This window comes from Cricetulus griseus, chromosome 2 (assembly GCF_003668045.3).
Source record: "Cricetulus griseus strain 17A/GY chromosome 2, alternate assembly CriGri-PICRH-1.0, whole genome shotgun sequence".
Lineage (NCBI taxonomy): Eukaryota > Metazoa > Chordata > Mammalia > Rodentia > Cricetidae > Cricetulus > Cricetulus griseus.
In genome coordinates, this window is record NC_048595.1 from 12,103,786 (window position 1) to 12,384,181 (window position 280,396).

The 280,396-nt window shown below is 50.5% G+C and overlaps 8 protein-coding genes across 18 annotated transcripts; 3 read left to right on the forward strand and 5 right to left on the reverse strand.

Annotated features, from left to right (window-relative positions):
* The first annotated feature begins 7,222 nt into the window (after positions 1-7,222).
* On the forward strand, positions 7,223-32,418 carry Szrd1 (SUZ RNA binding domain containing 1). The gene is made up of 4 exons (XM_027399906.2): positions 7,223-7,342; positions 25,166-25,215; positions 26,804-27,055; positions 30,309-32,418. Exons 1-4 carry the CDS (start codon positions 7,292-7,294, stop codon positions 30,409-30,411), a joined length of 456 nt encoding a protein of 151 aa, XP_027255707.1. The 5' UTR covers positions 7,223-7,291; the 3' UTR covers positions 30,412-32,418.
* A 94-nt stretch (positions 32,419-32,512) lies between these two features.
* Positions 32,513-66,507, reverse strand: Spata21 (spermatogenesis associated 21). The gene is made up of 16 exons (XM_027399903.2): positions 66,297-66,507; positions 63,896-64,050; positions 63,169-63,302; positions 61,596-61,761; positions 59,352-59,500; positions 56,824-57,001; positions 54,732-55,003; positions 53,430-53,478; positions 45,593-46,044; positions 44,999-45,087; positions 43,667-43,804; positions 41,051-41,122; positions 40,824-40,941; positions 35,073-35,248; positions 34,307-34,490; positions 32,513-33,650 (listed from the first exon to the last, which is right to left on the reverse strand). Exons 4-16 carry the CDS (start codon positions 61,719-61,721, stop codon positions 33,593-33,595), a joined length of 2,061 nt encoding a protein of 686 aa, XP_027255704.1. The 5' UTR covers positions 61,722-61,761; positions 63,169-63,302; positions 63,896-64,050; positions 66,297-66,507; the 3' UTR covers positions 32,513-33,592.
* Positions 66,508-66,520: 13 nt separating this feature from the next.
* Positions 66,521-78,724, forward strand: Necap2 (NECAP endocytosis associated 2). The gene is made up of 8 exons (XM_027399904.2): positions 66,521-66,678; positions 70,249-70,349; positions 71,921-72,025; positions 72,105-72,186; positions 73,157-73,265; positions 75,701-75,878; positions 77,923-78,007; positions 78,534-78,724. The coding sequence occupies exons 1-8, from the start codon at positions 66,587-66,589 to the stop codon at positions 78,583-78,585; spliced, it is 804 nt and encodes a 267-aa protein (XP_027255705.1). The 5' UTR covers positions 66,521-66,586; the 3' UTR covers positions 78,586-78,724.
* Positions 78,725-82,663: 3,939 nt separating this feature from the next.
* On the forward strand, positions 82,664-137,918 carry Crocc (ciliary rootlet coiled-coil, rootletin). 7 transcript variants are annotated; one of them, XM_027399898.2, is made up of 36 exons: positions 82,665-83,607; positions 93,881-94,035; positions 101,203-101,388; positions 101,477-101,560; positions 101,632-101,693; positions 101,775-101,940; positions 102,304-102,410; positions 110,249-110,485; positions 110,935-111,031; positions 111,501-111,584; positions 111,918-112,151; positions 112,609-112,808; positions 114,640-114,822; positions 116,691-116,835; positions 117,725-117,871; positions 118,615-118,845; positions 119,508-119,701; positions 119,964-120,091; positions 121,068-121,237; positions 122,316-122,495; positions 123,449-123,583; positions 123,924-124,067; positions 124,212-124,450; positions 124,881-125,040; positions 127,318-127,485; positions 128,009-128,378; positions 131,769-131,938; positions 132,043-132,163; positions 132,446-132,609; positions 133,802-134,017; positions 134,375-134,599; positions 134,981-135,130; positions 135,411-135,608; positions 135,737-135,868; positions 136,415-136,591; positions 137,331-137,918. In XM_027399898.2, the coding sequence occupies exons 2-36, from the start codon at positions 93,901-93,903 to the stop codon at positions 137,415-137,417; spliced, it is 5,826 nt and encodes a 1,941-aa protein (XP_027255699.1). In that variant the 5' UTR covers positions 82,665-83,607; positions 93,881-93,900; the 3' UTR covers positions 137,418-137,918. The 7 variants fall into 7 exon arrangements, with proteins under 7 accessions (XP_035295330.1, XP_035295331.1, XP_027255699.1 ...); XM_035439438.1 differs by lacking the exon at positions 82,665-83,607 and adding an exon at positions 91,771-91,926; XM_035439439.1 differs by lacking the exon at positions 134,981-135,130 and having other exon boundaries at positions 82,664-83,607.
* A 796-nt stretch (positions 137,919-138,714) lies between these two features.
* Mfap2 (microfibril associated protein 2) lies at positions 138,715-140,545 on the reverse strand. The gene is made up of 6 exons (XM_035439444.1): positions 140,439-140,545; positions 140,098-140,189; positions 139,918-139,971; positions 139,302-139,389; positions 139,064-139,137; positions 138,715-138,874 (listed from the first exon to the last, which is right to left on the reverse strand). The coding sequence occupies exons 1-6, from the start codon at positions 140,543-140,545 to the stop codon at positions 138,771-138,773; spliced, it is 519 nt and encodes a 172-aa protein (XP_035295335.1). The 3' UTR covers positions 138,715-138,770.
* A 5,139-nt stretch (positions 140,546-145,684) lies between these two features.
* On the reverse strand, positions 145,685-166,645 carry Atp13a2 (ATPase cation transporting 13A2). 5 transcript variants are annotated; one of them, XM_035439447.1, is made up of 29 exons: positions 166,456-166,645; positions 161,264-161,358; positions 160,971-161,153; positions 159,810-159,868; positions 159,604-159,718; positions 159,274-159,353; positions 158,225-158,302; positions 158,007-158,076; positions 157,254-157,388; positions 157,101-157,167; positions 156,894-157,022; positions 153,317-153,472; positions 152,133-152,243; positions 152,006-152,052; positions 151,738-151,926; positions 150,849-151,055; positions 150,321-150,416; positions 150,081-150,240; positions 149,857-149,977; positions 149,627-149,751; positions 148,900-149,060; positions 148,665-148,781; positions 148,503-148,582; positions 147,735-147,887; positions 147,555-147,651; positions 146,799-147,022; positions 146,573-146,724; positions 146,240-146,335; positions 145,685-146,108 (listed from the first exon to the last, which is right to left on the reverse strand). In XM_035439447.1, exons 1-29 carry the CDS (start codon positions 166,463-166,465, stop codon positions 146,059-146,061), a joined length of 3,363 nt encoding a protein of 1,120 aa, XP_035295338.1. In that variant the 5' UTR covers positions 166,466-166,645; the 3' UTR covers positions 145,685-146,058. The 5 variants fall into 5 exon arrangements, with proteins under 5 accessions (XP_035295338.1, XP_027255692.1, XP_035295336.1 ...); XM_027399891.2 differs by having other exon boundaries at positions 146,240-146,409; XM_035439445.1 differs by lacking the exon at positions 156,894-157,022 and having other exon boundaries at positions 146,240-146,409.
* A 6,041-nt stretch (positions 166,646-172,686) lies between these two features.
* Positions 172,687-190,619, reverse strand: Sdhb (succinate dehydrogenase complex iron sulfur subunit B). Its single transcript, XM_027399889.2, has 8 exons — positions 190,463-190,619; positions 183,949-184,082; positions 180,814-180,899; positions 179,220-179,356; positions 178,439-178,555; positions 175,879-175,980; positions 174,643-174,765; positions 172,687-172,866 (listed from the first exon to the last, which is right to left on the reverse strand). Exons 1-8 carry the CDS (start codon positions 190,544-190,546, stop codon positions 172,789-172,791), a joined length of 861 nt encoding a protein of 286 aa, XP_027255690.1. The 5' UTR covers positions 190,547-190,619; the 3' UTR covers positions 172,687-172,788.
* A 12,639-nt stretch (positions 190,620-203,258) lies between these two features.
* Padi2 (peptidyl arginine deiminase 2) lies at positions 203,259-245,571 on the reverse strand. The gene is made up of 16 exons (XM_027399888.2): positions 245,477-245,571; positions 235,695-235,878; positions 234,267-234,339; positions 227,324-227,385; positions 225,484-225,601; positions 224,270-224,395; positions 219,228-219,406; positions 218,600-218,703; positions 217,763-217,874; positions 216,461-216,568; positions 213,534-213,685; positions 212,465-212,609; positions 210,401-210,494; positions 207,161-207,246; positions 204,534-204,662; positions 203,259-204,151 (listed from the first exon to the last, which is right to left on the reverse strand). Exons 1-16 carry the CDS (start codon positions 245,566-245,568, stop codon positions 203,918-203,920), a joined length of 1,998 nt encoding a protein of 665 aa, XP_027255689.1. The 5' UTR covers positions 245,569-245,571; the 3' UTR covers positions 203,259-203,917.
* Positions 245,572-280,396: the final 34,825 nt, after the last annotated feature.

The following is a 280,396-nucleotide window of genomic DNA, read 5'->3' on the forward strand; positions in this document are numbered from 1 at the left end:
AGTTGTGACCCCACAACCATCGCCATGTAGATGCTGGGAATTGAACCTGGGCCCTTCTGCCTGCTGAACATGAAGGTCTAGGTTCCATCTTGAGCAACTGCTTTTTTAAAAAAAGAAAAGTCAGAGCTGGCTCAGTGGTTAAGAGCATAAGGTTCAATTCCCACACGGCAGCTCACAACTGTCTGTGACTCAAGTTCCAGAGGTTCCATATCCCTCTTTTAAAGAAAAAAATAAATGAGGGCTAAACAGATGGCTAGGTGGTTAAGAGCACTGGTTGCTCTTCCAGAGGACCTGGGTTCAATTCCCAGCACCCACATGGCAGCTCAAAACTGTAACTCAGCCGGGCGTTGGTGGCACACGTCTTTAATCCCAGCACTCGGGAGGCAGAGGCAGGTGGATCTCTATGAGTTCGAGGCCAGCCTGGTCTCCAGAGTGAGTGCCAGGATAGGCTCCAAAGCTACACAGAAAAACCTTGTCTTGAAAAACAAAACAAAACAAAACAAAAAGAAAACCTGTAACTCCAGGTCCAGGGGTTCCAATACCCTCACATAGACATACATGCAGGCAAAAAACCAATTTACATAAAATAAAATACATTTAAAAATAAAATTTTAAAAATTAAAAAAAATTCACAGAACTTTTTTTTTAGAAAAAGATTTATTGCTGAGCGGTGTTGGCCCATTCCTTTAGTCTCAGCACTCGAGAGGCAGAGACAGGCAGATCTCTGTGAGTTCAATACCGGCCTGGTCTACAAGAGCTAGTTCCAGGACAGCCTCCAAAGCCACAGAGAAACCCTATCTCGAAAAATGAAAAAAAAAAAAAGATTTATTGGGGGATGGCTCAGCAGTTAAGAGTGCCTGCCGTCCTTGCAGAAGACCTGGGCTCAGTTCCCATCACATATAGGGAGGCTTACAGCTGCCTGTAACTCCAGCTGCAGCTCTTCTGGCCTCTGAGGGCACCTGCACACACACACACACACACACACACACACACACACACACACACACACACACACCACACACCACACACCACACACCACACACACACTAAAATATTGTGTGTCCCTGAGTGTGTTTCCACACCACGTGTTTGGGGTGTCAAATACCCTGGAGCTGAAGTTGCAGGCAGTGGTGAGTCACTTAAACGTGGGCACTGGGAACAGAAAACTGCTGATCCATCTCTCCCACCCCACAGTCATACAACTTTAGATACTCTATTTTAGTTACTTTTTTCACTGCCGTGACAAAATGCTTGATGAGCAACTTAAGGAAGCAAGGCTTTATCTTGGCTCACAGTTTGAAGGGATATAGTCCAACATGGCAGGAAAGCCACAGCATGGGGTCAGGAAACAGAGGGAAATAAAATGGTAGTGTTTCTTCTTTTTTCTCCTTTTTATTCAGCCCATGGGTTGGTAAACTTCTCACATTCAGGATGTATCTTCTCTCATCAGTTAAACCTCTGAAGACACACACACACACACACACACACACACACACACACACGCACGCACGCACGCACGCGCGCGCGCACACACACACACACCTCTCTTTTCTCTTTTAGATGACTTCACATCCAGTCAAATGATCATCATGCCTCCTCTACCACAAAATACAGTATTGATTCCTTCTTAAAATGAAGGTCCAATGCTGGGTGGTGGTGGCGCACACCTTTAATCCCAGCACTCGGGAGGCAGAGGCAGGCGGATCTCTGTGAGTTTGAAGCCAGCCTGGTCTACAGAGTGAGTTCCAGGCCGTGCTCCAAAGCTACACAGAGAAACCCTGTCTCAGAGAGAGAGGGGGCGTGTGGTTTCCAGAAGTTGGAGATATGGTTCAGCAGTTAAAAGCACTGGCAGCTCTTCTAGAGGACACTGGCTCAATTCCCAGTACCCACATAGTGGCTCATAACTGCCTAACTCCAGTTCCAAGGGATCCATGCACCACCACTGCCCGGCTCAATCTTTTTTTTTAAATTTTTATTTAAAATGTATGTTTCTGCCAAGTATGGAGGTGAACACCTTTAATCCCAGCACTTGGAAGTCAGAGGTAGGCGGATCTCTGTAAATTTGAGGCCAATCTGGTCTCAGAATGAATTTCAGAAGAGCCATGACTACACACAAATTTAATCTCACATACACTCTCAGAAATAAAGGTTAAAATGTTGATATACATATATCTGCATGTATATATGTGTGCATATATCCCAGAGTCAGGAATGCTGGCTCATGCCTATAATCCCAGTACTTGGGAGGTTGAGGCAGGAGGATCACTTTGAAGTTCAAAGCCAGCCTGGATTACATAGTGTTAGGCTAGCCTGTTTTACAACATAAGACTTCTTGTCTCAAACCCTCCAAAGGCTTGGGCATGATGTCAACACTTTAATCCCATACTTGGGAGGTAGAGGTCGACAAAGAGAGCTTCAGGCAAATGTCCTTATGTCTCACTGCATTCCCTGTGCTTGCATTCCCACCACACCGCAGGTTTGAGGGTGATTTCCTAACATACAAGCCAAGCATAAACTGTGGCTAAGGGCATTTCACAAGAAACAGAAGCCCATGCCTTAGAGTCTCTGCCAATACATAAATCTTGCCATGATCTCAACTTTTGGGGCTTCCCCTTGGAAATTGAAACTGCCCCCGCAGTCTCAACTGTGGAGTTTCCTGTCCCGTTCCCTCATTTTACAGAGAAGCAAACAGACCAAGCGAGGAAAGGACTTGCCCTAGCTCTCAAGGGGCTGCTATGACTACTTAGGGCTGACCTCTTGATTGCCCACTTAGTGGAACAAAATTTATTATCTTTGCAGCATCCTCAAATGATTCCCAAGATTTAGATCTTTCTGGTTGTCTTGAAAGTCATAGCTAAAGACTGTCCTGTTTTTAATCTGCCACAGAGGAATTGTAAGAAACTGTCTCCCTCTGCTGTCAGCATTCTGTAACTACAAGGCCCAAAAAGTTACCTCAAGGTCTTTTTAGTTGATGTTTGAGAATTTCATTCTCTTTGCTGTTTCCAAGACACAGGAGAATTCACTTCGAAAAATGAATTCAGAGGCTCAAGAGATGGCTCACCTGGTAATGCACTTGCTGTGTAAGTGTGAAGACTGGAGTTTGGATCCCCAGCACCATATAAATGACAGTGGGGACATGCCTGTAATCCCTGACAGGGCATAGGTGAATCCTCTAGCTCGGGTTTCAAGTGAGATACCCTGACTCACCCTGACTCAATATATAATGTGGAGAGTGATCAAGAAAGACACCTGGCATGCAATCTCTGACCTTCACACACATGTGAAAAGGCACACACACACACACACACACACACACACACACACACACACACAGGCACACTTATAAACATATTCACAGAAGACAGTATCACAAATAAATACAGCCAGAGATGGGCAAGATGATTTCCTTTATTCTGTTTTTTTTTCAAGGCAGGGTTTCTCTGTGGCTTTGGAGGCCATCCTGGAACTAGCTCTTGTAGTCCAGGCTTGTTCTCAAACTCATAGAGATCCACCTGCCTTTGCCTCCGAGTGCTGGGACTAAAGGCGTGTGCCACCAACTCCCGGCTGATTTCCTTTATTCTTGAAGATGGTAAGATAGCCAAGTTCTTTGAGTTTCAGAGTTTGAACTTTTTGTCGGGCAGCTGTTTGTCAATTACTACATGAATTGGAATCAGGGATGGGCTTGGTGGTGCACAATTTTATTTCAGCACTAAGAAGGCAGAGACAGATGGATCTTAGTTCCAGGACAGCCAGAGCTACATAGTGAGACCCTGTTGATGGGACCAGGCAGTTGGGGTGGGAGACACAGATGGCTTGGAACTGGAATTAGAAACATCTGGGAAGTCTTCAGTATACAGGTAGAGCCTGAGAGCAGACAGTTCTACGTAACAGCATGGAGTGTGGACAGACCACAATGCAGGAAGTTGTGAGATCAGGGAATCGGTAAACAGGTCACTTGACTAGGAGATAAAAACTAGTAACATTTACCAACTTGGTTGCAATTGTAATCACTAAACATACAAACTGTAAAATGTCACAACAGGAAGCTGTTACTCTATTTTTTTTTATTTTATTTATTTATTTACTATGTATGCAGTCTTCTGCCTGCATGCCAGCAGAGGGCACCAGATCTCATTCATGGTGGTTGTGAGCCACCACTCAGGACCTCTGGAAGAACAGTCAGTGCTCTTAACCGCTGAGCCATCTCTCCAGCCCCCAGCTGTTACTCTACTAAGATTAGTGGCACTCTAACAATATGAGGGGAAAAAACACATTCCAAGTGAGCTAACCTGATTATTATTATTATTATTATTATTATTATTATTATTATTATTATTTTATTATTTTCCGAGACAGGGTTTCTTTGTGGCTTTGGAGGCCATCCTGGAACTTCTTGTAGACCAGGCTGGTCTCAAACTCACCTGTCTCTTCCTCCCAAGTGCTGGGATTAAAAGTGTGCGCCACCACCGCCCGGCCCAAGCTAACTTGGGCTGAATGCTTCCTTGTGGAACAGCATGTTTTTAATAGAGCAAATCACAAGGAGCATGTTCCTGAAATGAAAACACATGGTGTTTTCTCCTCACCTTCTGTGTTTGGGGAAAGAATTAGAGAGATGAGAATTGTACATCTTCCTCAGACTGGCAAGGCACCCCTCCTGCCCCTATCCATAACTCTTGGAATTTTTTTTTCTTTTTTTTTTTTTTTTTTTTTTTTTTTTTTGGTTTTTCGAGACAGGGTTTCTCTGTGTAGCTTTGGAGCCTATCCTGGCACTCACTCTGGAGACCAGGCTGGCCTTGAACTCACAGAGATCTGCCTGCCTCTGCCTCCCGAGTGCTGGGATTAAAAGGCATGCGCCACCAACGCCCGGCTAACCCTTGGAATTTTTACAGTGAGTCAGATATTGGTTGGGACTCTTCAATATAATTAAGGTGTGGTATTAAACCTAGGGTTCCTTCACAGCACTAGGGAGGCAGAAGCAGGCGGATCTTTGTAAGTTAGAGGCCACCCTGGTCTACAGATTGAGTACTAGCTACATAGAAAACCCTGTCTCAAAAACAAAAAACAAAAACAAAAAAACAAGCCAAACAAATAAACAAACTAGGCTTCAAGCATGTTAGATAAGTGCTCTATCACTGAGCTATGTCCTCAGTACTTAGCACAGTGACTTGATATAGCTTTGAAGTAGCTATGATTAATTCTATTTTTCTATGCTTATGGAAACTGAGGCACAGAAACTTAATGTAAGTTTCATAAGACCACAGGACTTGTTCAAACTCCAGGTATTGATAGGAGCCCACTTTTAAAAATGTTTTCTATTTAATGTGCATTAATATTTTGCCTGCATGTATGTAAATCTGTGTGAGGGTACCAGATGCCCTGGATCTGGAGTTACAGACAGTTGTGAGTTGCCGTGTTGGTGCTGGGTATTGGACCTGGGTCCTTGGAAGAGCAGCCAACTCTTAACCACTGAGATCTGCCTGCCTCTGCCTCCCATGTGCTGGGACTAAAGGTGTGCGCCACCAACGCCCGGCTTGGTTTTGTTTCTTAAATAATTTATTTTTATTTTATGTTCACTGGTGTTTTGCCTGCTTGCATGTCTGTGTGAGGGTGTCAGATCTTGGAATTACAGACACAGTTATGAGCTGCCATGTGGGTGCTGGGAAATGAACCTGGGTCCTCTGGAAGAACAGTCAGTGTTCTTAACTGCTGAGCCATCTCTCCAGCCCTAGAATGCTGTTTTATGAGTAAAAACATATTGCAAAAATTTCACCCTATCAAATAGAGACTGTAATAATTTGGTGAGAGATCAGACCTTTAGCGGAGACAGACAGACCTATGGACAGAACTTCTGTGGAAAGTTTATTGGGTGAAGAGAAGGGAATAAGGGAAGGGAAGAGATAAGAGAGAGAAAGAGACAGCAAGACAGACAGCTGCCTCCTCAGAGAAAAGGCAGAAAAGAGAGAAGAGAAAAAGTGGGTGGGGTTTGCCTCTTTGATTTTTGTTTTGGTTTTTCGAGACAGGGTTTCTCTATAGCTTTGGAGGCTGTCCTGGAACTAGCTCTTGTAGAGCAGGCTGATCTCGAACTCACAGAAATCTGCCTGCCTCTGCCTCCTGAGTACTGGGACTAAAAGTGTGCGCCACCACCACCCTGCCAGGGTTTACCTCTTAAAGAGACCTCTGCACCTGCATTCAGAGCCAGGGCTGCTTGCCATGTGCAGACACACAGACAGGATCCCAAGGGGCGCGGCCAGGTCTGCCGTGATTATTCAGACACAATACAATGCTTTATTTATGTATTTGTTTAATTTGGATTTCCTTTTTCTTTTTTCTTTCTTTCTTTTTTTTTTTTTTTTTCGAGACAGGGTTTCGTTTCTCTGTGTAGCTTTGGAGCGTATCCTGGCACTCACTCTGGAGACCAGGCTGGCCTCAAACTCACAGAGATCCACCTGACTCTGCCTCCCGAGTGCTGGGATTAAAAGGCGTGCGCCACCAACGCCCGGCCTATTTTGGATTTTCAAGACAAGGTTTCTCTGTGTAGTCCTGGCTGTCCTGAGACCAGGCTGGCCTCAAACTCGGAGAGTTCTGTTGTCTATGTCTCCTAAGTGCTAGGATTAATTAAAGACATGTACCACCACCGCCCGGCTAACACCATGTTTTGTGTATAAGTGTTTTCAGAAGGTTGTAGAACAAAACACACAACCACGTTTTATACCCTGTAACTTAGAAAAACGTAGGCTCAAATAAGAAGAAAAAGAAAACCTTTTTTTTGTTGTTTTTTTGTTTTGTTTTTAGAGACAGGATTCCTCTGTGGCTTTGGAGCCTGTCCTGGCACTCTCTCTGGAGACCAGGCTGGCCTCGAACTCACAGAGATCGGCCTGCCTCTGCCTCCCGAGTGCTGGGATTAAAGGCGTGCGCCACCAACGCCCGGCGAAAAAGAAAAACTTAGGCTCACTTTTTTCCTTTGAGATTCAAATTTTGGAGGAAAAAAAAGCTTTTTCAATGATTGCCTCATCTTAGAGAAGATGGTTCCAAAGGACACAGTTCTCGAACTCTTCCCGTAAACGAGGGAAAAGCCGTGACCTCAACAAAGATGGGCGTCCTCGCCCTTCGCTGCCCTCTTCCATGATGGCGGACCAGGTTCGCTCATGGCTTGGCGGGGAGCCCCTTCCGGGCTGGGAGAGGGGGCGTGGTCCATTGAGGAAAGCCCTGCGTGCCTCCGCCCGCGACCGAGGCGCGCTTCAAGGCGCAGGCGCGGGGAGGGGTTGGGGGAGGAGGGAAAGCGGCGAGTAAGATGGAAGATGAGGAGGTCGCTGAGAGCTGGGAGGAGGCGGCAGACAGCGGGGTAAGGAGGAGCTGCCGCCCCGTGGCAGGGCCGGGCGGACCTGGCGTGAGGGAAGCCTCCGGGGAGCGGGTCTGGGGATAGTTTTCCCCTAGGAAGGGTCCCACACACCGGGCCGGAGGTAGAAGAGAGGCTCCCGGTCCCGGAGCGCCGTGAAGGCCTCTTAAAGGGGCCGCGTTCCATTTCTCCCTCCGCCTTTGCCGGGTGTCTGTCTGCCCCGCGGTGTGCGCGTCGTTCAGGCCGCCCCACCCTCTACCCCGGGCCACTCTCTCTAGTCCTCGCGCCCCAGGGACCATTTTAAAGTTCCTGTGCTCTGTCTGATGAAGGAGGGGCTCGGGCGGCGTGCCTGGCTCGGGAGGAAGAGCCGGAGGAGGCCCCCAGATAGCGGGGAGCAAGCAACCATGTGTCCTCTGGGACCCACTGGGCGCTGAGCCGAAATCCCCCGCCGCTGTGCGCCTTCCGCCTCGGTGGGCGAGCCTGGTTTTTTCTTCTTTATTTTCCTTTTTCTTTCTTCCAGTTTTACTCCTTGAGCCTGAGGCAGTTGGGTTTCCTGGGGATCTCAGCAGAGCTCCCCTAAACTCAGCAAGCATCCGCTCTTTCCCGAGACCCACCCAATGATCTGCGCATTGGGGGAGGATCTCGGAGTATGTTGGTCCCGGGGGAGGGAAGGGAAGAAGGGTGTGATTTGTAAGATAGCCCCCAAGCCTGCGAGGAGAAGGGGGGATTACCGATCGGAATGATTTGGGAGTATTTGATTGCCTCCAAAAGTTACAGGAACAACAACAAAATGATCTCAAGTAGAGACTCTTCTGCTAGGTTCTTGATTAATATAGTAATTTTAGAAAGTTGGGTTCGACGGCAATCCTCCATGTGTCTTTGGTGACCATGTGTCCGTGCCTGTGCGGTGTTGGGTTCAAAAGCTGATGTGTGAGGAGTCACTTAGGCCAGGGGAGAAGAGAAGCCGGGTCTGTCCGCCCCTGGCGCTTCGGATCAGTGCAGCAGTGGGTGTATCTTCACAGGAATGTTGAAACTTGGCTTCGACGTTTTTTTCCGCTGGTTCAGCATTTCTCGAAAGATTGGAGATGTTTTCCCATTTAACATAATCGAGCATTTGAAGGTGTGCTTGGTTAAGAGCTTAGTTAGTAGTTTTTAAGATACCTTCCAGCTTAAATCAAGGTGTTTGTTTCGTTTTCTTGTTTTGTTTTGAGGCAAGGTCTCTGTGTAGCGCTGGCTGTCCTGGAACTCACTATGTAGACCAGGTTATCCTTGAACTCACAGAGATCTGCCTGCTTCTGTCTCCCGAGTGCTGGGGTTAAAGGTGTGTGCCACCGCACCCAGCAAGTTAAAGATTTGTATAGAGAGCAACAGGTGTCATTTGGGTATTTATTCATTCCACAAATATTTTCGAGTGTGTGCTATGTGTTAGGAAGTGTGCACAATAGTGACTTCTGCCAGAAAATGCACTATTTCCGGTAGAAGCATTTATTGTCTATCACTAGGAGTGTGTGAATCACCCGGACAGCCTCAGGTTATCCCTGCATTAAAAAAAAAAAAAAAGGAAAAGAAAAACCTTATTTATTTCCAAGCACACTAATTTATTTATTTGTTTGTTTATTTGAGACAGGGTTTCAGAACCCTGGTTTTTACAGGTTTTATGTAGCCTTGGCTATCCTGAAACTTGCTCAGTAGACTATACTAGCCTGGAATTCAGAGATCCACCTGCTTTGGCCTCCCAAGTGCTGGGATTAAATGCAGGTGGCAAGGTTATATGTATCTTTATTTAATTCAGTTTTGAAACATGCTGCTTATAAGTTGCTCTGCTTTTATAGACAGGATATTGAGGTTTGGGGATTTGACTCCAAGACTGATTTCAAAATGGATTTCCTTTGCTACCATTTTGCCACCTTCTTACCTTGAAAAGACTTGATTTGGGCATTACCTATCTCATTTGCTTGTCGTCCCTCCCCTCCCCCGTGTTGATTGTATTCCCCAGGCTACATATATACCAAGCATAGACTCTGAGTTGTTTCCTGACCTCTGGGCTGCTGCTGCTTTTTTGTTGTTGTTGTTTGTTTTTGTTTTTCCTTTTTTGAGACAGGGTCTCATTATGTAGTTTCGGCTGTCCTGGAAGTTGCTATGCAGACCAGGCTGGTCTGGAACTCACAGATTTTCCTGCCTCTGCCTCTGGAGTGCTGGGATTAAAAGCTCATGCCACCTCCCCCCCATCCCCCACCCCCGTCTTCTTTTTAAGATTTATTTTTATTTAAGAAAGTGAGAGTGTACTGTACTCTCGAATGTGTAGGTGCATGAGGATGGCAGATGTCATGGGATTCCCTGGCCATTGTGAGCCACTTGATGGGAGTGCTAGCAATGGAGCTCCATTCTTCTGCAAGAGCCGTAGGCACTTAACTCCTGAAGCATCTCTCCAGCCCAACCACTGGCTTTCATTTCTAATGTTTGCTTTGCTTTTGAGACACAGTATCTTAAAGTTTCAGAGGGCTAGTCTATGGCTATCAAGGCAGGGGCCATGATGGCAGGCAGGCATAGTGCTGAAGCTAATAGCTTAACATCCAGATCCTTAGGCAGCAGGCAGAGAACAAGACACTGGCTGGAAGGCCACACCTCCTAATCCTTCCCAACACTTCCACAGCCTGGGAACCAAGCATTCAAACACAGGAGTCTGTGGGGCCTCTCTCATTCAGCCCACCACATAAGGGTTCACTGTGTAGCTCTGGCTGGCCATCCTTAAACTCTTAGAGATCCACCTGCTTCTGCCGCCCAAGTGCCTGGCCTTGGGTACTTATTTGAAGATTTGTTTGTTTGCCAATGTCAGCCTTTCTTGCTGTAGTCAGGCTGGCTCCAAATGCAAAGGAGTGAGTGCTCCTGACTCAGCCTTCCGAGTGTGGGCTGGGCCACCACACCTGACCTCTAAATCTGTCATGGATTTGATTCCTTAAATGCTCAGCACCTTTGAAGGAGAAGGGTGGGGAGGAGTGAAGCTTGTCACACCACTGTGTCCAATTGCTTTTCAAATGCCAGCAGTTGCTGGTGTAACAATTAGCTATAGGTTGCCTGGTCTCCCTACTGGTAATGAGTTTTGAATGTGCCCAACATCCAAAAGAGAAAAAGCTCAAAACAATTAGACCAAAATTTGGATGGAAGCAGAGAGAAGATTAGGAAATGGGAGTTGGCTGGTTGTAAAATTGAGTGTGCAGACTCCATGGACCCAGAGACACCATTATCCATGGGATTGCTGCCCTCCAACATGGCAAAGTTGTATCATGCTAGAATTTCTTTCCCGTGTCAAGATCTGAAGTCATTTTTTCCTTTCTTGAATGTCTTCGTAATACCCAGTATAGAGTGTGGTTGTTCCGAATTGAAGATATTTTGTAAGCTGGCTGCTGCTCATCTGTGGATGCTTTCCTCCTTTGGATGTTTCAGAGAGGTTACAGCTACAATCTAAAAATTAGATTGTGGGTGTAACTTATCTTTCACCAAAGAAAACTTTTTTTTTTTTTTTTGAAACAGCTTTGGAGCCTGTCCTGGAACTTGCTCTGCAGACCAGGCTGTTTTCGAACTCAAAGAGATCCACCTGAGTCTGCATCCTAGGTTTTGGGATTAAAAGTGTGCATCACCACTGCCCGGCCAAGAAATGCTTCTTTTAAAGCGTGCTTGGTGGGAGAGGTGAAATACAGAACTGAGTCACTGTTGATTCAGACCTTATTGGTAGGGAGTGCCCTGAGGATTATTCCTAGGGCCTTTCCCACGCTAAGCACAGGCATACCTTGACCCATACTTCAAATTTTGAATTGTGCCATCTATCTTCAGCAAATCTCAAATGGCAGTGAGAGTGGTTTGTAATTGGAAGACATCTTCCTGCCCCAGAAACTAGATCCGAGATTGTTTGAGACAGGGTTTCTCTGTGTAGCCCTGGCTGTCCTCAGACTCTGTAGATTAGGGTGACCTTGAACTCCCAGGTCCACCTGTCTGCTAGGATTAAAGGCTTGCATCATCATGTCCAGCCTCATTTCTGATGATTTGAGACTAGTTTATATACACTAATTGTTTAGACAAAAGAAATTCATAAAACACGCCCTAGCTAATTTTGCTGATGATGAGCCACCTCTCCTATAAAAAGGTGGGTGATAGGTGAAGTTAGATTGGTGGTTATAAAGCATTGCCCACCTCTCATTTCCCTAGATCCCTGGAGTTTCCTTTGATTTTTTTTTTTTCATTCTCAGATTAAGCAGCTAATAGGAAGAAACTATTTTTTTTCACATTTATTTATTGTGGGGGAAGATGGGGGGGAACTCGTATGTGGAAGTCAGAAAACAACTTGCAAGAGTTGGTTCACCTTCTACCGTGTGGGTTCCTGGGGTTGAACTTGGGGCATCAAGCACCTTTACTCCCCTGTACACTTTTTTTAAAAGTGGGATCTCATGGAGCTTTTAGACAAGGTCCTCCTGCCTCTGGGATTGTAGACCTGTGCCTCCACATCAAGCTCTCCCAGACCCCTGGCTGTACCAGGATTGAACACCAGGGCCTCACATGTGTCAGCAAGGGCTCTACTGCTGCGTTCATGTCCATGTCCCAAAAAATGTCTTGTGCAAGTTAAAGGATAACTAGGTAACTGGTCTTCCGGATTGAGAATTCAGATGTATGTTTACTTTACACCAGAGTAAGCCAGTCATCTGGATGTTGCCCCATCGGTGACGCTTGGTGGTGTGAAAGCCTATAAACATATTCAGTGTGTGTCAGGCACTGGGCCTCGTCCAGTGAAAGAGAGAAACAGCAGTGCTTTGTAGAAGTGCAAATGAGGTGCTGTGACTGGTACCAGAGAAGGTCATGTGTAGGAGCTATGCTTCCATGGGCTTTGAAAGACCAAGAGCTGAGAGAGTATGGTGCATACCTGTAATCCCAAGTCTCAGGAAGCTGGCCTCCTGAGTTTGAGGCCAGCCTGAGTAACACAGGGAGACTGTCTCAGGAAAAAGGAGGAACAATAAAAGATTTGAAGAAGGGTTGAGCTGAACGGAGCCGTCTGGTCACTGGGCAGGTGGTAGTGTCGACAGTGTATGCATGGATGAGGCAGTGTAGGGAGCTGGGACACTGCAAGTATTTCCTTCTGGCTGGAGGCATAAGGTTGGCAGGGCTCAGTGGAAAAAGATGGAGCCAGAGAGTTTTGCAGGGGTGCTTTGAACTTGCTGCTGGGAGCTGGAAGCCGGAAGCTGGAAGCTGCAATTTTGTCCATAACGCAGTGGAAAGTTTTAAATAGCTGCTTTCCTACCCACTCCCCTTTCCTGTAGCAGAGGCAAGATGCCATTGGATTTTTGTTTAAGAGATTGAATCTTTACCTTTTCTTTGGAGTAGTGGCCATATTCTTCAAGATGTGGTTGTTGTCACTTTTGAATGTGTGCAGTTGACTGTGTTGTGGACACAAAACAACATATGAGTTAGGTTGGGGCTCTGTAGTGCCCATTTCCTTCTGTCCATCTTTATGGTAACAAGGGCACTCAGGTCTACCAAGCCTGAAGGCTTTTAAGCAACTGTTCGTCTTCAGGAAGTCTGAGTCCCAGAACCTACAGTGTTCTCAGAAGGGGTTTTGTGCAGAGCTTATGGCCAATCTAGACATGGTGGCTGTGAGGCAGCTGTCCCTGAGCTTGGGAAAGAGATCTGCTTTTGCAACCTCAGAGAAGCTCTGGACAATGAGCCTTTCAGAAGTGGCTCCCGGCCCTGTTCACTGGGTTTGCAGGAGGGGCCTGTTCTCAGCCTGCTTTGGATACACGAGCAGCTCGAGGGAGCTGCCGTGGTTGCAGTGAACTGTGGGCCTTGCCTTTTCTTCTGCAGGAGAGAATCGTGTCTCTCTAAAGCTGTGGTGAAATCCTGCAAAAGAAAGTTGCTGTCGTGGAGATGTAGTGACCCAGACGTGTTCTTAACAGTCCCCTCATCTAGAGGACATTGGCCACCCTTAAAGAGCATCAGCCCCTGGCTGGCCTCCACCAAGCACAGTGTTTTCTGTTTGTTTTCCATACAGGGTTTTCTCTGTAGCCCTAGCTGTCCTGGAACTAGCTCTTGTAGACCAGGTTAGTCTCAGACTCACAGAGATCCGCCTGCCTCTGCCTCCCAGGTGCTAGGATTAAAGGCGAGTGCCACCACCGCCTGTCTACACAGTGTTTTCTTAATGCTTCCCTCACTGACATAACAATAACATAGATAGATAATTTCTCCTATGAAGATACTGACGTGTTGGTTTCCTAAGAGGAGGTTGCATTTAAATACTTTACCTGCCTGTGGCCAAAGTACAGAATTGTTTTTTGTTTTGTTTGTTTTTCAGTACAGGGTTTCTCTATATAGCCCTGGCTGTCCTGGAATTTGCTCTATATACCAGGTTGACCTCACACTCATAGAGATCTGCCTGCCTTCACCTCCTGAGTGCTGGGATAAAATGTGTGCATCACTACTGCCTGGCCAAAGTCCATAATTTTTTTAAAAATTAATTTATTATCTATTTTTGTGGTACTGGAGCCTGTGTATTGTAGGCATAAGTGCCGCTGAGCTTACAGCTGCAGCCCTCTGCTGTTGTTTGTAGGTAGTGCTATGGTGGCTGAGGCTATGGCTGGCATGTCATTAGAAGCACTGTTAGTAACTCCAGAGATTTCAGTACATGAATAGTTTTAACTCTGTTGGCCTCTGACACTCAACTTCCTAACATCTTGTTTTTGCAGAATGTTGTTCCAAACATTAAGATTAAAAAAGCAAACATGCAGGAATTAGGAACAAATCCCATCAGTGGTCTGTATGTATATTATCTTGTCCCTGGTGTTGAGACATCTGCTCTGTACACAGGAAGTAAGTCACTCTGTTCCTAAAAGAATAGGAAATGTGGACAGTAGAGACCTTGATGCTTGGATGAGTTGTATAGGAGTCTGGAGTGGTCAGGGTTGGCATTCTTTTTGTTTGTTTTTTTAAGACAGGGTTTCTCTGTGTAGCTCTGGCTGTCCTGGAACTCACTCTATAGACCAGGCTGGCCCCAAACTCATATATTTGCCTGCCTCTGCCTCCTGAGTGCTGGGCATGCGCCATCACTGCCTGGCTTTTGTGGGGGGGGCGGAGGGGGGGTCAGCCTGCTTTCTTATAGAACCCAGGACTACCAACCCAGAGATGGCACCATCTACAATGGTTGGGCCCTCACTCATCAGCCACTAATTAAGAAAATGCCTTATTGCTGGGTATTATGGAGGCATTTTCTCAACTGAGGCTCCCTTTCTCTGATGACTCTAGTTGTGACATAAAATCAGCCAGTACACAAAGCTTTAGTGATCCTCCCTCCAGATGTCAGTTCTTTTTCTGTTGCTGTCTGCACTGCTTTCTGGTGAACAGACGCTACCACCCAGACCCTACAGACCCTTGCAGGAAGGGCTTGTGAGACAGTGAGGTGACCTCTCACTACACCTTTAGAGTGGAAGTTGATCTACCCGTTCCCCTGCTCAAAGAAAGGAAATCATGAGGTTAATTTCAGCCCCTATTGGTCTTGTTCCAGTTGTTTACATTTGCTTGGCACCAGGTAATTAACTAATAAAATGCTTTAGCACGCTTTGTTGTTGGTTCCTTTGAAGTTCTTCAGGGCTCTCACCTGGGCTTGACCTGTTTCTGTAACAGGGGTGAGCTAAGACATTACTGCCTCAGGAGTTGAGTTGGGCACTAAAGAAGCTGTTTTAACACCCAAAACAGTGACTGCCAGTGAGGTGCTGGCTGGTGGAAATCTTACATGAAACATTCCTTTCTTTATTCTATCTCACTGTGTAGCCCAGGTGGACCTTGAACTTGTGACGCCCTGCCCCAGCCTCCCTTCATCTGGTTTGAAGTAACTGTTTTAGCTCTTGGCCGGGTGAAAAAGAGAATGCAAATATTTTCTGCTCAGGTTTTTGGGCTTGAGTGCCTTCACTTGGGTCCTGGTTGCTCTCCTCTCCTGGAGTCCCCTCTTTGTGTGTCTTATGGCCCATTGCGTTCTCTTGTGCCTTCTATGTGCCACTGATGGATTCAAACTAGGCTTTGATAAGAGCACCCTTGGGTGTTCAAGTAAAATTGGAGGTGGCAATGTCATAGTAACTTGATTAGTTCTTCAAAGCCAGCCCACTTGGGAGTTTCTTTGGGAGAAGTGGCAAGGTGTCTTCCTTAGGAAGGATAGGTTGTCTCACTTTATTTCTTCCCTGTGTGGCCACAGAAATCACTTTCCCTGGGGGCTTCACGCCAGGTCTAGCTTCCTGCCTTTCTCTCAGCTTCATTCTCATTTGTAAAACTGAATTGATAGATTTGTCCTGGGGGCTAGAGAGTGAAGGCTGAGGTGAGTGAGACCTTTGCTTCACACTCTGGCCCCAGCAGCACAGCCTGAGGGCTCACAGGTCTTAAGACTGCCTGAGGGGTCTCTTCCGTTTCTGAGGACTAATGTACTGTTCTTCTGTACGAGTAATATTACTCAGTGCTATGGGAAAACCAGACTGGTAAAACAATTAAAAACCTCACTAAGTGGAGTGCTATAGACTTTGCCCTGTTTTATTTGCCCTGCATGGATTTCCTCCCACACTAAGACTGAAGTGTCCAAAGCCAAACATTCCATTGTGTCAGGGCTGCAATTTGCAGTTTCTGAGGCCCTCTTGGCTGGGGTCCTTTTAAATTGCTGGGTCTGGTTTCTGCTGAAGAGCTATTTCCTTTTCTAGCCTGCCTGGCTGACCATAAAGCCACCCTGCCCTTCTTTGGAAACATGGGCTTGTTCGAACCCAGCCTGCCTGGGTGCTAGAAGCTAGTTGGTTCTATCCCCAATTGTGTGTCCTTGGTCAAGTCATCACTTGAGGATTCACCAGACTGGTTAAACCCCTTGGTTGTGGCAGGGATTAGAGATGGTGACCAGAGAAGGTGCCACGTAGAGAATGCTGGTCCTGTTGTCCCACCACGGAATACACCACACACACAAACACACACAGAGTAGAGGGTATGGAACAGAGTCTCACTCATGCCTAGCCTGTGTTCTGCCTCTGAGCTGCACCCCCAGCCAACTGTAGCTCCATTTTGAATGTGTGTAATCACCTCCTTGGACACTGCCAAACCCAGCTGAGATCCTTGCTCCAATCTATACTGGAATTGTGGTTGTGACATAACCTCTCAGATTTGGTTCTTTTCCATCTGTAAAATTGGGACAGATCTCAAATTGCACCATTAGGACTGTTAACAGATTGGTATGTCAAGCATTGTTTTAGGCTCTTGGGCCAAGTGTGGTGCATGAAACTTGTGCTCTCAAAGCTCTGGTGGGTAAGATGGCCTATGTTTTATATGTGCACTTAACAGAAGAAGGCAAGGGATTTAGGGGCATAGAAAGTATTAATGACTGGGCAGAATGCATTTTATAAACCTGGGTTTGAGAGGCCGAAGGTAACAGAATTGGTGTGATGGCTCTACACCTGTAACTTCAGTTTTGGGAAGCCAAGGCAGGCATACTACAAATTCCAAGACAGCCAAGGCTATGTAGAAAGACCCTGTCTCAAAATATCAAAACCAAAAAAATACCAGAACAAGAGTAAAAGATGAGACTTCAGTGCAGGAGTAGCTGTGTAAACCTACTAAGGCATTCCAGGAAGGAACAATGAGTGCTTGTGCCTTGCAATTGTTTTTGCCTGCTGAACAGTTGAGGCCAGTGTGGTGGCTAAATGGGGAGGGAAAGTGGCCCATGAGGTTGGAGACACTGGGAGCCAGATTTAGTAGAAACATTAGATGCTGTTACCTTACAGTAAGAAACCGTGGTCAGAGCTGGGCGGTGGTGGCGCACACCTTTAATCCCAGCACTCAGGAGGCAGAGGCAGGGGGATCTCTGTGAGTTGGAGATCAGCCTGGTCTACAAGAGCTAGTTCCAGGACAGCCTCCAAAGCCACAGAGAAACCCTGTCTCGGAAAACCAAAAAAAGAGAGAGAGAGAGAGAGAGAGAGAGAGAGAGAGAGAGAGAGAGAGAGAGAGAGAGACGACATAGTGGCATAGGTCTTTAATTCCAGCACTTGTCAGGCAGAGGCAGGTGGATCTCTGAGTTTGAGGCCAGCCTGCTCTACATAGTGAGTTCCAGGACAGCCAGAGCTACATAGTGAGACCAATCTCTAAACAATGAATGAATGAATCAATCAATCAATCAATCAATCAATCAATCCAGCTTCATGATGAATGTAGAAGAGGTGTCTGAACTGTGGTTCCTCTAGCCTCCAAACGCCAGGAGAGTGGCAAGGAGCTCCAGGGGCAGAGACGGGATCTGGGGAGTGGTTATGGGCCAAGAAACAACTTAAGGAAGAAGCTGTGGGCAGTTGCTGCTGCTGGAAGGCTGAAGGATTGAAGAGGATTCAGGATCTATGAGTCAGGCAGCTATGGGCCCCTTGGCAACTTGGATAGGCTTGGCTCAGTGGAAGTGAAGCCTGATTGAAGCCAGGTGGTGAGTGTGGTTCAGGCAGGGTCTGCAAACAGCACTGGGTACTAGGTAAGTGCTACTTGCTTCCAGGCTGATAATGTCCCCTCCCCAGTGGGGCTGGTTGTGGGCTTGTGCTCCTTGTATTGGGACCCTGTTTTATTCTGATGTCAGGCTGTAAGACTGTGTTCAGAGGAAGGTGCCGCGTGAGCCATGAGTGCTTTCTTCCTCCTCCTCCTTCCTTCGTGTTTTGAGACAGAGTCCATTGTATGCCTCTAGCTGTGCCCTGAAACTTGCTAAGTAGCCCAGGCTGTCCTTGAACTCACAGGAATCCACCTGCCTCTGCCTCCTGAGTGCTGGGATTACAGGTGTGTGTTGTCCTGGCATGTTCCTCCCTCCCTCCCTCCTTTCCTATTTTGAGGCCGGCTCATCATATAGTCCTGACTGGCCTAGAACTTTCTATGTAGGCCAGGCTTGCCTAGAACTTAGAGATCTATCTACCACACCCAACCTAATGTTTTAAATTTTACTCCGTACATCAGAAGTGGTATCATCCCATCATGTACTCTCTGTTAAAGATTTTTAAATATGAAGCTAGAGAGATGGCTCAGTGGTTAAGAGCACTTGTTGCGGTTGCATAGGACCTGGGTTCAATTCCCAGCATCTATTGATGGCTCACAACAGCCTGTAACTCCAGTTCCAGAGGATCTGGTGCTCTCTTCTGACCTCCACAGGCAGCAGGCACACAGATGGTACATACATACAGGCAGGTACTCACACACATAAAATACAATAAATAAGCTTAATTTTTTCATGATTAAAAGATTATAACTGCACTGTTTTACACTCTGAACTGAGTGGGAACTCTGGTACTTGTGCACTTGGTACTTACAGCTTGAGTGGTGTGCAGGTGGGGCTAGTGCAGAGAGTGGGCGTGTCCAGGGTTTGCTAACACTGGGCCAGTGCAGACACCCTGAGGGTGAATGCATGATGGGAGGGGGATTTTGATGAACCTTTCCCTGACAGGTGAGACCAACTTGTCCAGAAGCCTTCAGAGGCACTGCCTCGTCTTTTCCTTCTACTCATCTTACATCCTTTCTCCCTTGTTTCTTGGGCCCTTTTCTCTTTGCTTTTATCTGCTTGCCATTCCCTGAGTTACAGGCCAGGATTGCTCTCCATGTGCTCTGGTCTGGCCATAACACTGTTCACACAACACAGGTTCTGTGGTTTGCTCATGTCTCTTACTGTCTGGATTCCCCCAGCAGCACAGCTGGTCTGCTCACCCCAGGTCCCGGGGCAGAGGACACCTGCTTTGCAGTAGGTCTTCCTTAAATGAAGCTCTCCAGCTCTCCGCCGTCTTTAGTGAAGCATGGACATGAAAACTGACAAAGCCTAGGCTTCCTCAGAGAGAGTCAGAGCTGGATCCTGTGCCCTGTGGTGACCCACTTAATTAAAGTGGAATGTTTTCCCTCACTGTGGGAGTAACAAAGGAGGGAGGGATGTTTTGTGGGAAGTGGAATGGAAAATAGGCTTGCCCAAATCGGTACTGAAAGGGCCTCAGCCTCTTAGAGAGCTTCTCTCTCAACCCCCTCAAGTGTGCTTCTGACTTTTTGTTGTGTGCTTTAACTTAGCCCATACATAGTTGAATTTTTAAAGATATATTTATTTTATGTATATGAGTGCTTTTTCTGCATGCATGATTTTTATACCACAAGAGGGTATCAGATTCCACTAGAAATGGTTGTGAGCTGCCATGTGGGTGCTGGAAATTGAACTCAAGACCTGGAAGAGCAGCCAGTGCTCTTAACTGCTGAGCCATCTCTCCAGCCCTGCTTTTATAATTTTTAACGGCATCAAAAGTACATATACCGGTATTTATAATCTGGACTATCTTGGACATTAGTTTAGTTTTTGAATCTGGGGTATCAGAATTTTGGAATCTTCCCCAAGGATGGGGTTGCCAGGAGTAGAATGAGCAGGGACAGCCAGCCCAGCCAATCTGAGCCGACATAAAACTGCAGGACTGCAACACAGGCACAGAAATGGGCTGTGCAGGTGTTTGCAGAACTCTGTGGGATGCACATCTGGACAAGAGACGGCCCTTTAAAGACAACCAGAACCTTCTACCTGATTGTTCTGTTATGGAGCAGACTTGGCTGTTACAGATTGGTTCTCCTTAGGAAGTTGTCAGTCTTTGTTGGAACAGTCTCACCAGTAGCCCATGTTGGCTTCAGTTTCAAAGTAATCCTCCTGCCTCAGGAGCTCAAAAGCTGGAAATACAGCCATGAGCCACCATACTTGTCTTACCTTATGAATTCCTTCGCTTTGTCCCTAAGTGAAATTGAGGACCTCAGGAAGAGCCAGAATCCTGCCCAGGTTTGTGTGAACCTTAAGGCACCTTGGCCAGGACACAACTCTGCTGGCTAACCTGAACCAGGGACATGACTACCAATGTCTTTTGTGGGTCTGGAACTAGCTACATAGATCAGACAGAGGTCTGCCTACCTCTTCTTCAGTGCTAGGATTATAGGTGTGCGAGGTAACACCAGTCAGCCCTGTGGTTTCTTCTTTGCACCTTCCCCCACACATATCCTTGCCCTGGCTCTGGCCAGTTTGGAGAGTTGACTTCTTGTTCGCCAAGCTCAAGATCAGTGTGAGAGAAAAGCCAGAAAAAGACTGGTAGAAATTACCTGCGGAAGGTTATTGACTGTATTACCAATAAAGAGGGGGCATTTCTAATCTAGAGCCAAAGCTTCATTGAAAGCAGCTTGCTGGATTCTAAGGGTTAGGTTGGTTGCAGCAGTCACAAAGAGGTGTTAGCTGCTATGGTGGTGTGGGAAGAGCTCACCATCTCCCTTGACCGGATACTGTGGCGGGGTTGGGGAGCTGGCAACAGCAGCCAAGCCCCAGAAAGGACAAGCCACTGCCTCCTGTCCTTGTATTGTCCCTGGGGAACATTTGGGCTTGTTCTTCTATGAGTGTGGCTGTGTGGCTCTGTCCCTCAGGGCTTCACTACCCCTGGGGGAACTACCCCGATGAAGCATTTTCTGGGCTTTCCCATCTGAGAAAGGGTAGCTGCAGTAGTACTGTCTGTCTGCTGCTCTTCACACTGAGGCCCCAAATAGCCTGATTGCCCTCCTTTGTCCTCTCTCCTTCCTCTCCCCTTCTCACCATACTGAGTTCTGTCATCCACCTTTTAATGTGGTGGGGGTTTTTTTTGGGGGGGGGGAATTTGTGTGTATGTAGTTGTTCTTAGACTTTTTTTTTAAGATTTATTTTATGTATATAAGTATTTTGTCGTCGGGTGGTGGTGGCGCACGCCTTTAATCCCAGCACTCGGGAGGCAGAGGCAGGGGGATCTCTGTGAGTTAGAGACCAGCCTGGTCTACAAGAGCTAGTTCCAGAACAGGCTCAAAAAAAAAAAAAAAAAAAAAAAAAGTATTTTGTCTGCGTGTGTGTCTGCATACCAGGAGAGAGCATTGGATCCCATGGGACTACAGTTATGGATAGTTATGATGGTCATGTGGTTGCCGGGAATCGAATCTATGACTTCTGGAAGAGCAGCCAGTGCTCTTAACCACTGAGCACTCTCCAGTCCCATTTTTTTTTTTAAGATTTATTTATTTATTATTTATACCATGTTCCTTCTGCATGCATTTTGCCTGCAAGCCAGAAGAGGGCTACCATGTGGTTTCTGGAAATTGAACTCAGTATCTCTGGAAGAACTGTTAATGCTCATAACCTCGGAGCTGTCTCTCCAGCTCTAGCCCCATTTTAAAAAAAGATTTAATATTATTTGTGTTCATATATGTGTGTAGAAGTATGTACACATGCATGCAAGTGCCTACCAAGGCCAAAAGAGAGCTTCTGATCCTGGGTTAGAGTTACAGGCAGTTGTGAACCTACTGGTGTGCACACTGGAACTCCAGGCCTCTGCAAAAGCACCAAGCACTCAGCCACCAAGCAAGCAGTCTCTCCAGCCTGCTTTGGATTGTTTGAGATGAAGTATTGCCATGTAGCCCAGACTGGCTTGGAACTTGGGGCCGTTCTTTCTCATCCTCCCAAGTGCTGGAATTACAGTTATGTGCCACCATGCACATATGTGCACATGCACTGCAACATCTTTGTATGTGTGCAGTGTATATGTGGTGACTCACCTGTGCATGCAGATTTGGAGGTCAGAGGCCGACTTTATCAATCACCACAATTCCACCTCATGGGGGCGGGCAGGGGAAGCAAGGTCATTTACTAAATCTGGAGCTCATCATTTCAGCTAGCATATCGGACCAGCAAACATCAAGCCCCTGGGACCTGATCATCTCCAGGGACTGGGGTATAGGCTTGTATCGCTGTGCACAGCTTTTACTTGGGTGCTAGGGATTGGAACTCAGGTCCTCAGTTTACCCATTGAGCCTTCTCTCCAGCTAGTGCTATTAATAATAGCCCCTCTTCTGGCTTCTGCATGCAGCACATATAGATACATGCAGGCAAAACATGTAAAAAACTTTTTTTTTAAAGTAATAAAGTAGGCTATTTGAGGCCCTTCCTTGCTCTTTCCCCTCCTCCAGAATGATCTTTTCCCATCATACTTCTGGCTTCCACCACAGCTCTGCCAGGGGCTCTACAACACACACTGAGGGCAAGGGCATCAGCAGCCAGTGAGACACTGCTTCGCTCACCTGGGGTTGCACACTCCTTTACCTCCCAAGGGACCAGCCTGTCTAGACAGTGTGCCCTTCATCCCAGGGCTCCTCTTTCTACCTTTGCTGTTCTTCAGGCCAAGAGGCCTGGGTTTCATCATTTCACCTGTGTGTCTTTTGAGACTGGACTGCTCTGTGTAGGCGGGATTCCTTCTATATTCGTTCTACCTTATGAAGTCTTTTGCCTTATCTGTAAGTGAAGTTGGGACCCCTAGGAAGAGCCAGAGCTCCATCCTGCCTCAGCCTTCACTCATTGGTATCACAGGCATGGATGGTGTCATTGGCCACGCTAGTGTCCACATGGTATAGCCCAGTGCAGCATGCCACTTACCAGAGCACAGTGTCATCTTCTAGAAGAGGCATGGTACACCCAGACAACCCAGCTGCCCCACGTCTACTCAGAACAGTGTCAGGGCTTTAGTGTTTATTGATAACACCATCAAGGCTCTGGGCATCTTTTTTTTTTTTTTACATTTTTTAAGGTTATTTATTTATTTATTTATTTATTTATTTATTTATTATGTATGCAGTCTTCTGCCTGCATGCCAGCAGGAGGCACCAGCTCCCATTCAAGGTGATTGTGAGCCACCATGTGGTTGCTGGGAATTGAACTCAGGACCTCTGGAAGAACAGTCAGTGCTCTTAACCGCTGAGCCATCTCTCCAGCCCCTGTTTGTTTTTTGTTTGTTTGTTTTTTGTTTTGTTTTTTGGTTTTTTTCGAGACAGGGTTTCTCTGTGTAGCTTTGGAGCCTATCCTGGAACTCACTCTGTAGACCAGGCTGGCCTCAAACTCACAGAGATCCGCCTGCCTCTGCCTCCCGAGTGCTGGAATTAAAGGCGTGCACCAGGCTTTAGATGATGCTGATGGAGCTGGCCAGCTTGAACTGTCTTCTCCCTTGTAGAGCACAGCCATTCTTGGGACATATGCACACTGGGTGCTGAGAAAAACACAGCACCACCACCCCAAGGAATTTTCACTGTGGCTGTGGTTTGGAATGTGGCCTTTGAACTCCTTAACTGGCTACATTCACTCCCCCAGGGGATTCTGGGAGGCCCCTGCCCCACATTGGCTTTCCAGACTCCTGATGTTGTAATCAGACTGCTGACTCCTTTACTCTTCCCAGGAGCTACCCTCTGTGGTCACAGGTCCCTTTCCATGCAACTCTCACCCACCCAGGACCCTTCCACCCTTCCTGACAACCCAGGCTCTGGCAGAGGTCTCAGTGGTTGTGAGTTAGAGCTGGTTGACAGGGCTGGGGTGGCCCTGGTGGCTGGTGTGGATGGTCACCTTGCCTTCCCTAGTGCTGGGATTGTAGATGTGTGCCAAGACACCAGATCTCTTGTGTCTTAGAAACAGGGTCTCGGCCGGGCGTTGGTGGCACATGTCTTTAATCTCAGCACTTGGGAGGCAGAGACAGGCGGACCTCTGTGATTTCGAGGCCAGCCTGGTCTACAGAGTGCCAGGATAGGCTCCAAAGCTACACAGAGAAACCCTGTCTTGAAAAACAAAAAACAAAAAACAAACAAAAAAGAGTCTCCAGCCTGGGCACCATTGACTTTGGGAGCTGTTCCTCAATTTAGGCTGCCCTAAATTGCAGGACTCTTAGCAGTCTCCACCCAGTAGCAGCCTCTACCTCACTCCCACCATAGTCTTGACCTTACCAGGTGCCCCTCAGGCAGAATCACCTGTGGCTGAGCACCCTCTCCAGAGAAACACTGCTGAGTACATAGTCCCTTTCCTTCCAGGAGCTGGTCCTCAGAGAGTGGGACACACACAGAGCCTAGAGGTTTGAGCCTTAGCTATGTGCCTGCCCCACTTCACATGCAACTATCTGGAATCCCTGGTACTAGACAAGAGAACTCCCCCAGGCTGAGGTCCTCATGTGTGGGATGATGGTCTCACCTGTTCATCTTCAGTCTCGTTTTACCTTTTTCTACAATGCTGGCTTTGTGATAATCAGGTTTTGTGAGAAATCTTCCCTCTGGTTCACCCTAAGATTCCCTGGGTCTACTTTGCAGACAGCAGGCTTCTCTCTTACCCCCCTTTCCCTAAGTGCTGACCACAGAAAGCTTGTGTCAGTACAAACTAGATTATGAGCCCATTGACAAGTGTGTCTGGGAAGGGCTGTAAAAGGGAGAGCAACCCCAGGAGCAGGTGCTCAGTGCACGTCTGGAGTCAGAGAAGACTGCAAGGGAGAGAAGGTGTCTGGGTTATGCAGGCTAAATGGGGTGTACAGGGCCTGAGGGTGCTGCAGACAAGTGGGGCAGCTCATTGGGTTCTGGGGACCGACAGTTCAGTCCTGTTGTAGGAACAGTGGAATAGAGATAGGGAGAGGCAGAGCCCAGATGTGGCCCTTCGAGCAGTTGCGTGGGGGACATGACTTGGTTAGATGTGTGTTGAGAAAGTTGGAGTGGTTGGAGTGACTTTGAAGGCCAGAACAGGAGATGGGCTAGACGCTATGCCAAGAACCCAGCCTAATGGTGAGGTCCAGAACTATTGTTGTGGTCATGGGACTAAGGGGAGATGGACCTGCAGAGGGGACCAGGTCCCCAAACCTCAGGTCTAGTTGGAGGACACAGCCATGTCCCTGGCTATAGAGAGGACACTGCCCTTAGCTTGGAAAAATAGAGGCTTAAGGTTTTATTTGAGAGAGATTTTTTTCCACTTTTATATACATTTTTTTCCTCTAGGAAATAGACAGACGGTTGGAAAAAAAACTGAAGATCACACAAAAGGAGAGGTAAGGCTGATGTCTGGCGTGAGGGCTCATGCTCCCTGCTGCTGGAGAGCTGGGCAGGCAGTGTTCTCCAGCTGGCTGGTAGCCTTAGAAGTCAGGCTCCTGGGCAGCGAGCTCTCCCCTCCTACTAGATGAGGACACTGGATTTTGAGGCTTTGGGATGAGGCTAGGTGTTCCACCTGCCCCCAGCCTCTGTGGGCCCTGTGTGAGGTCATGTCATTGAAAGAGGGAAGGTGACAGGTTGCAGGATTTGGGTATAGGTGTGATGGTGCCACAGTCGCTCTGTGGTGTGGAGTGAGTTGTTTCTCCCTTTGGACATTGGTGTCTTTTGTAGTGAAGAGTTTGGACAGATGACTTCTCTGTGACCTTGGTGACTTGAGTTTTGGATATCTTGGAAGGAAAGATTGTAGGAAATTCTTGCAAGACCTTTAAGAATTGCTTTCTCACATCCATGCAGCATGGGAAGTGGGTTTCAGAGTGGGCTTAAGTATTCCAGGGACAAACAATAGAGTAGAACTGGCTACATTCACTCCCCCAGGGGATTCTGGGAGGCCCCTGCCCCACACTGGCTTTCCAGACTCCTGATGTTGTAATCAGACTGCTGACTCCTTTACTCTTCCCAGGAGCTACTCTCTGTGGTCACAGGTCCCTTTCCATGCAACTCTCACCCACCCAGGACCCTTCCACCCTTCCTGACAACCCAGGCTCTGGCAGAGGTCTCAGTGGTTGTGAGTTAGAGCTGGTTGACAGGGCTGGGGTGGCCCTGGTGGCTGGTGTGGATGGTCACCCTGACTTGCTCCCGTTCTCGTCTGTGGCTTCTGTTTCCTCCCGCCTGGTGTTGTTGGCCTCTTTGTTTGGGGAATGTCACCTCTGCTGTGGCCCCCTGGCATGGATGTGCACGTGCACTTACCTTGGAGAATGCTTCTCTTTTGAGCACTGTCAAGCACTGTTTCTAGGATCGGCCTTCGCCCTAGCCCCGCCGCCGCCCAACAGAGCAGAGAGCCCTGGTAAGGGAGATTTCTCTGTTCAAAGGCTTGTGTGGAGGTGACTTGCTTGTCTGGTGCAGCCTGTCTGAGAGGCACAGATCATTGGCCAGAAGGCAGAGCTTGGTAAATCCTGTCTTGCTTGTTGCCAGATAGGGTGGCATGGCAATGCCTGTGTATTATCTTATTTTGAGCACATGCTGTGGGAGACCTGCACAGAGGGGCTCCCAGCTCACCAGCCTTTCATGCTCTGGTCTGTGTAGGGAAGTTGGGATTTTCATCAGTAGTTTAATTTTGGGTGTGGAATGTTTTGGCCTCAAGGGTCAAATGGTGCTTGCTGGACCTGTGGTGCACATGGAGAGGAAGTCCCAGGACACAAGGTGGTGAGCTGGCCCTGCAGTTAGAGTTATGGAGCAGTTCCTGTGCCCTGCAGAGCTGGTGGCAAGGCTGCTGTCCTGCTTGAGTGGGAGTGCAGTTGTCTGCTCATGGGCCAGGTGAATACTTAGTAGGAGGGAGAGGACAGTGAGGAGGAGGAGGAGGATGGGGACTTGGATGGGCCTTCTGGTCATTGTGGGATTTGTGAAGCTATGTTTGCTCTTTGTCAGCAGGAAATCCAAATCTCCTCCCAAAGTGCCCATTGTGATTCAAGACGATAGCCTTCCCACGGGGCCCCCTCCACAGATCCGCATCCTCAAGAGGCCCACCAGCAACGGTGTGGTCAGCAGCCCCAACTCTACCAGCAGGCCAGCTCTTCCTGTCAAGTCCCTAGCCCAGCGGGAGGCAGAGTACGCAGAGGCCCGGAGACGGATCCTGGGCAGTGCCAGCCCCGAGGAGGAGCAGGAGAAACCCATCCTTGACAGGTGAGTGTGGCTGCCAGCAGTGGCAGGGCAGTGGGAGGGACAAGTAGAATGTGCCCCACACCAGTCTTCTCGGTACCTTTATGTGGGTTCTGGGAATCGAACTGGGGTCCTCAGCTTGAGAGGCAAGCGCTGTACTAGCGAAGCTCTTTCCAGCCTAGGGGTGCTGTTGGGTGTTAAGTGTGGTTAGCTGATGGGCCGCCTCCACAGTGTATCGGCACCAGGAGGCAGGCTGCACAGAGCGGAGAGGATGGACTTTGACTCAGGCTCTGTCAGCCATTGGGTGTGTGTTTACCAGTGAGCAAATGGCCATAAGGTACTGAGCTCTGCCCAGGACCCCAGAAAAAAAAAAAAAAAAAAAGCCCAGTACCTGGGTCTCCAGCAGCCCCAAGTGAGTTTTTGCTGAAATTTTGATATTTTCATTTTTTTTTTAATTTTAGATTTGAATTATGTGTGTTACTCTCTGATAACATAGTATTTGTTAAAACTGCTTTTGGAGCCGGGTAGTGGTGGTGCACGTCTTTAATCCCAGTAACAGGGAGGCAGAGGCAGATGGATCTCTGTGAGTTCAAGGCCAGCCTGGTCTATAGAATGAGTTCCAGGATAGCTAAAGCTATACAGAGAAACCCTGTCTTAAAATAAATAAATGCCCAAAATTAAACAAAACAAAACCTGCTTAGGAGGTTGGAGACATGGCTCAGTCCGGAGAGCGCTCCAGCACATGCATGTGTGACCTGAGTTTGGATTCCAGTGCCCACGTCAAAGCTGGGCACAGGCTTCTGAGGTGGCTTAGCTGGGGGTAAGGGCGCTTGCTGCCAAGTCTAACTGCCTGAGTTCAGTCCCTGGAACTGTCAGGGTGGAGAGAGAACCAGCCCCTGCAAGTCGACCTCTGACCTCCGTTCTCAGGCTTTGGGCTGCTCATGTATACTCATGTACATACACACAGTAAGTGTAAGTGTGGTGATATTTTGTTTGTTCTAACAAATACAGCTTGCCTGAAGATCAGAGTGCAAAGCTAGCCACACTAGTTAGCCACAGAGGCCAGGCAGTGGTGGTGCACACCTTTAATCCCGGCACTCATGAGACAGAGGCAGATGGATCTCTGTTAGTTCAGGGCCACCCTGGGCTACATGAAATTGAACCAGTCTAAAAAAGAAAGAGAGCCCGTACAAAGGTGATCCCAGCACTTGTAGTCACATGCCTTTAATACCAGCACTAGGAGGTGAAGACAGGAAGGGATAGGGCTGGGCGAAGAGGACTATAAGGCAGGAGGAGACAGCAGCTCACTGCAGTCTGAGGAGCAGTGCAGTCTAAGTAAGTCTGAGGATGCAATTTGAGACAGGTTGGCCCCTTTGGTCTGAACATTGGTAGGAGTAAGAATTCTCTAGTGGCTGGCTGTTTTGCTTCTCTTAAGTATTAACTCCAATATCTGACTCTGGGTTTTTATTATTAAGACCAGTTAGAGCTCATGCTAGATTTAACATTTTTGTAAAAAGAAAATATGGTTGAAGATTGAGGAACAACCAGATGTTAGCATGCACACATAAACATACAAAAGCCTATTTTTTTTTTTAAAGATTTTATTTATTTATTATGTGTACAACATTCTGCCTCCATGTATATCTGCACACCAGAAGAGGGCACCAGGTCTCATAACGGATGGTTGTGAGCCACCATGTGGTTGCTGGGAATTGAACTCTGGACCTCTGGAAGAGTAGTCAGTGCTCTTAACTTCTGAGCCATCTCTCCAGCCCCCTCAAAAGCCTATTTTTGAGGCAGGGTCTCGTGTAGCTCAAAGGCTAGCATCCAAGTCACTACTACAGATGGGATAACCTTGAATGATGATCCTTCTGTCTCTACCTCCTGACTGCTGGGTGGGATTCCAGGCGTGTACCACCTCACCTGGTTTACATAGAAATGGAATTAAATCTAGGACTTCATACATGCTATGACACATGTCTAGCCCATAACTTTTGTCTTTTGACAGTTTCACCCTGTAGCTTAGGCTAGCTGGCAGTTCTCCTGCCTCTGCCTCTCCAGTGGTAGGATTTCAGCCTGCCATACCACACAGACTGTTGTTCCTTCTTTTCTCCCCAGTGTTGGGGACTGCACTGTTGGCCTCAAGACTGTTAGACAGGCAGCCTGCCTCGGAACTTGGCTCCAGTCCTCCGCCCTGAAGCCATCTTTGACTTGCTATTCTGGGCTTGGACAGTTGAGTTCCTTTTCTGTCCCTTCTTGGTGCTGTTTTGGTTTGCCTTTTGGCTTTTTGAGACCAGGTTCTCACATGCTAGCGTAGAATTCAGTGTAGCCCAGCTAGCCTTGCACTTAGGGTGGTCCTCCTGCCTCCCTGGCACTGTCACAGGCATGTGCCACCATGTCCAGTGCTGCGTTGTTTTGAAGGAACATCCATTCTGTTTTCTCCTCTTAGTCTGCACCTGTCTGGAGTGGGAAAAGTCCATTTCCTTCTGTCTTCTCTAGTACTAGGAGTCAGCAGCTAGCCTCGTGGTTTGGAGGGAAGCAGGAGGCAGACAGGTGGGTGCCAGCTCGCTCCTAAGCGCGTAGCTAGGGGCCCAACACTGGTGGTTCTGTGCAAGAGGTGCTGCCCATGGCTACTCCTCCCTCCATGGGATGGGGTACACACACTCCCTCTGTTTACAAATAAGTAATGCAAATGAGAGGGTGTTGGGGCGGGGGGAGGGGGCAATGCTGTAATTGCTAGAGGTTAACATAGACTGTGGACCACTACCTCCTTCCCACAGGGAGCTGCCACAGTGGAAAATGTCCCTAATCTGCTTGCCAAAGAAGTAGGCTCAGCTCAGTACCTCCAGTTGGCTGGTAAAACCCCAACCTCAGCCATGGGTTGATTTTAAGGTTCAGGGACTTCAGGCTGAGATGTGGCTCAGTTGGTATTAGTGCTGCAGCACAAGCATGAGGACCCGACTCCCCAGCACCCACATAAATAAAAGCCAAGCAAAGCTACAAGTGACTGTAACCCCACCCAGTGTGGGACAGAGGGGTGTGGAGGAGTTAGATGGATCCCTGAAGCTCATTGGCCAGCCAGCGTAGTCAGGTGGTGAATTCCAGATTCAGTAAAACCCTGTCTTGGAAAATAAAGTGGAGAGCAGTAGAGGCCACCTGACGTCTCTGGCAGTACACACACACCTATGCACACGTCCCCACACTCAAACAGGTACAAAAGAATGATTTGGGCATCTTTTATATCCTAAAGGCCTTCCTCTTTCTTATCTTCCTTTAGGCCAACCAGGATCTCCCAACCCGAAGACAGCAGGCAGCCCAGTAATGTGATCAGACAGCCTTTGGGTCCTGATGGGTCACAAGGCTTCAAACAACGCAGATAAATGCAGGCAAGAAAGGATGCCGCTGCCGCCGCCGCCGCCATCGCCTCCTGGATTGTCTGCCATGGGTTGCACTGCCGTGGCAGACATCTGGACTTGAGCAGAGGGAACGACCTGACTTACTTGCACTGTGATCCCCCTTGCTCCGCCCACTGTGACCTTGAACCCCATGCACTGTGACCTCTGCCTCCCCACCTTCCCACTGTGATTGGCATGTTGACAAGGGCTGTCCCAAGTCAATAGAAAGGGAAAGGGTGGGGATTAGGGGAGGATTGGGGGAACCTACCAAGGACTCAGAGTAGAGGGTCAGACAGTGCTACTTGGGGTAAAGCCAGTGCCAGCAATAAGTTTATCATGCTCATTAATTTGGGATTTCAAAACACAAATGAGAACTGCCCTCACCCACCCCAAGTGCATGTCGCCATCACTTAAAAGTAAGTTCCATTGAAAATATCCTTTCCTTTTTTTTCTTCCTATTTTTGTTTGTTTATACAAATATCTGATTTGCAAGAAAAAGTGCATGGAAGGGGTTTTAGCAGTTTAATGAATTTTTAATTGAGAAAGGGTAGTTTGGTAGTCACTTAAAGATGTTTCTAGGAAATTTGCTAGAAACATTAACCAATAGGATTTTGGTGAGCTTAGCTTCTGTATTCCTACTGCTGCCCAGAAAAGGCAGGGCTCTGGAGCCCCCAGTAGTAGATGAGCACTGTGCCTATATTGCCTTCCTCCAGCTAAGTCCCAGCTAAGTTGCCTAGAGACAGCTCAGAGAGCCAGGGGGAGGGTGCCAACCCCACCTCTAGTATTGTGGGAAATGGGGAAAGTGACAGATTTCCCCTTTCCATACCCCTCAGGGTGGCTCCCTACCAGACAGGTTTGCTGCTTCTAGAGGTGGGTAGGGCAGGGAGTGTCGGGGAGGAGACTATACTCGGGGCTCAGAGCAGGCAGAGGTGGCACTTGTCCAGTGTTTGCTGTCAGCACAAGCCCAGAGGAGTCTGGCTCAGGACTCCAGGCCTCTGCTGGTGTGGTCAGAGGTAGACAGACTAGAACATTTAAGGACCTGTGGCGTGCCACATCTGTTGATAGCCCTGGCTCAGAAACTATACCTGGTACGTTTCCTGGGTGAAATGAGTACCATAGGAGTAGAAAAGTTGGAGAAGAGTTGGGAAAAGAAAAACTTCGCATTGCTGAGGCAGCTGGTTGATAGGTTTCTCAGAGGCCTCTGCTGCCCTTTCCCTTCTTATCAGAACGAGGCTGGTATGCAGGCCATTTCTGTCCCTGAGCCTGGAGATTTGCTTTGGCTCTTGGTGGGGAGAGAGAGGCTTGAGGGGGTAGCTGTGTCCCACCAGGTGCTCTCAGGCTTCCTAGTCTTTCCCATGCACTTCGCCTTATCCCTCAGCCAGCCTGATGGCCTCCCCTCTCCTGGCCAGCACACATGTTTGGGAGTGGGTGCTGTGGTGTGAGATTAGGGCAGCTATGGTGGCCAAGGTGGTGAGCTGAGTTTTATAGAATCCCACCACATTTGGTTCCCTGGCTTATGCCCTGTAGCAATGGCCCACAACATCCATAACACAGCCCTAGACCTTCCTGAAACCAGGGGCCTTCTATGAGGGAGCTGGAACAGAGCCTCAGCAAGAGGGTTGGCCACCCCCAGGAGGGGGCAGGAAGGGAGTTGGCTGCTAGCTCCTTGTCTAGGGCCTACCCACAGGGGCTGGTGGTTTCTGGTTGGAGGACAGACTGTGCTTTCTGTGGAGAAGGGTGCAGAAACCCTGCTTGCCCCACCCCCTCTAGTGGGAGCTAAGGACAGCTGGTGTCTGCTTTTTGAGAGCTTGCAGGAGTGGCTCTCCCATCTCACTCTGGCCAAAGAAGGCCCTGCCCACAGTGTACTTTCGCCTGCCCACCAGCAGTCTTGCATTTGGCCTCCTAGACGGAGAGGTGGCTGGCACAACAAGAAAGAAAGAAAGAAAGAAAGAAAGAAAGAAAGAAAGAAAGAAAGAAAGAAAGAAAGAAAGACTGATGTTGGGGAGGTGGGGGGGCATGGGAAACGGTTTGGATTGTGTGTGTGTGTTTGTGAGTTCTTGTTTGTGTGTGTGTGTGTGTGTGTGTGGTTTTTTTTTTCCCTTTTTTTTTTCCTTTTTGTAGTTGTTTATAACTCCATAAGTGCTTTTTTTCTTTTCTTTCTTTCTTCCTGTCTTAAGTTGCAGGCTTTGGCTTGGAAATCCCCAGGGGGATGAGGGGCAGGAACCTGAGGCTGCTGCCCCTTTGTCTGTCTTCATGGTACTGTCCCTTCCCCCAGCTCTTCCTGGAACCCATGAGCCAGGCCTCAGCCCTTCCAGCTAACCGCTTCCCATGAGCCACTACTCTGATGTCAGCCTATAACCAAAGGAGCTGGGGTCCAGGTCTGGTGACCAGCCCTTCTCAGTCCCCTCAATCAGGGTGCTCCCCACCTGCAGGCAGGAGGCAACACCCTATCTGCTGCCATCAGCCCCTTCCAGAGCCCACCTGTCCCACCCAGCCCTGTCCTGCCCTGCCATACCCTGCTCTGCCCCATCTGGGGGTGCTCTGCTCAGGGATGGGCTGGCAGGGCTGCATCCAGTCTCCCTGGTGAGCAGAGACTCAAGAAAACCTCTGGGGTCCTGCTCTGGTCATATGACCCTAGGGGGGACCCTTGGGCATCTGCACAGAAGGGACTGGGAGGGAGGGCCGCACCCTGCAGTCTCGCTCTGCTGGTGTAGCAGGCAGCTCCCCACCCTAACCCCCACCGTGGGCTCCTGAGTCGGCAGATTAAGCATTTTATAAATTGTATTTTAAATACATGTTTTAAACTTGTCAGACATTTGTCCTCGTTTCTGGCTTCCTATCTCATACTGTGGTTGCTTGTCCAGCCCTGGGGGTTTCTGCCCTTGCAGAGGTCAGCTGCTCTCAGAGGCCGAGGCTTTCTGGAGTACTCGGCTTAAGTCCGCTACTGTAGGGCTCCCAAGTCTTGAGTAGGGAGACAGGGGTAGCTGCAGTAGGAAGTCACATAGAGTGGTGAAAATGGGGCCTTCACTGACATCAGATACAAAAGCTGAGGTTCTTGGTGTTTATTGGCTTACCAGGCCATGAAAGCAAACTCCCAAAGCCAGACTCTGCCCCACGGCCCAGCTGTCTATAGGTCTTGAACTTCTGGAGCCAGAATTCCAGACAATCAGTGGGTTCGGGCTGGCACGGAGCTAAGCCACTTTCTGCTGTCAGAGCTGTGTTCCCTGGGGAGGAGAGGCGGGCAGAAAGATAGCATATTTGGCCCTCTTCCCATAGTCCTGCCAGGTTCACAAACCATCCCATGTAGTCAGGGGAGAGGCAGCTTTTAGAAGTGGAGCCAGGCCGGGCATTAGTGGCACACGCCTTTAATCCCAGCACTTGGGAGACAGAGACTGGCAGAACTCTGTGAGTTTGAAGCCAGCCTGGTCTACATAGGGAGCTCCAGGGCAGGCTCCAAAGCAATACAGAAACTCTGTCTCAAAAAACAAAAGAAGTGGAGCCAGAAGTTAGGGTTGGGGGGGGCTGATCCCAAGTCCTGGGGACTCTGAAGGGAACATTCCCTTCCCAGTTTCTAATCGTCCCATAATTCAGTAAAAAGCCAAGGGGTTCCCATGCTTGAGGAACCAGGAGCAACACCATCCTAAGAAGGATGACAGGCTCAGGACTGCTGTGAAATGCTCAGGCATCTGTGAAACTGCCTCTCTGGTACAAAGGCTTACAGCAAAGGTTACTTTCTTCCCTGCCCTGTCTGTCCATCCATCCTCCCTGGAGTAAGTAGTTTCCCAACATAGTCTCTTTGAAAGATGGATTCCCCAGTTGTTAGGCCAGGGGCCACGTCACAACAATAGATGGGCCCGAGGTGCTGGCCCTCAGTACCCACCTGCTTCCTTGCTGTCCTGACTGGAAAAAGAGGCTATGGAGGTCAGGGCCCAGGCTTGTAGAGACACACTGATCCAGCACAGGATGGTTATGGCTACCCTGCTTTCGACGGACCACCTTCTTCTCCAGCCTCGGGCAGAGTGGGATGCAGGGCACCTGGGCATAAGGACTCTGTAGGTTGGCAGCTGGGATAGGAGGGAACGAGAGAGTGAGAGCAGGGCCAGCCTAGTGAAACCCTACGTTTGCTATATAATCAGCAGAGTGGGTTTAGGCAAACCCTTAATGTCTAAGCCTCTACGATGGAGAAGTTATTGGTACCCACTGCACGGTAGATGACATGAAGTGTATGACATGGAAGGTTGAGCACACAGTAAAGGCTGGCCATAGCGTAAAGAGAAGCTTGCCCAGGAGAATGGTCAAGCACAAATCTGGGGGTGAACCTAAGTGCAAACTGCCCTTGACAGCATACTATCTGGGGAAGTCACTGAAATTCCCTTGGTTCTCATTCCTGTCAAGTGGGATGATTGTAGGGCACACCTACAAAGGGCCTTGCAGTGGAACTGACTCTGGTGGGCTCTCACATGGTAGTTCTTGAGCCAGCCTTGTCTCAACGATAAGGCGGGCAGGTAGAGTCCAAAGTTGGGTGATGGGGACCAGCCCTATTTGGTAATGGTTCCCATCCAGCTAAGCCCTCGGCTACATCCAGGGGAATCTGGCCACATGCTCAGGGATCTGCTTGCCAGCCCAGGCTCCTCACTGGTCCTCACCATAGTTCTGCTGCTTCAGCCGGCTCAGGATCCTGAGGACCCTTCGTTCTGGGACCTCTATGGTCTCTACTTGGTGAGAATTGTAAGAAAGCTTCTTCCTCGATCGCAGCCCGCCCGCCGTTGACTCCGTGTCTCGGGTCTTGGAGGTGCCTTCCTTTAGCTTCTTCTGGTAGTAGCTGAGAAGGCAACACCCTGCAGCTCAGCCTGGCTGTGGTTAATTCACCCCTTCCTCCTGACACCCCCCCCTTCTGGCAGTACTGAAGCCTTGGCGGGGCTTGGGGGGGGTGTCAGGAGACATAATCCCCTTATGAAACAAGGAAATGGCTCTGTCTGCCTTGTTGCTGCAAGTCACTTCATGTCGGAGCTTCAGATCTCCCCCACACTGCTAGATGGGGGCCGAATGTACGTATGCTGGAGGATTGGACGAGATGAGACCCATCTTGGCACCAGCCATATAGAGATTGGTGAGTATTGTACACCGGTTTCTATTTTATTTTCACTTAGATACAGCTCTGCTTATAAACCAGCAGAGCAGGGATGGGTGTGGCTTAGCTGCTGGAGTGTTAGCCTAGCATTTAGGAAGCCTTGGTAAACAGCTGCAGTGAGCTTGGTGGCATGTGCTTGTAATCCTAGCACTCTGGAGGTAGATGTGGGAGGCTCAGAAGCTCACAGTCATTCTTGGCCATATGGTGAGTTCTAGGCCATCCTGGGATACTTGAAGTCCTTGTCTTGAAACAACAAACCCAGCCGTGCAGCTGGCCCCTCACCACCTCAGCTGCAGCTTAAGGCCATGTCACAGAGTCTGCTGTCTTTGTATATACTAGCCAGGCTCCCACCCCATGCTTGCTTGCTTTTTATTTCTGTTGGGAGACAGGTCTTGCTGTATAGCCTTGGCTGTCCTAGTACTGGCCCAGGTTGGCCTCAAACTCATGGTGATCCTTTGACCTCTTGCCTCCTATGTTCTGACATTACATGCATGACCTTCTTAACTCATAGCTTGCCTTTTACCTTATTATAAATACACATAGCAGCAAATAGAGTGTTAACTGTTTCCGCTGGCCTGGAGTAGTGAATGGCTGCCACATACAAGGATCCTGTGTTTGTGTTAGCCTGGCCTCTTACTCCAGCACTCACTTCTGTAGGGACCACTCAGGCTGCTAGGTGCAAAGGAGTTAAACACCCGAGGGCCACCACTGGTTCCCTTTCTGCCCAAGCCACCACTCACAGGTCTTCAGATCGGGGGTGTGCAACTCAGTGATATGTCCTTGTGTTGCCTCTCCCTCTGCCACCCACCCCTTTCCCTCCTCCTCCCCCTGAGTCAACTACCTGGACACAGAATGGCAGTCAGATCATATTTGACTGCAAAGATACTGTGTTGGCAGTGATGGGCTCTCTGAGGGAAAGGGAAGGGGTGGGGATAGTGACAAGGGGGCTGTTCGCTTATGGTGACAAGAGATACCAGATGAGGTGAGGAGCACACACTTCAAGCATTCATGGCCAAGGGATGGTACAAGAAAAGGCCACCTGGTGGGAAGGAGGCAAGAGGAGCTGGAGCCTGAGCACTCTGCTGGCTGCTATGATGGCTGGGTATGCTCCTCAGTGCTGGCAGGCCCTCAGGACTGGATGCTGGCCCTGCTATATCCCTCATGGAAGGTGGGTTGACTTGAGACGATAGAAAGCTGACTCCACAGCTGCCCACAGAGGTTGAATCTATCTCTTCTGTGAAACCAAGGCTATCCCCAAAACAACACAGGGAACGAAGACAGAGCAGAGGGTCACTGTGGCGCTGGGACTGAGAAACTGTAGCCAGCTCAAGTCACAGCTGGCTCCTCTCTCCACTTCCTTGTGTCTCACCTCGGAAACTGGGTGCCTGGGCAGCTTTGACTCCCTACTTGCAGCTTCTAGTCCACTGGTGTGAATTGTAGCCCACTGGAGGCCCGTTCCTTAACTGACATGCCTCTGTAGTTTCTGTACTAGCTAGACTACCCAGTGAGCAAAGAATAAATGCACTGGCTCTGGTAGCCATTACAGGCTCAGAAACCCCACCTCCTGTATGTTGTTTCTCAAGAAGCTTTGGTCTGACACAAACCAAAGGAGGAGGACTATCCATGGAAAACAAGAGCGCTAACGTAGGAGGGACATGGAGTTACCAGAACAGGCCTGGAGAGCTGGCTCAGTGGTTAAGAGCACTTCTTGCTCTTCCATATTATCCAAGTTCAGTCCCCAGCACTCAACGTCATGTGGCTTTAAACTGCTTGTAACTCCAGCTACAGAGCCCCTGACACCTTGTGCTAGCTAGCCTCTTGGGAGTACCTGCACACACACAGATACAGGGACCTGCCCCTGAAGAGGCCCTGCCTGATGCACATTACAGCTGACTTGTGTTTTTCTAGTTCTTGTACAGTCTCATGTAGCCCAGGCTGGCTTTTAACTCAGTGTAGCCAAGGATGACCTTTCACTCCTGATCCTCCTGCTTCTACTTCTTTTTAGAACTCTTTTTTTTTTTTAAGATTTTAATTTATTTATTATGTGTACAACATTCTGCTTCCATGTATATCTGCACACCAGAAGAGGGCACCAGATCTCATAAGGGATGGTTGTGAGCTACCATGTGGTTTCTGGGAATTGAACTCAGGACCTTTGGAAGAGCAGTTGGTGCTCTTAACCTCTGAGCCATCTCTCCAGCCCCTGCTTCTACTTTTTAAGTGCAGGGATTAGGGGGTGCATGCCACCACATCCAGTTCTAAAATCAACGCTTTTGAAGGCTCTCAGAACCAAAGGGTGAGAAGTTCAAGAAAGTCACATGTTGGGCTGGTCTGTAGTTCAGTAGGAAGGGCTTGCAAAGTAACAGGAAGTAATGTGTGAACAAAGTGGGGATACATCTTTTGATTTTTTTGAGACAGGATTTCCCTGTACAGCCCTGGCTGTCCTGGAACTCACTCTGTAGACCAGGCTGAACTCAAATTCAGAAATCTGCCTGCTTCTGCCTTCTGAGTGCTGGGATTAAAAGTGTGCACCACCACCACCCAGCTGGGAATAGATCTTTGTGTTGTCATTTGTATGGAGGCCAAAGAAATTTTCAAATTGTAACTCATTGAGCTTTATGGCTTTAACTCATTTGAATCTAGAGTAAGAAAAGCGTATTTGTGTTGTGGTTATTTAATTACACTGTATGAAGATGTATGTATATTTTTACCTCACCTGCCTAAGGCACCTTCTGATTTGTTTAATAAGAGCTGAATGGCCAAAAACTAGGCAGGAGAGTCTAGGCAGGACTTTCAGGCAGAAATAGGCACTCTGGAAGAATCTGAGGTTGGGGGAGGGGATTTGCCAGCCAGACTCGGATGAAGTCAAACATTCAGTATAGAGGAGAGGTACAGAGCCACATGACTGGACATAGATTAACATAAATGAGTTAATTTAATTTAAGTTTTAAGAGATAGTTGGGAACAAACTCGAGCTAAGGCAAACTTTCATAATTTAAAAAGTTTCTGTGCCATTATTCAGGAATGGGCAGTCCAAAGGAAGTTCAACTTTATATGTGTGGTTGTGTGGTCAGTCAGCTGGCAGAGTACTTGGCTAGCATACATGAATCCTGGGTTTGTCCCCTGCACCAAACTAACCAAGTGTGGTTGTGCACACCAGTCATCTTAGCACTCAGGAGATAGAGACAGGAGCATCAGAACTTGAAGGTCATCCTTAGCTATAGCAAATTGGAGTCTAGCCTGAGCTACATGTGCCCTCAGTGAAATTTGAATTTTTATTTATTTATTTACTTATTTATTTATTTTGGGGCAGAGTCAGTCTCACTATGCAGCCTCTGCTGGCCTGGAATTCACTGTGTAGACCAGCTTGATCTCAAACTCACAGAGCTCCCCTGCCTCTGCTTCCTGAGTACTGAGTACTGGGATTAAAAGCGTGGACTGTTGCACTTGGCCAACTTAAAATGATTGGCCTTTAGGAACTGGGCACAGTGAATTGTGCCCACAATTCTAATGCTTGTGGGTGAAGCTGGGAGAGCTCCGCTCCCAGCCCAGCTGGGTAACACAGATCCTATCACAAAAAATAAAAAAAGTAAAAAAAAATTAACTCACATCTTACCCTGGGGCCCAGTGTCTTACAGCTTGGAGGTGTTTTAGCCTGGAGGTGTTTTGTAACGGTCTCTCTCAAGTAAAAGTACTTGTTCAAGCAAATGAGCTGGGAGCTAAGCAGCCACCTGCCATCATAGAAAGAACCACAAATTCCTGGCCTGTTGGTATAGCTCGGTGACAGAGTAAAAGGGAAGGAGGGACCGCAGGGCAAAGGAAGGGGTAATCCAAGAATTTGGGGATCTGAGACAGGAGGATTGCCATCCTGGGCTCCTGGGCCACCTGAGACCTTGTCTCAAGGGGGTGGGAGGAAACAGGAGGAAGAACAATGGTAATTTATCATCTGGTATTTGGTGGATGTTTTCTCAAAAGTGAGTGACGTTAGCTGACCACTCTAGGTTAAACCTATGACAGCCCTGAGCCCGTGCTGTAATCCCAGCTGAAGCCACAGCACAAGTAAGGGAACAGTGAAGGAAGAGGAAGCCCAAAGTGTGGGAGAGTCTGCCCACTGTGCATCTGCTGAGGAATGATGTCCAGAATGTATTGAGAACTCAAAAGCCGAAGGGTGGTGACGCACACCTTTAATGCCAGTACACCAGAGGCAGAGGCAGGTGGATGGATCTCTGTGGGTTCCAGACCAGCCTGGTCTATACAGTAAGTTCCAGGACAGCCAGGGCTACAGAGAGCAACTCAGACTCGAAAAACCAAACAAAAAACGAAAAAGAGCCCAGAGTCAAGAAAACAAACCAATCAAAAACTGGGCTAAGGACGTAAACAGTCCTCAAAAGAAATAGAAATGGCATTGGGTGGTGGTGGCACACAACTGTAATCCCAGCACTCGGGAGGCAGAGGCAGGCAGACCTCTGTGACTTTGAGGCCAGCTTGGCCTACAGAGTGAATTCCAGACCAGCAGGGGCTGCATAGCGAGACTGCCTCAAAAATAAATAAATAAATAAATAAATAAATAAATGTAAAAATTCAAATTTCACTGAGAGCACACGTAGATCATGCTGTCGAGGATGTGGGGAAAGGGGAATCCTCACCCAATGTTGGTGGGACTGAAGACTGGTGTAGCCACTCTGGAAATCAGTGTGAATTCTCAGAAGGCTAAAAACAAATCTACCACGCAAGTATTGAAATGTAGTCATTCAGGACAGGAAGTAGAGGGCGAGGTTTGGAGATGGTCTGGGCCTTCCAACTCCACCACTTTTAGCCTGAGGATGATCATGTTTACCTAGCCTGTAGTCAGATGGGCTACCTACTGCCTGCCCATGACCCCTCGTACAAGATTCCCTCTCTAAGTGCTTTGGGAAGGATCACAGTAGTCTGCTGAAACTGCTGAACCAGGAGGACTGAGTGTGGGGACTGCCATTACCTCTCTTCCCACTGGGAGAGCCTGGCTGAGCCTGAAGCCAGCACCCTGAGATGGGAGAGGTGGAGAAATAAAACTTGACTGTTATCATCCAGCTTCCTGGATTCAGCCATTTCTGAGGCCCTAGCTGATTATTTGAACGATGCATTCCCATTCTGCTTAAGGCAGTTTAATTGGGGTTTTCTTGCAGTTGCAGTTGAGATTCTTAACCCTCAACTGTCTTCAGCTGCTGAAGCAATAGCTGCCGTTTCTGCCTACGTCCCCCGCCCTCAGCAAGCCAGCCCCTCTTACTTTGTGATCTCTTCTAGGGCCACCTCCGGCAGGGCCAGCATTTCCACCAGCAGAGAGAGGATCTCAAAGAACAGTGTGTAGGGGTTCGGGGGCGACATATCCATCAGGACATTCTGTTCTGGGGACACAGAATAGTGGCTTCCATTACTCTTAGGTGGTCTCTGCTGTACCCCGAGTCTCCAGGTCCTGCTTCCAGTTCTGACTCCACTGGGCTGACCTCCACTCACCCACAGAGCAGAAGAAGCGCTTGGTGTCTGTCATCACTGCCAAGAAGTCTTTGAAATCCACATGACCATCTCCTGCAGTGTCAGAAATAATGGTGAGCGGGGGCCTTCTGCAGCAGGCCCAGGTACTGCCAGCCAGGTGTGGCCCTGGTGTCCCCGAGTACCCCCACCCCACCCACCCCTGGTGGGTGGAAGATTGGAATGGTAGTGCTGAATCAGCAGAAAATGTGGACAGGAAAAGCCAAAAATTACAATCTTCTAGTTAGAAAGCTACTGAACCAGGACGGCGCTCGTAGCCCAGTTGGTAGAGCGTTGGTCTAGCAAGCACAAAGTGCAGGACTTCACTTCCCCAGTGCCACATAAACCTGAGGTAGAGGGTTGAAGGTTACTTGAGGGTCATCCTTGGCTAGGTAGCCAGCTCCATGCCAGCTCCATGCCAGCCTGAGCTACACAAGACCCTGTCGAGGAATATAAAACTACTGGACCTTGTATTTTTTTAATTTATTTATTTTTATTCTATGTGCATTGGTGTTTTGCCATGTGTGTCAGGTTCCCTGGAACTGGAATTATAGACAGTTGTGAAATGCCATGTGGATGCTGGGAATTGAACCTGGGTCCTCTGGAAGAATAGTCAATGCTCTTAACCACTGAGCCATACCTCCAGCCACTGGACCTTGCGTTCTTGAGACAGCAGTGTGAGTTCAAAACCCAAGTCCACCAATTCCCATTCATGTGACCTGGGTCAAGTTTCTGAACCCCAGGAAGGTTTAGTTTTCTCGCCCTGGAGTGGAGACAGTCAATAGGGCTGCATGCCCACTAAAGGCCAGCAGCTGTCTGCACTGAGTACTGGTCTCTGCATGAGACTGTGTACCTACAGGATTCTAGCTAGACTCAAGGGCCCTGCAGCATCCACCAGACGACCATCAGTAGCCTCATCTCATGCCAAGCTCCCTGAAGGCAACACTCTCCCCTTTCAGTCTTTGTTCATGCCCTCCCTAGTCATGGGTGTCACCCTCTTGTCATGTTTCCTCATTGTTACATTTAATATTTCCTGTGAGGGGCAGCAATACGCTTGCCACATCACAGGTGTGGAGGAGAGAATACATCTTTTGGGAGTCAGTTCTCTCCTTCCACCATGTCAGTGCCAGGGATCAAACTCAGGTCATGTTTAGTGGCAAGCTAAGCCACGTCACCTCCCCTTTCTCAGAGATTCAAACCGGGTCAGATCCCTCAGCAGGCTGACTCCTAAAGCTCCTGTCACACATGTGACACCTGGAACTTAAGACTCTGAGAGACAAGGACTGTACATTTTGTCCCACATTGTGTCCCGGGGCTCAGGCTGGTGGCAACTCCGTTGATGTTCTCTGAGCTGCTTGACAATGGACGAAGGCATAAAGACAGGGGCGGGATGCTTAGGACTTAACCCTGGCCATTGATGGAGTTCAAGGCTCTTGTCCCTGTGCACATTGGGCAGAGCTAGGTCGGCTAGGTTTGAACCCCAGAACTTTTGTCTGCTTCTTCGACACACCCCCTATTTCAAGGTGTCTGTGTGTGTGAGGTGTCTGCGATGGCAGAGAGAGCAGTCATGAGCAGTGGTCAGAACTCAGTTCTCCATGGCCCTACTCTTCCCTGTGTCAGGCCACAACCTGCGATATTCAGGCACCTCGTGGCCACTTCTCAGCGACTTCTTCTTCCTTCTCTCTTTGCCTGACTCCTGCTTAATCTGGCACCACTTGGCTTGAGTGCCACCTCCTCCAGGAGGCCTTCCTTCCTGATCCTCATCTTCCAAGCTGCTGTAACTGTTGTTTCCATTTGCTTTGCTTAACTTCTGTGTCAGCCCTTGCCCTTGAAAACAGCAGGGCTCGTGTATCTTACATATCTCTATTCGCGGTGCCCTGCACAGGAACACCCACAGAAAGCCTTCCATACTTGTTGCACGGGTAACGCTAACAGCTGCTGTCTCCTGGCCTGCAGGGCACTGTCCCACCTTTTGCCTGGCTTACTCCATTTTATCTTACAGAACTTGATGAGGAGGTTGCTACCAATAGCTCCATTTTATAGACAGAGAAACTGAGGTCTAGTAAACTGTAGTGACTTGACCAAAGCCATAAGGCTAGTAAAAGAAATGTAAGAGTCTTGGTGGACGGTTGTGGCATACACAGTTAATCCCAGCATTCGGGAAGCAGAGGCAGGTGGATCTCTGAGTTCAAGGCCAGCCTGGTCTGCAGAGCAAGTTCCAGGACAGCCAAGGCTACACAGAGAAATCCTGTCTTGAGAAACCAGATAGATAGAGATATATAGAAGAAATGCAAGGGTCATGGAGGAACACTTGATGTGCACAGCCTCCTGAGGTCACCTACACCTTTGGTCAGGAGGTAGGTCCTAGTCACCTCTGGATCCCCAAAAGGTGGCACTGCACAATGGTTCAGGGAACATTAACTTCCAGACCCAAGGCCAGCTTGCTACAGTCTTTGTGAGACCCAGGGTGGGAGAAAAATGCAGACAAAATGGGTTCAGGTGTTAAGGACATTGGACTCTTTCCCTGAGCTTTATATCAAGCAGCGATCCCACATGTCGATGCTGCCCCTGTCTGGGGCTCAGGGAAACCCCTTTGCTCACCGTTGACGTCGGCACTCATCAGGGCTTCTTCTACCTGGCTGGGAGTAAGGTTGAAGCCGATTAGGAGCATGATGTTCTTGAGGCTCCGAGCATCCACCTCGCCAGGGCCATTAAAGATCTCAAAGTAGCTGCGGAAGGCTGTGGAGGGAGACGGGTTACCAGGTGGGGCGTTCCTGCACTTCTTTTTTAAAGATTTATTTATTTATTTATTTATTTATTGTGTATGCAACATTATGCCTACATGTTTGCCTGCAGGCCAGAAGAGGGCACCAGATGTCATTATAGATGGTTATGAGCTGTCATGTGGGTGCTGGGAATTGAACTCAGGACCTCTGGAAGAGCAGCCAGTGCTTGTAACCTCTGAGCCATCTCGCCAGCCCTCTTTTTTCCTTTCTAACTTTTGTGCATGTTATAGTATGTGTGGTATGCTTGGTGTATGTGTGTACATGTGACGAGGAAGATACAGGTTTCCAGCTCTATTACTCTGTTTTATATTCCCTTGGGTCAGTGAAAACATTCTGGGAAATCAGAGGAAATGAGCCCCTATGTTTGAGAAGGTTCCAGACCTTAGGAAGGAGTACAAAGCAGGAAGGAACACTGTTGTTTTTAAACTAAATCTCAATCTTACGATTTTACCAATAAAGACTCAGGAGTCAGATGCTGGGGTGAAAACTTGCTAGCTGGCATCTAAGAAAGAGAGCTTTTCTTTGGTCATCCCAAATCAAAAAGAATGCCAAATCCAAAGTCCCTCCTCACTTCCTCCTGTGTGTTTCTCTAGCTGTTTTCCAGACTCCTCCTTACTCTCTATGGCTACTTCCTGTTAATTAGTTGCTGGCTCTGCCTCTTGACCCAAGGTTGATTTTATGTAATTAATACAATCTCAGGTTTCACAGTGTGATCAAATATCCCACAATAGTACACATTGATTCTTTCTCAGCCCAGCATGAGAAAGTAGGGGCAGGAGGCATCCCCAAGGACCACAGATACTGCAAGGCACAGCACCTCACCCAGGGTAGGAAGGAGTTCAGCACTGTTCAACATTTTTAGTGGGGTAGGGTGTGATGGGAAGTAGGGACTTGTTCAGGGCTGGTGGCCTTGTTAAATGGAGAGGGATTATTTAGGGTGGGTAGGGTTCCTGGGGGACCCTGTCTCCCTCCAAGCTGGACTGGTGGGAGTGCCCTGGATTGGGGGAGGTGGCCCACCTCCTATTCTGTGTCCTGGGCCAAGTGCGATTTGACACCCCCGCCCCCGTGCGTGCGTGCGTGCGAGCACTGGAACACCACTTGCTGTGGTGGACAGTGGATCGGCAGGGCAGCGATGTGAAGTGCTCACCTTCCTCTTGCTTCAAGGTGAGGTGCTCCTCAGACCGCTCCTCCCAGTTCTGATACAGTTTGAAGAGGCCATGCTCTTCTGACTCCTGCCTGCAGGACAGTGGGCCCAGGACAGTTTGCAAGTACCTTCTGTCTGCCTCTGCCAAGACTACCCAAGGGGTGAGGAAGCCAGGGCAGCAGGGGTTAAGGAAACTTCCCTGAGGGACTCTGGTGGTGAGAAGCCACAAGTGATGGTAGAGACAGACCCAAGGGAGTGAGGCAGAGCCACTGGTGGGTCATCTGGTAGGGGGAGGGGGGACTGGGTGGTGGTGGTGGACCTGGGGGTGCAGTACAGGGGTAGAGTGTTTGTTTATCTAGTATGTGTGAACCCTGGTTTCTACCCCCAGCATTAGGAAGAAGAGAAAGGAGGAATAAAGAGAGGAAAAGGGACCTGGAACTTGGGGAACCCCTGCTGGGAACCACACAGAGGGGGATTCGTGAGGGAATGAGCAGGGACAAGGACCAGAGTGTCAAAGGGAGGTGCGAGGGTCCACAGTGGAGACAAACTAAGTGTGGGGCCCTGTTGAGACGGTGGGCGAGTGGAGGTGGCTCCTACCGTGTCTTGGCATAGTTCAGGCTTCTCTCGCTGCTCTGGGGCAAGAACTCTGGCCATCTCCAGTTCAGGTCCTGGGTGGGAGCTGACAGGACTGAGCTAGGGGACCCCACAGAGGCTGGGGCTTGCCCAGGGGCCGGTGGTCTGACCCACACTGGGACAGTAGATGGAGCTGAGGTGGACATCTCAAGCAGGGTCAGAGGCAAGGTTGGGACTGAGCTGCTGATGGGGCCTGGGGTAGAGACAGAAGTCAGCGTCCTGGGGGACCTCCGGGTTGTCAGGGTCCGGGTTTTCAAAGTCCTCCGATGGGTGGCTTCCTCCTGTTCCTCCACCTCCAGTAGACACTTCATGAAGCCCCGACGGGAGTTCCCAGGGCCCTGGGTGCCTATGGCTGCCAAAGCCTGCCGCTGCTTCTGCCCTTGGCCCAGCTCCTTCTTCTCTATGTCTCTTTCCTCCTGAGGGTAGAGGCAGGCTTGTGGGATACCTGCAGCCAGCCAACCAGACTGGCCCACAGAGCTTCTAGCCTTCTCAGAGCCTCTGAGGATGCTCAAACTGTCCTTTCCTCTCCAAAGCCATACAAGTGGTACTCCAAATCTCCTGTACCACCCTGGGACCCATGTGAGGTTCTGGGCCCACAAGTGACTCACCACCTCCCACCTGCAAGCTATGCTCCTGAGTGCACCAGTTTCCTTCATTGCAGCCCACACAGCTGGCAGTGACCTTGCTTCACTCCTGGTGCCTGTTTCACACTGGTGTCCTCAGCACATGATGGGCAGTTCAAATACTGTTCCCCATTCATTCCACAGAGTCAGCCATGCCTACATCTTGTCCCTCCCATCCCTGGGTCAGCCCAGCCTTTCTCCATCACTTAGTCCCGTCAGCATCCCAGCCTTTCTCCATCACTTACTCCCGTCAGCATCCCAGCCTTTCTCCACCACTTAGTCCCGTCAGCATCCCAGCCTTTCTCCACCACTTACTCCCGTCAGCATCCCAGCCTTTCTCCACCACTTACTCCCGTCAGCATCCCAGCCTTTCTCCACCACTTACTCCCGTCAGCATCCCAGCCTTTCTCCATCACTTACTCCCGTCAGCATCCCAGCCTTTCTCCACCACTTACTCCCGTCAGCATCCTTTTCTTGGTGCTAAGGATCGAGCCTGAGGCTTCACTGATAAGAGCACTTGCACCTCTGAGGCCCGTCCCTACCCCACCCTCCCCTTTGTAAAAGCAAAGCAGAGCTGGGAGTGGTGTCACACACCTGTAATCCCCAACTGCATACATGTGGTGCACAGGCATACATTCAGGCAAACACTGTCCCTCCAACCCCCCCTTCCCAAAGCACCACAAAGACAACAAAATAGCATAATTATGATAAAGTACCCGTGGCTGATAGGATACTTGATTGGGTGGTCAGGAAAAAACTTTGCTGAGAGAGTGACATTCAAGTTGAGGCCTAAATGACTTTATGGAATTAGTCATGGCAGCATCTATGGGGAGATAGGCATACAGGGCAGCGGAGGGGAAAAAGAGCAAGGCGCACCTACAGGCTAGAAATCTCACCAGAGTAGCTACACACAGACCCTTGTGTGTTTGGGTGGTGATGTGGGGATTTGTTCTTTCAGGAAGCAGCTTGGACTGGGTGATAGGGCTTGGGAAGGGATGGATTCAGACGTGACTGCATGGCTGGGAGGGGGGACTGCTGACGCACTGAGTGTGAAGGAGACAGAATAGGAGCCATTATGAGCTGAGTCATATAAGCCTCTGGGTGAAGGGCTGGGGGAGGGGGCTGTGCTGAGGTGAAGACTGGGTCAAGAGTGGGTGGCAAGTGCGGTGTTGTGGGATATTTAAGATGTGTTACATTTGTTTATGCTGTGGAGTATTTGTGTAATGATGCAAAGATGTGTTGCATTCTTTTATGTTGCAATTGGTTAACTCTTTAAAGCTGTATTGACATTGCCTGTCTAAAACACCTGATTGATCTAATGAAGAGCAGAGCTAGGCAGGAGAGGGATGGGTGGGGCTGCCAGGTCGAGAGAATAAACAGGAAGAGAAAAGGAGAAGGGGAGGATTCTGGGGGCCAGCCACACAGCCACACAGCCAGTCAAAGAATAAGAAGGAAAGAAAGATATACATATATATAGACTGAAGAAATGTAAAAATCCCAGAGGCAAAATGTAGTTAAAGAGAAATGGGATTTTAGTTAGAAAAGCTGGCTAGAAACCAACTAAACTAATGTTGGGCATTAATAAATAAGAATAACTCTCTGTGTATTTATTTGGGAGCTGGGTGGTGGCCCCCCCTAGAACAACAACAACAAAAAACTACCATGGGAGTATAAGACTGTGCTCTGATCTGTAGTCTGAGGAGTGAATTCACTTGCTGTAGGATAATCCTTCTGTACTTTGTGAATATGTGTTACTTTCCAAGGAAGCGAAAGTTGCTAGAGCACAGGTAAAGCCACGAGCCATGTGGCAAAATATAGATGAATAGAAATGGGTTAAGTTTAAGTTGTAAGAGCTAGTTAGTAATAAGCCTGAGCAATAGGCCAAACATTTTGTAATTAATATAAGCTTTTGTATGATTTTTTGGGATCGGGCAGGCAGGACAAAAGAAAAGCTCCACCTCTGTTTACACTCACTCCATCTGGCTGTTGGGTATATGAGCTGGAAGTCTTAAGATTAAGTCTGGCGTGGAGATGGGATTTGGGAGTCAGCAGAGAGACTGGATACACGGTGGAAGCTATCTCCTTCCACCGTGTGAGTCCTGGGTTGAACTCAGGTCATGCTAAGTTATGGTCTTTTCTTTTAATTAGACATATTTGTTTAATTCATTGATTTTGAGATATAGTGTCACTGTGTAACCATGATTGGTCTCAAATTCTCTATGTAGATAGGTTGTCCTTGAATTCTGTATCTGCCTGTCTCTGTCTCTTGAGTACTGGGACTAAAGGCATGCACCACCACACCAGGCTACAAGTAAAATTGTTTGTCTGTGTATGTGTTCATACGAAGCAGGTCAGGTACTGTGGTGTCCAAGTGAAAGTCAGGGGACAAGTAATTCCTTCTCTCCTTCCAACCTGTGGGTCCCTTCCAAGTAAGGTTGTCAGGCTTGTCACCAAGGGATTTGACTTGTGGAGCCATTCCCTCACACACACACTTTAATAAACTAAGAAATCAGCATTTTTAGCTTGAACTGCCCTTGACTCCCTGTATAGACAAGAATGATCTTGAATTTCTGCTCTTCCTTCATCTAGCTCCCCAGTGCTGGGATTCCAGGCATGAGTCACCATGCCTGCTTTGTGACGTATGGGGATCCAGTCTAGGAACTATCAACTGAGCCTCATTCTCCTAACTTCATGGCTTGTTCTTCCTCCCTCCCTCCCTCCCTCCCTCCCTCCCTCCCTCCCCTCCCTCCCTCCCCCCTTCCTCCCTCCCTCCTTCCCCCTTCCTTCCTTCTTTCCTTTCCTTTCCTTTCCTTTCCTTTTCCTTTCCTTTCCTTTCCTTTCCTCTCTTTCTCTTTTTTATTCTGGTTTTTTGAGACAGGGTTTCTATGTCATCCTGACTGTCAAGGAACTCTGTAGACCAGGGTAGTCTTGATCTGCCTCCTGGGTACTGGGATTAAAGGTATGCACCACCACTGGCTCATGGATGTTTCTTTTTTCTTTCTGTCTCTCTTTTTTGCAGTATTTTTTATTTTAATTCTTTAATTACTACTCATATTCAATATCCATTCCCCCCATTTTCTTTCTTGTTTTTCTTTTTTTGACCAAGTCTTTCTATGTAGACCAGGCTAGCCTCCAATCATAGCACTCCTGTTCTCTGCTTCCTGAGAGCTAAGATTACAAATGTGTACCTGCCACTGTCCCCTGCTCTGTCATCCCGTCTTTCAAAGCAGGTTCTTTAAAGTCAGAGCTTCTCCATTTGGTTTAGTCAGTGCAGACTGTTGAGACAGGCTGGTTAAGAAAGACTAGAGTGTGAACACAGAAAGCAAGGACTGGAGAGATGGCTCAGTAGTTACGGGCACTGACTGCTCTTGCAGAGGCCCCAGGTTCTATTCCCAGCACCCTCATGGAAGCTCCTCTGAGAAAACTAGACACACACATGGTTCACAAAGATACATACAGACAAAACACCCATACACAGAAACTGAGTAAGTCTAAAAAAACAAGAAGCAACACAAAATGTAAAAGGCTTATAATGTATAATAGGAGTAGTGTGTGGAGTTTTGCTCTTGAAGCTTCCCTTAGGAAGTACATCAGAGTCTCCATAGGCACATGGGTACTGGGTAGATACTGCTTCAGAGTCGTGTGTGGGCCGTAAGGCTGGAGAAACGGGGAGACTGGTGTTGTGGAGGGAAAGGATCCGCTAAATAAACAGGTCATCAGGGATGGCTGTTGATGGGCAGGAAGAAGCGGGGTTGTTTTTCTTTTCTGTTCTTCTCTGTGTAGCACTGGCTGTCCTGGCACTCACTCTGTAGACCAGGCTACCCTCAAACTCAGAGATCCGCCTGTCTCTGCCTCCCAAGTGCTGGGATTAAAAGCCTGACTGACGCTGGATCTTTTCTTTTCTTTTGTTTTCCAATAATTTATTTATGTTTGTGTGCATATATACATATACATATACATATACATATACATATACATATTTGGATCCTGGAGTTACAGAAAGTTCTGAGCTGCCATGTGAGTGCTGGTAATTGAACTGAGGTCCTCTGGAATAACAGTCAGTACTCCTAACCACTGAGCCATCTTTCCAGCCCCAAGGCTGGATTTTGTCATCCTATTTTCTTCAGTGGCACTTATTGGAGGCTGCAAGGACATGGTGGAATGGAGGTAGAGGGCAGCATTTCTAGGCATCAGATAATAAATTACACACCTGATTGATGAGGGAGGTCCTATCACAGTCAATCTCTTTTTAAAGGACAAAAAGGGGAATAGGATATAGAAATGAGTACTTTACATTAGTATGGATTTTCATTTATTGATACAAATTTAAGGTTAATTTTGTTATTTTCCCTCTTGTTTAGGTATTGTGTTTATACAGATATTTTTAAGTGTAATGCATAATTAAATACAGATTAAAGTCACCTATAATAGTCAGAACTTATCAATAGGTTAGTTAGGTTTTCTAGATATACAAAGATGTACTTGAGATGGATAGATACTCTTCAGACCTTTCAAAGACCTACAGAATATATGGCATTTAAATGGTTTAGGGTTTTTCATGGCAGTGAGATACAACTGCTCCTGGCACACCAATTACGTCTTAGAGGAAGATGAGCATTGAAGAAACTCGTTATGGAGTTTGCTTTCAACATGGCAAGATTAGCCATTTGGGCAAGAAACCACTCTTGCCTGGACTGTTTGTTGCTGATAAACTGGACATGCAGGACCCACAAGAAAGTGACTGCTGAACTTATAAAACAAGATGAACAGTCCTGAAGGGTTCCTGCTTCACTGAGAAGACTGCCAGACACACTGTGGCCTATGGGCTGAAAATGGATGCCCCAATGTTACAGAGGAACTTTGAGTGACTATCCAGGTAGCAAGATGTCTCTGTCAAATCTAGAGTTTATATATTATCCTTCTGTGGTCTTTGATGGAACTGAAGACAGATAGTTATGGTTATAGTTTTCTTTAGTTATCATAAAAGATAGGTTGCCCTTCTTTTTATTTAGACAGAAAAGAGGAGATGATGGGGGAGGTCTTTCTGTGTATGTGTTTGTCTTATTGGTTGATAAATAAAGTACTGTTGGCCAATAGGAAAGCAAGATAGGTAGGACTAGGAGTCAAGGAGGATTCTGGGAAATGTAGTAGAGATCCAGGCAGGAAGTGATATAGCAGGCAGACTCAGATTATAAGCAGGGACAAGAAAGAAATCGTCCTCTTGCTATTCCTCCTCCTCCTGCTGTCTTCTCTACGGAGCCGCCATGTGATCCCAGAAAGAGGATGCCAGTAGAAGGCATCCCTGATAAGTCTAATAAAATACATAGATTTATGGCTGGGCGTTGGTGGCGCACGCCTTTAATCCCAGCACTTGGGAGGCAGAGGCAGGCAGATCTCTTGAGTTAGAGGCCAGCCTGGTCTCCAGAGCAAGTGCCAGGATAGACTCCAAAGCTGCACAGAGAAACTCTGTCTCAAAAAACCAAAAAAAAAATAGATTTATGATAATTAATACTGAGCTAGCATATAAGAAATCCTAGTCAATTGGCCAGCAGCATTGTAAGCTAATACTAGACTCTGATGTTAATCTGGAGTAAAGACATCATTACACATGATCACTTCAAAGAGAAGCCAGGGAGAAGCCTAAGCATTGCAGTGTACCTGGCTGGAATGTTCAGGGCTGGGGTGTGGCTGGGGATATGGCATGAGGACAGTCAGGTGTGGTAAGGGATGGAGGATGATGGCAGGCTGGGAATTCTAAGCTTGTACCATCAATTCAGAGACCATAAAGTGGCTGTGTGGGGCTGGCTGGAAGCCAGCAGATATTCAGAGAAGCTGTGGACTGGAACTGGGGGCAAAGGGCAGAAGGAATCCAGGCTGACATGGAGCACTCCTGGGATGGACTGGAGAGCGCCCAAGTATCATCCATGTTTGACTGCACACACTAGTCCAAGCACACATACCAGGCCTGGCAGCACACACACATGCTCCCAGCGTCTGGAAAGCAACAGCTAAGGGGTTGCACTTGCCACACCCCTGACCTGGTTTTGATCCCTAGGGTCCACATGGTGGGAGGAGAGAATCTCCACTCCTGTGGCATGTGGCATGTGGTGCATCTGTGCACACACAATAATACATGTCATTTTAAGAAAATTAAAAAGAGCCGGGAGGTGGTGGCGCACGCCTCTAATCCCAGCACTCGGGAGGCAGAGGCAGGCAGATCTCTGAGTTTGAGACCAGCCTGGTCTACAAGAGCTAGTTCCAGGACAGGTTCCAAAGATACACAGAGAAACACTGTCTCAAAAAACCATTATAAAAAGAAAAAAATTAACAAGAAGGAAATACAAATCAAACACATAGGCAGCACACACACAGGCATCTGAAAGTGGTAAACGAAACTCAAAGGCTTCACCTCTAGGAATGAAGGGACCAGACCCTCCCTCAGCCCCGGCTTTAGCAGCCGGCTACAGAAAAGACAGTTTCCTGACACAAGGAAACTCCAGATCCTCTGGCCTCCCAGAGCCTAGGGCCAAAACTGAACCCAAAGAAACTCCAGACACTCCCCCTCCCCCCCAGTCTCCGAGGTACTTGTTTCCTGGGAACTGTTTGGCCACAAAAGAAATTCCATGGGAGACCAAAACCTCCCCTTGTAGTCTCCAGGATACAGTTCTGAAAACTATTGGTATCTATGCACAACAAGCCACCTGCAAGTAAGTAACAAGACAAAGCCATAGAAACCACAGAATGTTCCCTCTCAGCACTGACCAATGAAAATAATTGATACACAGGTATTTCATGCCAAAATATGACTTTGAGAAATTTGATCGTTCCCCAAATGTCAACCAATCAGAAACCAATCCGTACCTACTGATGTAATCCTGTAAATTTTGTCTTTAAAACCTAACAGAAGACAAGGAACTTCATCCCCTCTGGAGGCTGCTGTGTCAGCTTTCGAGACAGGGTCCCTCCCGAGGTAGGACAGACAATTTAATAAACCTCGTGCATTTGCATTGGTGGCCTGTCTCCCTGGTCTCTCTGGGGATCCTTATGACTCAGCCACAACATTTAAAATCATACTTTCCCAGTTTGCCTGGAAATGTTTCTGTTCCCACCATTCTCCCTCCAGCTCTCCCACAATCCCTTTTCTCCAGTCTCCCCATCCCCACTCTGACTCTACTTACTGGTGAAGAAAGAGGCCTTGCTGCTGCCTTGGTCTCCGCAGCTTCACCTCTAAACAGAGAGGAAACCCCCCTCGGGGGGGGGGGCAGGGTTTCAAGTCAGGGCTTGCAACTTACACTGACCCGGAACCCCCAGCACACTCAGCCTGCTGCCCTAGCCTCACCCTCTTTCACCTCATGGTCCCTCATTGCTTTACTTGCAGGCAGACAGACAGACCCACACAGGTCAAAGTTGGGCAAAACTGAGGCCTAGCAGCCGGTGACTTAACCAAGGTGTTTCGGTGGGACAGAAACATGAACAATACCACACTGTTTTATATTTGTGTGTGTGTGTGTGTGTGTGTGTGTGTGTGTGTGTGTGTGTGTGTGTGTGTGTTTGGTTTTTCGAGACAGGGTTTCTCTGTGGCTTTGGAGCCTGTCCTGGAACTAGCTCTTGTAGACCAGGCTGATCTGGTCTCGAACTCACAGAGATCCCCCTGCCTCTGCCTCCCGAGTGCTGGGATTATAGGCGTGCGCCACCAATGCCCGGCGTTTTGTTTTGTTTTGTTTTGTGTTTTGTTTTTAAACTTTATTTGTTGGGCCGGGCATGGTGGTGCACACCTTTAATCCCAGCATGTGGGAGGCAGAGGCTGGCAGATCTCTATGAGTTCAAGACTATCCTGGTCTACAGGGAGAGTTCCAAGACAGCCAGGGCTACGCAAAGAAACCCTGCCTTGAAAAAAAAATTACATCTATTTATTCATGTTGTGTTAGCACGCATGTGGAGTCAGAGGACAGTGTGGAATCAGTGAGTCTGTGGGGTGTCAATCTCAGGTCACTTTTCCCTGCTGAGCCATCTCACTGCCCCATAACTTGTCATTGTGTGTGTGTGTGTGTACATCCACAGCACAAGTATGGGGGCCAGAGGACAACTTGTACAAATCGCTTCCCTCCTTCCATTCAGTCAGTCCCTGGGGGATTGAACTTAAGTCTTCAGGTTAGCGGCAAGCACCTTTACCCACTGAACCATCTCCTCAGCCTCCATGTTGTGTTGAGACATGGCTTCTCATTGGCCTGGAACTGGCTAGGATAGCTGGCCATCATGGTCCCAGGATCCATCAGCCTGTTGCCATCTCTCTAGTGCTGGGATTACAAGCGTGTGCCTCTGTGCCCAGCTTTTTACCTGGGGAATTAATCTCAGGTCCTTGTGCTTGAGAGTGAGCCCTTTACCAACGGAGCCAGCTCCCTGGCCCCATCTCCAGTATTGCTTAGCCGCAGAGCCACCCGCAGCGAGCAGGGCAGAAGTGACCCTGGAGGATGACTTACCCCTCTTTGTGTGTTCGAGGTCCTGGTGCAGTTGGCAAGGTGGGAGGGGCCTTCTTTTCCTCTACAGTTGCCTTGGGTTTGGGAGCCACTGCCACGTGGAGGCTGTCCTTGTGTGTCCGTGAGCTGGGCGTTGGCATGGGCTCCTGCAGCTTGACCTGTAGTAGGTGTGCTTCAGGGGGGTGGTCACCCTTAGGTGGCTGACTCTTGCTGTCCGAGGTGCATGGTTTTTCCACACGATGATCTGTGTTTCCCTGAGTGGGGAGAGCCAGAGTCTGGGAAATGAAGAAGATGGCCTTAGAAGAGCTGCTTCTGACTTCCGGAGGGGAGTTTCAAAGGACAGGCTTCCACATACTTCTATTAAATGTATATTATTTTTTTATAAAAGTTTTTTGGGGGTGAGGAGGGTTTTAAGACAGAGTTTCTCTGTGTAGCCCTGGCTGTCCTGGAACTCACTCTGTAGACCAGGCTGGCCTCAAACTCAGAGATCCACCTGCTTCTGCCCATTAAAGGTGTGCGCCACCACCGCCTGGCCTAAAGAGGTACTTTTATTTACGTGTATATGTATGTGCACTTGGAGGTCAGAAAAAGACATTGGATCCTATACAGGTGGTTGTGAGTCACCATGTGGGGTGCTGGGAACTGAACTCCAGTCCTCTGGAAGAGCAGCCAGTGCTCTTAACTTCTGAGCCATCTCTCCAGCCCCTGATTTTATACATACGTATAGGTGTCTATGTATTTTGTATTATAACACACACACACACACACACACACATATATATATGCATAATATGTATTTTGTTGTTTTTTGTTTTGTTCTTCCTTTGAGAAAGGGTCTCTCTATGTAGCCCTAACTGTCCTGATACTCGCTCTGGAGACCAGGCTGGCCTCAAACTCAGAGATCCACCTGCCTCTGCCTCCCAAGTGCAGGGATTAAAGGCGTGCACTATCATCACCTGGTGAGACCCTGACTTTAAAAAAACAAACAAAAGGGATTGGGGATTTAGCTCAGTAGTAGAGTGCTTGCCTTGCAAGCACAAGGCCCTGGGTTCAGTTCTCAGCTCTGAAAATAGAAGAAGAAGAAAAAAAAAGAAAGAAAAAAGATGATGCTGATTTGGGGCTAGGCTTCACTCTGAAGAAAAACCAAGAATACACCCCTTTAATCCCAGCACTCAGGAGGTTGAGGCAAGGCAGGTAGGTATCTGTGAGTCTAAGACCAATCTGGTCTACAGAGCGAGTTCCAGGACAGCTACACAGAGAAACCCTGTCTTAGAAAAAAGAAAAGAGGGCTGGGCGTTGGTGGCACACGCTTTTAATCCCAGCACTCGGGAGGCAGTGGCAGGGGGATCTCTGTGAATTCGGGGCCAGCCTGGTCTCCAGAGCGAGTGCCAGGATAGGCTCCAAAGCTACACAGAGAAACCCTGTCTCGAAAAACCAAAAAGAAAAAAGAAAAAACAGAAAAAAAAAGAAAAAAGAAAAGAAAAACTAAGAATGTTGTATTGGACTGGGTGGTGGTGGCACACACATTTAATCCCAGCACTAAGGAGGCAGAGGTGGGTGGGTCTCTGTGAGTTCGAGGCCAGCCTGGTCTACAGAGTGAGTTCCAGGACAAGCTCCAAAGCTACACAGAGAAACGCTGTCTCGAAAAACCAAAAAAAAGTTGGGCTATGTTACATTATTTTTTGTAAATGAATGTAGAGATGAGAAAAATAAGGAAATAAAGAGTCTGTTCCAATGAAACTCTTTGGAAAGGCCAGCATGCCTTGCAAAGGCTCAGTTACCATAGGGTGGGAGGTATCACAGCGACCCTCCTAAACTCAGCACCTCCCAGCATCATCTGTCACACAACCCTTGCTTGCCCCTGGCCCTGTCCCCAAGACACCCAGAGGGCCTCTCTGTAAACAAGACCTGAAGAACACTTTGATTCCACCTCCTAGAATCACCCATGACACAGGGAGACTAAGTGTCTGCCAGCTCCAGTACACAGCCTCCAGCAAACACGGGCACAGGCACATCTGTTTTGGGGACACAGGAGACCCCTTTTCCCTCACCCCACATGGTGCCCAGGCCCCTTTTCCTGATCTCCCAGGGTTACCTGGTAGCTCTCAGTGGGATGAATGTTTTTGGCCTCGGCGCTCTGCCATCTCTCCTGTTGATCCTTGGTTGGCCAGGGCTGCTCTTCAGAGGTCACACACTCCCCACCAGGCTGGGCTTGTGCCTGGCCAGCTTGCAGATCCCTTGGCCCTTCCTTTGTTGCCAAAGATGACTGATTCCTTACAGAAAAAACAGACAACAAACACTTCACCTTCAGCCTGGGTGCTGCTCTCCCAGAACACCTGTCCAGGACTAGGCATATTAGGGGTGCATACTTATTGCCTAGGAGAATAAATGAAGGACTGATACATACACCAAGTCTCAGGCACCTTGATGGGAAGGTTGAGGTGGTTAGAGTCTAACCCTTCTAGTGTTGACTTTTTTTTTTTTTTTCAGAACTAGAAGGGGTGCTGGTGGTGCACACCTGTAACCTCAGGACTAAGGAGGCAGAGACGGGATGTCAGGAGTTGAAGATCAGTCTTAGCCTCAGAGTAAGTTCAAAGCCAGCCTGGGCTGCATGGGATCCTGTGTTGGCTCTCTCACTACTAGAAGGGGGAGAGAGGAAAGAGGAAGAAGGGAGGGGAAGAGGGGGGTGAGAAAGAGGGCTAGAGGAGAAGGGGTCTTCGTGTTGGGCTGGGATATAGTTTATTGGTATAATAGTTGCCTGGCATGTACAAGGCCCTGGGTTCAGTTGCCAGTAAAATACACACACACACACACACACACACACACACACACACACACACACACCACACACACACACACACACACACACACACACACACACACTAGAACAATCAGGAAGAAGTGGGATTCAGGAAGGGTGAGAGACTGGGGCCAGGGTCGTAAAGTTAAAGCTGTCATGTCTGTGCAGCTCTAGTCTGTAATCTGAGTTTCTCTTCCTAACCAACCACTTCACTCTCTCTGTTCCTTCCTTAGACAGGGTTCTGCTCTGTCGCCTAGGCTGGCCTCAAGCTACTAGCCCTCCTTCTTGAGCGGTTCTGTGCTGGGGTCACAGGTGCATGCCACCGCCTGCCTGGGGCTTCATTAAATGGCTGTCTTGACAAGACTTCATATTCTCCATATTCATAGTTCATAATCCACAAGCTAAAAAGCCTTCATAAACACACTTTCCTGTTTAGTGAACATTAGTGTATGTTCATTTTAACGGGTTTCATTATGACATCTATACATGGATATAAAATATTTTCATGATATTCCCTCCCCCCTCATTATCTTCTCTTGCCCCTTCCACCCTCTCGTCCTGGCTCATCTCCTTTCATTTCCTATCTGTTGTTGTTGTTGTTGCTGTTGTTGTTGTTTATAAAGGAATGAGTTTCATGAAACTTCCAGCAGGAGCTCAAGTGACACATGGGTGCCTCAGCGTCAGCTGAAGGAATATTCTCCCTCCCCAGCAACCATGGACTGCCCAACATCCTCAGGAGGGGTGAGCCTCTTGAGTGCTTCCTTTCACTTTTGAGTGCGTATATAAAGCTCCGCGTCATGGATGAGTGTGGTGGCGCACACCTTTAGTCCTGGCGCTTGAGAGGCAGAGGAGGCAGGTGGATCTCTGTGAGTTCGAAGCCAGCCTGTTCTACAGAGTGAGTTCCAGGACAGCCAGGGCTACAAGGAGAAACCCTGTGTCAGAGAGAGAGAGAGAGAGAGAGAGAGAGAGAGAGAGAGAGAGAGAGAGAGAGAGAGAGAGAGAGAGAGAGAGAGAGAGAGAGAGATGAGTGTTTGGGCTGCATGTATGTATATACAACATGTGTGTGCAGAGCCCATGGAGGCCAGAAGAGGGCACTGATCTCGTGGAGATGGAGCTATATGAGGTTGTGAGCCACCATGTGGTTGCTGGGAACTGAACCCTGGTCCTCTGGAAGAGCAGCCAGTGCTCTTAACCACTGAGCCATCTCTCCAGTCTAAATTAAATTAATCTTTAACACAATTTTGTAGGACCATGAAGATGGCTCAGCAGCTGAAGTGCGTCCCTACTGACTCTTGACATCCTCCACCTGAGTTCTAACCCCAGGACTTACCTGGTGGAAGAAAAGAGTCAATTCCTCCTGTTAGAGGATCACTGATCTCCACAGCAGCACCACACAGATAAATGAATGTAACTTTTTTTTTTTTTTTTTTTGGTTTTTCGAGACAGGGTTTCTCTGTGGCTTTGAAGGCTGTCCTGGAACTAGCTCTTGTAGCCCAGGCTGGTCTCGAACTCACAGAGATCTGCCTGCCTCTGCCTCCCAAGTGCTGGGACTAAAGGCATGCGCCACCAACGCCCAGCTCTGAATGTAACTTTTTACATTAGTTTGATTGGTGCTCTGAACTGGGTCAAGATTACAGATCAGTGAGGGAACATTTGTCAAGCTAGCATCTTCAAGGTCCTGGGTTTGATCCTCAGCAGGGTTGGGTAGAGGTAGGAAGAAGGGGAGAAGCATGGATGCTGCAGTCGCTAGATCTGCCTTATCCTGGAAGCTCTCAGTTCTCTGATTCAGGCTCCTCTTTTCTGGGAAATCCCCCACTACTCACTCTGCTCTTGAGAAGGGCCTCTGCTCCCGGGTTTCAGGCTCCCCTGACCCCTCGTGGGATGATCTTCTGTGTCTGAGCTCTCTCTCTGATCCACTGGGAACTACAGGATGCTTTCTGCTGTCATTTTCCTTGGCATCCGCAAGCCCAGCCTGAAATAGAGATGTACCTGGGCTGGCTCAAGGGCTGACCTTGAGCCAGGTGCTGGGGCCTTTCTCCTGTTCCTCCTTGCCCATCCTCTTGTGTTTGCCTATGTCAGGGAGGTGCTAGAGAGAGGGGAAGAGAAAGACCAGGCAGGGCCTGGAGGTAGGTGGTGGACCTGGCCCCGCTGCTTAGCATTAGGAACTCTGGCATAAAACTGGAGACCAACTAGAATCTAAACCAAAGGATTATGTTGAGGACTGTTTGAAAGAATGCCAGTGGGCAAGAAGTGATGCCTTCCACACAGTACCATCATCCCATTGCCCAGATGCTTTACGTTTTAGTTTTTATTTTTTTGCTTTGTTGTGTTTTTTGACAGGGTTTCTCTGTGTAGCCTTGGCTGGCTGTCCTGGAACTTGCTCTGTAGACCAGGCTGGCCATGAATTCTGCTGGGATTAGAGACATGTGCTATCACTGCCCAGCATTTTTTTTTTTTTTTTTTTTTTAGTTTTTTGAGATAATTGTTGTGGTATATAGCCTAGGCTGATTTTGAATCTGAAATCTTTCTGCATCAGCCTGAATCCTGAGGCAACAGGTATGTTCCACCATGGTCCACCCCTGGAGTTCTGATTTTTAATCTCCATCTTGGCCATCGGTTTCCAGTAGGGTGGACCTTAAGCCAACATATCGCCTAGTCTCAGAGGTCAGCAAATACCATGTAGCTCATTAACTAATGGATGAAGTTAAAAAAAAATTTGCCAGGCATTGGTGGCACATACCTTTATTCCCAGCACTCGGGAAGCAGAGGCAGGTGGATCTCTGTGAGTTTGAGGCTAGCCTGTGTTGGGAGATGTTGGGCCCCAGCCCCCACAGGGTCTCCGTGAGTTGATAACCACAGATGCATCCTGTTTTCTAGTCCTGGATTACAGCCCTGGCTGTACCCCACTGGCATAAAAAAACACAAGCTCTTACACCTGGGGTTTTTCCACTGTGCTGTAAGTCTGAATATAAGGCTGCTCCCTCCCTGCAAAAAACACAAGTGACTGGACAGGTTGGTTTTTAATTAAAATCTCCAGGCTTTCTCCCGATTCTCAGACTTACTCGTGGGGTGGATGCCACAAATGGAGGTTCCATTAGACTTAGTCGTGGTGCAGGCACCACAAGCCTGGTCTACAGAGAGAGAGTTCCAGAACAACCTTCAAAGCTACAGAGAAACCCTGTCTCAAAATTCTAAAACAAACTTTGTTTTATATGCATTGGTGTGTATACAGCCTGCATGTATGTCTGTGTGAGGGTGTCAAATACCTTGGAACTGGAGTTACAGACAATTGTGAGCTGTAGGTGCTGGGAATTGAACCTGGGTCCTCTGGAAGAGCAGTCAGTGCTCTTAACCACTGAGCCATCTCACCAGCCCCATGGATGATTTTTTTTAAACAGAAGATTCTGGTGGGAGCCAACTCTAGTGGGCACCTACCACCAGACAGGGCCTCAACACACGTAATCCAGGTAAATCCTTACCATGACACACACACAAAAGTATGAAAGGGGTACAGACATGCCCTGTGGGATTGGGACCAATGTCTGCTTGTTGAGAAAATGAGTGGGAGGTGGTAAAGAAGGCCTTGAATGTTTGTCCAGCTTTCCTTTAAAAGACTACTTGTCTGTGAGTTCGAGGCCAGCCTGGTCTTCAAAGAGAGGTCCAGGACAGTCTCTAAACCTTCAGAGAAACCCTGTCTCAAAAAACAAAACAAAACAACAAAAAAAGACTACTTGTCTGTAGGCGGTGGGTCCTTCTGGGTTAGAGCATGCTTGGGTGGCAGGTGACAGGTATCCACAGAGGTGGACTTGTGGTCAGCCGTGGTTGTCAACTCGACTAGATTAAGAAATGCCTGGGGGTTGGATGGGGTGCTTCATGTCTTTGATCCCAACAGTCAGGAAGCAGAGGCAGGTGGATTTCTGTGTTCAAGGCCAGCCTGGTCCACAGAGAGATAGCCAGGGCTACACGGAGAAACTGTGTCTTGAAAAATACAGCAAAAAAAGGGTGACAGGAGAGAAGAGACCAGTGCTAGGGATGGCAATCATAACTGGAAGTGAAGGCCCACCTACCTGAGTGACTGACACAGTGGGCTCCAAATCAGTCTTCTTTTTGGTGGAACTCAGGCCAGTACTTGATTGGACTGCTGGAGCCTCCTCCTTGTTCTCTGGGTGTGTCTGGGTATTTCTGTTTTCCATTGTTCTGGAGACAGCAAGATTCCCAAGACAGTGGCATCAGCTGCTGTTGCCAAGCAGAGATCCAGTCAAGCTCCTACCAGGCCTGAGACCCCATTGCTGCATCTGTGCCACACCTGAAGCCTGGGATGATCAGGCTGTCAAGGAGCCTGAACTTAACCAGGAGCCAGGCCTATGTAGCAAGAGCTCACCAGACTCTTTAATTTTCACAATGAGCCAAGGACAAGGCCCAGGAAACTCAGGAAACATGTCTAAAGGTCTAGAGTAGGCTCGGACCTATGCCTGGTGCAAACCATCAGATCTTTGCCTTTTCCCCACAGGGCAATCCTGCTCCATCCTCAAGCCTGCTAGGTATCTAGAGGAAATGGAATGCTGTCCTCATCAAAACAAAATATACAGTGTCTTGCAAGACATCGCAGAGCCTTTAAAACACTTGTGAACATTTAAAAGAGAGCCCATGAGGGGCTGGGGTGTAGTTAATTTTTAGTGTGCTTGCCTAGCCTACACAAGCACCTCCCAAAACCAGGTGTAGTGGTCCAGGCCTGAGTTCAGGAAATGGAGGCAGGGGGAATCAAGAGGTCAAGGTCATCCTTGGCTGCTTCATGATTTTGAGGCTAGCCTGGGCTACAATGAGATGAGAGGAGAGGAGAAACAGAGACAGAGACAGACAGAGAGAGCATGCACCCATAATGTTATTGCTGTTTCAATGAAAACCCCATTTTGTGGTGGGTGGGTTCAAGACAGGGTTTCTCTGTAGCTTTGGAGGCTGTCCTGGAACTCTCTCTGTAGACCAGTTTGATTGTGAACTCACAGAGACCTGCCTGCCTCTGCCTCCCAAGTGCTGGGATCAAAGGTATTTGCCACCACCACCTGACAGATCTATTCATTTATATATACGTGTGTGTGTGTGTGTGTGTGTGTGTGTGTGTGTGTGTGTGTGTGTATACCTGTTTGAGTTTGTGTTCACCATGTGCATACAGGCGTGTGTGTGTATGTGTGTGTGTGTGTGTGTGTGTGTGTGTGTGTGTGTGTGTGTGTGTATACCTGTGTGAGTTTGTGTTCACCATGTGCATACAGGCTCCCAGAGAGGGCAAAGGGGGTCAGATCTTCCTAGAACTGGAATTACAGGTGGTTGTGGCATCATGTGGATGCTGAGAAGTGTATCTAGCTTCTCTGCCAGAAGACACAGTTCTCTAACCACTGAGCCATCTCTCTGAACCCCCCCCCCCCATACTCCCCCTTTAACAAACAAAACAGGGGTTTTGGTAACTGAACTCAAATTCTCATGCTTACAAAGCAAGCAGTTTACTGATTGAGCCTTCTCCCCAGCCCAAGCTCCTTTAGGGCAACATCAGCATTGTTTCTATGGCAACATCTTGGCTGCTTCTCACATTCACTAGTTCTCAGGTCAATGCCCCCATCTCCAAACCCTCCAGGGAGAGCCTGTGACCTGGAGGATCTCGGAGACTTTCCCCTTCTAAGCCACAGCAGGCCAGCTACTTTCCATGGAATGAGTTCCTCGCTGCTGGAAGTTGTTAAGTTGGAGTCTCTTCACTGCCCTGTGCGGTATAGACTCAGCCCTTTCTGTTGTAGAGAAAATAAGACAGTAGTTCAGACAGTAGCTCAGAGTCGCCCAATGTCTTGCCCAATACCACAAGACTCATCTCCAAGGAACTGGATTAAAACCCAGATCTGTTCAACTCCCCAGATGGCACTCCTCACAGGGTTGTCCAGCCTCTTGAAAGCATGGGCCCCTTATTTATCATTTAAGGGCAATCACATGTACCACTTATGTGCCAGGCCTTGGGGACACCCTGGTGCCCCCCCCCCCCCCAGGGAGACAGATAATTTCTGCTGACCCAGAACCCAGATTTCTCCTCTTGTGCCGCCAAACCCCTTCTGTTATCTTGCCTACCTTCCCACAGTGAGCCAGACCCTGGACTCCAGCTCCTATGTGACCCAGGTGGGATATGCCAGCTCCTATGCAACCCAGGCTCTCAAATGGCACAAGATGTTGTGGCTGTGGCTAAGCTTCCCTTTCTTCCCCTGCGTTTTGTCACTCCCCCCCACCTCTTTCCCATCAAGGCTCCCCTAAGCATCCCCTCCTCCCTGGAGCCGTCCTGCTCCAGAGGGGGCTGACCCTTCTGGGAACAATCTCCTCAGGTCCCGAGACACACCTGTCTTTGTTCACTGTCTCCATCTCAACCCCGGAATCCTCAGGTCTCAGTGTTCTACAAAGCACAGTTTTAAGGGAACAGAAGCCTCCCAGGAAGACCAGGCCCATCTGGAGCTAGTTGACAGATGAGACGAGGAGAAGACTCCAGTGGCAGACCTGGGGTGGGGTACCAAAGACAGGCTTCACCCTCCCTTCATAGTACCTGACCCCATTTTTTTTAGAAACTTTCTGTGAGCTGTACTTCACATACTCCACAGTATGATTACTGAAGTCCACCCACTGGGCTGGCAAGATGGCTCAGTGTGTTGTCAGACATACACACTAAATAAAATATAACACACACACACACACACACCACACACACACACACACACACACACACACACACACACACACACTTAAAGAAAGCCCACTTGTCATTTAGTGGCTATTAGCACAGTCACTGGGTTGGGTTCCCAGTTTTACATCATGACATTTATCTCAGCCCATAAAGGAATCCCGAATGCCTTGGCCATCATCATCAGCCTTCCTGCTAGACTCCAGCCCTTGGCAATGATCTTTTTGGTGAACTTGCTGTTCTAGGATTTCTCCAGAAACGTGCTCAAACAACTTAGTGTTCTCATGGTTTATCTATGTGATGGCAAGCATCCACAGCTTCCTTTTTTTTTTTTTTTTTTTTTTTTTTTTTTTTTTTTTCAAGACAGGGTTTCTCTGTGTAGCTTTGGAGTCTGTCCTGGCACTCGCTCTGGAGACCAGGCTGGCCTCGAACTCACAGAGATCCACTTGCCTCTGCCTCCCGAGTGCTGGAATTAAAGGCGTGCGCCACCAACGCCCGGCTATGAAGCTTCCTTTTAAAAAAGATTTATTTTTAAGGTGTGTGTGTGTGTTTGTATGTGTCTTTCTTTGGGGGCTGGTTGGTAGCACAAAAAAAAAAAAAGAAAGAAAAAAAAAAAGAAAAAAAAAAGCCTGGTACAAAAAAAAGGGGGGGGGGAGCCCCACAGGGATTAAATGTGTGTGCCACCACCGCTGGTTTTTGGTGACTGTCTCAGTAAGTGTTCTATTGCTGTGAAGAGACACCATGGCCACAGCAACTCTTACAAAAAGAAATCATTTAGTTGGGGCTGGCTTACGGTTTCAGAAATTTAGTGCATTTTCATCATGGTGGGAGGCATGGTGGCATGCAGGCAGACACGGTGCTGGAGAAGTAGTTGAAAGTTATACAGTTGGATCTGCAGGTTTCGGGAAGAGAGAGCCACTTACTCTGGCTTTGGCTTTTGAAACCCCAAAGCCCACCCCCAATAATTCACTTTCACAAATAAGGCCACACCTCCTAGATCCTCTCAAGTGGCACCACTCTCTAATGGCCAAGCTTTCCAATATCTGAGCCTATCAGGGCCATGGTCACTCAAATCACCACAGTGATGAAAAAATAGCTATAAACTAAGGTATTTCTCAAACCATTGGTGGAGACATCAGGCAGGTGGGTCACAATAAAGCAGGGAAGTGTCAGTTATTGGCCTCAGATGCTATTTGATGACATTCTCAGCCTTTTCATTGGTGTACATACCAAAAGGATTTATCTAATAGTCACATTCAGAGGTAGGTACTAAATGACTACTTAGAGGGTCAAGATAGCCCCAAACCAATGTGGTTCTCAATTTGTAATAATCCAGTTTTTCTTTTCTTTTCTTTCTTTCTTTTTTTTTTTGAGACGGGGGTTTCTCTGTGTAGCTTTGGAACCAGTCCTGGAACTCGCTCTGTAGATCAGCCTAGCCTCAAAGTCACAGAGATCGACCTGCCTCTCAGATAATCCAGTTTTTCCACAACCAATTAACCTCATATAATGTTTCACACAGGCGTGGCTTTACCCCAAGTACGGTGATTTGAATGTCTCCCCTTAGGCTGATATATTTGTATACTTGAACTTGTCCCCACTTGAATTGTTTGGAAGGATAGGAGGTGTATCCTTGTTTGAGGTGGGTAATGGGAAAAGGGCTTTGAGCGCCCCACCTCCTGTGGTCCACGCCGCCCGCCAGGATCATGATATAAAGCTCTCAGCGCCTTCTCCAGCACCATGCTTGTCCAGTGCAACCGTGCTCCCCACCATGATCATAACGGACCAAGCCTCTGGAACTGTAAGTGAGCTCCAATGACATGCTTTCTTTAGTTTCCTTGGTCACAGCAATACAACAGTGAGTGATTAAAACACCCAGGAATTTTTAGTTCACAACTTTGATTTCAATTCCTGTTGAGCTAAGCCGCTGGGGTCTTGAGCACATAGTAGCTTATAAAAAGTACAGAGGGTGGTGGAGCGGGATTTCTCCCGAAGCCTCTGAGAACCTTGTGGGGTTAGCAGGGAGGAGGACATTCCGCTGAGAGCATGCACTTGCCCCTGCGCGTACCGGGGCTGGAGCCTCGAGGGGCAGGCTGCTGAGAAGGCACAGTTTAGCCTGCCCACCGGCCCGGCCCAGATTCCGGATTAGGAGCTCGTCTGCACCTCTGGCTTTTCAGGGCTCGCAGCATCGGGCATCTCTCCTCATGTTCTGATCCGAGACGTCCGGCAGAGGGCACTCGACGAGGAGCAACGGGAGGCCGGGAGCCGCGGCTCCAGACGGGGCTGGGGCTAGAGTCGCGTCACTTCCGGTCCCGAGGGGGCGGGGAAGAAGCCGGAAGTTGAGCTCTGGCGGTGGAGATGGAGGAGAGCGAGTACGAGTCGGTTCTCTGTGTCAAGCCGGAGGTCCATGTCTACCGCATCCCGCCGCGGGCCAACAACCGTGGCTACAGGTGACCGTTCCTGGCTTACCCTTTCCCCCGCCGCCCCGGCATGCACTGCGGGGGCCAGGGATGGGCTGTCGCCTTTAGGGAAGGAAGGGACAGAGCCCAGTGGCTGCTTCCTGTCCGGCCAGACCCGGGATGGTCGTGAGCTGTCAGCGGGATGCGGGCATGCGGCATGCGTCACAGCCGGCTCCTGGGGACCCGGGTGGGCTGCGGGGTCTACGGGTCGTGTGACAGCGCTAACCGACAGCCTTGAAGGGATCCCTGGAAACCCTGCCACTCGACGAAGTCCCCACCGGGAGGGAACCCGACTCCATCTGAGGGGCCCCGCCCTATCTCCGGCTTTCTTGGCCCCAGTTTCACCCCACCGATCACAGCAAGCTGCAGCTGGGAGGGCCCCACTGCCCTTGGCTTGAGTAAGCGTCACCTGAGGCAAACAGACACAAATGGCTGTAAACACACGGGCTGGCTCTGAAGGGAACCCAGGACTCGACTCCAGGGGACCCCAAGTTAGACAGCCATTGTTATAGACTTCCCATACTGTTTGCATTCCCTATCCTAACAAGATGGGGAATACTTCTTTAAAAAGGTATTGTTGATATAAACGATGTGCCCGGTGCCCTGTGATGGGTGGGGTATTGCTACTTAGGAAGGGTGGCAGTCCCCCCATTCTCCCCCACTCCACTCAGACAGGCTTTCTCTGCATAGCCCTGTCTTTCCTGGAAGTCTCTGTAAACGAGGCTGGCCTCAAACTCAGAGATCGCCTACCTCTGCCTCCCAAGTGCTGGGATTAAAGGCGTACACCACCACCGCCCAGTAAGGGTGGCTCTTGAAGGCAATGTGTGTCCAAGTTATTTGAAAATAGGAGGTAGTCTGTACCACAAGTGTGTTGAAGTATCTGCTTATCTGTCCTTTGCACTTGGTGTAACACAGGCACATAGCAAATTTTCCAAATGGGTATCTTATTGAACATTTACTGTGTCAGTTAGATGATTTTTTTAAATAGTATGAAAATAACAAGAACTTGGGCCAGGAAGCAACAACTGTCCGTGCTTTCTTTGTGTGTGTGTTGGCATGACATGTGCACCGGTGTGCATGCCTGTGCACACGGGTGCAGAAGGCACAGGAGGACCAGCAAGCATCTTGCTTTCGCACTGTCTCTGTTAGTCCCTTGAGTTGGTCTCTCACTGAACCTAGACTTTGCTGTTTCATTTAGACCAGCTGTTCAGCAACCTTCAGTGACCCTCCTTTCTCTGTCCTGGCCCCACACGGAGGAGGCTTTACAGGTACCTGCAGCCACACCTAGCTTTTAGACTCTGGAGATCCAAATTCAGGTCTTCAACTTAGCCTAGAACATGCTCATCTCCCCAGCCTTCTCCCTTCCCTTTCTGTCATTAAACTGGAGACCAGCCACCAAAGCAGAGATGGCGGTCTACCCAGATCTTTGAGTCTTCATTCAGTAGGTGAGGGTTGGCTCCTCTTGGTGCTGTCCTCCAGAGGGCAGGGTCGCCAAGTATCCAGCCAGGCTGGTTTGATATAGAAGAAACTGCTTGCCTTGCACTTAGCCTTTAGGACTCTCCTTAGCCTGGATCTAAAGGCCACTGTGCCAGTAAGAGGAACAGAAACTGGTAGCTGTGAATCTGCATTTGTGTGGCCCTACAACAGCTGCCATCGGGAGTTCTAGAGAACTGACATTTGCTTAGAAACTTGGCAGAAAAGCCTTCTGGAAATACCCATGGTGCCTGCTGTTGAGGGGTTTTTCTGTGCTGCTGTAACTAAATGTGCTATTTTCTTTTTTTCTTTTTTTTTCTGTACAGCCCTAGCTGTCCTGGAACTCACCCTGTAGACCAGGCTGGCCTCAAATTTAGCTATCTGCCTGCCTCCCCTCCCTATGAGATTAAAAGCATGCACTACCACTTCCTGGATACACTATTGTGGTGTTTGTGTGTGTGTGTGTGTGTGTGTGTGTGTGTGTGTGGTTTTTTAAAACAGGGTTTCTCTGTGTCACAGTCCTGGCTATCCTGGTATCTGCTTTGTAACCAGGCTGCCCTCAAATCTGCCTCTGCCTTCTGAGTTCTAGTGCTGGGATTAAAGGAGTGCACCACCATGCCTGGCCACACTATTGCTTTTTTAAAAGGAGCCAGAGAGGGCATTGATAGGGGTCCTTGTTTCCCTGTGTCTCTTCCTGATTGGAATACATTTGAGAATGTTTCCTAACCACCCTGTTTTCCCCCTGTACACTCATGCACTTTTAAGGGTCTCTCTCTCTCTCTCTCTCTCTCTCTCTCTCTCTCTCTTCTCTCTCTCTCTCTCTCTCTCTCTCTCTCTCCCAAAGATTTCACTCCTCTGTACTTCTTCCAACATGTTCTCAGGGGCCCAGCTGGTCAGTTTGGCCATCTTGGTATCACTGTGTCTTACCAGAAACAATAGACTCTTAGCTACTTCCTCTGCAGACAGGAAGCTGGGAAGGAAATCCCACTTGGAGAAGGTCTGTGGTCTTTAGAGTGGTTAGAGTGGGAGCCAGCAAGCTACAGCTGCCTGTGGTTTTGAATGCCCACAAGCTAAGAATATTTTTTACAACTTTACATGATTGGAGATTTTGAAGACTGTTTCATAATGTAAAAATTATGAGTCCCAGATTTCAGTGTCTGTAGTTACTGAGATGCAGCCATATTCAGAAGATATTTGCTAAAAATAGTTGTTTGTATAGCTATTATAGTTTTATGTTTTTCAATTTGCTTTTTGGATGTGTACGAGTGTTTTGTCTGCATGTATGTCTGGGTACCACATGTGTGCCGGGCACCTGAGGAAGCCAGAAGGAATCCCCTAGGACTAAAGTTACAGACCCTTGTGAGTTGCCATGTGGGTGCTGGGAATTGAACTTGGGTCCTCAAGTAGAATAGCTAGTGCTCTTAACAACTGAGTCATTTTTCAAGCCTCTGTAGTAAGTTTTCAGTTTGTTTTTTTTTTAAGTTTATTTACTTATTGTGTGTATGTGTGTGGGTACATGCCTGTCACAGCATGTATGTGGAGGTCAGAAGACAACATGGAGGAGTTGGTTCTCTTCATCTACTGTGTGGGTCCCATGATGGCACACACCTTTCATTCCAGTACTCAGGAAACAGAGGCTGGTGGATCTCTGAGTTTAAGGCCAGCCTGGTCCACAAAGGGAGTTCCAGGCTAGCCAGGGCTACACATTGAGAGCCCCATGTTTTAATTACATTTATGCATGTGCTGCTGTACAAGTGGCAGCCTGAGGACAATGTGTGCAAGCAGGTTGTCAGGCTTGGTGGTGCTTGTCTTCACCCGCTGAGCCGTCTCAGCAGCCCCTGCATGTGACACAGCATCAGCCTGTACACACATCGTTTGGCTGTTTCTCACTAGGTCATCAGAATAGTCCAGTTGCCTAGCAGAAGTTGTGTGACCTTTGAAGACATTAGTTACTATCCTTGCTGTTACAGAAGATGTTTGCCAGCTGTGTTCTTGAACAAGCAGCCCTTCCCACTCTTCCCCAGCACTGAAGGAATGAAGCAGGAAGCTCAGTGCTTGCTTTTTTTTTTTTTTTTTTTGTCCTCATAGGGCATCAGAATGGCAGCTGGACCAGCCATGGTGGAGTGGCCGGCTACGGATCACTGCGAAAGGGCAGGTGGCCTACATCAAGCTGGAGGACAGGACCTCAGGTAAAGGCACAGGACATGGGTTGGGTTAAGGTACCCGGGCTTCCACCTGTGGAAGAGAGGCTGCCTTGGCCAAGGTGGCTCAGGGCCATGGCAGAACCATTGCTGCAAGGTAAAGGCCTTTAAGTGCATCTAAATACCAAAGTGGGTGGACTAAAGTCGGCAAGAAGCTACAGGCTCCAGAGCCACCAGTTTTCATCTAGGTCATCGTTGGTGACCCAGCTGCTTCTAAAGCACTGGACCTAGCCGACATTTGTGGTCATACCTGTAATCCCAGAACATAGGAAGATCCTTTCTCAAGCAACAAAACAAGGGTGCGTTTGATCAGACACTGAGGGCACTGATAATGTACCTTTGAGCTTGGAGCCCAACATAAAGGCTCCTGGATTGGTGGTCATCGCTGCAGCTTCAGGAACCCAGAGTCCACAGAGGGACACTACACAAGGGTGCCTTTTCTTTCTTTTTGACAGAGTCTCATGTAGCCCAGGTTGGTATGGAACTCACTGTGTAGTCAAGGATGACCTTGAACTTGTGATTCTAATGCCTCTATCTGAAGTGTGGAGAGTATAGGCATGCTCCACCATGCCTATGTTATGCCTTGCTGGCAAACAAACCTATGCATGCTAATCCAGCACTTACACTGAGCTACTTATCTAGGCAAGAGTGCAGTTAAAGATGGGCCCTCCTTTTGCCTATTTCTGAGACTGAACTGAGTTAGTGTTAGATTCTTCTGTGGGATCCTAACTTCCCTGCTTTCTGCAAGGCTCACTGGCCCCTCTTACAGTCCTTCCTTGGGGTTGGGCCTTTCTGAGGTATGACACACCTGCTCTGGGCCCATCACCTTCAGGCTTGAGTGGCCATACAAATAGAATAGGCTGCTGGACTAGGTGGTGGCAGCCCCACCTTGGAGTTACTGTGTGGGGATGGAGGCCCAGCCTAGGTAGAACTTTTAATCTTTAAGAAAAGTCAAGGCCATGCCAGGCAGTGGTGGCGCACACCTTTAATCCCAGCACTGGGATTAAATCCAGAGGTGGATCTCTGTGAGTTTGAGACCAGCCTGGTCTACAAAGAGCTAGTTCCAGAACAGCCTCCAAAGCCACAGAGAAACCCTGTCTCTAAAAAAAAGAGAAAAGTCAAGTCAAGGCCAGGCATAGTGCACATGCCTTTAAGCACATCCGGAGGCAAAGGCAGGTGAATCTCTGTGAATTTGAGGCCAGCCTGGTCTATGTAAGTGAGTTCTGCAACAGCCAGAGGTACATAGCGAGACCCTATCTCAAACTGCACCCCCAAAGCTGCAGAAATGGGGGCTATTTTAAAGCAGTCTGATTTTAAAATGTTTGTCACTTAAGTAAAAACTGTTGAACTGTGAGCGAATGTGGCCAGTAAACCATTTGTAACTTTTTCATTTCATGCTGGCGTTGTCCTTTCAGCGAGAATAGATGTGATTGAGTCCTGGAGTAGTGCCTATCTGCCCATACCTCCTGGTGGGGCTCACCACACGAAAGCCCTAGTAGTGCATACAACACCAGGCTGGAGGGCACCCCGGACTCACCTCCCTTACCCTGTACTTACAGGGGAGCTCTTCGCCCAGGCCCCAGTGGACCAGTTTCCTGGCACAGCTGTGGAGAGCGTGACTGACTCCAGCAGGTACTTCGTGGTCCGCATTGAAGATGGAAATGGTATGCATGGGTCTGGAGGGCTCTTCTGAGCAGAATCCTTGCCCCCAAAACAAGAGATTGATGGCTGTCACCCTTCTAGGGCGACGTGCTTTTATTGGGATTGGCTTTGGGGACCGAGGGGACGCCTTTGACTTCAACGTGGCATTGCAAGACCATTTTAAGTGAGTACCTCTTGGGACACGTATTCTTGTCTCTTCCTTCTTTCCAAGACAGAACCGTTCTTTCTGGTTATGAAGTTAAACGTCTGCTTTGTCTGTTAGCAGCCCGTCAGTCTTCTAGGTTGCCTTCTCTGCTCTGCTGGTCCCCAAAGCTGTGTGCCACCTATGTCAGCTGGCCTATGCTTTTCAGTGTCCTAACTCTTCTTCAGCAGCCCCTGAGCTGCCAGAGTCCTCGTCAGGCTCCTGTGGCTCTAAGGCTTTGCTACTTTATAATGTCACAAGTAGAACTAACATTTCCAGGGCACCCTCAGGACTCTGCTTCTGACTGATGGTAGCTGGGTAGTGCCTGCCATTTGTGTGGACCTCCCTGTCCCAGGTGGCTGCTAGTAGCATTGTAGGAGGGCAGGCGGCATTCTGCTGCTCTTTGCTTTTAGGCATCTGTCCTGTCTTAGAATATAGGAGTGTCCAGGTGGAGCCAGAGGCACAGGCCATGCCCAGGGCTAGAGGGAAAGGGTAGGTTCTCTCCCCTCCTGGGTACCATGTTTGAACGAGCTTATCCAGTTCTCAGAGCAGTGTTAAGACCTTAGAGTCTAACCCAGTGGCCCTCAACCTTCCTGGTGCTGCAGCTGCAACTCTTTAATACAGTTCCTCATCTTGTGGTGACCCTAACCATCAAATTATTTTTGTTGCTACTTCGTAACTAAATTTGCTACTTTTATGAGTGTAATGCAAATATCTGCTATGTGATCCCTGTGAAAGGATCATTCAACCCCCAGTTGAGAACCACTGGTCTAAAGCATGGTGCTGATAAGGGAGCTGATGTCTGTACAGCTGCTAAGGGTTTCAGAGCTGGCATCTGGACTGCTGGTTGGGAAGGTGGCCTCAGCACAGGCCTCCTGGACTGGAGGCCTTGTGTGTGAAGGCAGGGTAGCTGCTGTTCCTGCCTCACCTCTCTTTTCCTGGCCCTCTCCAGGTGGGTGAAACAACAGAGTGAGTTTGCAAAACAAGCCCAGAACCCAGACGAAGGCCCCAAATTGGACCTGGGCTTCAAGGAGGGCCAGACCATCAAGATCAACATCGCAGTGAGTCCTACCCTCACTTGACTGTGTGGGCCATGGTTTTGTGACTCTTGAAGCCACCCAGCCCAAAGTCTCCCAATCCCCCGAATCCTTCATAGTTTACTTCCATCCATGTAGCCATAGTTGACCCATCAGTTTGGCCTCGTTCACCCCAGGGTACCAGGCCTCTGCTTCCATGGCTTTCCAAGTTGAGCTGGCCATGTACAGATGCGATTGCAAAATGGCAGGAGAGCAGCCCTGCTACTAGGGCTTCTGGAGGAAAAACACATGGCCCATAATGCAGGAATCCATGGAAGCCTTCTTGGAAAGAGTGGCCTGTGGGCGGGCATGAGGGATCAGAGGGTAGCCACTCAGTACCAGTGTTTCTGTCCTGGCTGATGGAGTGATCAGGAGGTTCAGTGTGCTTATCTCACGCTGTATCTTGGCCTCATGCCTGAGTGAGGAAGGTTTGGGAGCACACTGTGCTGGAAGGAATCGTGGATGGATGCTGAGAGCCAAGGCAGCTTCTGCTGGTGGTACTGTCCTGGCTCCTTGAGTCTTCTTCCTGTGTGGCTTTGCATCCAGCATCCCCTGCCAGCACTTGTCATGGTGAACTGGGTGCCCAGACATGGTCTCTCCCTGGCTGCTGGAGTAGAGGGGTCGGTGGAATTGGAGGGCATTGGGGGAACCAGGGCCAAATGGGTCTGTTTGGAGGAAGCGTGTGACTCTGAATTGCTTGTCCTCTTTACTCACCGTTTCTTTCTCTTTCCTGCTTCATGCTGGTGATGCTTTGGAACCTTGACGTTGGCCAGCTGGCCCTTGAGAGAAAATGCAAGGCCAATCCAGTGGACTAGTGGCACTGTGATTCTTTCTCTTGCTTGGAAGACACTAACATTTAATGAGCGCCAGCTGTGGGCCAGGTAGTGTTTTCAGGCATTTCTCATATGGCTTCAGGATGTCCCTTTGTAAAAGATGAGAGATTGAGGCACAGAGCTGGGGGGGGGGGACTTGGCCAGGGTAGGAGAATTAGAAATAGTTGGCCCAGCTGGATGCACGTGGAGGATGCTGAGTCTTCCACCCCTGCCACACTGTGCTCACGCAGAGCTGCTGTCCTCATCCACGTGGCTCGTGCCGGTTTCCGGCTCACACTTGGTGCTCAATGCTTTATTATGTTGTGTCGAAGTGTCACGTGCAGAAAAGTGCTCAAGTTATAAAACCGAACAAAGGGCTGGGAAGATAGATGTTGCAAGCCGGACAACCTAAATTCAAGACCCACATAAAAAGCAAAAAGAAATGCTGGGTGTGGGAAGCACATGCTTGTAGCCCAGTGCTAGGGAGACAGACTGGAAGGTCCCTGGTGCTCACTGGGCAGCCATCCTCACCTAAGTGGTGAGGTCCAGGGCAGCGAGAGATGTAGACTCGAGGTGGCTGGTGTTTCCACCGAAGATGGCACTCAGGGTCAACCTCTGGCCTGCATACTCACATGCATCCTCAAGCACATGTGTGAACACACACACACACACACCCTACCTTCAAAGCATGGGACTTCCCTAGGTCAGGAAACACACACACACACACACACACACACACACACACACACACACACACACACACACCCTACCTTCAAAGCATGGGACTTCCCTAGGTCAGGAACCACACACACACACACACACACACACACACACACACACACCCACCTTCAAAGCATGGGACTTCCCTAGGTCAGGAAGTAAAAGACTGTGTTGGGAGCCCTTGTCCTACCCACTTCTGGTAGCTTCCTGCCCTGACTTCAGATACCCTGGATTGGGTCTGTGCTTCGCTTTTGTGAGTTGTGTGGGAGAATTAATCCTTTCGTATATGATCCCCCTCATTCAGTGTCATGTTGTAAGAGTTTCCCATATTGCTGCCTGGGTGGTTTGTCCTCTGTGATGGCACATGCCATTGTGTGTGTGCTCCTAGCTCATCTGTCTCACTGAGGATAGACACTGGGGGGATGCCATCTGGTGAGCTCCAGCTGGTGCTGCTGTGAATGTTCAAGCTCATGTCTTTGTGGAGCACATGTGTCTAAGGATGAGACCTCAGAATCCTGTGATGCGCTTAGTGGATGCCTTTGGCTTCTTCAGCAGAGTCCTCTGACCGGCTTCCCTTACCCCACTGTGCATGAATGTTGTGGCCGCTCCGTCCCTGTCAGTACTCTGCAGTTTTCATGGGGCAGAATGGTGTGTGGCTGTAATTGTTGTGTACTTTCCTTATGAAAAGTGAAATCAGGTGCTGGGTTTTAACATCGACGGCATTGGTGCTAGATGGAAAATTGGGATGGCCTGGCTATAGCTCCTGCTGCTGCTGAATGGGACTATCGTTTGCTGTACAGATGCTGAGGACTGGAGGTCTCCATGGGTTTTTCCAGTACATGATGACTGTGGCATGATGGCTGATTTGCATTCTTCTCTTCTCTTTAGAACATGAGAAAGAAGGAAGCAGCACCTGGGACGCCAAGAACCAGGCCTGCCAGCACAGGAGGGCTGAACCTGCTGCCCCCTCCTCCAGGGAGCAAGACCTCCACTCTTATCCCTCCCCCTGGGGAGCAGTTGTCTTTTGGGGGCTCTGCAGCCCAGCCAGCAGTTATTTCTGTTTCAGGTGAGTGCTGGGGTGACCCCTGCATCTGTAGCTGGCAGCTGTGATCTTGTTGCTTCCCTTTCTCACACTCCCTGTGTGTGTGTAGATGGTGGCTCTAGAGTGTGTCTTGCATACACTTGACGTTCTTCTATTTCCTGGCCTTTCTCCTTCCCCTTCAGGACATCTGTCCTGTCCTGGTAGGCAGTGACTGTGAAGTTCTCAGTGTTCAGGTGTCTGGGCCTCAGTGTGTTATCAAGTAGTCTGTGCCCAGATGTCATGGGAAAGGTGAACCACAGGTGCACAGGCCAAATGTATCGGGCCCAGGTCACTAGGGCCAGCAACATCCCCCTTGGGGGACTTTCCGGAGGAGCTTAGACTATGAAGGAAAGCCACTCGTCAGAGGTGTTGGCATTCTAAGTAGAAAGAAGAGTGAGACCAAGGCTCAGGTTTTGAGAAGCACTGTTCTGAGGTCGATGCAGCCATTAGTGTGCCATGTGAGCAGGAGACACCACTGGGGAGATCTGGTGTGGGCTCCTTGGTGCACCAGCAAGAGCTGGGAAGCTGAGAGGCTGCTCCCAGTGGGCAGTGCTGGGGAGCTCTTTCCCTATACTTCCCCAACAAGCTGGGATAGTCACCAGCCCTTTTCCACAGCATTGTCAGCAGGTTTGGAGTGATGCACCTAGGCAGGAGACCTTCCTGTGCTCCTGGTTCTTAAAGAGTCTCTGATATTGGCTCCTCTCTCTAGAGGTCAGGCCCAACCTCAGCCATGCGAGCTTGGCCAGGAGACTGCCAGAGTTGAAACCAGTCTCTGCCCGGCATCAGGAAATGCTTCTTCTGGCATTATGTTCAGAGTGTGCTCACAGGACACCGGCTGTGGCATTGCCAGGGCAGGAGCAGCAGTCTGGATGCTTAGGACATTCTTGTGTGTGTCTCAGCCTTCCCTGGTTCCTGGGCCCTGTCTGAGTGCATGTGCAGGATTAGGCCCAGGAGATAGCATAGGACAAGTGTTCCTTGACTTGGGATGGATGGAGTAACATTCTGATAAACAGGTGGAACATGCATTAACACCTTCATAAACCATAAAAAAGCAGAAAAACCAAATCCAGCATCATTAAGTCAGGACCTTTTGTACAGCATGGAGTCCTTGCTGTCTGTGGCTTCCATCCTAGTGCTCACAGTGTGCAGTAAGACGGTGTTAGACAGTCGGCCGGCTGCCATCTGCTGCTGCTGTTTACTGGAGCCACTGGGGCAGAATATAGACTAGCTTGTTGTTTTTGAGCTCCTGCTTCTCTGTGCCTGTTTCCCTACCTGTAGGATGAGGTAGTGATGATGCTTTATGGTGAAGTCACCTGAGCTTAAACCAGGGGCCAGTCTGGGCTCATTGGCATTTTAGTCACACCGTGTGTTGGGCCTGAGCTGAGCATGCCCAGACTGTGAGCTCATTCTGCCCTGTGAAATTGTCCTATCAGCCAAATGAGAGAGAAGAAAACTGAAACTCAAATGACCTGCATAGTCACATAGCTAATCCCGGCCTGACCTCCTGTAGGGGCTGTAGTAAGGTTCAAATGAGATAATGCATGCTTAGCACTCAGTGAACTGTGAAGTGCCCCATTGGGGACCTTGGTTTTATCTGATTTTTCAGCCCAGGGCAGATGAGAAATGGCAGCCTAGGAAAGGAGTAAGCCTGCCCCAGCAGAGAGAGGTGCAAGGCCGGCTTCTGTGTGGCTTCCACTGGAAGGCTCTCCCTGGCAGTGTGTGACCTATGGCTCTTCCCACTCCAGAAGCCAGGGCAGGACACGGGTGTGACTTGTGTACTCTGGCACCCTTCCCTCCACCTTGTATGTGGCTCCTGCTTTCTCTCTAGGGGCCACCAAGGACCCATGAAAAAAATGGTGGAAACATGGCTCTCTCTGGACTTGTTTGTTCCCAAAACATGTCTTCCTGTGTCTCGGCTGGCTGAGGTTATGAGACTGGCAACCTGTTTTCAAAATTTAGTAACTGAGACCACCAGAAATGTATCTCTGACTTTCCTGTCTCTTTTCTCCCTCACTGGGGACATCACTAGGAGGTGCCACAGAACCCTGGCCACAGTCTAAGCCTGCTGCCACCACCACTGCTGATATCTGGGGCGACTTCACCAAATCCACAGGGTGAGGAAGGTAGCTTTCTGGGCTGGGTGGGGCCAGAGCTGTTCTCCTGAGTCCCCTGGAATTGCTGGTTTAATCTGCTGGGAGACTAGCTCTGGTTGGGCATTTTCATGGCAGACATGGGACAGAGCCCCTGCCTTGGATGGCTTACCACCCTCTTTATAAAAGCTTTATACCTGTGGCCTGAGACCTCTTGCAAACTCGTTTGGTTCTCACCAAGTGCTGCCCTGGTCAGGAATCAAGACCCATATTTTAAACCTTGACCATCTTCACAGGACCTTTGAGGCAAGGCATCTCCTGAGCTTTATGGCCTACCTTTGGGGTCAGTGTGGAAAGATGCCAGATTCCTGTCATCGGGGTATATGGGAGGTTCTGGAGCCGTCAGCACAGGCCTGTCTTCTGTAAAAGAACAGACAGCTAAAATCCACACATAGACCAGATTGGATCCTTGAGTCCCATCTGCTGTATGCCCAGTGTGTCTGCTCTCCAACAGCTGGGTACTGCAACCCTCCCTGTCTTCTCTTCACAGGTCATCGTCCTCCAACCAGTCTCAGCCAGGCACCGGCTGGGTCCAGTTTTGATGCACAACTTTTTCTTCATGACTTCTGGGAAGGAGCTGCCTCATCCAGGCCCACAGAAGGAGGCAAAAGGCTCCTTGGCTAGCCCCTGGAGCGTCATTGTCCTCTCCTTGCCTGGCTCTCCTGACAGCCTGAGCACAAGAAGCGGTAAATTGGCACCACATGACATGCCACTGTTGTGGGGGTTCAGGTCCTGCACAGCCAGAAGACAGGAGCAAACACTCCAGGGCCCCCCAGCCCGCCCCTCCTCCTCATGGGAGGGACCCAGACCTGCCTTCTTTCACGAAGTGATCCTTATTAAACACAACCCCTAAAGCACAGAATGGGTTGAGTTTGTGGCCTGGGTTCAGCTCTGCCCGTCGGGTTGGCAGGAGTCCCAGATTTCACTGTCAGGCTGGGGACTCTGCACACTGTCCACAGTAGCCCTTGTCGGGTGCCTTCCAGAGGAGTCCTTTCTGGTTGCTAGCAAGTTTTTGAGCTGCATCTTGAGTGGGCTGTCAGGGACACTGGAAGGATAAGCAGCTTTTTGAAAATGTTAATACATGCTCTGCTAATATGCTGACCAGCACTAACGTGCCCTTGCGAGGGACCCACCCTGGTGAGGGGCTCTCACACACCCTTCTCCCTGCCCTGAGCCCCAGAGGCAGCAGTGAGAGTCAGCCTCCATACCTGGTTTCCATGTCTTCAGTCTCCCCCTCAGGTAGGGAGGTTCTGGAAGCCTGCTGGGCTCTGTTGTGGGGAAGTTGAAGTATCATAGATTGGGCCAGCCTGCCTGTCTTCTGCTTCTGCGCTGGACTCAGGTTCAGAGTCCTTCCCTGGTGGCTTCTGGAGGGACCAGCTATCTGTATATACCCTCTTTTTTCCCTTCAAAGACTGTGACAGAAGGAGCTTTGTTAGTTGGAAGTCCTGGCCACCAGGAGTAGTTATCTATAAGAAACCATTGTCTCTTCAGTGCCTCTCTGACGTTTCTTTATAGACTTAATCTTACCTTCAGTTGAAAGGTTTCTTTTCTGAAGGGTCAAGACCATGAACTGAAAGTCGTTTTGACCTTGTGGGACCAGAGTTTTCAAGATGGAAAAAAAAATAAATGTTTTTACTTGTGTAGCATATGTCAGATGGATGTGTTTTTGGCAGCATGGCTGCTCAGCTCTCGGGTGCCAGGGCATCATGTCAAGGGTGGCACACACCTTAGCATGTCTAGAGGAGTCTTTCCCATCCTCGTGGCAGTTGGAGTCACTAGTGCAGACTGATTGTGTCATAGACCTTCAGTGGGCAAAGCTCTGGAGAACCTTCTCTCCATAGACCACACCACACAAGCCCAAGTGTGAAAGGGTGCATGTACGCAGAGACCAGGCAGAAAAATGTTAAAAAAAAAAAAGAGCTGCTTAAGCCTGAAGGATCTGGACAGAAGGCTTCGGGATCCTGCCCACTAAACACAGGAAGATTGTGTCAAAGGGGCCTGGCTTCAGCATTACATTGCTACCCAACTAAGTGAATGTCCTCTGTGTACATGGCGGCTGAAAATCGGAAAGTGCAGGACCTGTAGCGTTCCCGTAATTAGAAGTCAGCCAGATGTGATGGTACCTACCAGTATCAGCCAGATGTGATGGTACCTACCAGTATCAGCCAGATGTGATGGTACCTACCAGTATCAGCCAGATGTGATGGTACCTACCAGTATCAGCCAGATGTGATGGTACCTACCAGTATCAGCCAGATGTGATGGTACCTACCAGTATCAGCCAGATGTGATGGTACCTACCAGTATCAGCCAGATGTGATGGTACCTACCAGTATCAGCCAGATGTGATGGTACCTACCAGTAGTTCCGGTACTCAGGAAATGGATGTGGGAAGATGGCGAATGACAGGTCAGCCCTGGCTACATACTGAGAGTTGGCATGAGACTATTATAGGAGCTGGAGAGATGGCTCAGCACTTGAGTGTATACTGCTCTTGCAAAGGACCCAAGTTTGCTTTCTAACTCCCAGGGCAGCAGCTCACAGCTACGTTTAGCTCCAGCTCCAGAGAGAGCCAGTGACTGGTTTTTCTGCCCACTTGCACTCATGCACACAGACATGCACGAACACACTTTCCCTTCTATGTGCTTTTATGTTTATGGGTATTTGCATGAATCTATACGCCTGTATAGAGAAGATGTCAGCTCTCCCAAGACTAGAGTCACAGACAGTTGTGAACCATCAAGTGGGTGATGGAAACTGAATGAGGATCCTCTGAAAGAGCTGTCAGTGCTCTTAACTACTGAGCCATCTCTCCAGCCCCACTGATTTTTAAAAAAGTATTCTGGGCTTTGGATCTAGGATGTCCCTTTGTTGGTAGTGTGGCCACTGCACTTTTTTCATGTGTCAGGTGTTTTCCTCAATTGCGCTCCACTTTATTTAATATTTTGGCTTTGTTTTGCATGAGAACATTCTGCCTTCATGTATGCCTGAGCACCACCACGTGTGTGTCTGATATCACCTGAGGCCAGCAGAGGCTTCTTACTCAAGGCCTCATTTGATGAGCCTGCCAACACTTTACAGCCTTACAGAGGATCAAGAAAGCTGGCCCTGTACTGACCTGTGGAAGTGGTACACTGTTTGCAACTGGAATGGGGCTATCGCTTGACAGGAGTTGAGGTCTGGGGTTCTAACTGCTGCACTACAAAGAGGCAAGCATAAGAGATGTGTGGGGTTCAGCTGGAAGAGGGCCTACCTAGCGTTCTACCGTGCATAAAACTCTGGGTTTGATTCTCAGCACTTAAAACTACCATGATGGTACAGTCCGTAATCCATGCATCTGGGAGGTAGAGACAGGAATTCAATGGTAGGTACCATCAGAAATTCAAGGCATTTTCAGCTACGTAAGTAGTTGGAAATTAGCTTAGGCTACATGGGGCACTGTTAATAAGCAGCAACAGCAGTAGGTGCGATGCACACTTGTAATCCCAGAACTTGGGAGGCAGAGACAGGAGGACTACTCAAGTTTGAGGCCATCCAGAGTTACATAGGGATTCCAGACCAGCCTGGAATAGACCTTGTCTCAAAACAGCAGAAAGCCAGCCTTGCTGCTTCCATCTTTCTGAGAGGTCTAGATAGGCCTCAAGGGCCAGAATCCTTGCTGCGTGCCACTTCTGGTGGCTCCAGGTGTCCCTTGGTTTGTACAGTACAATGCTTGTCTCTGCTGCTTTTTGCTTGGCATTCAGTCCATGTCTCTGTGTCCCCTCTCCTTGTTGGTATACCCATCATTGGATTTAGTGACCCTTATGATTCTGGGATGTCATCTTAGAAATCCATAACTAATTACAGCTCCGGGGTTTCTAAACTGTTTTTCTGAACAAGTTCAAACATAAAGTACTGGGGGTTAGGACTTGAACATAAATTTTGAGGGGGGCTGTTCAGTACTCTAATAACTAGTGTCCTTAGAAGTTACATAAACATGCAATTAGCGCTCATTCACTTAGAGGCGGATATTATAAATGCTTGGCCGATAGCTCAGGCTTGCTACTAACTACCTCTTACAACTTAACCCATTTCTGTTAACCTATGTGCTGCCCCGAGGTTCATGGCTTTTACCTCTATCCCATTTTATGTGTCTGACTTGTTATCTGGCTGGCTGGCAATTCTCTGACCCCGCCTTTCTTCCTCCCTCTCAAATTGGCTTTCCTGCCTAGCTTTATCCTGTTCAGCTATTGGCCAGTCAGCCTATTTATTAAATCAATCATAGTGACAAATCTTCAGTGTACAAAGGATTATTCCATAGCACTGGACTACATAATTCCAGGCTAGCCTGGACTGCAATGTGAGACCATGTCTCAAAAAAAAAAAAAAAAAAAAAAAAAAATCTAAGAGTGAGTTCCAGGACAGGCCCAAAGCATAGAGAAACCCCATCTCGAAAAATCAAAAAGATATCTTTTAATTTCAATTTTGAAGCCAGTTGTCTTTTTTTTGTTTTTATTTATTTATTTATTTATTTAGAGACAGGGACTCTCAGTGTAGCTCTAACTGTCCTGGAACTTACTCTGTAGACCAGGCTGGCCTCAAATTCAGAGATCCACCTGTTTCTGCTTCCTGAGTGCTGGGATTAAAGGTGTGTGCCACCACCACCCAGCTAGTTAAGGTTTTATTGTTGTGGAGAGAAACCGTGGCCATGGCAACGCTTATAAAGGAAAACATTTAATTGGGGCTGGCTTACAGTTTCAGAGGTTTAGTCCATTTACATCATGGCAGGAAGCATGGTGACATATAGGCAGGCATGGTTCTTGAGAAGAAGCTGAGAGTTCTACATCTTCATCCTCAGGCAGCAGGAAACTGTGTGTCACAGGAAGGCAGTCTCTCCCATGGGTCACATCATTAAATCCTCGGCACTGCTTCTGTGGCCCTGGGGGCCAGCAGAAATGCCACCCCTCCAACTCACAGCCTGGCAATCTTTGGCCAGAACGCGGAGGTTTCGCGCTTATGCAGCCCGGACAGACACTTCCACCCGAGTGCACGGCGGTCCAGAGCAACAGAGGTGATCTCCAGGCAGAAGCTGGAGCAGAAGGACCTTATCCCGACAGTGCAGGCCTTTAGCGGAGAGCCTTTCTTCGCTGAGCCACGCCTCGTGGCCGCGTCCTGCGGCTGAGCGCCTTCTTCCACCCCGCCGGCGCTTTGCGGCGCCTCGGACACGCCCCTTGGCCACGCCACGCCCCTTCGGAGGGGCGCCTTGCCCCACCGTAGGGCGCATGCTCTGTCTTAGTCTCGCCCACCCCCCCCATCCCCCGCTCAGCCTGGACCGCCTTTCTCCACCAGGAGGCGCTCGCTCCGCCTCGGACCCGCTCTCGCCCGTTGGAGTCACCCCCTAGGCCATTTCCTAAGATCCCGCCTTTTCCTCCCCACTCTGCGCCGCGGAGGCCTTTCTCTTTGGTCAGGCTCTCCCGCCGTGATAGCCCCGCCCCCTACGTCGCCACGCCTTCTCTACGCCCCCAAAGCGCTGGCCCCGCCCTTCAGCGGTGTCCGCTCGGCCTCGGCGGCGGCGGCGCGCGAAGGTAGGATCTCGCGCCGCGCGTGCGCGGGGCGGAGACGGGGCGGGCGCGCCGGGCTAAGGAGGCGGGCTGGAGTTGTGTGGGTGTCCTGGGGTCTCCGAGCACCCCGGGCGACCCCCGCCGGACTGGGCTGGGCCAGGTCTGTGCGGGAAGGGAACCGGAGTCTTCCCGCCTGGGCCCCGCGGCCTGCGGCTCAGCAGCCTCTCACGGGTGCTGCTCTCGCTCCACTGGGCTCAGCCGTCGAGGGCTGCGGCCACCTAAAGCCGCACACGTCGCTGCTCGCGGCCCCCCGAGTGCAAAGCCCGGCCCCACATTCCTCAGTGGGAGCTCTTTCTCCTCTTCCCTTCAGCCGATCTCGGGGGAAAGGGTCTCCATAGTGCACACGAGCAAACCGGCGCGGTCACTGCGGTCTAGCATGGCGAGCCCGCAGAAGCTAGTGCGTCGAGATTTGGGCTCCCACCCAGGGGCTCCCAGGATGGGTCCAGCCAGTGGCTCTCTGGAGCTGGCATTTGGAGAGACCTCTCAGGCTTTTTGCAAACTCAAGACTGAAGGAATGTCTGTTCCCCCAACCCCACATCTGCCCAGCCTCCTGGGGACCGGACTTGTCTGGAGAGTGAGGATAGGGTGGAGCCTTGGAAGTAACCGCCATTTACTTCAGATTTCCTGTTTTCCTGTTGAGCTCACAAATAACTCCAAGAGTAGCAGAGGCTACGGTTCCCAAACACATGTTCTCTTCATTTGCAGCCCCCCGCCCCCCCTTTCAGGGGCAAGTCCTGCGGATTGATGGGTTGTTGGAGGGTAGGACTCCAGGACCCCTGGTGCTGACATGGGTTTATTGTTGTCTTGTGATTCCTGGCTGTGTGGCATGGCTGAGATTTATGCAACCCTCAGCCAAAGTTAAGAGGACTGTTCGCACGCACGCACAAATATTTAGTTTACTGTTCAGGTTAAGTATCCCAAAAGTCCTTCATTTAAAATAATTTTTCAAGTCTGCTAGTGGTGTCACACGCCTTTAATCCCAACACTTGGGAGGCAGAGGCAGGTGGATCTCTGAGTTGAACACCAGCGTGGTCTACAGTGCAAGTTCCAGGACAGCCAGGGCTACACAGGGAAACTCTGTCTCAAAAATCCAAAAAACAAAACAAACAAACTAAAACCCAGGTTTTTTTGTTTTGTTTTGTTTTTTGATATTTACATATAAATAAGATTTGAGGGGACAGGACCCAAATCAAAACAAAATGCACTAGTACTTCCAATTTCAATTATCCACATAGCTTGCAGTAAGTAGCTTTATACATCTTTGGTGTACAGTGGTTAGTCACAGGAAGTTAGGCATGGGCCACTTGTGGCACTGACTGAGAAGTTTTAGATTTTCACATTAGAGATGCTCAGCCTGTTAGTGTTCATTCATTCACTCATTCATTCAACGTCTGTTTGTAGAGCTTTGGGCCCTATGTAAGCAGTGAATCACTACCAGTGAGGATCACTTTAGCTGGGGGGTCCAAGCTCTCTCAGAAAGTGATGCTCTTGAGCCAAGCAAGATCTCATTTCCTGGCAGCACACACTTCATCTAGTATAAAGGAGGAGGAGGAGGCTCTCAGGCAGAGAGGATGGCCTGAGGTAGGAGCATGGCTGGTGCGTGTGAAGAATCAAGGTCAGTGTGACTGAGTAGTAGGGAAAGAGATGGAATTGAGGTGGGCCAGGGCCAGTCTCAGTAGGCCTTTAAGGCTAGCACAAGAATGCAAACTTTGTTTTAGTAGTAACAATAGCCCCTGGGGAGCTTTGAGCAGAGAAGAACAGGACGTCACTGTTAGACCCCCGAAAACTCAAGTATCCGGGGTCTCAGGCCAGGTTCGCGGTCACCCCAATCACCAGGCGGATTCGAGAGCTTGCTGCAAACTGCACGAGGCTTTATTGTAATTTAACGAACTAACCCCATGTTAGCTCGGGTCTTTCACCCACCCGCCATGGCAGACGGCTAGAAAAAGACGGCTCCTAAGGTCTCCCCAAAGATCTTATAGGGCAGCGTAAGGGGAGTGTCTAGGGGTACGCACAGGCTCAGGATTGGTGTGCTTCCAGGCTTGGAGGGCTTGCCCTGTGTTGATTGGTCAACTGGTTGTTATGGCTCATAGGCCCTCCCAGGGTGGTTGCTATGCTCTCTACGTCATTGCTGTGCGCTTGTCCGTAAAGCACACCCAGAGCCATAAAGCATAGCGCCACCAGCTAACTTCTGATTGGTTCCTTGTCACGAGACAGGCATCTGACTTTCTGGTTTTTAGGACAAGGTCATAAAGGCACATGTTTAACCATTATGGCTGCCAAAAGGGAAGCCGGTTCCTTCAGTCACCATATTCAGTGGAGTGGAGTTGGGAGACCAGAGAGGAGGCAGACGACCCTGGGAGCCACCATAGCAGTTCATGTGAAGCAGTGGCTTAGGTTATATATATTAGAGACCAGGATGTGCTGGGCACATAGCAAGGACTGCATAATGGCAGCTCTTGCTGAGATAGAAGGTCTGGGATGTGTTGACGTTGGTAGGCTGCTTCCTTGATATGCACAAAGCTCTGGTTTGGATCCCCAGCGTGGAATAAACTGGGTGTTACACTCCTATGATCCCAGCACTTGGAAGGGCAGAAGCTCAGGGCATCCAGGCTACACAGTGAATTGAAAGCCATCCTTGTTCTATGTTTTGAAACACCCCCCCCCCCAAAAAAAAATGTGGCCAGGCAGTGGTGGCGCACGCCTTTAATCCCAGCTCTTGGGAGGCAGAGGCAGGTGGATCTCTGTGAGTTCCAGGCCAGCCTGGTCTACAGATCGAGTTCCAGGACAGCTTCCAAAGCCACAAAGAAACCCTGTCTCAAAACAAACAAACAAACAAACAAAAATCCATCCTGGGATACTTAACACCCTGTCTTGAAAAGCCAAATTAAAACAAAACAACTTTGAGACCAGGTCAGCCTGTTCTCAGCTGTGGCTTCAACACCTAGCTGCTGAGTCTGAGCAAATTATTTCCCTTCACTGAGTTGTAGGTCATCATCTGTGACGTGGGGGGAGCAGTACCTCCTGATGGGGCATTTGGGGCACAGTGCCTGGATCATGGTTGGGTTGGTGCAACATTTCTGTTACAATTTCTAGTCAGTGGCCAGAGAAAATGAGGGGGGTGAGTGGTAGGAAAAGCTGGTATGTTTGTTAGGGATTGTGGAGGAGCTTTTTGGCAAGGTGTGGCAAGTAGCAGGTTTGGAGCTCCAGCAAGAATGGGTAAGGGAGCGAGTACAAAGGATCTGCTTATCCTCCAGACAGTGAGACACAGTGACTAGAGTGGGCACCTGGGAGAACCAGTGACTACGAAGAAGGATGGGATGAATAGTACAACAGCCGCAAGAATAGGCAACACCCGTCCCTGTTTAACTGCAGAGTAATTAAGGTTACACCAGCTCACGGAGTCATTTGACCCTCACACCTCAGAGGCTAACACAAGAGCTTTACCAAACCATGTCCTGCTTGGTGTTTGGCAGGTGGCTTTCTATGGAGTGAGCCAAGGACCCAAAGCCATCCGTTGTAGTTCTGGCATCCTCTGGGACCCGCAGTTATTTCCTTCTGGTTGGCAGACAGGGAAGGAAAGAAGCAGTTCCTGGGGGAAGATTTTATGGGTCACTCCAACGTGACGCATGCTCTCTGTCTTAATTCTATTGGGTAGCACTAGACCATGTGGCCATATCTGTCCACAATTCTATCATATGTGTCTAGGTGCACAGCTTATTTCACCCTCCTGGTCGAAGCAGACACCATTAGCACCCCATTCTACTGAAAAGAAAACAGACTCAGGGTGAAGAGGGGTGATGTCACTGGTACAAGGTGACCAAGCCGATGGGGAGGCCTGGCTAAGATTAGAGTTAAGGTAGTCACTTGTTGTCAGAGTTCACTTTTTTTTTTCTTTTGAGATAGGGTTTCTCTGAAACAGCCTGGCTGTCCTGGAACTCACTTTGTAGACCAGGCTGGCCTCAGACTCACAGAGGTCTGTCTGCCTCTGCCTCCCGAGTGCTGGGATTAAAGGCGTGTGCCACCACTGCCAGCCAGGCCAGATTTGTTGCTATAAATCACAAGACTGGATAGGTCTCTTCCCCTCCTTTAAGATTATTTATTTTTATTTTGCTTGTATAAGAGTTTACCTACATGTACGTATGTGTACTGTGTGTGTACCTGGTGCCCATGGAGGTCAGAAGAGGCCAGAAGAGAGTGCCAGAGTTACAGACAGAGCTACCCTGGTCCTGGAAACAGAGCCCGGGTGCTCTGCAAGAGCAGCAAGTGCTCTTAACCACTGAGCCACATCCCCAGTCCTAAGACTAGGTGATTTATAAATGAGAAAGGTCATTCATTCATTATAATGAAAGATAGGAGTTCCATGAATGGCCATATCTGGCAAAGACCTCAACCTACAACAACTTTTTATTAAAAACAATTCACATGTATGCGTGTCTCTGCAGTGCATATATGTGTGCATGTGTTTTCATATATGTGTGGGTGCACCAGAGGTTGATGTCAGATGTCTTCCTCAGTCACTTTTCACGTAATATATTAAGGCAGGGTCTCCTGCTGAAGCAGAGCCCAGGGATTTGGCTGGTCTAGGTGGGCAGACAAACCTGCTGTCTTAGTCAGGGTTACTGTTGCTGTGATGAAACACCATGACCAAAGCAACCTGGGGAGGAAAGTATTTATTTGGCTTACACTTCCACACCACAGTCCATCACTGAAAGAAACTGGAAAAGGAACTCAAGCAGGGGAGGAACCTGGAGGCAGGGGCTGTTGCAGAGGCCATGGAGGGTGCTGTTTACTGGCTTGCTCACATGGCTTGCTCAGCCTGCTTTCTTATAGAACCCAGGACCACCAGCCCAGGAATGGGCCCACCCTCTCAATGGTCTGGGCCCTCCCACATCCGTCACTAATTAGGAAAATACCGTATATATCTTATGGAGGCATCTTCTCAATCGAGGTTCTCTTCTTTCAGATAACTGTAGCTGTGTCAACTCCACACGAAATGAGTCAGCACACCCACCCTGCGTTCACATAGGTGCCAGGGATTGGGATGCCGTGCTTTTGTGGGAAGTGCTTTGCCTGCGGAAGCACCTCCCTTTAGACTGATTTATTTAGTGTCTGTGAGTGTTTTGTTTGCATGCATGCATGTCTGCATAACATATGCATGCCTGGTGCCTTCAGAAGCCAGAAGAAGGCATCAGCTCCCTCTGGAACTAGAGTTAGGTTGGTTCTGGGAATTGAACACAGGTCCTCTGGAATAGCAGTCAGTGTTCTTTTTTCCAGACGGGTTTCTCTGTGTAGCTTTGGAGTCTATCCTGGCACTTGCTCTGTAGTCCAAGCTGGCCTTGAACTCATAGAGATCCACCTGCCTCTGCTTCTCCAGTGCTGGGATTAAAGGCGTGTGCCACCAACGCCCGGCTGCAGACATTGTTCTTAACTGCTGCATCATCTCTCTTAATGTAGCCCAGATTAGCCTCAAACAAGATTCTCCTGCCTTTACTTCCAAAGTGCTAATATTACAGACCTGAAACACCATGCCTGGCCTCAACCCACATTTGTGATGTAAGTAAACTACATTGTTGAGAAAGGCATTAATCCCTCTGACCTAATCCCTTCTTAAAGGTCCCTTCACACCTCAACTCTTCCACTGGGGACCAGATTTCACCATGAGTTTGGGAAGGGACAAACCACATTAGAACCCCAGCAGGTGATGCCATAACAATTAGAGTCCTATGACGAATTTGGTGGGCCTCTTCCTCCTTCCTCCCTCTCTCCCTTCCTCCCTCCTTTCCTCCCTCCCTCCTTTCCTCCCTCCCTCCTTCTCTCCTTCCCTCATCTACCTACCTGAAACTTGGAAAGAAGCTGCAGATGTCAGGGCAGTGCACACCCACAGAGTTTATCAATGCTGTCTCAGGATCCATGGGGGAGAATATTTGGTAGAGCCATGGGTTGGTTTTACTCAGTGTCCAGAGTCCTGCCCCTTCCACTCAATCTCTTAGGATACTGTGGGAGACACAGAATAATTCTCTTCCATTCTCCAGGCTCATCTGTGATCTCATCCATGCTGAGCTGGGCACCTAGGGGCTGAACATCCTGGCCCTGGGTGATTCAGGCTCTCCTTGGCCGGGTCATGGGTGCTGCAGCCTGGAGGAGTGCTGTGGTGGGTCTTTGGAAGCAGGGCAGTGCTGAGTGGCAGCTCTCTGCTCATAGGTTAGTTTTGCTGAAATCTGAATGTCAGCCGTAGCAGCTTGGTGTCCCTTAGCTTCTTGATCTGGTGTCCCTTCTTTCTTGCATTTTCATTTGCAGGACGGATTCTTTAGTTAGGAAGGAGAGATCCAGTCTGGATTGATGTGCATTTATGCAGCACCCGCTGTGTCCCTGGGTCTGACCTGGATACAGCCACAGGTCTTGAAGAACAAGAGGCCTGGCCTTGCCCTTCAGGCATTTTGGGGAGGCTGCTTGGTCTAAGTGGGATGAGCTTCAGACTTACACTTCTGCACAGCGTGTCACCTTGAATAGGTGAGACCCCGCCCCCACCCCTCTGAGCCTTGTTTTGCTCATCTGGAAATGGGCTGATAGGAGGATTTGATGAGCTCAAGTGGACCTGCCCTAGAACAGAGGGACCTGGAGAACAGAAGCCAGCAGGTGGCTGTGAGCCCTCCCACTTTGCCTTGTGTGTTCTGAAGTCCTCCGTGCTTTCAGCACATTTTAATCCCCACAGTTACCCTCTTCCTGCTTACAGAGGAGGAAACAGCTGAGAAGAGGGGATTTACCCAGGGTCATACTGCTAACACATGGCAACGCTAGGCTCTAACCATTGTACAACACAGCCTCCTTGCTGCAGGGAGGGAAACAGCTCTCAGCCCCGGGACTTTGCATGTCGAGTTTTCCAATGAGTGAAAACATTGTTTACCTAGTGAACTGGTACCCTGCTGTGTGCTGCTGATGGGCAGAGTTTTTTTGTTTTTTTTGTTTTTTTTTTTTTTGCTCCAGACAGCTCAAGAGGCAAGCACCAATCAGCTCTTAAACAGGAGGATGCTGGGACAAAGTTGGAGGTGGGGCTTGGAGGGGCTCAGTTCCTAGTGTTGTCTGAGCCCCTGTTTTCTTTGCTTCTAACCTGTAGTGCACAAACATCTGCCCAGCTGGCTGCAAATGTTTTCTGAGTAAGCCACATGAGCCCGTTCCGGGTCACAGAAGATGCTCTGTAGACTGGGGACTCTGGCCTTTCCTGCCTCCAGCAGCTGGGCTTGAAAGGCTCCAGGACCCACAGCCTGGAGAGTGTGGAGGGTATGGAGGGAACACTGACCCCTCCTTCCCAGCTTCCATTCACTTTGTCTTCCTATTCGCCTCGTTTGCTGGCTCTTCTTGCCTCTGTGCTGGCTGGGCCCCAGGGCTGCTTCTGTCCACTCCTCGTATATCTCTGCTTCCCTCTGTTCTTCCTCCTCCTCTCCCATCTGAGCCCTCCCACCCCCTGCATGGTCACGTGGGGGCAACCCGGGATTTAAACTTAATCTGCTGGGCGCTCAGCCCAGCGCCCTTGCTTTAGCGTGTTAGTGCCTTGGTACACAGCTGAGCTGATCTTGGTACTTTGGGGAGGGGGGCTGTGGGATATCCACAGGCCCCCCTCCAAGAACCTAGGGCTGGCAGAATCCCTGCAGCCCCAGCTGGCATTGGAGATTGTGATCCAGGTGGGTTCTGAGTGCTGTGTCTACCCTGTCCAGGGAGGGCAGAGCAGGGTAACCGACCTGATAGGAGCCGGGAAAGGTGGGTGAGCGGAGGGAGGTGTGGGGCTGGTATACAGGGGCAGCAACTTGCAGCTCCTGGGGCCACACTGGCCAACTGCTAAACTCCCTGATCCCAGTGCACAGTAGTGGGGGAAGGGCCCCTCATGGACTTTAGGGATTACTGGCCTCTGGCACAGAAAAATCCTCCTTACCCACGGTGGGAGCTGGACTGGAGCCCCATCATCCTATGCTGCCTCCAGTGTGGTGCCTGAAAACCTTCAGGTCCTGCCTAGAGCACAGTCAGATCTAGGAGAGACTCCTAGCAGGAGCTCTTTGCAGTTTACCCTTCCTTCAGGCATCAGCTTCATTTGAGTTCTCTAGGACTTGGGCCTCAGGACTTGCCCAAATGCTCTCCTCCCACAGACACTGGAGAGCTGTGTCCTGAGACCAGACCAAGAAAAGAGCCTGAGTGTGCAGAGTCTAGCCCAGGACTCCCAGGGTGCCAGCCTGCCAGTCTGTATCAGGCAGATCATCACCCGAAGCCTCTCTCAGCCTGAGAGCCCAGGTGCCACCTCCCTACCCTGTCCATCCAGGGTCCCTTCTTCCCGTTTTTTCTTCTCAGCCGCAATAGATGATACAGGTAGCTCTCTCTCTCTCTCTCTCTCTCTCTCTCTCTCTCTCTCTCTCTCTCTCTGTGTGTGTGTGTGTGTGTTTATTTATGTGTCTGTGTGTGTTCTCTGTGTGTCTGTGTGCCTGTATCTCTCTCCTCTCTCTCTCTCTCTCTCTCTCTCTCTCTCTCTCTCTCTCTCTCTCTCGTGTGTATGTGTGTCTGTGTGTATGTGTGCGCGTGTCTGTGTGTGTATGTGTGGTGTGGTGTGTGTGTCATATGCACACGTGTGCAGATGTGTTTCCTCTGAGCCAAGGACACCGAGGAGGACACTGGCTTCCTGCACTGTCACTCTCTACCTATTCCATTACAGCAGCGTCTCTCACTAAACCTGGAGCTAGGCTGGCAGGCACCAAGTCCTGCTGCTGAGTCTCCTGTCTCTTCCCTGTGTAGCTCTTGGATTACAGGTGCCTGAGGGGCCATAGCCAGCTTTGTGCGTGGGTGCTGGGATTTGAATGTAGATAATCTTGTGTAGCAAGTGCTCTTATGCACTGAGCCGCGTCCCCAGCCCTGCCTTTCCTGACTGAATACACATAGGGAGACAGGCACAGCTCTGTGATGGATGGATCTGCTTCACAGAGGAGGAAATGGAGACTGAGATGCAACTTGCCCAAACTTATTTTATTTATTCCCCATGTGGCACAGCTAGAGGAGAAGGCGGGGCAAACCCTCCCTGCTCACTGCTTCAGGTTTGAACAGCAAATACTGCATTTCCTACCAGGGATGTTGTAAGCTGTCTGAGGCTGAGGTTACATGGAGGCATCTCAGCTCAGACCAGGCTCCTGCAAAGGCCTGATGGCTTGTGCACAAAAGCTGATGGCTGCAGTTGCTCCTGGTATGTGGCATGCATGGCCTGGTCCTGCAGCCTGCCTGAGTGCCTGGTTAATTGGTGGTTCGGGGTGCTGGTGTGCTTTGTGTCCCTGCTACAATCTGACTCAGATTGCAGATCAGGACTGGGCGGTCTTTTTGAGTGGACCAGGGATGCTGAGTCTCCCCAGAATTGGGGAGACTTAATGAACCACCCCAAGGCCTACAGTGTGTATTTATGCCCTTCAAGGTCAAAGTAGACCAACTCGAGTGGGTTTCTCTTCTGGCCTTTCTCCTCTTCACAAGCTACTCTCTACTGTCTTAAATCCTGGTGATGAGAGAACTGGGCCGTATGGTGCTTGTCCAAAATCTCAGCACTCAGTGCGTGGAGGGAGAGGACCATGAATTCCACGCCAGCCTAGGCCACACAGGCTACCTTACCTAAAAACAAAACAAGGAAACAATCCTGCTGGTGGTGGCGCACACCTCTAATCCCAGCACTTGGAAGGCAGAGGCAGGCAGATCTCTGTGAGTTTGAGGTCAGCCTGGTCTACAGAGTGAGTTCCAAGACAGCCAGGGCTGTTTCTCAGAGAAACCCTGTCTCCACCTCCATCCCCCCCCCACACACACGGAAACAAAGCCAAGTTATGAGAAGCCCTGATTTCAAGTAAGGCTTGACCACTTTCCTGGCATGGTCTGATTACTGTTCCACCCATTTAACAGATGAGTAAAATTGAGGCCCTGGGTGGGTGGGTACAGAAAGACATTCTCTTGACTCCTAGCTAGTGCCTCCCTCCTGCATGTTCTGGGGATGTGGCTACACAGGCTGTAGTTGTTTCTATACATCTCTAGCTCTTGGCCTCTCTTGCCAGCCTTCCTGTTCCTCATCTCTCTTGTCCCCCAGGTGCTACACACACACACATGCCCAGGGTCCTCCCAGGGCCGAGGCCCATCATCTTGCCCCAGGAATGAGTAGAACTCCCATTTGGGTTGGTGCCCTTCTGCACTAGACAGAAATCAACCTCAGCTCCTTGTCCCTTGTCAGCCCCTCTCCAGGTCCCACAGATGGCTTCGCTGCTGTCACTGCAGGAAGAGAACCAGCTACTGCAGCAGGAGCTGTCCCGTGTGGAGGACCAGCTGGCCCAGAGCCGTGCTGAGCGTGATGAGCTTGCTATCAAGTACAATGCCATCAGTGAGAGGGTGGGTGCTGCTGGCCTGGGCTTGGGTGGGGTGGGGGAATGTCCTGATCAGGCCCACTGACTATGTAAGGACGGGCACCTGGTTCAGACTGCAGCTCTACCGGCAGCTCTACTGGCCTTGAGCTCATGGTGACCTTGGAGAGTTGGTGGTGGCAGAAGGTTGAGAAGACTTGGGATGGAGTGTGTGTGCAGATGGGTGAGGATAATGGTTATAACAGTAGCTACCATTGGCCAAGCATGGTGGCGCACACCTTCAATCCCAGCACTTGGGAGGCAGAGACAGGCAAATCTTTGTGAGTGTGAGGTCAGCCTGGTCTACAGAGTGAGTTCTAGGACAGCCAAGGCTACACAGAGAAACCCTGTCTCAAAAAACAACAAAACAAAACAAAAAAGGTACTTAACATTTATGGAATGCCTACTATGTGCCAGAAATATACCAAGTCCTTTATGTTTAATGTGAAAAGCAACAAAACAAAACAAAAAAGGTACTTAACATTTATGGAATGCCTACTATGTGCCAGAAATATACCAAGTCCTTTATGTTTAATGTGAAAAGCAACAAAACAAAACAAAAAAGGTACTTAACATTTATGGAATGCCTACTATGTGCCAGAAATATACCAAGTCCTTTATATTTAATGTACCAAAGTTTGTACCATTGTAATACCCATTTAACCAAGGAGAAAATAGAGGCCCAGAGAGGGAAAGCACCATGCCTGGGGTCACACAGTTAAGATAAGAAACCTGGTGTCCTGGTCCCCAGACCAGGACCATATATTGCCTTTGTTTTGGGGGTGTGCAGAGATCCTGCTGGCTCCTATAGCATCCACGGTGTGCTAGTGGGAAACCCTGCCTGTATGGAGCCCTGTGTATTGTCTTGCATGTGTTTCTGTACACCCTCTGCTTGTGGAGTGTGTCCTGGTACTGCCTGCTCAAACAAGCCTCTGACTTGTTGGGGCTTGCCAGGGAGCAGAATGGGGGCCCCATGGTGGTCCCCTATTTGAGGACATTACAGAATTCATTTCTTGGAGTCTGCAGGGGGTGCAGAGATAGGATGGCAGGAGTACTGGGTTGGTACTGTTGATGGGCCAGCATCAGCCTCCTGCTGGTTAGACCCTTCTTGACCCAGGGCACAGTGCCAGTCTCCTGGGGACTGACTCAGGTGCCAACTTCAGCAACTGAAGCTTACACTGCCCCCTGATTGACAAGGAAGGGGAGGAGAGGTAGGGGTAGCAGGTCCCTTCTCTTGTGGAACATAGCTACTGGAGGCTCTGCAGTGGGGGGCGAGGGCTGTATCCATCTAGACCTTCCCCTCATATATTGGCACAAATTGCCTGGACTTTAATTGCTCTGTGTCTGAGAGAGTACAGGTAAGACCCCATCTGGAGGCAGGGACTGGATGAAAAGGACCTTGAAGGCCTTTCCTGGAGGGGGGTTATCCACAGAGAGCATAAGAACCCAGCAATCACCTTATTACAGGCGGAGAAACTGTCCTCTCTAGACGAGTGTGCTGGGCCCAAGGTCAGTGGTGAAGCTGGACAGGAACCACACTGGTCCAGGGCTGTGGTTATATGACATATTCCCTGACATTCACTTTAACCTGTGCCTGCAGGTGACAGGTACCCTGTGGCCATGGTGGACTAGGTTAGGGGCATCTAGTGAAGTTGTTCTCATCCTTCAAACCCCACGTTCTCCTGGGATAGAAAGTGTAGCAAGGGTCAAGATTCATGCTCTATTCATTGGATGTCCTGTGAGAAACTGAGGCAGGACTCCCAGAGGCAACCCTCAAGTCATAATGTACCTCAGTACCCTCCAAGAAACAGGGGTAGGACGAGGTAGGTGGGAAAGAGGCAGTGGCCTTATCCCTTGGCTCTGGAGAACAGATTCCCTGGGTTCCCCTCAGTGTCCATGGCAACCTGCGCTTAGTGAGTTTAATGGGGCAGGAGAGCAGCAGTTGCTAAGGGAGACAGTAAACTACTTTCATCCATTCTGTGGCAGCCTCCTTCCCATTGGGATTGCAAGTCACATCAAAGGCTGTTTTGTAAAGGGCAGAGTTTATGGAGAGAGGTGAGGTATGGCCTACAGTAGCCTGGCACTGAGCATTGGGGACATGGGGACATGGGGACATGGTCCCTAGAAACTGGCCCAAACCCCTCCACACCACAGTCGCCAATAGAACTGGGATCACATGGATGTTCAAAGCACACACAATGCAGGCCACAAATAGACTCCACATAAAACACAACACATAGAAACAATCTACCCTGTGGCTACACTCAGACTCACAGACTACATGTAGCCAGATGTCACACGGTCCTGCCCTGGCACAGAACAATACACTGGTGAACAATTGCAGCACCTCTGCATACGGTAACCGACATTGACACTCATACGGTTACCGACATTCACACATATATGGTAACTGACATTCACATATATGGTAACTGACATACGGTAACCAACATGCACATATACAGTAACTGACATCCACACACACAGTAACTGACATCCATACATGGTAACTGACGTACACACATATGGTAACCGACATACACATATATGGTAACCGACATTCACATTTACAATAACTGACATCCACACACACAGTAACCAACATACACACATATGGTAACCAACATACACATAAAGTAACCGACATACACACACACCCAGTAACCAACATTCACACACACAGTAACTGACATACACATACACAGTAACCGACATACACACAGACAGTAACTGACATCCACACACACAGTAGCCAACAAATATACATACAGTAACCAACATACACACATACGGTAACCGACGTGTACACACACACACACACACACACACACACACACACACACACACAGTAACCGTGTCAGCCATCTGTCAGCCCACAAAGGCACTCACATAAGTGCAGTCACTACCATCACCTGTGACCCAAGGAACCCAGACTGTCTTCCTCAGGTCCCCAGTTTACATCATGCCCACTCCTCCCTGGAATATACAGACACACAAGCACATGTCCCGGTACATACAGATGGACATAATGCCTGCACCACCCCATAGACCATTCCAATGCACCTCACCCTGCAGCATGAAAAGGCCCTGACACTAGATGTCAGCATGCACCCAGTGCATCCAAGCCACGGAGGGTCCCGTGGGAAGACATGGCCAACCACACCCCACTCGGTGAGGCACACTCACTGATACACAATACACACATATCTCAGGGTTATGTGACAGATAGACACTGTCCACTTCTCTACTTACTTGGACTTTATGTAGCCATTTGCCACAGACTCAGAGAAAGTGCCCATTGCCGCCTCCCTTAGCAGCCTTAGCCTGTGTTCTTCACCTCACAGTACAGCCCCCACGTGGCTGCGCTGACTTCTCCTTGTTGGTGTCATCCCGATTGGCACAGTCACCTTACCCACGAGCATTTCTGAGAGTGGCTTTCAGAGCATCGACTAGGTACACCGGCTAGTGCAGGCCTGGAGGGCCACTGACCTTGCCTGGACCCCAGGTTAGTGTAGGTAAAGAAAAGCCTCCCCTCCTCTTGGCTTCCCTGTGACTTATGGCCCACACGTGTGTGTGTGTGTGTGTGTGTGTGTGTGTGTGTGTGTGTGTGTGTGTGTGTGGTGGATGGTACGAGTGGGTTGGCATCAGTCAGGTAGGCTGGGGATCATCCATTAGTTGTCCTTAGTATCATGTGTGTTGATGACACCAAGTCTGCTCATCTGCAGACCTTCCTCCCTCAAACCCTTTCCTGACAGCTAGAAGCTGAGAGACCCCAGGAAGAGTAGCTAGGACTATCAGGCACCTGAACAGGGTTGATGTCCCGCGCTATGGCCTCGCCAGCAAGAACCACACAGGACACTCAGATCCTTCTGCAGGAAAGCTTTAATGCGTCTTGAGAGGAGAGCATAAGCTTACCAGAGCGGAGACCCCGAACCAAGAATCCCGTCCCCTAATAAAGGCTGGCAGCCCCGCCTGGGACGTGTCACCCTATGATTGGCTTCAGCTCCTCAGGCCATATGAGCCACGGAATAGGCAGAGATCAAGGAAATGGAAAATTACCCAGCGCCTGTGCAATAATTTACATTTAGTGCCTGCAGGCACCATCATTGTAATGGAGAATGCAGGGATGGCTCCCTACATCTCCCCCTTTTTATATTAATTAATGATAAGGCTTTATATTTTTACAAGCAAATAGGTCACCCATATGTTGAGGGATAGAGGCAGAGGTTGTACCTTCCCAATCAAACATTAAGACTGTGTACAAGAGTCGCCATCAGGCTGTTAGCTTGACCCGAAGCGCTCTCGACCTGTCCTCTGCCGTTTTTCTGGGAAAGGGAGACTAGGGCAGGCAACCCTTATGCAGGACAACATGCCTCCCAGAGAAGCCTGCATACTGGGCAACTCTCTGTGCGATGCCTTGCTCAACATCCCTCATGGGCTGCTCAAACCAGACACTCTACCCTGTGCAATGAGCCTAGGCTCCGGGTGTGCAAGAGCTGTCTGGCCGGCGGCCTATTGCTTAAGCATTGTTAACCAAATGTCAGTGGAAGCCCCTTGTTCCAAAGCTACAAGCGCTTGAGCGATAACCATCTTGTCTCTCTTAGTTTGAGCCCTGAGCCTACAGACCAGCCAGAGAAGCAACATCAATCCGCAGCAAACGGCTGCACCAAACAATCCCATCCCCACCCCTTAAGCGATCTATGATGACAATCTCTCCATCAAGGACAGGAGTTAATCTGGATAATAATAGTGGCTCTCAACTCCCGGGGAGAGGGTGGAGTTCCGACTTTTGAAGGTCGGAAGGGGCTCTTCGGGTGAGTCTTTCTGGGATCCACAGGGGATTCTCTTCATCCTGTGGAAAAACACATATAGCTCCCCTGGATCTTATGAGAATAGGATCCGGGCCTCTCCAAAGACCAGTTAAGATATCTTTCCATTTTACCATTTCCTTTGGCCTTTTAGGTTCTGAGGTGTGACGCTTGGCCGCAGTATGGCCCCCAGCGTCAATGTTTATGAGGCTTTCCCCAGGCATTCCAGGCCTCCAAGAAGTGTTGAATAACATGTACGGCCTTTTCCCCTATCAAAGACTGGGAAAGCCATCTGTAATTTTCTCCGCTCCTCTAATGGTAAAAAGGAGTTGGTACCAAATAATGGGGGTGTTGATGGAAGTACACCCGCTGGATTAACAGGTCTCTTGAATTTACCGGGGTGTGACCGGTTATTCCCTATTTTCTCTCCCCCCTTTTTTGTTTCTTTTTTACCTAGCTGAGCTGTTTCCTCTAAAACTTTATCTCTTGAGCTTTTAGAGTCATCAGAGCTATCAAGATTTAAAGCTTTAAACTTATTTACAGAATCATCTAACAAATTACTCACTCCCTTGTCATTAGACATCCCGGGAGGTCCTTTTTCCTTATTTGTTGCTGTTTCTCTTCTTATACATATTCCCTTGTCACTAGACATCCCGGGAGGTCCTTTTTCCTTATATTTTATTGTTGGGCGTGCCCCATCTCTCACTACATTCGGTTTCTGACATGTAATTCTGGACTTCTTTAAGATTGCTACAACAGTGAGAAAGGTCAAAATGGCTCCTAGTAAAAGCACAGAAGCCTCTACACTAACCTCCCAAAATAGCAACATTCCCAAGCCAAAGTCCAGAAAAGACACACCTCTCCGAATTTACCACCCTGCAGTTCTGAATCCGCCCCGTTAGAGGGGTCTCCGCAGTGACGGCGATGTTAACAAGTTCCCGGGTTTCGGCACCAGATGTCCCGCGCAATAGTCTCGCCAGCAAGAACCACACAGGACACTCAGATCCTTCTGCAGGAAAGCTTTAATGCGTCTTGAGAGGAGAGCATAAGCTTACCAGAGCGGAGACCCCGAACCAAGAATCCCGTCCCCTAATAAAGGCTGGCAGCCCCGCCTGGGACGTGTCACCCTATGATTGGCTTCAGCTCCTCAGGCCATATGAGCCACGGAATAGGCAGAGATCAAGGAAATGGAAAATTACCCAGCGCCTGTGCAATAATTTACATTTAGTGCCTGCAGGCACCATCATTGTAATGGAGAATGCAGGGACGGCTCCCTACAGGTTGAGAGGGCTAGTGGGCATGCCTCCTCTGTGTTCCCATGGGGCCTAAGGTTGGGACATTGCATAATACCAGGAGTGAAGGGAACTGGATAGGGGAGGGTCCTGTGAGCTGAGAGAGAGGTGAGGTAAGAGGTGCTAGATGGGGTACATACAGCTCTTAGGGCCGTGTGTTTAGGGGGCTCATGCGTCACTCTGGGACCTTTGAGACTGCCTTTGCGCATTATGTGTGCTCTGTAAGCTCGGGTCTTATGCATATTGCCACCTCTGCCCCGAGTAGATTCACTATGCACTTACATTGTTAGTTCACTGGTCTCAAATATTCCTGGGTATGAGCCAAGCCACCCCACAGACAATATCCTGGGTATTCAAATCCAATGGGGAACAAAAATCCAGGCCTTCTGAGCTTGCCTTGGGGAAGGAAGAGGGCTGGGGAGACATGGCAGCAGACTTAGGCGTAGACAGGGTGGGTGGACTCTGTTCTGAAGGAGTGGCAGAGGATGCACGGATGGGTTACTTTCTCAGTGCCTCCAGGGCAACCGTTTGCAGACGTGGTGACAGGTGTACCTGCACATATGTACTTGTCTGTCTCTTCTGTGTGCCTATGCTTGCCTGTATGTGTGCCACCCCAAATACGTGCCCACATTTGCATTGTGCGCCTGTGCCTGTCATGCATATCCAAGTATGTCCCATCTGCCTGCCCATTCCTACCTCACACATATTCCCAGGCACTGTGTGCCTGCACCTGTCCTGTATGTCCAAGCGTGTCCCATCTGTGTTGCCCATTTCTGCCCTGTGTATCTAACCATGTCCCACATGTCCTGTCTGTGTGCTATGCTCTGTGTGACTATGCATTGCCCAATCTGTATGTGTCCATGCCTGCTCCATCTGTATGTTCGCTCATGTATCGTACACATGTGTACTGCATCCTGGGCCTACCTGCCTGTGACTGCTCCTTGGTGTGCTATCAGCTTGCAAGGCATTGTGGGTCTGAGCCCAGGCTGGTGTTTTCTGAAGCAGGCCTGGGCCTGCTTGAAGCACAGGACTCTGACCCAGGGCCCTTCCCTGCAGCTGGAGCAGGCTGTGCGGCTGGAGACTGGGGAGTTGGAGGCACAGGAGCCCAAGGGGCTGGTGCGCCAGAGCGTGGAGCTGCGGAGGCAGCTGCAGGAGGAGCAGGCCTCCTACCGACGCAAGCTGCAGGCCTACCAGGAGGGCCAGCAGCGGCAAGCCCAGCTAGTGCAGCGGCTGCAGGCTAAGGTCAGGGCTGCCCACACCCATCCCTGCCCTCACTGTGCTTCTCTCAGCCCTCACTCCTGGGCTTACACCACTTCCCGCACATTGGCAGATTCTGCAGTGCAAGAAACAATGCTCTGAGCTGGAGAAGCAGCTGCTGGAGAAGTCCACGGAGCTGGAGCAGCAGCGCCTGAGGGTGGGTGCCAGGGTGGGCAGACACAGGTCTCCCTCCTCCTGCCTGTCCTGACTCCTCTGTTCCTCACCTAGGACACAGAGCACAGCCAGGACCTGGATAGCGCCCTTCTGCGCCTGGAAGAGGAGCAGCAGAGGTGAGGGTGTATTACGGGCAGTGGGCAGCCCCCTGGACAAGTGAGCAAGTGCCCACTGCTCCCCCGCTCTGCCTCCCACAGAAGTGCCAGCCTGGCCCAGGTGAATGCCATGCTGAGAGAGCAGCTGGACCAGGCAAACTTGGCCAACCAGACTCTGAGCGAGGACATTCGCAAGGTGACCAATGACTGGACCCGCAGCTGCAAGGAGCTGGACCAGAAGGAGGCAGCATGGAGGCGAGAGGAAGAGGTAAGTGGGGAGCCAGTGGGATAGCGTGACAGTGGGGGACCTTGCAGAGGGTTGGTTGGATCAAGTCTGGAGAGGGATGGGGACCCTGTCCATGTGACCACAATGCCAGAGGTCAGGGTCAAGGGAGAATTGGCCTTGGTTATACAAGCCCTGGGCCAGGTTCACAGTTTCTTCTATTTCCTATGGCGCGCGGTGCTGTCATTGTGCCATGTAGAAAGTTAAGTGACCAGCCCATAGTCACGGTCACACCCTGCTAGCTGGGAGGCCAATCCAGGTCCCTTAGGTCCTTCCTTAGGCCATGCTGCTGGGGCACGGGCAGGAATGCAGCAGTGTCCCCAGCGTCAAATGTGTCTGTTTCCATAGTCCTTCAACGCCTACTTCAGCAGAGAGCACAGCCGCCTGCTCCTCCTTTGGAGGCAGGTCATGGGGCTCCGACGGCTGGTCAGCGAGGTGAAGATGGGCACAGAGAGGTGAGGCCTGGCTGCTGGGCACCATGGGCTACATCCTTCCATGGGCTGCCTCTGGGGTGTGGAGGCAGCTTGCAGGAAGAGAGGCAGTCAGCTATTCGGGGCCCAGTGTACTATGTGCTTCCTTTGATATTTAATCTAATATTCAGTGCTTCTTTGAGGCAGGAATTGTCCTATTTGCCATTTCATACCAAAGATCAAAGAGGTTGAATGACCTTCTCAGATCACACAGCAAAGAGTAGCTGTGTAGGCAGACTTTCCTTTGGGCCACCAGCTCACAAACAATGACACAGAGACTTATTATTAATTATGAAAGCTTAGTCTTTAGCTTAGGCTTGTCCCACTAGCTCTTACAACATAAATTAACCTGTTTCCATTACTCTACATTTTGCCGTGTGACTCCATTACCTCTCCTCTATACTGTTTGTCCACCTTCTTTAGCGTCTGACTAGTGTCTCTCTCACTCCTAGATTCATCCTGAGTTACTCTTTCTGCTCAGAAGTCCCCCTGTCCTCTCCTGCCTAGCTGATGGCCATTCAGTTCTTTATTGAACAGTGACACATCTTCACACAGTGTAAACAAATATTCCACAGCATTTCCCCCTTATCTCTAAATAAAAAGGAAAGGGTTTAACTCTAATACAGTAAAACTGTATAAAATAAGAATAATCATAAGATAAGCATTACATTCACAATATCCAATTCATTTACATTTGCTGAATTCAGAGAAAATACTCTATTACCTATTCTATCTTGATGAGTCCAAAGTTTTATACCTAAATCACTTTTTATCATAACTTGTATTACAAACCTAGAAATCTCTTTTTAAACCTTAAAACATTTTTTTTTAGATAAACAACTTAAGCTTTTATGTCTCTCAACCTTATACATTTTACAGCTCTCTCTTTTTTTTTTTTTTTTTTTTTTGGTTTTTTGAGACAGGGTTTCTCTGTGTAACAGTCCTGCCTGTCCTGGAACTTGATTTGTAGATCATTCTGGCCTCAGACTCACTGAGATCCCTCTGCCTCTGCCTCCCGAGTGCTGGGATTGAAGGAAGGTGTGTGCCACTACCACCCAACCACTTTACATCTCTTTTGTGAGTTTCTTTTTTTAATTTGGTAAAAGGAAAACTATATAACTATCTAATTTTCAACCCCACCAGAGACTGGAGAAGGATAAAATATTAGCTAAGTAAACAGGAAGTGCAGAGCAAACAACTTCCTAAACTATAGAAATGACAGAGACATCTGGCTGTCTGGGAAGTCACCCAATGTTGGGGTATCCATTTTTGGCCTACAGGCCTAAGGTAGGAATCTGAGAGACTTCTGTGAAGCAGGAATATTTAAGGACTGTCCTACCTTGTCTTGGCAAAGTGTGACAGTAACCTTTGTGTATGTGTGTGTCCTGCTTGTCCAATTTGGACAGCATATTGCCAGCAGTTGATTCAAGGGCAGTGTCTTGCCCAGTGGCTAACTCTGCTACATAGAAAGCCAACTCCATATAGAGGTTCTCCTTTTGAAGGAGATTGGTGCTGCCAGGAGCAGACCTGTCTCTGTCATGAAAAGCCTTATGTTATTAAAACATCTTAAATGCCATATTCTGTACATGTCTGCAGTGTTTGAAGTTGAAGATCATCTATCTTGGAAGCATGTCTAACAGGGTTACACGTTTGATGGTTGTACATGATTAACTACTAACCTGTATTTTTCTTTTCTTTTCTTTTCTTTTGTTTTAAAGATTTTATTTATCTATTATGTATACAACATTCTGCTTCCATGTATATCTGCACACCAGAAGAGGACACCAGATCTCATAACGGATGGTTGTGAGCCACCATGTGGTTGCTGGGAACTGAACTCAGGACCTCTGGAAGAGCAGTCAGTGCTCTTAACCTCTGAGCCATCTCTCCAGCCCCAACTTTACATTTTTAAATGAGCTATGTAGGTACTATACCTTAAACAATTAGAAATATATATGCAGTATGTTAAAATAAAAATTACCTTAAATTTGTATCAATATACAAAAATATCTTAAACAATAGTAGAAACATATATACAGTATGTTCTAACAAAAATAACCTTAAATTTGTATCAATACAAAAATCCATACCAATATAAAATATTTGAGATTAATAGTTGTTTTTTAGTTTAAAAATAGATTCTATAATTTACCCTTTTATCCTATCATTCCTATACCTGCCTGCCTTTTTTTCAGAAAGAGGTCTTTGAATCCAACCTCCCTTGTTTGGTTTCCTCCCTTACCATGACCAGTAACAATTTTCAACCAACCCCCTAAATGATGACAAACATTTATAACCCACAGAACAACCAAGAGCCACCCACCCCACCTCTTGTGAATGTGGACATTATGTTCTCTAAACTGCTTCCTATTGTCTGGGGTTAGATGGCATCTTTAGGGGACCCTGAAACAATTGGGATAATGATCAAGTCCTGAGAGAGCTAGCTGTATTATTTTTTGTTTAGTTTCTGTGTGATGGGAAAGTGTAGAGCTTATCTGAAGTCCTGGCTGGGGGAATCTGTGAGGCTGGACCATCTCAACTAGCAGCTTTGAAGTTGTTCTGGATGCAGAATTTTGAGGAAACTATAATAGAAGCATTTTGAAAGGCGGGATCACCTGAGCTACTTGTCTTCCTTCAATCGTGTCTGAAAATATACAAACTTTTAAAAAAAAATAGTAAAGATGATTTTTTTATTGTGTTTGAAAAGTTAAAAATGTATCTGTCAATTTTGTAAGTTCATTTGGATTGCATAACCAAATTATAATATAAACCTCTATCCATGCCATATAAAAGGATGGCATGAAATAATACATCATGAGGATTCTATAGCCAGCCAACAAGATTTATCATGTCTCATGGAGTCTCAGAGCTGTTCCCATTTTGAGGAATCAGCATATACGTCACCTGTCTTGTAGTCTTTTTTTTGCTTTGTTTTGTTTTTTCAAGACAGGACTTCTTTGTGTAACAGTCCTGGCTGTCCTGGAACTTGCTTTGTAGACCAGGCTGACCTCAAACTCACTGAGATCTGCCTGCCTCTGCCTCCAAGTGCTGGGATTAAAGGCGTGTGCCACCAACACCTGGCTCTTGTAGTCTTTCTTGGTTTCTTTTACGTTTGCAGTCAAGATTTTTATGAGGTTCCCCCACTCAAATCTGGTCTTTATTAATTTTGAAGGAATTCATAGCTTTTTGTTTCCTGCAGAAACAAAGGCATAACCTCTCCCTCAACACAGCATAGTTCCTGACTTCCACTCTGAAGTTAAGACATCCTTAAAATATGTAGGCTGGTTTAATGTTGTAGTTATTTTTCACAATCCAATATCTCTCAGCAGTGTTTGCCCTTTGCTCATCAGCATTCAGATAATTCAAAGTCAACAAAGCATCATACAGGATCCAGGCACCTTGTGTATTGCATATATATATATATTTCTTTTTTTAAAAGTCTTTTATGATTTTAAAACTATTCCTTTATTTATTATGACTGTCTATATCCATTTTCTTTTTTAGCATGCTGTACTTGTGCAGAGGTGTTTTTTTTGGGGGGCGGTCTAGATCTGACCTTATTTTATTGGTTTCTCAAGACAGGTTTCTCTGTGTAACAGCCCTAGCTGTCTTGGAGCTAGCTCTGAAGACCAGGCAGGCCTCGAACTCACAGAGATCTGCCTGCCTCTGCCTCCCAAGTGCACTACTACCACTTGGCTGGATCTGACTTTTTGTGTGTCTGCAGCTTCTCTGACTGCATGAGCCAAACCTTAAACAGCATGGCTCTGCTTAGCACATGGAACTGGCAGCTGGGTCTGCAGGCAGCGACAGGAGCTGGAAAGTTGTTGTACCCACTTTCCAGAATCCCAGCAAGCATCAGCCAACTGTTTTGAGTGCTTATAAGAGACCCAGGTGGCACTTGTGGTGGTGCCAGCTGGAGTGACTTTTCCATCCATGTGGTTAAGCCCCACATTGGGTGCCAAATGTAGCCAGATTTCCCTTTGAGCCACCAGCTCATACATAACATCTCTGAGACTTCTTATTAGTTATGAAAGCTTGGCCTTTCGCTCAGGCCTGTCTCATTAGCTAATTGTATTTATTTTATGCATATGACTGACCTGTCTTATCTTCAAGCACACCAGAAGAGGGAATCAGATCCCATTACAGATGGCTGTGAGCCACCATGTGGCTGCTGTGAATTGAACTCAGCACCTCTGAAGAGCAGCCAGTGCTCTTACCCACTGAGCCATCTCTCCAACCCCAAGTTTTAACCTGTTTCTATTAATCTGCGTTCTGTGATGTGGCTCTGTTACCTCTCCTCTGAACCGAATGTCCGACTTCTTCAATGTCTAGCTGAGTCTCTTTCATGCTTAGATTCATCTAGAGTTCCTCTCTCTGCCCAGAAGTCCTGCCTTTCTCTCCTTTGTAGGCAGAGTTTTCCTATGTTGTGACCACTCCCCAGTAATTACCCAGAAACTTAATATTAATAGTAAATGCTCTGCCAATAGTTCAGGCTTGTTACTAGCTAACTCTAACATTTTTCAAATAGCCCATGTTCCTTATCTGTGTTTTGCCACGTGTCTTGGTACCTTTTCTCAATATAGCATGCCCATCTTGCTTCTCTCATGTCTGCTCATGAGTTCTCACTCCACCCTTCTTCTTCCCAGTCCTTAGTTTGGTTGTCCTGCCTGTACTTTCTGCCTGGATACCTGCCAATCATTTTTTTATTGACAATGAGAGCAACACATTTTCACAGTACTGCCTATCTATTGGCCATTCAGCTCTTTATTAAACTGATCATAGTGACACGTCTTCACACAGTGTAAACAAATATTCTGCAACATAGCTGAGTTTGGATTTGAAGCCTGCCTCTCTTTCTGCCTTTTTTATGCCATTTTTTTTATTGAGATATACATATTTTCCTCTACTCCTCTTTCCTTTCCCCCTCTCCCCCCCTTCCACTCTCCCCTGCACCCCACACTCCCAATTTACTCAGGAGAGCTTGTCTTTTTTCCCTTCCTACATAGTCCATTATGTCTCTCTCAGGGTCCTCTTTGTTACCTAGGTTCTCTAGGGTTGTAGCCTGTAGTCTGGTGTCCTTTGCTTTATGTCTAATAACCACTTATGAGTGAGTACATATTATATTTATCTTTCTGGGTCTGGGTTACCTCATTTAGGATGGCTTTTTCCAGTTCCATTTGCTTACAGATTTCATGATGTCATTGTTTTTTACTACTGAGTAGTACTCCATTGTGTAAATGTACCACATTTTCCTTATCCATTCTTCGGTTGATTCCAGGTTCTGGCTATTACAAATAATGCTACTATGAACATAGTGAGCAAATGTCCTTGTGGTGTGAGTGTGCTTCCTTTGGGTATGTGACCCAAAGTGCTGGATCTTGAGGTAGATTGATTTCCAGTTTTGTGATTAACTGCCATACTGATTTCCAAAGTGATTGTACAAGTTTGTACTCCCACCCGCAATGGAGGAGTGTTCCTCTTATTCGGCATCCTCTCTAGCATAAGCTGTCATCAGTGTTTTTGATTTTGGCCATTCTGACAAGTGTAAGATGCTATCTCAGAGTTGTTTTGATTTGCATTTCTCTCATGACTAAGGATGTTTGTAGGGAGAGACCCTGATTATAGGTACCAAACGGGCATGGTCACAGGTACATATCAGGGTATATAAGAGCTTCTCTCTAGGCTGAGCCGGCACTGGGAAGCATTCTGGGTCTGACCTGCTCGGAGTGCCAACCTGGTCACTGGTTCCCTGGTGTGAGTGTATCCCCTAATAAATGACCAGTTATTAACCTAGCTCCAATTCCATTTGAATTCATCAATGGATGTTGAACATTTTCTTAAGTGTCTTTCTGCCATTTGAGATTTCTCTGTTGAGAGTTCTCTTTTTAGATCTGTACCCAATTTTTATTGGATTATTTGGTCTTTTGATGTCTAATTTCTTGAGTTCTTTGTATGTTTTGGAGATCAGCCCTCTGTCAAATGTGGGGTTGGTGAAAATCTTTTCCCATTCTGTAAAGAGCTGTTTTGTCTTTTGACTTGACCATATCCTTTGCTTTATAGAGGCTTCTCAGTTTCAAGAGGTCCCATTTGTTAATTGTTGCTCTCAGTGTCTATGTTTCTGGTGTTCTATTTAGGAAGTGGTCTCCCTGCATTCAGGGCTACTTCCCACTTTCTCTTCTATGAGGTTCAGTGTGGTTGATTTTATGTTGAGGTCTTTGATCCATTTGGACTTGAATTTGAGTTTCCCTTTCTGTCTTTATAGTTAGTTTGAACCAGGAGCCATAGATACTCACAAAATGTGATTTTTTTTTTTTGAGACAGCATTTCACAGTGCAACTGGTGTTTGCATGAACATGCACAGATCTGTGGCTAGAGCTGCAGATCGCTGTTTCCTTGCAAGACTTGGACCCCAACAGTGCAGTGTTCCCCCACAGGAGGCCCCTTGTAGCCTGTGGTGTTGTTTCTGGCTCAATGCCAGGATAAAACTGCATCAGAAGCATTTGATACTATGCTTGACCTACTGTGTGTTAGCTAGAATCCTGTGAGACACTCCCCCACTCTCTGCTGTTCATGCAAGAAAATGAGTGAGCCCACAGTGGGGCTTTAAAGTGGATTTTGCTTTTAATTAGCATGGAAACATTTTGTTTTGTTTGTTTTAGTTTTTGAGAAAGCATCTCATTATATAGCCCCAGGTGGCCTTGAGCTTGATATGTAGACCAAGGCTGGTCTCAAATTCACAGATAATCTTGCCTCTGCCTCCCAAAATCTGGAATGAAAGGTATATGCCACTATTTGGGGGTGGGGGTCAGCAGTTGCGGTGGTGGTTCATGCCTTTAGCCCAGCACTCAGGAGGCAGAGTCTTCTGGGATGTATACTCTGTGTATAATTTCATCTTTGCTTCTCCTCCAGTTTTTTTTTTTTTTTTTTTTGTGTGTGTGTGTGTGTATGTGTGTGTGTACATATGTGGGGTCAAGAGCAACTATTGGCACTCTCTCCTTCCACCATGTAGATCCCCAATATCAAACCCAGGTCCCAGGTCATTGGGCTTGGCAGCAGGCACCTTGACCCTAAGCCATTTCACTCCCCAACACCTGTCACCCTGGAATGGTCTCCTCCTGCTTTGACCTCCTGAGAACTTGTGTCGGCAAGCATATGCTTCCATCCAGCTCAACTTTGCTGTTTGTCTTTGTTTTTATTTTTTGTTGTTTGAGACAGGGTTTCTCTGTGTAACAGCCCTGGCTGTCATGGAACTCCCTCTGTACACCAGGCTGGCCTGGAACTCACAGAGATCCACCTGCCTCTGCCTCCCGAGTGCTGGGACTAAAGGCACGCCCTACCACCACCTGGCTGTTCTTGAAGATCCCTTCCTCATGTGATCATTTTCCTGGGAGATGTATGTACACATCAGGAGTAGCTTCCCTCCTGGCTTTTTCTTGGATGTAGCTCCACTGCCTGGACCTCCCATCCTTTATCGCAGTCTCCCTTTTAATGGATATTTCAGTGTCTTTAGGATTTCCATGCGTGCTGTGCTACCTTGAGTCATCTGTCATTGCCTTGTGCTGAGCCTCTCTGTAAGATGCATTCTTAGATGCAAAGGGCCCAGGTGTTCATACCTTCAGGGCTTTTCCTTATTGCCTTCCCATGTGGCTCAGCCTACTTCCCTCCATCAGCTGTATAGGGGACGGCCAGTTTTCTCATAGCCTTACTCATGTTGGTCATAATGTGACTTTGCTTTTGTAATCTGATAGTGACAGATAGTGTCACCGTGTAGTTTTGATTTGTACTTGGGGGCCACCCCCATACCCCCTATTCTGTTCTCTCAGGGATCTACTGCAACTGGGAGGGGAGCTAGTCCGGACCTCCCGGGCTGTCCAAGAGGTGGGCCTGGGACTGAGTGCCAGCCTGCAGCGGGCTGAGAGCCGGGCTGAGGCAGCTCTGGAGAAGCAAACACTGCTGCAGGCCCAACTAGAGGAGCAGCTACGGGCCAAGCTGCTCTGGGAGAAGGACCTGGCCCAGCTGCAGGTGCAGAGTGACCTGGACAAGGCCAACCTTAGTGCCAGGTGGGTGGCAGCAGGCCCATTTGTGGCTAACTCCCCTGCAGAGGGGTCAACTGGAGACTCAGAGGGGAGTGTATTCACCAGGGCTGGGCCCTTCCTCTGGAGAACCTGGCGGGGCTTCCTAGGCACTGTGTTTGAAGTTTAGAGGACTGAGGTCTAGACACACTGCAGGCAGTTCAACCTCTGTTGACATGTATGACTGTGACTCCTGCCTCCTGAGTGAGCCCCCACTGCTCTCTCATGAGATACAATACCTGTCACCTCATTCCCATTTTACAGCTGAGAATTCAGAGGCCCCAGGTGAGAAGTGACTCACCGCAGGCCCCATACCTGGGGAGCTGGGTCCTAGGGTCCTTAGGGTCCTTGTTCAGTTTTGGGAAACAGGACATATGCTGATGAACTTGAGAAGCTGAGGCAGGTGCCCTGTTCACCTCTTTTGCTCCTCCCTCCAGAGTGACAGAGCTGACCCTGTCCGTGGAGCACCTTCAGAACCAGAACACAGAGAAGGATCAGGTCAACAGGACCCTCTCTGAAAAGTTGGAGGCCCTGGTGAGATGTGGCAGCGTGGTGTGGCAGCAGCCAGATCCTTGGCTGCTGGCTGAGGGACAGGCTGCTTGGACCATGTTGAATGTCCCATCGAGACTAGGTGCTGCCCTCACAGTGCATGCCAGGGTTAGCGTGGTGACACTCACCTCCTCTGTGCCCTTCCCCCTCCCTGCAGCAAGCCATTACACAGAGGAGGAAACTAAAGCCTGGGGGTCTCCTATCCAAGAGGACTTGGACCCCCCTCTTGGGCTCCCAGGGGAATGCCACTGCCCCTCCCCCATGCACTTGCCTGGGCTCCACACCTCTTTTGTGGGACAGGGTTTGGGCTGTTCTTCACTAGGTCATGTGACTGGGACAGGGCACTGCACTTTTCTGTTCAGTGAGGGCAGCTGACCTGTGAGCATGACCAGAGGGGCAGGAAGATGTGATTCCATACTTCGGCAGAACAGTGACCAACCTCTCTTGTCACTAGGAGTCTCTGCGGCTCCAGGAGCAGGCAGCCGTGGACACTGAGGACGGAGAGGCCCTGCAGCAGACGCTGAGGGACCTAGCACAGGTATGGTTACAGCCCATACAGGATTGGCCAGACAATTCTGAGCTCCCTGCCACACCGGTGGGAGCATTGGGATGAGCTGGGAGTGGGCGGGGCCTATTCACCCTGGCTGCTGTTGACCCCTGCTGGCCCACCCAGCCTTGCCCCATGGAGCCCCTGTGAGAACTGTGAGGACACTAAAGGACAGTGAGTGGTGGCCTTGCCTGGAGGGCTGTACTCTGACAGTGATGCACTCAGGAAGGCTTCTTGGGAGAAGGGGCATGTGTGAAGTGGCTCGTTGCCTCACTATGCCTGTGAGCAGCTAACCTCGACTCTCCTGTTCTCCCTCCCCTCAAGGCTGCCCTGTCGGACACAGAGAGTGGTGTCCAGCTGAGCAGCTCAGGGCACACCGCGGACACCTCTGATGGCAGCCTACGGGGGCTTTCTGGCCCGCGGACCCCGACCCCACCCCGGCACTCCTCCCCTGGTCGAGGTCGTTCTCCGCGCCGAGGCCTGTCCCCGGCCTGTTCTGACTCCTCCACGCTCACATTAATCCACTCCGCCCTGCACAAGCGCCAGCTGCAGGTCCAGGTATGAGCAGGCCTAAGCATCCTGCAGCCAGGGACCCTGGGGGCGGGGCCGGGGTCCTGAGAAACGGCTGCTGGTGGAAAGTTCTAGACAGAATCTGAGCCGGGAGTGCCTCAGAAAAGGGGCTGGAGCCCTCAGAAAAGGAGATAAAACTTGGGGTCAGGACCCTAAGAGAAGCTTCCAAGGAAGAATCTGAGCCTAGGACAAGGGGAGCTTGGGAGTCAGGGGCGGGGTTGCAGGGAAGAAACGAGGGGGCGGGGCCTGGGCCCTCGTGGGTGGAGTCAGCATCTAGGGGCCTGTGTTCTGGGGGGATTTTCCTTGCCTGGCCCTGGGGGCGCTAGTTGGAGTTGCCCGGTTGTCAGGGAGGTGAGAACACAGGAGTGTTGGCATGTCCAATGCCATGGAGCTGTTAGGAGAGAGTGAGTGGGCGCCTCCAGACCCCATCACCCCCAAACTCCAGGACATGCGTGGGCGTTATGAAGCCAGCCAAGACCTGCTGGGCACCGTACGCAAACAGCTCAGTGATAGCGAGGGTGAGCGCCGCGGCCTGGAGGAACAGCTGCAGCGCCTGCAGGACCAGATAGCAGTCGCAGCCCAGGCCCAAGAGGATGCCCAGCGTGAGGCCCAGCGCCTGCGCAGTGCCAACGAGCTCCTGAGCAGGTGCGGGGGGCCTAGGGGCTGGCAGGAGACGTTGGGATTAGCTGGCCAGGCCTTTCAGCCAGCGGGCCCCACCATCCAGGTGAAAAAATCGACAGTTTTCAAGGAAATAAAAATTCAGTTCTCTTTATCCTAGCCACATTTCAAGGGCCCCCATTACTACATTGCAAGGGCCTTCATTGCCACACGTAACAATAGAACATTCTAGAACTGGCCTCGAACTCACAGAGAATCGCCTGCCTCTGCCTCCCCAGTGTTGGGATTAAAGGCGCATGCCACCAACGCCTGGCTAAAATTTCTTTTAAAGAGACACAATTGTCCTTCCCTTGACTACTTGGTCAGTTTTGGATTTTTGGTTGTTGCTTTTTCATTTTCTTTTCCTAAATAAAAACAAAACTAGACATGGTGGTGCATGACTCTTTAATACCATCACTTGGGAGGCGAGGCAGGCAGACCTCTGTGAGTTTGAGGCCAGCCAGGGAGCTCCAGGACAGTCACGGTTACATAGTGAAACCTGTCTCCAAACAAACAAACAAAGTCTGTAAGAAAATCAGGGACTGGTAGCTCACATCCCAAATCCAAAACTTAAGACACTGAGGCAAGAGGATTGCCCCAGGCTATAGAGCAGTTCCAAACCATCCAGGGCCACAAAGTAAGACTAGCCTGGTCTGCAAAGTGAGTTCCAGGACAATCAGGGCTACATGGAAAAACTCTGTGTAGAAAAACAAAAAACAGGGCCTGAGAAATGGCTCAATGGTTAAAAGCACTGGCTGTTCTTCCAGAGGACCTGGGTTCAATTCCCAGCATCCACATGGCAGCTCACACCTGTCTGTAACTCCAAGATCTGACAGCCACACACAGACATACATGCAGGCAAAATACCAATGCAAATTAAATAAAAATTATTAAAAAACATTTTAATAAAAAAGAAAAACAAAAACAGAACAGAGAGAGAGAGAGAACAGGTGAACTCAAAGTGCAGCCCCCCCCCAACTCCCACCTCGACCCCTGCCAGCCTCACCTGCTCATCTTAAGTTCTGGTTTTTGCCTTCCGTAGTCCTGGCAGTATGGAAACACAGTAGGTGTGCATGTGTGCATTTGTATACTTCCTGTGTTCCAGGCTGTGTAGCAAGTGCTATACCCGCGTTATCTCAAGTTTATGTGAATCTGTTAGAGCTGTCATCATAGAGCTGGTGAAAGACTTCCCAGGCTGACGCTCTGAGTGTGGATGGAAGTGGCAGTGTAGCTCATCAGGGATCAAGCCTTTGGTTTCCTTGCATGGGAAGGAACTGGGCCTTTTAAATGGTTGTGTCCTTGGTGAGAAACCCCTTTTGCATTCTGCTGTCTTAATATCATGCCACAAGCTGTTTTCCACCTTAACATTTATTATATTTGGGGGTTGCCACTCTGTAGTAAAGACATGGACAGCCCTTAGCTTGATCTCCAAACCCCAGCTGACAAGGGAGCCCCAGCCTCTGTGCAGGACCACCGGAACTGGGGAAGATGGCAATTCTCTGCAAGCCTTGGGTGTTCCCAGTGGCTTCCTCCTCCTTCCTAGAAGCCTGGCTCTGGTCTCTCCCACTTGCTGGGGTACTTGTGGGTAACACCAGCATCTTCCTCCATTCCTGGGCGTGTAGGTATGCAAACTGGGGAGGAGAGCCATTCTCAGTTCTGGGTGGTATGAGTGAGATTAGTCAGCTGTAAGAAGCATCAGGGAACGCTTTCTGGAGGCAGCATCCTGGAGGGAAGAGAATGTGGTCAGAGTAGTCAGTCCAGGCCCCCTGGTGGAGAGCAGCCTCAGAAAAGCCCTCTCCTCTCCTTGCTTGTCCTATAGGGAGAAGAGCAGCCTGGCCCAGAATCTGCAGGTCACCCAGAAGCAGGCTAAGGAGCTGCACCAGGAGCTGGAAAAGCTGCAGGCTGCCCAGGAGGAGCTGAGGCGTCAGCACACCCAGTTGGAAGAAGAGCAAGAGGATACAGTACAGGCGGGAGAGCGGGCCCGCAGAGAGTTGGAGCGCAGGTGGGCCCTGCTTGACCTGGGGTCCTTCTAGTGTGCCTCTTGGGAATGTGTGCATAGTGTTCTCTATACTGCCTCCTGTTGTCTGGGGGCAACAACATCTTTAGGGGACTCTGAGAAAATTAAGATGATGGTCAGTCCTGAGAGAGCTTGCTGTTGTCCAGTCTTGGTGTGATGGGAAAGTGTAGGGCTTATCTGAAGTCTGGATGGAGTATGTGAGGCTGGACCATCTCAGCCAGAGTCCTTGAAGCTGTTCTGGATGTAGAACTCTGAGGAAACTGCAGGAGAGGCGCTCTGAAAGGCTGGACCACCTGGGCCACACATTTTCATTGGTGTCTGGTCCCTTTGATCTGAAAACACACAAACATATTTACCTATATTAACACAGGTATGGACTGTTTGCTGTACACAAGCCAGTCAAAGATGATTTTTTTGTTTGTTTTATGTTTGAGCAGGTAGAATATATGTCATCTGTCCTGTCTTATAGTTTTTCTAAGTTTATTTCTTTATGTCTGTAGCCAGAATTTCCAGGGGGTCTTCTCTGATCAAACCTGATCCTCTTCAACTTTGAACGAATCCACAGCCTTTTGTTTTCTGTGGAAACAAAAGCATAACCTCTTCCCAAAAGCAATACATTTTCTGACTTCCATTTTACAGTTAAGACATTCCTAAAGTATCTAGGGTGGTTTAATTCAGCAGTGCCTTTCATAATCCAATGTCTTTCAGCAGCTGTCATTCTCTGTTCATCATTAGCATTCAAAATACCACAAGGTCCAAACTCCCTGTGTTATAATATTTTCCATCCTTACATGGCTTTTTTTATATTATTTTACTCTTTTTTAAAGACTATTATTTATAAACTATTTTTTCTGTGACTGTCTATACCCATTTTTTTTTCTTTCTTCAGCATCTAAGCATATTTTAAAACATGTTGTACCTTTTTATAGGTTTTCTGTATCTGGACCTGGCTTTATTAAGTATCTGCAGTGTTTTCTGATGGTGTGAGACAAATCTTCAACTGCTATGTCAGCTGCAGCTTAACTTAGTGCATGGCGCTGGTGCATGTCTCCAGCGTCAGGCAGTCTGTAAACTGAGCATACCCAAGAGACTGTTGTCACCAGGAAGCTGTGTTTGAGTCCATGTTCCAAACTTTTTTTTTTTTTTTTTTTGCTTTCTCAGGTCTTATGTGGCTATACATGGCCAGATGTTGGGTGCCATACATATGTACACAGACTTTTCTTTTTGGGCAGCCAGTTCACAGAGGGACTGGAGAGATGGCTCAGTAGGTTAAAGCTGCTCTTCCAAAGGACCTGGATTCAATTCCCAGCACCCACCTGGCAGCTCAAAACTGTCTATGACTCCACTTCCAGGGGTTCTGACACCCTTATACAGGCAAAACACCAATGCACATGAAATAAAAAAAATTTAAAAAATGGCATGGAGACTTTTAATTATGAAAACTAGCCTTCACTTAGGCTTGTTCCTAACTAGCTCTTGTTTTTTGAGATAGGGTTTCTCTGTGTAATGGTTTTGGCTGTCCTGGAACTCACTTTGTAGACCAGGCTGGCCTGAAATTGAGAGGGATCTTCCTGCCTCTGCCTCCCGAGTGCCGGGATTGAAGGTGTGCGCCACCCCCAACTGCCTTAGCCCACACTTTAGAATCTGCGTTCTTCCATGTGCTCAGTACCTCATCTCCATTATGCCCATCCTGGTTTTTCTTTATCTGACTGTGACTTCACCTTCTTCTTCCCAGAGCTCTCTCTGTCCGGAAGTCCCTGCTGTACCTCCACTTAGCTTTTATAAAACCAGACACAGTGACACGCGTTTACACAGTGTAGAGGAATATTCCACAACAGTCTTCTGCCCCACAGCCACAGGCAGCTGGAGCAGCTGGAAGCAAAGCGCTCGGGGCTGGCTAAGGAGCTGGTGGAGGTCCGGGAGGCACTGAGCTGCGCCGTGCTGCAGAGAGATGTGCTCCAGGCAGAGAAGGCAGAGGTGGCCGAGGCACTGACCAAGGTGAGTCCTGTCTGTCAGCTGCACAACTCAGGGTTCTTCCACTGGCCACAGGCTGACCCCACTCAGGCCACTGTCTGAGTATGTCACTGGCTTCTTCCCCTCAATACAGACTGACTGTTTGTTTGTTTGTTGCTGTGTTTTAAGCCCCCCCCCCCCCGCCATGTGTGTTGGGGGGTGGTGCGAGTGTGTGCTGTGGAGTTGTCTGGAAGTCAGGACAGCCTTGGTGCCCACCCATGCCTTTTACCTTATTTAGGGTCACCGTTGCTCCCTGCTGTGTACACTGTACTAGCTGCATCTTGAGCTTCGGGGGACTCTCCTCCTGCTTCACACCCCCATCTTGCTGTAGGAATGCTGGGATTATACTTGTTCACTTCTGCATATAGCTTGTACATGGAGACTGGGGATTTGAACTCATGTCCTTATGCTTGAGGGGCAAGAGTTTTACCCACTGAGCCATTGCCCTTGCCCCACAGGCTGACTTTTGACCCAGGCCACAGATGCCTGCTTCTTCAGGGGCTCTTGGGACTGGAGCCTGAAGCTCAGGGTCACTTGGTCCTTTCTGTGGAGAGGGACCCTGGGACTGAGGAAGTTGGGGCTATCACCCTGAGACTCCTCAGAAGGTGCTTGTCCCGCTTCTGGTGACCTAGGCTTTACATGATGGCCCCCTGGGCTGCACTTGGAGTCTCTTCTGACCACTAGCTCTGCCTTTTGGTCCTTTCTTGGGCAGCTCTAGGGTATGAGGTGTCTTTCAGACAGTGTCCCAGTCTGTGGCCCTCTTTGATGGGATTACCTGACTCCTGTCATCCTTTCTCCTTGGCCCCGACCCAGGCTGCAAGGGTCTGCTTCCCTGGATCTCTCCCTGACCACTGCTTCCCTGTTCCCACTGCAGGCTGAGGCTGGCCGTGCACAGCTAGAGCTCTCCCTGACCAAGCTGAGGGCAGAGGAGGCCTCCCTGCGAGACTCCCTGTCCAAGCTGAGTGCCCTCAACGAGAGTCTCGCCCAGGACAAGCTGGAGCTAAACCGCCTCATGGCCCAGGTATACTGTGCACCAGCCACATGTCCCCAACTCCAGGGAGACACCACAGAGGCATGCTGGGTCTCCCGCACCCTACCCCATCTGTCCTACTGTCCACCTCTCAACCTGTCTGTCTGTCTTTGTCTCTGTTTTGTGCGTCATGGAAGGATACCCAGGGGCCCTGCTCTATTTTGTTCTCCATACCGTGGACACTCTTCCTTCAGCTTAGGGAGCGTCCCCTGAACTGGCTGTTTTGGTGATATATTATTTATGATTTAATAAAGATTGTCTGAAGTATCAGAATGCAAAGCCAGCCACACTAGTTAACTATAAAAGCTAGGTGATGGTGGTACACACTTTTAATTCAAGAACTCAGGATAAAGAGGATCTCTGTTAGTTCAAGGCCACACCAAGCTACATGAAATTGATCCAGTCTAAAAGGGAAACAGCTTACACAAAGGAGATCTCAGCAGTTGGGATCACACACCTTTTATCCCAGAACTAGAGAGGTATAAGGAAGAAGCAGTCAGTCTCAGAGACTCATTCTCCAGCCATGCTGAGGACAGGACAGCCCTTTCAGCCTGAGGTAGGGGTAAGAGCTAGTGGCCAGCTGCTTTGGTTCTCTGATCTTCAGCTTGAAGCTTGAACCCCAGTATCAGTCTCTGGGTCTTTTATTATTGGTGACCATTGGTGGGAATGGAAGGGGTAACCCTGATCCTGGGAGGATCCCCTTGCTCGCCCAGACTTTTATCCATACCCTACAGCTAGAGGAAGAAAAGGCGGTGCTCCTGGGCCGACAGCAGCAGGCAGAGCATGCCACTACTTTGGCTCTGGAGGAGCAGGAACGGTTGGAGCAGCTGAGGCTGGAGCAGGAGGTAGAGCAGCAGGGCCTGGAGGGCTCCCTGTGTGCAGCTCAGCAGGCCCGGGAGGCGCTGGAGCAGCAGCTCCTTGCATTGCGCAGTGAGCGAAGTCATCTGCAGGAGCAGTTGGCCCAGGTGAGTCCCCATGCAGGTGTGTGGGAGGGCTCCTGGCCACTCACGTGCTCTTCTGGGATAAACCATAGGCTCAGCGCTTGCCTTTGGATTCATATGCACCTCACCTCTTCTAGTTAAGGGCCTTAAACAAGCTACCATACCCTGCATGCCTCTGTCATCTCATCTGTCTCTGAAGCTGAAAGATCCTGTCATTTAGAGGATGTGCTGGCTCTGAGCCAGCTGTGGTGAAGATCTGTCATATGAAGACAGTAGAGATTTGGGGAACTGGAGCCACACGGCTGGAAGGCAGCTTAGGGTTCCAGGACCTGTAATGCAGCCTGTGTCCAGGGGTCCAGGGTTCCTGTGAGGGAGGCGCAGTTGTAGCTCCTTCCTGCAGCCTGCACAGCTGCTTCCCTTGCCCGGCTGTTTGCTGGGTTCGGCTTCCAACAAAGTTTTGGGTGCAGGGCGGAGTGAGTGACTAGGGCCCTTGTTTTTTCACATGCATGCCTTTGCAGGTGTAGAAAAGGCTAGGGTTTGCCTAGGCACATACAGCACACCACTGTGGGGTCTGTGCTCAACCCTTAGCCCCCTGCTGCCAGGCCAGGGCAGGACTAGACCCCACATTAGAGTGCTGCATAGTGAACCAGCCAGGGCTTTCTGCTCACAATCCTTGGGTTGGCCAGCTCTCCCGGCAGCTGAATGGACGGGACCAGGACCTGGAGCAGGCCCTGCGGGAGTCACAGCGGCAGGTGGAGGCACTGGAGCGCACAGCCCGGGAGAAGGAGGCTCTGGCCAAGGAGCGGGCTAGCCTGGCTGTGCAGCTGGCAGCAGCAGAACGTGAGGGTCGGACCCTGTCGGAGGAGGCTATTCGCCTACGGTAAGGTGTGGGCTTTGACCACCTCCTGGTAGGGGGTGTCCCTGGAGCCACTTCCTGACCAGCCACGCCCTGGTGCTAACCCAGAGGAGCAGTTACTTAGGAGCCAGGCTTACCAACACAGCCTAGCTCAGATGCAGTCTTCCTTGGGGAGCCTGGGTCTAGCTGGGCAGGTAGGCTGGCATTTTGGCCCATACTGGCCATACCCTGAGGCCCAGGGGATGGGGGAGGCTGAGTATGAAGGCCTCGGGACTATGTGCTACAGCTTGGAGAAGGAAGCCCTGGAGAGCAGCCTGTTTGATGTGCAGAGGCAGCTGGCTCAGCTCGAGGCCCGCCGGGAGCAGTTAGAAGCTGACGGTCAAGCCCTGCTGCTGACCAAGGAAACCCTGACAGGTATGAAGGTCTGGGTCCTGGGGAACATCCGGGCTCCATACTAGACTTCAGCTGTGGGCAGTGGAGTCTTGAAGAGGTTAGGAGCTCTAGGTAAGGTGTGTGACAGACCTGGATTCCTGTCCTGAGCTGTCACATGGTTTGTTGAACAAGCCCTTCCCTTTCTGGCCTGTAGTTTCCTCAAACATCAGAGGTAGGGGGAATGCCCACCTGCCTAGCATGTTGCCAGGATGCGGTGAAGGAGCTTGTGAAGGCCTTGGCAAAGTGCCTGACTCAGCCAACTGTGGCTGCTGTTGTCGTCATCAGGGATGCTGGAGAGTTGTAAGGTCCCTATGGAACCATCAGCTGCTTCCATGCATTAGCCCCATGGTCCCAGCCCATGGTCCCCACGTGTTCCCCACTCTCTAAATTCAATCCTTGTAGCTCAGCAAAGGTAAATCTCAGGGAGCTAAGCCCTGCTTGGGTCATGAAAAGTGACCTTCCTGAGCCAGACAGACCCAGGGATGCTGCTGGGCTTCCCACCTGGGCAGTGCAGTTACTGTCTTGGTGGACACTTTGCCCCTCAGTGAGGGGCTGGCATTGTCACTAATAGAGATACTTTATAAGCTAGACAGTTTTAAGTGGTTACTGGTGTTGGCACATCATTTGAATGCTGGGATGTGTGGAGTGTTACCAGTTGCCGGACCCAGCAAACATGTCAGTAATGGGTGTCACTACATTTTTGATTCCTTCCCCTCTATGTGGCACTGCTCATCTGGCATCTTACCCCTAGAAATGAGGGGAACAGAGCCAGTGAGTCCATATGGCAGCTGGGAAACTGGTATCCAGAGGGGGTGAGCCACTTCTCCAAGAAACAGTCTAGGTGCCAGGCAAGCTCTCGTCCCTCTGATTTTGCCCACGTGGCTCATCTGGCCCAAGTCTGTTGTCCCAGAGGGAGATGGTGGCTCAGCCCTGTCTTCCTACCATCCCTCTTGTGCAGGGGAGCTGGCAGGCCTGCGGCAGCAGGTTACAGCCACTGAAGAAAAAGCAGCCTTGGACAAGGAGCTGATGACCCAGAAGCTGGTGCAGGCTGAGCGGGAGGCTCAGGCCTCTCTGAGGGAGCAGCGGGCAGCTCACGAGGAAGACCTTGAGAGACTCCGGCATGAGAAGGTTTGGTCAGCTGGGGAGGAGTAGGCAGGGCTCCGAGCCTTGCTGTCTCTGTGCTCTGGGGAGGTAGCTGTCTTGCTTTGCCTCAGTTTCTTCATCTGTGAAACAGGACTTCATGTCTGCCATAGAGACCCTGGGGACAGCTGGAAGATGTGTGGGAGTGAATTGTTCTTATCAGATGTGTAGAGTTCCAGAGGCCAAATTAGGTCCAATCCTAGGGAACCCAATGGAGACAGCCATTCCGGCGCAAGGTCAGCATACACAGTAAAAAGCTACATCCATTTGCTAAGGTTCAAGAATGACAAGGCGGGGCCTGCCAAGGAAGGAAGTCGCTTGAACACTGATTCTGTGCTTACATTTCCTGAGTTTGTGTCTGATCTTGGTCACCTTCCCCTGATGCTATGTAACGTTTTTGTTTTTCATTTTTCCACTTATAGAAATGGGATAGATTGCTGTGAGGTCTGCGTGTGAAGGGTTAGTGTAGTCACCAGCACCTAGTATGTTTCCTGTCAGTTCCTGACAGGAACTGACAGAGAACACTCTGGGTGTTCTCCAGAGTGGTCCACAGGACAGGGGCCTCTAGAAACCCAGCCTGGTCAGAGCTGCCTCCAACAGGTTCATGTTGTCTCTGTGAGACATGCCCACTATGTCTCCATGGATTAAGGTGGAAATTACCACATATGGCCAGTAGGTGGCAGGGTATAACTGAAGAAAGGCCTCATCCACCACCCTTCAGAAAGTTCTAGGGGACAGGCAGTGCCCTCACCCTGAGAAAACAGGGCTGTACCATGTCCCCAGGGAGCCATGCTCTGGTCCCTGGCCCTGTCTTGGCCTCATCAGTGCTCCCAAGTCTGTATTCTCTCCAGCTTCTCTGCCAGTCTGCTCCATCCTCCCCAGGGAGCACTCTTGTCCCCAGCCTAGGCTGCTGTGCCTCCTTGCTGCATTCACAGATCTGATGTGACCTGGCCACCCATCTTGTATCTGAGCTATGGGGTATTTGGTTTTTTTTCTGACCTGAAGTATGCAAAGGACTTCCTGGGCCCCTCCTAGTATGTCACACAGCCCCGGCTCTGGCCCTCAGGAGGCTGCATGGCGGGAACTGCAGGCAGAGCGGGCCCAGCTGCAGGGCCAGCTGCAGCAGGAGCGAGAGGAGCTGCTGGCACGGATGGAGGCTGAGAAGGAGGAGCTGAGTGAGGAGATCGCTGCGCTGCAGCAGGAACGGGACGAAGGCCTGCTCCTGGCCGAGAGCGAGAAGCAGCAGGTCAGTCAGCCTGGCGGCCTCTGGCCCTCCTGGCTCTGGCCGAGAGCGAGAAGCAGCAGGTCAGTTAGTCTGGTGGCCTCTGGCCCTCCTGGCTCTGGCCGAGAGCGAGAAGCAGCAGGTCAGTCAGCCTGGCGGCCTCTGGCCCTGAGAGCGAGAAGCAGCAGGTCTGTTAGCCTGGCGGCCTCTGGCCCTCCTGGCTCTGGCTGAGAGCGAGAAGCAGCAGGTATGTTAGTCTGGCGGCTTCTGCCCTGAGAGCGAGAAGCAGCAGGTCAGTCAGCCTGGCGGCCTCTGCCCTGAGAGCGAGAAGCAGCAGGTCAGTCAGCCTGGCGGCCTCTGGCCCTGAGAGCGAGAAGCAGCAGGTCAGTTAGCCTGGCGGCCTCTGGCCCTGAGAGCGAGAAGCAGCAGGTCTGTTAGTCTGGCGGCTTCTGCCCTGAGAGCGAGAAGCAGCAGGTCTGTTAGTCTGGCGGCCTCTGGCCCTCCTGGCTCTGCCCAGAAGTCCCCACCCAGCAGCTGGAGCCCAGGAATCAGCCAGTTTCCTCCTGGGCCTCAGTTTTCTCTTCTGCAGGGTAGGAGAGTTGGAGGGTTAGCACACAGTGGCAGTGACAGGTGACAAATGCAAGCTGTCTCACTTTCTTCTGTCTCTTTGCTTGTCTCAGGCTGGCTGCCTCTGGGCTGTGCCCACAGGTGCTTGCTGACTCTTCCTAACAGTTCATTCTTGATTTCCATCAGAATGGAAATGGAGCAGGGCAGACTGCAGCCATCTCCTGCTGTGTCTCCCTGAGCCATTGCCTTATCTTCTGTAAAATGGGCACCCTGGTGTAGTTGAGGCATTAGTTAAAAGTCTGTAGATCATGTCCATATCCAGGTGGGCCAGTGCTGCTACTGAGCACCTGTGGGAGGCTAAGAGAAAGAAGTAGCCACCCACTAAATGCTGTCTTCTTGACTCTGCCTAGGCCTTGTCCCTGAAGGAGTCTGAGAAGACGGCGCTGTCTGAGAAGTTGATGGGAACCCGGCACAGCCTGGCTGCCATCTCTCTGGAGATGGAACGGCAGAAGCGAGATGCCCAGAGCCGGCAGGAACAGGACCGGGTAAGTAGGCAGCCAGGCCTTTATCCAGGGAGAAGGCAGCTTGCCTAGAGGGCTTGTCAATGGAAAGCCCTGGTCTTGCTTTGGAAATGCTTCCAGGTTGTGGGGAAGGTCCAACCCTTCCAACTGAGGGAGATGGCCATTAGCTCAACCCCAATGAGAACACTAGTGTAGAGACAGGCCAGCTTCAAGGACACAACCTCCCTCCCCCCAACTGAAGAATGATCAAGGAGTGGCAGGCCCCTGGGAGGGGCTGTATTTCAGCCAGAGGGGTAGGACAGTGTAGTGGGGCTGGTTTTGGGGAACACATCAGGACTAAGTGTGAGGATTCTGACTACCTCAGAACACAGTGAACGCCCTGACATCTGAGCTTCGAGACCTCCGGGCCCAGCTGGAGGAGGCCACTGCAGCCCATGGTCAGCAGGTGAAAGAACTGCAGGAGCAGACTGGGGACCTGGGCAGGCAGCGGGAGTCCGCCATGCGTGAGGTGAGCTGACACTTCTCTGTCCTGGCAACGTGCAATGCTGGGGCCGATCCTGTGGTATCCCCTAGCCAGGGAGGAAGTGGCATCCAAGCCCATTCCTGCCATGGCCTTAGCCTGAGGGGCCCTGTTCCCATCCTGGACCCACAGGCAGAAGAGCTGAGAACTCAGCTGCGTCTCTTGGAGGATACCCGTGATGGGCTGCGGCGGGAGCTGCTGGAGGCTCAGCGCAAGGTTCGGGACAGCCAGGAGGGCTGTGAGGCCCATCGCCAGGAGGCCAGCGAGCTGCGGCGCAGTCTGAGTGAGGGCACCAAGGAGCGTGAGGCTCTGCGGCGTTCCAATGAGGAGCTGAGGACTGCTGTGAAGAAGGCTGAGAGCGAGCGCATCAGGTGAGAGCTGCAGAGGACCACCCGGCCCACCAAGGCCTGACTGCTATCGTTAAGAGCCTAACTGAACTGTGGCTTAGGGAACCATGTAAATGGTCTGTAAGCACAGCCTAGCAAGGAGGGCAGTTTGATGGCTTGTCTGCTACAGAAAATAGACAGGTGACAGCAGAGAAGGTCACACCCAGGCCTCACCTGTGTCAAATACCTTGGAAACTAAGCCCCCTCCTGGAGTCATTCATGTGCCTCTCTCTGCCAAGGACTTTCTCCCAGGCATGCTGGGTCAGTGCAAGGGCAGCCATGTGGGCAGACAGCATTTAGGCTACTTTGGAGCAAGATGGGGCCAGACCCACTAGGAGCCAGGGGAGGAGAACCTTGTGCATCGAGATGCAGATGACTGTCCCAGGACTCAGCCTCTGCCTTCTGTTCTCTCCAGCCTGAAGCTTGCCAATGAAGACAAGGAGCAGAAGGTGGCTCTCCTGGAGGAGGCTCGAGTGTCCATAGGCAAGGAGGCTGGAGAGCTTCGGGTCTCGCTGCAGGAAGTGGAGCGGTCCAGGCTGGAGGCTCGCCGTGAGCTGCAGGAGCTTAGGCGACAGGTACAGCCCTGGCTCCTGCCCTTCTGCATGCTCTGGCTAGCAGCATTCCTCTCAGGAGGCTAGTTCCACTGTGTAAAACAAGACCTGAGCTGCAGCAAGCCTTTTACCCGACCTTGACATTCATGCATGGGGTTTGGTGAGAGTCTTTTTCTGGAGAGACGGAACACCCCCACACACACACCACATACCCCTACTCACCTCAAAAGGGAACCCACAAAAGACCAAATTAGTGCTTGCACAAAAAGTCCAACTTGATGAACCAGTGAGTTTTTATAGTAATTGCAGGAGTGTGAGCGAGGGGTCACTTACAGGAGCAGGGAGGACTCAAAATTGGCCACATCACATAAACACCACCCTGACACGGGCAGCTACTCCCAAAGGCCACAGCCTGGGAGCTCTCTGTGCAGCTTCAGGCAGCTGGACAGGGAGTCCCCTCCCCCATTGGTTGTTTACTTATCTATAAGGCTGGGGAGGGGCTTTGGAGAATTTTCCAGATTTCCATTCCCTCATGAAAGGCTGTGTTTACCTCCCAGCTCTCAGGAGCCTTCCCTCCCTCCTGGAGAGTTTCAGTTTAGAAGAAACTGCTGTAGAGCTGATGGGCTCTCAGGGGCCCTCTACCTGTGAACTGTGTGTCCTGTGTCACATTCAGACTCAGGCGTCCCCACAGGAGGCCCAGCATCTTGTCGAAAGGAACCTGAGCGATACAGGAGCCAGGTCAGGCTAGCAAACTGCTGAGCTGAGAGCTGTGAGCCTCCACTCTGACAGGCCACAGGCTCTGTCTCACCCCTCCCCCACCTTACTGCTGGAAGAAAGCAGCCATAACCTGGGCATGGTGATGTGGGGCTGTATCTCAGTACTGAGGAGACTGAGGCCAGAGGGTCTCAGGTTCAAGGCCTGCCTGGGCTGCAAGGACTGTTCAAGAACAGTCTTGACTTACTGAGGCCCTAAACAGCAAGGCTGTAAATCACTAACTCACTGTCCAGTACTGCCAGAAGATAAAGTAGGTACTGGAGAGGGCTCAGCAGTTAAGAGCACTGACTGCTCTTCCAGAAGACCTGGGTTCGATTCCTATCACATAAACATGGCAGCTCATAACTAACTGTCTGTAACTCTAGTCCCGGGGCAGCCAGTGGCCTCTTCTGGCCTCCCCAGGCATATGTGATACACAGACAGACATATAGGCCAAAGCACTCATATATGTAAAAATAAATAAGCAAAAAAAAATTTTTTTTCCAAGACAGGGTTTCTCTGTGTAGCCTTGGCTGTCCTGGAACTCACTTTGTAGACCAGGCTGTCCTCGAACTCAGAGATCTGCCTGTCTCTGCCTCCCATGTGCGGGGTGCACCACCACGCCTTTAAAAATTTTTAAAAAGGAAAATATCCGTAAGAGGTTGAGGGTGTAGCTTAGTGACATGATGCTTGCCCAACATGCCCAAAGCTTGTGTTTGATATCCAGCACAAGATGGGAGATGCACGTGAGACGCGCTCACACACACACACTGCATGAAATATGAATACATGGGAGTGTGCTCCAGCCAACCTTTTTGAACACAGATTTGAACTTCATGTAATTAATATGTGTTAGGAAATACTGTTTTTCTCTGTGGTTTTGTTTCCTTGTGTTTTGGTTTTAAGCCATTTTCTGCTGTTTGAAAATAGAAGAGCTGTCCTTGCCTTAGTAGAAACAGGAAATGGCTGAACTTGTCTGCAGACTGTAGGGGCTGACCTCTGACTAGATCGCAACCCCATCGCCAGCAAGCACTGATCAAGCACCTGCTATATGCTGGGTACTGCCCACACTCTGGAAGGTTCAGGCTTTCCCATTCTAAAAAGGCCCAAAGAACAGGAAACAGCTTATGGCCACAGTGGAGACCCCATGTGATAGCCAGAGACTGATGTTTCAAATGGGTGGCATTCCTGAAAATAATGCCCTCTCTCCAGGCCCCTCAAAGTCAGCAGTCAAGCCTGGTGTCATGTGCTAGGCTCTGCTGGGGACGTGTTGAAGGCTTCTGATCAGTCAGTTCCCAGCTATAGTTGCTAGGTTGGTTGGATGTCAACTCAGGCTCTCCCCTGCTGTGCCCCCCCACCATTAAGTGGCATATAAACCATTGGGGCCAGGTGCTTGGCATGACCTGAGTCCAGTGAGTTTACCAGGGCAGGCTCCCCATGCACTTGGAGTACTAAGTTGATACCTGCATCCTAGGTCAGTCCATCCTGGGCCAGGACTAGGCAGAACTGTTGGGCCCTGCTGACTTCTCTGCCTGCTCTGGTTCACAGATGAAGATACTGGACAGTGACAATGTCAGGCTGGGTCGGGAGCTGGCAGACCTGCAGGGCCGATTGGCCCTGGGTGAGCGGGCAGAGAAGGACAGCCGTCGAGAGGTGCTGGGCCTGCGGCAGAAGTTGCTAAAAGGCGAGAGCAGCCTGGAGGCCTTGAAGCAGGAGGTACCTGGGTGGGCTGGGCTGGCCAGAGGAGGGTGGGCTACTGTATGCCTGTGCTTCCCTCCAGAGGACTCTGGGACTCTCCCTCGGGTGTATTAATATTAACAAGCCAAAGAAACTGTGGGCCTAGTGTGTGCAGATACCAAATGTCATGGAGAGACTCTCAAGACAGCCATGTTTGATTTTTCCCACAGCCTGCCTGTGAGGTCGGTAATATAAACCCCATTTTACTAGGAGAACCAGGCGGGCTCAGAAAGGTCAAGAGTGGTTCTGGGTTCTTTGGGAACGTATTGCCTGGTACTATGTGAATGTAACTGTCATTACCAACTGCTCATTACCCATAAACAGCAGGAGCAAATAAGAAGCGAATTCAAATTATTCCCGGCCCCATACACACACGGGTGTTCTTTCCCCTCCTCCTAGAGTGGTGACCACTAAAGGCACAGGTGTGATCCCTGGAGTGGTGGGCACCAGATGGTGGCCAGGGGCAGCCTTGTGATGTCTTCTGGCTTCACCTCCGCCCCAGCTCCAGGGATCCCAGAGGAAGCTGCAGGAACAAGAGGCTGAGTTCCGGGCTCGCGAGCGCGGCCTGCTGGGTTCCCTAGAGGAGGCACGAGTCACCGAGAAGAAGCAGCTGGAGGTGGCCCGGGGCCTGGAGCTGAGGCTGGAGGCAGTTCGGGCAGAGACCTCGGAGCTGGGACTGCGGCTGAGTGCAGCTGAGGGCCGGGCGCAGGGCCTGGAGGCGGAGCTGGCCCGCGTGGAGGCGCAGCGGCGGGTGGCCGAAGTCCAGCTGGGTGGCCTGCGCTCTGCCCTGCGCCGGGGCCTGGGTCTGGGCCGAGTGTCTAGCTCCCCAGCGCGGGTGTCCAGCTCCCCAGCCAGGGAGGCACCCACGGGAGGTGAGTGCAGCCCAGGGTTGTAGAGGGCTCTCTGAAGCCACACCCCTGGGAGGGCCAAGCCCCTTGGCTATCCTGGGCTCCTGGGTAGCTTTGTTATGGAGGAATTTTCTGAATCTTGGAACCCCATGCTTTTGCTTTATTTTATGTGTTTGTGAGAGTATCTGCATATATGCGTGTGTGTCAATGTGCATGCCTGATGCTGGAAGAGACCAGAAGGAGGCATTAGATCCCCTGAAGTTGGAGCTATAGATGGTTGTGAGCTGCCATGTGGGTGCTGGGAATCAAACCCAGGTCCTCTGCAGGAGTAGCTGCAGCTTTTAACTACTGAGCCATCTCTCCAGCCTGGAGCCCTCTAGCCGCTGCCTCCTCCTCGTCCTCCCCTCCCCTCTCCTCTTCCTCCCCTCCTCCTCCTCCTTCTCCTCCTTCTTCCTTCATTTTTTGTTTGTTTGTTTTTGAGACAGGGTTTCTCTATGTGTAGCTCTGGATGTTCTGGAACTCATTCTGTAGACCAGGCTGGCCTTGAACTCACAGAGATCCACCTGCCTCTGCCTCCTGAGTGCCGGGATTAAAGGTGTGCGCCACCACTGCCAGGCAAATCCCATCTTCTTAGTAAGTCTCCAGGCTGACATCTCAGTTCCACATCCCTCCATACCAGGACTGGGATCCCGAAATGTTCCTCTTGGTAGGCACAACCAGGCCTGACCTTCCGGAGTAGCACTGGTCCATTGACATACTCAGTAGTTACAGACCACGTACCTAGTGTGTCAGCACACACCTGGAATAGATCAGGAAGCAGGCTGGTAAACGGGGCTCTTAGGAAGCTTAGAGTCTAGCCATGGGAAGAGCTGTATGAAGGGAGTAGAGAATATCTTGGCCTGTGGTTTGGGGACATTAGGCAAGCAGAAATAAAGCAAGGGAGAGACTACTGGTCAGTGCAGCTGCTGTGGGAAATAACTTGGCAGTTCTTCAAAAACTGAAAATAGAATTGTTAAAGGCAGGAGATCCAGCATTTCTACTCTCAGTATAAAAGAACTGAAAACAGGCATGTGGTAGACACTTCTATAACAAAGTCTATTGCAGCGTTGTTCACAATAGCCAAATGGCAGTGACATCCCAAACATCCATCGGCATGACTAGACCAGCAAAAATATGGTATATTCATCCTGTGGAGTAGTATTCAGCCATTAGAAGGAATGACATGCTTACATGTGCCCAAATGCAGGTCAGTCCTGAAACACTGCACACATTGGGTGAGGCAGTCATAGGAAGATAAGTATCAATGCATTCCAGCACTGACAAGTTCACAGACTCAGCAAGCAGGTCCAAGGTTACCCACATCTAGGCAGGAGACAGAGCTACTTGAAAATAAGTTTCCGTCTGCTTTTCTTACTTGGCCAGGAAGGCTCTGTGATGGAACCGTGATACTTCAGTAGCCATGGATTTTCAGACTCCCTGTCTCCCCAAATCCAAGGATGCCTGTGGCTGCTTAGTGAAATTGCAGTGTTTGTATAAACTGCACACACTTGTACCATTAGTCTCTGGAGCACCATGCTAGCTAACGCTCATACAAACCATGTGAACTGTTCTCCTTGGAGAATACTGACAGGAAGTCTGCACACACTCAGCACAGGTTCAGCAGTCACATTGCTTTGCCTCAGTTTTTTAGACAGGGTCTCACTTTAGGCTGTCCTGGAGCTCACTGTGTAGCCTAAGCTGGCCTTATACTCAGGGCAGTCTTCCTGTCTCAGCTTCCCAAATGCTAGGCATACAGTCATGTGCCAAAATGCCTGACTGTTTGGAAATATTTTCCTATGCATTTGATGCATCTGGTAGACAGACCCCTTAGGGCCAGCTGTCACATCCTGGGCAGCTACATAAGCAGAAATGTGTGTTTGACTGTCTCAAAGGCTAGAAATCTGAGGGCCATAGCCCCTCTGAAGGTACTGGGTGGGATGTGTCCACACAACACAACTCTAGTGGTCACGTGGCATCTGGATCCCCCCTTTTTATAAAGATAGCAATAGTAGGGTTGGGGTCCATCATTCCAGTGTGACAGCCACCTCTTTCCAAATAAAGTCACATTCAACAAGGGGAATTTGGGGAGATACAGGACTGATGAAAAAGATTTGAGGTGACCAGTGTACAATAGCATGCATGTAATTCATGCCCCCAGATCATATCCTTAAAAATGGTTAAGATGGGTGGGGACATAGCTCAGTTAGTACAGTGCTTGTCTGATATGATGGGAGGCCTGGGTTTGATCCCCAGCACTGAATAAAATTGGACATGGTGGTTCATACCTACAATGCTCATGCTCCGGAGACTGAAGCAGGAAGATTGTGAGTCAGGTCTAGCCTGTGCTACATAGTCAGCCTCACCCCTGTCTCAAAAAAGGAGGGGTTTGTGGATCTCCGTGGCAGGGTGCTTCCCTAGCATGCCCAAGGCCCTGGGCTCATCCATAGTAACCTCCATGGCCAAAAGGAAACCAAGATTACTTTTCAGATTTACATTTCAACTAATATAAATTTTGTCAAAACAAAAAAGCAGAACATAAATGCAAAGGAGGTAGGGCTGATAATGGGGACCAGTGCGTCCTAGGAGTCTGGGAAAGATGCTGTGGAGACCCGAGCAGTGCGTCCTAGGAGTCTGGGAAAGATGCTGTGGAGACCTGAGCAGTACGTCCTAGGAGTCTGGGAAAGATGCTGTGGAGGACCCGAGTTTTGTTTCCAGTACTCATGTGGCAGCTCACAATTGGAGTTCTCACAACTGTCCTTAACTCCAGTTCCAGGGGTTCTAATGCCTTCTTCTGGCTCCATGGGCACAGGCACACTTGTGGTGTACACACACATGTGCAAAGAAAACACCCATATACATAAAATAAAAACAAGCCAGGTGTGGTGGCACACACTGTTAATTCCAGCACTCGAGAGGCAGATCTATGAGTGTGAGGTCAGCCTGGTCTACATAGTGAATTCTAGAACAGCCAGAACTACATAATAGAGAGACCCTATCCCAAAATAAATAAATAAAACCCAGTTGTGGTGGTGCACACCTTTAATCCCAGCACTTGGGAGGCAGAGGCAGGTGGATCTCTGTTGAGTTTGAGGCCAGCCTGGTCCACAGAGTGAGAGCCAGGATATTCGAGGCTATACAGAGAAACCCTGTCTTGAAAAACCAAAATAAATAAATAAATGAAAAGAACTAGTCTGTTTTAAAAAAATAAAGAAGTTGGGCTTGATTGAGGAACGTGGGTAGATCCGGCAAAGGATTTTAGGCGGGAAGATAACCTGGCTCTCTTTTTGTGCTGATGGGTACTGTAATCTGGTACCTTGAGAGCCTACATCCAGCACCCAGTGGCTGCCATGTCCCTGACTGTATCTTCCCTTCCAGGAAGTGGAGATGGTCATAGCAGCCCCAGTCCTTTGGAATGCAGCCTTCAGTCCCAGCCACCATCTCCAGGGCCCATTGCCTCCCCAGCACCTCCAGACTTGGACCCAGAGGTGGTGCGAGATGCCCTCCGAGACTTTCTGCAAGAGCTTCGGAGTACCCAGCGGGAGCGCGTAAGCTGCTGGAGATGGCTGGGAGGGGAACGTGGGGCAAACCCAGGGGCAAAGGAGCTGTGGTGGTCAGAGCAGGGTCTCCCCTTCCTCTGTTGGGGCTACAGGATGAACTTAAGGTCCAGACCAGCACCCTCAGTCAACAGCTGGCTGAGACGGAAGCAGAGAGAGACCGTGCAACCTCAAGGGCTAGGCAGCTGCAGAAGGCGGTAGCTGAGAGCGAGGAAGGTGAGTCTTCCTTCAGGGCCCTCTGCCCTCTTATGCTCCTAGCAGCTGAGGTGGGAGGCTAGCGAGTTGGTGTCAGTAGCTCCTATGTCCAGTTGGGGCCTACCTGACTCAGGCCTGGTTCCTCCAGGAGACCTTCCCTGGGCAACCTCAAGGCGCCCAAACCTACAGACCCTCTGTGGTCCAGGTAGGGCTTTCAGAGGGTAGGGTACAGGTCAGACCTTCGTGGCTTGGTTCAGGGGCTGGGTGTGGCGTGAAACTGATGGGACTGGGTGGTGGCCACAGCTTGGCGCAGTGCAGACAGGCGGCTGAGCGGGGCCCAAGCAGAGCTGGCACTGCAGGAAGAGAGTGTACGGCGTAGCAAGCGGGAGTGCAGGGCCACACTGGACCAGATGGCAGCACTGGAGAGGAGCCTGCAGGCCACCGAGAACGAGCTCCGGGCCAGCCAGGTGGGCAGGAGTGGAGGGCCCATGGGAGCAGGCCCCAGGGTTCTCTGTAGTCCTCTGCCCAAGTCACAGCCTATAAGGATGGCCTGTGGCTCTTTCCATGGAGCAGATTTTAGTTCACTGTTGAGTGTTCATGTGCTTCAGGGAGAAGGGCTTGGGCCTGAGTCAGACAGAGGGGTTCAGATATGGCCTGGAACAGCCTTTGGGTGGGGTGTCACCTATAATTGCTACACAGAGGCAGTACCCATAAGCTTTTGGCTGACGCCTCTTATCTCTAAATATCTGCATGAATGGGAGTACAGTGTTTGATGTATAGGCTCCTACATGTCTGTGTGTCTGCACAGGAAGTCCAGGCCTTGAGTGATGACAGTCTAGCCTCTCAGCTGAAGCCCCCTGCCCTCTCTCCAGCTGCCCCCACCCCTCCTCCCTACCTCTGGCTGGGACCAAGCTGGAGCTGGATTGTTGTGTCTGCAGCTTCAGCTCTGGCTTCGGGCCCAGCAGCCCCTGGGGCCTGGGAGAAGGCCAGGAACAAAGCTGGGTGGGAGCCAGAGTGGGGGCCCCCCTCTTTCCTACAGCCCTGACAGCATATGGGGGGGGGCTTGAAGAAGCATGAAGCAGGGAGGCTTTAGTGACACCTAGGACCCACTGATGCTGGGGTACCCATGTGGATTGAATGCTCCCAAGTTCTTCCTGCCCTGTGTCCACTCTGCAAACCCCTTTATTGTCTGAGTCCTGAGCAGGCGAGGGAGAATCAGCCATTAGAATTGTGAGCGGTGCCCTGCTCCTCAGCAGCAGCTGCCAGGTTCAGCTCGGGTTTCATTTGTGCTTCCAGCCATTTCTGGAAAGCCCTTTTGTAGAGCAGGGAAGGGTCCAGTGTCTACATTCTGCAGCCCCCTCCCTGGGGATCTGATGAGTCCCCAGGTAGTGGCACCTCTGGACTAGTCCTCCAAGTACAGACATGAAACATCCAGAGTGCATTCTGACTCACCAACACATTAGACTCAGCTCAAACAAAACATCTCTGGGACCCTCACATCTGCTCAGTCTGTGACAAATGGGGAAACTGAGGCCCCAGCAGGCACAGGCTGGTTCCAGGTCACACAGTCCTTGAGGCTGACCCTGCTTTGTCCCAGTGGTGCAGAGGGGGTGAGGGGAGGGGTGGGCAAGCACTGGGGCTGAGCCTTGCTACCTACAGGAGAAAGTCAGCAAGATGAAGGCCACTGAGGCAAAGCTGGAGAGTGACAAGCGGCGGCTGAAGGAGGTGCTGGATGCCTCTGAGAGTCGCTCCATCAAGCTTGAGCTGCAGCGGCGTGCTCTTGAAGGCGAGCTGCAACGCAGCCGCCTAGGTCTGGGGGACCGTGAGGCCCATGCTCAGGCCCTCCAGGATCAGGTGGACTCCTTACAGAGACAGGTGGGCTCCTCTCCCTCCTGGTCACACCTGCATGCCCTGTGCCAGACTCTGTCCAGGCATTGTGCAACTGTCAGTGCTTTGAAGCAAGTCTTCACCATCAGGTTTCAAAGATGGACAGGTGGAGGCCCAGAGTGGCAATGTCCTTGCCTGTCACATAGCTAGGTTGATGGGGCTCTGGACAGGGTGGTTAACCCACAGTGGGGTGAGGCCCGACTACAGTAGGCTGAGCCAGTGAAAGAACAAGCCGGTGGGGATATGGATGAGGCCCAGAGACAGGTGAGAGGAATGTGGGTTAGCGCTCCTGGTGGAGATGGCAATGGAAAGGGAAGCCTTGACCATCCTCTGTCTCCCTGCCAGGTGGCAGACAGTGAGGTGAAGGCAGGGACCTTGCAGCTAACAGTGGACCGGCTGAATGGGGCCCTGGCCAAGGTGGAGGAGAGTGAAGGGGCCCTGCGGAGCAAGGTGCAAAGTCTGACAGATGCCCTGGCCCAGAGCAGTGCCAGCCTCACCAGCACCCAGGACAAGAATCTGCACCTGCAGAAGACCTTGAGTACCTGTGAACATGACCGCCAAGTGCTGCAGGTCTGGGAGTGGGAGGCCCCAGGGTCTGGCATATCTCTCTTCTATCAGGAAAGAGTTCAGAGAGTTTGCCAATAAGAGCTGATAGCCAATGGGGCTGTCAGTCAGGAAATCCGGGGAGCCAATGAGAATAGGCCTCGAGGCAGGATCAGGGTCAACAGAAGTAGCCAGTCATGAGGCTTAGAGGGGGATGCTGCCCAATGAGAGAAGAAACCTGTTAGTATGGGACCTAGCTGTAGTTTGTGATCCCAGTGACTGTCACCATCAGCACAGGTCAGTGGGCAGGACTGACAACAGGCCAGACCAGTTAGGCGTTTCACCCAAAGGGAAGCCTTTCGCTTAAGCTGGCAGTCTGGCTTGGCACCATCAGCCTCTGTCCCCCAGGAACGGCTGGATGCTGCCAGACAGGCATTGTCTGAAGCACGGAGGCAGAGCAGCTCCCTGGGTGAGCAGGTGCAGACTTTGCGGGGCGAGCTAGCCAATGTGGAGCTTCAGCGGGGTGATGCCGAAGGCCAGCTGCAGCAGCTGCAGCAGGTGAGGCCTGGAGGGCCTCTATCTATAGGGTGCCCCGTGTGGTCCTGGGCATGGTGTGGGGAACCCATCTCAACTTCACCCCAGACCTTGACCCTGCCACCTGAATCATCCGACCCACACTCCCGTTAGGCCCCAGAGAGAACCATTTGGCCTCAGCTGTTTCCTCACATGGGCCTTGTGGTTGTCTACTACATGAGTGGGCCAGCATCTTTGTCCCCAAGTTTCAGATGGTCATCCTGAGGTGCGGTGGGATGAGGGGGACCGCTGGCTTGTGCTGCAGGTACTGCGACAGCGGCAGGAAGGCGAGGCCATGGCTCTGCGCTCTGTCCAGAAGCTACAGGAAGAGCGGCGACTGTTGCAGGAGCGTCTGGGCAGTCTGCAGCAAGCCCTGGCTCAGCTGGAAGCTGAGAAACGTGTGGAACGGTCAGCGCTGCGGCTTGACAAGGACCGGGTGGCACTCAGGAAGACACTGGATAAGGTGGTCTGCTCTGCTGGGGCCTCCCTAGCGTTCCTGTGTCTCTTCAGTGTGCTGCTTATGATGCCAGATGATCCTGCAGGGGCTCCTGCGAGCCCCCTGTGAGCCCCCTCCCCTCCGTATCTGCCCAGGTGGAGCGGGAGAAACTTGGAAGCCATGAGGACACCCTGAGGTTGGATGCTGAGAAGGGCCGCCTGGACCGCACACTCACAGGGGCTGAGCTGGACCTGGCTGAGGCCCAACAGCAGATCCAGCAGTTGGAGGTCAGCCTGGTCCCCAATGCCATTCCCATACTAAGCCCAAGAAGGCCTGGGGGTACCTATGGCTGAGCCAGCAAGGAAGGCCAGAGCCTTTGGGAGGGTGTCCTCACTGGGCTGTAGGGCAGGGTTCTTCCTATGGTGGAGAGAAACACTGGCTCGTTGGTGTTCAGGCCTGTGGTTCCTGTGTGCTGTGACAGTATGGAAGCCCGAGTGTCTGTGGGAGCTTGCTCATGGGTACAGCATGAACCTCATGTTGTACTCATGTAGCCTGTGGCCTAAGTACATGTAAATGTTTCCACACATGAAGGTGTTAGGCTAGCCTTTGTGTCCCTGTGTGCTTCTGTACAAATATGCTCACTTTTGTTCCTGCATGTATGTAGGCCAGGCCCTGTGTTTGAATATTTTTGTATGTGCATGCCTGTCTGAGTGGGCTTCACTGGGGCCCCTGGCCCCTTCCGGTGCACTGTTAGGGCCAGCGAGATGAAGGATAAGCCCATGCCACTGTGTGCACATTAGGTTAGAACCCTGATTGGCAGCCCCTATTTGTAGGCACAGGTGGTAGCCCTGGAGCAGAACCACAATCCAGTCCAGCTGGAGGCAGATGAGCAGCACCTGGAGCTACAACAGGAGGTTGAGCGCCTGCGCAGTGCCCAGGTGCAGACGGAGCGCACACTGGAGGCACGGGAGCGGGCCCACCGCCAGCGAGTGTCGGGATTGGAGGAGCAGGTACAAGCCTCCCACCCCCACCCCTGGAGAAGATGGAGCTGGAATGGAAGTGTAGGGCTGGAGAGAGGACTGGTCATGACCTCTATAACTTGAAAAGGGCCAAGTAGATCAGTGCTGGTACCAGCTATGGCTGGAGTAATACTGCCTAGAGTCAGTATCTCCTGGCCTAGGGCTCATCCTCTGCCTCAAGCCATCAGACCCTCTTCCTTAGTAGCTCAAGCTATAGGTTCTAGCAACCTGGGATCCCAGTGGAGAAGGGGCTCTTTCCCAGGAATACTAGTAAGAGCCCAAGAAATGACTCTTCCTGGCCAGTAAGATCACTTTTGTCCCTTCTGGCTGTGCTGAGAGCAGGCTGAGCTGCTTGGACAGGCCCAGCCTAGTCATACAAACACTTCTGCTGGAATCAGGCCCAGCCAGGCCATCCGTGCCTCTCTCTGGCCCTCTGTCCTTGGGTAGTGCCAGGGCTCACAGATAGTAATCGGGCAGAGTTGGGAGGACACAGGGTCTTGCTCTGTGGAGTGATGCTGGGCAGAGCTGCTTTCCATGGCTGAGCCTCTGAAGGGATAAGGATGCCAAAGCATACAGACACCTAACCGCCATGAGGGGCAAAATGAGAAGCGGGGCCCTCCCACTCCTAGGCAGCAGCCCTTCCCTGCAGCAGGTGGCATGCCACCCCTCATCAGCTCCTGTTTTCTGAAGTCATCTGTGGCCCGGGCTGCTGGGCCCTTCTCTTCTCCAGGTGACCATGCTGAAGGCACAGCTGCAGAAGGAGCTTCGAAGGAGCTCAGCATCCATCTCCTCACCCTCTGGTACCCCAGAGCAATGAGTTCCTTCTAGCCAGCATCCTGAGTACAGTCATCTTGGCAGGAGAGGGGGCCCTTAGTAACATAGATTGCCCAGAGAGGGGGCCCTTAGTAACATAGATTGCCCAGGGCCTAGACATCAGAGTGTGGTAGGAGGGAGCTGGGGTGACAGATGAGGGTGGCACTGTGGCTGTGGTCACACCCATGTGGCTTCTCAAAGTTACTATACCACCTATACCACTCCAGGCCCCTCTACTAGAAGATCCTCTGCTGACCAAGGCTCTTCATGCCTGAGCCAGCCAGGGGTCAGGGAGAGCGCTTGTTACTGCCAGCAACAGAGCAGGGCTTCCCCTGGAAGGAATGTGTGAGCCAGAGCAGCACCAGGGAGTTCTCCCTTGGCTCTTTGTGTCAGAGGCTCCTTAGTGAGATTAGAGCCCTTGTATTTTTGTACCTTTTTATACTGTTAACTGTGGAGAACTGTTGTGCTTTTTTGTAACATGACCTGTTTTCTAGAATCGTCTGTACACACACACTTCCTCTACCTGGGCGTTGATGGGTGCGTGGGAGCACAGACTGTGGGTGTCTGGGTGATCACTTAACACTGCCATTTGAGGACAATGATTTTACCCACTGTGTCAGGAGAACTAACTAGGACAGCATGGGGAGCACTAGCCATAACTGCATGGGGAGTACTGCACAGCTCTCCTCCGTGCTGTTCACACAGAAGAACCAAAATGACCTGCCTGTTTCTGCACGCACATGAAGAGTTGCATCTTGGGAGGGAGTGTCAGGGCCCCTTCCTTCCTCTGGTGGGTCACAGATGAAGCTAGGGCTAGAGTAGGTAGGGGTGGGATACAGCAGCAGAGCCACCTGACACCCCCCTTCTATGGAGCTGAGTTGCCTGTTGTTGGGGACCAGCAGTATTGGTGGCACTTGAGTTGTCCCTGGCCCCAAAAGTGACTCTGCATCTTTTGTAAAAACTTTATTATTTTGTATAAAAGAAAGATGGCCCATGTCTCGGGGCATAGGAAATCCAAGCAGACCAGCTGGGTGAGGGCACAGCCTACCTGAGGAGACTGAAAAGGGAGGGATGCCCCCAAGGCACTGAGAAGGCACATTGAAAGCCCCAGACCCCCCAAAGAGGACTTGGATGAACCCCATCTAGGGGGTGGAGACTGGACAGTCAGGAGCCCAACTGCTCGGGGATGGCCACAGGCTGGGGAGGGGCCCAAGGCAGCTGTGGCTTCACTCCCCAGGGTAGCAGCCCCCTGACATCCAGGACGAAAGGGAGGGCAGGATAGGGGAAAGCACCAGGTCAGGTGGGGCCTGAGGTGGATCCGAGCTGGGTCCGACTCGGATTCCACACCAGCTCCACCCTAGCAGCCCCCACAGCTCCTGGCACAGGAGGCAGCCACAGATTGGCACAGGCCACTGACGGCCATCACGCCACACTTGGAGAACTTGTCCCGGCACAGGTCAGCTGTTGGAGGGAGGGGAAGTCAGGTGGGAACCCGCCACCCCATACTAATGAGGATGGAGATGGGGGCTTGCAGCATCCTACAAGTGGGCCAGGGCACAAAGTCCATGGCAAACCTTGCAGGTGGCACGTGGGAAGATAATGACGTGGGGTGGTGGATGCTGCCAGGACAAGGGGTGGAGGTTTCCCTACCTCGGAGGAGCTCCTCATGGGCACAGACAGTACGGACACATATTTCCTTGTTGACGACATACACCCGGCGAAGGCTGGGGGTGAGCCAGGGACACTCTCAGCCATACCCTCACCTACCCCCGTTGGGAAAGCCCAAGAGTCCAGGCCCAGGCCCACCCTCTTCAGTGTCTGTCCCAACTCACACCTTCACTGGTGGGAGCTGCCCCTGAGTCCCTCCCTCGTGACCCTCAGCCCTCACCTGTAGAAGCAGACCTCATTGAGACACTGCTTACAAGGCTTGTGGATAGAGTAGAGGCGAGTGCATGGGTACTGTTCCTCGCGGCAGTCTAGGGACAGTGGGATCAGACTGGAAGCTCAGAGCTCAAGTGGCAGGCTCACAAGTCTGGGTTCCTAAGCACCCAGGTAGCACAGGACTGCCCAACTTTATACCACACATAAAGTCACAACCCATTTGGAAACATAAATTGGAATACAAACTCACAACTACCCCACTTGGTCACTGGGACATGACACTAGCTCACAAGCTGCTCTGTAACCCACTGTGTAACCAACCCAACACACACAGGCTGGGTTCTCCAGGCCCCTCCTCTCAGGCTCTTGGCTGGGTGGCACTCAGCTGGACTGGGCTTGCTGGTTCCTCTTCACCTGGCCATGGGTACCACCCAGGCTGTGGCCCCAGCACAGTGCTGGCCCCTCCCTAGGCCCCTCTGTAGTGTAGGTACCTCAGCTGCCCAGGGACGTCTGTCAGCTCCCTCAACTAGCACCCTATGGAGCGTTAACCTTGCTTATCCCACCAAAAGGCCCTCTCTTTCTGAAGCCATGCCGGTTTTCTCCAGCTTCCAGGAGGTTCTTACCAAGAGGCCCGGGCTCCGTGGGTTCAGTCTCCAGGTCCCCTGGAATGGGTGGTTCTAGTGTGGGAAGACAGCCAGGGGTCACTGGGAGGTATTCAGGGCAAGGGGCACAGCTGTCTCAAGGCTGACTCAGACCCCCATCCTGAGGCACACAAGGAGCTTGGGCAAGAGGGACAGCATTACCTGGGGTGGGGGCTGGGATGACTTCCTGTGGGACTTGCTGCTGGGACTGGAACTGTTCCTCAGGAGGTCGAGGACTCACTTCTGTGGTGGTGGTGTGATTGACAAGGCTCACTTTCCCCACAGACCCCCACCAGGATGCTGGCCCTGCCCATCCTATCCCAGACTTTTACCTTGGTAGTCATAGTAGTTGTCTACATTGTCTGAAAGGAAACATAATGGGTGGGGTCAGGCTAGCCCTTGGTCCCAGGAGAGTGGCGCAAAGGGGTCACAAATGAGCCTGGGGACCTACCCCTGGGATTCCTACCACCCCGCTGAAATGGGTGCCTGGATGATCCATGTATATGTTGTGGCAGCACTGAGGACGCTTTGAGGACTGACTTACCAATCTGGTCACCGTAGTGGTTGTACTGGACATGGTCCGGGAATGGGGGGAGAGGATCCAGGTCATACTGGCCCTGAGCAAGCAGGCCTGCTGAGGGGAGGGAGGAGTCAGGTGTAGGCATCCCACAGAGGAAGGGCAAAGAGAAAACAGGTGGCAGTCCTAAGCCAGGGACCTACAGCCAGGCTCAGATTCCACAAAATCCAAACTGGGTCCTGGGTCAGTTTCCTGCCCCTGCCCTCGCCTAGCCCCTCTGCCCTGGGTGGCCTTGAGGCTGCTCCAGGAATTCTCCTACTCCTGGCTCCCGCCTGCTTCGGAGACTTCCCACTCTCCCCAGGGCTACTGCAGGTCTCAACTAACATTTCAGCTCCGCTGGGCTTATCCCCACCCACCTTCCCCACTGTGCATTTCTATCATAGCACTCAACACGATCTGAAATTTACCAGATCTTCTTGTCCAAGAGGTCTCCGTGCCTCTTCCCTGGCCTGGCCACATGGTGGAGGCCGGGTGTGTCTGCCTAACTCACAGCTGTTTCTCCAGTGCTTAGCTGCTTAGCTTACAGTAGATGTACGCCTAGACAAGTTCAGTGAATGGATGTGTGACTCCTGGGATGAGTGACTGCTGGGACCTTTGCGGTCCTCACTGACACCTCTTTATGTGATAGACAAGTGCCTCTCAAAGGCCAAGACTGTACACGGCAGTAGAGCCTACAGCTCTAGCACCAGTGCCTGGACTCCCAGCCTTCAGGCTCCTCTACTGTGTGGTGCAAGCCTGAAGCAGGGCGGGAGAGTTCTGGCCATAAGCTAAGACAACCCCCCCATGGGAGCCCCCACACCAGCAGCTGCTTACCAGGCAGGACCAGCAGGAAGAGGCAGGCAGCTCTCATGGCCATGGAGTGAGGAGGCTGTGGTGGCGGTGAGGACAGCTAGAGGGGGAGGAAGGTAGAGCTAGCTGCATGCCAGCCAGCTAGTGCAGGGTGGCAGAGAACAGTTCTGTCCCTGGGTCAGTCTGCGGGGGGCAGACAGAGCCAGGCACCTGGAGGTGTGGAGGGGCATCTACAGTCCCTGCTTGGGCGAGGGTGAAGGCTTCAAAGCAGGTTCCAGGGCTGACTTTGGGTTTTTTAAAGACTGGGTGGCAGCTCTTAACAAATGGACAGACACTACCTTGTCCTGCTCACTAAGGAGACACCTCTAACAGTCCCACCGTGACTGTGCCCACTTCTGGCCCATCCCATCCCTGAGTTTCTGATCTACCGTGTGAATTCCAGTGACCTCAGGAACATCCTTTGGGTACCAGCCCTGCCCAACCACCACCACAGACAGCCATTAGCTCAACAGCATTTGCCAGGCCTGCCACCTGCTCCCAATTAGCCCCTGGGCCCTGAGCATGCTGCTCAGCAGGAGAGCCACATGCATAGAGGCCCCAGGAGCCCTTAGAGCGGCCAGGGCTGGGCGGGACTCCCAGCTCCAAGAAGTCGTCTGCCAGCTCCAGGCCTCCCAAGACCTGGCTGTCTTCATTACAGACGCACGCACACACGAGACAAGACTGAGGCCTGTTTGTCCGAGGCACTAGGAAACATGGGGAGGAAGTGAAGGCACCTCTGGCTCCCAGCATGCTAACTGGGTGAGGCAAAGTCACTTGGCCCAGGGATTCAGAACCCTCGACGTGACCCTGGATGATAAGAGTGTAGTTTTGGTGAGGGCACTGGTCCAGGTCTTGCACAAGGTTCCTAATGCCCAGGAACTCCTGGGTGAGTCCAGCCTTCAGTACTGGCTAGTCAGCAGGCCATGAGCTCTCTCAGGCTCATCCATCCAGAGGGCTGCCTACCCTACCCTGGGAAGTTCTTCCACACACCTTGAACCCCAACTCTGATGTAGGACTGCCTGGGGAACTGAGGAAAGATCAAGGGAAAGGCAGAAACAGGGTATCTAACCTCAGTTTCCCCAACCCTGAGGTTTCCTGATACCTTGCCCATCTCAGACATCTCACTCAAGCGTCGTCCCCTAGTGGGGACCAGAGGCCCTTGCTAGTTTATATTCTGTCCCATAGCAACAGTCTCCTCATATTCCCACTCTTTGAATTCTGGGCAGCCTGTGGTAGGGGGGCACCCAGCTCCAAACAGACTGATGATTGATCCGAGTTTCCGTGCATTAGGAGGCATCGTGTGGCTGCCAATATGTGTCGGAACCTCACTCCCGCACTCAGGCCCAGGTTTATGGCAGGGAATGGGGCTCATTGGCTAGCCCCGGCACGAAGAAGAGAGTAATAGATTGCTCCTAGGGGACCCAGGCAAGCTCTTCAAAACTTAAGTTTGGGAGGCATTAAGGAGGCCAGGAGCTGTCGGGATGGCTGATCCACCCCTACCTCTGGCCCTTTCCACAACTTCGGCCTCCCCCAGCCCCTAGGCGCCTCTGTGGTTCTGGGGGGGACAAGGACTGGGAGCCCCCTCGCTGGCTCCGGTCCGAAGGGGGCCCTGGCCAGATGCTGCAGCCCCGCTCTGCAGCTGGGAACAATCAGCCGGCGGAAACTCGCTGGCTCTCCACCTCCGTCTCTCTTTGTCTCTGTGTCCGACCCCTGCCCCGCCCTCCACATCCCAAATGCTGGGGGGACAGCCGCCCTGTCCCCAGCACCCCCATCTCTGATGACCCCTGAACCCCAGCCCCCTCGCCTGTCCTATATTGCACCCCACCACTTGCCAGGTGCCCCCTCAGCATCCGCTCCAAACCCCAGAGCCAGGGGCTCCACAATCCCCCCCAACCAGGAATGCAGTGTCCCCGACACCCCTGGGCGCGCCCAGCCCGCGCCTACCTGTTGGGGCCCCTGTGCCGTGCTCTAGCTCGGCTGAGAGTGCTCGCCCGCAGCCTGAGCCCCCCTACGGGCCCCCAAGGCCCACGCCCGCCCCTAGCCCGGAGTCGCTGGGTCCTAGAGAGCGCCGCCGCCACGCCGCACCCTCGAGGCTCCAGCCCCTCCCCAATGCCGCTGGGTCTGGGCCTGGGCCTGGTACTAGCGGAGCCAGCCAGCCGGTCACCCCTTTAACAGAGGGACCCCAGCCTCTCCACCCAGAGTCCAGAGGTCACTGGGCTGGAAATGAAGCCTTTGCTAGCTTCCTGCGGTCTCTCTCTCACCTTCCTTTCTTTCCTCTCCTTCCTGCCCTCCTGGCCCAACAGATGACCTTAGGGGAGGTCAAATTCAAGGAATACCCGAGTGCTCTTTGATTTGACCCCAGGAGTTGACCTCAATCCGGGGAAGTCCCACCATTCTTCCCTCTGCTTTCAGTGCCCATTCCTGGAACTAATTATTATTTTAAGATTTATTTTTTGTGTGCATTGGTGTTTTACCTGCACGTGTGTGTGTGTGTGTGTGTGTGTGTGTGTGTGTGTGTGTGTGTGTGTGTGTGTGTGTGTGTGTGTGTGTGCGCGCGCGCGCGCGCCAGATTCCCTGGAACTTGAATTACAGTCGTGAGCCACCATGTGGTTGCTGGGAATTGAACCCAGGTCCTCTGGAAGAGCAGCCAGTGGTCTTAACCACGGAGCCATCTCTCCAGCCCCTGGCACTAATTCTTATCCTGGGAGTTCAAGTTCCAGTCCCATGGGACTAAGTTTGTGCTGTGTATTCCTTGTCCCTGGTCTACTGAGTGACCTGCTTTCCCTTGCTCTGGGTGTCACTTGCAATGTAGCAAGGACTTTTGTCACCCAGGAACCAGGGAACCCTGGGGTCAGGCAGCTGTTCCTTACTGTCAGGCCTAATCCCACTTGGGTCGGAAGGGAACCAGTCTGACAGAAATGCTGCCTCTATACTTGACAAAAGGGGGGAACTGAGGTCCACAGCCACCAACTCCAAGGGTCTGGCTAGGATCTGTTGCTGCTCCTGCCTACTCTCCTGGCCCAGAGGGTCCAGGCAGAGCAGCTGCTGTCTAGGGAGGACGAGGGTGTCAAGCTTCATGATCTCTGCTCCTGGATGATTCCCCCCCCACACACCTCACCTAGTTAGGAGCTGCATGCGGGCCTGGCTGACTTCATTCTTTTTCCACTTTGGCCCTTAGGCTTGGCACATGCCTGCGCAGTGGATCCATGGAGCGTCAGCAAAGTCTATCCAACCTTGCCATCCTGGCTGTGGTGGTCTGAATATAATTGCCCTCCGCCCCCCAGGCCCAAAAAGGAGTGGCACTATTAGGGGGTGTGGCCTTGTTGGAGGTAGTGTGTCACTGGGAGTGGGCTCGAGGTTTCAGAAGCTCCAGCCAGGCCCAGTGTCACTCTTCCTGCTGCCTGCCATGGATCCAGATAGAGAACTCTCAGCTGCTTCTCCAGCACCATGTCTGCCTGCATGCTTCCTGCCATGACAATGGATTCAATCTCCGAACCTGTTAAGCCAGCCCCAGTTTGCCATGGTCATGGTATCACTTCATAGCAACAGAACACTAAGATACTGGCTGTGTCCACTGTCACAGCACTCAGTCCAGCGGCATCTAGGTGCCAGGCAGGAATGACACAACAGTATATTTGCCTGGTACCTTTTTAACGTAGCATGAACCAACATTCCCTGAGCTTCAAGTGGCCTGTGGATGGCACCAGGCTTCCAGGAATGAGGCTGGAGGAGGCCTAGGAAGAGGAACCAGCCCTTCTTTCCTGTCTTCCCTGCCCAGGAGCCAAGTTAACTTGCATCTCTGGAGCGGAAGAGCCTGGCTAGCAGCCCACTGCTGGGGTGAGGTCAGATGCATCCACCCTTCCCTGGGGACGGGGCTTGAGGTTCTGGCTGGGAGACCTGGGCTTAGAGCCTGGCTTTATCTGAGGAACCAGACTACAAACATCCTAAGATGTGGGAGTGACAGGCAGAGAAGATAGGCCCTAAGTGAGATGGCTCTCAGGCAGAGGCTCTATCAAGCCTCAGCCTGAGGCAAGCCTGTGGCTCCTCCCTCCTGCAGGGGTAGGAGGGCTAGAAATAGTGAACCTGAGGTGGGGCACAGTGCAGCCACTGTTGTAACCTCAAGCCTCAGTTTAGCCATCGCCATCTATAAAATGGGGTTGGACGCTGCAGTTGTAGGGCCCAAGATGGCATGAATAAGAGACTAAGCTCTATGAATGCATGTGTCCCACCTATACCACTGTCAGATGGAGTGGACACAAAGAAAGGGTCCAGTGTGACCAGGAAGGGCGGGAGCATGGGACTGGACAGTGGGTTACACCACAGTGCCCGGATCCAAGACCAGTGTTGCCAAGGCAGGAAAATCACTTTATTTGCTACAGTGACAGCAGTGACGACTCTGGATGGAGTTGGCAGCTGCTGTCTCTACACAGGATGGTCTAAATTGAGGGACAACAATCAGCACTTCCCCGGGTGGGTTCAGGGAAGGCTGGGCTAGGCAGTGCCGGGCAGGAATGTGACAACAGCCAACTTAGGAGATGTGGGAGGTGATGGGTGCTGTCTCTAGAGATGGGTCCAGTTACAGTTCAGGGGCGGGGGCGATCCAGTGTCCAGCATGGTCTCCAGGCCTGTACTACCTCAAAGAGCTGATGGGCAGTGTGGGCCACGGCTGTTCAGCAAGCTCCCGTTCTAGCTGCTTGAATTGCTTCTTGGAGACCCTTTTAGGCCGGACCCACCGTAGGCAGGCTGGGAGGCACTGGTCCAGCACGCTCTGCAGAGGGCAAGGGAACAGCGTGAAGGGGCGTGAAGGTGTGGCTCCTCCACAACCCTCTCTAGCATCCATCCATCCATCCATCCATCCATCCATCCATCCATCCATCCATCCATCCGTGTGGGCCCTACCTCCAGCATGAAGGCTCCCACAAAGTTGAAGGCGACCAGGCCCAGCAGCAGCAACTTGAAGGAACTGTCCGCAATGTTCCTCAGTCCTAGTGGCCCCTGCAGGAGGCCGGGGACCAGGATGAGGCCCACCAGGACAGAGCCCAAGAGCGCCAGGGCCACCAGGAAGGGCACTGGGGGTGGGGGAGTCTGTCAGCAATGGAGCTGTGCCCTGGGACGCATGCACACACGCACGCCCACACGCCCACACACAAATGCACACTCTACTTGGGATCCCTTCTCCATCCCAGCTGCCACCCCTCAGCCCAACACCCCCACCCCACCACGTGGCAGCACCGTTGGTGTAGAGTGGCTGGCGGAAGGGTGCCCCCTTAGACACAGCTGCAGCCAGGATGAGGTACTGGAAGCTAGATAAAGAGAAGACCACTGTGTTCTCGTAGTTGGGCAGGTTGTCGGGTGCGGGCACTGTTCTGTTCAGAGGCACAAACCTAGGGACCAGAGTGGTGGGGTCAGGTTAAGGACGAGGGGTGTCAGAGGCAGGGGCAGTGCTGGTGCTACTTACCAGGGCTGGGCTATGACCAAAAAGTAGCCCCCCAGCTGGATGCCAGCCACCAAGGCCACCTGCAACAGCAAACTGCCAAGTACAGGCACACTCAGTAGTGCCCCTGGTGGCCGCGCTCGCACTAATGTCAGTGCAGGGCCTGTGCGGCTCATGAGCACTGCGATCGTGGTGGTGATGACAAGGTCGATGGCCAAGAACTGTAGGTCTCCCAGGTTGGTATTGATCTGTGGCAGGCAAGAGGACAGAGGGGAGGCTGAGGGCCAGCGCCTGCAGAGTCCCAGGGTGGCACCATCCTTGTGGAACCTGGAGAAGAATCCTTCCTGCCCATCGTCCGCCCAGCATCCTTAGCTAACACATTGGTGGACCTTAAGCCCAATGAAAAAGGCTCCCAATGATCTACTGACCAGTCTGATACATGACAAGCTGTGCTGCCCCCTAGTCTGACATTGGGGTCTGCCGTTCCCGTGGAAGGTTGCTCTACACACAGCTAAACCCCAGCCTGACGGAACAAAGGCGTTGCCCCATGGCACCACACTCTTTCCCCTTTGCAAGCTCTAAGCAGAGAAGGGCAGAGTCTTGGCTCTGTGTCGCTCCTGCCTGGACTCTGCCTTATTCTCCTCTACAGACTGGGAGTTTCAGGGGTTAGAGACGGCTATCAGCACATGGCAGGCAAATGATGGTCACACTGCCCTGACTTCTTGCTGGTGGGACACTGGTAGAGTGCAGGCTTGGGTCTGGGGCCCTGCTGATGCTCACAGTATAGAGAATCAGGACTGAGATGAACTGCGTCAGGCTGTACAGGGCCATGTACTTGAAGACGCTGAAAGACGTGTCCAGAGAACAGCGGCCCTCCCTAGGAGGCAAAGACTGACATCAGGGGCTCAGGCCCCTGACTGGCCCCGCCTCACCTTCACCCACCAGCCCTGCCTGTCTTACCTGATGACAGTGGGCACACACTCAATACTGGCCATGCTGGAGGTGAAGGGAGAGACCACTGAAGCCTCTGCCTGGGACAGCGAGATGCCCACGTCAGCTGCCTTCAGGGCCCCACAGTCATTGGCTCCGTCCCCGCACATGCCCACACAGTACCTGACAGAAAGAGAGGTAAGTAGATACGGCTTGTGAAACAGCTCCATGCCCCAGGGAGAGTCCAGCCTAATGCGTGACCAGGTGATGCTTGGTAAATAGATGTAATTATTTTTGGCATGACAGAGGAGCCAGCTTGGGTCCCTCTGTTGTTTACAGTGCTTAGGACAGAGGGTAGCGTCCCTTAAATGCTAGGTAGACACATCAACAACACTTCCTATCCAATCCAGGTGTTATTTACTTGTTGGTTGATTATTGAGACAGGGCCTTGCTGGGTACCCCTGGCTGGCCTGCAACTCATTAAGCTACATCAGCCCTGGTTTTATTGCTGGCTTGAGACTGTCTCCCTACATAGTCCACATTGGCCTTGAACTAGCAGCAATCCTCCTGCCTCTGCTTTCCAAATGCTGGGATTACAGCACATGCCAGCATGCCTGGCTCCTGGGTGCTTCTGGAAGGTGAAGGGTCGGTAATGCCCTCGGAGAGGACTTGGACAAATGGACACAGGCATTCCTGCCGGCCCTCTGAGAAGGGTGGGTAATGCCCGCGGAGAGGACCTGGACAATTGGACATGCGCATTCCTGCCGGCCCTCTGGTACCTCACCACAGAGCACTCACTGTAGCTTCTGCAGCTCACACACTAGCTCTGTCTTCTGCTCCGGGGCCATGCGTGCAAAGACGGTGGCCTGCACCAGGACCTGGGGCGTGAGAGGGGAAGACTGAAGTATCACCTGGCGTGCAGAGGCAGGCAGCACAGAGCCCCTCCCTGGGCAGCTCTACCTTGGGCAGCAGCTTGGGGAAGTGCTTCTGAAGGACAGCAAAAGTGGGCCCGCTGAGGGCCAGGTGACGGGACTGGGGTTCCAGCTCCATGGGATAGCCTGTGGCCTGGACAGGATCCTAGGGATCAGGAAACTCAGCTTAGGAATACTTTCCTCCCTGGAGAGTTGGGCCCGGTTAGGTGACATGGAATGGGGTTTCTGGGTACCGTGCAACCAGGGTTGGTGGTCTGCCTCACCTTAGCCCCATTCATGACTGCAGAGGACTCGGATGGCAAGAACTGCAGGGAGGCAGGCTGGCCCTGCTCAGGGTGGGTGGCATGGATGATAACCAGGTGCTCCTGGATGCCCACCATGCCACAGCCTCGGGCCACAGTGACTGCTGTCTGCAGGTTGTCCCCTAGGAGTGTGAGGCAGGGTCAGAGTCTAACACTGTCCAGGGGCCTTGTCACCCTGATGCTTATAGGTGGACCACCCACAAGTCTGTCGACCATGGCTGAGCTGGGCAATCTAGCCGTATCCCAAGACCTGTTTCTTCAGTGTAAGTCAGAGGAGCAACTGGGCTGGGCTCCAGCTCTATACTTTGCACGCTGCTGCATAACTAGGGCATGACACATGTATGCTTGTGTGTGAGCACATGGCTGGGGTGTGAGAAAGACAAAGCCAAGGCCTTTTTACTCCAGTGGGAATCCTTCTTGCTTTATGGAGTTGTCACTGACTTCTAGCCGGACACCATTACCCACATAGAGAAGGGATTGGAACCCAGAATGGTGACCTCCTGGTGATCCGACAGGTGAAAGGTTGGCCTGTAACTCAGGAGGCCACCCCACCTGGCTCTTAAGGACACAACTGTCCTCATCTATCAAACATGGGTGACAATGAGATATGATGGATACTGGGATGCCTTCTTTAGGGCCAGGACAGGGCGGGCTGTGCCCTCCTCACAGGGCCCCTGGGCTGTGATACCTGTCACCATAATGGTTCGGATGCCTGTCTTCCTCAGAGTTTGTATAACTGGAGTCGTCTGTGGCTTCAGCAGGTTCCGCATGACCAGCAGCCCCAGGAGGCTCAGCTCCTGCTCCACAGTGTCCCTTGAGGGTTAGCAGCCCCAGGTCAGAGGTCAGGCAGGAGTCAATGCCCTCTCCCAGTGTCTGGATGGGGCACTTGGCCTGGGCTGAGCACCTCCCTCCACACACCTGGTCAGCTGTTGAGCGGCCTCAAGGCTGGGCGCAATGGGCAGTGGCTTGCCAGCTAGGGCCACGACTCGGTAGCCAGCAGCTGTGTAGCTCTGCAGCACCTGGGTAAAGTCGCTGGGTACTGTGAGATAGGGGGTGTCATCAGGGCATGGGGGCGTCAGAGGCTGGTTCCTACTCCCACTCTATGCTCACACCCAATAGTGGACTCGGCCTGCTCCCTTCACCTGTTTCAGGGCTGCAGAGGCTGGCCACAAGCTCTGGGGAGCCTTTGACATAGGCCTCAGGCTGGGGGGCTCCTGGCCATGCCACGACCACACCCATACGCTGCAGGGCAGAGGAGAATTGGAAACGGCAGAGGACGCTGACGGGCTCTGGTGGCTCTTCCTGCGGGTGGGGGAAGAACGGAGAGGCTGGTTGTGGGGCCCACTCCTGAGGCCCCAAGCCTCAGTCACCCTGCAGCTTACCGTTCCCTGTTGCTGGGACCCACTCGGTGGGGGCCTCATTACCGCCAAGACCTGGGTCCCAGGTGCTGAGTCTGCAGCTGGACCCTCCTCTAGGACCTGGTTGGGGGTAAACAAAGGAGGCTGGGAACCAGGGTTTTGATGAACAGAGGGGCAGCAGGACTAGACTCATGGAAGACTTCATGACTGGAGGGGGTCAGGGCTAACATGGACTTTGGATTTTGTGTACTCAAATTCATACTCTGGCTGTCCCACTGGTAAGTTGCTGGGAAATCTTGGGCAAGTTATTTTACTCTCTACGAAGCAAGTTTCAAGCTTATGCTAGGGCTCTACTTTTCTACGAGAAAAGGTAGACTGGGGTTGGGGGTGGGGTGCCAGGACATAGCAGGTGGCTCAGCACAAGGCTCTCCCATGACTGATAGTGACTACAGGTGTGACAGAGACCATTGGGGAGCACTTGAGATAGCATTCCTTAGGCCCAACTGCCCTGAAGCAGGGGCCTGGCCTGCCTGACCTGACTGGCCTCCTCACCCAGCCTGTAGACTCCACCATCTTGAGATCCATAGGGTCGCCCACTGGGGTGTCACGTAGCTGGCTGAGGGCATGGCAGGTGGCCAGTGCTCGGAGAAGGGGCCCCAGGGGCAGGTGGCGGGGCTCTGGGACCAGTGGTAGCAACATCCGTCCCTTTAGGGGCACCACCCCCATGACGTCCAAGCCGTCCTCCGTGAGGGTGCCAGTCTGCAGAGGGACAGTGCCAAGTCCTCGGTTGAGTCAAGCCTTGCCGAGCTGGTCCCCACACCCAGGCCAGGCAAGCCCCACAGGAACAAGAGCAAGGGCCACAGGAGGCCTGTCCCAGACCCTGTGTCCCTGCCGGAGTCAACTGCTACACCCCCATTTGAATCTGACCATCTTCTCTCCTTAGTTCACATCCCTGACAGGTCAACATGAGGCCTCTGCTCATCACCTGCTGCCCACCTGGTCCTGCCCTGTTGTCACCACTGCTCAGTGTGTCCCAGGTTCACTGCGTCCTTAAAGAACCACACACACTCATTCCTCCCCACCTGGTCCGCTTGCCCTCACCACGAGTGCTCAGCGGGAGAAACTGCTCATTGCCCTATCAAGGTAGCTCTGGGCTCCTCTAATACCCACTTAGCCACACAGTGTGCTGCTGGTGTGTTCACCTGCTGAGGACACACGCGCGCACACACAACAGTGCCCCTATGCGCGTCCTGCTGAACTCCAGGGCTGTGTGCTTGCCCAGCAAAGTAGGCCCGAAATGGTTCTTATCTGCCAGGCGTGAGATGGAATGAGTGGGAGATGGGTGTGGAGGGTGGCCCCGGAGGTGCCCACGGTGGATCGGGTCCAGCAGGCTGCCTGCTGAAATGCGCAGCCCCCCAAACCTTGCCACCCAGTCCCCCACCTTGTCGAAGCACACGAGTCGCAGCTTGCCCCCCAAGTTGATGCGAAGTGGCTGGATGCAGAAGATGCCCTGTGTGCGCAGTCGGCTCTGGGCATAGAGCGTGCACACGGTCATGGCGGCCGGCAGGGCAGGTGGTACCACCACTGTCACCAAGTCCAGAGCTCGGATCACAATCTCGTTCACAGGTACCTGGCAGGAGGCACTGTGAATGCAGAGCCTGGCTGGACAGGCCCTGCAAGCTGGCGGCTCCACCCAGCCTCGGGCTTACCCGGCTTCGGTAGAGAACGAAGATGCTGTAGATTGTGCCAAGCAGAGCTGGGGAGACAGCAAGAGGTTAGCGGGACTCCGGACCCAGGCTGAGGCTGTCAGCAGAGCGAGGGACACGGCCCACTCACCCAGGACAGACAGCGCGGCCACAAACTTCATGCTGTGTTTGTAGAACTTGAAGCTGATGGGCCTCGGGTGCAGGATGGAGCTCACCAGGCCCCCCTTGGCTGTGCAGAACCCTGGAGGCAGGACACCAAGGAAGAGAGAAGGGTTAGGGCAAGCTCTTTCCACCCTCACACAGTGCCTGCACCCCGGGGTGATGACATTCACTGGGCCAGCCATCATCTGGATTGGGGTCATAGAGGACCTCACAAGGCTTGCCCAACCCCACAGAGTTTTGTTTAATTATTTTCTTTCTGTGGTCCCGGGTATTGAACCCTCATCTAACTAGGCGAGTGCTCGGAGCAGCTCTTTTCTGCAGTCCTCTTTTTTACTTTTATTTCGACTGATGGTCTCAATAAATTGCCAGGCTGGACCACAACTTGTGATCCTCCAGCCTCCACCTCCCCAGTAGCTGGGATTTTAAGTTCGTTGCCTCCATAGGATTTTATCTTAGACAGGGTCTCAGTATTTGGCCCCTGCTGGCCTGGAAATTGCTCAGTAGCCCAGGCTAGCCTCAAACTCACAGAGGTCCACTTAACTCTGCCATTCCAGGGCTGGGAGTAAAGGCAGGTCACCATGCCACCGGGTCCCCCGTAGAGATTTTAAAAGTGGAATTAAGAGGGTGGTTTCACTTCTGGCACAGAGGACGAAGTCCCTGCCCCTCCCGCAGGAGAACCTGCTGTCTCCTACAAACACTGCAGAGCTCGCTTACAGTCTGCCCCAACTTTTGTTCAGATCAGGACCGAGGGCTGGAGAGATGGCTCAGTGCCTAAGAGCACTGGCTGACCTTCCAAAGGACCCAAGTTCACTTCCCAGCACCCATATGACAGCTCACAACTATCTGTAACTCAGGTTCCAAGGGATCCAATGCCCCCTTCTGGCCTCTGCAGGCACCAGGCATGCATATGCACAAACATACAGCAAAACACACACACATACACACACACACACACACACACACACACACACACGTAAAATAAAAAGAGAGAAAAAGAAAAGATGGAACATTAAGGCCCAACTGGTGAACTAGTCAGAATCGCACAGTGTCAGAGGTGGTGGGGAGCCCAGGGCTCCAGGTCCTGCCCTGCCCTGTGTCACTCTTCCTACATGTGCTGAGCTAGGGCACTCCTCCCCACCTCCAGATAGGTACCTGTCCGGGTCACCACTGCTAGGACACGGGGTCCCAGGTAGGCCCGGGCCTGCAGGATGAGGGTCCCACAGAAGAGTGTGTGCCGCCGGTGAGTCTCTGGGCTGTAGGGCTTGGGCCCCTCTGGCAGGGCTGTCTTCAGCACTGGGATGCTTTCCCCTGGGAGCGACATGGCATGAGGTCCATTAGGGGCCTTCAGGATACTCCTTCCCACTGACAGAACTAAGAGCTGCCCACAACCATTCGGAAGCCACACTTAACTCTGTAACTGGGTTGGTAGTGAGAGGGAAGCAGACCAGAGAGGGCAAAGGACTTGAGACTGTGAGGCAGCAGGTTACCAGGAACCTGCTTTGGGGAGTTGGGCCAGCCAGTGCCAGTCTGTGCACATACTGAGGGCCAGGGCTTGGGAAGCTCCTCTCCTGTTGGGAGTTAGTTTACCACATACTATTTTTGTGAATTTTAGATGGCTCTTGCTATGTAATGAGGCTGGCCTCAAACTTCTGAACTTCCTGACACAGTTTTTAGAGTCCTGGAAATTACTGGTGGGAGCCACCACAATTGGTCACATCTTATTTTGTGTTGTTTTGATTTGAGACAAGGTCTCGCCACATAGACCAGGCTGCCTCGAACTCACAGAGATGCACCTGTTTCTGCTTCCTGAGTGCTGGCATTAAAGATGCACGCCATCACACTCACTTTACCTCTAACTAATAAGGATCTTTGCATGGGGGTGTCTGTCACCCCCACAAAGCCTTGGGCAGGCTGCCTAGCAAAGGAGACTCCACTACTGAGTTCCCGTGAGAACAGGGTATCTAGAACATGCATATTTCTAGGGGACTCAGAGCCGCCTAGGCTCTGCCTGCTTCCCTAAGATGAGGCAGGTTTGGGCTAGTCCTCGGGCAGCCAGACTTTTATACAGGTTTTCATGTAGCCCAGGCTAGCCTCAAACTTACTAAGTAGTCAATGACCTTAAACTCCTGACCCCCCTTACTTCAACTTGCCAAGTGCTGGGATTACTGGTGTGTGCCACAATGCCTGGTTTTGTTCTTTTTGTTAGTTTTCTTGAGACATGGTTTCTTTCTTCCTTTCTTTTCTTCTTTCTTTCTTTCTTTCTTTCTTTCTTTCTTTCTTTCTTTTTTTCTTTCTTTTTCGAGACAGGGTTTCTCTGTGCAGCTTTGGAGCCTATCCTGGCACTCGCTCTGGAGACCAGGCTGGCCTCGAACTCACAGAGATCTGCCTGCCTCTGCCTCCCGAGTGCTGGGATTAAAGGCGTGTATTACCACTGCCCTGTATCTTTTGCTCTTTTTTGTTTGAGGGTTTTTTAGTTGTCACTGTTTTGAGATGGGAGTCTCACTGTGTAGCCCAGGATGGACTCTAACTTGGGGTGACCCTGCTTCTGTGTCCTGAGTGCTAGGATTACAGCTGTGTTTGCTTTCATAAGCTTATTATACAAGTAAAACCCAAAGCTGGTTCTGAGGATGCAGCACTGTAATCCTAGCTTTTCAGGAGGCTGAGGCAGGAGGATTACAAGTTTGACTACTGGGACTACAGAGTGAATTCAGAGCCAGCCTGGGCAACTTGGTGACACTGTGATTTAAGAAGAAAGTGGAGGGGGGAATTTAGTTCAGCGGTAGACTACTGCCTAACCTGTTGTGATGGTTTGAATGATAGTGACCCCCATAGACTCATGTTTCAATACTTGGTCTCCAGTTGGTGGAACTGTTTGTTTGGCAAGGATTAGGAGGTGTGGCCTTGTTAGAGGTGTGTCATTGGAGGTGGGCTTTGAGGCTTCAAAAGCCTCCAGCCATTCCCAGTGCGCTCTCTCTCTCTCTCTCTCTCTCTCTCTCTCTCTCTCTCTCTCTCTCTCTCTGTGTGTGTGTGTGTGTGTGTGTGTGTGTGTGTGTGTGTGTGTGTGTGTGTGTGTGTGTGTGTGTGTATCTGCTCTCTGTCTGCCTCCTACTTGTGATCAAGATGTGAGCTCTCAGGCTGGAGAGATGGCTCAGAGGTTAAGGGCACTGGCTACTCTTCCAGAGGTCCTGAGTTCAATTCCCAGGAACCATACGGTGGCTCACAACAATCTATAATGAGATCTGGTGTCCTCTTCTGGTGTGTAGACACACATGTAGGAAGAACATTGTTTACATAACAAAGAAATCTCAGGAAAAAAGAACCACGAGCACACATTGTTCCTGCCGTCATGCCTTTGCAAGTTGGTTTGGTCATGGTGTTTTGTCACGGTGATGGAGAACTAACTGAAGGAGTCAGGTGAAGTGGCACACACACCTAGCACTCGGGAGGCAGAGGCAGAGGCAGGCAGATCTCTGAGTTCCAGGCCAGCCTGGTCTGCAGAGCTTGTTCTAAAGCAGCCAGGAGTACACAGAGAAACCCTGTCTCGAAACAACAAAACAAAAACAAAAAAGTAACCAAGATTAAGATGCAGGACAAAGTAAGGTCCTGGACTCAAAAGCTAGCACCATATACCACAAACACACACAGAAACAACAACGGAAAACCTCAGGCCAGAACTTTCCTTGGAAGCAACCATCCGCTCTCATCATACTTTTAACTCAGGCTGGCTTGGACCACATCCTCCTGCCCCAACCCTCCAGAATGCTGGTGTCACAGGTGTGAGCCCTGTGACAGGCTCTTGCACGAATCTTGTAAACACTGAAACACAGGTAAGGCTGCTCTTGGCAGCACCACGTGCACTGGTTGGAGACTTGGGAGTACATCAGTCACCATCCACTTGCACCATGGCTTCCTATGGCACGTGTGGGACGCTCCATGCATGTGGACAAGCATCCAGGGCACAAGGAAGGGACCAAACAGGGTCATGAGCCCATGTACACAGCTGAAACTGCTGCAGTGGTAGCCTGTGTGTGGAAGGGACGTGACACGAGCAGGAACCCTGGCTCACCGCCACTCTCCTGCATGGGTTCCAGTCCAAGCCATCTAGCAGATGCTGGCACAGAGTTTATGCACAGCCTACACCAGAGTGTCTAGCAACCATGTTTTGCAGGTGGGGAAACTGAGGCACTGAGTGTTTAAAGGCATATTGTTAGCAAGTGCTGAAGCCAGGATTGTTGCTTGAAAGAAAAAGAAAAATTCAACTAAAGCTTCTGGGGAGAGGCTGGATGGCAGGCTCTGAGCCTTGAGAAAACTGGGTGTTGTTATTTTTACTCTTTCTTTTGTATTCTTTGGGGGGGGCGCCACCCAGCTCCCAAGTCAATCATACACAGGGACTTATTCTTAGTTATGTATGCTTGGCCTTAGCTTGGCTTGTTTCCTACCAGCTTTTCTTACCATTAAATTATCCTTTTCCCTCTGGGCTTTTCTCTTTCTTACTTGGCTGACTGAGTGGCTGGCCCCTGCTGTCCTCCACTCCTTATTCTCTTGTTGCTCTCTTCTTCCTTATAAACCTTCTCTACCTACACTCCCTGTCAGCTAGTTGCTGACCCGCCTCCTGACTGCAGGTGAATTTTATTTAATCAAACACATCTTTGCGTCATTAAACAAATGTTCCAGAGCGCAAACGAAAGTAACACACCTTAAATTAATATTCTACAGCAGCCAGGCTCACCTGTCAAGGAGCTCTCGTTGATCACACACTCGCCAGCCACCAGAACAGCATCACATGGCATCACCCCGCCCTCCTGGGGCAGCACCAGGCAGTCCCCAGGCACCAGCTCGCTGGAGTCCACCCACTCATCTGTGGGCAGAGGGGGTTCAGCGAGGGCCAGCCGCCCTGCTACCCCCATGCCCAGCCTCCCTCCTGCCTGCTCCTCACCTCCTCCAGGCCGACACACCTGCACCCGCACAGACAGCTTGACCATGTCCCTCAGAGTGATGCTTTGCTGTAGGACAGAGGGACGAGAAGAGTTGAGTGGGTGGCAGCCCTTTGGGACACCTTGCTCAGCCCTGCCTGGACACTCACTCTCACCTTTCTGGTCTTGTACAGAGCCAGGCAGATGGAGATGGCCGAAATGAGGAAGATGCAGAGGGCATACCAGTAGTAGCGGTCGGCCAGCCACAGCGCGATGCTGAAGGCTTGGAATCCATAGTAGGGGTTCAGTGCCTGGGGGAGGCAGAGAGACATAAACGCTGCATCCCTGGGCAGCCTGGAGACAGCTGGGTGGCCACCCCACGCAAAGCCAAACCAGTCTCCTGACTAGGCCCACTCCTGGCTCCTCCTACCCAACATCCCCCCAGCTGGAGTGAGGAGGACACAGGCATTTGTCCCCAGACATGTCAGACCCCTGCTATACTTTCTAAGTGCCACACAATGGTGAGGACAATCCCACAAGGTGGAGCCACCACCAGAAGCAGAGACTGAGACACCAGAGACACCTGAGTGTCAGGCTGCAGTTTGTAGAAGGCTAGGACATGATTTCCAAGTAGAGATGGTCCCTTTGGCTATGTGTGACCGTGTCCGAGTCCTGTCCTGCCCTGAGGCCTAGCTTCCTCCTGAGAGTACATACTGTCTAGTCCTTATCCTTATTCACAGCGCTGACAGGAAGCAAGAGGACACAGTGGGACTGGGCTGTGGTTGCTCTGGCTCTGCCGCAGGCTAGGCTTTGCATCGACCCTCCCCCATCCTCAACCTGGGCTCTCAGGCTGAGCAGACTAGAGGCTGGGACTCACTGTCACTGACCCCTACTTGGATGAGGATAAGGTGGACACCAGGGTCCTTTACCTCATCCACCAGTAGCTGCAGGTAGGACTTGACAGGAATGCCAATCACATTGGGGCCGTAAATGGTCTTCCTGTAAGAAGGGAGGCCACCGAGCTGTCCCAGGGTGTCAACGACCCCACTTTCCACTGGGGAAACCAAGGCCTGAGAAGGTCCAACTGGAAGACAGGAATATGGGAAGGAGGGCGAGGTGGGGCCCCAGGGGCTAGGGCAGCATGTACCTCACAGCTTGGTCCTGGAGGCTGAGGCCGGAGCGGGAGCAGTGGATATCATCACAGGTGCGGCCATAGTCCAGCAGGCTGGTGAGGGTGGGGAGGGGACACCGTATGGGTGACAGGGCCTAAGCTCTGCACCTCATCCTCTGTAGGCTGAGAACTTGGAGCTCCAGGGCTGTCAGGCCCCCTCAGTCACACTAAACCCTGAGGACAGAACTCAGTTTACCTACTCCTGTGACTAGGCCACAAACTGCCTCACTAAGGAAGGATAAGCAATGAGGTGGATATGCTCTGGTCAGCGACAAAAACACTATTTACACCAGTGATAGCTTAGGCAAGTCAATCTTTCTGTGCCTCTGTTTTCTCATCTGCAAAATGGGGGCAGTAGACACACCCAACTCGTCGGGCTGTGGGTAGCTGAGATGATGTCACTGCATGGCAGTGAGTTTTGTTCCTGGCACTACCTTGCAGCAAAGGCTGACGGAGCCTGTCTTCCCCTGCAAACACCTGTGTTTGCCCAAGGGTTGTCCTGGCTGTGTGAGCATAGGGTGTGACAGGCAAAAAGACTCAAGTGTGGCTGAATCCACCTTTCCCAGGGACAGCTCACAACCTTTCACAGCTGAGAGCTGAAAGCTCATGTCTGTTATTCCTGAGGTGTGTGGGCCACACTCCTCAAGGGTATCTCTGGTATTTTTGGTGGCAGCAAGGTTTGGCAGCCCCCACTGGCACTTCCCCAGGGCTGTCTGGGGTTACCTTCTAGACCAATGACTCCTTCACCCTCATCTGGGGCTCTGCTTCTAAGGGCTCAACCTCAGCACACCATGGGAGTCAGAGCCTGAGGCATGGTGCCTGGCAGATGTACCTTCAAAATGACCCTAAGGGATGAGATGTACCCTCCCCCCATTTACAGGAAGCAACTCCCAGCCGAGAGGGGCTTGGTGAACTGCCCAAGGTTTCAGGGCAGCTGAGAGTAGCCCAGGCTAAGCCAGCCCTGTCATGACCTGGTACCCAAACCCACCCTGCTGGAGATGGTTTGGCATGCCTGGGGCCTCTACCTGACTTGGCAGAAGGCTTGCTGGGTCTCTATCCAGACATAGCGTTGGCCTTGGAGGAGGTAATAGCGCAGCACCTGTTTCTGGGTGGGAGAGGAGAGGCCAGTGGGAGGTGGCCTGGGGTCAAGGAACACCCACATGCAGAAGATGGGGAGGGCACAGGGACAGCATCACAGGACAGAGAAACTTGGAAATTTGATAGAATCCCAGACCTTTGGGACCACAGAGAGCCAGAGGGACACAGAGAACTCTGAGGCCAGTCCTCCCACACAGTGCGTGACCCAGATGACCGGACAAGGGCAAGGCCAGGCGGAGCCCCAGCTGGCCACTCACTGCCTCTTTCTGCCTGTGGAGCTGGGTGGTGTCCTCCCATGTGTCTTCTGCTGCCACTCCCACAGCTGTCTGACTCCGGCCTTCCTCTGCCTGGGCCTGTGGGGGCAGCTCCAGGCTGGGGAGGGTTGGGAGTTACTCCGCAGCTCCAGGAGCTGCCCAAACCTCCCTTCCCATGCCTCCCTGGAACAGGACACCTTCCAACTCACCTGCCCTCGCCAACAGCCTCAGTCTGCACCTGAACTGTGAAGAGCTGCCTGGAGCTACCCTGGAATACAGAGGTGTAACTTCAGTGTTGAGGAAGCCCCGTCCCCCCAAATCCATCCAGGGCAGTCCCATAGCCAGGTGGAAAGCCAAAAAGATACAGGGCTCTCCATTTAGACAGACAGTACATTATATCCAGTCATCTTTATGCACGTGAGCATGGTGTACGTGTGTGGTAGTGCATGTGTGTGCACACAGACACCACCTTGCTCTACTGATCTCTGTCTCACTGCCTTGAGACAGGGTCACTCCTGGAGCCTGGAGGTAGCCCAGAGGTCAGCAAGCCCCAGAGGGTTTCTTGCTGTCCTTGCTCCCTCACCCCTGGCACTAAGGCTATAAGCACTTGGGCAACCATACCCAGCTTTTAAACAGAGGCTAGTGATTTGAACTCGGGTCTCATGCTTGCACAGCAAGTGCCTTTATCCATTGTTCTGGTTAGCTTTCTGTCATATTGGCACGAGCTACAGTCATTTGAGACGAGGAAACCTCAGTTGGGAAAATGCCCCCATTGGACTGGCTTGTGGGCAAGCCTGTGGAACACTTTTTTGATTCATGGATGAATGATTTCGTGCGAGGGCCAAGCCCACTGGGGGAAGGGCCATCCTGGGCCTGTGGTCTCTGATGGTATAAGAGAGCAGACTGAGCTGAGCAAGCCATGGAGAGCAAGCCAGCAAGCAGGGTTCCGCCGTGGCGTCTGCTTTAGTTCCTGGCTCCAGGTTCCTTCCTTGAGTTTCTCCCTGATTCCCTTTGACGATGGGCAGTCATGTGGAAGTGGAGGAGAGATAAGCCTTGTCCTCCCCAAGCTGCTTTCTGGTCATGGTGTTTATCACACCAGTAGAAACCCTAACTGAAGCTCCCATCTAGAGCCATCTCCGGCTCTAGGTAAGGGCTTATCTTCGTGGGTTTGATTATGGAAACTAATGAAGTATTTTCTAAAGGTAAAAAAAAGCTACAGGATTAAAAGGGAGCCCAGGGAGCCACACCTGGCCTCAAACAGGAAGATGAAGGCTTGCCTCCCTCCTGTCCACCCCGCTTCCAAGGGCCAGTGGTGGTTGGAAAAGCTCAGCATTCCACTACCCTTTCTCAGCCCTGGTGGTCCTGCTCACCTCTTTGTCTCTTATTTCTATAACGAGTGTTTCGGCGTGGGCCAGGCTGCACGGCCTCAGGCGCAGGCGCACGCCCCACAAGGGCTTCCAGCGGAATAGCAGCCAAGGGATCCCGGCCAGCATCCAGACCGCGGCGTGATAGCCGATGGCCCTCCATGGACTGCCACAGTAGCCGCTGAGCCTCTGGGGATGCAGGTGACAGGGTCAATGAGGAAGGGGCAGGCAGGGACAGAAGAGAAGCCAGGGCACTGGGGACAGGCTGGAGTGCTACTCCATCCACCAGGATTACTTACCACGGATGAAACTGAGGAGCTGAGGGGATCTATTGATGTCCCTGTCATCAGGGTCCCATAGCTGGGGGGCGTGCTGCCCGTGAGCGGGCTGCTGTCTGTTGACAGAAAGGGAAAAGGTCACAGAAGGGAGGGCCCTGGTTTTCAGCACCAGGCCACTCTGCTTCTTCCTTCTGAAGCCTGGCAAGCCTGGTCACTCTGTGAACCGACTGGCCCATTGGCTCTTAGGAGTGTGTCTGGCCAGAGGGGCACATAATCACCTGTATACCTGTGTCCTGCCTGCTGCTTTCGTAGGGCACGACATTTCACATGGTCCCTTCCTCCCTGCTACCTGCGCTACCTGAGGGCAGGGGCTGCTGTCCAGCTCAGGCCTACAGTCAAGAGCCCCTGTAGTCAAGTCCACATTGATTATATAGGGAGCAAGGACTGGAACCCCTTCCTCCCACCTCCCCACCTGCAGGGCAGGTGTCTTTCTAGATGTTTCTACCCAACCAGCCCAACTTTTCATCTTACAGCTGCTGTAGCCACAGCCTCCTAGTCTCTCAGCTGCTCAGTCCCTGTAGGCTGAGGCTTCTGCTGTTTCTCCCAGACCATTAAAAAATGCTGACCTGTCAGGCTGGGTTTGTGGTTCAGAGGCAGACGGCAGGCCTCCCGTGCTTGAGGCCTGGTGGCTAATTATGTGTGGGTCTTTGTTCCCAGCCCTTCTGACATGGCTATCATAACAATTCTGCCAGGCAGCAGTGGCGCACACCTTTAATCCCAGCACTCGGGAGGCAGAGGCAGGCGGATCTCTGTGAGTTCGAGACCAGCCTGCTCTACAAGAGCTAGTTCCAGGACAGCCTCCAAAGCTGAAGAGAAACCCTGTCTCAAATCCCCCCCCCAAAAAAAGCAACAACAAAACCCCAAAAACAAACAAAAAACCAAACCCCACAACAATTCTGCCAGGTACAGCTCCATTTTATTTTTCATTATTTGTGTGTAGGTGTGTCTTGTGTGTGCATGTACATGCCAGGTGTATATTCTCTCTCTCTCTCTCTCTCTCTCTCTCTCTCTCTCTCTCTCTCTCTCTCTCTCACACACACACACTCTCTCTCTGTGTCAATTTGTATATCTATGAGAAACTCATCCTTTCTGGTAAGGGAGTCTGGCAGTCTGAAAGCTGCCCAAACCATGAAAATAAAATAAAACACTACTACCCCAAAACAAAACAAACAAAAAACCAAACCCCACCAAACTGTAACCAAATAAAAGCACACANCACACACACACACACACACACACACACACACACACACACATGCTCCAGTAGTAGATGCTGAGAATCTTACTCTGCTATTTATTCTCCCTCTTACTTCATTTGATCCAGGCTCTCTCCCTGAACCTAGAACTCACCAATTAATCTAGGCTGGCTGGCCAGAGAGTGCCTCCACAACTCTCCTGTCTGTATCTCCACAGCACTGGAATTCCAGATGTGCGACTGTGCTCAGCTTTTATGTTGGTGTGGGGATTCGAACTCGGATCCTCATACTTACACAGCAAGCATTTTACCCACTGAGCCATCTTCTCAGCCTCCTCTCTCCATTTCAAAGAAAAGGGAGAGGTTAAGAAACTCGCCCAAGATCACACAGCAAGGATCTGGGAGCTCCAGGAGGCATGCCCAGGCAGGCTGGTTTTACACTGGATTGTTTTTGTAATTAAACAATGGATTTACATTGTCCTGTACAAAGACAAATGGGGTGAGGTAACCAGGTCTGAAGGAAGAGTTCACTTCCCACGTGCCATAGCTGTTCTTAATCCTGCTAGCATGGATGCCCACTCAGGCACATAAGGAAATGGGGTTAGGGTACAAAGGCCCTCGGGCCAGGAGGCCTGAGCCTGAGCTTTCACACCTACAAGGAACAGCCAGGAACCGACATGTGCTGTACCACCTGAGGCCTCTTTAAATAGAAGACATAGAAAACTGTCAGACCAAAGGCCACCTGTGGCCTCTCCCACCTTCCACAGAAAATGAATGACTAACAATGCAGTGTGCTCTACGCAGGGACTGGCCTCCAGAATGGACAGATGGATAGACAGAGCCTGGCGTGAGGGCAGGCCGCCAGGAAGAGTATCATTTCTGTCCCTTGGTCCTAAGAAGCAGCCTGGTTCTCATAGAGGGGACTGGCCTCAGGACAGGGAGTTCAGTAGGAGGTTCTCAGGTCCTTGGCTACAGCAGCTACAGCCTTTTCCTGCTAGAGCCCTTCATCTGCCTACAATGCCAGGGCTGGGGGCTCGCCCACCCTCCAGTGGCTGGGAAACAGCACCTTTAGGATCTCAAAGGTCTGATCAAGGGTATACAATCACCTCCTTATTTCTCCACACAAACCTACCAAACACGCACACCTTTCATCTCTTTCCTAGGACTGGGAAACAGGTGTGGGGAGGTACCCTGCCCAAGAGCCATATTTATTGTCTCCATCATCTCTGCCAAGCTATGATTCATAAAGCAGGTGTCCCAGCCTCTCTGGGCTTCCATTTCTAATCTCTAAGGTGATAGTGTGTGCAGCGATGCAGAGAGAGAGGTGGGGGGAGGGAGAGGGAGGAGGAGCCTTAGCCAGAGGATGTCTGAAGTCTGAGGCTGGTGAAGGCGAGTGGCTTCCCAGTTGGGCGGGGATGCTCCTTTGACCCATTTCCCAGGCTGCCCTCCCCTTTCTCATCACACCAGAAAGAAACTTGGTCTCCAGACCTGAAGGTCAGTTCCTTCCTGTGGCTTGAGGCCCTTGGGGCACCAGCTGGATGGGACTCAGACTGATAAAGAAGTCACAGTGCCAATACTGAGTGGATCATCTGACCCAAAGCCACCTATGAGTGTTGAGGGATGGCCTCTGACTGTGGTTCACAAATGAAGTGCCGAGCCTCCCACAGCCACTGTGCCAAGGGCTTGTCGGGGAAACTGGAGATGGGCCTGTCTTCCTCAAAGTCCTACTGTCCCCACAATCACCCTCCCTCATTGGTTTCTGGACTACTCACAGCACCGGCTGCGGTAGCCAGCATTGATTGATTGAGTGAGTGAATGAATGAACGAATGAACCAATGGATCCACATTGCAGAGCAGCAAGACCATGGTCAGTCCCCTGTGCCTCCACCCTACTCCCCCCTGTCTCTAGCCTCTTCTTAAAGAGCCCTTCCATCAGCCCCCAGGATCTAATCTGGACACCCACAATTTCACAAGGATGCTCAAAGCCACCCTGGGAAGGAGGGAAAGAAAGCAGCTTGCCAAAGGAGGAAGTCACATCTAAGGAAACTCCCAGAGTGCCCAAAAGGGCCACACCCAGTGCACTGCCTGGCAGGAACACAGGACATCTTTAAAGCACTTGGCTAGGCTTAGCCACAGCTCACCTGTGGAGGGAAGGTATCCTAGAGCTCACCAGTCAGGCAGCCTCGAGATGGCTTGCTTAGGCTATGAGCTCTGTGAGCTGTCCCTACTTAGCCAAGGTGGCCTGAGGGCCTTCAGGCAGCAGGGGCAATGGCAACATTGTAGTTCACCTCAGCCCTCTGAGGGAGGGATTACTGTGATGTAGCCCTCAAAGACGGGAAATTGAGGAACGAAGCTGTTAAGATTCAAGCCCCAAATCGTATGGCCTCAAATGGGGAAGCTGGAATGATTAGCTGTGATGAACATGGCCTTTAATTCACCCTCACAGCCAGCTGCCTCGTGTAACAAACAGATTAGGATTCTCATTTAAAATGGGGGAGGGGTGGTGGCAACAATGTTTTAACAGGTAAAGGCACTGGCTACACAAGCCCTAGGACCTGAATCCATGCCTGGAATCCATGGTGGAAAAGTCCTCTGACTGCACACACAGGCAGTGGCACATGTGGGTGAGTGGACACATAAAATAATAATGAAATTAATAAAATATTTAAAATGAGAGTTAGGTTTAGTGGCCCCCAACTGTAATCGCAGCAGTGGAGAGATGGAGGCAGAGATTAGGAGTTCAAGGTCATCCTCAACCACAAATTGCATTTAAGGTCAGTCTGGGCTACATGAGACCATGATCTCAAAAATAAAATAAAATAAAATAAAATAAAGCTAATGGGGCTGAAGAAAGGGCTCAGCAGTTAAGAGTGCAGCCTGCTCTTCCAGAGGGCCAGAGTTTCAGTACCCACATCCGGTCTCACAACCTGTAACCACCACTCCCCTACATTATTAAAATTTTAAAAGATAAAAATAAATAAGCCCCAAAGATTGCAATATACCTCAAGAAGAGAGCACAAGGCCTGGGTTTGATACCCACATCACAGACACAAAGCCCCAGAAAAGGCAGGCCAAGAGAGACCGACAGCATACACAAAGGCACACAACCATGAATGCCAGAGACAGGGCTTGGGGCGAGTTCACAGTCCTGGGGTAGCCGCACCAGCACTGTAGGGCAGAGGGACCAGAGTCAAAGCCTTTTGGGAACCTCTTATTTCCTGCGGAAGACTCAGCTTCCTGCTGCAAATCTGCCAGTGACCCAGGGCACAAGCATCTACTTCGGGTGGCTCTGCCATGGCTAGGAGCTCCTGGCCTCCATCAGGCTGGGAGGGTGTGCACCTGGGACGTCTTTGCTAGAATCTAGAGACTTTGCTCAGGCACAGACCCGGGGACTGGTGCATGATGGGCAGGCGTCCTAAACACACGCCCCCCCCCCGCCCCATTCTTTTCTCTCCCTCACCTAAGGCACCGTAGGATGGGGGACGGTGTAATGGGCCAGAGACATGCTGGGAGAGACAGACTGGGGGGCTGGGTACGCCAGCTAGCACCTAGCAGGTAGCAGAGGTCTAGCAGTGGGATTTCGGTTCCAGCCTAAGACACTCAGCCTGGCATGGGGGCCATGCAGGGTGTGGTCCTTGGCCCTGGCCACTGGCAAGCTTTCTCTGGGGGCCTAAGATTGTGGGTCAGGATTGTATCTGTGCCTCAGGTCTCCCATCCGGGTTTCTCGGATGCTGTTCATGCAGCACGCATGGGTGACTGCTCAGAGGCCCCAGGGCGGTGCACCGCGTCCCTCACCTGGACCTGTCACTCAGGGTCGAATGCATTCAGAGGGGTTGAGGAGGGCAGGCCCCCCGGCCCCAGGGACCCTCTAGCCCACGGTGTGCGCAGCGGCATCCTAAACGTGGCTCTCTGGGGGTCTGGGGACGAGTCCCGGAGGGAGGGTCGGGCCGCCGCTCACCTGCGCTCATTTCGGCTCCTTGCGCTCATCGCCGGCCGCTGCGGCCCGCGGCCTGGGCTCGGCGTGCGAGGCCCGGGGCACGGTCGGGGGTGCCTGCTGCGGCGGGCTGCGAGGGGACGGGCTGGGCGGCACCTGCACGACGCGACGGAGACTCGAACGGTGCCGCAGTCAGTCTGCGGCCGTCAAGACCCGCCCCTCCGTGGCGCCCACGTCCGCCACAGCCGCGCGGGCTGCCGGGACTTGTAGTTCCCAGTCTGGCCTCTTCCCGGAGCTCGCCTGACATCCTGACTCTGGGGGACAGCGTGGGTGGAGGCAGGAGGGGGGTGGCAGAGAGCGTGGAGAAGTGGGAAAGGCGGGGGGCACAGTCTCCACAACAGATGGACGGAAATGGACAGGATGGGAGACCGGCAGGTAGACACACAGGCAAACGAGTGTGTGTGTGTGTGTCTGTGTGTGTGTGTGTGTCTGTGTGTGTGTGTGTGTGTGTGGGGGGGGGGGTGATACTGAGAGACACAGGTGGGACAGTCCCTAGTCAAACGAGTGTGTGTGTGTGTGTGTGTGTGTGTGTGTGTGTGTGTGTGTAGGGGGGGTGATACTGAGAGACACAGGTGGGACAGTCCCTAGTCAAACGAGTGTGTGTGTGTGTGTGTGTGTGTGTGTGTAGGGGGGTGATACTGAGAGACACAGGTGGGACAGTCCCTAGTCAAACGAGTGTGTGTGTGTGTGTGTGTGTGTGTGTGTGTGTGTGTGTGTGTGTGTAGGGGGGTGATACTGAGAGACACAGGTGGGACAGTCCCTAGACCTAACAAATAGAGAGAAATCGGACAGGCTGGGTGACGGGCATGCAGGAAGGTAGGCAGGCAGACAGACAACAGACACAGAGGCAAAGAGATGGCAGACAGGCAGACAGAGGGGGACGCTGGGACACCCAGGTGGGAAAGCCCCTAAATAGAACAACCGTACAATACATAGGCAGGCGGACAGACAATCAAACAGATAGGCAGGCAGGCAGTGTGGCAGGCTGGGAGACACAGGTGGGACAGTACCCAGACAGAACCAATAAACAGAAAACCAATATTCTGGGAAACAGAATAGACAAAAAAGGCAGGCAGGCAGGCAGATGGCAGAAGGGCATGCTGGGAGACACAGGTGGGGACAAGCAGAGACAAAGCAGATGAATGGAAAACGGACAAGCAGAAAGAGTAGACAGAGGAGAAGCCGTCCACAAACACAGAGCCGCAGGTGCACACCACAGCAGTTAATTAAGCGTTACACATGCAGATTCAAGCTTGCCTTCATCTCTTCCAGGCTGTGTAACTGTGGGTTTATCAGTAAGCCTCCCTGGGTTTCTATTTCTTTTCTTAAAAACAAAACGTGTATTAATGTATATTTTTATATATATAATATATAATATATAATTATATATATATGATATAAAAATATATAAAATGATATATAAAAATATAAAATATAAAAATGATATATAAAAATGATAAAAGTCATTTTCCCTCTCCAAGCCTCTCCTCAGAGCCCAGATACATTCATGAGATCCTCAAGCTGCATGAGAAGCTTTGAAGGTTCAGGGGTTGTGGGGACAGACCGCCTTTGCAGGCTGCCTGCCAAATGCCATGAGGAGCCACTTAACGATACATAGGCTCCATCCCAAGCTGTCTGGGAAGAAGCCAAGCTGGTGGCAGCTTAGCCCTCTCCTTGACGGGGTAAGTGCCAGGGAATGCATTCTTCTAAACCACCGACGATGTGGATATGGCAGTTCCTGCTCACCTGCCAGAGTCATCTGCTGGGACTCTGTGTTGGCCTCACCAGCAGCCTGTGGGCAGGGATCTCCTCCCAGATAACCATAGCTCAAGTTTTCAGTCACATGGGCCAGACCTGATTCAACAGCCTCCATCTGGGGTGACTGTTCTTCTGGGCCCTCACGGGGGATGTCCCACGCCTGGTTCACACTGCAGAAGTCTGAGAAACCACTGGCACTGACCCGTTTACCCCAGAGTACAGTCTCACTTCCCAATCTCTTTAGTTTCGTTTTTTGTTTTTTTTTTTTTTGTTTTTTGTTTTTTGAAATAAAGGATTGTTTTCTCAACTAGTGGCATCCCCAAAATGAGACGACGGTTGTCTAAACACCCAACAAAGTGACCTTTTCTGCAGCTGGTCTTAGTCTTACAGGGAAGGACTTGGAGGGACTCCAAACAAATGAATCCCTAGGATCCTCAGCAGCCAGAGAAGGTGGAGGAAGGAAGGAGGTCATTCTTAGTTTTGCAAACAAAGACAGAGATTGAAGCTAAGCCATGGTGTCTCATGCTTTGGTGATTCTAGCATTCAGGAGGCTGAGATGAGAGAACTATATAGCTTGGGCTACATAGTGAGATCATGTTGCAAAACAAAACAAAACAAAAACAAACAAACAAACAAAAAACTGGGGATGCAGCTCAGTTGGTACAGTTCTTGCTTAGCATGCATAAGCTGGTAGTTTGAGCTTTACCATGGCAAAAAAAAAAAAAAAAAAACAGGTATGGTGGTAGATGCCTGCCACTTCAGATAGGCAAGAGGACCAGGTGTTCAAGGTCATTCTGAGCTATGTGAGTTTGAGGTCAGCTTGGGATATAAGTATCCCAAAGAAAACAAAAAACAAAACTCAGAGACAAAACTCTGAAGTGGTCCATCCCGTGAGAAATATGGCTGATTGTCCATCATGGACTGCAGGGGTTTAAATGCCTTGGCAGAGTTCAGAGTGTGGGTATCTCAGACCAGTCAGCTACACTGAGTATGGCATGTTTGTGCTACTGGAAAGCAAGATGCCTTGGTGTTTATTCTTAGACCCCAGTCACATTCTGGATACATACATTCCCATGGCAGTCAACAACTGCCCAAAGGTTAGCTGAGAAGAGCTGGGCGGCCTGGTCCCAAGGAAACGTTAAGCTTTCCATAGTACTGCCTTGTAAATCTCACAGGGACACTCAAGACAAAAATCCTGCGTGGGACTTAGTTTAATTAAAAGTCTTGCCGAGCCGTGGTGGCGCATGCCTTTGATCCCAGCACTCAAGAGGCAGAGGCAGAGGCAGAGGCAGAGGCAGAGGCAGAGGCAGAGGCAGAGGCAGAGGCAGAGGCAGAGGAAGAGGCAGGCGGATCTGTGTGAGTTCAAAGCCAGCCTGGCCTACAGAGCAAGTTCCAGAACACCCAGGGCTGTTACACACAGAGAAACCAAACCAAATCAAAACAAAAAAAGTCTTGGTGATGGTGGTGGCAGTGTACACCTTTGGTCCCAGCACTTGGGAAGCAGAGGTAGGCGGAGCTCTGTGGTCTACAGAGTGAGTTCTAAGATAGGTCCAAAGCTACACAGAGAAACCCTGTCTCAAAAACAAAAACAAAAGAGGTATTTATAAAATAGGGGGATGGGGAGAGCAACAATGTTAACCCAACTTAATGGCATACTCCAGGGGCTGAGACAGGAGTTCAAGACCAACCCAGGGTTACTTAGGTCAGCTCCAGCTACTCAATTAGAGCCTGTCTTTATGAGAAAGCGAGAGCCCAGTAGAGGTGGCCCACACCTTTTATCCCAGCAATTTGGAGGCTGAGGCAGGCAGATCTCTTGTGAGTTCAAGGTCAGTGTGGTCCATGGAGCGAGTTCCAGTACAGCCAGCATCTGAGTCCCTGACTTCTGGACATAGACAGGCTTAACACCTTAACACCCCAAGTGACACATGAAATATGAGGCCACTCCAAGGCCAGCACTTGAGAGGTGACAGGATAAACACTTGCCCTGTCTGTGGACAGAAATCAGTTCAACCCTAATGGCCCTCCATCAGCCGGTTAGGTCACATTCCTGAGGCTCATGAATAATTGGACTTTGCTTCTGATACCTGGACGTGCAGGGAAAGGTGGGTTGTTCTCACGAATAGCTAAGTGGTACATAAGGATGAGCTCTGTAGCCTGGCTGCTGCTAAGAGGTGAATGTCAAGGGTGACGTGGCTCCGATGCTTGAGTAAATGCTGCTTAATTTGCCACTGGTTGGAAGGAAATGCTACATTCATCAGTTGTAAAGGCTTTGAGCTGGTAGAGGAGACTGTGGTGGAGGTGGTTCTGGTGGTGGTGTGGAAGCTGTGGTGGCGACGGCTGTGGTGGTGGTGATGTAGGCGGTGGCAGCAGCTGCGGTTTGAGACGGAGACTCAGGCTGTGCAACTCAAGCTGACCTGGAACCCACCCTGCAACCTCCTTCCCAGTCACGGGGTTACAACTGCTCACCACTATGCCAAGTGAGACTTTTCTTTAGTATATTTTTAGTGTGGGTGTGTGTCTGTGCACATGCATTCAAGCTGGCCTTAAACACACAATCCTCCAGCCTCGAGTTCCCAAGTGTTGATATTCTGCCCAGCCACAAGACTTTTTTGTTTGTTTGTTGGGGTTTTTCGAGACAGGGTTTTTCTGTGTAACAGCTCTGGCTGTCCTGGAACTTGCTTTGTAGACCAGGCTGGCCTCAAACTCAAAGGCACCTTCGCCTGCCTTTGCCTCCAAAGTGCTGGGATCAAAGGCATGTGCCACCACCAACCAGCATTTTTTTCTTTTTTTTTTTTGAGACAAGGTCTCATGGAGTCCAGGGTAGCCTGGAACTCGATTCTATACCCCACGTGCTGGGATTACAAGTGCCAAAACAACCAGCACTTTCTTTTCCTTTAAGCAGGGTCTCCGGTTGCTCAGGCTGGCCTAGAATTATGTAGCTCAGGCTAGCATAGAACTCAGAATTCTCCAGTCTCTGCCTCTAGTGGCTAGGATCACAGATTTGTGTCCCACACCCAGCTCTGAAGTGCTCTAAGGCCCATTTTCTGGGGTGTCAGACATGTTCCTAGCTACCTGCCTCATAATATAAAAAAGCCTGTTTCTGGATGGTCACAGTTTCCAGCCACAATTTAAAACGTAGCCCTGGAGTATGCTTTCCCTTTGTAGGGTTAGGGTTAGGGTGGGACCCAGAGCCCGGAAAGCCAGGCAAGTGCATCACCACTGAGCTGCACTCCAGCCTAGACCTCAAGATCCTCCTGCCTCTTCCTCCTACATGCAGAGCTCACACAGGCATGGGCCACCATGCCTGGTAGTTTTTAGATTCTAGAACCAACTGATGCTTCATTCCATAAACACAGTAACTGCACCACCGGGCCAAATGGGAGTTCCTTTTGGGGTTGAACACCTCTCCTCTGTTGGATCAGTCAGGGTTACTGTTCTTGTGAGGTGGGACGAGGAGACAGAGCCATGGAAAGTGGCGGCCTGGAGAACACCAGCTGGTCACCACTGTCAGGGTTACCAATGACTGTGTCAACTGAAACTGGCTTGTCTGGGAAAATGAACCACTTTCTCTCTAAACATCTGGTGGAACTTTGGCACGAGTGACTCCGTTTTAACTTTAGTCTGGTCTGTTGGGATCAGTGTAGAATCTTAGTCAAAAAAGAATGGCGCCCAGTAATGATGAACATGTGAATGGTTTACTGTTATTCAGGGGTTGCAGATGCTTGGGTGAAGGTAATGCCACACTCATGTGCTCATCTACGCACACTGGATAGAGCTGCCACTACCATCACCTATCATGGAGCAAGGAGGCCAACACACTAGGCTTGATGGGAGTTTTAGCCACACGTTTAGGAAACAAGCTCAGGAGAACACAAGACAAGGGGAATTTGAAGGCCTTTCGCTTTTCCTTCCTAGTTTCTCGCTATACCTGATCTCACTAACAGCTCAGGCTGGCCTGGAACTTGCTATGTAGCCCAGGTTGGCCTCAAACTTACAATCCTCTTGCCTCCGCTGAGGTACTTCCCACCTATTTTGTACTGTTTGCCCAACACAATAAGACTTGTGTGGTAAGCAGCAGGGGTAGGGCAGATGCTTTGGGGAACTCCGGTTTCAGTGTGAGATCTCTTAAGGTTATTTGTGGAGCCAATCAGCTTGCAGCTGCTCAGGGTTACTGCTGGGTGCTGGAAGAACCTCAAGCCTTGCTTCATGGTGTGGAGAGAGAGAATGAGCGGTATGCAGTCCTGAGACTGCGAGTAGACAGCAGGTGAGGCAGCTACTTACGGAGGGCAATACTGGGTACATGCCAGCCCTGGGCCCTCTATCCTCACCAGAGAGCAGGTCTGGAGCCCTTCTCACCTTTACAAGATAAAGATTCATCCCCTGGCACAAGGCAAAGGAACAGGACTGCTTTTGCTAATGATGTAGAGTAACACCTACTTATTTCTTAAAATGTTTATTATACATGCTGTTTTCCTAGAGAATCCAGGTGTCTGAAGAGATTCAAGTTGGAGTTGACAGACACATTCAGCACGGAGAGAGTCACGCCAGTGCCCTCTTCTCCTTGTAGGTTGCCATCATCTTCTTGATTTCAGCAATGGCTTTCCCTGGATTCAGACCCTGGAGGAAAGAGAAGAACGCCAGCACCAGGTGTGACATGGAGAGCAGAGCTGACCAAGTCCCGTCCCAGGAGGGCTGGTGTGTAGATCCACCCTCAAAAGCCAGCAAGCCCGGGAAGGGCATCCCTGCCCCATGGTTTTGATGCACTGACTCCTGGCACAGCTCACTCCAGCAGGTAATATGCTCTTGGCAGGCAGCATTCCCTGACTGCTCCAGAACCCTAGGGTACTATCTCTTCTAGAACCACAGGCTAAGGTCAGCATTCACCAGACGTCATCACTGCTGTCAGTAAGCCAGAGACTGCAGACTACACATTCTCAAGAGCACTGTAATAAACAACCCTGGGAACACCCTGTATCTTCAGTCTGACTGGCCAACACCAGCAGCCCTGACTGCAGCATGTACCCACAGCTGTAACATCTGTTTTGCAGGACTGGGAAGCAGCCTAGTAAGTACCAGCCTTGCAAAAGCTGGGAGGAAGATGGTAGGTATGTGGCAAGATTAGACTTATCTGAGGTTGGAAAAGGCCCTCAGACGTTGGAAGATAACACAGAAACTAAAGCACTGGAGAAAGAAAGGGGAAAAAAGATGAAAATAACCCGAGACAGGAGAGGCTCTTCACACAGCAATACAGAGCAGTCTCCAAAGTGCACAGGTGAAAAGGACACATATGGTGTGGCAAAAGAAAGCAGGACACACACATGCACACTGCATAGGGGAGTTAACATTAGGTTCACAGGACAGGGCCCTGCTCTCCTGCATCCTAGGCAGGACTTGAAGAACTTGCTGAGAGGCTGGGCTACTGGAGCAGAGGTCTCCAATACAACATACTAGAATTCTCTTTACACTGTTAATCGGCTACCCTATAGCTTCCCATCTTGAAAGGCAGCCAGGGTCACACTCACAGGTCCACTATTGGCACCAGATTAGAAGGCAGCCAACTGAAAACTGGCCACATCCACTTAAGTGGGCTGTATTAGGCAAAGCTAGACCAAGAGTTCCCTCTCGGGGCTGGAGAGATGACTCAGTGGTTAAGAACACTGGCTGCTCTTCCAGAGGACCAGGATTCAATTCCCAGCACTCACATGGCAGCTCACAACTGTCTATAATTCCAGTTCCAGGGGATCCAACACCCATGGCAAACCACCAATGCACATAAAATAAAAATAAATAAATTTAAAGTTTATTAAAAAAAAAAAAAAGTTCTCTCTCAGGAATGAGTGCCAGGAGTGGTGGTACACACCTTTAATCCCAGCACTTGGGAGGCAGAGGCAGGTGGATCTCTGTGAGTTCAAAGCCAGCCTGGTCTACAGAGTGAGTTCTAGGATAGTCAGGGGTACAAAGAGAAACCCTGTCTCAAAACAAGTAAGACAAAACAACAACACAACAAAAGAAATGTGAGACCTGGAGGTGGTGTGGCCTAAGCTGAAGAGTCTGCAAACACAGTATATGTGAGGAGAGGGTGACCAGGGAGGCCGAAGCTCTGAGTTCCATAGCAGCTCTAGAGAGAGACCTGACACATTGGCTGAAGCTCATCAGTGGTCAGAGCTGTGGCACAACTGAGGGGCCCTGGCTCCCATGGCCACCTGTTTCCCACAGCATTGGCTTCTGGCACAGTTCTGGTGGCATCTCTGTGTCATCTATAAGTAAGGCCTGCTGCCCCTCTTGGGACCCGATGGGTGGAGTCTGTGACTAAGAGCCAGTCCAAGAACCAACTGAGGTAACAGTGATTCCAGTCCCTCTTGATCTCAAGTGACTGCGCTCTCCTGCCCATACCTTGGGGCAGGTCTGAGTACAGTTCATGATGGTGTGGCAGCGGTAGAGAGAGAAGGGGTCCTGCAGCTTGGCCAGGCGCTCCTCTGTGAAGTCGTCTCTGGAGTCGATCATCCAGCGATAGGCCTGGGAAAGTGGGCCGGTGGGGGGGGGGGGGGTCAGCTGAGTCAGCTGCTGGCCTGGGCAGGCTTGGCTCAGGAGTGCAGGAGCCTTGCCATTGCCCCGTAGTTCTTACCCATCTTGCAGGAGGATTCCTAGCTCTTTCCTAACTCTGTCATGATCGTCATGAACCTTTGATCCGCCCTGTGCTTGGTACCTCTGTGCTTAATGATATGGTACTGGGCATCGGTTCATTTCATGTTGTCTAGGTTCTAATTAGTGAGGGTGGGCTGTGCTAAATGCTTTTTCCTCTCCTTATAGCACCTGCCTGTGCTAGAACCTGTCACTGAATACATGGATGCTTTGCGACAGGGTCCCACTGTAACTGGCCTGGAACTCAAGAGATGCACTGGCCTCTGCCTCCTGAGTGCTGGATTTACAGGGCTGCACCACCACACCTGGCTTGTTATTTTAAGGCTCCCAGCTTGGCCTTAAACTTATAATCTTCCTGCCTCAACCTCTCAAGGGCTGAGGATTACAAGCAAAGTCAGCTATCATACCCATCATGAACAGTTTTGTCTGTTTTCTGTCAATCAGCACATACCCTGAGATCAGCAAACTCACAATGGTTTACCACAGGGCCCTAGACTGGGTCCAGCTGTATTACTGAGACCTGTGTGTTTTCCAGCAACTCAGATCCTGGAGAACAAGCCACAGGGTGAGTGCACATGGCAAGGTCAACACTACTCTGGTCACACAGCCTTTAACTTCCTTTTTAATGGGAAAATAAGAAACATGAAGTTGTCTTTCGACTTGCTTCACAGTCTCTGAAAAGCCCTGACCATAAATCTGAAAAGTAGGTTTGCTTCCTGCCTTCTGATGAACAGATACTTCTCCCTGCCCAACAGTCCACAGCCCAGGGATCCGGTTCACACTGGCTGTTCAATGTGTCCCTCCCTTTGGGGTGGTCCTCCCCACTACAAAGGTGCAAGATGAAACCTCAGATTTGCTGAGAGCTACTCAAAGCCCAATGCACTGGATGTCCTGCATGTCACTGGACACCCTCCCTCTGCAGACGCTGCCTGCAGCAGACCACCGCCCACAGGGACTTCTGGCTGCTTGAGTTAGGAAGCATCGCACCTGCATGAGAACTGCAGGTCCCAGGTACTTGTCTCCGTTCCACCAATAGCTGGGGCAGCTGGTGCTGCAGCAGGCACACAGGATGCATTCATACAATCCATCCTGTGTGGAGAGAAAGGAAGTCAGAGACCAGGCACCAGCAAATGACAAAGGGCCAGCCTGCTGAGTGCCTTCCAAGGGTGGATTCATAAAAAAAAGACCTTGTAATGAAATGCAAACCTCTGCTGGATCAGAGCCCAGGACCCTTAAGTACAACAACAGTGCATGTAGATTTGATAATCAATAACCACCCAGTGACCCAAAAGAGCCATGAACAAGTTCAAGTTCCCAACCAGTGTGCAGTCTGTAGCACAGAGGTCGCTGAAGCTCCTTGGCAGTTTGGCCCAGTGTCTGTCCAGCTGGGCAGTCCTCAAGTTTCCACTGGGGCCCCAGTAGTACCCTACACTGCCCTCCACATTTCACACACAGAGCCTTAAACTTCCAGGGAGGGTAGAAAGGGGTCCACTATGGCACCCAAGCCCCAAATGCATCCTAGTTATTTTTTGTGTTTGCTTTTTCAAGGCAGTTTCTCTGTGTAGCCCTGGTTGTCTTGGAACTCATTCTGTAGACCAAGCTGGCCTTGAACTCACAGAGATCTGCCTGCCTCTGCCTCCAGAGTGCTGGGGATTAAAAGTGTGCACCAACACCACCTGGCTTGGCATCCTGTTCTTACACATGCCACACAGACTCAAGCTGCTTTCCGTGTCTAACAAGCTGGACTTTCAAATTCTGGCAACAAGGAGCAAACCAAAGGTCTGCTTGCACAGGGGACACCAGCAGAGACAGGACACCCAAACACTGCAAGTGAGCCTGACCCAAGTAGATGGCTGGCTGCCTAGACTAGGTTTGTGGTGAGGAGTCAGCCACACTGACAATATTTGACAGTAGAAACCTGAGGTAGCAGAAGTGGCTCAGCAGCAAATTCAACACTCTGCATGTATGAGATCTGAGATTCACCTCCAAATGAAAGAAAAAAGTAGCTCATTGCATTTTCAATTATTTGTTACACAGCATATTAAAGAACCAAACAAATGCTACACAAATGTTTGTTTATTATGTTTTGTGTGGTGCTGGAGTTAGAACTCTGGGTCTGTGCAAACTAAGCAAGCCCCCTACTACTGAGTTTTAGTCCTGGCTTCATGCTGTTATGTGTTTATATATTTATCTTTTGAGACTGTAGCCTGGTCTGGCCTGGAACTTACTATGTAGCCCAGGCTGGCCTTGAACTTATGAGAATCTTCCTGGCTCAGCCTCCCATGTGCTAGGACGATAGGCATGAATCACCATGCGTGGCTGCCATGTACGTATTTAAATAAGGAAACCTTTATTATTATTATTATTATTATTATTATTTATGTTCAGAGGCCCTCATTTCCTAGTAAAGCTCTTCAAGGCAATGTTCTCTAGCTGTGAGGAAACATGCCAGGCCTGGACTGGGATGCGCAAGACTATGTGGGAGGCAGGGACATGATGAGCAGAGTGATGTCCCCGTCAACACTCAGCTGTAGGATGCTCACTGGACCTGTAGCATCACTGACCGACTGTTTCCACGATCGACCAGCACGTTCTCTGTGATTTCAGTGTTTTATGGGTAAGAGGAATAGATAAGGGAATTTGTTTAGGCACTTGCACACAACAGAATCTAAGGGCCTAGAAAGGAAGGAGGTAATTAAAGTGGGCTTGGTCCACTGGATGGAGTTAGTGTGCCAATCAGAGAGGACTCCCACAGAGGAAAGGGAATGGAAAGTTTGATGCTGAGTCCTCCACTTAAGGGTTTGTAGCCTGGGCTGGGGTTGGGGCTGGGGCTCAGCTGGCAGAGTGCTTGTTACACAAGGACAAAGTCCTGGGATGGAGCCCCAGCAGGCACGTGGGAGGTGGAGGCAGGCGGGTCAACCTGTGATATAGACCTTCATCAAAGAAAAAAATTGTGGCCTGGATTCAAGAACAGCAACTCCAGGAGGCCAGTACCAACCACACCAGTTAGACACAGCATGGTTAGGAACAGACAGCAAGGCACCACTTCAACCCTGTCCCCGCCACTACACTGCCACAGACAAACCCCAAGCCTCTACCCTCTATCTGAATGGCCTGCATGGGTGCATGTCATTATCCTCCCTTCCCCTGTGAGAGAGCAGCTTGGTTTCAGTCACCAGCTTTTACAGACCAGGCATCTTAAATACTGGTCTCTTCTGGCAATAGGGCAATCGTCTGTGCCAGCGCCTCAGTCCACTCAGGGACTTCACAGGTGTATGCTGTAGACGGTCCCGAGTGGAAGGGTCCAACCCTTGGGTCAGCTGCTCTTTTGCCTTCCCTCTCCAGCAGTGGATGGACTGGGGGCCCCTGAGCACACGAGATAAGCACTCTGCCACTGAGCTCTACCCACAGCCTGGTAACTTTTTCTTTCCAGGTCAGATGCTCCCTGGGTTCTTTCAGAACACATGAAATGTTCTGCATCACCCTACTGCTCTCCCAACTGCCGAAAAACACCCTCGCCAACCGTGACAGTAGGCTAAGTAATGACCAGCTTCTCCCGGTCCTCGATGGACTGCAGGTACTGCTGCTTGCCCTCCTGGGACTCGTCCTTCTTCTTCAGATAGGGCTCGATAGATCTGTACTGTGCGTAGAAGTTGCTCAGATCCTAAAGAAGGGGGGCCAACAGGAGAGGGGTCAGGTTCCACCAGGGCCTGCAGCTTCAGCTTGCTGCTAGTTTACAGACACAGCACACTTTCCCTCCCCATGACAGTCAGAAACCAAACTCTCGGGGGCTGAGACAAATAAAGGTTCTAGAAGGGGATATGGTGAGTGTTAGCCACAGCAGCTGAAGACATGGCAATTGCTGCCCTTTTTCTTACTGCCCCAAGTCAGGGAAGCCAGCTGAGGGAAGGGAACTCAGAGCAAAGTCAAACTACTGCTGTTGTCCCACTCATCTTCCACACAAATTCTCTGTAGTTATGGCCAAATCCTGTATTTCGGGGGCTATCCCAACTCTGGAATTCTAAACCCCCATTTCTCAACAAACTCTGCCACCTGAGCTTCAGAAGAATTCATTTCCAGGCATGTCACCTACCATTTGGATTCTTCAAACACACACAGGCCACACAGGTGTGGACCTGGGAAGGGGGTTTCCTAATGTCTCTGGAGATACTGTAGAATTCCCTTTGCCATGAACACAGGGAGTGTCAGATTGATAACGTCTACCATAGTAGCTGCAGACACCCGGACCTAGCCTAGCATGCTCATGCCCCCTGCAGGACACACTTGCACCCACCCCTGCAACAGGTGGGAGAGCCACAGACACTCACAGGGACTAGATCCTTGATCACATACATATGTGGAAGAGGGTAAATTTTTGAGACTTTGCCGAGGTCCGTGTCGATCCTGCGAGTGCATGCCAGAGTGTTGCCTCCGTTGATGTTCATGGCACAAGAGCCACAGATCCCTGTGAGAGACACCAGGTGACCTCAGGCTTCCAATCCTCTCGTCTGGGCTACGCTGACCACCATTAGTAGTTGCGCTAACAGGATGTCTTTTCTCCCTTCTTTCCTGCCTAGACCCCAAACTTGACCCAGGCAAGCAGTCTACCAACTAAGCTAAACCCTCAGTTCCTTGAAGCCCCCAGCTTCCATCTTTGATTATCCCAGGTTTCCAAAGCACAGACACGGAGACTGCTTCTGTGGCTGAGTTTTGGATTCTGGTCCTTGCAGAGTCCCAAAACTCCATGGGCCCATTCGGCCCCCGGCCCCCTGCCCCCTGTATATTAAGTCCACGTAGTCACCTATCCACCTCACATGAAGACATCACAGATGGGCTTATGGCCACAAGGGCTAGCCAGGCTTCAAGGCACCATGTGCTTTTTGCCTTTTGAATTTTTTTTAAATTATTATTATTAAATTAATTTTATTTTTACTTAAAATAATCTTAAAACATCTTTACGCCGGGCGTCAGTGGCACATGCCTTTAATCCCAGCACTCAGGAGGCAGATGCAGGTGGATCTCTGTGAGTTTGAGGCCAGCCTGGTCTCCAGAGCGAGTGCCAGGATAGGCTCCAAAACTACACAGAGAAACCCTGTCTCAAAAAAACAAAAAAACAACAACAACAAAAAAAATTATTACTTTTGTTGCATTATCACTAGCAATTTACCCTTCCCCCCTCCCTTTCTGAGACAGGGTTTCTTTGTGTAGCCCTGGCTGTCCTGTAACTCACTCCATAGACCAGGCTAGCCTAGAACTCACAGAGATTCACCTGCCTCTGCTTCTGGAGTGCTAAGATTAAAGGCATATACCACCACTGCCTGGCTTTTCTGTCTCTCTTTTGAGGTAGGGTTTCACTATGTAGACTAGGCTGGCCTTAAGACTCATGGACATTTTCCTGTCTCTGCTACTGTGGTGTCAGATACACAGAATAGATGCAGAGCAGTTAGAGTAGGAAGTTGTCTTTTCACTGTCACAACAGCTCAGCACCAGCACAACCCGCTGTGACAAGTTAGAGTCTGGACAGGCCTCAGCAAGCAACCCCCACCTCTCGAGAAACGGAGCTCATACTGCAAATGCTGCTAGACTGTCTTCACTGGTGCCAGTAAGCACAAGACAGCTAACAGGAAGCACGAGACAGAGGAATCTCGAGACAATGCTCCCAAGGGGAAATCAGAACTTGCACCACAGTTTGAACTCTGGAAGCCACTTTCCAAGAAAAAGAAGGTGATGCATAGTATCTGTCTCTGTATCTATTCTTTATTTCCTTGTTGCCCAGTCAGGGAAATCCCTAGTCTCAGCAGCAAGGCCACCTTCCAGTGCTGCAAACTGCTCTCCAGGGCGCCCCCATCAGGAGCAGCCAAGACTCTCCTCTCTGGAGTCAGAGCCCCAGCTGAGGTCTAGCGATAACCAAGCCACACTCACCTTCTCTGCATGATCTCCGGAAGGTCAAAGTGGAATCAATTTCATTCTTAATCTTGATTAGAGCATCCAACACCATCGGCCCACACCTGATAGAGAAAAGGACTCCGCTGCATTCATGAAGGTCAGCATCCTTGCTTCATACTGTACAATGAGCAGGACACCTGGATGTACGACCCATTTAGCCTCACATCAGCACCAGATTTGTTCTTTGTTTTTGTTTTTACTGTCAACAGTTTTATTTTGTACTTGTTTAAAGGTTTAACTACTGCACAGTTATATATTTAGTCTTTTGTGTATGCATTTTGTACACATGTACATGACATGCACGTGGAAGCCAGAAGAGGCTGTCTAGAGTCTCCCTCTAATTCTGTCTTACTCCCTTGAGACAGGGTCTTTCACTGAAACTGGAGCTGGTGCTTTTCAGCTAGGCTGATGGTCAGCAAGCCGCAAATCTGGATTAGCCTGTGTCTGCCCCCCCCCCCCAACCCCAATTCCAGGAAAGCACTTTCCTCATGGCCCTGGGATCCACACTCATGCTTGCACAGCTAGAACTTTATCCACTCAGCCATTTCCTCAGTCTGCTTTTTTCTTGCTCTGTTTTTTTGAGATGGTGTCTCACTATGGAGTCCAGGCTGGCCTTAAACTCAAGATCCCGATTTGGCAGTTAAAATAATACATAACCACCACAGGAAATATGGTAAAGACGATAAAAGAAAATAAATCAGATTTGATGTGGTTGAGCAGTAACAAGCACATGCTAGTCTTGCACATGACCTGAGCTCAGTTCCCAGCACCCATGCTCATAACTGCCTGTAACTCAGCTCCGGGGGTCTAAGATCCCTGGCGCTGCATGCATACACACAAACACACCCACCCACACGTAGTAATTAAAACAAAACAATCAAATGACCCATATAGCAAAGGTGCCCTATAGTGCAGGCACAGTGAGTGCCCTTGTGTGGCAGTGCATCTTACAGGAGTCAGCTGAGTTGTGGTTTTCAAGGATTTGGCTTACTTTATCTAAATTGTTAAATGTCTGAGCATAACAATTAACAATAATCTAACATTTCCAAGATCTGGAGTGACAGACCATGCTTGGTACTGGGATTTTTTTTTATCTTGTTGTTTTATTTCAGTGCTAGAGCTATAAGCTAAGGGCTTGGGTGTACTAAGCAAGCCCCCACCACTGACCTCAGCCCAGCTCCCACTTTCTTCTTTTATTTTTTGAGACAGCATCTGAGCTTGCTGTTAACTAGGCTGACCCCTGCCTTGCCTCCTGAGCAGCTGGGTATCTCCTTATTCCTGACTTTTTTTGGTTTTTCGAGACAGGGTTTCTCTTGTGTAGCTTTGGAGCCTGTCCTGGCACTTGCTCTTGAGTCCAGGCTGGCCTTGAACTCACAGAGATCCGCCTGCCTCTGACTCCCGAGTGCTGGGATTAAAAGTGTGCATTAATGTGTGGATTACTTTACTGTGACGCTTCAAATTTTCTACTGTGGTCAGAGTAAGACCTGCAAGACTATGACCTTTTGAAATTTATTGGAACTTATTTTGTTGCCCAAAGTGAGCATACAGTGTACACTTGAAAAAAAAGCCCATTTTGCTACTGTTTGGTGTGTAATATTTATTAGGCCAAGGTGACTGACAACAGCCTTCAACAATCTTATTTAAGTACAAATCTGTTTCTTTTCTTACTTTATTTACGGGTACGCATGTGTGTATGTCTGTGTGTGAAACGTGCAGAGGCCAGGAGAGGGTATTAGGTGCCCTGCAGGTGAAGCTGCAGGCTGTTGTGAGCTGCCTGGCTTGGGTGTAGGGAACTGAACTATAATCCCCTGCAATAGCAAGTGCTCCTAACTGCTGAACCATCTCTCTAGCTCCCTTAAAAGTTTGCTGTATGTATGTTCAGGTGTGTATATGTGCACACAGATATGAGGTCAATCTCAGGTAATGATCCTCAAGCGTTATCCACCTTGCTTTGTTGGGACAGGGTTTCCCACTGGGACTACAGCTCACCAAAGATCAAAGATCAGGCTGACTGGCCAGGCATGGATCTTCCTGATTCTGCTTCCCCAATGCTGGACTAGCAGGTGCATGTTAACCAGACTCCACTTTTTTACATGTGTTCTGGAGAACCAAACTTAGATTTTCATGTGAGCACAGAAGCACTTTACCAGCTGAGCCATCTCCTCAGTCCCTAAATCTGTTTTTGTTTAAGACAAGGCCTTAAATTTGCAGTGGCCTTGAATTTGCAGTGTAGCTGAGGATAATCTTGGAATTCCTGCCTCTACTGGCCAAGCTATGGGATTATAGGTTTGGGTTACCATACCTAGCCAGCCTGCTTCCTTCACTGTTTCTTTGTATAATCTGCAATCCTGAATCCTACCAGATGAGGAGTGTTAATTAATGTTTTGTTTTTAGCAGACAGACTCAAGCACCGAAAAGAGGTTGCAAACAGAGTTTGGGATTCCTCCTCACTCATTTCCAGGGTCCCCACACTTCCATGTCCTTTGCTTTCCCTAGTTTTAGTCTTCGTGTTGCTACACAGGCTAGGCCTGACCTCATGCTTCTATAGCATGCATGAAGCTATGGGTTCAATCTCCAACACCTCATGCCTATAATCCCAGAATTTGGGAGGTATCGGGAGGAAGAGCAGAAGTTCAAGGTCTTTTTCAGCTACAAAGTGAGTTCAAAACCAGCTGGAACTACAATACTGTCTCAAAATAAAATAAAAAAGAAGAGAAGAGAAGAGAAAAGAAAAGAAAAAAGAAAGAAAGAAAGAAAGAAAGGAAAATTGGGAGACCAAAAGGAAGGAATTTTTCAGTGGTTGATTTCTGGTATTTATCTTTCTCAACTAGACATCTACCTGATTTTAAAAACAGACGACAGATTCCAAAACATAAAGAATCAGGTTTTATTTATTTATTTATTATGTCTCTTAAGACCTGAAAAGTATGTCCCCACATCAAACTATGAGCTCTCCTTTAGAGAGGGGCATAGCTCAGTGGTAAACAGTATGCTCAACATGCATGAGGGCCTGGGTTCAGTTCCTAGCACCTCAAACTGGACCTAAGCATGAACCAAGCACACACTCCCAGCCCTCTCCTTACCAAGCACCTGGCTGGCATAGACACTTACTTATTCAGATCAACTTCATAAGTCTGCATTCGGGGTTTATCTCCAGTCTTGTCAGGGTCCCATCGATAAATGGCAAATTTTTTGATTCGGGGAGCTGCAGCAGCAGCTGTCTGTGCCCCTCGGCAGGCCTGAATCTTGAAAAAGGGAAAAGGAAAACCATTTAAAAATACAAGATACTTCTTTCCACTTAGCTGGCATGATAAATGAGTCACTGGGTAAAATACACTGATATACAGCTTCCTTGGAAGGTGCAGTCCCAACACCAACAGATATTAATAACCCATGATATGATATGCCAGCTATGGTTCCATGGCATAGTGACAAAGCACTTAGTAAAACAAACCTTTGTTTTCACAGAACTTACTGTGTGGTGACAGACAGTGAGACAAAACAGGCATGAGAAAGTGTACAGAGGGACCTGACCCTGCATCCAGAGAGGGCAAGAGGCCACAGGCTGCCCTGGCTGGGGTTTAAGCTAGAGCCTTAGGAGGCTGAGGGAACAGCACATGTGAAGGTGTGCAGGGGAATGAACACAGTGTCTGTGAGGCACAGTCTGCTAGGGTGCAGGAGGCTGGAACGAGGACAGGACATGGCTGCTGTGAGGACCTGTGTTGTGGAATAATCCTTTACACTGTGTGAAGATGTGCACTGTGATTCGAGTAATAAAATAGCTGGGCAGGAGGTATAGCGGGGACTTCTGGACAGTGAGAGCTCTGGGAATTAGAAAGGTAGAGTGGCCAGCCAGTCAGACAGGAAGCAGCATGGACAGTACAGAGTAAGGACAATAAAGCCAGGAGACAAAAAGTAGATTGATAAAAATGCATTAATCTAAGTTGTAAGAGCTAGTTAATAACAAGGCTAAGCCATAGGCTGAGATTTTATAATTAATAATAATAAGTCTCCATGTCATTATTTGTGAGCTGGTGGCCCAAAGACAAATCCGCCTACAGATGTGACTACACTCAGGTGGGTTCATTTAACCTGAGAACCATGGGAAACAGTGAAACTTCATTTGAGACAGGGTCTCACATGGAGTTCAGGCCAGAGTCAAACCTTTCTTTCTTTCTTTCTTTCTTTCTTTCTTTCTTTCTTTCTTTCTTTCGATTTTATTTATTTATTGTGTATACAACATTCTGCTTCCATGTATATCTGCACACCAGATCTCATGACAGATGGTTGTGAGCCATCATGTGGTTGCTGGGAATTGAACTCAGGACCTCTGGAAGAGCAGCCGGTGCTCTTAACCTCTGGGCCATCTCTCCAGCCCCGGAGTCAAACTTTTCAATCATCCTGCCTCAGGCTTCTAAAGGCTGGGGTTACAGGTGTGGGCCACAACCACCAGCCAACACAACTTGTAAATCACAGTGGTGACACAACACTGTGTTGTGGATGTGCGTGAGATAACATTACATGAGGTCTGAAGAAACCAGTCAGAGTTACTTAAGTTATCAAAACATGATGCTGTGGCCAGTTCAATGGCTCACAGGGATCAAGTGCTGGCGGTACAAGCCCGGAAGCTTGCGCATTCTATTCTATGCCTGGAAGCCATGTAAACTTGGAGGAGAGAATGACTGTGACGTCACTCTAATGTCCATATTCACACTGTGCCATGTGCTACCTCCTTCACCTTACAAACAGAATCATAATAAAATATATATATTTTAAACCCCAACAAGATAGCTGAGGCAGTGGTGGTGCATTCCTTTAACCCCAGCATTCAGGAGGCAGAGGCAAGTGGATCTCTATGAGTTCCAGGCCAGCCTGGTCTACAGGATGAGTTCCAGGACAGGCTCCAAAACAATACAGAGAAACCCTGTCTTTAAAAATCAAAAGAAAGAAAAGAAAGTACTCTCCCAAACCCAGGGAAAATTCATACTAAAAAAAAAACCTGGTTAGGAAAACAAGATGAAGAATGTCTAAACACACAACAAATTTAGGGAATAAACAAGTTCTCTGTGATGACTATACTCAGCAAAATGAAACTGCCATCACCTTCCACAGAGCCTCATGCTTCCTTACTAGCTAAAAACACAGGGAGGATGACCCTAATTCAGATCCACTCCCCACACTAGGACTGTAGGCATGCCCCACAATGGGATTTATGGGGTGCTGGGACGGACACAGACAGCACCATCACACCCAGCTTTTCCTTGGGTTCTGGGGAGCCCAACTCAGGTCGCAGACTTATGAAGTAAGTGTTCTTACCTGGTGAGTCATCTCCCTGACCTCTTTAGTTTTAAAAACAGGTTTTCATGTGGTCCTGAACACCTATGCAGCTAAGGATGGCCTTGAACTTACGAGTGCTGGAACTGTAGGTGTGGGCCATTGTGGCTCTATGCAGAGCTGGGACTAGAACACAGGACCTCACGCATGGTAAGTGAGCACTCTATCAACTGAACTTCATCCCTGCTTTTTGAAAATTTGTGAGACAGTTTCTCTGTGTAGCCCTGGACTGCCATCCTGGAACTCACTCTGTAGACCAGGCTGGCCTCAAACTCAGATCCGCCTGCCTCTGCCTCCCCAGTGCTGGGATTAAAGGCAGGTACTACCACCACCAGGCAAGACACTTGTCTATTCATTCATTTGAGACAGACTCCCTGTGTGTCTAGGCTGGCCTTGAATTCAAAATCCTCTTGCATCTCCAGTGCTGGGATTCCAAGTGTGTGCTACACCTCCAACTGGCCTGTGGTATTTCAGAGGAAGTGAAGTGGGGAGGTAACTGAAAAGGTGTGCTCCAAACATCTTTGCTTGCTTAATCATCTCGTTTTTTATTTTGTTTTTGTTAAGTAGGGCATAATAATTTTATGAGTTTTTTTTTTTTAAGATTTGTTTATTTACTATGTATACAGTGTTCTGCCTGCATTTATGAAGGCACACCAGAAGAGGGCACCAGATTTCATTACAGATGGTTGTGAGCCACCATGTGGTTGCTGGGAATTGAACTCAGGACCTCTGGAAGAGCAGTCACTGCTCTTAACCTCTGAGTCATCTCTCCAACCCCATTTTATGAGTTTTAAAAAGTAGTATCATAATCAGAGTATTTTTGCCCATAAAAAATGGTCTCTTTACATCCTGCATCCAGTTTTTCACTCGACATAAAGATTTTTGGAGTTGCCAGGGTGTGGTGGTGCACACCTTTGATACCATCACTTGAGAGGCAGGAGCAGGTGGATCTCTGAGTTTGAGGCTAGCCTGGTCTAAAAAGTGAGTTCCAGGATATCCAAGACTACCCAGAGAAACCCTGTCTTGAAAAACCCTAGGAGTCACACAAGTTACTGTGTATGTGCACAGTTATCTGCCTTTAAAAAAATAACCTGAGACAGTTGGATATAGTGGTGCACATCTTTAATCCCAGAGCTCCAGAAGCAGAGGTAGGTGGATCTCTGTGAGTTAGAGGCCAGCCTGGTCTACATAGTGAGTTCCAGAATAGCCAGAGCTACAATATAAGACCCTGCCCTGAAACACACACACACACACACACACACACACACACACACACACACCACCCACCCACCCACCCACCTGTGGAGTAGAGAGATGGCTCATCAGTTAAACGGCTCACAACCTGTAACTTCATCTCTGGGGATCCTATGCCCTCTTCTGGACCCCACAGGCAACTGTATTCATATGTAAATATACACAACTAAAAATACAAATAAAAACAGGTCAGTGGATGGCTCAGTAGAAAAAGGCAATTGCCACCAAGCCTGACAATTTGAGTTATATGCCTAGAATCCACATACAGGTGGAGAGAACAGACTCCAATAGGCTGTCCTCTGATCTCAGTATGCACAACTAGGCGCGCATACCCCTATATACAAAATAGCTTCCTTAGGGGCAGGCCTGAAACTAGACAAATTACACAGCCACAGGAGGGAAGGTGGGAGAAGGTAGGAAGGCCAGGAGGCCTGCATGAAGTCACACCAGCACAAACTGAAGGTGCAGGCTTGTATCTGAAATGTATCAGTGGGGTCGTTTCAGATCCAAGCCCTGTCACCTTTGAGCTATGTGTTCTTCAGAGAACTGCTAAGCCAATCTGATGCCACTTTCTCCTTTGCAAAGAGGAGGGTGGGATTGATACCTATTCCACAAGAAACAGGCCAAACTCCTGGCATAGTTCTAGAAATGATTTCTGCCTTTCAACACTGGCAGCATTTTTAGGACTTGGGTTATTCTGACTGGCAGATGGGCATTCTAAGCTTTGCCAGACCCAGGAGCAAAGAGAGGCACAGCTGTAAAAAGCAGCTTTGCCCTCCTGGAGTCCACAGTCCAGATGAAGAAATAAGGCATGCTATTAACAGTTAACCCATCACAATTAAACTCTTGCAAGCAGAACTGCAGTCCTGGGGTGCAGACCACACACAGGAGGTTCAGAACCTGAACCAACAAGCCCACAGAAATACAGCAAGCTCATTATGGGTTCTCAGGAATACAAATCCAACACAAAAACCTTCCCACAGGGAGGATGCCTCTCTTGCTCTTACGTCCCTGGAGAAGGTGGGCAAAGGCCTCTCCTGAAATGCTAACACCAGCCTGTGAAACCAGCTTTTCTATAGTTCATTCTAGGAAGCCCAGCCTGGGCCTTAGAACTCATTCCTAGTGGTGGGGCTCTTACAACTTTACTGCTGCCTCAGCAACATGGAAAGAGGCTGATAAAGAAAACAAGGTCCCTGAGAATCATTAACTGGCAAACCTATCGGGAGGCTCCTTCCTGATGCACCCCTTCTCAGCAGCCATGGATTTCCTGTAGCTCTTCAATTAGAGGTGGGGCCTTGGGAAACTTCCCCCCAATTCATGTTAGCATGTGAACTGGTATTGGCATTATGCATCCAATCCCATGTTGTCAACACTGAACATATGTATGTATAAGCAACACTAAATGGTCAAGAGATTGTGTATGTGTGTATATATATATAGCAATGATAAAGTAATGAATTTGAGAGGGGGCAGGGGAGCATGCAGGAGAGGGATAGAAATGTGTAAATATTGTACTCACATATGAGGGCTGGGATTGCAAAATGGTGGAGTGTGTACTGTGTTTGCAGGCACAGCAGGCACTTATGATGAGGGAGATCAAGTAAAGTCAAGAAAAGGAACTAATATTTCTTTTTTTTTTTTTTTTTTTTTTTTTGCTTTTCGAGACAGGGTTTCTCTGTGGCTTTGGAGGCTATCCTGGAACTAGCTCTTGTAAGACCAGGCTGGTCACAGAGATCCGCCTGCCTCTGCCTCCCAAGTGCTGGGATTAAAGGCGTGCGCCACCAACGCCCGGCTGGAACTAATATTTCTATATGCCAACCATGTCTGTGGCAGGGCCAGGGATGGCAGCACACATCTTTAATCCCTGAGCATGGGGGGCTGAGACAGGGGTTATCTCTGAGTTCCAGGAGCGAAAGTGCAACCAGGGCTGCTTAAGAGACCCCGTCCAAAAACAAAACAAAAACAACAAGACTGGTGATATGTCTTAGCAGTTTGGAGAGGAGCAGGGGTGAGTTCCCAGCACTCACATCAAGTCTCATAACCACCTGTAACTCCAGTTCCAGGGAATAAAGCTCCCCCTTCTGATCTCCATGGATACCAGACAGGCCCACGGTGCCCCTACGTACATTCAAGCAAACACTCGTACACACAAATTAAAAAAAAAAAATCTTAAAAAATAAAAAGTGCCCTGGAAAAGTTTTAAGAAATGGGGGCCGATGGAGAGACTCGGTTTTCAAACCTTTAAGGAGAGTCCCCACCTTTAAAAGGTTCTGTCCAGGAGTACAGCGCGTCCGGGATTTGTAAGTCTCCAGTCCCTTGAGAAAGCAGAGGCCGTCTCTCTGGCCTTTCTTTCTAAATGCTCCCACTGAGGAGGCACACCCGCAGAGTGCAGCTCCCCAGGACACAGGGCGTGTGGGGAGCCCTGTGACGGCCACCACAGTAGCAGAGACAGAAGCAGCTCCGGGCTCTGCTTATGTCATCCCACGTCAACGGCCGGGGACCGGTGCCGCTACACACCCTGGGATAAACCCGCTTTCGGGAACCGGGTCTTGCCTGCAGGCTTCCACAGACCGGGGTCCGCATCTTCCGAGGGCTGGGTCGCTTCTGCCATCTCTCCTTTCCCGGGAGGGCCAGGGGCACTGCGTTCCCTCTTCACCGACCCAGATCAGCCCACCCTGGAGGTGCGACCTGGCTTCCCGGGGCCGGCCCGGCCCCACCCACCGCAGGCCGCCCTTAGTCCAAACCTCTGGGTTCGAAGCTGGCTTGCGACAACCGGGCGCCTGCCACGTGACCTTGAACATGCCCTCCCTGCCCTCCGTCTTCCCGCTGACCTTTCCCAACCTCCGCCCGGCCGCGACTCGGCGGCTGTGGCGAAGCGCGGGGGGCCGTGTGACAGGACGCTCCGGGGCAGCGCGCAGGTGGCACGTCCTCCCCCGAGGCCTGGACCCGGGCTCCCGCCGCCTCTCCGTGGCCTGCCCACCCCAGGCAGCCTCGGGGACGGGCACGGCGCCCCCTGAGCCACGGCCCCGCGCCTCACCTGCAGGCGGGCTCTGCCGAGAGCCGTTGCCGGGAAGCAGCGCCTCAAGGAGACACCAACCGCCACCGCCGCCGCCGCCGCCATCTTGGCTCCCAACGTCAGCCCCGCCCCTTACCCTCCGGCATCCCGTCGAACACCGCGGTGGAAGCCGGCCTCTCACCCCGAGGCCCGCTAGCCGCCTGAGAGCCAACGAATGGGAGGCGGCTTCCGGTTTCCCGAGCGAGCCAATGGGAAGCGCGCGTGCGCAATGGCGGCCAGCAGGGCGCATGCCCACTGGGCCTCCCTTGGTCCTAGGGTGACCTCTGCAGTCTGATGGGCGGGAGAAAGGGTGGCTGGCAAGGGGCGGAGCAAAGACGAGGAGGGGCGGAGCCTTCCCGTTTTGCTCTGGGTCGGGATTTTAATCCCTCTCCGCTTGCCAGGATGCCTGTCAATCATGTCTGACTCTTGACTGATCAGCTCTTTTGCTGAATACAGAGAACCCCTCAGCGCCTAGCTGATTGGGGCAGTTGGTGAGTGATTGAGGCGATCACAAGGATGACTGACAAAGGTGTCACTCACGCATTTATCCATAAATATGTACATAACCCGCAGGGCTGGAATCCTAGAAATTGGCACGCGGAGGCAGGAGGAGGATCTTTGGCTGCGTAATGAGGTGGAGGGCAGTCTGGGATACACGAAACCGTGCCTCAAAACACGCAAAACCAAAACGAAAGCAATCTGTGGCTGGGCCCAGGCTCTGCGATGCCGGGGTGAGTGACCCAGACACTCACATAATTCCTCTATAACAGTGGAGATGGGAAAGTGGGGGAAGTAACAGTAGGAAAGATGGGTGACGTCGCCTAGGGTGTCCACTAAGGAGAATGACCTTGAACTTCAGCTCTTGCTGCTGGAGTTACAGGTGTGTGCCACCATGCCCGGGTGTGCGTGTTAGACAATCACTCTGCCAACTGAGCTGTATCCACAGAGTGTGTTTTGTAAGTTTCCTTTAACGTCTGGACTGTTTTTTCTAGCACCTTGTTTACATTCTTTCAGTCTCTCTGACTTGGGATTTGACTACATTAGGCAGGTGTGATCTTGGTGTCCCAAGTCATTTGATCTCTTCGGACACCCAGTGACTTTGCTGGTCACCTGTTTCCAGAAGGAATGATTTCATTTCTCTCCTCTCACTTTTGGCAAAGGAAGATCACTGTTTACAGTCTTTGGTTTCCTCACTCCAACTCATTTAGATGCCACTGGAGAAATTAAGATGACAGAGGGAATGGCTAGATGGGGCCACGTTTCTGAGACCTGAACCTGAAGCTGGCTTCTCTGCCAGGTGGCCTCTCCAGAAGGTCACCTCAACTGCTCCCCTTCAGGCCATGTGACCTTGGACAAGTCCTTCTTCACCTCTGACTTATAGTGTCCTGGTCTGAATCCGCAGGGGGGTTGGGACAGCTGATTTAAGATTCTGCAATTGACATGGCTTGTCTTGTGCAACAGATGACAAGGTGGAGGTCACCTTGACTTTGCAGGGAGCTGGCTCAGCACTGGGATAGGCCCCTCCAGTCTACCCCAGCCGACCAAATTGAGTGCTCCTGCCTCTGCCTCTTGTAGGCAGACCTCCAACTTGTAGGAGGTTGTAGGAAGACCTTCGTTTTCTTTGCAATTCCTCCAGAGAGTCAATAGGTATTATTTCCAGAGACCTGACACCTTAGCCATTTCCAGCCATCATGTCAAAGACAGACACCACCCCCACAGGAGTGGCTAGCCTTTAACTTTTCCCAGGTCACCTTGGAAAAAGCAGGCTGTGGCCAGCAAAAGTGAGACCTTGATTTATGGAGGGGCTCTCGGTGCCAGTGTGCCCACAAACTCTGCAGTCATGTCATTCCTGGGCTTCATGGGGATTTGGGAAGCTCAGTGTTATGGAGAGATAATAAATTCCTGGGCGGCTCTACCTCCGCACTGAGCTTCGGGCTTCCACAAAGGCACAGATGTCATAGGACTTAAAGGTTTTCATGGTCTACTACTGACTTATGTTCCCGAGGTGTCCTTGCTATAAGACCAGGCTTTGGGGTGGGTTGGTTGCCATCCATGTAGAGAGCGATTGATATATTGCTTTTCATCAGACATTGTGATGGGTGTTCTGTATTTATACAGAACCTCACCTCATCCCTTGCAAATGTGTTTACATCAACAGTCTACTCTGGTTCTCCCGACAACCCAGTGGAGTGCGAATGACTGCCCCTGTTCACAGACAGTCTTTGAATACTAGGAAATCTGGGCAGCCTAGGGTGGGCCTTCTGCTTGAGGCACTCCAGGGTTAGAAATTGAGTCTGGAAGCAAAAATGAACACCAACCTGGGTTTGATAGCTCAAGATTGCATTCTATGCACTCAAGAGGCAGAGGCAGAGGCAGGAGGATTGCTAGTTGCAGATCAGCCTGAGCTACGTAGTGAGAACTTGTTCCATGACCCTCCAAAAAGAAAAAGGACCAGGAGGTGGTGGCACATGCTTTTAATCTCAGCAGTCAGGAGGGGGACGCAAGTGGATCTCTGAGTTGCAGTCAACCTGGTCTACAGGGCCAGCCAGGGCTACACAGAGAAACTCTGTCTCAAAACAAGAAAGAAAGAAAGAAAGAAAGAAAGAAAGAAGCAAAGAGAGAAAGAAAGAGTGGTCCCCATTCCCTTTAAACGTAGCCTCAAAGGATTCCTCCTGTCCTGCCTGTTGCCTGAGATGTTCACGTTCTCACTCTTTTTTTTTTTTTTTTTTTGGTGGGGGGTGTTTCGAGACAGGGTTTCTCTGTGGCTTTGGAGGCTGTCTTGGAACTAGCTCTTGTAGACCAGGGTGGATCAAACTCACAGAGATCCGCCTGCCTCTGCCTCCTGAGTGCTGGGTTTAAAGGCGTGGACCAACACTGCCCAGCTCGGATTCCCACTCTTATCAGCACCAACATCCATCAACATCCATGCTAGAAAGCTGGTATCAGCCTTGGTCCCACTTTTCCTTCCACATTCTAGCAGTCACCACAGCCCCCAGGCCCCTGTGACCCCTCTAGTCACATCTCTTTCTCTGAAGTTCCTTGTCTTGGATCGGAATGTCCTATTCCCTTGACCTATTTATCTATTAACAAGGTCTCATTATTAGCCCAGGCTGGCTCAGAATTGTACTGAGCTCTAAGCAAACCCTTTGGCACAGGGTTGGGGTCACGGGTCTTCATTTGTTGTTGAGGCTACTGAGCCTCAATAAAGGTCAACTACTCACCCAGGTCACATAGCCTGATAGGCAACATCTTCTGTAGCTCTACAGTCTGGATGGACTGTGGGCTCAGCGTCCCTCGAGGAAAAGTGGTGGCTGCAGTCACTGTGATCCGCCTCCAGGGGGCACCCCCGGCCCACAGCACTGCCCAACACTCTTAACAGCTGTTGCCAATTTGCCCTTAGAAATGGCTTATCTAAACCCCGTTCTTTTATCCAGTACAAACCCCACCATATAATTAGACTTCTCAAAATATGCTCTTCGAGTGGGAGTGAGGCAATAGGGCTACAGGCGTCTCCCATTTCACGAGCAGTCTCCACGGAATTAACTCCCGGAGCAAAGAGTGACGAACCACCCCTGCGCCAGCTGGACCTGGTTTTACACAGCTCAGCTCAGCTGCTGGGACTTAGCAAGTAACCCAGGGCCTTCTGGGGGACTGTCACCGCACCCCCCCCTCAAAGCACCGAGCACACACATACATTTAGACACTTAGAACCCATCCACCCTGACACCCCCACCCCCACCCTGCCTCCGGTATACTCTCAGATTAGCAGTTCATTTGATCCCTCCAGCTAAACACAGACACTGGCGTTGTGGACACGTGCACTGCACTACATCCACCTCCTTCTCCTGGAACCTGAGGTTTTGAATGTTCTCAAAACCAGAGAAGGAGCCCTGCAAATGAAATATAAACACGAACAATGGTAAATACTCTGGAGGTGGCCGGGTGTCAGAAGCAAAACAAACCAGTGAGATGCAGAATGCCAAGGGCAAGTCCGCCTTTTAGGGACACGGAGTGTGTAGATTTGGGAGTTCAAGCTGCTCTATCGACCATCGACTCTGTGCCCTTGAGTAAGTCACTAAACCTCCCTATGCGTTAGTAAAATGAATGGTGACAGTCAGTCGCCTGCCAAGGAGGAGGACTACACGGCTTTAGGAATTCCCCGTTTGAAGTGTTGGAGGGGAGAGCCACATATCATTAGGAGGAATGGATTATGCTAATGGTGGGAAGATTTGAATGGAAATAATATGCCTCGGAATTCAGCCAGGTTTAGCAATCATTAAGAAGTGCATATAGCAGGCTGGGGACGGTCAGTGGGTAATGCGTGCTGGCGTGAGTTCTTGAGTTCAGATCCCCAGTACTCACTCACCTGTAACCCCAGTAGTACTGGGGGCACTGAGGCGGCAGATCTTGGGGTACTGGGCAATCAGCCTAACAGATCAGCCCGTCTTGGGTCAGCGAGAGACTGTCTCTCTCAAAGGTAAACTGGAAGAGGGTTCAGAGTATAAAGATGCTTGCTGCCAAGTCTGAAGACCTGAGTTCAGCAGGGGGTTGTCCTTTGACCCTGACAAGCACACACCTACACACACACACACACACACACACACACACACACACACACACACGTATGGGCAAGCATACCGGCAAGCACCACACACACCCAAACATCATTCAACTCTTGATGTGTAAGGAAATTCAAGCAATATCAACGGAGTTTAAATCCCCTTGGTCACATTCTTTTTCCAGGCTGAGCTCACCAGTATGCAGTACATATACAAGTTTCTACAGAAACCATGGCGGTTTGCACACTGGGCAGCCCATCACCTTTCTGTTCCTTGCTGGGTCTCAGGGTTGTATGATGTTATCATACATAGATTGAGTCACCGTATGTACTTCAAAAAATTAAATGGTACATACCATGGCTTGATTATTCCCCAGATGGTTTCTTAAAAATGGGTTTCTTGGGGCTGGGCAATGACCCAGTAAGTAATGTATTTGCCAAGCAAGCGTGAGGACCCGACCTGGACCCCTAGTACATGGCAGCACACGCTTAGAAGCCTAGCACTCAAGGAAGGCAGAAACAGGCAGCTCCTTAGGGCTCATTGGCCGGTCAGCCTAGCCTTCTTGGCCTCAGGTCCCAGTGAGAGACCCTTCATCACTCAAAAAGCTGATGGGCAAGTGCTGAGAAAATGACACTGAGGGTGACGTCTCACCTCTACGTGTACACATGCACAGGCACCTGCACATACATGCATACATACATACATACATACTACATACATACATACATACATACATACTACATACATACATACATAATACATACATAATACATAATACATAATACATACAAGCATATGTAACCCCACCCCCCAAATGGGTTCCCTATAAATACACTGGCAATAATGAAATTGGAATTGCTGTGGGCTTCCACATCAACTATGTGACTACAGCTGCCCCAAGTTTTAGGGGATTCCCTGCGCTTGGGTCCTGGGATTCCCCCCATGGCTGCAGCTTCTATTGCAGGAGCAAAGGATGAGTTCCTGTTAACAAACAAAGACAGAGTGTCTGGAGAAAAGGAGGGTTGTGGTGATGTCTTGCTTGTACAAATAAAGCCTGTCTGCTCTATATCTGACTCCCAGTTTTTATTACTTAGACCAATTAAGAACTCCAGTTACAGCAGAGGATAATTGCACAGAAGCAATCACATAGTGATTACCAACTAGCTTTCCTAACTTGTGGTGTGTGTGTGTGTGTGTGTGTGTGTGTGTGTGTGTGTGTGTGAACATAGGCACAGGTGTTTAGTGTGTGTAATCCCACAGCCTTCCTGCCCCATTCCTTCTTTGATTTGACACAAATTTGCCAGGTAACCCTGCCACCAACCTGCCTCTCTGCGCCTGTCTGTCTGGATCTATTAAGAATGAGTTCATGTAAAAAACAGTCTCATGTACCAGAGAACAGACATCTTGGTTCCTGTGAGAAGTGATTTATGGTCCAGGTCTTGCTTTGTATGAAACTTCATATCAACATTCTGGTTGCATCCAGAAAAGTTGTGTAGCAAGTGCTAAGGAAGAAAGAGTGGCGGGGTAGTAATGACTCTCTAGCTAAGAGAGGCCATCTTCCCCTGGGCACATGCTGAGCTATGCAGAGATGCTTTGTTTCTGGCTCTGCTGCCTTCCAAGATCTCAGAGGCATCTCGTTTGCAAATAATGTTCTAATAGGGCACTTGGCACACTAAAACAGAGCAGTGCGAGCCTGCCTCCCAGTGGGAGGTTGAGGGAGGAAAATGAAAGTTTGAGGCCAACCTGGTCTACAGAGTGAGACCCTGACTCAAGAAGAAAAGTTGTTAAGTTTGGGGCTGGGGAGGTAGCTAGCATAGCATGCATGAAGTCTGGGCTTCAGTTCTTAGCATTGCATAAACTGGGAATAATGGTACATGTCTGTAATTTCAGTTCCTGAGAGGTGGTGGCAGGAGGATCAGAAGTTCAAGATTATTCTCGGCTGCATATGGAATTTAAGGCTGGTCTGGGCTAGAGATCATATCTTAGAAGAGAAAAGGAAAGGAAAGAGAAGAAAAGAAAAGAAGGGCAAGTTAGATGGAGGGGTGTCACTTGGTGGTAGAGCACTTGTCTAGAATGTGTGAAACCTTTGGTTCAATCTCCAATACCAAAAAAGAAAGGAAGAAAATAAAGCATATTTTTCACCTAGAACTCCTCCCATGTTGGGAGCCATACAGCTTGGCATGAACCTTTAGGCCAAACTTGGCAAGCTACAGGGTTATAGAACTGTCTTTTGATTATAAATGGCTTCTAGAAGCATGAGCACCCAGAAGGAACAACATGACCCAGACATCAATCCTTTGTTCCAACCACAGGCCCACTTACCTAAGCAACCCTTCCTCATCCCAGCACTTACCTAGGCAACCCTCCCTCTCCCCACTACCCGTGAACTTTTTACCCCGCCAACATCTCCTTCTATAGTTTTCTAACATCCTGCTTGAACTAACCCTGGCTCTTGGTCTTTTCTTCCCCTCCCCTTTACCCCATACTACTGACTATATAAGCTAGCCTGGAAAAAATAAAATTTGCCACTTGATCAGAATCCTGTCTTATGGTCATTCTCCTGTGTCTCTTGTCTCCATTCCCCTCCCTGGACTTCTTGCTCTAGGTTGCTGTCCTGTGGGTCAGGACAACTACACTCCCACTCTGGAGGGTTCACAGAAAATAAGTGATGAACCAACCTGAGTCCATATTAGGTTTAAAAGCCATCTTACAGTAAAGATAAACTAGGTTCATTCCTGTTTATGATTAAACCTGTTTCTCAAGGATTGGGCTATGTCCCACCTGTACCTTAACTACAAACGGTGCTGGCTATGTCCCACCTGTACCTTAACTACAAACAGATGCCTGTTCTAGGAAACAGCATCTATGCCTTTGTTTTGAAAAGCTGTAATGACCATCTTGCAATCCTGCCCCCCCCAAACGGTTTTTATGACCAACTTATTATGCTTATGTCCTGCTCCTGTAACCCGGCCTATTCCCCCCATTTGGAAACCCATATCCCTGAACTATAAAAATCCTGTCTTCCTCATGTCTAATGATGACCTCTCGAACCGCACCTTAGGGAGAGACAGCCCATGTACACGCATTAAAAAAAAAAAAAAGCTCTCTTTAATTAATTGCCTGCTTCAGTTAATTTGGTCATGATGATTTGTGTTGGTGGTCTTTCCCCTTGTGTCTTTGGGATAAGCATTAGAAAAAGAAGAAACAGATTGATCTTCCCTCCTTCTGTTGGCATCTGAATAGATGCTTCATTCTTTCATTTAGATGTATTTTGTGAGCAAGGACTAAATGCCTGGAATTGCCATCCATAGGAAACGGAAAGGCAGAGGTATCCAATCTTCCCTTCCGGAGCAGTAGCCTAAGAAAGGGGTCTTGGTGTGTGGACCCGAGGCTGTTGAGGCTCCCTTGGGCCATGACCAAGGTTGTAATAACGATGGCCTTGGGGCTAAAGAGATGGCTCAGCAGTTAAGAGCATTGGCTGCTCTTCTAGAGGACCTGGGCTAGATTCCCAGCATCTACATGGCAGCTCACAACTGTCTGCGACTCAGTTCCGGGGATCTAACTTCCTCTTCTGGCCTCTGCAGGCACTGCATGCATGCGATACACAGACATACATGCAAAGCACTCATGCAAATGATAATGAGAAAGAAGACAGAACAAGGATGTCCTCTGCCTATGACATTAAAGTGAAGGGACCAGCTCCCCTTTCAGCAGTCATAACGGCCGAACATGTGCTTGTCTGACCTTGTCCTAGACACTAGAAAGTCAGATGCCTGCCTTGTGACAAGGAACCAATCAGAAGTTAGCTGGTGGCGCTATGCTTTACGACCCTGGGTGTACTTTACGGACAAGCACACAGCAATGATGCAGAGCATAGCAACCACCCTGGGAGGGCCTATGGGCCATAACAACCAGTTGACCAATCAACACAGGGCAAGCCCTCCAAGGCTGGAGGCACACCAATAGTGAGCCTGTTCGTACCCCTAGGCACTCCCCTTACGCTGCCCTACAAGATCTCTTGGGAGGCCCTAGGTCTTGTCTTTTGCGAGCCATCCACCATGGCAGGTGGGTGAAAGACCCGAGCTAATATGGGGTTAGCTCGTTAAAAAAAAAAAAACAAAAAAAAAACAATAAAGCCTCATGCAGTTTGCAGCAAGCTCTCGAATCTGCCTGGTGATTGGTATGACCACGGTCGTGGCCTGGGACCCCGGATACCTGAGTTTTCCGGGGGTCTAACAAAAGCACAGAATCAAGTTGTATCCTGGACACACGAGGAGAAAGAGGGAAGAGGTGAGGGTCATGCTTCTTCTTCCACAAGATGGTGGGGTTTCCATCTTGACAGAGGACCCACCCACAGCCTTCCTGAGAGAGAGGCTGGCCCTGCTGATTGTGATGGCCAGGGGGTAGGACAAGAGGACTTTCTGGAAGGAAAAGGGCTGATGTTAGTTTTGCACTTCTCTTTTCTGTGTTATAGCAGTCAACTTTCATTAACTATGGCAATCAGACTAACTGGACTCTAGGGATTTAATAAAAGTGTCTCTTTCCGTAATTGGGGCTAAACCTGGCAGAGAAGATTCTAGAACTATGCCTTCCAATATGTAGACTACTTGTAGCCAGTGAACACTTAAGTGTTGTGACTTTGTTCTTTGATGCATTTGTTTATTATTTATTTTGAGACAGGGGCTCACTGTTTAGCCCTGGGTGGTCTGGAACTAACTTGCTACATAGACCAGGCTGGCCTTGAACTCATAAGGTCCACCAGCCTCTGCCTCCCTAGTGTTAGGATTAAAGATGTGCACCACCACAGCCCAGCCAAGCCTTTATTATTATTGATTATTATGGTGATTACTATGCATAGAGACTCATGTTCCATGTATGCATGTGGAGAGCAGAGGACAACTTTGTATATTCAGTTCTTTCCTTCTATCTTTATAGTAGTTTGAGACAAAATTCAGGTTGCCAGGCTTGCAATAAGCACCTTTACTGGGTGAGCAATCTCACTGGTCTCACTTGGTTCTTTGTAAACACAGATTTGTCATTTGTTTGTTTGTACATGTGTGCACGTACATGCAGGCACATAAAGAGGCTACACGCAGCAGCTACCTCATGTGGATGATAGGAACCAAACCTGGGCCTTCTGGAAGAGTAGCAAGTGCTTTAACCACTGAGCCGTCTTTCCAGCCATCCCCTTCCCACACTGTTCTGTTTCGTTCTGTTTTGTTTTGTTTTTGAGACAGGTTTCTCTGTGTCTTTGGAGGCTGTCCTGGAACTAGCTCTTGTAGACCAGGCTGGTCTCGAACTCAGAGATCTGCCTGCCTCTGCCTCCTGAGTGCTGGGACTAAAGGCGTGCATCATCACTGCCGAGCTCCCACACTGTTCTTAATGCACCAAATACAACCTTCTATAGAGGTTGCTGTGGGCTATTGGTGACCATGCCCATCAGGTACCAAAGGTATTAGAGCTAGTGTCCTGTGGGTCAGATGCAGAGGGACCTAGGCTCCATAGGGATCAGCTTCCAGAGCTCACAGAGGGTACTGGGATGAACTAGCCCCTGAAATCACACCCTTGCTTGTTTCTTCCCTTCCAATGCCCTGTTCCCTGTCGTGACCCGGCTTGTCTCAGCTTTAACCCACGACAGCCATGAGGTTCGGCCTGAGTGGGGGTGTGTGGATCTGGAAGCTCCCAGCAAACCAACGGCGATAAAGATCAAACACAGGAATCTTGTTATCTTCAGAGAGCTCTCAGTTCCATGTTGTGGAAGTAGAGTCATTTCTTTATTAGCCATCTTTTCTGGTGTTTCTTAACTGTCCTGCCAATACCACGAGGGAATCATCCCTCTTTGTTCCCTCTCTGCTCTGGCTGCTCGCCCCTTCACTCCTAACCTTCCATCCTCACACACCTCTGATCTCCCTGTGCAGGTGCAGGCCTATTCAGATGCTTAGGTGTATAGATATGCAAATAAGGAGGCATATTACCCCGAGGCCATGGTAAACAAAAGTAGCCCTACTGACATTAACAATAGTCAGCTGGAGCTTTCCGGTGCTCCATGTTTACTGGAGCTAGAGACTGGGCCCGAAAATATTCCATAACAGAATTATTCGGTCCCCCCCAGTTCCCCCAGTTCCTGGGCCCATTTCTCCTGGAGGCACTTTCCTCCCAAGTCATTGGCTCCCAAATGCTCATCTCACTGTCTGCATCTAAGGAACTCACCTTTAAAATATGATTACATCACTGTGGATGTTGGCTGTGACCTTGGGTAGTGTCCATGTGACACATGGACCTGAACTGTGGGAGTTTCATGACCACGAGGGGCCACATGTGATCCAGATCACTTGTTATCATGTCTAGAAAGTTAAAAGGAATAGCACACCCAGAGCCATGGATGGTTCATTTTATTGCTCTTTATTTTGTCTCTTCCCCCAAACACTTTTCAGTCTCCATCTTGGCTTCTTCTCCAGGAAGTTGAAACTGCCTGGTTCTCTCCATCTTCGTGCCATCCTTCTGCCCTTTACAGAGGATTTCAAAATCGACACTGAAACAGGAACTGGTACAGCCCAGAAGCATCTAGGCCTAAGTTACAGAAAGCGGGGTTGGGGAAGAGCCAGGGGTCCACAGGGGGCATCACTCTGGGGGGCATCACACTGAGTCACACCGAGGGGAGTCACACTGGGCGGAGCCACACGGGGTGGGTAAGTGTGATGGGACAGGCAGTGTCCTGGAGTTCCAATTTCTGAAACAACCAACACTGCCAGGGAGAATCATAGCACAATCTACAAAGACAAGCGGCCTCTGTGAGGGAGGCACTCACTTCCCCTTAACACAGATAAAAAGAAAAGCCACAAAGCCGCTCTAACCGAACACCACACATGAAAAACTCCACATCCCCACACCAGCTCCCTCAGAGAAATGCACGTGTTTTCTGCTCTGGAGCCTGAGACAGGATTTGAGCTTTACCCTCAAGGCAGGGACCACTGTCCCAAGAGCAGAGGGTGACAGCTTTGGAGGCTCTGTGGCCTGACCTGGCATGGAGCTGTAAGCCCAGATGGATGGAAAGTTGGGGGTAGAGAATCTGTTTACAGAAAGCACCCTTATTTCTTTAAGGCAGTGACTGAGGTCCTGGGTGCCTTTTCAATATGCTAGGTAATATTTCTAAAGAGCCCACCACAGCAAGGGCAAAGGGTTTAAATGTGGATTTTGTCTGTCGGGGACAAGCCAAGTCTATGGCTAGCTTGTGTTGTCAGAGCCCAAGTCTCTGCCTGTTGCTCAATAGCATGAAATCCATGCTGACTGCACAGCTGAGGCAATATTCCAAGGTAAAAATCTGTTCCCCCAAGAATGCAAGACTGTAACCCTTTCTTCTGTTATAAAATGGTTTAATCCTTCAAAGTAGAATAATACTTCCCATATTCCTGGTCCTAAAGGACCTTCTTTATTTAAATATTTTATTTAAATTTAAATATTATTTAAATATTTTATTTAAATTTAAATATTATTTACGTGTGTGTGTGTGTGTGTGTGTGTGTGTGTGTGTGTGTGTGTGTGTGTGTGTACATTAGAGGGCATTAGATCCCCTGGAACTAGAGTTATAGATGGTTGTGAGCCACCATGTGGGTACTAAGAACTGAACCCAGGTCCTCTGTAAGAGCAGCAAGTGATCTTAACCACTGGGTCATCTCTACAGACCTTAAAAAATTTATCTTTTGAGTATGTCTATGGATATATGCACATGGATACAGTGCCCTCAGGAGCCAGAAAAGGTATTGGCTCCATTGGATTTGGAGTTACAGTTGTGGGTGGTGGGAACCAAACTTAGGTCCTTTTCAAGAGCCGCAAGCTCTCCTAATTGTGGAGTTCTCCAGCTCCTGGGGGTTTCTAACTGAAGCAGAGGGGATGCATTTTGTCTGTATCCGGATGGAAGGACTTTGGAAAGTGTGCTGGGGAATCCCACCTCCAGAGCAGTAGCTGGCTGAGAACCGACTGACAACACTGGAGCCTGACCAGCATCCTTGGACCTTGTGGCCAATCTCCAAGAGGAGGCGCAGGTTATTTCTCAGGCTCTGAGGGAGGCCCAAATCTGGCTGGTGGTAAAGAAACTATGTAGCTGTCTGGAGGGGACAGTGTCCAGAACAGAGAGAATGGTGGGAAGAGGGGCCCATGGACTGGCTAGAGAATTGAGGACCGGGCAAGAGAAGAGGAGTAGCGCTGAGTGGTGAGGGCATCTTTACATACTGTACTTTGGACCACGGAGGCAATTCAGTGGAGAGAGCCCCCCCCCCCCAAATTTGGGCAGCCTGTATCCACAGCAAGTGAAGAACTATTTCCAGAAGATTCTAGGTGGAAAGATTGGACCCTCAGGGAGTGGGGACTCTGTGTGTACAGGAAGATAGGAGAGGGTGAAGGATGCAAGGAATGAATGTTGGAGGGAGCCCCCAGGAGGCCCCAAGGGAGGCAAATGTGAAATAATGGTGCTGTTCAGGGTTTACCAGGACCCTGGACCCTGTCCTTGTTGTCTGTCTTGAACATCAGTTCCATCATGGTGCTGGAAGAGCCAACGATCTCAGAGCCTCCTTTCTTTCTGCCTTCATTCTGATCTAGAATAGAGGCTGAGAATTCTTGAGGGCCAGTCTGACTACATGATTTCTGGAAGTCTGGTTTTCCCTGCCAGAGCTCTGCACACTAGCCGTGTGTCCATCTATTTTCAGGGGGGATGGTTAGGCTTACCAAGGGTGACTGCAGTGGACATTGAGGCCCTTATCCAAGGACAGCAAGGCACAAGTACCCCCAATCCCACCCACTTCTTGAAAGGGAAGGACTTGGGGGGAGCACAGGAAGGGCCTGGAGATTACAGGGGAGGAGGAAGGGCCAAGGCCCTTGCCAGTCAGGGCACCATGTGCCACCACTTAAAGGTGAAGGGCTTCCTGCGGACGTTGGTACCACAGTGCACCTCTCCCAGGAACTTGTGGTAGGCAGAGATGTCGTCGATGAACGTGCAGGCAAGACCCAGGGGCTCAAGGAGGCTTCGAACGTGTGTCTCCAGGCAGCACTCCTCCTCCACCTGGGGCCCGAAAGGCTTGGGGATGCCCAGGTCCTTGTCCAGCACAATCATGTTCACCTGGGAGAGGAGTGAGTGTTTTGGGAGCAGCCACCGTCTGCCTCCAGTGTCAAGCTGTCAGATCCCTGTTACTGTCCTAATAAGGAAGTGTTAGCAGGGTCCTCCTTCAGAAGTGGGGAAACAGAGGTTCGGATTGAGCTAAGCCTGGTTTGCGCTGTGACCTTTTGCAACACACTTGTCTATTTGTTAAAGGAAAGGGTCTGGGGACACTTAGTGAGAAAGCAAGGTTAAACATACTCCCCCCACCCCCACAAGCTGGGAATGGAGGATGTCAGAGAGGGCAAGTGCCAGAGGTGAGGTCACACAGCAACTGAGCTGCCATTCTGGAGCTGGCTGCACCCTGCTGGCTGTAGCAGGAGGGGCTGGGGCTGGAGGGCCTCACCATGTTAGGGAAGAAAGCCCTGGCCTGGCGGTCTTCATCCATCTTGAACAGTGCGGGCAGGTCAATGATGTCCTTCTCAGTCAGTGCCAGCTCCTTCTTGAGGATGTCACGGTTCCAATCCAGGCAGCGCTGGGGGAAAGGGAAAGAGGTGGTGTGGCGGTCAGCGGTCACACACCTGTCACTTAGCTTACATTCCAGAGAGACTCCTGCTTAGCTGGTGTCCCTGTCATCTCTCTAGCATTTCTCTACCAGGGCTAAGGGACAAGTAGTAATTTGTGTGTGTGTGTGTGTGTGTGTGTGTGTGTGTGTGTGTGTGTGTGAGAGGAGAGAGAGAGAGAGAGAGAGAGAGAGAGAGGGGGGGGGGTCTCTATGTAGCCAGAGCTATCCTGAATGTCTTTTTGTAGACCAGACTGCCTTTGAATTCACAGAGATCTGACTGCCTCTTCAGGTGTTTGGATTACAAGCGTGCACCATTATGCCCGCCTTAATGGGTTCAAAAATGGCTTGAGACCCAGATACCAATGAACAGAAAACACTAGACTCCTGCTAATAACTGCTAGTCTAGCAACCCCCAAAGCTCTATTAGCCTATCTGCCCCTTAAACTTCACAGTAGAAATAAGCTAGCAGCTGAGCTTGCCTAACAACCAGCAGACATGACAGTCATGTAACTGACAAACTGTAAAATAGACAGGGTGTAAAACAGAGACTGAAGCCTGCACAGTCCTTGCCGAAAGCCAGACAAACTTAAGTGGTAGAGACTCAGGTGACCCTGTAGGGTTGTGCCCCAGATTACTCAGCTAATGAGAAGAGCGAGGAGGGGCTGGCCTTAGGGTTTAAATGCTCTCTCTCTGCTGTCTGTCATTGAACCTGCCCCATGGGCTTTGCAAAGCTGTAAGATAAACTGCCCGGCTTCTGATGCTCTGTGCCTCCAGAGCTCTTATTACAGTGTGTGTGTGTGTGTGTGTGTGTGTGTGTGTGTGTGTGTGTGTGTGTGTGTGTGTGTGTGTGTTTCTCACAGGGATCATGGAGGGATGGATAGTCAGAAGTCACCACCCACGTAGCCAATGAGGTGTTGGCTTCAGTGGGTCCTGTGTAGCTCCCCTGGGACTCTGTTGTCCTGTCATGCTCCTCCACCCCCCACTGCAGTGGTACAAACCCCCACTGGGTTGATTCTCCCACCTTCAGGTGAGAGATGATTGGTGGGCCTTTCTCTCACCCCAGTGGTTAGACCAGGAGTGATCAGTGACTCAGCATTAAGCACACTAGTACTTAGAAACACTCTGTCCACAGTGGTCAGTTCAGGCTGACCCGAGTCAGAGTGAGACCAAACTCTTGTTCAAATGCTGTAGGACATGTAAGTCTTCATGGATGGTGTGCAGTGTTTATGTGAGGCTTCGAACTTCTATAGCTATGAGGGCACCTGCATATAACCAACGAACACAGAGCTAGAAGAGCCAGAGCCCTGATCAGCCTGTGCCTGAGATCCACACAACTGCAGGGTTTTCTGTCGGAATAAAGTTTAAACAAACTCTGCCCAACCCTGACCAAGGCCCTGCGTGGAAACCCCAGCCCTTCATCGCACACCCATTGCCCAACTCAGATGCCCACTATGACCCACATCCTGATGGCAAAGGCAAGACAGATTCTAAAGGTAAAACCCCCCTTGTCTGTGTTTAACTCCCTGCTCCTCAAACCTCCTATATAATCCCCAGGCATCCCCTTCAGCAGACATCCCTTCCCCTCACTGTCTGCCAGTCTCCAGTCTATTTCCTGCCCCTTTAAACTGCCTCAGAAATCTAACACCTTGCACTCTTTTTTTTTGTTGTTTTTTTTTTGTTTTTGAGACATGGTTTCTCTGTGTCGTCCTGGCTGTCTTGGAACTTGCTCTGCAGACCAGGCTGGCCTTGAACTCACAGAGATCCACCTGCCTCTGGTTTACAGGTCATCGTAACCCAGCTTATACGGTGCTGGGGATAGAATCCAAGGCTTTCCGTCGTACAAGGCAAGTGCTCTACCAACAGAGCTAGGTCTCTGGCTCTGGGTTCTATTTCTGGGTCAACTCTTAAGGCTCAGGCACTCAGAGTGTCTGTCACACCAGGATTAAAGCCTTCAGGGATGTGAACTGCTGAAGCTCCAAAGTGAAGTGTGGGCTCAGGCTGGCACTGTCCTGGACGGCAAGCCTGAATGAAGCTTTGGTGAGTTTTAAGGGAGTGTCCAATAGAACAACGGTGCTCTGCACCTGTGCCTGCCTTAATGGCCTGAGACCCAGCTCCAAATGAACAGAAAACACTAGACTCCTGCTAATGCCTGCTAGTCTAGCTACCTCCATAAACCATCTTAGGCTAGCCCCACAACTTAAACTTTACATTAGAAGATTGCTAGCAGCCAAGCTTGTCTGATGTACCTGACAAACTGCGTGATGTCCACACAGTCCATGCTACTTTCCCAAGTTATCCCAAGTCTCCTGCTGGGCTCTCAGTGCCTTGAACCCTCTGTCTCTGTCAGCATGGCAGAGAACCTGCACAGCAAGCAGATCCATCTGGTGCTTGTGGAGGCCCCTCTGGATCAGAAGCCCCAAGCCCCCTGACCTTTCTTCATCGAACCAGCATCACCAGCCCACACACACCTGGAAGTACTGGTTTTCCTGCGTGAGGCTCTCATTGGACAGGATCTTGTTGATGGTAATGCGTTTGCTGCTCATGCCCCCAAGGCCTGTGGGGGTCAGAGAATGACAGGATATTTTAGCTTACCTGTCGGCAGGGATGGGGTGGGGTGGAAGGGTGGGGTGGTCTCCTTCTATCCAGAGAAGGAGGACACATTCCTCTCTCCATATCCACCATGTCCCCTGAGCCAGGAAGCAGGTGTGGACATGCTGTTCTCTCTGGCAGAGGAGCAGATACCTGGGTCCCCATTAGAATGTTAGTAGCTGATTAAATAACTGGAGAGAGCCTGCCTTTGACTCCAGCTCTACAGCCCAGAAACTTTAGTGACACCCAAGCGCCTGACATCTGTTCTTTGGTTCCACTGCTAGGAATGGAATCCAGGACCTCATATATGCTAGATAAGCATTCTGCCATAGAACCACATCTCCCAGCCAAGACAGCATTGTTTTGAAAATTTAATGTGGATTCGTAGGCCCTCCCCTGTCACTGTGACCCTGTGGGAGGTAACTGCTACTTTTAAAGGTGAGGAAACTATTCTAGTAGCCACATACATAACCTGATTGCAGGAATGTGCACCACCACTGCTGGTTTCTCAGCCCGGCGTTGGTGGTGTACGCCTTTAATCCCAGCACTGGGGAGGCAGAGGTAGGCGGATCTCTGTGAGTTCAAGGCCAGCCTGGTATACGGAGCAAGTTCCAGGACAGCCTCCAAAGCCACAGAGAAATCCTGCGTCAACAAAACAAAACAAAACAAAACAAAAAGGATAGGGTTTCTCTGTGTAGCCCTGGCTGGTCTCAAATTCAGAGAGATCCACCTGCCTCTGTTTCCAGAGTGCTGGGATTAAAGGTATACACCACTGCCTGGTGTGAACCTCATATATTTGATTAAGTGTAGTTTGGCCCAGAACCCACAATCTCGCCTCAGCCTCCCAAAGGCTAAGACCTCTTACATTTGACTTTTGTTTGATCTAGGAAGAGCCTGCCTGCTCTTTGCATGTTCCAGCCTTGTGGCACCACAGCACCAAAGAGATCAGAGCTATGGAAGCCTGCCCCTGAGCTGCCGCCACACCACACTCACCTGTATTGGAATCTCTAAGCATGGGGAGTGGGGGGCAGCATTTGAGGCAAGTTTTAGATGGAAAGGAAGATCCTAGAAAGCCAAGCCCCATGCCTGGCAACCCAGGGCAGACTTGCCATCAGGTCGCAGGCACAAAAGGGACAGTGATCTTAAGTGGGTCTGTTCCCGACACCAGCAACACTCAGTCACACTCCTTAGACAAGGAGGACTTTTGAAGGGTCCAGGAAAAAGAAATATAAAACTGTGTTTTCCAAACACGTTTTGGAAAAAGAGTAAAGCTAACAGTCACTGTTAACCTTGAGCAACAGCTTTCTGCCTTAGGAGCAGGCATCCTGGCAGCCGCTGTGCACACAGGTAAATTTTTTTTTTTCGAGACAGGGTTTCTCTGTGGCTTTGGAGGCTGTGCTGGAACTAGCTCTTGTGGACCAGGTTGGTCCTGAACTCACAGAGATCCACCTGCCCAAGTGCTAGGATTAAAGGTGTGCGCCACCACCGCCTGGCCTCCCAGCTAGTTAGGTACTGCAGACAAAGGTTGGGTTCTAACTATTGCCTCTAAGAGACCCTCTGCATTGCATTCCCTTAATTTTAACTGTTCTCCTATGTGACTCTACACTCTGCTTTGCATTCTTTCAGGGACAGTGAAAAGTTGCTGTATCAGCCACAGGCTTTCTGCAAACATCCTAAATTAACATCCTAACATCCTATAACCAAAAGTTGTAACACTTAAAATGTAATGTGACTGTAAGCCTGACCTCAAGGTTGTAAAAGCTCTGTCATCCACACCTGGTGCTTGGTTTTACTATAAAAAGAGGCCCCAAACCAGCCCCCATTGCCACAGTGTCAGAAGCCTGAACTCTGACCTGTGGTCCCAGTGTACTGGAAGTTTTTTGTGCTCCGTGTGATTGGAATAAAGTTTGTTTCTGGTATCTAGGCTTTAGTGGTCTGTCCCCCATTATTTTGTGCGCCCCTAAGACCAAACACTTTGAGTGTCAGGATACTAGCCTAAGATGAGGCAAAAAGGTAATTTAAGAAAAGAAATGCCAAATGGGACAGAGATAGTAGAGGTTATTGTTCAATGCTGTAATATGTTGGATTCTAAGTGGTGAGGCTGTGTCTATTTTACCACGGTAAGAAAGTGCCGTGGCCTCTTTCAACCTGTTGGCTGGCTGGTTTCCCTAGCCGATTCTCTTTCTTATGATTAATTCAAGGGCAAAACTCATCCCCAGGCCTGCCCCACTTTGGAGGGAGATGGAGTCTCACTCCAGGCCCTGTAGGCACGATGTCAGCTGAAACCACTTCCCTTCCTGTGCCCCTGTATTAGCACTGTTTCTCTCCCCGAGATGACCATGGAGGGAGGTGCAGGCTTCCATCCCACTGTTGTGAAAGCACAAGCTCCTGGGTGCACATCACAAGGCAGCTTGGGGTCCTTGAGTTCCTCTCTAGGTTTGGTACCTTTCAAGTATTAGTTCTGAAGATATACTTTACCCTTCTCCATTTTGGGATGACCTTGATGTTAAGACCCTTCTGCCTCCACCTCTGGAGAACTAGGATTGTAGGTGAGTACAACCACGGCTGGGATTTGAACCCAGGACTTTGTGCATGTTACGCAAACACTCTATTAATTCTGCAGTCCCAGCCATATGTGAGTTTTGGTGGTAGAGTTAGGTGCTCAGAGACAAGGGCCTATTGAGGGCCTCCTGGGGCTTCTGGCTGAGGGCCTATGATCACTCACTGTGGCAGTGTGAACATAATTGGCCCGCATAATCTCATAGGGAGTGGCTCCATTAGGAGATGTGGCTTTGTTGGAGTGGGTAGGGTGTTGTTGGAGGAAGTGTGTCACCGTCGGGGGGGGGTGCCGCTTTGAGGTTTCCTATGCTCAAGATACTGCCCAGTGTCTCACTCAGTCACTTCCTGTTGCCTGCAAGATGTAAGCTCTCAGCTACTTCGGCAGCACCATGTCTGCCTGCATGTCGCCATGCTCCCCTTCATGAACCTCTGAAAGTGTAAGCGAGCCACCCCAATTAAATATTTTCTTTACATGAAGAATGTAGTCTTTACATTCTTTACACCAGAATGTAGTCATGGTGTCTCTTCACAGCAACAAAACCCCTAACTAAGACACTCACCCTTGAACATAATGGCCTCTCCGTGGCCTTCCTTCTGCTTCTCTCGGAAGAGCTGGTAGCAGGCTGAGGTGCTGGCCATGAGCAGCCGAAATTCCTGCAAGAGATGCATGCCCCAGTGGACAGCACTGTCAGGGAGGGAGCCAGGATGCCAGAGGGACTAGGGCTCTGGCTGCAATGCACTTCATGCCTCCCATGTTGAGTGTTAATGGTCCAAACTAGGCTGTAAGAGTAGAATAGGGCTGAGCAGTGGTGGCACACGCCTTTAATCCCAGCACTCAGGAGGCAGAGGCAGGTGGACCTCTGTGAGTTCAAGGCCAATCTGGTCTACAGAGTGAGTTCTAGAACAGTCTCCAAAAAAAGGCTACACAGAGAAACCCTGTCTCAAAAAAGCCAAAAAAAAAAAAAAAAGAAAGAAAGAAAGAAAGAAAGAAAGAAAGAAAGAAGAGTAGAATAGGAAGACCTGGTTCAAAGAAAAAGAATAAAATTACACAGGGCTGGCATGATTGGCAACATGCTTGCCCCACAAGTATGAAGACCTGAGTTTGGGTCCTCAGTATTCACTTTGGGGGAAGGAAAGCCAGGCACTAAAGTGTAATCTCAGCATGAGGTGGGGGGGGGTGGTGTGAATTAAAATGGCCCGCATAAACTCATATTTTTCAATGCGGGGAGTGGAACTATGACAGGATTAGAAAGATCAGGAGGTGTGGCCTTGTAAAGGAAGTGTGTCACTACAGGTGAGCTTTGAGGTTTCAAAAGTCCATGCCAACCCCATCCCCAAGCAGCCTGCACACCAGAACGCAGTTCTGTTCAGCTATTGTTCCAGTACCATGTGTGCCACCAAGCTTCCCACCATGATGGTCATGGGCTAAGCCTCTGAAACTGTAAGCAACCCCCCAGTTAAATGCTTTCATTCATGAGCCTTGCCTTGGTCATGGTGTCTCTTTACAGCAATAGAACAATGACTAAGACAGGGGGAGGAGGACGCAGAGCGAAGTAGATCCAGCTAGCCAGCCTAGCCAATTGGGGAGCTCCAGGATTAGTGAGAGACTCAAAAACTCAAGAAAGATACTGAACATCAACCTCTGACCTCTACATCCACACTCACACACATGGACACACCCACAGGAACATGTACATACAACACACAATAATATAACTTTTCTTCTTTAATATTCCTTTATACTGTGTGAATATACTTTGCTGTGATTGGTTTAATAAAGAAGTTGGCTGGCCAATAGCTAGACAGGATAAGATTAGGTAGGAAAGTCAAACTGAGAATGCTGAGGGGAAGAAGGCAGTGAGGGAGGAGTGGTGAGCAGACTCAGAGAGAAAAGGTTCTAAGCCACATGGCAAAGCATAGATACAATATGGGTTAACTGAAAATATAAGAATTAGCTAGTAGCTGCTGGGTGTTGGTGGCACACGCCTTTAATTCCAGCACTCGGGAGGCAGAGGCAGGTGGATCTCTGGGAGTTCAAGGCCAGCCTGGTCTCCAGAGTGAGTTCCAGGACAGGCTACACAGAGAAAACCTGTCTTGAAAAACCAAAAAAAAAAAAAAAAAAAAAAAAAAAAAAAGAATGAGCTAGTAGCAAGTCTGATCTATTGGCCCAGCATTTATAATTAATATTAAGACTCTGTGTAGGGGCTGGAGAGATGGCTCAGAGGTTAAGAGCACTGACTGCTCTTCCAGAGGTCCTGAGTTCAATTCCCAGCAACCACATGGTGGCTCACAACCATCTACAATCCAGTCTGGTGCCCTCTTCTGGCCTGTAGGTAGAATAGTGTATATGAAATAAATAAATCTTAAAAAAAAAGGCTCTGTGTAGGTTATCTGGTAGCTGGTGGGAGGGAAAGAAAAGTCTGCCTATATTTTCACATTGCTTACATGTGGAAATACTGATGTTTTGGATTTGTGGGTTAAAAATGGCCTGCCGTAGCCACACATTACAAACCCATCTTCAGTCTACTTCCTTCTTCTTCCGAACCCCACTCTCTGCTGGTGAGGCCGAGCAGTGCATGGATTCTTGGCTATGCAACTCACTCTAGTCTTGGGGATCAGCTCACCTTTGTGCCTGGGATGGGAACGAAAGTCATAAACTCATCTACATGGCCTACGGTCAGCCAGTCGGAGTAGAGCTCCACGGGCGCCTGCACCTGCTGGGCCTGCAGGAAGTCACGTACCACCTTGGTCATCCTCCGGCCTCCAGACCTAGGGCAGGGTTGGAGAGGGTTTTAGTAGGTTATACTTGTGCCCTGCACCACAGCACCTCCAGGATGAGATGTTCAGCATCTGGAATGCAGGCCAGATCTGTTTGGTACTATACAGGGCACAGGTGAGAGCCTGGTGCAGGCAGAAGGTATTGGAGCCCCAGGCAGGAAGAGGGCATGCTGGCCACAGTCAAACCTATGTGGAGGGCTTAGAGTTCAGCCTTTGCCCCAGAATTGGCCAGTGAGCCGCTGAAGTCAGCTTCCATGCTCAGCATGGAATTGACACATCTGTGACTGTCATCCTCTCCTCCCAGGCACTCCACTGAGGCACCGGAAGTAGCTGCTGAGTGGATGGGTGACCACTGAATTAGGGGAGGGTAGGCTAATGGTCATTACCCACGTCCCCTTGATAGTAGAACATTCCATGTGGATCGGACCCCGGACTGCTTGCTTTCTCCCAGCAACTGTTTGGATCTAGGTAGGATCTGCCTTTTCATTGGCTGGGCAGAGAGTATGATTATCATGGACAGCCAAAGGAGCCAGAGACTCACGCCTGTGAGGCAGGGCCATGCCTTGTCTCTCTCTTCCCCTTCTTTTACAGGCAGCCCCCACTCTCCCACTCCCCTCTGCCAGCGTGCCTTCTCCAGGCTCCCACACCCCTTCCCCACCTGGCCTACATCTCACCACACACCTCCCATTTGTGGAAGAGGGTTCTGGGTTGCATATTAGATCTTAATTCATACTAAGGCATAAAGGCTAACCTGGCTTTCTTTCCAGTCTATTGATTTACAGTGCACTGCGGCAGGGGATATTCCCCCTTAGATTCACTTCAGGCATATACACCCTAGGCTACCCCTAAAGAGACAGTCATGCTCCTGTGCCTGCTGCCCCCCAGGTCCTTTCCCCCTCTCCCCCGGTATCTTACAGAGGGAAACTGCTCCCGATGAGGATCCGGCCAAGAGGGTATGTTTTGCCATTCACTGTCACTGGGGGACTGACTTCCAGATTCCCAAAGGAGTCGAGGCTGGTGACTTTCTCAAAGAGGGGCTCCCGGGTCACATAGCCGAAATCTGGGCCCTGGGCAGAGAGAGGGCACACATCTGCCTTTAGCCTCCTACAGCCAGGAGCCCTCTTCACGAGCAGCCATTCTATGGTGACAATTCATGTGTTGTAGAATACTATTTTAAAATCTGTTGCATTTGTTTATGCTGTGGAACATTTGCTTAATGATGCAAAGACGTGTTGCATTCTTTTATGTTGCATTTGTTTAAGTCTGTGAAGGTGGGGCCAGTAGCAAGGCAGGAGAAAGGCTAGGTGGGGCTGGAAGGCAGCGAGAATAAATAGAAGGAGAGAAGAGAGAAAGAGAGGGGGGTCAAGGAGTGATAAATGAAGGAGCCAGCCACCCAGCCACACAACCAGCCACAGAGTAAGAGTGAAAGTAAGATTACAGAAGAAAAGGAAAAAGCCCAGAGGCAAAAGATAAATGGAATAATTTAAGCTAACAAAAGCTGGCTAGAAACAAACCAAGCTAAGGTCAGGTACTTATAATTAAGAATAAGCCTCTGTGTGTGATGTGGGAGGTGGGTGCCAGGTCCCCCAAAGACTAAAGAGTAAAATAACCAACTAAACCTGAGCCACCTGCAGCTCAGCGCTCTGAATTCTTGCCTCAAGGATGGCTGTTACCTGAGGGTAGCTTATTGCCCTCAGGGAGTCTGTGAGAGTCCTGACACAGTGAGGGAGTCAGTGTGGGTGCTGTGTGTGTGCTTCCCATCTCTGCGTGGGCCTTGCCCCCCAGGCCCAGACACACAATGTGATGATATCAAGATCTAGCCTCACAGGTTCTGTTGACCTTCCAGGCATCTCAGAGTTCTCTGGCCCTCGGTTTCCATTTCTGAGAGAAGGTTCTTCAACTAGGAGGTCAGAGGCATGGTGGGGAGCTGATTGTTCCCAGGAATTTGCTAGACCTGCCCAGAGAGCAAATTGTGCATCCTGACTTTTGACTTCTCCCATGTGACTTAGGGTCACATGACTTGCTCTGGCCAATGAAATATGAGCAAGGTGGGATGTTGGCAGGGCCCATTTTCTCCTCTTCCCACACTAAGGGAAAGACAGTTCTCAGTCAGGCTGTGGCTCTAGAATGGGGGCATAGAGACACAACCAGCCATCAGTTCAGGCGGTGAGCAGCAGGAGAGACTGGCTACTGTCAGTCACTAGGGTTTGGGGTTTGTTTGTCACTGCAGCCTTACCTACTGACAGCTGACTGACAGCCACTCCACCCATCCTAACAACAGCACCTATCCATCAAGCCTACAGCCGGCCTCATGGTCCTTAGCACTTCAGCAAACCGGGTTTTGTATACAGGAAGGGAAGATCCCACCTGTCCCTGGATTTTAATATTCCATATATGGAATCATTCATATATATATATATATATATATATATATATATATTCTTTCTTGATTAAAAAAAAAGTAGGGATCTTCTTTGGGAGTTTGTACTACAGCTGTGAGTAACTTGCTTGACCCAAAAAACCCAAGCCAACCAACAAAAAGACCCTGTGTAGTAGGCAGATACGGCTTACACTGACTCAGCTGAGAGGCTCAAGGGACAGGCACACTTGGTGGGGTGGGTGGCAGCAGCTTAGCGCTTTCTCGCCGGGGGCCCTTGTTAGCCATGTGTGGGCTAGCCACAAGTGGCAGCTGGGGCTTTACAGCATCACACAGGCCAGCAGGCATGCAGCACAAAGCCAGGTCTGGCTCGGCCTCTGGGAACAATGCAGACAGGCCTTGGCACTAGGCCAGCCTGGAGCACTGAAGACAGTTGGAGCCCAGGGGAAGAGAAAGGACAGGGTTAGGAGCTTGGTTCTTGTTCCTGCTGCCTGTGGTGGCCCTGGGGTGGTCAGTTTGATGGCCCTCTCCCCCAGTGTCAGGGAAAATGGACAATAAGCCACATGCAGGGCTACTGAGGGCAGCCTCCAGGCTGGGGCAATGAAACCAGACGGTGACGGCCACTGATGAGGCATAGTGCGATGCCTTCTGCATGCCTTGACTGACTAACAATGGTGGGCGATGATGTCTCCGTTTTGCAGAAGTGCACACTGAGGCTCATGAAAGTTCGAAAGCCTGCCTGAGGTCCCCTTTCTGATATCGGGGTGCTGTTCAAGGTCAGGTTCTTCTGTCATCCCAGAGTGGGGTTCACATGCTGCTTCTGCCACCTCTCAAGAGGGGACTTGGAAAGGGGTCACCTGTGAATGGCCTGATATCTATAGCAGGATCCAACTGTGGGGAAGTCAGATTTGCTGGTGTCTGTGTAACATGCTCTACTCCGGCCTCTGGCTCCGTGTGAAGAGTGGGGATGCAGAGAGGCAGATTTCAGTCCTCCACATGGCTTGAGGCCACAAAGTGGGCATGATAATGGCTTCCTGGGATGGGGCGGAGTCAAACTGCTTGAATAAACCCCATGGGACTGAGATTCATAGCCACAAAGTCCCGATGAGTGCTGACATCTGTAGACTTCTGCCTTGCCTCTTTGGACAAGCGCTGAGGTTTGTAAACGACTTCTGCCTTGTGTTTTTGAGACTTACTTAGCTACAAGTTGGAAGGTTGGGGCAGCAGCAGGGGTCAAGGCCTTTGGACCTGGGCCTTGCTCTGCCTCCCATGGTTCTTATTTCCTACAAGGCAACTCTCCCAGTTTAGAGACTACATTGGACCTCAGGGCCCACTGATGCATCCTGCAGATGAGAACACAGAGGCCCTGCGTGGAAGACCAGTTATTCTCGGGTGTCCCACATCATCTGGCTATGCTGGTCTAAGAGTCTCCACTATCACCCCCAGGTGGTCCTCAGCATCTCACCAGCAGCTGCTTAATGGGGAAGTCCTTCAGGCTTCCATCTCGAGGGGAGTCCAGCACCACTGGGAAGCCTTTGTGGGGCGCCTCAATGTAGCCAAACTCGATTTCATCCTGTGGAGGAGAAGGAGGGCTTTCAGATGTAGTGGTACCCAGGGGTATCTGGAACAGGATGGATGGGGTGTAATCCCAGATGGATAAGGGGCAGAAGAGGAGGCTGGAGAGTATGAGGCCATCCTGGGCTATATATTGAGACTCTGGTTTAAGGAACTCAAAGCACAAGGGGCTGGGAATGTAACCCAGCAGTAGAGTGCTTGGCTAACATATATGAAGTCCTAGGTTCAAGCCCCAGTTCAAGCCCACTGAGCATGCTGGCACATGCCTGTGTAATCCTAGCACTTGGGAGGTGAATGCAAGAGGATCTGAATTTCAAGGTCATTCTCTATTACATAGTGAATTCAAGGCCAGCCTGAGGTATGGGAGACCCTGTTACAGAACAAACAAACAAAAGCACAAGCAAACTCTGCATGGCAGTGCACACCTGTAGTCAGAACTCAGAAGGCAGAGGCCAGGGGCTTGCGAGTGTAAGGGCAGCCTGGGCTACAAAGTGAGAACCTGGCTCAAAATCAAAACAAAAGTAGAGCAGTGAGATAGCTCAGCAGGTAAAGGAACTTACTGCCAAGCCTGGTGACCTGAGTTTGATTCCCAGGACTCGCATGATGGAGGGAGAGAAGCAGCTTCTCCACGCTGTCCTCTGACCTCCTCCATGTGTGGGCTATGGTGTGTGCACCACCCCGACAAATCAGTGTAATAGAAAGGGTGAACACAAAATGAACACAAGTGAGCCCAGCTTGGGAAGTGTGTCTCACTCACAGCCTGTCTCTGGTCCCTGACTCTCTGCCTAATAAGCAAATATGACGGGGCATCTTTCCACAGATTGTCTCTGCCCACCAGGAAAGTCACACAATGATCTCTTAGTGACACTGAGCTCATTTAAAAAACATAAATAGCTCTAAGGAAGCAACTCAAGCATACTCTGTGTCTTTAGTCACAGACGGACCTTTCTCTTTTTCTTTTTAACTGCCACTTAGTACTCCCCATGAGGTCATCCCCAGCCACCAAGGATGGATACAGATTATTTCAGTCTAGGCTGTCACTAGAAGCCACATTGTTCTCCCAAGTCTCTGAGCACATGAGCAGACAGGAATCTGCACACACACAGGCAGCTGGGTACCAGGGAGTTCACAGCAAGCCTCTTTGGGCCAGAGCCCTTGCTGCATCCTTCCCCTGGGCCCAGGCTCCTCTCACCTGGATCCAGCGGTCTCCGCGATTCATGTACTGGAAACAGACTTTCAGTTCGCAGTTGGTTTTCTCCACCAGGTTCTTCACCTCTTTCAGGAACAGATAATTATCCTTCATGCTGAGGAGCATCAGGAAGAGGGCAAGAAGAAGTGAGAGGGAGGGCAAGGGCCACCCATCTTGGGTGGTCGCAGCTGCTGGCACTCTGGCTGAGTTGTGCTAATGCAGCTCTGTTTGTGTCCACAGCCACGTTGTAAAGGCCACTGGGGCCATCGGCCACATAACCCTTTGTACTTATATAGTTTTTGTCAAGGTCACATGAATAAAAAAGACAAGGAAGGGACCTATTACCCACACATGCTCTCTGATTCCCCAGATCTTAGAAAGGGCTATGCCTGGGACATGGAGGATCCTGGCATGAAGGGTAGGGGTGGGCAGAGGGTCCTTTCTGTAGCTGCCACTCATACACATGTAGATACTTCTTGCCCTTCCTGATTGTCCTGCTGTGCTAAACAAGCACATTTTAGAACTCAGTAAAAATCTGCTGAGCCAGTAACCTAGCCCCACACAGTAGAAGGCCGAGAGTGAGAAGAGACAGGAGAAGCGTGGCCTGAGCCACGATATGGGCATAGATAGATAGATGCAGAGGCACATTCTAGATCCTCACAGTAAGCCTGTGGTATGTGCATTTCAGAGAAACTGAGGCACAGAGACACCACGTGAACTGCTGCAGGTCATCTAACTGCTATGTGACGGAGACAGGAATTGGATTTAGGCCAGTCTGACCCTGGAGCCCAGCTCTTGGCCACTCTGCCCCCTGCCTTGTGGACCACACTTGCTCCTTACCAGCACACGAACACTGAGAGGGGAGGCAGGACGTTGGGGGTCATAATCCACGGTGCAATCCGGAACGTCACAGTGTCTGTGAAGATGGGCGTCAGCGGGATGGCCTGCGTGGGGACAGAAGAGGGGCACCAGTGCAGCCACATTGGGTACCTGTGGCCCCTGCTTCCCTCTTGGTGGGTGAGACTGAGAACCACGCATTTACTGTATGCTAGGAACTGTGCCAAGTATTGTTTTTATGTGTGTGTGTGTGTGTGTGGGGTTGTGTTTGTGTGTGTGTGCACATGCGTCTAATGCCCGTGATGGCCAGAAGAGGACATCAGATTCCCCTAGAGCCGGAGTTACACATAGTTGTGAGCTGCCCATCAGGTGGGTTCTGGGAATAAGCACTACTCTTCCGGAAGAACAGCAAGTGCTCTTGACTGCTCAGCCAAGTATTTTTGCCTGTACCAATTCATTCCCAGGGGACAGATGCTACCATCATCCTTACTTTTCAGATAGGGGAACTAGGAACTGTAAAGTCACATGGTTAGAAAAGCCTCGTTCCTGTCCTTCACACACACTTTGCCCCATCGGAGTTACCAGGTCAGAGCTGGGGCATCGTTGCACGGCGGAGACCCGTGGCTCTCACCTCAGCCATATACTCCAGCAGACTGACATGGATGGAAACCAGGCCTGAGAAGCTCTCGTCGGGGAAGCGGAGGCCTTCCACGAAGAACAGCAATTCCGCAGAGCCACCTGTGTACTTCACCACGTGGTAGAGCTTCCGCCGGCCCAGGATGTGAATGTAACGCTCCCCGAAGAATGGGTCTGTGGGGGATGGGACCCACGTTAGGACCCTCTCCCATCAGGTGGTCAGGGAGTGCTCTGGTGGGGCAAGGGGCAGAGCGACTTGTCCTTTAGACACAGAGAAATGCACAAGTGGAAGATAGCACAGGATGGTGCAAACTGGTCTTTGTCATAGACTGGGCATGCCGTGTGCCTGCTGGCATCTGACTTCCTCATCTGGAAAATGAGCTGTCTGGGGAACGAGGGTAGATGGGAATGGCAAGGCTAGCATAGCCGTGGGGAGGTGTTATTCCCATTTTACAGAGGAGGAAACCTTCTCAGAAAGCAGAAGTGGCTAGGCAGGGCCTCCAATCCACATCTAATTCCAAATGCCAAGTTCCTACTCTCTTTGCATGAATGAAACACGAGTGTGCCAGTTGCTTGAGACATTATCCTCTATACAAGCTCCATTGTGTGGATCTCGGGTGGGAAGGAAGAGTCTCCTGCCCCATGAAACTCCCAGCCCTTTACAGAGCTGTTCCCTCTGCCTGGAAGACTGACATCCTTAGTCCATTTGGGGAATCCTTTGTAGATTCTCAGAGAGCAAGCCAGGGTCCATATGGACCTTCCATATTGCAGCCCCTACAAATTCATGCTGCCAGTGTGAGAGACAGCCCTGCCAGGCCATCTGCCTGTCTGGCACGTGGTCACGTTTAATAAATGTTCATTGAATGAAGCAATGGCTCCCACCAGTCCCTGTGGGAGAGGCCCACGGGGGATTTTAGGGCTCGTTCATGAATTGAATTAGTTGGGCCAGCATGAGCAAAGACCTTCAGGGAGCCAAAGGCCACGGTGCAGCCTCTGTGTCCAATAGCAATGCTCAGCCGATGATAAGACAGCGGATGTGGGGAGTGTCTAACGGCAGTGTCATGGTGGAGAGATCTTGTCTGTTACTTCGGGGTGGGGAAGGGTAGGGAGGCAGGGGAGACTTCTGAGCAGAGGGAAGTAGCTTTGAGATGCCCTTGTGGGGCAGCTTGGTGCCTGTAAGGACGTGGAGGGATAGGGATACTTGCATTGGCAAAGGCCTGGAGATAGGGCCCTACACAGTTCCAGGAGCAGCTTCTTTAGGCCCTGCAAGGCTGGAAGGGCAGATCATGCTCAGCTTAGCACTTTCAATGACGAAACATTGGTTAATGACCAGCTGCCCAAGGGTTAGAACATGGAGCAGGACCATTCCCAGTACACAGGGCTAAAAACTGTCAAGTCCAATGTACCTCGAAACACAGGCTTGAGACAGCACCTGTTTCAGGACAGCATGCTCATCTGTACACTGATTATGTATGACACCATGAACCCGTGACCTTGACCTCCCAAGCCAGAGGGACCTCAGGTCAGGCATCCTCCGGACTTTGCAAGTTACAAACCTTCCATGATCTCGATTAAACTCTCAAATAGGTCACTCAGTTGCTAACTGGGGAATAATAGCAGTACCTGTGTCACAGGGTCATTACAGATGACACAGTATCAATAACTTCAGTAACCTTGGGGACACGGGTAACACAGCCGGAACCTAACGCTACTGGGAGGAGAATCCAGGTTGGCTAGTGCTGCATCACTCACCACTTTGCCATCCAATGCCTTCCAGACGGCAGGCACAGAAGTGGCATCTCAGCCTCCCGGAGGTGGGGCTTAGCATTGAGATGCATATGCCCTGCCCCCGAAGGGCCCAAGCACCTATCACAGCCCAGAATGGAAGGTGACGTCCTTCTCATCCCAAATGGCCAGCAGGACCCTAGGGCCCAGGCTCTGTTCAGATCCAGTTGGATGTGTATCTATGGTGGCCTCCCTTCCCTACCCACAACACCCACATGACACAAGCTACACTCCAGCTGTTCTCATGGGAGTGATGTCAACACAGAAGCTGCCCTGATCTTACAGAAGCCTAGTTATTGAGTTTCCCTGGGCTCTCAGGGGGCCTGGGGAAGAGGGAATATGGCAGAGGGAGGTGGGTCTGGTGGGAGAATGCGTTCTGCACAGTGGCTGGCAGGTGGTGGCTTTCTCTTCCCCATGTAGCCGATGCCCTATGCTTCACAATGCATCTCTATTTGGGGCTGCTTTCTGGCAGTTAGTGCCAGCGCCAGGCAGATTGGATCTCATACAGAAACAACACAGCCCTTGTTTCCACGAGCCTCCATCACCGTTCACAGTCCTTGATTTGGTGCAGATCCTGCCACCCCCGGCATGGCTGGCTGTCCTTGCAGGCACCAACAATGTACTTCCATTGAGTGTCCTCCTCCCCCCAGCTTTGTGCTGGACCTGCTAGTCACCCTGAGCTTCAGTCATCTGCCCTGGCTGGCTAGTGCATGGCCTGATTTGGCACAACCTTCCCAGTTGCAAAGAGATGGATAGTGTGACTGTGTTTCAGCTTGCCTGTGATGGAAGGGTTTTTTGGCATGACAGACCTCCAGTGCTAAAAACCATGGAGATGCTGGACAAATGGGGGACAAGTTGTTTACTGTGTTCTTGAGAAGGTAAGTCTCCAATTTTGTGGAGTTCTGGGGAGTAAGTTTATAGGTCCTCCAAGGAACACTAGAGAATCCTGTCAATAACTAGCAGTTCACATAATTCTAACCAAAACGATGGCTACTATTTTACAGAGAGCTTTCCATGGACCAGTTAACAGTGGGGATTCCAATGCAGTCCGTGCCACACGACAGAGGAAGCCCTCAGGGATCCTAGAGCCTGGCTCCTGACCTTGTGGGGAACTAGACAGTATCTCCTAGGACACAGGTCATGACACTGAAGAAACATGAAATATTACACACAGGTCCCCAGACTCAGGTAAAACCCTCCATAGGCTCACACAGAAGAAAAGAATATTGGACCAAAGAGTAAGATTAATTATCCCTTTGGCTGGGCCCTGGTGACTCAGAGTAGTCCCCTGGGCAATTGTCCATTTGATACAGTGTAGACTCCCTTGAAAAGGGAAGTGTCTGTGAGGAACTGTCTAGATCAGGCTGGCTGTGAGTAAGCCTATGAAAGTTTTTCTTAATTGGTTAACTGAGGTGAGTTAATGTGGGTAATACCATTTCATGGGCTGGACCCTGGACTGAATGAAAAGAAGAGAGAGCTAAACAGCCACTGTGGTTTCCCTGCTATGATGGGCGGGAACCTGGAACTGCACGATGGAGTAAACCCTTTTTCTCCTAAATTGTTTTTGCCAGAGTATTTTCTCATAGAAGCAGGAAATGCAGCTAAGACACCGGGAGTCCATATCTAGAGGGAAACTGACTAGGGAACCTGACTGAGCAGCCACCTTCCCTGTAGGATGGTGGCCTAGCTAAGACATTAGGGGGACAGTCTCTGCTCACTTGCAGCGGGAGCTCTTTCTTGCCTGCTCAGGGCCCATCTCAGGTGGCCAGTGAGGTGGAGGTGAGAAAGTAGCCAGGCCTGAGTATACTCCAGTTAGCAAAGTGAAGACACCTTAAGAGAATGCCTGGATGTCGATGTTAGCCACAGGTCAATGCCCAGGCTGAGTCAAAGAACCGACTGGGTCCCCCTGGTCCCTTTCTGCCGCCTGGCGACTCTTATCTGGACCATGCAAACATCAACTTCTCAGCAACCCCCCTCAACCCCCTGGCAGCAGAGCCAGCCTGACTTCAACCATCTATCAGAGGGCTTTGTCCACTAGCATCCCAGCTAAGACCCTCCGTGAGGTGAGGGTCCTGCATAGTGACTGCTTGTTCTGCCTGTTTCTGGTGGGTTTGTCCAGAAGGGGTCCCACGGCGAGGCCCAAGGTTCTGGGCCCTAGAGAGCAGGTCCTATAACACCTGACAAACCATAAGATGCAGTATCTTAAAGCTCTTCCCCAAACCCTCCGGGGGCTGGGGATGTGGCTCAGGTGTAGAGTGCTTGCCCAGCACGCACCAGGCTCTGGTTAACCCCTTAGTACCACATTATGGGACATGGGGTGCTGGGTGACTGCTGTGATCCCAGCACTTGGGAGGTGGCTGCAGGAGGGTCACCCTCCCTTCCCTACAGATGGAGTTAGAGACCATGGGACCCTGTCTCAGCAAACAAACAAAAACAAAACTCCTTAGGTGACTCTACTGTCTTCACTCTGGCCCTCCCTGCTTTGTTACTGACCTAAGCGCACCCCACCCCTACCCCAGCCTGGTCTTTCTGTTTTTCTGAAGCACTGAACCAGTCCCCTCTTTGGAGGTTGCTGTACCCTGTGCCCTCTCCTTAGCTTGCTCCTCCCCCTCCCGGCTCCACCTCACTTTCCTTTGAGTGTCGCTCATCTCAAATGTCACTCCCCAGAGAGGCCTCTCTGGACCACCTAGCCAGCTCAGCCTCTGTGCTCACACTCCCTGGGACCTGATCTGTTCCATTTCTTCTGACATGTCTTCCTCGCACAGGGGTTGCTCCTCCAGGGCAGAGAGGGTGAGGGGGCATTTATGTTCACTGCATTGGCGCCCTGGTGGCTCTATGGCGCGAGAAGATTAGATGAATAGATTCAAGGTGGAGTATGGTTCTTACATAGTGGCATCCAGGTCACCCTGTCACCAACAAGAGGAAGAAGGGCAGCCATGGCATCATCTCCAGGGACCTTTGTAAGTCAGAAATGCCAGATAATACCTGGAGGAAGTGCCTATCTGGCCTCAGGTATCATGAAAGCAACAGGACCCTGACTTCCAAGGCCCTTCTTCCCCTGGCCACTGGACAGAAGAAGTATGTGGTCACAGGTCATTGAATCTCCTTGGGGAAGCAGAGATGTGTACCTGTTGCCCAAGTGTACCTGAGTCACTCTGTGGGGTCCACAGCCCCGGGCACCTGTGCAGACAGAAGGGCAGTGGCCACAAGGGCTTTGGGTGGGAGGGTGGCAGGGGCATGATGATCACTCACTCTCCACGTAGAACACGCCCACTTTGTCCGAGTCCGACATGGAAATGTAGAGGACTATTTCATACCCTGCGGGCAGGCGGTCAGGGCCTTTGGTCCGCAGGATCATCTGAGACATGTCCTTGAGGTCTGTGGGTAGATAAAGGAAGGTAGGAGGAGGGCCTGTGGGAGCTGTTTCACCATTGCTTAACTCTTCCCACCAGGGCCCAGGGCCCCTCCCTCATGCATGCATCATGGGAACTACTCAGAAGCCCAAGGGAAAGGAACTTATCTCCTGCCTGGGAGAACTGGTCAACCCTTTGAGAAGTTCCTTCTCTCTAGGTTTTTTTTTTTTTTTTTCATATGTAGACTAGGCTAGCCTGGAACTCATTATGTAGACCAGGCTGGCCTTGAACTTTCAGAGATCTGCCTGCTTCATTTATTTGTGTGTATGTGTATGTATGTATACATGCCATGGTATGTGTGTGTGTATGTGTGTGTGTGTGTGTCTGTCTGTCTGTCTGTATGTATGTATGCATGCCATGATGTGTGTGTGTGTTTGTGTGTGTCTGTATGTATGCCATGGTGTGTGTGTGTGTGTGTGTGTGTGTGTGTGTGTATGTGTGTGTATATGTATGTGTGTGTGTGTATGTGTGTGTGTATGTGTATGTGTGTGTGTATGTGTGTGTGTATGTGTATGTGTGTGTGTATGTGTGTGTGTGGTGTGTGTGGTGTGTGTATGTGTGTGTGTGTATGTGTGTGTGTGTGTGTGTGTGGTGTGTGTATGTGTGTGTGTGGTATGTGTGTGTGTGTGGTGTGTGTGTGTGTGTGTCTGTCTGTATATATGCCATGGTGTGTGTGTGTGTCTGTCTGTCTGTATGTATGCCATGGTGTGTGTGTGTGTGTGTGTGTGTGTGTGTGTGTGTGTGCATGTATGTGTGTGTGCGCATGTATGTGTGTGTGCACATGCGTGTGTAGGTCAGAGAACAGCCGTGGGTCCCAGGAATTGAATTGAATTGTCATCAGGCTTGGTAGCGGTGCCTTCACCTGCTGAGTCATCTTGTTGGCCCCTCCAGGTTTTCCTCTATCCATGCATGTGAAGGTGCAGTTGAACTGTTTTTACAGTCATGTCTTTTGAGCTTTGAACATCTGAAGCAGTATCTCCTGCTTCGCCCTCTGCCCTACCCGAGACAGGACACACATGTTCCCACTGTTCCTCAGTGTGGGCCCACTGGCACCTTGCTTGCTGTAGACCTTTTCGTCACTACAGTCCTCCTTGGGCAACCAGGGTGTGTCTCGGTCACAGTTCACCAGCAGGATGGCCCCCTGGCCCTCAGGACCCCAGGTCCAGGATGCCTGCAACAACAGGGGCACAGGTCAATGCCTTTTCCCTGGTTCCATCCAAGTACAGCTTCTGAGGGATACTGAGGGATAGACATGGTAAGGAACAGGTCCTAGCCACTGGGACCTGGAAGTCTTGAAGTGCCCAGAAAGGTCCCATGTGATTACCCAAGTTCAAGAGCAGAGAGACAGGAAGACTGGATAGGGCATGTGGGCCTCAGCTCTGGTGTGAGGTGACCATGCCTGGCAGAGATGGTGGCAGGAACTGACATTCTAGGACAGGCTTGAGGTGACTGATTCCAGACACGCTCTGAGTGCTCCCAAGGGGCCCGCCACCTTGCTCTGCTTTCTGTCCTGAAGCCACAGTGGCCAGAGCAGACTTCAACTGGATCACACCACTTCCTCGTTTGAAGCCCTCACTGTTGACTCAGATAAGGCCTGGATTCTCTGATCTTCCATGAGGCTGGTGAGACCCATGGCCTCTGCATCGGGTCTCTTCCACCCACCCTGCCCTAGCCACGTGAATGCCCTGCACCCTAGAAACTCCTGGACGGTTACCATGCCTGTCCCTCCTTCCCACTCAACTTGACCTCTTTTCTTAGACTCTGTGCACCTGGCCCTCCTTGAAGGAGCCTTTCTGACGGTCAGGGCAGCTGCCCTGCTCTGTGCATAGTCCTTTCTTCATGCCTTCTTTCAGGAACACTGAGGTCACAGAATGGTTACAATGTAGTCACCTATATCATTCTTCCTTGAATTTTGGTCTCTGGGCCTGACCTGGTCCTGACCTCGTCCTAGAATAGAAGAGATAAATCTCTTGTTGCTTTGAGACAGGGTCTCACATAGCTCAGGAGGGCCTATAATTCACTACCTATAATTCACTACCTAGCAGAGGATGGACTTGAACTTCTGATCCTCCTGCCTGTACTTCCTGAGATCTGGGATTCCTGGCATGCACCACCATTACTAGCTAATATAAAAGATATTATAGGGTGGGCAAAGACACGTGACAATTTCACTCATCCAGGTATGATGAGAATTAAAATTCTCATTAATTCAGGTCTACAGGGACTGGATGACTTTGCTTGATTGCCCTAGGATTGATGCTGGGGATCAGACACAGGTTTCCTGCATTTAAGACAAGCATTCTATTGACTAGGCTATATTCTCAGTCTACATTTTGTGCAGGATTGTCAAGACCTACAGTCGTTTTTAAGGGCTATCTCTAGAAAGCAGGTTGGCCTCGAACTCTTGATCCTCTGGTCTCCATTCCCTGAGTGCTGAGATGACAAGTATGAGCCACCTCTCTCAGCCTCCTTTATTTGTCTGGATTTTTGAGGCAGGGTCTCACTATACAGCCTTGGCTAGCTTATATCTCTCTACGTAGACCAGGTGGGGCTCTGCCTCCCAAGTGCTGGGATTAAGGTTGTGTGCTACCACAACTCCCTACCCCTTAATTTTAAAAGAAAAGGAACAAATGTGTCCCCTAGGCAGCCTCTGTCTCAGATACACTGATTCTTCCTCGGTTCTGTGATCTTCCAGCAAGCCTGGCTCTGCTGGGGACCACCCCCTGCTGTGCTGCATCTGCACCCAGCTTTGAGCCCGAGCCTCTGGCCCTGTGAAATAGTAGCTGACCCATCTGGTAGACAGCTCTGGCCGAAAGACTGTGCAGTCCCTGCAATGCCCTGGAAGCCTCCCCATGTTAGGGTCAGGACAGCTTCCACCCTCAAGACCAGTGACCTTTTTAGGGTTGTTCTTCTCCACCTCGCCATCCCGGTCTGCATCCACATCCAGCGAGATCTCTATGGGCAAGAGGTAAGTGTGAGTTGAAGAGCCATCCAGATAATGTGAGGCTGGAGGAGCCCCGTGGGAAACAGAGCAACTTCCCTCCTCCTGCCCAACTGGGTTCACTTGGTTGCTGGAAGAGGCCTTGCTGAGCTCATCATCTGCCCTGCTTACACCTGCTTACATTGTTACCATGCTACCACCCACCTCCGGGGACCTCAGCCAACACAGAAAGCTTCGGAAATGGGCGGGGCCCTGCAAACCCTGGTGGGCTTGGGAGGCTGATCCTCAATGTCCTCTATGGGATCTCAGGTCACATGCCCAGGGTCACAGGGTGGTATTAGAGTCGGGGTGTCACAATATTTCAAATTCCCTCTTCCAGCCTTTCTCAGGTGCATCTTTGCACACACATGCCTGTCTGTCTGTCTGTCTGTGCTTCTGTCTCTGGCTTTCTCTTTTTCCTCTCTCCTCATTTTATTTTTGTTGAGAAGAAGTCATGTCTCCAGCCCCTGTCCATCTAAGGGAGCCTATGACACCAGCTTCAGACAGGTGACCCAGGGCAGGGTCCCTACTGGCCCTTTCTCTTGGGAACCTTCTGCATTCCAGAACCTCCTTGGCTCTATGGAGCCGGTGGGACAGAGAGAAGGTTCAGCATGTGACCGTCTTAGGTTGGAACTCTGGTTCTCTGGCTATGAGCTGTGTGCCTTTGGACAGGTTCCACAACTTCTCTCAGAGTTCTGGTTTAGCAGTTGTACCAACAGAAACATCCAGCACTATTGGCTTTCTGAGCCACGTAACTCCAGGTGTGGGACTGTTCTGGGTGTAGGGTGCTTAGTGGCATCCCTGGCCACCACCTGTAAGATGCCAGTAACATTTCTCATGCCTCCAGGTGTTGTCTAACAGCCTGGGGAGGTAAAAGTGCCCCGAGTTAGTGGCTGGAGAGAGGAGGGTTGGGTGTTGCTGGGGAGGGATTGGAGCATGCTGGCATGAGATACGCTGCTTCCAGACCCTGAGCTGCCCCAGTGAGCTTGTCTCATGGTAATGATGCTTCAACCATGGTGGAAGCTGGGTGGGAAGGAATGTACCCCAGTCAGTCCCTTTAGAGGGGAGCCCCTTCTTTGGGAGGAAAGAGGATCATGACACAGGGAGGGTGTTGATGGTACCCACCCCTGGTTGCATCAGTCCAACAGTTCCAGAGTCACATTCAGGTGCCTCTTTTGTCCACAATTCAATTTCCACCGGCCCGACTACGACTTTTGTGGGTACAGAAGGAAACGGGAAGACCATGAGACATTGGTGTCCCATCCTCCTGGATCTGCCATGAGCCCTTTGCTACAAGCATCCCACTAATGATGGCTATGCAAGGTACCCCCACTGGAGTACCTGCTGCAACTCGGCACCGAGCTAGTGACACAGCAGACATCTCCAGGAGCCTGGGGCACCGGGGAGAAATACAATCACACCCAATTCAGAAAGGAACAAACTCAGACTTTGAGGAGCCACTCAGCAGCCACCTACATGGCTCGTGAGTGAGGCTGGGCTGGCAGAGGATTCCAGTACAGAGGGAGGTTCCTCTGACTGAAGTGAGAGGCCGAGGTGCAGGGACAATGTTGACTTTGGCTCCCAACGTCACCAACTCTCCATCCTGCCACGCCCCACTCCATGAGCACACTGCTCTGCCAACTGCTGAGACGCTCCATGGGTGATCTCCTTCTGAGTGCTCCAGGAGGAGACCCACAATGCCACATAAATCAGAGGTCTGAGGCCACCCAGCAGGGAGGTGACACTGCACACATCTGTTCTGTGCTGCTCCCTTCACTGACCAGTTGACCCCTGGCTGACCCAGGCTGACACCATACTGGACAGTGTCCAAAAGCCAATCTCATCTTTAAGGTCCCACATGTGCTCCCCTGAAGGCCACTGGCCACATCCTCACAGTGGAGCCCGGTGGCTTCATTTCTAGGCCACACTGAAGTTCCTTATGGGGGGTCTCCTGTGTCTCCCATGCAGACAGACATGGGAGATGATGAAGCACTTCAGGCCATACTGAAGGAGGGCTCTCTCTCTCTCTCTCTCTCTCTCTCTCTCTCCTTCTCTCTCTCTCTCCCTCCCTCCCTCCCTCCCTCCTTCCCTCCCTTTCTTCTTTTCTGAGACAGGGTCTCACTACAGAGTTCTGGATGTCCTGGAACTCACACTGTAGACCAGGCTGGCCTCGAACTCACGGATATCCGACTGCCTCTGTCTCCTGAGTGCTGGGATTAAAGGCGCGAGGCACTGCACCCAACCTCTCTCCTGATTTATTACCCTCTGAAGGCTCTGCCACCTTCCCATTATGAAATTTGTGCTTTCTCAGTGTCACTTTTGGCCACGTCCTCTCCATCGTCCACAGGACTTCTCAATTCTCTTAGGACTTGTCACTGTCCCTACAGTCAACTGACTTCTCGCTGCCCTCCAGTCTCCTTAGCTCCCTGGGCCTTCTCCCTGGCTCCGACAGGGCGTTTCCTTGTTTTCAGGCCAAGGAGAGGTTGGAACAGCCCTCCTGAGCTCTCCTCTCCCCAGGGGAGGGGAACACACCTGTTTCACAGCCTCTGGACTCCAGACATTTCCCAGAGGCTCCGGGTCCTGCCTCAGCTACCCAGAATAACCCCAAGGTGTCAGGTGGCGCCTGGGTGCCCGGGTGCCTGGGTGTGGGGCAGATTCATGGGAAATGTCACCAGGATTGAGTTTGAAGCCATCGCCCTGTGAACCCAGACACAGAGGCTGTGGCTGCATTTTGGTTGGCTGCCAGCCCTGTGGACTGTGGCTGTGCTGGCCTGGCCTTCTGACTTGTCCTGGTAGCTTGGGATGCAGTGTGAGGAAGGGCTCTGGGGACTAGCAGAGGAATGACATCCTGCAGTGGACACTGTGAGCTCCAGAGCTGGGCCTGTGGGGGGAGCTCAGGGTATGTAGAACATTTACCCAAGGTACAAAGGGGGAAAAAAGCACTGAGGCTCCAGTATCCAGCTCCTCTGCTAGGACCCCAGCAGGAAGGATAACTGTCCCCTTCCACCTTTCTATCCTCCATCTCCTCTGAAAAATCCTAATTGGAATCTCGAAGGTTCTTAGAGATGAACTCAAATCCTCATTCTACAGCTGGGGAAATGTGGAGCCCAGAGAGGGTGATCTACTTGTCAGTGCCACACAGCGGGGTCAGACAGAGATCTAGAGTTCAATTTGGCCAGGGGCTCTGTAAGTTTGTTCCCATATCACAGGATGAAGTCCCTCCAGGCAGAGAGTAAGAGAAAGGGGGAGGGGAGCCTCCGCTTGGCACCTGCTATACCTTGGCACAGGCCCTTTGCACATGCCACTCCCCTGAAACCTTGGAGGCACCGTGCTAGAACGATCTGCAAAGCCCCCTTTTGCAGATGGAGAAACTGAGGCCGAAGGTGATGGAGTTGGTGTGACATCACCATGAGGTGGACAGAGGAGGCAAAGCCGCAGCTTATTTCCACCTGCCCTGAGGCTTTTGCTGCTCAGTGTGGGCTTGGGACAGTCCCGGTGAGACTAGGGGTGTTTAGGGTGTCCCTGTCTCTTAGGTGCTGCCTCTAATCACTCAGAGTGGAGATGCCAAGGGAGGAGAACGCCAGGTGGGACATGGACTGTGGGTGGGCTACTGGTTCCTGCTAGTGGAACAGAAAACAAAATGAATGGTTTGAGTGGGATTTCATAGAGCCTGGTTTTTACAATGTGAATTACTGCCTTTTTGTTTGTTTGTTTTTCGAGACAGGGTTTCTCTGTGTAGCTTTGGAGCCTATCCTGGCACTCGCTCTGGAGACCAGGCTGGCCTTGAACTCACAGAGATCCGCCTGCCTCTGCCTCCCGAGTGCTGGGATTAAAGGCATGTGGCACCAACGCCTGGGGAATTACTGCCTTTTATTCTGGGAAAATGCCCTGTCTGGGGGAGCCCTCTACCACATGTCTGTATCTCAGCCCCTCCTCCTTTCCTTTATTTTTGGAGACAGGGTCTCCTTAGGCCGTCTAGGCTGGCCTTGAACTCTCTTCTTAGCCCAGACAGACATTGAGCTTTCAGTCTCCTGTCTCAGCCTCTGAGGAGCTGGGATGACAGGGTCACCAGGCCCCGCTTCTGTTTTTCTGCTTGGTTTGTTTGTTTGTGTTTTTAAAGACAGGGTTTCTCTGTGTAGCCCTGGTTGTCCTGGCACTCACTCTAGAGACCAGGCTGGCCTCAAACTCACAGAGATCCACCTGCCTCTGCCTCCTGAGTGCTGGGATTAAAGGCGTGTGCCACCAACACCCGGCCTTCCTTTCTGCTTTTTGAAAGTTACTTATTTATATATTTTTTTGAGATCGGGTCTTATGAAGTCCAGGCTGGCCTTGAGTTTGCTATGTAACCAAGGCTGGCCCTGAAACCCTGATCCTTCTGCCCCTGCCACGTAAGCCACCAAATCCAGCCCTTCCTGTTCACTGTGTGTGTGTGCGTGTGTGTGTGTGTGTGTCTGTGTTTGTGTGTGTGTGTGTGTGTGTCTGTGTGTGTGTGTGTGTGTGTCTGTGTATGTGTGTGTGTCTCTGTGTGTGTATATGTGTATGTGTCTGTGTGTGTATGTGTGTGTATGTGTGTATGTGTGTCTCTCTGTGTGTTATGTGTGCGTGTGTTTGTGTGTGTATGTGTGTGTGTGTGTCTGTGTGTGTGTGTTTATGTGTGTGTGTCTGTGTGTGTGAGTGTGTGTGAGTATGTGTGTATGTACATGTGTGTGTCTGTGTGTGTCTCTGTGTGTATGTATGTGTGTGTATGTGTGTGTGTCTGTGTGTGTGTCTGTGTGTGTATCTGTGTGTGAGTATGTGTGTATGTATGTGTGTGTATGTGTGTTTGTGTGTGTGTGTGTGTGTGAGTGTTTGTATGTGTGTATGTGTGTGTGTCTGTGTGTGTCTGTGTATGTGTCTGTGTGTGTGTATGTGTGTGTAGGGAGGGTTGGAGGACAGCTTTTGGGTGTTGGTCCTCTCAAAACTCAGGTTCTCAGGATTCCCGCTGGGCCATCTTGCTCACCCACTGCCTGAGTTTCATGTCAAAATGGACGGTGATAGTTGAAGACAAACTGTTAAGTTAATGTGGGTTCGCCCTCTCATGTAGATAAGCTTTCGTCCTCCTCATCATCTGGGAAGGCCAAGGGACATTTTACTGTCTCATGAACCTAAACATCTCATGGCAATTAAGTAAGGGCTGGCACACACCATGGAGAACCAGCGGCTTCTTTGCCTCAGGCATTTAGGTGTCACCAGGACCAATCCAGAGCTATCCTGAGCCCTGAGCTCAGCCTTGACAAACTTGACCTGCCTCCTTCATTCACCATCTCTCTGTCTGACCCCCACCACCACTTTTTCTTTTCCTGTGTAGCCCTGGCTGTCCTGGAACTCAGTCTGTAGACCAGAATCTGCCTCTGCCTCCCGAGTGCTGGTGTAAAGGGAGGGACAGGGTGACAGCACCAAGGCCCCTGAGGAGATTAGCTGAGGAGAGATAGCACTGTCATTGAGAGTCCTCCAGCCTCTGAAGGGTCACAGGAGACTTAAGAAGAGGGAGGGCCCTTGCAGAGCAGCTGGCTGTTTTTAGGGGAGGTTTCACGACCCTCAGAAAATTGATGTGACTCGGTGCCCTGCTAATCATTTCTAGGTGTAACCCAGGCAGGTTTGTTTTGCCTTTTCTGAGCCTCAGTTTTCCCATCTGCTTAAAGGGCACAGTATTGGTGTCTCTCCTGGAAAAGGCTGAAAGGGTAGATTGAAGTCATGGGGAGTAGACATCCAGGTCTGGAGCCTGGCATGCTGTGGGTGCTCAAGAAATGTCCCGTGTTTATCTGCCTCCTTTTCCTCTTCTGTTTCCTTCTTAACAAAGCACCCAGTGTAAACCTGGACAGTTCAGTGTGCAGTGAGTGGGTTAAAGCCTGTCAGTGTTTAACCACAGCTGCATGGACAGAATGAGCCTCTGGATCCCTTCTAGCATGAAAACACCAGTAACAAAATAAAATGAAACGCCTCTGCAGCGGGGACAGAGTGTTCAGAATATCACATTCTTGGGCTCTGCTCAGCCTACTGTGTCCCTGACACCCAGGGCAGGGCCCCGCAGGGGAAGAAGCCAGGAAACTGCTTCCAGTCTGGGACTCCACCTGCCACACTGTTGCTGTGTGACTGTGAATGAGTTTCCTAACCTCTCTGGGCCATATCACACCATCCTTTGTGGACTAAATTCAGAACATGGACTGGATGAGTTAAGAAGCCCAGGCTACAGCTGTGTGCCCAGGGCACCTGGGATGGTAGTTAGGACACTCAGGGACAGTGGGAGCTCCTGGAGTCTCCAGGCTGTAGGGTGTGTGTGTGGGTGTGTGTGTGTGTGTGTGTGAGAGAGAGAGAAAGAGAGACAGAGGCAGAGAGAGAGAGACAGACAGAGAGAGACAGAGAGAGACAAAGACAGAGACAGAGACAGACAGAGATAGAGAGTCGGAGAGAAGGAAAGAGGGAGAGAGGCTTTGCTCTTTCTATAGCTCCCAGAGACTGTGACGGAGACTCCAGGGCATAAGGCCTCTACAGAAGTTCCCCTCCCCTGAACAAAAATCCTAGTGTTAAGTGCTCTGCCTGCTCTTCCAGAGGACCCTGGTTTAATTCCCAGAAACCACATGGTGGGTTAACCCTCTGTAACTTCAGTTCCAGGGGATCTGACAGCCTCTTCTGGCATCCAAAGGCACCAGGCCTACATGTGGTACACACGGAAATACATGCAGGCAAACCATGCATGACTGCAAAGCTGGCATTACTCAGAAGTGGCCAGAAGCCAGCCTCCTACACTGAAACCTGCCCAGCTAATTTTTCTACCCCCCTCCAAGGTGAAGGCACCCAGATCCCAGCATCAACTCACCAATGGCTGTGAGGAAGAGCCCAGCCTGGTCAATGGGGGCACTGCCCTCCTCATCATAGTAGTTGACGGTGACCTTGGTGGAGGTATACGTGGGGACAAGACAGAAGGGCAGAGGGTCACAGGTTATAATGAAAAATAAAACAAACAAAAAACCAGAACTAAGCTCCTGCCTCTCAGCTGTCTCTAAACACAGGGCCCCCTCCTCCAGGAAGCACCCCGGGGCTGCTGATAACAGCCTCTCACAGATAATCTAACAGGACAGGGGGTTCCTCTCCCCTGCCTGACCTGTTCTCTAGCACCCCCACTCCTGCTTCCTAGGTCCACTACGCTGTGTGCCCAGCTCTGGCTAAGGCCCAGGGGCTCCATTGTTCCTTTGGATAGTGCCTGGTACCAACACAGCAACGGGCTAGAGCAGTGTTCATGAGACAGCCCAGAGTGGGGCTGTCTGGCTTTGGCTATATCATCTGGGCAAATCACTTTACCCCTCATTGCTCAGCACCCCACTTTAAGACAGGCCTGGGTTGCTATGGCTATAATCTCTAATCATTCTAAGTCTGAGAAGTTATTTATTTGTTGTTATTAAAAACAAAAACAAAAACCCAAAACAAAACAAAAAAATAGGACTTGATATATGCCCCAGGCTAACTTCGACGCAGTGACGCTCCTGCCTCCTAAGTGCTGAGATTACAAGTGTGTCCCCAAATCCTGGTTTCTCTTTGCATATGTGCATTTTGAAACACTGGCATCATGTAGCTCAGGCTAGCTTGGTACTAAGTAGTTGAGGCTGGACTCCAGCTTGCAGCAATCCTCCTGCCTCAGCTTCTGTTTCCTTCAGCTCTCTGGGGCTTCCTTCCTTTCTTCCTGTACTAGGAATTGAACTCACAGCCTCACACATGCTTGATACATAACTACTGAGCATTCATTCCCACTGAAAAAATTATTTTATGTGTATGGGGTTTTGCCTGCATGTATTTCTGTGTGTACTACATGCAAGCCTGGTGCCTTTGGAGACCAGAAGAGGGTGTCAGATCCCCTGGTACTGGAGTTACAGAGGGTTAAGCCACCATGTGGGTGCTGTGAATTGAACCAGGGTCCTCTGGAAGAGCAGACAGTGCTCTTAACCGCTGAGCCACCTCTCTGGCCTCTAGATTTCATTTTTTGAGACAGGGTCTTCTATGTTCCATGATGGCCAAAGCAGGCCTTGAACTCTTGATCCCACTGCCTCTACCTCTTAAGTGCTGGAGTTACTGGTGTGCGGCTCCACGCCTGACTGTTTTCTTCCCCCTTTTCACTCTGCTGAGGGACTGGGAAGGATTGATGACACACGCTGTTTTTATGGCTCAGGCTAGTGTGACCCCAATCACCCCCAAGACTCCAGCATGGCCCTGGGCTCCCTCAGTCCTGGATATTGACTTCCTGGCCATGTACCTTGTCGCTGCTGGCCTCTGTGCTGGCCTGGGCCATGCTGAGCCGCAATGTGGTGCTGGGCGAGAGGGCCCAGCGCTGCTTGCCGTTAGTGACCACCTCCTCAGCCTCCTCATCACGCACCACCTCCACCTTCACACCCTCCGAGTGCTTCAGGCTGAAGGTTTTGGCCCCAGCAGGGGCTGCACTGTAGGGAGAAAGGTCAGGAGATCAGGGGTAGCCTGGGCTAAGTAGGACAGGGGCCTCAGCAAGAGAGTTCCAGAGGGGCAGGGCTCCCAGGCTGTGTGGCCTGTGGGACCCAGGCAGACCTAGCTGTGATGCAGGAGATTATGAAGGGCACAGAGTCCTGGGCCAATCTTGTACCTGCTGAGTTGGAGTCCAGGAGCTCCAAATCTCTGTCTCTCTCTGTGTTTCCCTGTCTCTCTCCATCTCTGTATCTGTCTGTCTCTGCTATGCTAGGCAAGTACTCTGCCACTCAATCATGCCTTCAGCCTTAGAGCCAGAAATTTTTTTCTTGTTAGATAGGATATTTTCCTGCCATTCAGGCTGGCTCCAATGTCATCATCAACCTACCTCAGCCTCCCCAGTGCTGGCATTGTTAGGCATGTAACACCACATTTGACTTAGGCTCTGATTCATTCATTCATTCATTCATTCATTCATTCATTCATTCATTAATTCATTCACTCATCTTACTACTTATTTATTGAGACAGGGTCTCTCGTAGTTCAGGCTGGCCTCCAATTTGCTATGTAGATGAGGGTAACCCTAAGCTTTTGATTCTCCCACATCTACCTCCATAGGCCGAGTTATCAGCCTGTGTCATCGTGCCTGGTTCATGCCATGCTGGGGACTGAATGCAGAGTCTCGGCCATGCTAGGCAAGCACTTTCCCAACTGAGCCACAGCTCCATTTTAGGCCTTGAATTCTTACTGGGTTCTTGATGCCTCTGCAGACGTATGACCCGCTTTGGGAGCACAGGGCTCTATAGGGTGGAAGGCAAGCCTAGACGAAGGGTGGTTCTGCTCCAAAGGCAGAGCTGGGCCTGGAACCCACCTTCTTACCTGTTGTCACTGGGGACTTAACAGGATGGCACTAAGCCCTGTAGGAGAGAGGACTCTGTCTCAAAGATCCCCAGCCCTGGAATTCCTCACCACTGAAGGTTGTCTCTTGGGACTCATGCATGGCTTCCTGCTGAGGGGGAAATGGTTTGGGAGCTGTGAGACCTCACCAAGACTTGGGTAGGGAGGGCACTGGCTTGCACTGGCTGCTAGGTACTGAAATTGATGTTCCCCAGATTCATATGCTGCCGATCTAACTCCAGCAGGGTGGCATCTGGAGACCTTTAGGAGATGGTGGAGGTTACACAGGGGCATCAGAGGTTCTAATCAGATATGAGTGGTGACCTTTTAAGAAGTGAGAGAGAAAACAAAAGAGCGAGTGTTCAGCAGTAGGTGACAGGGAAGCCAGGGGAGGGAGGTGCCAGGGCTGGCAGTTTGGGGAAACCCAGGGTTGAAGGCTTCTAAGGACCACAGTGGGTCAAGAGGCTTCGGCACCGATTCTTGTGGGATTTGAGAAGCTGACACTGCCGGCCTGAGTGTGTCTCAGAGGCGTAGCTGCTGCTCTGGGGGCCCGCGCTCCAAGTTCCAGAAATCTCAGAAACATTGAGGCGCTGTTTAAATATTCAGGGCATTTTCCTTTTCTTTAGTTTTTTTTGCTTTTGGACACAGGGTTTCCATAGGTAGCTTTGCCTGGAATTCATTATGTAGACCAGGTTGGTCTTAAACCGGCAACAATCTTCTTGCCTCTGCTGGGAATGCTGGGATCACAAGCTTGTGCTACCGTGTCTGGGTTTAAATCTTCAGAGCATTGTTTTCTTTTCATCTTTTTCTTTCTTTCCTACAGACTTTAGGGGTCACACCCCCTGAGAGGCTGTATGTTGGGGCCAAGTGAGACAGGGGCAGCAGGCAATGAAGCAGGGGCCAGCTGAAGAAGAGGCTTAAGCTGTGACTCTCAAATTCAGCAGCAGCAGCAACAACAATGGCAGATAGAGCCTTTGTCCAAACAGAGACTGCTGGGTCCTAAGAATGTACACTCTGGAAACTCCTGAGGCCACACTTTGAGAACCACTGATGTAACTAACCCTCAGCAGTGTGGTCTGGTAGTCCTAGCCTGGGAGTGAGCTATAGTGAGTCTGCAGAGGTTGCCAAGAAATCCTTTCTTGGTCTTTTGGCTAAGATAAAGTGGAGGGTGCTAGAGCCCCACCCTCTTTGAACCAATACCCTTCCATCTGGCTTTATAATCAAGCTTCCTGCACGCAGTTCTTCTGAGATACCCATGCTTAACAAACCACATCAAAAGCATGATCCCCCCAGGATCCCGTTAGTCCCCCATGCCAGTGGCGCCTGCCTCCATCTCTCTGAGCCAACAGGAAACCAAAGAAAGGAGCATCTAGTGGGTTAACATTGGGCTACATCAGAGCTCCCTGGCCTCCGTCCTCCCACAGTCCCACACCAACCCTGCTTGAGGCTGAGCAAACAGCTATTCTTGGAGAGGCCCTGGCAGAGGCCACAAAGATGCCATTGTTCTATGTGGATCCTGTTGGCTGCCTCCTCCCTGGGGAAGATCCTGTTAAAGCCCCCTGCAGAAACCCAAGAGCCTGGGGCTACCGATGGCTTGGGGTCTTAAAGGCTGAGGGACAGTGTGGCGTGAGGGAAAGGAATGGAGTGGGGTGGCTATGACCTCCTGGCTTACTGGAAAGAGTCTAAAGAGAATGGGACAGGAGGCCAGTTTGAAGGACATGTCTGCACTGTGTTGTCCCAGCACCCAGGGCATGCCAGTAAATGAATGAAAGAATTCTTCCTGATTGGCTTTGCAAGCTGGTATCAGCTCATTTTTTTATGTTTATTAATTTAGTGCGTGGGGGGGGGATGTGTGTGTTTATAGATGTGAAGACCAAAGGTTGACGCTGGATGTCTTCCTCTATTGATTTCTTCCTTAGTTTTTGAGGCAGGGTTTCTCACTGAACCTAGATCTGATCATTTTGGCTAGACTGGCTAGACTGGCCAGCGAGCCCCTGGGATCCACTTGTCTCCATCCCTCAGTTCTGGGGCTACAGGCCTATGCTGCTGCTGCACCCAGCTTTGTGTTGGTGCTGGAGGGTCTGAATTCATGTCCTCATGCTCACACACAAGCACTTTACCCTCTGAGCTATCTCCCAGCCCCTAATACCTGTGATGCTGTTCCCCGATTCTCCACCTGCCAAATGCCCACCTCTCGATGAATGGATTTGTGCCTGTGTTTATTTTTTACCCGTGGGCTGCATCTTAGTCCTTATTTTTTTTCAGCCCTGGCCTAATCCAGGCACAAATTAAAGTAAAAAGATTAGCTGGAGACGGGGCTGGAGAAGAAGGGCTCGCTCACAGTTAACACACATTTCCTGAGCTTTTATTATGTACCAGGCAGAGTTCTGGGTGCTGGGGAAAGACTGGCTAAAAAATAACATATCTTTCAACCCATGGAGCTTATATTTTAGTGAAAGAAAAAGGCCTTTTGTAGATTATGTAATTAAATGTGTTGTTGACTGCAACAGAGAGACGTGGTTGCCTGACTCCCCAGTAGTGTGCTTGCCTAACATGTGCAAGGTCTTGGGTTCTGAAATTATGGGGTGCATGATATCTGTGGTTCTCAGACGGTTCTCTGAGGAAGTAACATTTGAGCTAAACTTGATTTTCAGAAGAATCAGTTAAGCCCGTGGGTCTGGAACTCCAGCATCAGCTAAGGGAGGCACGCCTCTTTGTCAAGAGGATTTCTTTCAAGCTCCAAGCTGCCCTGATGCTGTGGAACCAGGAAGGCCTGACACAGAGAAAAGGGAAGAAGGTGAGTGTGGCTGGGTCTCTCTCTCTCTCTCTCTCTCTCTCTCTCTCTCTCTCTCTCTCTCGTCTCTCTCTGTGTGTCTCTGTCTCTCTCTGTCTCTCTCTCTCTGACTCTCTCTCTCTCTCTCTCTCTCTCTCTCTCTCCCGTCTCTCTCTGTGTGTCTCTGTCTCTCTCTGTCTCTCTCTCTCTCTCTGACTCTCTCTCTCTCTGTCTCTCTCTCTGTCTCTCTCTCTCTCTCTCTCTCTCTCTCTCTCTCTCTCTCTCTGTGTGTGTGTGTGTGTGGCATGCGTGTATGCACATGGGGAGGTCATGACTGGGGGAGAGGTCCCAGACACGGTGGAGCTGGCCTTTCTCCTGAAGGAGGGAAGCCACCAAGGGCTTGCCAGCAAGGAGGAATTTCAGAAGAAAAACAATGGAAGTGTGTGTGGGGGGGTAGTGAGCCAGCCGGTGATGCAGGTGACGGCTACCATGTGTGTGGTGATGGTGCTTGGTGCTGGATGGTGGCCATGGAAACGGATAGAAATGGCTAGACAGACCAGTGCCCAGCTTCTCAAGTGCTGTGTGGCCTCTGGGGAGCCACCCAGCCTGTCTGATCTTCTCTTGGACAGTGGGGGAAGGTCTCGGGCCTAGCCTGGCAGGGCTGGAGAAGCCCACACAGCCTCACACTTGAGACCCACCGCCTCTTCCCTCCAATAAATACATTTATTTGCAGATAGGGATCAGAGGCCCAGAAAGGGGACAGCTAAGGGTGGCTTTCTGTTCTAAACTCTTGAGTGAATGACTTTAATGAGCAGGCCTGGGCCTGTCACGCCTCTGGACTCAGGGTCCAGCATGGCTCTGACTGGTCACGAGAGGGTCCCTGGGCATACATTATCACCTTAATTCAGGCATCTGTGGTGGGCAAGGAAGAACCTCATGGACCCCCACTATATGAAGGGACTGTGGGCTTGGCACACAGGGGGCCAGGTCTTTCCTCAACCTTCCCACCCCTGGGCACTAGTCTGAAACCTGAGTCCTAAGTAGCTTCTGGCATGCTTCCTGTCCAGGGCCCAGGGCTCTGGGTGTTGTTCTAATTTATGGGGCCACGGGACCTGGCCTGATGTCTTCCTTCGTCACTCTCTGGGCAGCAAGCATTGCTGCTCTGCCAAGCTCCACCACGTACCCTTGACCTTCCAGGGAGGCATCCAACAGGGTCTGTCTGTTGAGGTTGGAGGTGGGAAGTGCAGTCCCATGCTAGTCAGTCTGCAACTATCAATGGCCACGCTTGCTCACTCAGCCACCCACCCACCCACTCTACAGCCCATAATGATCCTGTAGGGAAATGAGCAGGGAGGAGCCATGCCCCAAACATGAGTCTTAGGAAGACAGATTGAGAGAGCCCCGGCAGCCTGGGCCACTCCTCAGCCGTGCGGCCTAACTTTAGGTTCCCCAAAGGGTGAAGGGGCTATAATGATGAGATAGGTCTCATGAAGTTAAGTATGAGGGCATCAATATGCAAATGATTAAATGCATATGAAATGAGCATGTAAATTAGGAAGGCTGCTGGGTGTTCAATAAATGTTAGGAAGCAATATTAAGTAAATAATGTCAAGATCTCTCTTGTGTGGTGTGTGTGGGGTGTGTGTGTGTGTGGGCACATGTGTATGCAAGTGTGTATGTTTATATGTGCATACTCACAGAGGCCAGAAGACAACACTGGGAGACCTACTCTATCTGCCTTAATCTCTCTCTCTCTCTCTCTTTCTCTCTCTGTTTTAGACAGTCTCACTATGCAGCCCTGGCTGTCCTGGAACTCATAGAGATTTACCTGCCTCTGCCTTCCAAGTGCTGGGATTAATTTCTTTGAGTCAGGGTCTCTCATTGACCTTGAGCTAGGCTGCTAGCCAGTTAGCCCCAGTTAGCCCCTGTCTCTGCTCCCTCACTGCTGGAGTCACAGTGGTTTCTATGTGGGTGCTGGAATTTAAATCAGGTTCCACCCACAGAACTATCTCTCTCTATTCTGATAAAAAGATCTTTGAAAACCCAAACAAAATAAAACAAAAATTTGTCTGTTTCTACTGTGTCAACAGCTTCAAAGTTTCTCAAAGCAGCCTCCACCCAGAGACCACTCGCCCCATATGCACAGGACTGGTGGGGCAGTTCCTACCAGGGCCAGAGGCCAAGGTTCCCCTTCACCCTCAGCCCTCGAAGAGGGAGTGGGGCTTGCTCATTCACCTTTGTAACTTGATGAAAGAATAAGTTCTCCTTCCTGCATAACTGGGCACACCACCTACAGGCCTTGCTGTGTGAAATCTACTCAGAGCTTCTGGGGGTGACAGCATCACTTGGGGTCCTGAGCCAGGACCTGTGTCTCATCCAGGGAGGACTTGGTGAGAATCAGAAGGCTGGGTGGGGGTGGCAATGCCTCTGGGGCAGAGAACTCCCAACGAGGGTGGAGTGTGGCCAGGGGTCACAGGGTGGAGTGGAGGAGGACCCATAAGCTCTGAGCTGGGCAGACTTACAACTGGGTCCTGGTTGTCACCAGGCAAATGGCTTCCTCTTTTTTCTTTTTTCTTTTTTTTTCAAGATAGGGTTTCTCTGTACATCAGCCCTATCTGTCCTGGAACTTGCTCTGTGGATGTGGCTGGCCTCGAACTCACAGAGATCTGCTTGCCTCTACCTGGAACTAAAGGTATGCGCCACTACCTCTTTCTGGGCCTCATTTTCTTCACCTGCAAATCAGGATGCTGAGAGAGCATCTTCCAGGTCACAAGAACAAAGGGGCGGTGCACTACTTCCTGATGTTAGGCAGCCATCCACCCCACCCCTCTTGCTCCTGCCTGCCTGAGAAGAGCCTTGCCCTGCAGATACTGGACGTGTCCCAATGGAGGGGGCATCTTTCTGCCTGACATGTGATCTCAGCTAATAGTGACTTTGCTTCCTGGGGACAACTGACACTGTCTGGAGGCATTTTTGGTTGTCATATTGTGGTGTGTGTGTGTGTGGGGGGGGCTGCTATTGACATTGGGTAAACCAAGGCAGGAATACTACTCATCATGCTTTACCATGCAGAATAGTCCCCTCAGCAAAGAATTCCCCAGAGGGTTTGTGGTTCTCTGCTCCAAATATGTGCTGTCCAGGATGGTGACTGCCAGCATAGGTGACTGTGGTGACCTTGCAAAGTGGTCAGCCTCCCCACTCCAAATGAACTTTGAATATAACAGAATCTTAAAGGGAAAAGAATGTCAGCTTTCTCATGAACCATCTTTCATTATCATGTATTCCTGTGACGGCATTTTGGATATGCTGGGCTTAACAAAATATAGTGTGAACATTAATTACATCTCTCCAACTTTTGTGTGTGTGTGTGTTGTACATGCACACACGTGTGTGTAGGGGGGTGAGTACACATGCCAGAGAAGGGTGTTGGTCGTCCTGCTCTGACACTGTCTGCCTGGGTCTCTCCTGGACCTGACTAGGCTGGTAACCGGCAAGCTCCCAGCAACCATCTTGCCTCTGCCCTCCACAGAGCACAGGAACATACAGCCATACTTGGCTTTTTATGTGGGATCTGAGGATCCAAACTGAGATCTTCATGTTTGGGAAGCAATACTTTTATTCTCAGAGCCATTTCTCCAGCCCTAACTTTTATTTTTGATGTTTTGAGATAGTGTTTTAGTGTGTCTCCCTGCCTGGCCTGGAAGTTGTCATGTGGACCAGACTGGTCTCAAACTCACAGAGGGCTATACTTTCCCCTGCCTCCCGAGTGTTGGGATAAAAGATTAAAGTCATGCACAGCTACTCCCAGCTTCCAGCCCTAACTTAAAAAAAATATTTACTAGTTTTTCTCCTCTCTCTCTCTCTCTCTCTCTCTCTCTCTCTCTCTCTCTCTCCTTCCTTTCTTTTTCTTTTGCTTGTTTTGGAGACAGGGTCTCTGTGTAGCCTTGACTGTCCTGGTACTTGCTATGTAGATCAGGCTGGCCTTGAACACACAGAGATCCTCCTGTCTCTGCCTCCCCGCTGCTAGGATTAAAGGCCATTCCATTTTCTTATTTTTTTGAGGTGTGCATGCATGTGTTGGGGGAAGGTTGAGAGTCATGCTGATAACCCAAGCTGACCTGGAACTTACTATGTAGTCTAAATGAGCCTTGGTCTCAGGGCCCTCTGGTGTTGGGATTACAGGCGTGAACCACCAACCCCATATCTGGTTAACTTATTTTAAAACACAGATTATTACAACATTTAAAGCTTCTTTTGGGCCGGTGCTGGTCTAGACTGTACTGGCACTTGGTGTTGGAGAACTCTCAATACCATGAGCTGTGAGTCCTGTCAGAGGCTGGTGGCACTAGCAAGAGCTGGCACCCTCCCTCTTATCCCCCACCAGGCTGGGCTTGTCTCTGCTAGAGTGGAGCAAGGACAAGGACTTAGGCATGGACCCCTTTTGCTCCTCAGTCCCCAGCAGAGGCAGTGTGCCAGCCTTTCAGACAGTACCCACAGTGCCCCAGCAAGCAGACGGGCATGGTGACAACTGTGGCTTAGGGACCTGGGCGCCCTGGATCCTGGCTTACCCCTTGGCAGTGCCCAATTCAGAGCTGGGAAGGGGGAGAGATGGGCACACTCCCAGGCCACTGGTGCCTAGCCCACACTCTGCCCTTACATTACAGCCCTCGGGGTCCACCCAGTCCTCCTTTGGGGTCTATATGCAGGACCAGTGAGGTCCAGGCCCAGGTGATGTGGAAATGGGGTATAAGACTATGAATAAAGGAACAGAGGGGGGCCCTGGTCACAGGGTTGCTGGGCTCAGCAGGGCCAGCACCTCCTGTAGAAATAAATGGCTGGGCACTGGGAGGGAACAGGAGAGTGGTGGGAGGGGTAAGGGGGAGCTTAACAGGAGACACACCGGTGGGCTTGGGAGAGTTGGGTGCTTTCATGTCAGAACGATTTGGGAACAACAAGGCACACAGAGGAGGTACCCACCCAGTCACCTTCACAGGGCCTCACCTCAGAATCCTGCATGCCCCTCCTTCCAGCGTGAAGCCCTCCCACTCCAGCAATGGAGAACATTTAGAATGCTTGGAGCAGAGAGCTGCATATCAGACCTCAGTGTGGTCTCTCAGGCTGCTCACCCCAACACCTTTCTTGGTCCCACACCACACTCTACCCATTTCCTATTCCTTCACCCTGTGTCTAGGGTACCCCAAACCCCATCAAGTGTGTGGACAGAGAATATGGGAGAGGGGAACAGATCCTGGCTCTCGGGACATCAGCAAGTGGAAAGTGACCCCTCCCTAATCTCAGGGTGAAGTCAGGAAAGGCATTTGGTGACACAGCTCACAGCCAGTGCCTGGGGACAGGCAACCACCAGCAGCCCCTGGGGCGGTGAAATCGGATAAGTCCCAGGCCAGATTCCACCTGGGCAGCTAACCTTCCCAGCAAGCCAGGCCCCAGCACATCCCAGGGAGTTTCTGCTTGCTGGGAGTAGGAAGTCCACTCTGCTTGCTGGGAGTAGGAAGTCCACTGGTGCAGGAGGCTGGGGTGAAAGGTGAGTCAGGAGGGACGGGGGGGGGGGGAGTGAAGGGGGCGTGCTATGGAGAGCCTGTGTGTGCTGAGGTCACCGGGGAGAGGGGCTCGAGAGACCGGGCGTGGGAAGGCTCGGATAAGGAGGAACAGTCACAGAGAGGGGTGAGGAGGGGGCTGCGACTGAGGACAGGGGTGAGGAGGGGGCTGGGACTGGGTGTCTTGGAGGCCTCAGGATTTCGTGGAAGCGGACACTGGCCTGGGCGATATCAGGTTTTTTGGAGTTCTCGGGATTTCTAAGGATCTCGAATTAAAGGACAACTGGGGTACTGCAGCCAGGCTGTCCTGGTCCAGGGTCTCAGGTTTGTGAAGGGTGGGTGGGTCGGAGGGGGTGACTCGCCCACTCGACTCACCTGTACACATCGGTCCAGAGCTGCGTGCCCAGCACGTACACCGCCTCCACGCGGCTCCCGTACAGCAGCCGCACCGTCCGTTCCCGCAGCATCTTTTCACGCCCGCAGGTCTGCCGTTCCGCTGCTCCCGGGACTGAGCACCTGCCGCAGGTGAGTGAGCCCGCCGCTGCGCCTGTGCCTGCGCCCGCCGCTGGGCTGCGGGCCTCCTTAAATTACAGCCGGAGGGCGGGGCTGGACAGGGCCGTCCGCCGGACTCCTCTTGGAGTGGGCCTGTGGCCCGTCCATCAGGCCTGGCCCCGCCCCCTAGCGCCCCCTAACCACAAGCTGTCAATTCTCACTTTCCGTATTTGGCTTGCTCATTCTTTTATTCAACAAATCTCCCTTTCTGCACCTACATCCCGGAGGGGCAGAAAATGCGAGCAGGGGCAGCCGAAGGGACAGAGCAGGAGTGGGTGGGAGCACAGAGGAGGCGACCACACCCAGCAGTCTGGGGTCAGGGAAAGCTTCTCAGAGGAGACCCCTGAAGTTTCTTAAAGAAGGTCTTGCCAACACAAGGGGGAGGAGAGTAGACTCCCGGACATCTTCTGGAAGCTGGGCACCCCCTCCCATCAGATCTACATTGCCGTGGGAAACAGGGAGTGGGTGGAACCCTGCACCTGGCGGGACCAGAATGCTAAGCCCAGTCGCGAGAGGGGCTGCATGAGCCTGGAATGGCTCTTCCTCAGGGGTGACCTGGGAGTATTCTGGCTGTCCCAGACCACGGAGAGCAGGCTGAGCCGGGGCCAGCATTGAAGACCCCGGCTGGAACGTGAGAGGGCCGAAGAGCGGAGGATTGATCCCAGTAGTGTTTATGGATGGAGATTTGGGTGGCTCCCGGAGGCTGAGCGAGTGTGCGTGTCTGAAGGACAGGGACCCGGTAGAGGATTAGGGTCCCAGCCTGGGGCACCAAAAGGTGTGCCAAGGTAGAGATCAGTGTGTGTCCTGGAAGGTCAGGGTGCATGTGACATCCAGTGGGTGGTGTGAACCATCCTGAATTCCATCCAGGCCCTTTCTCTCTGAACCCACCCCTGGGTCTCTGAAATAAACAGCAGCGTTTGAGGAAGTGGCTTCATGTCACGAGAATGGAAACTGACGGGTGTGATGGAGGGGATGCATACTGGGGAGGGAAGTAGGAGGATGGGAGACCCAGGAGGGGTTGCTGAATTAAACAGGGGCTGCTCCTAGGTACCGAATGCCCAGGCACACCCGAGCCAGCCCTTGACTCCAACCTTCTCCTCCAGATGCCCAAATTAGGAGGTGGTAAGGACCCCAGCTGTTCCTGGGAGTCAGGGATCTGAGAGGAATGTGGGTGGAGAAGGGAGAGGGCCAGAGTCCCTGCCAGAGGGGTCACTGTCCCCCCCCCCCAAAAAAAAGGCTTCCTGTTCAGATCCTAGGAGAAGCTGGTAACTTCTGATTGGTCCCTGGCAGAGCTTTCTCCAATCAGGAGGCAGCATGTGGAGGGCCACCTGCCTAAGTGGGGGAATGAATCCGGGTGGCATCAAGCTAATGGAGCCCCTCCCCCTCGGAGGTAGACTTGGATCTGAGCACCCCTCCGCATGTAAGCCAGATGCAGTGCCTCCCACCCCCCAGAGGGGCAGAATATCGCCTACTCCCACCAAGTAGGTGGGTCCGGTGTGGGGCAAGGACACATCTCCTCTCAACCAAGTCTCAAATGGGTCACAACACAGCCACGGTAGTGATGACATCCAGCCAAGGCCATGGTTACCCAGCTGAGCAGAGTAACAGTGTGGACTCATTGCTTGTGCGGTTTCTGTGCTCCCACACTGCTCCCAAGCGGCACTTTCCAATGTATTAGCTGCTTTTATCTTCCAGGAACCCTGCCACTTTGGAGATGAAGAGAGCGCAGAGAAGGTGAAAAATTAACCCAGGTTAATTTTTCCTGCACAGCTCCTGGCAGGGGCAGAGCAGGAACCTGGGTGGGGACACAGGGTGTGTAGGCAGGGGTTTAGTGGGCAAGGTGGCTCACCCTAAGAGTAAACTCATAGGCAACCCTTCAGCACGATGGAAGACAAGAAACGATGTTAAATGAGACAATATTCAGAAAATGCTGGCAGAGTCTGGTCCAAGGCTCAGGACAAAGCCCCCTCACCCTTATGTAATCCACCCCTGTCTGGCCACCCACACCCAGGCCTCTGACCTGGTTCTGGCTCACCTCTTTGGGCTCGGTGCCTGGCTTGATGGGGTAGGAGCTTTTGGAGCTCAAGGGTTTAAAATAGCTGAAGTGGTCACAGCTGTTGGTGGATTGAGGGCCGGAGGTCTCACACATTACGGCCGCTCTCGATGCTCCCACGAAGCCTAGAAAATCCGAATGGCATCTCTCGGTGCCTTTTGGAGAGTGCCAGCAAAGGGTAGGCTCAGATCTGACCAGCTCCCAGCACTGATGGTCCTAGACCCCTCCTCCAATACAACCCCTGCCAAACACTAGGCCAGAGAGCCTGAGCCTGGAGCGGCCTCCTCTGCCAGGTGCTTTGCTCTGTTGTGGGGTTCTTCTGTGCCTAGCCCTGGGGAGCCTGGCTGGGAAGTGACATAAAACAGCCACAAGCCTGCTTTGAAATGTGAGGCTCACCAAGGGCAGAATTAAAAAAGGGGGGGGGGAAAGAAAAGAAAAAGGAAAATAGCCTGGGTACTGGGGAAAGTGAAAAAAAAAAAAAAAGACCATCCAGGACCTAGCAGCAAAGATCAATGTGGACATCTTTTTTGGTAGGACCCCAGCCCCCCCCCATCCCGACATCACTTTCAGGTGTGTACACACATGTATGTGGTGTGCTCACTCATATATGCATGTGTGAAGGTTAGAGGTCAATGTCAGGTATCTTCTTGTGTCATCTTCTACCTTGATTTTTAAAATTTTACATGTTATTGAAAGGGGTAAACTAAACTCAAAGGCTTCACCTCTAGAAATAAAGGGACCAGACCCTCCCTCAGCCCCGGCTTTAGCAGCCATGACAGAAAAGACACGTAGGCCTCTGACACATGGAAACTCCAGATCCTCTGGCCTCCCAGAGCCTCGGGGCCAAAACTGAACACAAAGAAACTCCAGACCTGCCCCTCCCCAGCCTCTTAGGTACTTGGTTCCTGGGAACTGTTTGGCCACAAAAGAAATTCCAGGGGAGACCAAAACCTCACCTGTAGTCTCCAGGATATAGTTCAGAAAACTATTGGTATCTATGTACATCAGGCCACCTGCAAGTAACAAGACAAAGCCATAGAAACCACAAAATGTTCCCTCTTAGCACTGACCAATAAAAATGATTGGTACACGGGTATTTCATGCCAATATGACTTTGAGAAATTCTTCTGATTGTTCCCAAATGCCAACCAACTAGAAACCAACCCATACCTAGTGATATAATCCTGTAACTTTTGCATTTTAAAATCTAGCATTAGACAAGGAACTTTGCTCCCTCTGAAGCTGCTGTGTTGGCTAGCCAGACGGGATCCCTGTCATGGTTGGAAGAACAATCAATAAAACCTTGCTTTTGCAGTTTGGTGGGTCTGTCTTCCTGGTGATCTCGGGGGATCTTTGCGACTTGGGCACAACAGTTATGTATATGGGTGTTTTATTTGCATGTGTGTCTATGCACTATGTGTGTGACTGGTGCCCCGAGAGACCAGAAGAGGACTTTGAATCCCCTGGAAGTGGAGTTACAGACATCTGTGATTCCCCATGTGGGTGCTGGTCCTCTGGAAGAATAGCCAATGCTCTTAACCACTGAGCTGAGTCATCTCTGTGCTCCAGCCCTTCCACCATAGTTTTTGAGTCAGGGTCTCTCCTGAGCCTGGAAGTCAAAATTTTAGCAAGAGTAGGGGACCAGCAAGGCCACCCACCCCATCCATCTGATAAAGCAAATCCTTTGCCGAGTTTTGAGTCTCACCCTGCAGGTTTTGTCCAGGGGCAACAGCCATGACACAGAGCCCCAAGGCTGTGCCAGGAACTGCTCTGACATTTCCCCACATCTGAGCTCATTTCACCCCTACAACAGCCCTGTGCAGTGGGCGATGTCACTCCCACCCCCATTTGAACAGAGGCCCCGACACTCCCAGAAGAAAGGATGTAGGCCTTTGGATTTGGATGATTTGGGTCTGCTGGAGCCCTCTCTGGCCTTCTGTATCTTCCTCTATATATATAAAAAAAAACACTTGGGGGCTGAAGAGATGGCTCAGAGGTGAAGAGCACTGGACGCTGCTCTTCTAGATGTCCTGAGTTCAATTCCCAGCAGTCACATCTCACAACCATCCGGAATGAGATCTGGTGCCCTCTTCTGGCCTGCAGGCATACATGCAGGCAGAACATTGTATACATCAAGAAAACACTACCCAGCCTGCATGATTGCAGATGGTAAAAATAATAGATGGCAAATTGCTCAGCCTATGGTGGCCTGGCCCAGAGCCAAGTCCCACTAGCTCATGTTATTTTCTCTGCAGATGACCCTTGTCTGAAGGTTTTGCAAGAGGGGCTTCTGACTGTTCTATTTTATTAGACACTGGGACACACATATCCACCGTGTGAGGGACAGCCTGGCTCCACCTTGTGAGTCCCATGAAAGGACTTGGGCTCTATCTTAAGGTCATGGAAGGCTCCGGAATGTGATGATGGCATGACCTCACTTGAGGAGACTCCCTGTGGAGACAGGAATCCTGGCTGGAGACCAGAGTGGACTTGAGATGGAGTCAGGCACCCTCCCCTCTGTGGCTGCCACGGGACCTGCAGACCTGGCCTTGTCTCCCTCCTTCAACCCCCCTTTCCCAGAAGAGCCCTGCCCCTTCTCCTTCTTAGGAATGGGAAGCTGGCTGGCTGGTGGGGGGGGGGAGCTGGGGATGGTGGTGATGGCAGGGGAGGGTGATATAACACTGGGTGGAATGAGCCAACTTCTGCACTTCTCCAGCCATCCATGGCCAAAACACTCTGCAATTCCTGCGAAGAGATGATGGCCACAAGGTGGCACCAGGTCACCATTTTTGAGACACAGGGAACCAGTGTTCCTGGTGGGGTTGGGTCATCGAGAAGCCTCCTGCTGATGTCCAAGTTGGCCTAGCATCTTCCTTTGGCACCCAGGAACCTCTTCCTCCCTAGAGCTTGGGTTGGGATTCAGGGACTCCACTGGGTCAATCCATGTCAATGCCAGGTCCCCCAAGTGAAACAGGCTCTCTGATTAGAGAAACAACCGAGAACCCAAATGTGGACCCCAGTGACCTGTCTGACACCAAACAGCACTTTGGGCAGTAGAGGAAGGTCTACGTCCATCTTATTACTTTAATGTGTTTGCTCTGTGAGCCTGGGGTATCGACTCATTTTTAAAGTTGAATTAATTTCTTAAGTGTTGTGTTTGTATGTGGATATACATGTGTGTGTCTGGGTGTCCATGGAAGCCAGAGGTATACTGTTCCTCTGGGGCTGGAGTCACAGGCGATAGTCAACCACCTGACATACAGGTGGGAGGTGGTGCTTCAGGAGACAGTGGCCGCATGGACCGATTGGATGAGCCTCAGAGGCATCGTGGAAATGAAAGAACTTTCTGGAACAGTTCCTGGAGACTGGAGCCCACAGCCCTCTGACCCTCCACTGAGCGGATGCTTCAGGCAAGTGCCATGGACCTTGCTGCCAGCAGGAGGCGCCAGGAACCCAAGGAACCTGGTCTAAGCCTTTAAGAGGACCCTGGAAGGCGTATGCCGGCCCCCCCCCCCCCCCCCCGCACCCAGGGCAGGGCAATCACAGGGTTTCCTTCCCCAGAGACAGGGAGCAGAACCTCAGATCCAGCATGACACTGCCTAGAATCTCAAAACCAGAAGATCCTGGGTTTGAAGCCCCAGGTGGAATGTGCCTTTCTGTGCCTCAGTTTCCCTACTTATAAAGGGGAATGGTGAAAGTCTTGTACATGATTGTTACAGGAATGAAGTGAGTGGCATGGTTGCGCATGTTTTTAGCCCCAGCACTCAGGAGGCAGAGGCAGAGGCAGGCAGATCTCTGAGTTTGAGGTCAGCCTGGTTGACAGAGTTCTAGAACAGCCAGGCCTACACAGAGAAACCCTGTCTTGAAAAACCAAAACCAAGAATGAAGCGAGCTAAGTCACATATAGGCTGAGTGCAGCCCACGCAGGCCTGGTGCAGCCTGGTCCCTCAGGGTCATAAGGCACCGCCTTAGCTGAGTCAGCAGGAGGGTAGGCGTGGGTGACCCTACTATAATTTCCACGGCTGTTGTTTCATGGACGACCGGGGTGTTGTTTTGGTTCCCTTGAGGCGTTTGTGATGAGAATAAACAATCAGTTTCCTTTGGCTTTGCATCTCGGCCCCTCTGGGGGTCGCATATCAGATATCCTACATATCAGATATTTACAGTACAATTTATAACAGTAGCTAAATTACAGTTACGAGGTAGTAACAGAATAATTTTATGACTGAGGGTCACCACCACATGAGAAACTGTATTAGAGGGTCACAGTGTTAGGAAGGTTGAGAGCCACTGCCTGAAGCTGCGACTTCAGGTTAAACATCTTTTATGAACATTGTCCTCAACCTCCCCCCCACCCCGTATGTGAGACACCTAGAGGAGTCAGATTCATGGGGGGAGGGCAGGAGGATGGTGGCAGGAATGAGATTCCTGACGAGCCTCCCCCCCCCCCGCCCTCTTGTGGCCACCCTTTGGCTAATCAGACTACTGAAGCAGAGTCCTGGAAGAACTGCAAAGACCCCAGAGTTTCAGGAGTCTCAGGCTGGGAGAAGGAAAAGGAGAGGTTCTGGCAGCTTGTCAGACCACCTTCAGGGAGAGACAGGAACAGAGATAATGATCGGCCAGTGCCAGTGTCGGGCAGGGCCACACCTTGCCAGGGACTGCTTGGTTATACACACCTCTTACCCTCCATTTAAACCCGAACCTCATGTCAAAGGTCATGACCAAGAGGATGGACTTCCCGGGAGGAGGGTACCTGGATATCTTTGTTTCTCTTCTCAGGGCCAGGGTGGAGTCGGGTCGGGGTGGGGCACCCCCAGCTCTCCCAGTTAGTTCTAGCCTTGTATCTTCCCAGAACTTTGCATGGAAACACCCAGACATTACAGTTTCTTTGGGTTTTCTTTGGCTCACGAGACTCTAGTGTTACACACAACTTCCATGTTTTTCTTTTGTTAGTTTGTATTTGGGGGCAGGGGGACCCTTAGATTGAGAACCTAAAAATTAAAGGAAAAACAATTTCTTTGAGACAGGGTCCTTCTGTGTAGTCCTCCCTAGCTAGCCTGGAACTTTCTATGTAGGCCAGGATGGCCTGGAACACACAGAGATCCACCTGCCTCTAAAGATATGCACCACCATGGCTGGCCTTTTTGCTTTTTTACACTCAGTTACAGAGGAGGAAGCAGGCTCAGGGAGGAGTTGTAACCTGCCCAAGGGCACACAGCCAGCAAGTAGGAGAGTTTGGACTCAGACCCAGGTCCACTTGGCTGTTGTGTTCCACTTTCAGGCTCAAGGCTGGACAATGGCATGGACCAGACTAACGAATACAAGGGCTTTAACACAGCACCAAGCTGACAGTGAGCGTTCACCAAACACAGCACCAAGCTACCAGTGAGAGTTCACCAAACACAGCACCAAGCTAACAGTGAGCACTCACAAGCACAGCACCAAGCTAACAGTGAGCACTCACAAGCACAGCACCAAGCTAACAGTGAGCACTCACAAGCACAGCACCAAGCTAACAAACAGTGAGCACTCACAAGCATACCATGCATCTCCTTAGAGGCCTCCTTGACTTTTCTTTCAGAACAAAGGTCTTAAACACTATCAGGCTGTATGATTGACATCCCCACCCCAGTGATGCCAGTACTTAGGGGATGGGAATTATGGGCTGACCTCATGGCACAAAGGGGCTGCCTGATAGAAGCACTCAATCCTCTTTCTAGGACCCCCCCCCCATAGCTGAACACACATCATCCTTTCTTCCTGGGTTCAGCCCCTCCTTGCACTGGTCCTGCACTCTATAGGAGACCATGCATCTGCTGTGGCAGCCAGGGCTCAGTTCTGGGGGCTTCTGATGTGTTATCCTGTCGATCCCTTCTGTACCTGGCTCTGAGCCAAGTATGTCCTGCATTCCCTCACCCCATTCTGCATCTGCCCTCCAAGGGACACTTATTCTCCTCATTTATTGGATGCCAAAACTGAGGCTCTCACAAAGAACATGAGTTCAGTTCCCAGCACCCATGTCACATATAACCCCAGTTTCAGGGGATCCGATGCCGCTTTCCGGCCTCTGTGGGTGCCTACTCACACACACATGTGACACACGAACACACTAGCAAAAATTAATAAACCTTAAGAAAAATAAAAGGCGTGTCCCTGGCATTCAGGTGTTCCGTGGCACCCGGTCCTTCAGCATCCCATTGTCCCTCAGGACCATCAAAAACAGTTACAGCATTTGGACATTTTTGTGGGTGCTTTGAACCCTTTCTCACACTGAGACCCCTCATCTGAACATCGCCAGGGGCCCGGTTCCAACATTTCTTCTATTCTAGGATTCTCCCTAGTTCCCTGTAGTTCACAGGTGTCAAGCCTTGTCTCAGGTACTATAACGTGGAGATTACATGATTACATTTAGGAAGGTAGCCAGCCCCTGGGTGGGCAAGTCAGGTCTCTGGGCATAGCCTGAGGCCTCCCCGCTCAGGCATCATTTCCCAGGGGCCTAGTCATAAACGACTGACTGTTGGGCTGTCCTAGGACACAAAGGACAGGGTGGCTTCGGTTAGGGTAGGGTCTGAGTGTCCTAGGCCTGGGGAGGATTGGTGACAGAAATGGGATTGTATGGCAGCAAGTAGGTGATCTGGCACCCTCATACAGATACATATGCTGGCAAAACACCAATGCACATAAAAATAAACAAGCCTTAAGAAATAAATTAATTTAAAAAAGAGACAAAATGTCAACATGTCTATGCCAAAGTAAGTGATATGGATTTACAGCCTGTTAACCCAAATTTTAAAGATTTATGGAAAGTACAGGGAGTCAGTTACTACTTACACACCTGGCTATCTTTACGAGTCACTTAGACATTTTATTTCTTTTTATTTGTGTGTGAATGTGCATGCAGGTGCCTGTAGAGGCCAGAAGATCCCTGAAGCTGGAGTTACAGGCAGTTGTGAGCTGTCTGACTCGGGTGCTGGGAACTGACCCGAAGTCTCTGTCTCTGTCTCTCTGTCTCTCTCTCCTCTTCCTCTCTCCATCTCCCCCTCTCTCTTCCCTTTCTCTCCCTCTCCTCCCCCACACTCCCATTTTGAAGACAGTTTCACTCTGTAGCCCAGCTCTAAACTTGTGGTCTGCCTTCCTGTGCTGGGCTTGCAGATATGCGCCCCCACACCTGGCAGAAGTGTCCCTTTTCTTACGGCCCTGGGAATACACCCAGGGTCCTGTGCATGTTAGGAAAGTGCTCTGCCTCTGAGATGCTTCCAGTCCCACATGTCTATTCTTGAAAAGCCAGTTTCAGAGAGTCTTGGGTGGATTCTAGAGGCTTCTTCTGAAACAGCTTAAACGTGTTGTCATTTAAAGAAATTATGTTCAGGTGTGTCTGGTTCATTTTCCTCCCTGTCCACAGATGGTGCCAGAACACCAGAACGTCTGTATGTAGACACATGTAGGATCCTGAACTCATGAGGAGGAGTAGGTTCAGTCTCCAAGGAGTGCCAAGTTTGGTGGGGACACTCACACAGGCTCCGGCCCCATACCCATTAAAACAGAGAGGGCGTCCTCAAGACCAGATGCTGAGTTCCATCTCTGGGACCTACATGGTGGAAAGGGGTGGCCTTTGAACTGGGTCTTGAGGCCAGGTAGAAGTAAGCCAGGTGGCAGGGTACTGAAGAGATGGCTCAGCTGTTAAAAGCATTGGCAGGGCTATGGTGGCCCACGCCTTTAATCCCAGCACTCGTGAGGCAGAGGCAAGTGTTTCTCTGTGAGTTTGAGACCAGCCTGGTCTACAGAGCCAGTTCCTGGACAGACTCCAAAGCTACCCAGAGAAACCCTGTCTGGAAAAACCAAAAAGAAAAAGAAAAAAAGAAAAAGAAGAAGTAAGTCTGGTTGGTTGGACTGAGAAGCCCACACTATGTGTTGTTGAGAATCTATCATCTTCTTTCTCGTCTATTTCCTTTCTTCTTTCTAGATGTATCCCTGCTCTTTCTCTCTTGACATCTTCCTTCTAAATACAGCTTATATAGCCCAGAAAAATCTTTCAAGAAGTATGAAAATTACAATGTGGTTACATTCTAATTTTTAAGTGGATGAATACAAGTAAAAGACAACCTATTTTCCATACCCTTTACATGGTTAAATTTTTTACATATTACAGGTGAAAAACAAGTTTTTTCATGCACTCATACCCACATGCACTCATACCAACATTCAAGCGACTTGTTATAGATTAACAGAGTGTAAGCCAGCAAGGTAGTTTTCTCTGCCAGTTCTTTGGCTAGAAAGCTGCATCTTGAGGTTACAAAGAAAGGACCAATCATTTTATTAGTTATCTCTAAAGGTAACCTTATAAGAAATCTTAGAAGTATTGAAAATCTAAACTTTTATATGTAAAAAACAATTAGTCATCTCTACTTTAAACCCTCAGGGTGAATACCCACTCATCAACAGGGTGGTTTTTTTTTTTTTAATATCAGGAAGCTGAGGGCAGAAGTAGTACAAAGAATTAATCATCACCTTTGATTGCCAACCCATCCTAACAAGAAAGGCTTGTCAGTTAATAGTAACTGGGCTGCTTTGTTCTCATTCCCTGACCTCAACGAGTCCCTCACTCAACTGCGTGCTTTGCTAAACTTTAGATTGTTTCCTTGTGTTTTTACCTTAAAGCTATTAACAGAAACACCATAACCTCACCTTATGTCATTATTTAAACACTTTGTTTCAGCTATGATGCACACCGAAACCTGTGAACACATCTCTCAACATTAAGATTAAAAGAACTTGAGCTAAGTTAGCTTCTGGAACTCAACTGTTTTTCTTAATCATTAACCTAAGCCACAGTCTATGTGGCTCCTCAAGAGGAACTAGCTGTGTGACACTTCCTTGTTCTAATTTTTTATCCTCTGCAGCCCCTGCTTAATCAGGGGTGGGGGCAACACCATATCTTATTTTTATCTATATTAGTTTTCCCACTAAATTAACCTCTATCATAATTCCTTATTATATTTATTAAAGACCCTCAATCATCAAAATCCTCTTTGAACTAACGCTATTATTGTATAAAATCATTCCTTCAATTAAACTATAGCTTAGGAGGAAGTCATCTTCTTAATAATCCATAGGTAAAAATGCCCAGTAAAAACAAGGTGTAGTGAGAAAACCACACTACAATAAAGGCAGTGGGATCACCCACACCCATTCACACCATGCCAGACACCAGAGAAAAATGGCAGCGGCAAACATGGAAATACATAGCAGTACCAGGAGACATTCCGGGGCCAAAGCCCTTGGGGCCTTGCCTATCCAAGGCTCACCACCTAGTGGACCAACCTCCTGGACTTCAACTGCCACCTTGCTGCTCCTCTGACATGGCCACCAGCATGTGACAATAACGGGAACACTTAAGGAAAGCCTCTAATCTTTGAATTCTGATTGGTGAAAAACTGTAATTGTAGCTTGGCATTAATGTTTATTATTTTTGTGCTTAAATATTTGCTTCAACTGATGTTTGGTGTCACAGTTCAGATCCTGAGTCTGTTCTCTGGCCCTGATCTGTAGTTGGGTTTTTTGCTCTTTGGAAGCCCACTACCCAGCTTCCAAATAAATACATGGAAGACTTATTCTTACTTATGAATGCTCGGCCTTAGCTTGGCTTGTTTCTAGCCAGCTTTTCTAACTTAAATTATCCAATCTCTCTTTAACTATGGTTGCCTTTGGGCTTTTTTTTTTTAACCTTTCTTTATTCTATATATCTTTTCTTATTCTGTGGCTGGTTGTGTGTCTGAGTGGCTGGCCCCTGGCATATTCCTCTCCTCCTTTTCTTGCTCCTTGCCCTTCCCTGGATTTCTCCTCCTACTTATTCTTTCTGCCTGGAAGCCCCTCCTATCCCTCTCCTGCCAAGCTATTGGCCATTCAGCTCTTTTTTTTTTTTTTTTTTTTAGACCAATGAGGATTTTGGCAGGCAAAATATCATAGCTTTACAGAGTTAAACAAACATATCATTAAAGAATGCAACACATCTTTGCATCATTAGACAAAATTTCCACAGCATAAACAAATGTAACACATCTTAAACTAATATTCCACAATACTGATCGATCATTAGTGGCTTGATTACAATAAATTTTGTCATCTGCATTGACTTGATGTATGAGTTATGTGGGCTCCAAACAGACCCCATAACACAATTCACCAGGACTCATCATGTCAGTCAGGCCTTGAAATACCAAGCTGAGAAACTGTCCAGCTACAAAGTTACAGAAGAAATGCCATTATTCCCTGTTGCTCATGACTTGGGTTTGTCTATGGCTTAGAGTGAGACTATGCTGAGAACTGCCAAAACAGTTCTGTGGATAGAATAGTGCACCATGTTAATGTCCTCTGGTTTCATAGTAGAATCCTTCCTGATGAAGGCTGTCATGATGGCAACTAGCAGGTAGTTTGGGTTAATATACAGAAGATAACAAAGCATAAATGTCTAAGCCACCTTTTTACTACTGTGATAAAACACCATGAACAAGGCAACTTATAGAAGAGTTTATTTGAGGCTTATGGTTTTAAAGGGTAGGTCCATGACCATCGTGGTGGTTGGTGGTGGTAGCTTGGAATGGCTAACAAAGCCACACCTCCTAATCCTTCCCAAACAGTTACACCAATTGGAGATCAGCTATTCAAACATGTGAGTCTATGGGGCCATTCTCAATCAAACCATCACAATAGAGATATATGATTTATTAAAATCATACTGTACATAAAATGTAAGTCTAAATACAGAGTAGAAAGAGAAAGGCAGAGGAGGAGGAGAAAAATGGAGAGGGAAAAATGTAAAAGAGGGGTAGGGAGGAAGGGAAAGGAGAATGCTAAAGTTAGAATCTGGGGACTCTGGAGATGCGAATGATTTTTGCACTTTGGGGTGCATCTGAAACTGTGTCAGGAAAAACTTTATGGCCAAGTATAGACTTGATCATCCTACCCATTATTATTTTGCAGTGGGTGCTAGGCATCAAACCCAGAGCCTCTTGCAAGCAAGGAAAGAGCTGTACCATGGAACCATGCCCCCAGGCAGTGTGTCACTGAATCACACCCCTGGGGTCTGTCCCACCGAGTCACATTGCCAAGTACTGTGCTCTATTCCATTGCACCATTTCCCCAGGGTCTATTCCACTAAGCCATGCCCCCTAACCCTGTATCACTGAGCCACTTCTCCAGGGTCTGGGCTGAGTCTGCATCTCTCCCTTTGTGTAAACAGTGATGTAAGCAGCCCTGGCCAGATATGCTGGAACCTCCTGTGCTCAGAAGCTCCAGGGAGGGAATCCCAGCTGCGCCTCACTGGGACAGCTGATGAAAGAGAGTGCCTCAAGGAGAAGGGAGGGCCACCTTCCAGAGCTTCCCAAGAGCTTGTATGGACAGAGGAGTGATGGTGAGATCTGGAGCAGGCAGGTCACAGCCTTAGCAGATGCTGGCATGGGAGCCTCTCAAAGTGGGTGGAGCAGATGAAGGGAGAGAGCTTTGGGAAGACATAGACCTCCCCACTCAGTCAGGAAGTTTGCAGAGAAACAGGGCAGGAATCAGCTGTCTGCGTGCCTGTGTATGTCTGTGTGTCTATCTGTTTGTATACATCTGTGTGTGTCTGTTTGTCTGTATCTGTGTGTGTGTGTGTGTGTGTGTGTGTGTGTGTGTGTGTGTGTGTGTGTGTGTATCTATGTGTCTGGGTATATCTCTGTGTGTCTGTTTGTCTCTGTCTGTGTGTCTGTATGTGGGGATGATTCAGAAGAGAAACCGGTGATGCCTGAGAGAGCAGTCACAGAGAGGGAGTGTCATACTCTCCTTAGGTAACCCCAACCAGTCCTATGGTGACACCCACCACAGCAGCTCCTGTCACATTCATGTGCCTGCCTGGCCCATATCACCCTGCCAGTGGTCACTGCACTCTAGAAAACAAAAAGCCCACAAAAAACTGGGTGTTGGTGGCACACGCCTTTAATCCCAGCACTCCGGAGGCAGAGGCAGGTGGAACTCTATGAGTTTGAGGCCAGCCTGGTCTACAGAGTGAGTTCCAGGACAGGCTCCAAAACAATACAGAGAAACCCTGTCTCGAAAACCAAAAACCAAAACAAAACAAAAAAGCCCACAAAATTGTCCCTGCTCCCAACTAGACCTCACAGCTTTGGATAGTTATGCACAGGTCTTGGTTTCCTCACCTGTTGAATGGGCACAATCGAAGGAACAACCCTTTCAGTGGTTGTGAGGGTTCTGTGAGGAAATTCTTGTACAGCAGTGGCCTAAGCCTGGAAGGTTCCTCCCCAGGAGCCATGTGGCAGTGTCTAGAGAGACACTGGGTTGACCATTTGGGGAATGTGTGTACGTGTGTATTTGTGTGTGTGTGTGTGTGTGTGCACATGTATGCACACATGTATGTGCTGCTGGTGAGTAGAGACCAGGGATAGTGTTCAACATCCTACAATACACAGAAATGGTCCCCCACCCCAGAGCACCCTAGTGAACTCTCAGCTGCGTAGGGTGGCACATGGCAATCCCAGCACTTAGGCTGAGGCAGGGGGATCGAGAGTTCAAGGCTAGCCTGAGCGCATAGCAGGGCTGTCTTAAAAGAAAAAAACAAAGGGGAGGAGGGTGAGGAGAGAGAGAGGGAGGTGCTGACTTTCACCAACCTATGCAGATCTGTTTGGAAGTCCTGGAATTTGAGGATCTTAAAGAATGGGGTGGCCCACTACAGCCCAATGCTGTAGACAACTTCACTTTTATGCATGAATGTAAAGAAGAAAACAGTGATCCAAGGTGTATTGTTTGAGTTCAGAAAAATGTGATCAGCCAAACGTGTAAATACATGTCAGTAAGCACATACTAAATATTAACAGAGCAGCCCTTTCCCAGAACTTCCTCAGGACAGAGCAACGCAGACATGCTTGCCTGACGCATAAATCAAGAGAGCAGGGCAGAGGGCCATATGCAGATCCAGGGCACACTGACCGGATTGGGTTCTGTATGTTCTATGTTCTGACGTCCAGCAAGAATAAACACGCCTTATAAATTGAGTGGAAATGTTTGTCCCAGGAGGCATGAGATCATGTCCAAGGACAATCCAGGGAACAAAACGCACCTGAAGGTAGAAGGCCCTCTGCCTTTTTTTCCTGGAGCCTTTCTCACAGTTCCCCAAGGCACTGTTCACCATGGGCCATTCTTTTGACTGAAGGGAGGGAGAGGGAAGGGAGGTGAGAGAGGGGGAAGGGGCAGGAAGGGGAGAGGGATCCAGATCACTGATCTGCCTACAGCTCTTGATTGGCCCTGGCCCTATAAGCTTCGGGGCGACCAGACATAGAAAGGGTTAATTCAATGATATTAAATGTAGCATCAGCACCATGACATCAAAAGCCCTCCTTAGAGATGTAGTTAAATTAGGCTGAAAGAAAGCACGGCCCTGAGTTCAAACCTCAACACTGCCTCTGTCCAGCCTCAGGTAGATGCTATACCACCTAGTCTCTTAACCTAGGAAAAAGAAACAAGGATAATGTCTGCATCTCGCGGGGCTAAACACAATATGCAAACAAATTGCCAACTCACATGGAAAATAGATTTCATTTCCCAAAGTGAGAGCAAAAGAAAGAATGAAGGGGCTGGAGGGATGGGTCAGCAGTTAAGAACCCAAACCTGAGTTCCGTTCCCAGCATCTTGGTGGGTGGGCTCACAACCCCCGTAAACTCCAGCTCCCGGTCATCTGATGCCCTCTTCCGGCCACCACAGTTATTGCACATACAAAGAGAGCACACCCACAGACACACACCCATGCACATAATTAAGGATAAAAACCCAAATCTTTAAAAAAATGAAAAATGAGTTTCATAAACACCAAGGGCTGTAGAGCCTTCTGTAAATTCCAGAATTTCCTACCCCTCACTTTTAAGTCTTTAGACCATAATCTTTCTATTTTCCGAGTTCACTATGGGCCTCTGTTGTCCTTCAAAGGGCCAGATTCATTTATTTGACACTCAGTGAACGCTGTGATCCAGGCACAAGCCTAAATTGTAAGGCTTGAGTGTGATCCCCAGAACACCCCTTTAGTCTCCAGCACAAGAGAAAGAACAGCCGGCCAGTAGGCTCTCCAGGGCTTCTGCAGGGAGACCAGCTCTGTTCCTTCCTACTGGGCCTTGTTTTTTCCCAGGTGACCCTGGAATGAAGTCATTCTTGCTGTGGCTTAGTGTGGGTGGGGGTGGGGCCTCCCTTCTGAAGTCCTAGGATTTGGGAGGGGGATTCGTGTGTTTTGAGCGGGACAAGTCATGTGCACTTGGCCCTATAGTGACCGTGACAATCACCAGTGGCATGAGCTGGCAGTAGTACTTAGCTGGGATTAAGTGGATCAAGGCTGGCTGTGAGGTTGATGGTGACTAACGCCATCATTCTAGTTCAGGGCGGGGACCCACAGGAGAGAAGGCTTGCATGACAGTGGTCCTCCAGGGACAACTGTGCTTCCCAGGCCCCCAAAACCCCCCTATGGGTGGTGCAGCTATCCTACAGCCTCAGGTCCCAATTGCTTGCATCCCCTGGTCTCCACAAACTGAACTCTCTAAGCCCCGGCTTCCTTAAAAGACCCAGGTAAAACCTCATCTTCCAGCTTCACAGTCACAGGGCCAGGACAGAGGACAAGAGCACCTGCCTGGCATTCACACGGCCCTGGGTTTGATCCCCCAGCCCCACCAGGAAGTGAGGTTGAGCAGCGAACAGACTCAGTGGGGATCCTGATCACGCCAACAAGTGTGGTCCTCTGAGGAACAGCATCCTGCATCTCCACAGAGTCACCTGGCTGGAGGTGTAGCCTCAGGAGCCCTGCAAGACCTGTAAAGCCAGACTGCATCTTAGCCAGCTCCCCAAGGCTGAGGAGCACAGTGTGCGTGCTGGAGTTCCAAATCCCAGGCTCTGCTGGGGCAGTCTGGGTTATGCAGGGGTTGTGGTTTCCTTCTTTGGAAAGTAGAGACCAATAATAGTGTACACAAACTCGCGCATATGTGTGTGTGTGCGCGCGCACGCGCACACACACACACACACACACACACACACACACACACACACACACGCGCACGCGCACACACACACACACACACACACACACACACACACACACACACACACACACACACACACACACACACACACACACACACACACACACACACACACACACACACACACACAGACACACACACACACTCACACACACACACACACAGACACACACACACACACACACACACACACACACACACACACACACACACACACACACACACACACACACACGGAGCGGGGTGGGGGGGCGCAGGCAATGAGCTGATGGGCTAATACAACCTAAAAATGGAAAAACCATAAACAGGGTTGGGTCCAAAGTAGGGACTTCATAAATAATTCTGGGACCAAGTGGCCCTGGTCACCCAGTTCTGTTTGTCATGTTCAACCTGGGAAGTAGGACTCTGTCCCTCTGGGCCTTGGCTTCCCTCCCCTCCCCTCTCTCTGGTGGTCAAGCTGTGGCAGAAAAGGGACTGGTGTGTGCTAGGGCTTTTACATGGTACCCTGAGTAGTCAAGCAGATGACAGTGTGTGGGTGGGGATGTAGGAGCTGACGACACCCTTCCTGGAGTCCCAACACACTCCTGGCTTTCTAACCCTTGATAACTATTCCTTCCTTTCTTCCTTCCTTTTTTTTTCAGACAAGATTTCTCTGTGTAGCCCTGGCTGCCCTGGAACTCACTCTGTAGACCATGTTGGTCTCGAACTCTCAGAGATTCGCCTGCCTCCGCCTCCCAGCTGCTGAGACTAAAGGCATTCACCACCATGGGCCTCGATAACTATTTTATGGGATTGTTCACCTGGTGCTTCATAGACAGCTCTGGGAGGTATGAAGCTCTCTCCTTACTCCCTCATTCAGCCCTGAGGAAGCAGGGGAGGGAGGAGAGGGAGAGAGAGAACGTATACTTCAGTAACATCTCTAATACCAGATGGCTCTGCGATGCTCCCCCCATTCTGCAGGTTACTACCTGAGGCTGGACCTCACGGCCTCTATGGATCCCACAGCCAAAGCAGACGATGCCCACTGAGCTGCTCCTTGAAGAGCTCATTTCCCAGTGTAACTGCCCTGGCAGGAATGAAAATATGATTGTCCCCAAGGAATTCAAATTTCCCCTGGCAGTTTCACACTGGGAGAAGGAAAAGGCTGAAGGCCGGTGCAGGGAGGAGGAAGATAGTCTACCCTCTGACAATTTGCCAGACCACCTCGCAGGACAGAGGAGCTGAGACAAGGATGGTCGGTGATGCAGGGCCACACCTTGACTAGGACTTAAGTTGTGCGTATCTCTGTCCCTTTATTTAAATGGCACACATCAGACCACCCACCATACATACGTGAGGGTCAGGGGACAACTTTCAGAGGTAAGTTCTCGTCTTCTACTATTAGAAATCAAACTCAGGCTGCCCAACTTGGTGGCAAGGACCCTTACCTGCTGAGCCATCTCTCTGGCTCCCCGTCTCTATTTCTATTTCATGTTAGGAACTGGAAATGGATGTGGGGGAGGGCCACTAGACTTCTTAATTCCTCTCCCCAAAGTGGCCACATGGAGTAAATTTTCTTTCCCTGCTTTGCACTGATGCTTTTATGTTTAATTAGCATACTGGGAACAAGTGGCTGAGCCTAGCTTGTTAGGGCTGCTGGGCTCAGGCTCTGCGCCTGACAGTTCCAGTTATCCCAGCAGTCTGGGGTGCAGCTGGCATCTCGCCTGCCCTCGTTCCTTCCAGTCCCTGTCAGAGCTCTCTTAATCCTCACTGTTTCTGCCTGGCTTGAGATCAAGGTCCAAAGGAGGAATGAGGTGGTACTGGGCTCCATGGCTGGTCGGAGAGCAGCCAGGGGCCACACCCTTGGGCTGCCGGCAGCAAGCACCTGCTGGAAGCCTGGGTTTGAACTTCAGGCTTGGTGAAGTTAGAGCTGAGCTCACATGGACCCTGTAGGATTCCATGGTGGTTGGTAAAGGCCTCCTCTCTCCTAAGTGAGGAAGGCGAAGCTGGGTACCCGTGTTCGTTTCTATGGCCGTTGTAATAAAAACAACAGATTTGCTGGCTCTGTAGCAGTTCTGGGGGTCAGAATTCCAACGGGGGTCTCTCTAGACTTGTACAATCACCATCTCCCCTGAGCAGACCCTTCTCTCTGCTCCTAGAGCCCCCTCCTCTCCTGGTGTGGAGCCCCTCCTCCCCTGGTGTGGGGCCCTCCCTCCAGCCACAAAGTGAACACAGCTGAGTCTCACGGGTCCCTGCCATGCAGTCACTGCCCCACCACACCCAGCAAAGTGTCTCTGCTGTCAAACCCTGCTGCAGTCAGGTTTGCACCCTCTTGGTGAGACAGGGTTTCTCTATGTAGCTCTGGTTGTCCTGGAACTCGTTGGGTAGACCAGGCTGGTGGTAAACTCAGAGATCCACCTGTGTCAGCCTCCTAAGTGCTGGGACTAAAGGTGTGCGCCACTGCCATTTGGCTAAAGCATTGGAGTCTTAATCCTAATCACAAAGTCCCCTTTGCAGGCTTCGAAGATTCTAGGAATTAGGAGGTAGACATCTTTTGGGGGGGTGAGATGGGGAGAGGTGGGTTGACTTAGAATTCTGTAAGTAACCAAGGATGACCTTAAACTTCTGATCCTCCTCTCAGACTCTGACATTTGTGGCATGTGTTACCAGGTCCAGTGGTAGTGCTGCTAGGGTTGGAATCCAAGGCTTAATTTATGCTAGGTAAAGAGTCTACCAACTTAGCCTAGGGTGAACCTATTAGATGGGCCATTATTCTGCCTACGACAGAGGTTCAGCAATCTGTCCCATCCCACTGTCCATCTCCTCCCTACAGGCCGGAAGCTCTGCAGCCAGTGGCCCCTCCTCCCATATTCTTCCATTCTGGTTCTGACCTGGGTCAGGGCTCACGGGAAAGCGGTCATAGGAGTCTTCTAACTTGACAATTTTTAAACTCCTGAGAACTGAGACATCATTTCAGTTGGAGATAGGAGATCTAAGGACAGACATGGTGAAGACAGAGAGGAAGCCCCACTGCCTAGAGCCAGGGAAAGTCTGTCTCTACCAGGCTAGCTAAAGGCAGGAGGTCCTTTGTGTGTGTGTGTGTGTGAGAGAGAGAGAGAGAGAGAGAGAGAGAGAGAGAGAGAGACAGAGACAGAGACAGAGAGACAGAGAGACAGAGAGAGAGAGAGACAGAGAGAGGGAGAAGAGAAGAGAGAGAGAGAGAGAGAGAGAGAGAGAGAGAGAGAGAGAGAGAGAGAGAGAGAGAGAGAGAGAGAGAGAGAGAGAGAGAGTGTGGCTCATTGCAGGTGGCAGTGAGAAGCCTGGCCCCACCTCCACAGCCCGAGTGCTCACTCAACCTGGCTGTCTGGGCCACTGGACATTGGCATCTGACGTGTGACCTGGAGGTGGTTGCTCTGAGCTGTGGAGGGAGGCAGCAGTGTGAATGGAGCTGGAGGGAACGAGGACCCCCCTCCTGTTCTTTTGCCTGGTTTTCAGACCATAAGAGGAATCTTGAGACCCCTGTGTTTTGCGGAGATGGGCTTGAAGCCGCTTAGGTTCGTTAGGGTACCTTTCAGAGTAAGATCCTGCTCGACTAACTCACAGGGGGTGTTTATTGTCTCAGGCAGTGTTTGATCCAGCTGTTCATCCAGATCCAATTTTACAGCTTTATTGTCAGCTCTCCCACCCCTCACCTTCCTCTCAGGCAGACTCTCCTCTTGGGTTCTTAAGATGGCTGCTAGATTCAAAAAGAAGAAGAAGAAGAAGAAGAAGAAGAAGAAGAAGAAGAAGAAGAAGAAGAAGAAGAAGAAGAAGAAGAAAGTTTTGGTGGCTCAAAAAACCTTGGAATGAGACCGTGTTGGTCCCATTGAGCCTGCATCCTGCCTCAGGACATCTGTTCATTCCCAATGGATGCCTGTCTCCATGTGGGTTGGCTTGATTCAAGTTGATCAGCCCTGGTTCTGAAGTTGAGGGGTGGGGGTGGGGGTTCATTCCTCACAAAATACTAGGCTTGTGAATTTAGGATCCACTTGCTAAGACAGGATGGGGCCCATGTGTCCTTCGAGCTGCCACTTTCCAGCTTTGCTCCTTCTGAGCAGGGAAATTCTGGATGCTGGATGTCACCTAAGGTTCACGTGCTGACAGTTTGGTGTCCAGGGTGACGCTATTGGGAGAGATGAGTTCTTTAGGTCTTCAGGTGTGTGTCACCAGCAGCCACAGTAGGCCCTTCCTCTTCGTGAGTGCTTTTCCTGGCTTCTTGGTTATAAGGAGACCTGACTGACAGAACCCGTGGACACTGGTGTGTGAGTTCAGACAGTAAGGAAATCCGGAGGGGACAGTAGAAGTACGGAGGATAAAACTGGGGAGAGCCGGTTCATGGTTAGCTAGCACATGCGCGTGACTTGACTGAGCCTATTCCCTCATCTATAAAGTGAGAATTCAAATCCCTGGAGCGTGAAACCAAGAGGAGAGGTTTGTAAAAGAAAACAGAAGCAAACAGCTGATCATTCAACACCATTTCTTAAGGTGCCTACTATGTGCCAGGCCCCATCCTGAGGACCCAATGATGGGCCAGGCAGATTCAGGTCCTTGTATATGGGGACCTAAAGGGATTGTCACAGTAACTAGAAGACGTTGGTGTCATAAGAACATCTGCAGCTGCCACTGATGGGTGATGGCCTTCCTAAAGATGCTTAAAGGTGGAGGACCTGGGACTTGAAGAGCCCAGAAGCCCCGAGGGCCTTGGGTGGGTCCCACAGCCTCTCCCTTTCCACACAGTAGCTGCCTTCTGGTTAAAGGGCTGCACTTCCCCGTGGTTTTCATTTGAAGTTGCTCTTCCTGGCTCCAGGAGAAACAAGCCCTTCCCAAATTGCTCCTGGTAATTGGGGCGGAGAATGAGTCAGGGCTCGTGGCTCTACTTTCCCTGCCAGCTGCCCCAAGTGCCTTCCAGGGAGGCAGGCAGAGGATGAGGGCCATGTAATGATTTTTGCATTCTGGGATGAAGCCACAAGGAAAGGCAAGGCCAGTTTTGCTGCGGCTGTTTCCTTCTGTGGCATAGCATGTAGGTGGGTCTGTGTAAGAGGGTCTGTGACCTCCCTCCCCCGGGTCCCAGCCTCTCTAAGGTTGAGGTCTCTCCTTTCTGGGCCTCAGTTTCCCTCCCTGTACATGGGTGGCTCTTTGTCCTGTCCATCCCTTGACTTCCTTAAGGGGAAGATGTCTGCTAATACTGAAGAACGGAAGGATGAGGCAGGATGATGGCCACAGGTTTGGGTGCAGATGCCCCTGTTCACCTTCCAGCTGCCTATCTGCAGTTAAAGGAACATGACTATAAGAACAGTGCGAGAACCCAGCTGCAGCTCAGACTACATCTGCAGCCCTTCTCCTCTCACAGACACTGACAGGCACCTACTGAGACACCAGCTGTATGTCCCCCGCTAACACACTCCCAGGGGCCAGGGCATTTCTTCTGGGAGGTGAGTTTACATCGAAGTGGGTATTGTTGAACACACACTATGTTCCCCATCTCTTCCCTGCTTCCTACCTGGGAACCGGAGAGCCTGGTTGCATGTGTGTGCTGTGAAACCTCCCCTAGTATCAGAAGAGATCCCCCACCCCACGCCTGCTTCTGCTGTGTAGACCCCAATTTTCCTCTTCTCAGAGCTCCTGCTGTGCTGCCTCTCATGTCACTAACAACCCCCCCTTAACCCCAATAACCCACACCAGTGCCCCCTTTTTCTTTTTTGTTTTTCAAAACAGGATTTTTCTATATAGTTTTGGCTGTCCTAGAACTCACTCTGTAGACCAGGCTGACCTCAAACTCACTGAGCTCTGTCTGCCTCTGCCTCCTGAGTGCTGGGATTAAAGGCGTGCGCCACTGACATCCAGTCATCAGTGTCCTCTTGAATCTGCATCTGAGACCTTTCTGTTACAATAAATCTTTCCGCCAAAAGCCGCTGAGCCCCACCGCCACGTGTACGCTTTATGCCAGCAGCCTGCCCGAGTTAGGCCCAAATAAATACACAGAAACTTGTATTAGGTGCAAAGCTGCTTGGCCAATGACTAGGATTCTCATCTGTTAGCTCAGTCTTAATTATCATAAATCTACATATTTTATAAGACTTATCTTATCGGACACCTTATTGGCGTCCCTCCTTGTCGGTGGATCACATCTTGCCGCTGGAGGAGGCGAACGGGAAAAAGGGACGCTTCCTGTTTCTCCTTCGCTTAAATATGAGTCTCCTTGCTATGTCACTTCCTGCCTGGATCAGCACTTCTCTACTACATTTCCCAGAATCCTCTTTGACTCCTAGTTCCGTCTAACTTGCTGTCTCATTGGCCAAACAGTATTTTATTTAACAATCAATAAGATAAACATACACAGCAGTACATTCCCCATCACCTTTCAATGATTTAGGCCTTAGTTTTCTCATTTGCAAAATGTGAAGATGAAGAAGGCAGTATTCCATCAAGTCTAAGACCCATCACTCCACAAACACCACTATTTTAAGTACTATAAGTAAGGAAGCCAGCTGGGGACACAGCTCAGGTTGTAGAGAGAGTGCCTAGCATACACAAAGACTGGAGTTTAATCCCAGGTGGTGATGTGTGCCTGTGATCCCAGCACTCAGGGATGGAAGCAGGAAGATTAGCTGTTCAAGGTCATCCTTGGCTATATAGTAGGGTTGGTCTAGCCTGGGGTGTATGATGTAAGTGTTATAGCTCTGCAGGGAAAGGTATCCCACAGAAGTGTTAAAGCTCTGTTGCAGCGGGGGATGGTTTCCCCAGCAAAGTGTTACAGTCCTTGCTTTGGGAACTGTTTCCCTAATGCAAGTGTGTAACAACTCTGCTCCAGCAGGGGAGGGTTTCCCCAGTGAGGTTGTTACAGCTCTGCTCCCCTCTCCTCGGGAGAAATGCTACAGCTCTGCCAGCTTCCCTGGAGTGTAACAGTTCTGCTCCAGCAAGGGCAAGATTCCCCCAGCCAAAGTGTTACAGCTCTGCTCTGCTGGGGGTGGGGTGGGGAGTGGGGGTGGGGTGGGAGAGTGGGTTGTTACAGCTCTGCTCTGCTAAGGGAGCTTCCCAGCAAAAATGTAACAGTTCTGCTCTGTTCCAGCAAGAGTTGTTACAGCTCTGCTCTGTTCCAGCAAGAGTTGTTACAGCTCTGCTCTGGTGAAAGTTGTTACAGCTCTGCTCTGGTGAAAGTTGTTACAGCTCTGCTCTGGTGAAAGTTGTTACAGCTCTGCTCCATTCTGGCTAAAGAAAGTCATTATAATAAACCTCACTCAAGAGGTTTATTGGAAGGGACGAATCCAGGAGAGTGGGTGCCTTTGCCAGGGTGGACAGCTCCAAACTGACCAGGGCTTATATAGGTTTTTTTTGGGGGGGGGCAAGAGCTTTCCAAGGTAGAGATTTTTCAGGGTGGGTATTGGTAGGATTTCAATTCCCGAACTTGGAACAAGTTCAGAGATTGGTTGGATTTCACGCTTAGGGTTGGTTTTTTTTTTTTTTTTTTTTTTTTTTTTTTTTTTTTTTTTTTGCTCTGGGATTGGTTGGATTTCAATTCCTGAGTTGGTTAGTTGTGGGTGATGCTTCCTTGGCTCTGGTCTCAGGTCCAGTTTTTTTCCCCACCACTGGCCTTTTTTACCCTACACATGAGACTTTTTTCTTTTTTTTAAAGGTGAGTCACAAACCATATGTCATGGGCCTCTGAGTCTACTTGGATACAGATGTCCCCAGATCCATCCAGTGCCAGTGTGTTAAATTAGTAACTGGAACCTGGAACCTGGAAGCTTCAGTGAGAGAAGGAAGGAGTTGGCACTTGTCTGGTCTCCCAAACTGGAGCTGTGTCCTGGGAAACCCAAGCCCACCACACATCAAACTCAACTGTGTGCCCATGCTAATGATGTTTTTGTCAATGACAGACTGCATGTAGGATGCCGATGCCCCCCTCAGACTGCCTGGCTGTGTTGTTGCTATCTAATGTGTTTGCACATGGACACTACAGCCTAACACTAAGGGTTTTTCATGCACGTCTGTCAGGAAGTGATGCAGAACAGAAAGAGCATCTGGGTAAATAGGTGGGCACTGGTGTGGGTGCCTGGATAATGCCATGACTCCTCTTCACGGGACAGCTCTTCTAGGAATCCTATAAACACCAAAACCCAAACAGGCCTGACTGAAGACCATGAAGCATCTTGTCCTAGTTAGGGTTTCTATTGCTGTGACAAATCACCGTGACCCAAAAGCAAGTTGAGGAGGAACGGGTGTGTTTGGCTCACACGTCCACATCCACCGTCCATCACTGGAATAAGTCAGGACAAAAACTCAAATAAGGCAGGAACCAGGAGTCAGGAGCTAGTGTGGAGGTCATGGGGGCTGCTGCTTACTGGCTTGCTCAACCTGCTTTCTTATAGCATTCAGGACCACCAGCCCAGGAGTGGCCCCACCTGCACTGGGACCTCCCCCATCAATTAAAAAAATCCTCTTCAGGCTTGGCTATAGCCTGATTTTTTTCTTTTTAAATACATAACAGTTATTATGAGTCAGTTATACAACAAGCTTGTTTTTTTATTTTTAAATTTTTATTTATTTTTTTTAAGATTTTTTTTTAGAATTTATTATACAGTGTTCTGCCTGCATGTATGCCTGTAGGCCAGAAGAGGGCACCAGGTCTCATAACGGATGGTTGTGAGCCACCATATGGTTGCTGGGAATTGAACTTAGGACCTCTGAAAGAGCAGTCAGTGCTCTTAACCTCTGAGCCATCTCTCCAGCTCTGGTTTTTTTTTTAAGTTAAACATGAAATAAAAGCTACAGTACTGCTGGGTGTTGGCCATACACACCTTTCATCCCAGCAGTCAGGAGGCAGAGGCAGGTGGATCTCTATGAGTTTGAGGCCAGCCTGGTGTACAGAGTGAGTTCCAGGCCAGCCAGGGCTCCACAGAGAAACCCTGTCTCGAAAGGCATACAGCCCAATCTTGTGGAGGCATCTTCTCATCGAGGTTTTCTCCTCTCCCAACGACTATAGTTTGTGTCAAGTTGACATAAGTCTAGCTAGCACATTATCTCTAGATGGCTTAGGCTACCCAGTGCAGGGTAGACACTATGGGGAGGGCTGTTACCCTGAACTGTTTAGTAAAAAAAACAAAAATCCTGTACTTGTCCAGCACAGATACATTTCTCTTTTTTAAAAAAAGGAGACAGCAAATAATTCTTCCAAATGCGTTGTCAGTTGGCTTTCAGTAGTTGCTGTCACAAAGATCAGAAAGGCAGTAGCTTTAATAAGAGCGGGGATGACAAGAGTGGGACTTGTGTTGTCTAGAACTAAGGGAAATGACTGATGTTCAAGGGACCCAGGATCCTTCTCTCCAATTGCTCCACCCACCTTATACTTGGCTGTTACCTCATGATCCAAAGTGGCTGCCTAGGACCCTCTATCATATCTGTATTCTAGCTAATGAGGAGGGAGAAAAGGGGGAATGGGAAGCGACTGCCCTCTGTCCCTCCCTCGTTTCTTTCCCCCTCTCATCTCTCCTTCCTTTTTCCTCTCTTCCTTTCTTAGACACACAACTTGGACATAACACTGGTTACACCAGTTGCCACAGATGTGGGAAAAGGGTTCTCAATGGAACAACCATGTGTGTTCCTTCCTGTTGGTCACCTCTACAGGAAGGGCAGCCCTAGAGACTTCTTAGGCGTGACCGAGGCCTCTGATGGAGTCCCCAGTGCTGGCTTCCTCCTCCACCCACCCAAGCTGCTCCCCTCGTCTCCCCCAGTGATGATCTGAATACACCTACCAATTAGTCTCCTTCTCATTGTCTTCCCAGAATCCCAGGCTGACTGACACACGGCTCCCTGCATCTGACAATATTGTCACAGCCAGAAACATGACATTTTTAGTCAAACACACAGCACATTCCAGCTGCTCAGCAAACCATGGTCCTGTGACCTACGTGGAAGGGGGATGGGTCTGGCTCCGCCCATCACCTGCTGTGTGGGAGCTGTTGTTCTCCCATTTCACAGATGGGATGGAGTAATGTGTTCCCGGCACCCTGCTTGTAAGGATGGGGTTTGTAGCACAGAACTGTCACTTGCTAGATTGGGAGCAGGCCACTCCCAATCTTTCCCGGCCAGGAGAGTCTCTGGAGTCTGGTCTCTGGAGTCTGCAGAGAGCCTCCATGTCTGTCACCTCATAGGCCTCCTCCAGGCTTCCATGCTCTACAAAATGCTTTGTAAACTGGAGCACTGGGCACCAGGCGCGGTCCTCTGTCATGATTCCTTTTTAATGATGACAACAGGGCCCATTTGAGGGCCACTCACCTGGGGCTGGTGAGTTAAACACTCCACAAACATTGCATCATTTATTCCTTGCCAGCCCCTCAAGGCACCTGCTGTGGGTGGGGTGGTGGTAGCAGATTGCTTGGGGTCCCACAGCTGAGAGTCAGAGGTTGCCTCTGGCCTTGTGCCCTGCGGCTGTACTCAGGGCCCCATAGTGACTCCAAATAGGAGAAGCTTATCTAGTATCTCGGGCAGGAGTCTAGAAGGTTCCTGGTGCTGTTGGGGGCAGGTTTCTCCAGGGCCAGCTCACTTCTGCCCAGGCAGAGTTCTGGGGTGCCAGTATAGAGGAAGGACTCAACTCTACCTGTGAGTGAACCCTCTAACCTGGTTACTGGGCCCTGTCCCCGAAAGGAAAGAAGAAATGACAACGGGGAAGTGCGAGGGGTGAGTGTGTGTGGACAAGGTCAAGTCCTACCACCCTCCTCCATGGCTCGGGCCTCTAACTAGACAGTGAATAACATGCTTAGTGGCTGAGTGACTGGTCACAAGGACGTGATGGGGCCTCATAAGGAAGCCACACAGGGCCCCTGGAGGGAGTGACTTGTGACTCAGGGCTGCCTGCGGGGGAGAGGGGGGTCATTCACCAGCTGCTGGAGCTGTGCGCCCCATGCCTCTTGCTGTGTGTCCCAAGCCACTCCTTCTCATCCCTCTGGAGGACATCTTTGCTGTCAAAGCCATAGTTCCTCCTTGACTGTCACAACCGCCTCGACCAGCAAGGAAGACGCAACGCTGAGACTCTTCCTTAAGCAGTTTAATCAGGAACCTTGAACAATCTTCTGACTCCGGGAAAAGCCCCCCCACAGCTTAAAAGCACTCTTGCCAGCCAACCCCAGAACGCCACGTGGCTAAGGCGGATAGGCTCGCATTTGCTGATGCAAGTTTGAATCTTAGACCAAGCCAAATAAGGAGTTGTTTATTCCAGAGAGCGCTCACCCTCGGGATGGTGGAAGGCGGAAACCGGCGCCATCTTTAAGGCGTGGCGCATCGCAGCTCTCCACACTTGACCTTCCAGAGGCTTTGACCTCATGACCTTAGTGGTGGGTGCTCCCGGTTCCAAGTCAATCCTTATGCCTGTCACCCTCTTTATGATAGCAGGGTACAGGGGTGGGGACACTCAGCTGGACTCAGCTGTCTCTCCCAGCCACTCATGGGCTTTCCTTCGGGTCTCACTCCAGATATTGAACAGGACAGTTCACTCAGATGTGATGTATTGTCTTGTTTAGGTCTGGACCACACTCTGCCATGAGTGAGGCCTTTGAGTGTCTCTACCTACAGGGCCCACAGCCAGGTGCCACTGGGGTACTGTGCTAAGGATCTGATACTGTGTGTATCTCACAGGTTTTTGTCCTGAGCTCCAGACCATAGCATGTTCTAGGTCTTCAGCAAACATCTGTGGCCTGTGGGTGACTACATGATGGAATCAATGCCTTGGGCATCTTTGTGTGTATGGAAGGCCCATGGGGAGGAGAGCGGAGGAGCTCTGGGTGGGTCTGGACCATGTGCTGCCTACTGTTGTCTGAAATGACTGTCGTCTGGCAGGGCAGAGTGACAGGAACTTGCGTTTTTGCATGATTGGACTCTGTGGGCCTTGATTCAGACCTGGCCTTGGGGCCAAGTGCAGACTAGCATCTGTCAGACACACCAGTTCCCTGAGGACTTGTGAGCCTCTTAGACCCCAGGCTGTCATTCAGTGTCTACCACAGTCATGGAGAGTGCCCCTTTTAGAAGACCCCCACCCCAAAGAACAGAGCTGCACAGGACTGTCCCTATTGGTGAGTCCCGGGGCCTGGCCAGTGTCTGAGTTTCTACCAAATGGCTGCTGTGTGCTGTCTGGGAGGGGGGTTCCGGTTGTCTGAGAGAAGTGGCTGCCTATGTAGACCAGAGTCTGCCAGACTTGCTGTCACCTCCAGACCTGGTGTCCGTGGAGAAATCTCTTTAAGTATAGAGCTTCAGTCTCTCCAAGCAGCAAGGTGCCCATGAAGACAGGGTGTGGGGACACCCCAGAGTGGGTCATAGCACTCCATGTTCGTGATACTGCCCCCCCAGCCATGGAGAGTCCAGGAAGCAGTGCTCAGCCCTACATTTAATTATAAGGTTTGGCTTCAGCCCTGAAGGAACTCACAGGACACCTGAGAGCTGGACCAGCAGGAAGGGAAGCAGGGTCTGTCACTCCCATTACTCCCAAATGAGGAGGGCAGGGAGTGGTTATGCCAGCAGCTCCTCTGGGTGGGCCTGATGTGGTAGGCCGTGTGTGTGTTGGGGTTCCTGGAGGACAGTTTCGGTGACAGGATTCCCTGGAGAGGGATGAACTGGGGAGCAGTATGAGGGGTGGTGAAGGAGAGGTCTGGGGTGTGACAGTAGGATGAAAGGCAGGGCCACCCTTTCTTGGGGAGGGGGGGCTGCTGAGGGCTTGGTCTTAGGAAAGCTTATCGTTCCCCTGCCTAGTTGGGCCTAGACTAGATCTCAGTGGCTCCGGGAGAGGTCAGAATGTAGCTCAAGCTCTCCAACCTGGCTGGGCCCCTTTGGCACCAAGATCTTTCCCACTCTTTAAGCCAAGCATCATTCCCAGTCCCCCTAGTTTTACCGGAACCCACTCGAAGCCCCTAAGCACCAATCTGCCTTGTGCACAACCTGGAAAACTAAAAATCCCTCAGGCTGGGCTGGTATAGCCTCTATCATGATGCCTTCCCCAGTCTATGCAGAAGGTAGACACCCTGTTCCTCAGGGGTCCAGGCAACTCCTGCCTAGAGCCAGCAGAGCATAGGAGCTCAGGTAACTGGCCAGAAGACCTCAGGTGAGCTGTTAAATTTCCCTGTTTCCTCATCTATAAACCAGGGTGTATAATGGCTCCTGCCTTGAATGGGTTGACACTTGTAAGCTCTTCTGAGAATGCCTGCTATGCACTAAGTAGTAAATATTACCCATTATTAAAGCAATTACTCTTACCTCATCTGGCTGGCATGGGGATCAAGCGATTAGTACCTTGCTAGGATCGTGGCAAGCACTCATGAGGGCAGCGTGGTCCTCCCTATCACCGTCCCCACTCCAGCCTCAGCAATCAATCTCACCTGTCACTACCATAGTCACTGTCATCCCCACCCCCATCCCTTCCACCCCACCAGTTCTCTTTCCAGGTGGGAACCCTGGAGGCAGAGCTGGGCCTGGTTCTTTGGTTTGGGCCTGGGCAGGGGTGGGGGAGTAAGCTTGGGACTGAAGAATATTGAGTGTGGCTGGAGGGGGGCCAAGCTGCCCCTAATCTGGGGACAGGAACAGAAGTTCCAGCCTTTACAGAGATCTCCTTGTAGCCCAGGCTGGCCTTCAACTTTGTAGTGGAGGATATAGTGTAGCAACTTCCTGAATGCTGGGATGTCAGGTGCCCCTCCCCCCAGACAGGACCTAGGGGCTCCTGATGTGAAGCAAGGCCCCTCTCCTAAGGAATCTGGGAAGCAGGGCCCCTCTAGAACCAGGTCTTCCTAAACCTCTGCTTTTAGACATTTTCTCCCTGCCAGACTCCACCCTCAGCAGAAGCTATTAATCCTGTAGTTAGGAGGGTGGCACTGGGCGGCAGGGTGTATGCTGCTCTGGGAGAGTCTCCTCTATGGGCAGGGGGTGGGAGAATTAGGGAGGGCTTCCTGGAAGAGGTGGTTAGAGCTAGGAAACTAATGTGGAGGAGACCTCCGCATCTCCCTGTCTCCTGCCCTCCTCCTCAGCATCCACTGCCTGCCTGCAAGGCACCCTACTCCCTGGAGGTCACACTTCAGGGCTCAGCTGGGGAGGGACTGCTTGTGTCCTGGCCCTGCCTGTTTGCTAATTCCTTGCCCTTCTCTCTCCTCGCCTTCGGTCCTTGGGGTCTCATGCATCCCCTAAGTCCTCAGGATGGGATTCACCCCCGAGACCTGTGTGTATACTCCCTTCTCCCCACATGGACACTGTTCCTGACACTGTTCTGGGCTTACCCACAAGGCTTCAGCTCCCATGTTTACACAGGAGGCTTCCTCCAGGTTTCCCTAGTTGTCTCTTTCACAGACTTCATTGCATTTGAAATTGAGTTTTCTGGTTTAAATTTACCATCCCCCTTCTCTACCAGAACATCGGCTGCAGGAGGACAGGCAGGAGGGACAGGGTCCTGTCCCCTGCGTGACTAGTGACTAAGGTCTCTGTGCATTGAAATGAAAGGTGGGGGAAGGGCCACAGAGGGTTCTCTGGAGGAGTTCCCTGGGGAATGAAAAATTGGGGGTAGCAGTGAGGAGGGGAATGTAGGGGATGCTGTAGCCACGCCTACTTAGGGGCTGGCTACCGCATCCTCTACAATTCCCCCTTAGTCTAAAGGGCGTGGCCACAGCATCCCCTGCAGGGGACGGGTATCAGTGAGGGGGGTAGCAGTGAGGAGGGAGGGTGTCAGTGAGGAGGGGAGGGGTGAGGAGGGGAGGGTGTCAGTGAGGAGGGGAGGGGTGAGGAGGAAGGGTGTCAGTGAGGAGGGGAGGGGTGAGGAGGGAGGGTATCAGTGAGGAGGGGAGGGGTGAGGAGGGAGGGGGGAGGGAGGGTGAGGAGGAGGTGTCAGTGGGGGGTGAGGAGGAGGGTGTCAGTGAGGAGGGGAGGGGTGAGGAGGGAGGGTGTCAGTGGGGGGGTGAGGAGGGAGGGTGTCAGTGAGGAGGGGTAGTGTTGCTTGGGCTGGCAGTTGTACTGTACTTCCTGTGAGCTGGAGCCTTGCTGTTTTAAATCATGGCCAGATTTACATGTGGGAGGGGCACAGGGGAGCCACAGCCATATCCTTGTAATACTTTTATTCCCATGTAGGTCTAGAAGCTTCTATCAGAGCAGGCTTTGCTCCCGAAGGGCTGTCCTGTGAGGTTTTAGACCATGACATACCCATTTTGCAACCTGGCAGCAGTGTGACTCTGGACAGGTCCTCATTAGCACCTGGGTGACCTCACCTGCTGCATGGGTGCGGGTGGGCTAATGACAATGGCAGACAGGTGCTAAGTGCCTTTTAGACATGGCTGATTGGACCCTCCCACTGCCCCAGGAGACAGGAGGCTCAGCAGCTGTCTGCATGGTCAGTCCCGGGGGTGAAGGGCTTGGTTCCATCCTGGTCTTTGAGAGCCCCATCTGATCAGCTGCCAGTGGAACTAGCATTGCGGATTTTGGTCTCTGGCATAGGCCTGAGTCCTGCGGATGCTGAGTAGGCCTGGGTCCCTGTGGATGCTGAGTAGGCCTGGGTCCTGTGGATGCTGAGTAGGCCTGGGTCCCTGTGGCTGCTAAGTAGGCCTGGGTCCTGTGGATGCTGAGTAGGCCTGGGTCCCTGTGGATGCTGAGTAGGCCTGGGTCCTGTGGCTGCTAAGTAGGCCTGGGTCCCTGTGGATGCTGAGTAGGCCTGGGTCCTGTGGATGCTGAGTAGGCCTGGGTCCTGTGGCTGCTAAGTAGGCCTGGGTCCCTGTGGATGCTGAGTAGGCCTGGGTCCTGTGGATGCTGAGTAGGCCTGAGTCCCTGTGGATGCTGAGTAGGACTGGGTCCTGTGGATGCTGAGTAGGCCTGGGTCCTGTGGCTGCTAAGTAGGCCTGGGTCCCTGTGGATGCTGAGTAGGCCTGGGTCCTGTGGATGCTGAGTAGGCCTGAGTCCCTGTGGATGCTGAGTAGGACTGGGTCCTGTGGATGCTAAGTAGGCCTGGGTCCTGCAGAGGCTGAGTAGGCCTGAGTCCCTGTGGATGCTGAGTAGGCCTGGGTCCTGTGGATGCTGAGTAGGCCTGAGTCCCTGTGGATGCTGAGTAGGACTGGGTCAAGTCCTTTCTTAAAGATCTGACCTTAATGCCACCCACACTGGAACATCTTCAGATCTGCTGGGCTCTCTCAGGAGCCTGGCCAGCCACAGGCCCCCTGGGCCAGACCTGCTGCTCCCCAGCAGTGTGGTGAGTCACAGGGTACCACCTCTGTGCCTGTGGGCCCAGCTGGCTGCCTTCTGTGCATCACATTTTTATACCAGTTAATTATGGTCATCAGTGTCACCAGAGAAAAGTGATGTGATCTCCAGGAAGCTGGGGAGCAGCTATGTGTGGAGACCTAATGGGGGGGGGTGCTCCCCAGTTCTACTCACTGTGTTCCTTTTGAGGTTCCTGGTGGTATTTACCTGGTTGTCTTAGAACTCTGCACAAAGTGTCTCAAAGCACATGGCTAGGCAGGCAGAGGAGCAGAGGCCTGTCCACACTGTGCATGTGTGTACACACATGTGTCCGCGTGCACACACAAGAATGCATGTCCAAATCAAGAGAGGCAAATGGGCCTTGGGCTGGCAGCTGTCCTGTCCTTCCTGTGAACTGGAGCCTTGCTGTTTAAAGACATGGCCAATTTACGTAGAGTAGAGCCCACATCTTCCAGGGTGAAATTCTTTGGGGCTTTGTGTCTGTTACTATTATTTGTTTGAGACAGGCCTCATAGCCCTGGCTGGTTTCAACCTCCCTGCTTAGCCCTGGCTGACCTTTAGCACAAGACTCTCCTGCCTTCACCTCCCTAGTTGTTGGGTTACAGGTGTGTGCCACCATGATTGGTTTATGCAATACTGGGCATGGGATCCAGGGTGCGGCAAGAACTCTACCAACTGAGCTACATCTTCAGCCTCCCTCCCTCTGAGTTTTGACCAGGACTACCCTTTACCACAACTAAGGCCTCCTTCCCCAACCTGTTATACAAAGATAAGTCCCTATATCTTTGTAGCCCCTCCCCTTCTCAGCTCCAGACTCAGGCAGATATCCACTCTGCCTTCCTGATTTACCTTTTCTAGGATTCTATACAAATGGATCCAGACAGCTCCCCCTCTTTGTAACCTGCTTCTCTCTCAGTGCACCAGCAACTCCTTCATGTTGCGTGTGTTTGTGTTGATAGACGGTGGGGTGATCTGTGTGCTTGTTGAAGAATGTGGGGGGTTGTTCTCTGATCTTTACAGTGAGTGAGACTGCTACCAATGTTTATACTCAGGTGAGCTCAGGTTAATAGCTAGTTGGGAGATTGCTGAGTTGCCTGGGAAGCCTTTGTTTGACTTAAGAAGAAACTGCCAGACTGGTTCCTAAAGTGGACATGCCACCTTGAGTCCCTTCTGTCATGACGGTGGAGCTTCACTTTCAGTAGATACACATGAGATAGAATGGTGGCTCAGACCTGAGAAAGAGTGATCTGAGACCTCTCTTGTATTACTTTCCTCCTTGCTATGAGGAAATACTTGACAGAAGCAACTTAAGGGAGGAAGCATTTGTTGTGGCTCACAGTTTAAGGATGCACAGTCAGTCCATCACAGTTCAAGGGTGCACAGTCCATCATAGTTCAA

What these genes read in the sequence shown, in the direction of transcription:
- Szrd1 (XM_027399906.2), top strand. Translation starts at nt 7,292, where the DNA reads ATGGAAGATGAGGAGGTCGCTGAGAGCTGGGAGGAGGCGGCAGACAGC. An exon ending in AAGATCACACAAAAGGAGAG is followed by an intron (nt 25,216 to 26,803) that starts GTAAGGCTGATG and finishes CTTTGTCAGCAG; the next exon opens with GAAATCCAAATCTCCTCCCA. An exon ending in GAGAAACCCATCCTTGACAG is followed by an intron (nt 27,056 to 30,308) that starts GTGAGTGTGGCT and finishes ATCTTCCTTTAG; the next exon opens with GCCAACCAGGATCTCCCAAC.
- Spata21 (XM_027399903.2), bottom strand. Translation starts at nt 61,721, where the DNA reads ATGGAAAACAGAAATACCCAGACACACCCAGAGAACAAGGAGGAGGCT. An exon ending in CACCTTGAAGCAAGAGGAAG is followed by an intron (nt 43,805 to 44,998) that starts GTGAGCACTTCA and finishes CTCCCTCCACAG; the next exon opens with CCTTCCGCAGCTACTTTGAG. An exon ending in GCGCTTCTTCTGCTCTGTGG is followed by an intron (nt 40,942 to 41,050) that starts GTGAGTGGAGGT and finishes CTGTGTCCCCAG; the next exon opens with AACAGAATGTCCTGATGGAT.
- Necap2 (XM_027399904.2), top strand. Translation starts at nt 66,587, where the DNA reads ATGGAGGAGAGCGAGTACGAGTCGGTTCTCTGTGTCAAGCCGGAGGTC. An exon ending in GCTGGAGGACAGGACCTCAG is followed by an intron (nt 70,350 to 71,920) that starts GTAAAGGCACAG and finishes CTGTACTTACAG; the next exon opens with GGGAGCTCTTCGCCCAGGCC. An exon ending in GCATTGCAAGACCATTTTAA is followed by an intron (nt 72,187 to 73,156) that starts GTGAGTACCTCT and finishes GGCCCTCTCCAG; the next exon opens with GTGGGTGAAACAACAGAGTG.
- Crocc (XM_027399898.2), top strand. Translation starts at nt 93,901, where the DNA reads ATGGCTTCGCTGCTGTCACTGCAGGAAGAGAACCAGCTACTGCAGCAG. An exon ending in ACAATGCCATCAGTGAGAGG is followed by an intron (nt 94,036 to 101,202) that starts GTGGGTGCTGCT and finishes CCTTCCCTGCAG; the next exon opens with CTGGAGCAGGCTGTGCGGCT. An exon ending in CAGGGAGGCACCCACGGGAG is followed by an intron (nt 128,379 to 131,768) that starts GTGAGTGCAGCC and finishes CTTCCCTTCCAG; the next exon opens with GAAGTGGAGATGGTCATAGC.
- Mfap2 (XM_035439444.1), bottom strand. Translation starts at nt 140,545, where the DNA reads ATGACCTGGATCCTCTCCCCCCATTCCCGGACCATGTCCAGTACAACC. An exon ending in CCTCAGTGCTGCCACAACAT is followed by an intron (nt 140,190 to 140,438) that starts ATACATGGATCA and finishes TGTCAATCACAC; the next exon opens with CACCACCACAGAAGTGAGTC. An exon ending in CACGGAGCCCGGGCCTCTTG is followed by an intron (nt 139,390 to 139,917) that starts GTAAGAACCTCC and finishes CACTGTCCCTAG; the next exon opens with ACTGCCGCGAGGAACAGTAC.
- Atp13a2 (XM_027399891.2), bottom strand. An exon ending in GACTCGTGTGCTTCGACAAG is followed by an intron (nt 151,056 to 151,737) that starts GTGGGGGACTGG and finishes GTCCCTCTGCAG; the next exon opens with ACTGGCACCCTCACGGAGGA. An exon ending in TGGTGGAGTCTACAGGCTGG is followed by an intron (nt 150,417 to 150,848) that starts GTGAGGAGGCCA and finishes ACCCCCAACCAG; the next exon opens with GTCCTAGAGGAGGGTCCAGC.
- Sdhb (XM_027399889.2), bottom strand. Translation starts at nt 190,546, where the DNA reads ATGGCGGCGGCGGCGGCGGTGGCGGTTGGTGTCTCCTTGAGGCGCTGC. An exon ending in CCGGAGATCATGCAGAGAAG is followed by an intron (nt 179,357 to 180,813) that starts GTGAGTGTGGCT and finishes TGTCTCTCACAG; the next exon opens with GGATCTGTGGCTCTTGTGCC. An exon ending in GACCTGCAGTTCTCATGCAG is followed by an intron (nt 174,766 to 175,878) that starts GTGCGATGCTTC and finishes CCACTTTCCCAG; the next exon opens with GCCTATCGCTGGATGATCGA.
- Padi2 (XM_027399888.2), bottom strand. Translation starts at nt 245,568, where the DNA reads ATGCTGCGGGAACGGACGGTGCGGCTGCTGTACGGGAGCCGCGTGGAG. An exon ending in CTCTCAGTGTTCGTGTGCTG is followed by an intron (nt 217,875 to 218,599) that starts GTAAGGAGCAAG and finishes GATGCTCCTCAG; the next exon opens with CATGAAGGATAATTATCTGT. An exon ending in ATCGGGAGCAGTTTCCCTCT is followed by an intron (nt 212,610 to 213,533) that starts GTAAGATACCGG and finishes ACCCTGCCCTAG; the next exon opens with GTCTGGAGGCCGGAGGATGA.